Here is a 288,358-nt window from a genome sequence, read left to right as displayed (position 1 = left end):
CCTCAACGGGATGACGTCGTTCTTCTGCAGTGATGAACAGCGGTGGCACAGTTGTGTTGGAGATCGTGGAAAAGAAAAGTCTTTGTCTCGGCCGGCGAATGAGCTTCCTGTTGCGCGGCCTTTCAAGTTAAAACAAAAATAGTCTCTATCAAAGTAAGATCAAACTTAAGATAAAAGACAATGAAAGAAATGAAAGAAAATAACTCTTGTTGCCCCCTTTAGCAACTAAATCATCTGGAAAGACCCGGAGGGGTCTGTTGACGTCTTCAGAGCAGGGAAAAATGGCTGATAAACTAAAAGTTAAAGTTGCCCCCTTTAGCAACTAAATCAGCTGAAGACCCGAAGGGGTCTGGTGATGTCTTCAGTGCAGGGTAAATGGCAGCGATTATTGGGTTGCCAGGGCTTTTATTAACCTGTGGAGGCCCAGCCTCCTTGAGGTGTGGTCATGGGATGATATTGGCTTTAAGCCAATTGAGTGTCAGAGGTCAGATCAGAGTGGGAACGGCCAGGAGCAGAGCAGGGGTTTCTGGGAAAACCCCAGGGAGGAAGTTACCCCCAGAGGAGATGCTATCTCCATGCTTGATCTTAGCTGGAAACTTTAGAGCTGGTTTCATCTTGGCTCACAGGCCTTACTTTTACGACTCATTGTGTGGATCCCACCACATGGCCAGTTCAGCAGGGACTCTTGCCCAACAGTGTTTATATATTGTTTTAGTAAAACTTAAACATTTCTTTATTGTTTAGTCTGTAAAAGAAACCTTTTGATATCGGCAAACCTTGCTGATACTAACTCTTACCCCATATTGATGAGTCAGATGCTTGAAAAATAATTTGTCAAAAAAAATAAATCTTAACAGTTATTAAAGTTAGATCTATCTCACACTGCTTAGCAGTATGCCAGCAGTGGAGAGTGAAATATAATCTTTAGATATAGTTAAAATAATAGTGTAACTTGAGCTGTCAACTTGATCAAACATGTTAAAATATGTCGTATTGTGGCAAGACAAGGAAAAGCAGAGACGCAGGTACTGTTTACTGTGGTTTATTCAGTAGCAAGGAAGAACTGGCACATGTTCCCCATACGGGAAGTATATATAGCTACAGCCTCTAACATTACCCATCAACCCACTGGGTGAGAGGACACACCCCTGAGTGCACGTCACACAGCCCCCCCCCCGAACACCCAGAGGGAAAAAAAAAAATGGGACAAAAGTCAGTACCTCTCAGGGGGTTTAACGAGGCGACCATAACGGCTACGCCGACCCCCGTCCGCAAACGCAGGGGTGGAACAGGCAGAAGGGACATCAATTACAACAGGCACAGGATCAGGAGGCACAACTGGAGAAAACAACACAGGGGTCTTAGAAGGGGGGCGACCACGACGGGGAACCCGGGCCGGTAGCACCTCTTCGCCGGCCAACAGATGAGCTGGCTTAAGCCTGTCCAACGAAACGCGCTCCCTGCGCCCGCCCATGTCCAGAATGAAACTTTTAGAACCCGCCTCTAACACTCTAAACGGGCCGTCATACGGGGGCTGGAGGGGAAACCGGTGAGCATCGTGACGCACGAAAACAAACCGAGTGGTCGCGAGATCCGTTGGCACGAAAGACCGAGGAGAAAAATGATGCACGGGCACCGGTGCACAAGCGGCCTGTGACGCAGGACGCGCAACAGGAACCGGAAAGGGGGCCGAGCTCTGAGGCAGAAACTCCCCTGGGACGCGGAGCGGCTGACCGAGCACCAACTCTGCAGGCGAGGCATCCAGGTCAGCCTTAGGAGCCGAGCGCAACCCGAGCATCACCCACGGCAACCGATCCAACCAGTTCGCGTCTGAGAGCGCAGCCCGCAATGACGCCTTAAGCGACCGGTGAAAACGTTGACACAAACCGTTAGCCTGGGGGTGGTAGGCAGTGGTACGGTGAACCTGTGTGCCCAAAGACTTTGCTAGCGCCGACCAGAGATCCGAAATGAACTGCGGGCCTCTGTCAGAGGTGATATCAGACGGTGCAACAAAACGTGAGACCCAAGCTGAAAGAAAAGCGCGTGCCACGTCCGCAGATGTCGTGGAAGACAGAGGAACCGCCTCTGGCCACCTAGTGGTCCGATCTACCATGGTAAGGAGATGTGTAAAACCCTGGGAAGGGGGAAGAGGCCCCACAAGGTCGATATGCACATGATCAAAACGCTTGGCCGGAATCAAAAACGGCTCGAGGGGCACCCTAGTGTGCTGGTGAACTTTTGCGCGCTGACACGCCACACATGTGGCCGCCCACTCTTTGACCTCTTTGCGAAGGCCAGCCCACACAAACTTCGAAGACACCAACTTCACCGACGCCCGGACACCCGGATGAGAAAGAGAGTGCACCATATCAAAGACCCGACGGCGCCAAGCAACCGGCACCACCGGGTGGGGGCGGCCCGTGGAGACGTCGCAAAGGAGGGCAGGCCCACCATTTTGCACCACTGCCTCCTCCAGCTCCAGACCGGTACTCGCAGCTCTCAGTGCAACTATACCCGGGTCCCCAGGTTGATCGGCAGCCAGTGCTGAAAAATCAACCCCAAGATGCACAGGGCACACCAGCACCCGCGACAGGCAGTCTGCCACCGGGTTCGCTTTACCCGCCACATGTTGGATGTCCGTTGTGAATTCGGAGATCGCCGCTAGATGGCGCTGCTGGCGAGCAGACCATGGCTCTGTCACCTTCGCCATAGCAAACGTCAATGGTTTGTGGTCAACATAGGCTGTGAAAGGGCGGCCTTCCAGCAGGAAACGGAAATGACGCGTAGCCAGGTACAACGCTAACAGTTCGCGGTCAAACACGCTGTATTTTCGCTCACTGTCTCGCAAACCGCGGCTAAAAAATGCAAGGCGCTGCCACGCACCCGCAACACGCTGTTCAACAACTGCACGGACAGCCACATCCGAAGCATCGGTCGTGAGGGCGATGGGCGCCCGAGACGCGGGGTGCGCCAGAAGCGCCGCGTTAGCCAGGGCAGCCTTAGCCTCCTCAAAAGCCTGGATCCTCACAGGGGTCCAGTCAACCTGGTCCTTGGCTTTCTTAAGCTTCAAAGCACCATACAATGGTTGCAGGAGTTGGGCCGCACGAGGCAAGAAACGATTGTAAAAGTTTACCATGCCCAAAAACTCCTGTAGCGACCTGACCGAGACCGGACGGGGAAAATCCGCAACTGCATGCACCTTCGAGGGCAAAGGAACCGCACCCTGCGACGAAATGCGATGGCCCAAAAAGTCTATGACAGACAGCCCAAACTGGCACTTGGCTGTGTTGACAATGAGACCATGTCCATCAAGGCGCTGGAAAACCTGCCTAAGGTGCGACAAATGCTCATCAACCGACGGGCTGGCCACCAAGATGTCGTCCAAATAGACGAAAACAAACGCGAGGTCACGTAACACCGAGTCCATCAAGCGCTGAAACGTCTGCGCTGCACCTTTAAGGCCGAACGGCATTCGCAGGAACTCGAAAAGCCCAAACGGTGTAATGACTGCAGTCTTGGGCACGTCCTCGCACAGGCACCTGATGATAACCTCGCACCAAATCGATTTTAGAAAAAATTGTCATGCCCGCCAAACGAATCGAAAAATCCTGAACATGCGGAATGGGATAACGGTCATGGGCCGTAATGTTATTTAAACGGCGGAAGTCACCGCACGGCCGCCAAGACCCGTCCGCCTTGGGCACCATGTGGAGCGGCGAAGCCCACGGGCTGTTGGACCGCCTAACGATCCCCAAACGCTCCATGGTAGCAAACTCCTCCTTCGCGGTGGCTAACTTCACGGTGTCGAGGCGACGCGAACGTGCGAAAACGGGCGTACCCGCAGTGGGAATGAAATGTTCCATGCCGTGTTTAGTAACCGCGGCAGAAAATGTGGGCGTTGTCAGCGAAGGAAATTCTGCCAGTAAGCGCTGGAAGACATCCTTTGACGCCGCAAAATTAGTGTGTGTTAACGGCCCGGGTCCCCCTGTCTGACACGGAAAAGACGCAAAAGACACAGCATCAATGAGCCTGCGATTAGCTACATCCACTAACAACCCATTAGTGCACAGAAAATCTGCTCCGATAATAGGAACCGTAATGGAGGCTACAACAAAGTCACACAGAAATTTGCGTCCATTGAAACACACAGTCACAGACTTGGTACCAAACGTCTCTATAGCCGAACCGTTAGCCGCTGTCAGACGCGGACCACTGCCACAGGCCGAGAGGTCCGTAGCTGCAGGAGGGAGAAGGCTCTTCTGCGAGCCGGAGTCCACCAGGAACTGATTACCTGATATGGAGTCATGAACGAACAGCAGCTCCTCTTGCTCGCCAGCGCCCACGGCTGCTACCGAGCGCCGGCTCTTCCGTTTCCCGGTGCCTCGAACGCGCACGGAGGAATGCAGTGGCGCGCCTTGCTGCCGAAGCGTTAATGGAAGAAACACAGCTGGACGCGCTGTCTGCGGGTGGAAACTGCAGCCGTCAATGCCGTAACCTCGTCCTCCAACGTCGGCTGCAAGGACTCCACGGCCACACTCTGCACGGAGACGTTCCTCGAAGTCAGCAGGATCCGGTCCGCCTGCTCAGCCAATCCACGGAAGTCGCCGGCCGCCAAACAAGAAGAGTTGGCGAGGGCTGCGCGCACCTGCCGCGGGAGCTGGCGCAGAAAGATGTGCGGGAACAGGAAACCATCATCCTCGGAGCCCAGCAACGACAGCATCTCGTCCATCAGGTCCACTGCCGAACCATCGCCCAAACCGGGAAGCGACAGTAGCTTGTCCGCTCTCTCCGCGGCTGACAAGCTGTAGCGCCGGAGGAGAAGCTGCTTGAGGGCGGCGTACTTTCCGCGCAGCGGCGGGGCTCGCAGGAGCTGCATCACGCGCCGGGTGGATTGCTGGTCCAAAGCCGCGACCACCAAAAAATACCTGGAGTCGTCTGCCGTTACTCCTCGCAGATGGAAAAGAGCCTCGACGTGCAGAAACCACGGCGCGGGGTCGTTCTGCCAAAACTCCGGCAGTTTAACGTGCTCCGCGGAGCTGGTCGGTCGCGGAAGCTGCGGCGCCATGGTCGTTGTGGAGACACGGTCCACGGGCGCCGGGGAAGAAAAAGTCTTCCCCCGATGAGGAAGGGACACTATCCTCCTCTACCTCGAACATGTCCAAAAAACGGGGTCACCAATGTGGCAAGACAAGGAAAGGCAGAGACGCAGGTACTGTTTACTGTGGTTTATTCAGTAGCAAGGAAGAACTGGCACATGTTCCCCATACGGGAAGTATATATAGCTACAGCCTCTAACATTACCCATCAACCCACTGGGTGAGAGGACACACCCCTGAGTGCAAGCCACAGTATCACTGTTTTATCTGATGCCCAGGATGGTCGCAACCCTGGGGTTCACTTAATATAAACAGCTGCCATTATTAACAAGGATTTTCTCTACGTTACATATGGAATGTTTAAGTTTTGTAAAGACACTGACTGGTCCACTTAGATGTTGTGCCTTTTGAAGTTTGGCTTATGCTGCAAATCATGGCAACAAATGAATAAACAGCTGCAGCTTAAAGAGGGGGAGGTGAAAAGGCAGATGTCACCACACCAATAAACAGTGTAAAAAGAGGGAGCCTTAGCACAAAGAGCTCAAGAATGGCAAAGAGGGAAAGCGTCCGGAAACCATTTTAGGAGGAGGAGGAGAGAAATTTCTCTTTAATCCCTTTGAGGCAATGCGACTTAATGGAAACTTCTCCTTATCGGGCATGATGCAGAGACCTTACCATTGCCTCTCTCCTTCACTTTGATGTGTTTTTGAGAGCGAGCGAGCGAGAGACCACAAAAGCCTGCTTCACCACATGCAAGCACACATACAGCCTCACAGCCCTTTAATAGGCTACACAGGGCATTAGATCCTTGCTGCAAAGATATGGTGTTCTTAAAGAAGTGGGTTTACTGTAGTTCTCACACTATGCAGGTTATTACAAAAAAGAAAACGCATTTCAATTTCAAATAAGTACCTAGGTGCACACCACTGATATTGGTATTGTGCACTAATATGCCTCTGTCTTTACTCAGCCTTAAGTTATGCGAGAAAGTGAATGTAGCTCCATGGCCACATTTTCAGAGTGAGGTGGAAATGGGGTAGGCGTCTTAGTCTGATAGGAGAATGTTACTGTACGCATTTAAAACACTTCCCTGCCCTCATTTAGCTGGAAAAGAAAATTCAGAACGCATATACTATTCGATCAATTAACCACAAAAGAAGCCTTTGGACAATGATTAAGAGAAAGGCTAGTAGGCTTGATACATGATCACCCAGCGAGTAATACAACAGTTGGATGAAATATTAATACAACTTTAATAACAATGCCATTGTACACTGTGCCAGAACACAAGTGGCAAATCCCAAGCTTGATGATTCTGTAATATTAGCTGCTCCCAAAGCAAAACACAAAGAGTCAACAACTGTAGAGACGGTCGTCAGAAACAAGCACTTGTCAGTTCTCCTCAGTCACATGTGGAGCCTTGATTAAAGTCTCCCTTTCAAATAAACACAGAGATGACAGTCATGTTCCGTGTGTCCTCTGCCAGAGCTGCAGAACATATCAACACACAAACATGCCGTCATCACAGAGCAGCAGGATTGTGGCCGACAGCAGACATAATGATACAATCAGTGAAATTAGGTGTCATATTTTCTTGGATGCAAAATGGTTTATTAATAGACAAGTTATTATTTAGACTTTTAGATACATTTAAAGTGAAAATACAATCGAATTGTAAAAAAAAATAATCTTTTTTCTGTGTGAGGTTTTTCTCTTTTTCTTTGTTCAATAAATGGACTGGGGAATTTTTCAAAATGTTCTGGTATGTTAGACTAAATCAGTGAAATCATCGAAAAAGCAAGTTTAACAGTAGAAGCAGCAGTTTAATTGATCATGAATATTTATTCAGATTTACTGCTGAATCTACTTTTGGCCAATTTTTTATTATAATTAAATTACAACAATGACCTTCACTTCAAGCAATTGCATCACTGTTTTTGATTGATCAAGCAAAACAAGGTCCTTCATTACATGAATGCAAAAAATCTTATGAAACACTAATATAAACCAAAAAGCCTTACTGTTCATCTATTTATAACAATCCCAAAAAGTCTAATGCATCCAGAGATATTGCAGGGGTAGCTACAGTATCACAAATGTATAATCAGTATATAAATAGTAGAGTGTGATGTTATTGTGAAATCATTTTAAGATTATACAGAAATTCCAGGAAATTTCCTGCCGTGCAGAAACTTAGATGATGAGCTGTGTGGAGCAGATACACTGGCTATTTATTTGATTTACTGTACCAATGCTACAGCATTAAATGGTGCAGTAGAGCTGTTAAGTGTCATCATTTAGACTGATACATACGAGTGAAAGGACTCCACTTTGCCATGCTAAGAGAGGGAGCCGAAAAGGACGGTTGCATCATTCTCTTTCCCACCTTTCTCTCTGTTAGTTTTGATTGAGTCAGTCGATGGTACTGAGAACGAGCAGAAGACTGTTTGAAATGGTAAATAAACACGGTCTTTTACTTAAGCCTTACAAAAGTAAACAGCACTCCAAATTGCAGGGATACTTGGTCTCTATCAGTCTTGTATCATTAAACATCGGCTTCATCCTCCTTTACAGAGAGCCTCTGATATTGCATTGCTGCTACTCACGGCCTGGGGTGTTCGCCCGACTAGATGAATAAACAAACACATTAAGCCGGGCTCTGCACAGAGGAGGATCCACATCCATGATGCATGATGCAGGTAACTCGGTGCAGAGGAAGCAGGGCACGAGTAGGAAGGAGGCAAACATGGCCTCTGCACACCGCAGGTCTCTTTGCTACGATCCATTTACAGTCACAGCATGAAGTTAAAACAACAAAGGCAATGGGAACAGCTATTTATAAAAATAAACTGTGAATGTAAACAAAATGGTAAATTGTACAAATCAAAAGATAAACATTGTATATGTTTATACACCTCTAGCCATCATTAATAAAAACAAACTCCAGCATGCAAAAGGAGTCAATGAGATGTAAACACCAACATTCAATGGAACAGCGAAATGTTCAGTACTGATACATTTTGATCCAGAATGGCACTCAGTGTAGTGCAACCCTCCACCAAGGCTCACAGTCCTCTTAAATCCAATCAAGTTGCACCAAATTGAACACACTCATTAATATCAGTCCCTATAAAGCCTTCCGTTAATTTTTTTTTTTGATCTTGATGCATCCTTTCCCTAAGTTTCTTGGAAATCCATTCTTTAGATTTTGAATAATCCTGCTGACAAACAAACATGTTCACGACCTGATTCTACCCAGTTTACTATTTCTGAATAAAACTGAAATAACAATAACTTTTTGCCCTAATATTTGTTTTTTGTATTTGTGCAATTTTTTTCCCCCTTTTTCCCCCAACGTGGAAGTTCTAGTTTCTTAAATACAGTCTACATTATCACTGCAAAATTTACAGTTGACCTGGAGATGGTTGAAGACATTATTTCACAATTACAGTAGCTCGCCACTTATTTGTATTTGCCACCAATGAGCTCTCCGTAGAGCCTCCGACTCTAACCATCTGCCTGACAGGTGCCACAACAAATGTAAATGTTTACATTTTTTATAGGAAAATAACAACTTTTAAAGCCTTTTAAATCATTGTAATGCTACTGATATTCATCTCACTGAGGTTATAAAATCTTAGTGGATGCCCTTCAGTCTGAGATAACTAATGATTTGCTCTTTTTTGACTCGTTGCAGACGAAAGCAATAGAAATCAATTAAGTGAAAAAGACAGTGTCCAGGCCGGTATTGATGTACAGCAGCAAGACAAGGACAATGGACGAAGAAATCAAAGATAAAGAGAAACAGATACCTGAGGACCATTAATAAACATGAGCAAGGGCGAAACCAGGATATTCAATACAGCACTACACCGCTACATTTTCTAATAAATATATTCTGTTGCAGTTATGTTTATAGAAACTTCATTTTATTGGCAGAATATCGAAATGTAAAATACTTAAATCCATTTTTTAAACACCCTTACTTCCTGTGCCAACTGGCTTTAATTAATATATTAATAAAGGTCAATGTAAACAACTAATGAATAACTTCTAAATGGATCTCAAGATGTCACCATTTTATCAACTTTGGTTAATGGTATTTTGTTAATATTTTTTAAACTCCATTGGTGTAACATGACATTTCTGCATTTTGTAGAGAGGGTGTCTGTTTCGCAGGTGTTTCAATTCTTATATCATTCTGTTGAGAGATCAGATTTTCCATCAGTAAGGCAAATAACCCAGATATAGCTCCTTCCTGTTTGCGCTTGTAGAATTTTCAGGCTAAATCATTTTACCAAATAACTGTAATTTCATGTAATGGAATAACTGCAGATTTTTGAAAGCCAAAGATGACTGGAAAAAAGAGAAGAAATAGGCACAATGCTTCGGTCTATCCTAACTTTAAACGTTCAAAAAAGCATAGTTGATATGTAAGGAACACAAGAATTACACTTACACTTTATAGACCGTATCTGGCGCTGGGTGCTGAGACTCATGCGCATGAAAAATCATTCATTACACATAATTTAAATAATTGTGATATTGATTTTTAAGTCATATCGGGTCCACCTTTCATGAAAAAGATAACTACTACAGTGACACATGAAATTAGTATTTTAGCTGTAACAGTTATATTAGTAAAGCCGTGGAGAAACAGGCGAGCCAAAACCAAGGTTGACCCTCAATCACTGCGACCTCATTGTTTACCACTTACCATATGCCATCATCTCTGAGGGATATGACAGAATACAATACACAACAAATTACAAATGTCATTATCTCTGAAAGGAAGCAAATCACACTACACAGTGTCCACTGAGGCAGGAGATGGACACTCAGAACGACTACTGGTGTGTGTAATAAATCGGTTAGGGGAGCAGTGATGGAGCAGCTTCTAGCACTAGCTGTCTTTAAATCATTGGATGCAAATCTGGCAGAGATGTTTTTTTTATGCAGTGGTATCATCAATGCACTGGGAGTTCCTGCTTAAGTCTGGAGCACAGACCAGTGTAAGCGTAAAGTTCACAGCTGGACAACTTGGGCATGTCCAACTAAAAAGACAAGGCCCCCGGAGAATGGGAATTTTTGGGGGTTTATTTGCATACACCACATGAGTGCTGCTCCATATTAAATGTTTCGATTGATGCTTTTGTTCCCTCACAGGTTCCCTTGCACAGGTATTTTGGTTTGGGTGTCAAGAAGAGTGATAGTGCTGAATTCAAGCTTCAAGCTCGGTTACCCACGTGATTCTGGTAGAGTTCTCCACCCAGACAATATTGCCAATATCTAGAGCTGCCAATGGCAATTTGAAGTTTGAATATAAAACATCTGTTACAAATAAAAACAACACATTCACTGAAGATAAAATAATTTTTTTTTGGGGGGGGGGGGGAAGTATTTTGAGACCATTGTCAAAACTTGGCACAGAGCCTTTTGTTGGTTTGAATTGTTTCTTTGAGATTTTGAATCCATCATTACATGATGTACATTTCTCGTGAAGGTGTTTAATGACAAATCGTCAGACGAAGATGTTGACTGTTAATGCTACTTGCTCATTCTGCTGCTTTTATCGAGGTCGTCAAAATAAACAAGTGGATCTAGAAGGAGACTGCTCTTATTTGGTTTTTAGTCTTGATTAGGAAAGTAGTATTAGTTTGTGATTTAGCAACACTTCATCTAGAACAGGAGCAATTACTAGTGAGGTTCCAAATGTTCTCCTCCTGCCCCCACTGTGGGTTAAGTAAATTAAATGAAACGTACTGGATATATTCATCCAATAACTCAATAGGCCTCTGCTCTGTAAACTCACTCAGAACCTAAAGCATCCTGCAGACGGCCAGACTCCTGTCCTGTGACAGTCTGAAGATAAATGCTGATGACTGATGAGATGGTCTAATGAAAATGGGGTAGGGCTCCAGTGCCATTATAAATCTTTCAGTCCTTTTTAAACTCTGATTTCAATTTCACTAAACATTTGCAGCATAAAATTAGCCATCTGTCAACATGGGGCATTGCCATGATTAGATCATTCCTCTGATTCCAGGTTAGATAAACCCTTCCTCATGGCTCTGCCTCCAGCTCGTTAGACAGATGTAAGTTGGATTACCGTCGCCCCAGAAAACAGTTGACCTTCTTTAGCCTGAACCAAACATGCTCAGAAAATCAGAGGACCTTTGACTTTTATTTGTCTCGCTGTGCTAACATGTGGCCTTCAGAATCGATTAAAACTTATTACTGCTTGTTTTCAGGCTGTATAAGTGGGCCTGGCCTCATTTTGCAATGAGCATCTCTCTGCATAACTTCCAGCATTCATAGCTCAAGGACTGCCGACCAATTGCTGCTGACTATCTCCACAGGCAAACAAAAGACAGAGAGCAGTAGGCTATTGGATAAAAGGGCCCCAAAGCTCTGGAATAGCCTTGAATTAGAGATCTGCCAAAAACCCTTCCTGTGATTGTATCATTATTAAAGATTTGTTTTAATAGTCTTTCAATTAGTTGCATTTTGTGGTATTTTTTTTATTATTTGAGAGGCAGAATGCAGACCTCATAACTTTAAGTTATTAGTGATACTGCTCGCTGGGGAAGTCATATTCATGTTGCAACATGTGGGTTTAAGGTTGACAAATTTGAAACATAAAATGTTTATGAAGATGAATAATGCATCTCCACTTCCTCCCACTATATCAAGAAATGAAGCTATAATATCCCAGATACAAATAAAGCCATCTTTTGATTTTGGTGCCCTCGCCTACACAGTAGCGATCTGAGCCGTGGCAGTGTGGTCCTGCACATTGAATAACTGATTAAAACTAATTAAGTTAGGGAAAGGAAATTATAAATTGAATATACACTACATCAGTGGGATAGGAAATATCTGAAATGACTGAAACCAGCTTCCAAATGAATTTGACGTTTAGTTTGAGTTTTTAGTTTGGTCTATGTCCTATCTGCTAACGTGGATTTATGACATTTACTGTAGCCAGCCACCATGTTCGCATCAATATGCTTAGGTGTCCCTTTTGGTCATGTTGACCATCTTTATATACAGTCTATGGTTTAAAACTGTCTGATCATATTGTGCCGTTCGTAAGCTGTAACTAAAGGGTAGGTAGCTAAGCTATCTGCCAAAATCCATGTAGCAGTTTCACAGAAATGGTCTTATTTGAGGAAAATGTGCTGGTTGTGGCTTTTGGCAGTATGAGACACAATAATGATTGGGTAATATTTGCAAGAGATCGTTACAGAGACCGCTTCAAAAAAGAGTAAATGAATAAAGTTAATAAAAAGAGAAGACGTTCCGCCTGCATCGACAATCTGGACTCAACTCTTAATCAAGCCTGAGAGCCCATCTTTTTATATCAAGAACACAATATGGAATCACACCATGAACCGAAATTAATCAAATCGGTTCAATAAAAAAAAAACTCAGGTCATCTATTTGTTGGCAAAATTATTTCTTGTGAAGACCTAAAGAGGAAGTTTTATATAGTGGAGCAGATTGGATGATAGACTTTAGACATGCCCTCCTGAGTAGCAAGATAACACGTAACTGCCATTCCACAGCATGAAAGGCTACACTACTCTGAGTTAAGCTGTTAAGAGTATCAGTTAATGGACCAGTATTTAGAGTGACAATCCTATAATGGAGTGGTAAAAGGTCAAAAGTCACTCGGGCTGTCGCACTGTCCTTGAGAAAGACATGGAACCCCCTATACAATGATTGAAGTCTTTAAAGGAGCTACAGTAAATGTCTTACTTGTAATGGATCTTTATGTGACCCTCTCTGCAAAACAGACCTCCACCATTTGGGTGCGTTATTTTGTGATTGATAATAAAATGCTGCACAAACAGGCAGACGAGCTGTCCAGAAGAACAGTTTCAATGAAATGTTGCAGAAATTTGGTTTTACAAATCAATAACAGGCAATTTCCCTGGTCCCTGCCTTTAACTGCTCCGGCCATCCATTTTCCGCGAGGCACAAGACATGCATCCGCCAATACACTCAAGTAACTCAAGTGAATTTCCAATTTAGCTAAACTGGCTGTGGTGGGGTAATAACACCGGTAGAGGAAAATAAACAAAGAAAGCCCTCGCTGTAAATCTGGGTGTTGTGGAGTCTGGGGACTTTATGTTGTGATCAAGCAGGAGACGCATAAATAAATCCTAACTTTGACGGCACAGACAGCCCCTGGTTAAAAGAGACAGCACATCTGTTTCAACCAAATAGAGGATAATGCATCAAACAGTCATTAATTGGACAATGGAGTCGAGGGAGCACTGGTTCTGAAAAAGGCTGAGGATAAGGTGTCCTCTTTTGATTAGCTTAATCAGGTCTGTAGGCTTCCACTTGCTCAACGTTTTCAAAAAGCTTCTCTTTCAAATCTGAGTTACACCTTTTGAAATGTGAAATAATATAACCAGTGGGTAAAAAGGGCGGTGTTCCCTAAAAATACTTTAAAGCAGATATTGAAGATGCTGTTGGATCCCCACCTCATGCAAAAAAAACAAAAAAAAAAGCTTCTTTGGTTAAAATGATTAAAATGATTATTGCTGGCATGTTTCCATCGTCCAAACTATATTTCTATATATATATGTATTATTATATATCCCTTGCTCAGAATATCTTTTACCAACATGAACATGAACTTTTCTTGGGATTTACCTGAATATATCGATACCATTGCCTTTTTGTTGACATGACATTCCCTTATTTCACCAACACACCAAACTGCTGGTGAGTCACATCCAGCCGTACTTGATATCTGACTCATGGCACCAAATGATACTGTTGAGAGTATCACACTGGATCCATGTGACAGGACAAGCTGCTCCATTAAGAAGTTTTAAGGTGATCCAGATGTTGATGTGTGGGAATCAAAACCTGCTTCCCCAGCTGTCTTTCATTTACTCTCAACTACTGCTTTGGCATATGCTAACTTTCAGTGACATTGATATTAGGTGATATTTCAAGGAGACAAGGAAGTGCAGCTCTATTACAGAACTGTACAAAACTTCTTAAAAAAGGGATATTGTACTGCTTCTCTCTCTATTAAATTCCTCTTTGCCTTTGAGTTAATACACAGTATGTACAGTATGTGTGTTGAGACCCAGACAACTGACGGTAGTTTATTTTGGGGTTTTCAGTAACAGTAAAAAAATTGCATTAACTAACTCACTGTATTTGCCGAGTAATAATTGCAATGAAATCGTCCTTCACAAGCTTAAACCTTCCCCTGCTGCAGACACCGTATTTGTATTACTTCAACTGAGAATTGCAATTTCAATGTAGAGCAGCAGACGAAGTAGCAGTGGTCGTGATTGTTCAAGTAAAAGGCTTTATGTTAATTTTGAATATGGAGTCTAGTAAATTAATAATTATTGCACATTGACCTTGCCCCTTCTATTGTTTAGAGCATTTGCCCTGTGGCCAGAAATTGATTTTGTCTCTGTAGTGAGTGTTAGTGGGTGCATGTTCGACAGACACAATTAATCACAGTTTGAAAATAATTTGCAGGGGATTCCGTAGAATAAATTTGTATTTCCATGAGTTTAGGCAAACAGATTATAAAGCCTGGAAACTTGGCTCGTTTCTCCAGCTACTCATGCATAGGGTCACGTTTTTAAACAGTACGTGCCCCTACTAAAGGCCTGTAGGTACCTTGTAACTTACAAACAGTTATCACATTTATTATGCAGAATTACGTATTATGATTATATATCTAGAAAAAATGACCCTGATATATGGTTGGTACGTATGTCTTCCTCAAGCTCAGGTCCTCTACCAGAGGCCTGTGAGTTTGAGGGTTCTATTGTAATGCACTCCTCGAATTGAGGTCTGCTTTTCCTTTTTAGTTTCCAATTCGCATCTGTTACCTGTTGAAGTTCTCTGCGTTACTGCAAATGATGGGATTTCCTTTAAATCCACTTATGGTCTTGAGTCATACTCAGCCTTTAATAATAACAAGCTTTACAATGAATACCTAATTCCTACTAACGCACAATTATACACATATGCACACATGGCAGTAGGGGGTTGTGTGTATGCGTTTTCACTTCAAACAACAAAGCTGGGAATCAAACCAGTACACTTCCCCACTGCTCAACACTTCACTCCACTTCTGGGTGAGAGAACAGAAGGAGCTACATTTATAGCACTTTAAGTATTTTCTTTGTGAACATGTAATACTGTAGGAAAATGGAACCGCTGCAATTGGTGTTTTCTATTCTGTTTAATTATGTTTTGCAGTGAGTGGCTTCAAGCAGAACAAGCCTAACTTCAATTCACCTGCTCAATTCATACCTTAAGAACTTCACCATTTATATGGAGATTTCTTGTGCTACAGTCTCACGTCTACCCACAGTTTATTGTTACTGCCAACATCTCCATGAAGCTCCACCGTGCTCCTGCTTAAAACATGTTTTGTCTGTGCTCATTTATAAATATCGACTATTGGAAAAATACTATATGTTTAAACATGTTTTTAAAGTGTATAAAAGCTAAAGGGTGTGATGCGTTCATCCATTGTTACATCTTATTTACCTTTTCCAGCAGCAGGACCAGATCTCGTGGGGGATCAAACCCCTAATGCGGCAAAGTTTAATTTCAAAGGTCGCGGGTAAGGTAAGTCGTAAGACGTGAAACGGTCATGGTTAATGTTAGGGATAGGTTTTGGTTAGGCTGCCCACATGATTGTGAGTCAATGCAAAGTCCTAATAAGGATAACTGTGCAAACCTGTGTGTGTGTGTGTGTGTGTGCTCAGTCACGTTGTGGGGACTTCTTTTCCTTGTGGTGATAAAATACAAATCCACATAATAAAAACCATTCAATTATAAAGTGAAGACATTAGGTTAGATAGAAAGGAACTGTAGTGAATGTAATTCAATGTCATTTCCTGAAACAAACGCGTGTGTGTACCTGTTGTGGTTAAGGGTTAGTCATTTACTTGTCGTGGTTAGGGAAGGCCTTATGTCAATGACCGGCCTTACTAAGATACAAAAGTATGTTTGTGTCTGTGTATGCGTAGGTATGTTTGTGTGTGTTTATGTAAAGCAGTCTTTATTTTTCACTATGCTCCTGAATTTAAAATAGTTGTTTATAAACATGTTGTTGTATTCTAGGGTTGAACCCACAAATCAAAAGGTACAGATTTCTGCAACCCAGCAGTACTCAGATTTTCTTTTGAATCCAACTCTTCAGTCAAGTTACTGTTCACTGTGAAGTCATTCAAAGGGCACCCCTGTGACAATCTGCTGAGAGATGAAAAGCTGCAGACATTAGCAGGGCGGACCAAAGAGCACCCTTTCCTCACTGTCATGACATTTCTCGGTCCAGGAGTCACGAGGTGGTTTCAACAAACATTTACACAACACCGCAAAGTCATAGCAACTTAATCTGTAAACAACCCTGCCCCTGCTGTCAACGTTCACAGCTCTCCAGGTTTCCCCATTACCAGATGGATCACCATAATGAACCATCTCCCCATTTAAAACTGACAAGTTTCAGAGCTGGTGTTTCCAAAAAAATGTTTTTTTTGCAGCAACAGTGAACCTGAAATTAATTTCCACATTGCTATGTTTCAGAGCTGCGACACGGCCACACTAAACAGCTCTGTGGGGAAAACATGTCATGTTTTATCGCAACAGCAAAGACAGATGAGTTGGCAAAAAATTAAATTAAATCTGTTTTCTGCAAGCCTGGAGAAACCTTCACTCCTTTCAAATATGCACTCTGTATTTTTTTTAGGTAAATAAACACCGGGTAGGATAATGCAGCCCCCTCCTCTCTCAAGAGTGTCATAATATGTCAAGGTTGAGAACTCTTTTTTCAAAAGCTTGATGAGAGACTCATTAATTGTTGAGGTTTGTAGAAAGTGAGAGCAGGGAGTAGAGAATGTCAACGAAGTGGAGGTAGAAAAAAATAACAGTAGACAGGGCCACAGTGATGAGAGGTGGGAGGGAGGACGCAGTAGAGGAGGGGGTCTGTTTAGGAATTAATTGCAGGAGGAAATTTATTACTGGGCTGTGAGCTGAGGGAGAGGTGTGAATACAGCTCAGGATGGAGCTGGGAGGTCATGCATGACCATTCTAATCAACATACTCAGCTGACGGAAGAACATTACGATTCAGAGTAAACTGCGGTTGGGCTATTGTTTGTTCTAATAATCCTTTTCGGGCTTATTTTGCTCTTCAAGAAAATACTGTGAGAGGAACCAGGAGAAGGAAGAACAATACAAGATATGAGCCTCAAAGTGCATTCTTCAAACTTTGTGCTCCTTCACACTTTCAATCAATCAAACCAGAAAAGTTGACAAGAGCACTTCTCGTGGTCCGTGACTCGACGGCGGTCTTGTCTGGTCTGAAAGAGAAATTCAATTACACACAGCTGCCATCATCTCGGCCTTCCTTTAACTGTCATTGTGCAGTTTCATAGGGGAAGTTCAAACATTTCACCCCTGCTGATTTATGGCAGGTAGTTGGGAGACTGAAATTGCTGTTCTCCCCTCAGTTGTAAAACAAGCCACCTCAGCAGATAGTAATTGCTCTGTGCCCTAAGGTTCATCAAAGCATTAAGTTATTGGCTTTATTAAAGTTATTAGTCACAGAGAGGGGAAACTGAGCTGAAAGGATCCCTGTTCATTTTGAGTGTGTGAACAAAGACTCAGAGAGGACATCAATGAGGCTCAACGTCAAATCAACTATGGATTTGCATAATGTGTATGTGAGAATATCAGAGCTGCCAGCAGAGATGCTGTTGTTCTCGTCATGATTATTAAATGTTGGCTGGTAGCAAGAAAAATGTCAATGAGAAGCAAGCTGCTGCTTCTTCTTCTTCTTCTTCTTCTTCTTCTTCTTCTTCTCTCGCTTTACTGGAAGATAATAAACAACTTCAAAGGGATAGTTTACCCCAAAAATGAAAATTCACTCAATATCTACTCCCAAATATGGATGGATGGGTGAAGCGTTTGAGTCTTTATCACACTTTTAGAGTTTCAGGAGACAGCGTTGAAGCTAAATCCAATTCAATTTAGCTAAATGGAGACCACTCCTTCAGCAGTAGAAAAAAGAAAAAGAAAAAAAATCTGAAAAGACCTCACCTCTGATCCTGTGGTATTGGCCTTAATGCCCCGTTATCCTTCTTCTAGTTACTGCTACAGTAATTATCCTACTTTTCACTTGATATATCATCTCAATAAACATGTCCCTAATGAGTTTATCGTTGCTATTAATTGAAAACATTTCTCTTTTATAGTGTTTGACCTAAACCTCATGAATGTGTATCAGTAAAGAAGAATCGACACTGAACACATACATTTCCATAATGTGTCTACAGTATGCTGCCTTTATTTCCCTCCCTTCAAATTTTATAATTTGTATTCTATATCTGTGCCTGACCTCTATGAAAGGCCAGGTCCTCTAGTGCATATATTTTGCGCCCAAATTTGTTTTATTGGATTTTGATTCCAATATATTCTGTATTTCTATTCATACAACTGTACTTCTGAAAGTGTGAACAGAAAGTCAATGGTAATTTTGTTACAGATCATAGTTAGCATGGTAGGCTATAGCTTTTATTACCCCAGCTAAGGTAGTTATGTGTTCATTGCCATTGGTTCGTTCCCTGTCTGTTTGTTTGTTCTTCTGTTTGTTTGCTAGACATAAATTAATTAGGCATAGGCATATTTAGGGGACTGATGACTACTAGTGTGCAACTTGATTGAATCTAAGTGGACTGTTGGGCCTTGGCGGTATGAGGCATGCATTCTACTGAGCGCCTATCTAATTTGTTTGTTAGTCTGTCTGTCTGTGGGAGCATTCAAAAATGACAACCAATTTACATGACATTTGGTGGATGGGGGGGGCCTGACCAAAGGAAGAACCCATTGCATTTTGGAACAGATCTGAAAAATGGCCAGATCACAGAGATTTCCTTTCCCTAACATTGTGATAATTTTTCAACATTTTTGTACATTTCTCAATACATTAGGTAGCCAACCATCCTTGGCAGGGCCAAGCTTGTGAATCCTTAAGAAAGTACAATTGGCCTGTAGCACATTACAGTCCTGTGGGGATATCAGTACCTTGATCTGGGAGCTATTGTAGAGTCAAGTTCCTGGAGTGTCTGGAATATATTTTTTTTTTATATACCATAAATTGTATTACTGGTCAAGAATTATCCTGGTCTATATCCTTGAAAGAATGCAAATAATTCCGATTGAAGCAGCATGTCTGCTCGTCCCCTTGATAGCAGGCAAACAGGTGACCTTCTTGGCCAAAGTGCAGCTAACAAAGAAATGAGAGAATGAAGGAGGAGAAAAAAGAGGTGAACAAACCGTTAAAAAATTATGTTGTAATATCTTTAATAATGGGTTGACAGACACACCTTCTACAATCTATTACAGTAGATCTTTCCTAGAAGTATTTGTATGGCTTTGGTTACCGTGGATACAAAGGTTGAAAAGGCTTTGTTTCTATGGCACCACAAGGACACGTTTTATTTTTATTGATGGGAATATTAATCAAACGTCAGAAGGTTAATAAAGGTCAATAAATTAATTGATTTATCATTCCGAGTTGTCCGTTTGATGGAGAACTCTGGGTATAGGAATCTGACATTGTCCCTTTCATTTCGAAACAAGTGCTGCAGCTAAATTGACAGGTGGTTATGGTGCGACAAGATTAATGGTTTCACATAATGATAGCAGACTGTGACCATGTAAGGAAACTTCATGGGCTTGAGAACCTTTTTTTTTCTTAATATATCAATTTCCATTTGCTGCATCCTCTTCACCTCTAAAAGCGGTTCCTTCTAAAAATGTGGCCAAGCTTGTTGCTCTTCAAGACTTTTTAATCCCAGCTGAAACCATTATTAAAACATTTAACCCATTTCAATTAAACTGATGAGCAGCTTACCAAATTAAAATAGATGACCATTATACAAATATTGGACCTGGAATATAGGAAACCCTATAACCCTCCATATTTTGCATTTTTGTTTTAATAAATGTCACTTACATTTTTTACGGAAAAGGTCTTTAAAAAGGATCCATTAATTTCATCCACACGTACCTGCTTGTGATCACCAACCGGCCGAACACACCTCTGTTAATTACCAGGAAAAATGCAACACCACTCTGAAGGGATGATGGATCACAATTTGCATCCTTCAAGGCAATTATACTTGGTAGCACATGTAATTAAGTAGGGAAATATAATGTAACAAATTAATTATGTCTAATTGAGCTAATTTGAATGGACAGATTAAGTGCAGTGTTTAATACCTTTTTTTTTTTAATGAAAGCCACCTCAGTATAAACCAGCTCACTGCCTCTCATCACATGTTTGTCCCTGGAGACCTGAAGGTGACGGGAGAGAGATGGTGCACCTGAAAATGCTGCAAGGATTTTAATTTAATCCTCACATTGTCAGTTTGGACAAACATTGATATGTTGTGTGATAGTAGCAGTGGATGGTGAAAATACAGAAAGGGACATATGCAAAAGAGATCCTTTGCATTACAACATTGACATGTGTTACAACAAAAATGGTAGAAGAGTTAAACAATTAGTTTTCAGAGTTCTTTTACCATTATTATGATACTTGCTATAGAAGATTATTGGATGAACAATGAGATTTTCTTACTCTTACAATGTATCAGTTTGTAAATAAACATTAATGTAAGAGCTGTCATGATGATGCTGATGCTTCTTCATCATATGGCTGATAAAAAATTTGGATCTTTAATTTAATTTACTCAATATAGTTACATTTGCTAAGTAAAAGAGTAGTTGTGGTCTCAGACTTATGGACCCTAAAATCAATACTTTAAAAAAGGTACAGAATGATTTACATCAGTACTACAGAATACAGATTAATGTTAAATTGAACTTCCAGCGTGCCATTGGACTCCAGTATTAAATTTCAGTTACAGGTACCGTTTCTTTATATGTTCAAATGTAAATGGTGAGTGAGTGTCTCGGTAGTGAGTGGTGAAGTTTCAAGATAATCAAATCGTATCAACTGTTGTGCAATAGTAGGGGGACTCGACGTTGGCTAATTATCAATAATCATGGAATATGATTATTGAAACAATAAAGATTATTTATTAAACAAAATAATTAGATTATTAATTGAAGATGATCAGTAATCAAATAACAATAAAACCATTAATGAGTAAATAAGGAAGTTCAACAATTAAGAATTATTAAATCACTAATTTGAGAATGATAAAGTTTATTGATTAAGAATAATTAAATAATTAATGTAAACTTTAAGAATAATCAATCAATGAATAACAACTACTAATGAAAAACAAGTAATTATCAATTTAGAAAGTACAAGCTATCAATTAATAATGATAAGGTTATCAACCAAGAATAATGAAATAATTAGTCACAACAATAAAATCGTCAATTTAAGAATGCTACTATCTATATTAATACTCGAGAAGGGGCACCACCCTGGTTACAGGGGCCAACGAGTCAGTCTATAAGTATCAGTCTCATCTGATAAAGTTAAATTAATATCTCAATAGTTAATATTAGGGATTATATAATAAACGATGAAGGGTTTGAGTTCAAGCACTGGCTATCGTTATCCAACTGTGTTCACATAAACATGTACCAATAATCACAAGATTCAAATACTTCAAGTATAAAAGGGGTTTATTAAAAAGATATAAAAGTCAAAGTTGTTCCAAATGATTCTTCATTTAACACAATCCGCTATCTCCAATACAGTCGCAGCACATTTAGCACAATTGATCACACTGCAATCCTTCTGATAGGGCTGTGTGTGTGTTCGTGTGTGTGTGTGTGTGTGAGTGGGGGGAAGTGTGTGTGTGTGTGAGAGAGAGAGAGGGAAAGGGGGGGTCGATGACTCACGAAGTTTAAGAGGGCCGGCTTAACCCTGGGGGTTTGACTACAAAATTGGTGATGTAATATACACCAGGACTACAACTCAAAATGGCGGAGTCGCCTAAGGAATTTAGAGTCCGAATGGAGGGCGGGCCTCGATGTGTATTGCAATCAATGGTCGAAGGACCACGTAACTTAGAGTCAAGATGGTCAAAGATGGCCGACCTAAACACACGTGGGACAAAGGTCGAGGGAGGACAAAGGGGTTCTTTGTCTTAGCTTAGCTTAGCTTTAGCGCCGAATGGCGTCGAGGTGCGTTCAGGCCCTCCTTGATATCAGAATGACTATATGTAATGCGACTATGTGTGTGTGCGTGGGCGAGGATGTGTATGTCGGCGGATGTGAGAGAATACAATAGAGAGAAAGAGAGAAACATATAGTAACACAGATCGGAGATGATCTTAAAAACGCCGTCAGAGGCGATCACACAGTGAGGCCGGCAATCCAGCTACGTAAGAGGTGTCTTTTAACAGATGCACGTCTTCTGTGAGATCGGCCTGACGGAAACACGAATCAAACAGGAAGCGCCGGATCGTCACCGCGCGCTTTTCACAATAAGATCGACATGGCGGTCTTTCTATAAAAGTACAATCATATACAAAAACACGCTAATTATTAAACTAGACTCTGCCCAGACATATGTCTCTTACTTCGTGTTGCTTCGCGGGGTTTCGTGCACGACCGGAGTAGCGCGAATCCCGGAAGGAGGAAGTGGATGATGTCCTGGCCTCGGGCCGCTGATCGCGGAGCCGCTGGGGGCGACGGCGAGATTGCGCTGGGCCGAATCGGAGAGGATTCTTCTCGTTCTCCTTGGCAAGGTCTTTGCCCGTCTCGGAGAGAATGCTTCTCGTTCTCCTTGGCAAGGTCTTTGCCCGTCTGCAGGAAGGAACAACCGTCGCCGGATTGTCCGTGGATGGCGGGGAAAGTGTCTCTGTTCTCGGCCAGCGAGTGAGGGAGAGCTTCTGCCGCGCGCTATTCAGATTAAAAGCTTTAAGTAAAAATAGGATAAAATAAGCTTACGATGTACTAAAAAAGGATAAGTTAAGCTTAAACTGGATTAGAAAAAGTAGCTTTAAACTAAAAGTGAAACTACGAAAAGATAAGTTTAAAATAAACTTATGAAAAATCAAACAGCTGTTAAGTTTGTTTCCTTTGTGTCCTGTGAATCACTGAGAACTAAACTGGAGATGCTAGCTCTAATGTGAGTGGAACTGGAAAGAAATATTTTCGGTGTGTTTGCCCTTAAATAGCACCTTAGAGGTAACTCCCGCCTTCTAGCAGGGTTAAGGGTCTTAGGCCAATAGGAGGGTCAGAGTTCAAAATCTGAGGCGCGGCTAGAGACACAGCAGGGGTCATTGACAGTTTCAACTGTAGCCTGCTCCCCCCCGTACTTTAGGCTGGGGTGGAATGTTCCACCAGTCCTCATTTTATGGTTCTCTGTGGCTGTAGGTCCCAACATCCCCCCTTTGGTCTGGAGAGTGGGACGTTAGTCGCGGTTTTCAGAGCAAACAAGGGTGAACAGTCCAATTATAATCCATGGGATAATCCTTGAGTGAAGTGGGAAAAGTGAAAGTCAGTTCATTTTACATGAGGTGTGTGTCCTCGGCAGAGAGAGAGCATATATGTCTGGGCAGACGGAGGCATGATCTTGACAGAGTGAGACATTTATGTCTGGGCAGACAGAGGCAAAATCTAGGCAGAGAGACTATCTACTATTCCTAAAAACACAGCACACGATTTCAGTTTCACACCCTCTTCTCGGCAGTAATTGTAACATACCTATGAATTGATACGAAAGGTGAAATGAAAAGAAAGGAAAGGAAAAACGGCGCAAGAGAGACAGACAGAAATTTCTTAAATTAGTGGGATGTCTTGGGTAGCCCGGGGAGCTATCTTAGCCTTTCTTTTGGGAATGAAAAGGAGTGAGTCCAATTTCGCTTGGAGTTTCTGAATGTATCTGTGCAGAAAGAAAGCCACACCTATCGTAATAACCCATCCACTAAGGAGCAGTACCAGCACGACCATGCTAATGGGATGCTCTGTAATTCCTGCTGTCCGATGAAAGTGTCTACCAAATTCGGTGGTAAGTCCAGTTGATCTAACGTGGAACTTTACCTCCCTTGTTCCTTCAGCTAAAAGCTGTTGTTGGATATCGGTGTCAATTGTGAGGTTGTGACCCTGAAAGGCATCCATGATCTCAATCTCTGTGTCGTGTCTGTCGGAGTTGAGATGATGGAGGACAATGTCACCAATATGTACAGTGGCTCCTTGAGGAACCATCCTGAAACAAATAAACCCTAGTTAATACTGAAAATGGAATGAAGATTTATATTAATGCATGCTGGTGGGTTGAATTTTACGCATGCGACTATTGATGCTGTGAGTGGTTCAGTGGTTTTCATCTAGGAGTTGGGCTGCCTCCCCCCTTTCTGACGTGGGGTAGGCCTCTGCTCCTGAGATTGGGGAAGGATGGTATGGCTTAATCTGGTTGAATGGACCCATTTGTACGTGGGGGGTCTTCTCTGTTTCGGGATCCTGATTCGGTATGCTACCGGTGAGAGTTTCCCCACGATCTCAAAGGGACCTATCCAGCTGGGGAGGAATTTCTTGGAGACCCCCACTGGTCTTATGAACTTGAAGTAGAAAACCTTGTCACCCACTTCGTATTCATGGTGGGAGGTTTTCTTGTCATAGTAGGCTTTTGAAGCTTTCACACTGGCCTCCAGAGTTTCTTGTGCCAGTGCAAAGGTCGTCTTCAGATGGTCACGTAGCTCTGCCACGTACTGATGTGCAGTGTATGCGGTCACAACGCTGAGGTCTTCCGCATGGTACAACAGATGCAGGGGGAGAGTCATTTGTCTTCCTGTCATCATCTCAAAGGGGGTGACACCTGTGGAGCGGTGCGGGGTGGACCTGATTGCCATCAGCACCAGGGGAAGTTTTACGTCCCAGTCCTTTCCATTGCTTCCTACGTACTTCTTCAGCATGTGGATAATGGTCCGGTTGGCACGTTCTACTTGGCCTGACGATTGGGGGTGATGGGAGATGTGGAATCTGACTTCAACTCCAAGTATGTCGCAGAGGGAGGTCATGACGTGAGATGTGAAATGGGTTCCCCGGTCCGAATCAATTGAAAGTGGTAGACCCCAGCGACTGAACACATGATTTAGCAGTAGGACTGCTGTGATGACGGCTGTGTCATTGGACGCTGGGAGGCATTCCACCCATTTGGTGAAGGCACAAGTAACGGTGAGCAGGTACTTGTTGCCTCGTGATGACTTTGGGACCGGTCCAATCCAATCGATCTGAAGGTGGGACCATGGAAATGAGACCCCCCTTCCTTGAAGTGGGGCGCGACTCAGTGGTGATGACGGTTGGAACTGGCAACAGGTAAGGCACCCTCGGACGTATGATTGGGTGTCATGGGCCATTGATGGCCAGTACCCGACTTGCTGCAGGGTGCTTAGAGTAGCCTTGTAACCTCTATGGCCACCGACAAGGGAATCGTGAGCGTGGGACAACATTACCCCCCGGTGGTTGGTCGGAACGACCCACCGGTTTGGTCGGAACGACCCACCGGTTTGGTCCTTGACCATTACGGGTGTAGATGAGCAGATCCTTTTCCATCTTCAGGTGGGGTAGTGCCGTTTGATATGCCCGTACCTCCTTGGGTTGGTCAGTGAATGGTTGGGAGTCTTGCGGGGGAGGTGTCGCGACTATCTGGCGGATGGCACTGATGACGGGATCCTGTTCCTGCATTGCAACCAAGTCTGTATCTTCAGGTTTACGACCCAGATGCAGGATCTGGTCGCAGGCTTGGGGGTTCTCTTGTCGCTCCCTTGCCTGTCGTCGGGTGATCGCGTTCACTACGCAGTTTTGGGGACTTTGAAGTCCATCGCCCTGTAGTTCCCAGTGCACGCCTTCGTCTGCTCCTAGCTTGGCTAGTCGGTCTGCTTCGTCGTTGCCGTCTTTGTCTGGTCCAGCTAGTTGGGAGTGACCTTTGACTTTCTTCCAGTAAACTATCAGCCCTTGGTCTGTTACCAACTGATCACAGGTCAGGAAGAGTTCTGAGTGCTTGACTTCCTTGTTCCTGGCATTTTTCATTCCTTTTTCCTTCCATAAGGGAAAATGGGAGATGAAACTGTGACGGGCATAGTTTGAATCTGAACAGATCACCAACTGCGTTATAGCCAGCTTGACTGCTTGTTGAAGGACGATGAGTATAGCAGCGATCTCTGCGTACTGGCTGGTCTTGGGCCCTAGCTTGTAGTGAGTTGGTTCGCTGCTGCTGTAGTTGGCCCAGGCAATGCCAGCTCCTGCCCGGAGCTGGCTCTCGTGGTGGAACGAGCAGCCATCAACATAGACCTTGGGAAGATCTTCGCAGACGTTTTCTTCATAATAGCGGTGGTTGGAAGGCAGTGATGGAGTGGTTGTTGGGAGAGAGATGGGGTCTGATTGTTCATTTTCATCACAATGGTGGCACTCCGCCAAGCCTTTACCCAGGGCCATCTTGTTGTTTTGGGCGTATTTCACTTCGATGTCGTAGCCTTGCAGTGCCATCATCCATGTGGCTATGCGGCTGTTTGTGACCCGTCCTTCTCTCAGTCTTTGGCTGTTCAGGAAGGCTACGGGTTGGTGGCACGTCTCTATGATGACCTTCTGTCCTCCGATGTAGCTGCGGAAGTGTTCTACAGCCCAGACTGTGGACAGGAGTGCTTTCTCACAGTCTGAAAATTTGATTTCCACACCGCTAAGGGGTCGACTGGCGTAGGCCACAACACGCTTGTCGGTGTCGTACTTCTGTGCCAGGGCACTGAGACAGTGGGAGGAGAAGCTCGCCTCGAGGTGGAACTCTTTGTCTTTGTCTGGGTAGGCCAGACAGGGTGCCGAACAGAGTTTTTCTTTCATCTGACGGAAAGATTGTTCTTGGGATTCTTCCCACTCGAAGGGCTTGTCTTTGCGCAGGAGTTCGGTGAGAGGTCTGGCTATCTCTGCGTAGTCTTCAATGAACTGGCGGGAGTAGTTACAGACCCCGAGGAAACTTCTGAGTTCTGTTAGGCGACTGGGGGCCTTGATGTCTTTGATGGCTTGTATCCGCCCTGCTTGGGGTTCGATGCCATCAGCGCCGACTATCAGGCCAACATATTTCACCTTGGTGCGACACCACTGGCCTTTGGTGAGAGCCAGCTTGGCTCCTGCATTGGACAGTTGCTTGAGGACATGTCGGATCTCAGTTATGTGTTCCTCAAAGGTTTGGCTCCTCATGAGGATGTCATCCACATAAATGAGATTTCCACGTGTTGCGGCGTCACTCATGGCTTTGTGGAGGAAGATGTTGAACTCGGATGGAGAGTTTGAATATCCGAAAGGACACCGGTTCCAGGTGTACTGGCTACCTCCGAAAGAGAAAGCTAGTTTATATTGGTCGGCTTGGTCTACCTTCATAGTCCAGAATCCATTTGCCACGTCTACGGTGGAGAAGAACGTGGCTCCTTTTACTTTGGCTAGCTCTTGATCAAGGTGAATCATGGGCCAGCGGGACAGGGGGACTTGTTTGTTCAGAGGACGGTAATCGATGGTGAGACGCCATTTTCCGGTTGGTTTTAGCACTGGCCAAATGGGTGAATTGTAAGTTGAATTACATTCCCTGATTATACGTTTCTCTAACAGGGTGTCGAGGATGTCTTGAATGGACTCGTAGGCTGCCAATGGGATTTTGTACTGACGTACGAAGGTCGGAGGTGCGTTTGGATCCGTGGGGATACGCACCATGTGGAGGTCAGTGACTCCACAATCGGTAGAGTCTTTGGAGAAAATTTACTGGAAGTCAAGGAACAGATCCCGGAGCACTTTCCTCTGTGCGTCTGTTGTCAGGGCATCTGCTTTCTCTAGTTGTTGTCTGATCTCAGCCTCGAACCCGGGATATAGTTCTGCAGCCTGTGCATCCCCTGGGCTGTCCTGCCCTGGTTGAGTTGCTAGAGCATACACCATCATGTCCCCTTCTGTCGTCAGGGAGGCTCCACAAATGGCTTCATCTTGCAGTGACTCATGACGCATAACCGTGATCATGTTGGTTGGGAATGTGTGAAGGACTTGATCCACGGCGTCGTCTTTGGCTAGAGAAGGGGGAAGTTCCCCAATGACCGGTATCGTCAGCTCGAAATCGTGGAATGAGCTGTCAATCAACATTCCTATCACTTGGTGTGCTTTTAATTGAACGGGGCAGTGCGTGAGGTTTTTCACAAGCACATACGTCGTTCGGTGGTTCACTTCCAGCAGTGGCGTGCCACAGACTGCCAGGTTGAGTTCCTGGAAGGAGGGCAGCGGTTGGAAGAAGGCCTGCGGACCCGGTAACCTTTGTCCCTTGAGGATTTCAAGTCGGATCGGGGCCCCGGCGGTTCGTGGAGGAATGACCATGTCAACCTCACTGGCGACCTGGCAGGCTTGGGGAATCGTTTGTCCAGAGAGCATCTGGACTGGGTCGTTGGACAGGCAGTATCTCTCGGCGTTGACTTGTGACCACAAAACTTGGTTTATGGCGTCCACTTGTGTTCCAAGTCTGATGAGGAGATCTGCTCCTACCAAGAATGAGAAGGGAAGTTGGGCTACTACGCTCACGAAATGCCAGATCTGTCGTTTTCCGATTCGCACGGAGATAGCGCACACTCCAGTCGCTTTGATAGGGGTCTGTGGTATCTCTGCTGAGAGAAGTTGGTGGCAGCGTCGCACAAAAAGAGGTGGGGGTTCCAGTCTGCACAGATCAGTGTACGTTTCCATACTGATTGCGGATTTCTCGGACCAGAGTGCTACTAGGGTTTTGGAGGTCAGGATGCCGTTCAGGAAAACGTCTTCTTTGATGCGGGGAACGTATAATGACGGGTTCTCATTGTTTAAGGAACATAGGAATGAATCATGGGTTCTGAAAGTGTTTCCTGAATCATGTGGTGGCCCGGGCCCACTTGCCGTGGTCCTGATGGGATTCGGGCTGGAGTCCGTTTCTGGAAGGGGCAGGTACATCGGGGAGATTCTGCTGGGTGTCTGGATGGCAGTGACTTGAATGGGAGGACTGGCGTTAGGCTCGAGAGGTTTTGGGTTATCGACTTGAGCCCAAATGCGTCCCTGATGACAGTCGATGAGCGGGGCCAATCGATCCAGCAGGTCCTGACCGATGAGCAGTGGTTCTGTGTCGATGGAACAGATGTAAATGGGATGTGCCAGACTCATCTCTTGGAAGGTGATATCGATCCAGGCACGTTTTGTGATGGGTGACTGGTCCTGAGTGTAGCTGGTGATATTAATGTTGCAGGTTTCAATTTGCAGGGGTTTTCCAAGGGATAACATGGTTGTTTCGACTTGGGAGAGAGTGTTAGCACACATCAGGCTGATTTCCGAGCCTGAATCAAGTAGGGCCAGGGAGCTGAAGCAGCCTCCTATTACCACTGAGGTATATATGCGCTGTGCGTTGCCTTTCCGGACAAGGTCGCCCAAGAAAGTTAAGAAGGGAGCAGTGTCTGTAGTGAAAATTTCAGGGTGTGGTCTAGTGGTGCTTGAGTTTCCCCAACCGACAAAGTACACTCTGGAGGTGGGGATGGCGGACACCTGTTCTAGTCACATTGATGGGGGACCACCGTCTGGATTCTTTGGGGGGCCAGGCGGTGCAGTGGGGATCTTAGAGGCATCTTGTTTCCCTACTGCCTCTGACACCCATCGGCGTATCAGATCTTCCATTTGTGGATGCATCTGTTGATGCCTTTGTGGAGGGAGCTCCTGTTGATTCCAGCGTTCCTGTCGATTCATGGGTCCCTGTTGATTCGTGGGTCCCTGTCTCCTCCCATGTTCTTGTTTCTTCCAATTATCCTGCGGATTCCATGGGTCCTGTTTCTTCCCATGTTCTTGTGACCTCCCTTGTTTGGGATATGTGTTGTCATACTTCTCGTGGCGTCCTCGCTCAGCCCAATCCCTGCCTCTCTGTTGAGAGGTTGTTAGGTGCTGTGACCTCTGGTTGCGGGGCTGGGTTGACCCCTCCCTTCCTTGGTTCCTTCTAGGATCCTGTTGGACGGGTCGACGTTCACGATCCTCTCTCCTGGGGTGTGTTTTGGCCAGAGGTATCTCGTTACCCTCCAGCGCCAGATCCATGTGGGGTTGAGCTTGGATCCCCAGAACCCTGACGTCCTGTTCTTGTCCTTTGTTTTGGCGTGTTCGCGTCTCCCAGGCTAGTTGAGAGTACCTTCTCATCTCTTGCATCGAGTGGTCACCAGCTCTGCAGTGCATGGTAACATCATATCGCACACTATCGTGGAGATTGTGCAGGAACAAGGATTTGAAAGCTGTGTCGTTTTCCAGCCCGGGGGCGTTACGCCCTTGGAAGTACGCCGTTCTCAGACGTCTGTAATATTCCCTCGGAGATTCATTCTTCCTCTGGAGGACAGCAAAGGCACCGAGGGTTGCGGAGGCCTGGTCGGTGAAGAGTGAGTACTCTTCGCGCAGGGCCTGACATAGGTCGAAATAATTGTCTCTGACCTTATGTGACAGAGTTTCCATGAAGGCGTGGACGTTTCTGGCTGTCGTCTTCCAGACTAGCTTCAGCTTTTCTCTGGATGAGGGGTTGGTTATGTCCAAGAGGCAGCGTTCTACCTCACGAAGATAATCGTCCACGTTGGACCCTCGGACGTCGGGATCGAACCGATCGATGTCTTTAGACAGGGACTCGATCTGTCGGGTGCGAATTCCCTGTACCACTGGTGCTTCATGGTGCTCAGAGTCATCCGAATCCGGTTCTTCCTGGCGCTGGTCATAGAAACCATCTTCTTGGCGTGCCTTCGGATTGGTGGACCAGTTCGGATGTGACCCAGAACCAGATCGTTCAGCCGCCTGCGTGGTAGGTGGAGGATAGTTGTTGGCCGGGTTCCTCCCTGATTGTGAATATCCTTCAGCCATCCAGGGCGGCGTTCTTCCGTCGTCCTGATATGGAGCAGGTAAGTTTCGTACAGGGGGAGCCCTTTCTAAGGTGAGTTGATTTCCAACGTCAGCTGGACGGGCGTTCGGTGTTGCCTGATGGTCAAGAGTCACTGTGCTCCTAGGGGTTTCTGCTGGCTCCGTCCTCGCGTTGGCCGGGGTGGATCTCTGATCAACGTTAGTGATAAGCCAGGGTGAATCAGTTTCGGCCACCTGACGTTGGCGTGGCCGTGCTTGCAGTTGCTCTTCTGGTGTCTCTACTTCACTGGCTTCTCCGGAAAGGGTGTCAATTCTTGACCTTGTTTCCATTCCAGAGGGCCACAGACCGTTTCCTATATATCTTGCCTCTCTTTCACTCTGACGTTTGACCTGCTCGCGCAGGTTTTCGCACTCCTGCAGTGCCTGGTCCCATTCTTCACGGGACCTATCAACTTCCTGTTGTAAAGAGGAATTCCTCCCTTGCAAATGGGACTTTTCATTAAGCTCTGCCTGATGTACTGCTTCCATGGCACTGATCTCGTCAGAGTGTTGTTTGGCTTTCATCTGGGATCGGCGGTCGTACAGGATGGCCAGTTGGCCCAGAAGTTTGGTTACTGAGCGTTGGGGGCCAAAAGGGTCTTCAATGTACGTGACTATTTCCTTTATCTTGTCATCACAGGCACTGACATCGTAACCACTGAACTCACTCACCTCATCAACCGACAGCTTCACCAGATCTGCGACCAAATGTGGCATGTCGTCTGGCCTTGAAGAGGCCTGCGCCCCACTTTGGTCAGAGTTACTCATTGTCTAAGTATTATAAGACAATCAGTGGATTACTTAAACTCGCTGGGATACCAGCGGGTAACAATCTTAAATTGCACTATACGATCAGAAACACGGGTGAGCTCTACCCTGTGTCTATCACGTAACTTTAGGCAGGATAGCTCGGCGGCTCAATCCTCTAGACCTAGTAAGCAACAATTAATCTCAAAATCAAAACTAACATGCAGAAAATCTCCAATCAAAGTTACTAACAACTGAAAATGCGGTCAGCAACCAACCACGGTTACGCAAAGCCCTAATATACCTGCTTGGCAAAGGTTTAAGGGAATCAAAAATAAAATTTTTGAAAAGAAAAATAAATCTCTTGAATATTTTTTCTTAACAATCAATTATGATCAATTTTGAAATTTCGGAGAAAGAAGAAAAAAATAAAAATTATTAATTTTGGAAGAAGAAAAAAAATTAATAAAATTTAAATTTAATAAAAAAAAATTAAGTTTATCGAAAAATAAATCTATCGAAAATTAAATTTATTGAAAAATTTAACTATTGAAAAATTAATTTATTGAAAAATTAATTTATTGAAAAAAATCAACTTATTGAAAAATCAATTTATCGAAAAATTAAATTTATTGAAAAAACAATGTATTGAAAAATCAATTTATCGAAAAATTAAACTTATTGAAAAATTAATTTATTGAAAAATCAATTTATCGAAAAATTAATTTTATTGAAAAGTTAATTTATTGAAAAATCCATTTATTGAAACAAATTAATCTATTGAAAATCAACTTATTGAAAAATCAATTTATTGAAACAAATTAATCTATTGAAAAATTAATTTATTGAAAACTCAATTTATCGAAAAATTAAATTCATTGAAAAGTCAATTTATTGAAAAATCTATTTATCGAAAAATTAAACTTATTGAAAAGTTAATTTATTGAAAAATCTATTTATTGAAACAAATTAATCTATTGATCAATTTATCGAAAACTAAGTTGGATTATTGTACATAGATATTATGACACAGTTGGAATAAGATAGCCTCACGCAGGGGCACCATTTATGTTGTGCAATAGTAGGGGGACTCGACGTTGGCTAATTATCAATAATCATGGAATATGATTATTGAAACAATAAAGATTATTTATTAAACAAAATAATTAGATTATTAATTGAAGATGATCAGTAATCAAATAACAATAAAACCATTAATGAGTAAATAAGGAAGTTCAACAATTAAGAATTATTAAATCACTAATTTGAGAATGATAAAGTTTATTGATTAAGAATAATTAAATAATTAATGTAAACTTTAAGAATAATCAATCAATGAATAACAACTACTAATGAAAAACAAGTAATTATCAATTTAGAAAGTACAAGCTATCAATTAATAATGATAAGGTTATCAACCAAGAATAATGAAATAATTAGTCACAACAATAAAATCGTCAATTTAAGAATGCTACTATCTATATTAATACTCGAGAAGGGGCACCACCCTGGTTACAGGGGCCAACGAGTCAGTCTATAAGTATCAGTCTCATCTGATAAAGTTAAATTAATAATCTCAATAGTTAATATTAGGGATTATATAATAAACGATGAAGGGTTTGAGTTCAAGCACTGGCTATCGTTATCCAACTGTGTTCACATAAACATGTACCAATAATCACAAGATTCAAATACTTTAAGTATAAAAGGGGTTTATTAAAAAGATATAAAAGTCAAAGTTGTTCCAAATGATTCTTCATTTAACACAATCCGCTATCTCCAATACAGTCGCAGCACATTTAGCACAATTGATCACACTGCAATCCTTCTGATAGGGCTGTGTGTGTGTTCGTGTGTGTGTGTGTGTGTGAGTGGGGGGAAGTGTGTGTGTGTGTGAGAGAGAGAGAGGGAAAGGGGGGGTCGATGACTCACGAAGTTTAAGAGGGCCGGCTTAACCCTGGGGGTTTGACTACAAAATTGGTGATGTAATATACACCAGGACTACAACTCAAAATGGCGGAGTCGCCTAAGGAATTTAGAGTCCGAATGGAGGGCGGGCCTCGATGTGTATTGCAATCAATGGTCGAAGGACCACGTAACTTAGAGTCAAGATGGTCAAAGATGGCCGACTTAAACACACGTGGGACAAAGGTCGAGGGAGGACAAAGGGGTTCTTTGTCTTAGCTTAGCTTAGCTTTAGCGCCGAATGGCGTCGAGGTGCGTTCAGGCCCTCCTTGATATCAGAATGACTATATGTAATCCGACTATGTGTGTGTGCGTGGGCGAGGATGTGTATGTCGGCGGATGTGAGAGAATACAATAGAGAGAAAGAGAGAAACATATAGTAACACAGATCGGAGATGATCTTAAAAACGCCGTCAGAGGCGATCACACAGTGAGGCCGGCAATCCAGCTACGTAAGAGGTGTCTTTTAACAGATGCACGTCTTCTGTGAGATCGGCCTGACGGAAACACGAATCAAACAGGAAGCGCCGGATCGTCACCGCGCGCTTTTCACAATAAGATCGACACGGCGGTCTTTCTATAAAAGTACAATCATATACAAAAACACGCTAATAATTAAACTAGACTCTGCCCAGACATATGTCTCTTACTTCGTGTTGCTTCGCGGGGTTTCGTGCACGACCGGAGTAGCGCGAATCCCGGAAGGAGGAAGTGGATGATGTCCTGGCCTCGGGCCGCTGATCGCGGAGCCGCTGGGGGCGACGGCGAGATTGCGCTGGGCCGAATCGGAGAGGATTCTTCTCGTTCTCCTTGGCAAGGTCTTTGCCCGTCTCGGAGAGAATGCTTCTCGTTCTCCTTGGCAAGGTCTTTGCCCGTCTGCAGGAAGGAACAACCGTCGCCGGATTGTCCGTGGATGGCGGGGAAAGTGTCTCTGTTCTCGGCCAGCGAGTGAGGGAGAGCTTCTGCCGCGCGCTATTCAGATTAAAAGCTTTAAGTAAAAATAGGATAAAATAAGCTTACGATGTACTAAAAAAGGATAAGTTAAGCTTAAACTGGATTAGAAAAAGTAGCTTTAAACTAAAAGTGAAACTACGAAAAGATAAGTTTAAAATAAACTTATGAAAAATCAAACAGCTGTTAAGTTTGTTTCCTTTGTGTCCTGTGAATCACTGAGAACTAAACTGGAGATGCTAGCTCTAATGTGAGTGGAACTGGAAAGAAATATTTTCGGTGTGTTTGCCCTTAAATAGCACCTTAGAGGTAACTCCCGCCTTCTAGCAGGGTTAAGGGTCTTAGGCCAATAGGAGGGTCAGAGTTCAAAATCTGAGGCGCGGCTAGAGACACAGCAGGGGTCATTGACAGTTTCAACTGTAGCCTGCTCCCCCCCGTACTTTAGGCTGGGGTGGAATGTTCCACCAGTCCTCATTTTATGGTTCTCTGTGGCTGTAGCTCCCAACACAACGATATCAAATATCTTGAAACTCCCATCTCCAACTGGTTGGCTTCTAAATCTTTCAAACTATCCATCAACCCACGAGAAGCCAGTCATGGTTTTGATTGAGCTTTGGAGACTATTGAAAGTGCTAAACACGCTATGTAATAATCAAGGCTTGTAATGATTGAAATAATGAATTTGCAAGCTGAATATTAAAGCTACTTCTTGTCCTGCTATTATTTCCCCAGTTACCAGAGTCAAATGCATCACTGATATGAAGGAACAGAAACATTTTAAACGCTTTTCGCATTTGCTATTGTGTTGCCATGCTCTACTAGCAAAAGGCTAGCACGAGAGGTTGTTGTCAATAATACTGAAAAACGTACATGTCCATCAATCATGTTCATGCAAGGCACAGTAGGCAAGAAGTCCATTATGATGGAAATGAAGAGTGTAATCTTTCGCTGCACTCCATATTTAAATGAAGTACATTAATATGCTTGAAGTTTAAAATCTTTGCCCCAAAATGTGAGAGGGATCCTGACAGTGGTGAAGGAGCTTTATTTGTATGCATCCGTTTGTGTAATGCCTGGTAGCATGGAGACAAAGGTCAAACACTGTCTGGAAGACAATGGCCTTTACTTCAGGTATTTGTGTTTATAAGGGTTTGATTTTGTCAGTAAGGCCGTGCTGCGGTCGTGTTTGTGTGCTCACATGTGGGACTGTCATCGTCGAGCTGCAACCAGTCTGACACCCACCTCGTCAGTTTGCAGACACTCTGTCCTACACATGACAGTCGGACACATGGGGCTGTGAATTAGAATTCACCTCTAATCACTCTGTAATTCACCTCCTGTCACTCTGCAGGCTCGTGGCCCCATTTCTGCCTCATAAGCACTTCGCAGGTGAATGCTGATGTGAGGATTCCGTGCACAAGAAACCCCTCCTCACACAAACAAACACAAACACACAACTGAAACTAAACTAGCATGTATTGTCCACTGAGTACACTCTATATGCTACAGCATTAGCCTGGTCTGTGGTAATTTAAATACTTGGCCCAGAGGTGAAATTGCTCTCTGTCTTATCAATGCTAATTTGGTCCACGAGCGTTATCCCCAAAAGGTTTGCTTAAAGATTTATTTGAGCCAGAAAGAGTTCATTATTGAAATGATAGGAAAAATATCACAATCATTATGCACGACTTTAGCAGGTGACACACAATAATGTGTCTGTTTACTTAATTAACATAAATTATAACAATTTGTATTTTATAATAGTAGTTATAGTATTGACCAAAAATTGTCAGGCAATGGTGCTGAAGTAAAGATAGAACTTAAGTAGAGCAGCTGCATTTACAGTTAATATTAGAAACAACTGTGAAAATGGTTAAGGGGTAATTTGGCAAAAATCATACATTTTCATTTATTTGCTTTTATATATTTTCATACTCTGAATACGTTTGACAGCTGGTTGAACAAATTAAGACATTTAAGTATGTGAACTGAAAACAGATATATTTCGCAATTGGAAATATTGAAACTCAATAATCGAGAAAAAAAATGGACTCATTGATAATGACAATCATAATAATTTTTGACAAGATGAATTAGATTCTGAAATTGGGTGAACAATTCTTAAATGTTGAATACAAATTCAAATAAAGCTCTTAAACAACACATTAATTAGGGCTAAAACAATTCCTTGAATAACTCGAGTAAATTGATTACTAAAACCAATCGATTAAAATTCTTTGCCTTTGAGTTTCATTAAATCCATATACTACTGATTGTTAAGTGTTATTCGATGAACTGATCGAGACTAATAATGAATTATTACATTATTATTATTATAACAATATAATAAATAATTCAACTCAGCCATCAAGTATGGTTTTTAATTGTATTGGCTCATAAACTTAACTATATAACAAGATAACAAGGTGCCGATAACAGCTTGCAGTTGTCAGGCCGTGAGAGCAAAACAGTAAATAGATGGAATAAATAGTTTGATGAGGAAAAGGCTTCTGAGACTTGCAGACTATTAACAGGGGAGCTGTCGCTGTTTGGTCTGTGCACGTTTGAGAGTAATTTAGAGAAACACACAGATGGGTGTAAGCAGGTTGCTGCAGCAACTGTAAGTTATTAGTCAACAAGGACCAAAGCTGCGCTCAATCATTTGTCACCTTGATATGCTAAACAGGTAAGTAAACACAGCAGCCAGGGTGTGCCCTCGAAGGCAGCGTCGCCACAATCTCTGCACAATGGTATAAGAGAAGGGCTGGAAACCTTGAACCTCTGGGCCGTGTACCATTATCCCACTAGACAATTCATTAATACAAAAAAACAAGTCAAATCTTACAGCAACAATATGTTTTCCCTTTCATAAAGCAAAATTTATGAGCGATCAATGATACTTCACTCGTTCATTAATCCTTCAATTCTGTATCCAGCAAACATTACGATGGGAGTATGAACTAAAATTCTCTTTTGAATAGTTAAACATTTATTTATCGATTTACAGTCTCTCTTCTATTTTATAAGCAGGCACACAGAGATGTATATCTAACATGCTCACAATGATTACTTTATAGACAGTCAATCAAATCACATGGGGACCTTTAATAAAGCAGTATTCTAACCTTTTTTACTGCAAGTCTTGATGCGCAGTCAGGTTTTGCATTAGGTACAAGCATGGACCAAAACATATATATATATATATATATATATGAAACCAGCTGCATATTTAAAAAACGTGCATCGTATACATACTGTTAAACAATAGGCAGTGCTGTGTCTTCTTTTAGCTGTGATCAGACTGGAAGAGGTAATTGAGCAGTGTCAGCTCCCGGAGGGACCGCCTTGACACAGGTGATAACGGTTTGAAATTGCCTCCCTATTCTCCAGTGAAATGTATCTGCCCCGTGTGAATTCCAATGCCTTTGAAAATGAAAAATCTTAACATAGTCATTGTCAGAATAACAGTTTGAGTTTCATCATTACTAATTTGTATGCGTTAAAAGGTCATCCAGTTTTGTTGCAGATGTCTCTCTTCACAATGTTTCTAGTTTTGACTAATGAGGACCATTTGCACCTCCAATACAAATATTACCATTCAAAGAGTATTATTTGTAAAATGTGATTATTTTTGCAGCATTCATGTTGCCTGAGTAGTGCAAGATATTTCTCATTATTGTCTTTTACCAATAAAATAAAAACATCACATAAGTGTCCCACAGGTCAAATACAATTATGAGTCATCTTTAAGCAACATAAGACGGATTTGGATTTTTGGTTGGGAAGATATTTTGACAAAGACTCATTGACAAAGCTGCTGCTGTTGACAGGGCAATTCCCCCTAAAAAAAAATCCAAGTTCATACAGAAAACATACATTTTATAATATTATAGTCAGGAAAAGCTGTGACAAGATAGAGAGCGACAGTGTCCTAAGTAAGATAGAGACTTTGCATCCCCTGTGCTTCCCTCTCTGGATTAAGATTGCTGAAATAAGTTTAGGACATGCAAAGGGTAAGGCACTGCGTTAAGTGAGGGGAAGGTGCAGCAGGTGAGCTCTGTCTCTATGGAAACATCTCAACCATCCACCTGAAGTGAAAAATGAAGTATTTCCAAAACCACAACATATTTTGACAAAGGAAAAATGTTTTGGAAAATGGATATCAGGCAAAGGTTCTCGGAAGTGAGTCACATGTAGGTGCACTTCTCTCTCTCCATGCTGTAAAGTACTGGCCCCCGGGGAAAGACGGAATATAGATCCACATAGACCGACTGACCTGATGAGCAAGGCTACAAAAATGCATGTATCCTACTTTAGCACTAAAATATTGAATTATTTTCACATTCAAAGTACGAAGTCTTCAGGCCTCATTTTAAATGCATTATTAACAAACTCTGCTCAATGCAAAATCTGTGTTTACTGAAAGTTTTGTATGTGACCATCAAATTTCCTCTGCCTCCAAATGACAACTGCAATTGGCAAGTTTAGTGAGCTGCAGCTAATTAATGTAAGTCCTGTGAGCTTTGCCAAGACACAAAATAAATGTCTTGGCTGCTGCCTGGTTAATATCACATGTCTGTGTGAGCACCGTTTCTGTTCAAACAAAGATAGTTGCCTTCATGAAGAAGCTGGACTTTTTCAATTTTCTTTATGAAAAGTAAAAGTTTGTGCTCATGTCTTTAAACCATACAAATGTCATTGACCAACAAAGGATAAAGGAGAATACGTCACAAGAGTTTTAGACTGTAAGGATGGAAAAGTAAAGTTGTGTGAGCTGTCTGAGCTGAATGGGAAGTAAACTATTGTCAGAAAATCATGACAACTTCAAGGCAAATATCATCCTTTTAGACTCATGACGTCAAAAGCTCTAAATCGTGACTTCCAGTAATCAGCATTGTTATGGAAATTGCAGCAACAATTTGTGAAGGTAATGTAAACTGTAGCAGCTATACTGCAGCTGCCAAAAATCCCACTCATCAGTTAGATGTTAAGGTATTATCAGATGTGACTCACCAGCAGTATATGGCTCTGACATCGACTGCAAGTTTACCCACCAACAAGAATACAGTGTATATTTTCAAGATTTTCCTCACAGATATATATTTTCACAATTATCCATCAACCCATTCATTATAACCTAATGATAAACATCATTTATGTATCAAGTCAATTGGAAATAATAATTTAAATTGCAATATCGGTTGGATAAATTGGAAATTGTTATCATCCTCAACCCTAAACTGTACAATGTGCAAGATATTATTGCTTCGGAATATGAGCCAAATATTGGTTCCCTGCCAAAATGAAATTATGAAACTATGACTTAGGAATAATAATGCATTTCTATAAAACACCACCGGGAGACCTACATCGTTCCTTTGTTCCCGCGCGGCCTGAGACGCCACTAATTGGAATTCAGCAAAATGATGAATCTCTGGCAACTGCCACATTTCAAATTATCAGAGCAGACATTTATTTTTCAAACTAAGGTGACATATTTCATGCTGATTGACCACTAGAGGCATAATTTGTGCGCGATGCCCTATTTACTGTTGCCTTGTGGATTCTAGGACGGAGTTAATTTGGCGGTCCTGCAGTTACCATTAGTGGGGAGTATGTTGCTGCTTAATGACATTCATTTCACTCTGATTGGATGTGTAAACCCCATGTTTTCTTATTCACCATTTTTTGCCCTTCTCTTTCCCATCTGTCCTTTCTACTTACACAACACACACAAAATGTATCAAGGACATGTGATGGCAGTGTAGTAGCTTTGAGGAAGCAGTCACTTTTCAATACATACTAGAATCACCACTGTGAATTTGATTACCTCAAACAGAAAAACAAAGCTTGCTCTTTTCCACCTAGGCTTTGACATGACAGTGAACACAAATGTATGAAATGTAAATGATAGTGTTAGACACACTACCATGGTCTTAACATCAGCAGGAAGAAGAAGTTAATAGTTCCCTCAGTGTGCCATAACTGAAAGAAGGGGAGAAAGTTAATTGGCCTTCTCCTGGCCTACTGGGATCTCTATTCACTTCAACATGCAAAAGAACCATTCATTATAGGACACAATGCACTGCTCTCTCCTGGCTTGCTGCATACTTTGCAGGTCAGACAATCTGATGCTCCCTGTACGATCACAGCAGAACACATCATACAGGACAGGTTGTAATTAGCCTTCGCTCTCCACTGACACAATGGCCTGAATGTTGATTGATACCATTAGACAGAAAGATATTCACATTGTGTCCTGAAAAAAACATTAGCAAAGTGGTTTCTGAGTAGATGCAATACCAACTGATTTGGATATGTGGGTCTGTTCAGTCACTTTGGTCTAGTCTGGAATGTCTCAACAAATGTCCACAGGTTGCAATGACAGATTGTACAAACCCTCATAAACCCCAGACGAAGAAAACTGGAGACTGATTTTGTTGTGTTTGACTAAATCCAAAGCAGATAAACAATGTGTTCATTACTTTTTCTAATATTTGCAAAACACATGTTAACTAAGATAGTCAACATAGCAGCCTACACATTAGAGCTGCAAAACATACAACATCCATTGGTCAATGTTAGCATGTTAGCATTTTGATGAGAATATTTACCTATAGCACTTTTTGTTGAGATGGTCTGGAATACTGAGGATTTCATATTCACATAGCTAGCTTTGTAGCCGAACGTAATGAATATATCAAGAACGATCCACCAATCGATCCTTCATTGCTTGAGACTGGAGAAAAGCCTTTCTCTGCTGTGTAAGGACCCTTTGTGATGGGACAGTTGCTGACGCAATCTGTATTAAAAGGCAGCCCTGAAATGTGAAAAGCCTCTGAATTGGTTTAGTCTCTCATTATGAATCATAATGTTTATAGGGAACTAAGTAACTGCGCACCTCCAAATGTGAAGACTGTCTTGTGGGAGGTGCAGTTTTTCTATTATTTTTGCACAATTTCCACATATGATTGTTCATATTTTTTCTTATATGAATTTTTCTGCAGCAATATAATAGTCAGGAACAAAACAGAGGTGGTTCTATGTGTTGTATAACAAATTCTGTCAACATTTCCTCCAACTAAAATGACCTTTATATGATGTCAATAGTCCCTGTCCAACAGTGCAATTAAACCCAAAAATATGGTTTACACAACCCAAAACGTTTTAAGAACATGTGTTGAATATAATTTGGGTTTAATAAAAGGTGAACTGTGGACAAATAATAGGATTATTGAAAAGAAAAAGAAAGAAACAGCCAAGGTCAGGCAGGACATTGGCAGAGTGAGAGTTTTTGTTATTACCTGTTTCCAGGATACATTTAATATTTATGAAAAGTCCCAAATGTGGGAGCTGTCCTGGCCCGACTCAACCTTCTGCAGACAAAGACGGAGTGGGTTTTTGCAGTGATACAATAGGTCACATGATAATACATAAAGGACAATGTAATGTTATCTCTATGTCTCACCATCTTTTCCAATGTACAACCAAATAGCTTAATAAGTTATTTCCTATGAGTGGCTGAACTTCACTCACCTCACTAGTATTTTTTTTACATTACAGCTTCTTCAGTTTGTCCTACTCTATTTTATGGGAAGCTATTTACAGTAGGTTACATAATGCATCTCACTTTAAGAAGAAATCAGAGGAAAGGAGGATCAAATTTGATGCATATCTATGTGTAATTCATAAACTGATATGTTATTCAGTTTGATTCTCCCAGTCTTTCTGCAGCACAAAGCTAACTGCAAAAAATGTGCCATCCCCCATACAGACCCACAGTAATATATCCTCTCCTGAAAAGTGTAATAAGGCTTTATTATATTTGGGTACTGTCGGACGTAATTCATTTATTATGTATTTAGTATTCATACTGGTTGACGTGACTAAGCTTAGGTTAATGTTTAATATATATATATTAAAACCTATCTAGTTATATTATAGCTTTGGTCAAATCTGAGTTGGATTCATGTTTACTCATGTGTCAAAGTTAAATATCTGGCTCATACAATGCAAACAGAACTCAGGGAAAGATGGATACTACCGCAATTCTGCCTAATTGCCTAACCGTGGTTTCCCAATCTGGGACGGTGAAGCGCAATATGGTGCTTGGGGAAAAAACAATAAACCAAGTTTGGGTTAATCTCCCCTGTAACAGATTTGGGTGGATCACTGAGAAATGGAACATACCCAGAAGCACACAAAAGAGAGCAATCACAATTCATTTCCTCAGTATCCGTCAGGTGTTATACTGAGAACACAAAGCCCAACTCTATTGGAAAATGAATTAAATCTTCACAAGACAGTCTACACTAATGGAAGAGTTGAAGTTTGACAGGCAGACAGGCTAAGACAGTTAGAACCTTTCTGAAGAACAAATTAGAGCAAAATTGCAGGACACAGAGCGGAAATTAAACCACGGCTAAGGCTAAAGCCATCACACCACATTAAGGAAAGTGGGGAGAAAAATCCGAATCTGAGCCATTTATCTGGATCTGTTCCAAGAATTTGATGTGTTCTTCCTTGGTTCATACTGCACCACTCCACACAATTCCATGGAGATTGGTTCAATGGTTTTTCTGTGATCTTACTAACAAACAAACGGACAGGGGTAAAAACATAACCTCCTTTGGGAAGGTAACAATTTACACTAACCTGCATGTAGGGTTTTTCAACTTGGTACTTTATTTAAATAACTTCAACAGAAAGGCTTTTGATTGCTCAGTTCAGAGCAGTAATTGCGTGTGGATTCCGTGTGGAGACAATCTGACTTCTGACCCCTCACATCACTTGCTCTGCAGAAAGTGTAGCATTAGTTTGACTTGGGGCGCCTGATGCAAGTTTAGCCTGGGTAAAAAGTACAGTCTTCAGCCAACTGATTCTGCTTCAAATGTCAGCAATTCACTGGCTCATGGAAGGAGATGGGGAGTCCAGAGTTAAATGTCAAGTAACGCTTTTTAAACTAATTGCCTTCAGTGTCTTTGGAGAAGCCACTGTGGGCTGAGGCTGATTAGAAAAGGCTGCTCCATGAATCTGACCACCTGATCAGCAGATGGGTATTGTTGCACTCTCGTGGAAACCGCTCTGAGTGGTTTATCACAAATGTTCCTTAGGTGTGAAGGGCTAACCATGGTCCTCATTCTGTGTTACAGCACATTTAGTTTAATAGCTGCCTGATATAACCTCTACACAGCCAAGCAGGAGCATTCCAATACTAACCTCAAAAAATATTAACACTGTTTTTGACTTTAAGTTTTATATCTCTGTAGATACCTACTGATTAAATTTTATTGGAAATGTATGAGTTACAATTTGTAATGGCTTGGTTTGATTGATACTGGGAGTGTGTGTACAAAGAGTTGCTCTGCTCAAAACACATTGATCATTTTGCTATTAAAATATTTCCTTAAGTATTTTCTGACATCAAGCATACATACAAAACAACAATAAACTAAGTTAGGGCTAAACTCACAGATTTGGGTGGATCATTGCAAAACGTAACATACCCAGAAGCACACAAAAGAGAGCAATCACAATTCATTTCCTCACTATCCGTCAGGTGTTATACTGAGAACACAAAGCCGTACTAAATATTCACAAGACAGTCTATACTAATGGACAAATTGAAGTTTGACAGGCAGACAGGCTAAGACAGTGAGTAGCATTGAACCTTTCATAAGAACAAACTAGAGAAAAAATTGCAGGACACAGAGTAGAAAGCAATTTACCTTAATTCACATTTTAGGCACTAAAAGCATCCTTTTATACTCCACTGAAATACTTCAACCACTTCATTATTAGAGCCCCCTTCACGGTTTGTGAAAATTCCCATATCTCTCAGACAGGGAGTCTCTTGCCTGTTACAGATCAGAGTTTTTAATTTTCTCCAAAAATATGATTTTCAGATCTATTCCTAGAGCCTGACTATGGTTGCCTTTTTCAAATGGCCTGTTGGATCATTACTGTGCCATTCATTAAAAGCCAGTGGGTATTCAGTGACATTTTCACCTCAAAATAGTTGAATTTTGTCTTTGGCTTGACATCTTACTATTAACCTGTTCTTTGAACAGTTAGGACCACACTCAATTTACCTTAAGCAACCTCAACCACACATCCGCACTTTAGGACAGAGAAACTCAAGGAGGCCATTTTAAGTTTAAAGATTTACAGGTTTCTTCACCTGTTATAACAAATACAGTTATACTGCTGAAAAAAAATTAAATGAGGCTTCATAATGGCATAGTACTTTTCAAGTATTTATCATCGCCCAATTTTTTACCAGTGTCTCCACCACCAGAGGGGTGTTTGTTGTGCAGCCCCCTCCCTGCACGGCTGCTGAGGATGCCAGATACCTCTACTGCCTCGGTGCATCAGGGAGAAGCAGTGATTGAGGTACACTCATAAAGTCACCATCTGGAAGGGCTCTTCAGACAGACAAACACCATCTCCCAGAAGACAGACCCCTTCCTTCTGCTGCAGACCTTGAAACAGCCTTTGTAAGGTGGTTAGATTTTCCTCTGCAGTGAACCAAAGCAGAACGAGCCATCCTGCATAACAACGCGCAATAGATTGAAGACCATGGGCTCACAAAGGGTCATGTCAGAAAGCTCGCCCCCCTGTTCCAGAGACCATTCCCGGAGTGTATGTTAGCAAGAGAGGACAGTAGATAATGGTTATACGAGACCTCCAACTACTTCTATTCACCAGCTGGTCAGGTGCCAAGGCTGCACTGAGTTCTCTGAAGTCATCCATCCCTGTACTGTTAAGATCCTCGTCTGCCACCAACTCAACACAATCTGCTATGCAGAAGCTGTAGCACAGCTGTGAGGCCAATTTGATATGTCTGACACAATATACTGCAGTTCAAATGTGTATTGTGGTGGAAATGTTACCTCAGATGACTAAATCCTTTCTTTTTATTTTTTAATATATGCGATTCCTTACTTTTCTCCATTTTCAGTTTTTTTACACCCCTTTAAAGCCTTCCAATGGATTTCATGAAAGCTGCAATGGCCAAAATAAAGCCTAATGTAAACTGTAAATCTAGAAACTGGAGTAATAAAAAAAAGAAACATTGCAAAATAAGCTCCAATTGTTCTTCATATTCTGTGTAAGTTGGTGTTCGTGTCAGTATTATGTGCGTTGTGTTTTTTTATAGTAAAGTTGTTCCCTTGAAGTGACAAATAATTGCAAACAAGCTCACATAATGACCCAATATAGAAATGTATTAGTACAGTAAGTGCTATAAATAATCTTTAGGGACAATTTTTAAACAAATAAGAATATTATACCATAAAATAACCAATTACTGGTTGGACTTTTCGACATTTTGACTTACAAGGACAAAAGAAGTAGGACTTTTATAACCTTGGAAGAAGAAGTCGGGGCTGTTTTTAACTGACTTAAAATGGGGACACATGTATTCCAGAGGGGAGAAAAAAAGATTTAGTGTTACAAACAAATGAACAAACAAACACATTTCCATTAGCAAAAGTTAAAACAGGTATATAAAATAAAGTTCAAGCTGAAAGGGAACTTAGTGAAAAAAGTGTCACTGTTTGCTTGAAATGTGCAGAGGAGGCTGACAGCAGGTTACAAGGGGACCTGATTAACTGGGGCACAAGTATTTTACTATGCCTTGGGCAATCTTGGACATTTAAAGATATTTGTGTTTATCTCTGGCAGTATTTCAATATTTCAGCCGTGACATATATTAAAAATGCAAAGCTAGTTTAAGTGTCCAACACTGAATATTATGTGATAAATGTCTGTTTTGATGCTGACCTCTATCCCATCAGTCTGCAGCCAGAATCACAACAAAGTAGCTACTACAGAAGAACACGGTGCCAAATGTCCTTTTCTGACGTCAGTGCTTGGATTGTACAGGGGAAACTACACAGATGTAGAACAATGGATAATCTGATATTGTTAAAGGACAAAGCATTACAGCAGCACCTCAGTAGGGAAAACACAAATCATCTATATATTGACCTTTTTTTATAATATCTAAATCACTACAGACTACACAAGGTAGTACTCCATAGTCTGAGCTCATGTGCCCTCTTAATCACTCTCCCTGAGTGTAATAGTGTCCTGTTCTGGATTAGACTGCCAGTGCTGTCCAGGCCAAGAAAATCTGCATTTTGGAAAGCAAGGGGAAAAGGGCAATTGGATTATCATTGGGCTGTTTTGGAAAAATACAGCCATATAAACCAATCACATGTAAATACCTGTTACATCAATAGCCAATCGTAGCCTGAGTTGCAAGCTATCTGATAGACAATTAAAGACAACAGGCTTTAGCTGCAAGCATGTTTAAACCCCAGGCTCCTTATGGTTGATAGTGCAAAAGATGGTCCTTCACTTACTGAGACAAGTTCAGTTTTCTTATTTTAATTAATGGTATCCCTGTCCCAAAATAATCTCAACTGCACACACTGCATCTGTCTAGTGTTCTACATTTCTAAGGCTATGTTCAGACTGCAGGCAAAAGTAGCACAAATCATTAGTTGATGTTTTCATAACAGTGTGATGAGCTCAAATCCGATGGAGTGTATCTTTTTGATTTAGGTTACTTCTATATGTGGTCCAAGATTGGATGCAGTTCTGTTTTTGCAATGCATGCAATGTTTAACTCCAGTAACTGGGAAAAAATCCACTGGGAGATCCACTCCAGTCAAGCAGTAGATAAGTTTTGCTTTGTGTACATGAAAACCGCTTGATTACTTGGACTCGGAGCCCAACAGAATTAATTAACACTCAATGCTGCAGAGAAAGCTGGTGTTTAGAAAATATGTATACAGTGTTGCTTAAAGGATATTGCTCCACTTTCCTCTGTTCAGCGTTTCTTCAACCCTGACCAGTTGCTTGTGTCCCTGCCACTGAAAAACACCCGCACCACTATGATGCTGCCACCACTTATGCTTTACAATTGGGATGGCAATGAGCAGTGTCGGGTTTCCTCCGGGCATGATGCTTAGATTTTAAGACAACAATTTAATTTAGGTCCGTCCCCCCCGAAATCCTGTTTGGTCAGACTGTTGGCTCTGTGAAAAGTCCTGGTTGTTGCGGATGACCTCAACATAAGAATTTTGGAGGGCATCTTCCAGTGGGAGGAGACCCCAGGATTGACCCAGCATTGACTGGAAGATTTACATATCCCCTCTGGCAAACCTAATCTTAGTCAGGGTTAGGGGACAGTTTACCATTTACCTCTGTATCATTTAAGATTAGATTAGTACTGGACTTCCATACCTAAATTTTGAATACAACATGAACACATTGAGGAACTATTAAATCCAGTTGTCAACCAAAGAAGGAAAATGGGTAATAAAAGGCTAGCACATTCATCTTTCAAGTGTGTGACATATACATGTTTCAAAGGTTAGAAAATTAACCCTTGTGCACAAGCTAATGCAATTTTAAGTATAAGGAAATAAATGATAATTATTTTCACATTTAGGAATTTGTTTACTGAATATGCTGAATTTACTGGAGGGTAACAAAGTGTAGCAGTTTTTTCATTGGCTTATTTTAATATATACATATAATTCTAGCTGCATATTTGTAAATGCACCATTGTAGAGCTCTGTTGTGCATTTACATTTCTCTCTGAGCCACTGAACCAGAGGAATTGAATCATGAAGAGGGGGAAATTAAAAATCAAAGGTATAAATCTTGATTCTCCTTCTAAAGCATAAAAAAAGTCCCCAAACACAATCTGGAGCCAAACCCATTTGAGTGTGTTTCTGTATTATGTACGGATTTTTGTTTTAACCTAAGCAAAATGGTCTGCATTGAACTGTAGTGGTCTGGAGTTAGCTAGGAGCACTTGTCTGGGAGCCTAAGTGACTATCTAAAATAAGTTATGAGATTTGAGTTTCATTTGAAAAGACTTTAGGTGAAAAGTTGCAGCACTTTGTGTAAAACCTGAATTTAAAAGTAAAAAGTTGCCCATTTCTCTTTTTAGTGTGACACCCGACTGCTCTGCATAACAAAACAGTACGAACAAAAAGGTGTAACACAACCGTCTCTGAACCAAAACACTGGGATACTACAGCGGGCTGCAAGTACAGCCGAGTTGATTGTTGGGTAGTAGATTAATTGAGTCCCTAGCGTAATTACTCAGACAGGACAGCGGGCAGACACAGATCCTCAGCATCTCTGATTATGTGGTGTTTGTGCTGTGAAAGGGGTCATTAGTCACTCTCACCATGGCAGCTGGACGTCTTCCCAAAATACTTCCGTGAGCATGCGTGTGTGTGTGGGACAGAGAAAGAAAGGAGACAAGATGAGAAAGCAATGGGAACACGGAGACAACACAGAAATATGCACAAAAGTAGCTTGATGATACATTATCCCAAATCAAGGCTGTTCTGTTGAGACTAGAAGTATGTTTAAAGCAAACAACAACCACGGAAATAATAATAAATAACTGTTCATTTATATTTTTCATATACAATGTAGCAGTCTCTCTCACCTTGCTCTAAAATATAATGTGAATGTTTTATCAAGCCATGTTTTCTATCACTGTCATCTTTTATTTATATTGCTACAGCCGTGAAGGCCCTGCCTCTGCTCTCTCTTGGCTCGCTGCCCTGGACTGACTTGGCATGGTCCTTCCCAATTTGGTGCTTTGCTAAGATAGATACGTTTGCTTTTCTTGCCACAGACAGAACCGCTCACCTCAAAATAAATGTATAACGCAGCAGAACTTCATTTTTTCAAGTTAGCTACATAGTTACAAAGTGGGTTCAACCAGAAAGATCCCCTCTTTCCAGCATTATGTTCTTTGGTGGTCTTTTCCACACCCCCTCCAAGCCTGTGTCTCATTTTGGCTCTGTGGTAATGGCTATTGCATGCATAGTCTTTCCAGGATGGAGAGTAGGGAAAAGGCATTTAATGTTCACATATAAAATGTAAATTAATTATGAAAGCAGTATGTAAAGTAAGCACCAAAACAAGATTATGTTAGACTGAAACTGTCTGACAACACATTTATCATCTTACTCAAAATACTAGGAGGAGGGCTGCTCTCATAACTTCCTTCTTTGATTCAGATCTTGTGACTTTTCAGTTAAGTCTAAACCAAAATAACAGGTTTGAAAGGGCCTCGGATCACAGTTCTGACCGATGGATACAAATTTAGTCAGAAAAAAGTAGGGTTATATCTGTCCAGATTAAACTGATACATGGTTAGGATCGAGGTGTGAAATATTTTCGGCGATAATTCAAACTTGGACCATTTGCAGGAAGCTGAGATAGCATAAACACTAGGATGAGAAAAATAAACGGTTCTCAGGATGGTTTGTACTCTCCAAAGGTGTATTTAACGAGGATATTCATTTTGCTGGAAGTAATACTGTAGTAATATAACAGTGGCAAGGAAATTAACTGATAAATTCTTTCATTATTCTCATTCGGACTAAAAGCTACCGAATACAATGGCAGAGTTAACAAAATGCTGACGTCTGACGCACACTTGTTTACAGACCAATCAATATCAAGTCTAAGTAGATGCAGCCCTGGGTTAATGACAACAGGATGTATGTATGTCATACAAAAGTTATTTATGTACTTCCTATTTCATGAACAAAAGCATCCTGAGAAGTTCTTAGAAAAGGGCTGAGGAAGCATAACAAACTGTCAGTCAATGGTTTCTTTTGTTTTAAGATATATAGATTGCTGTGTCTGCGTTCTGTGTGGGGTTTGTATGTTCTCTCAGAGCTCTGGATGCTCCATTTTCCTTAACTGGGGACTTTCAATAGCCTGTAGGTGTGAATGTGAGTGTGAATAATTGTCTGTGTCTGTGTTTGACTGGCAACCTTTCCACTGTGTGCCCCATCTTTCGTCCAGTGTGAGGTTCTGGGTAAGAAACCAACTAAATTCATAGCATTATTATACAAGCTGTTGTGTGTTCATATAGAGTAAAGAACTAGAAACAAACAGTGAAAATGCATAATTAATTCAGTTTGAGGATGGGACATGTTTTTTTTCTTTTTCTTTATAATCATAAAGAGGTCTTTGTTCCAGTGAAGCAGGTAGGTCATACGTGGCTAGATTACCGATTTTAATATCAATATTTGATGTTGGAAAGAAAATGAAAAATTTAAGGGCAACATATTGTGTCCGGTGTAACAAATTATTATTTAATGGTAGCCCGTCACTCAAAAATAATTGGATCGATTTAAGGTCCACGTTTCCCCAAACGACAATCTCTGGGCATTTCCAAATGATCCTGTAGCAGAAATAATATTTATGTATGTGACTGGATCAAAGTCATTACAAAACATGGTATTTGCAACTTGATATCATAGCCATCCAATCATACTTAAACAGGGTGATAGCAGCAGTGATGGAATAATGAGCAGAAACCCCCTACGGCCAATGAGAGTGAGCTGACTGGAAGGCGTCACCAATAAAAAGGACAGAGTACACTCATGGCTAGCATCATGTGAGACCAATCACACACTGTATATAAAGATGGATGACATGACAGCTCCCTAAAATGAAGTTACAGTTAAGGTCAATCAATCAATCAATATAATTGTATTTGTATAGCCCATAATCACAAATCCCAAGTTGCCTGATAGTGCTTAGCAAGGTTTGGCAGGTTCATGCGGCCATGTACCAGATAAGTTTGGTTTTATCTGGGATATTTTGATTACTGAATAGTGGGAGGAAGTGGAAAGGAGACCAATGAAAACATTTTTTGTATTCGTTGTTTTTAAAACGATGTACCAAACCTAATTGGACATAGGTCCGGTGGGTGGCGAGTAAAGCTCACAAAAAATGTTGTAAATGAGTTATGTGATGCAGGACACAGAGTCATTTGCTCAGCTGTCATAAGCTGTCACTTTCTGACAGGTTAATGGGTGGTCGTAAATCGCCCAACAATCAAAGACCATTCTCTTAACAAAGTGTTCCCTTTAAATACGACCTCTCTTCACTGATCGCTGCTCAGCTACACTGCCACTCATGCTCTACAGCTAGCAATTGCCTCCGCCACCCAACAAGTCCAACATGGTCTCTGTAAATGGTATTCACCTTGAACAAACGTATCTTGCCTGCTTATGCCCACTGGGGTTTTTGCACATGTTCCCAGTTTTATCTGAGCGTGCTGCAAGGCTAACCCAGGGAACATCAAAAGAATGGAGCCATCGGTGCCAAGCTTATCTGTTTTCCCATTTCTGCAATAAATGGTTAAACATGACAGTGTTGCTGGTCAGTCAGATTTGGTTGCTTTTAGCAAGAGACCACACTAGACCTCCAGAGTCTGCTCGACTTTTCACCTCCAAACCATAAACTCAGCACTTTTTTTTAATCAGTCCACTGCCTGTCCAGTCAGCACTGAGCTATAGGTCTGTCCACGACCTGTCATCTCAGCCAGGCCACGTGTACCTAACAACCTGAGGGGTATAATAGCTGCCTCTTCATCACTGACACTGTCCATCAGGAGGACAGAGTGAAAGACACAACGATCACATTTACACACAAACAGAGCAACAACCTCAACTGACATCAGCAGATTTGTTTATTTGTTGTGTAAAAGAAGCAATGAGTTAAAGGTCATATTTTATGTGTTGCTTAGATCACACACACACACACACACACCTTAACAGTTTTATCCAACATGTTCTTTAGTGTTATTCTCTTCACTGTGCCAAATGTGGGTGTTTCAATAAAGCCCAGACATTTTCCCTCTGCTGTTTCCTAAACACACTTATTACACACTTATGTATTGAACTTATCCAATTGACAAAGAAACACATCACTACAAAAAAAAAGGATTGAAAAGAAAAAGGGTATTGACATATGATTTAAAAAAGTTAGGGCTGATGTGGTAATCTGTTGCTTTTGTGTCCATCTATAGCCAGAGGTGAGAGTGGAGGAGTAGGAAACCCCAGAGCACAACACAGTGAGGGAAGAGGACACCCAGGCCACTGAGGAGCAACACCAAAGCCCTTCTGCTCCCAAAATAAAGGGCTAGAGAATCTGCCGGGTCAGACCTTCAGCAGCAGAAGGAATTGAGCTGTAGGGCTCCACCAATGTCTCTCTCTCTGTGTGGACCCTCTCAGCTGGTGGAGCAAGTATGAGGTGATGTTACCTCGGATTCAAGTTCGCCAATACATACTTGTGCATTCCAGACAACCGGTGTCTCTGCAGACAGTCTTTCTCTACTGCAGAGGATATTGTTAATGCACAGCAGAGAACTCTTAAACCGGAGCATGTGGAGCAGCTCATGTTCGTAAAAGAGAACTTGCACAGTACATCCATCCACCAGTTAAGCACTTTTGCAACACCATCATGCTTCGTCATGATTTAATCGTTTTTTTATTAGTGTTTTACCATATAATCCACAGAAAGCACTATTTTTGAATGGTACAAAATGCTATATTGATTTTTGAAAAAGCTGTTTTTATTTGGTTGTACAGCAAATGTTTGATTTTTTCTTCGCAGGGATACTATGCTCATTTCTCATGACAGGAGGAAGTAGTTTGAGGAGAAGTCTATATTTATTTTTGAGTAGCATCAGCTTTTTTTTCTTTTTCTCAAGGGGTTCAGAACACGCGGATATCTTTTTGAATCTACTACAAGAATGCTGCTACAGGCACACTTTCGTTAAGTATTTTGCTGGGAAATATGTTGGCAAATATAACCTTGCAGTGGACACATCCACTTCCATTTTATACTATTTCTAAAATATAATAGGAAATACCTGTTTGTTTTTGTTACTGGATCATTACAAAAATGCTTTGTTTTCAAAGTGGCACGTATTCACAGTAATAAAAAGATAGTCATGTGTAGAAATAAAATTCTTTGATGCATTGAGATTTATATCGATAATCGCTTTGTCATTTATTCTATAGCCCTCTAAAAAAGAAATCGAGAAAAGTGAGGTGTCTCTAGATTGCCAACCTCAGTAACTATGGTCTTTTACAAAGTATCCCACTGGATGCTGTGTAGCCCTCAGCTGCTCAGGTTCCAAGTCTTTTATACTCAGTCAGCCCTAACAGTGTATGGTTACTCCAGTTTAACCTGCACGAGTTTCTGAAAGCTGCTTTAATGTGTTTATTGTCATGGAGGGAATACAGTTAAGATGAAAAGTGCTCAAAACCTCTCTGAACATCTTTACTGCAGAAATAAACCAGGGGGAAACTCTGTCAAACAGACCATAATTACGTCTGTCACAGATGATGAACTCAAAAGACAGTCTGAAAATAATAACTGCCAGAGAAAATGATTCTGAGAGAGGAATGAGACTCAGACAGGAATCCGCTCCCCACAGTAAATCAGGCAGCTAACTGGTGGCCACAGTGAGTCGTCTACAGATGTCCAACTGGACACAAAATCTGTCAAACTCTGTTACAGTGTCAGAGGGGTTATTGGAGAATAAGAAAATTGCAAGTTCTATTTTACTTATGTAATTTGTAATGGCTCATAGTGTCACTCACCAAGATGTAGTTTACTTCAGGGCACAGCGTTTAATTCATTGCTAATATCTTAAAAACATCAGTCTTTTCAGGAAATGCCCCAAAGAAGTTTACCTTCAATTAACAAACCCCCAAAAAGTCTGCCTATGTTACTTCAAACATTGGAAATTCCCACTGGAGACCAGTACTTCCCATTTCAACAGTGATTTTTCACAGTTAATTAGTCGCATATAACTCCAGAGCTGCTACAATGGATCAGGTCAGGCGACAAGGACAAACGACTATATTGTCATTAGGTGAAGGATTTGTTTGACATGAACTCAGAATCAAAAAAAATGAACCAAGAATTTGCTGTAAAAACTGACACATGAACACATTATAGACACAGCACAAGATCCGGTTGACGAGCACTACAGCCAGCTTGCGATGCAACAGCAACATCACAAGTCACAATGGCTTTGCATATGATTTACCCCTAACCTGAGAGGCTCACATTCACTGTTGACACAAAAATGTATTCCTCTATTTTTTAAGTGCCCAGAAAGTTGAATAAAATCGGACAGTTTCCATTTCGGAGTTGATTTAAGCTTTGCCAGCGGGGCACCAGCTAAAATTACTCACTGCAATGTGACTATACTAGACTCACTTAAGTCTTTACATCCATCTTTCAATTTTCGACTGCTTACCAAGGGGTCAGGTCGCAGCGGCAGCAGGGCACACAGCGTGGTTCATATGCCGTTTTCCCCGGGTACATTATCTGGCTTTTACTGTGTGATTCACAAGTGTCCCTGCCCAGACAGGATACAGTGCCTTGCATAAGTATTCACCCCCTTTGGACTTTTCTACTCTTTGTCATGGTATAACCACAGATTAAAATGTATTTCATCGTGAGTTTATGTAATGGACCAACACAAAATAGTGCATCATTTGGAAGTGGGGGGAAATATTACATGGATTTCACAATTATTTACAAATAAAAATCTGAAAAGTGTTGAGTGCATATGTATTCACCCCCTTTACTGTGAAACCCCTAACAAAGATCTGGTGCGACCAATTGCATTCACAAGTCACATTTGCAAGTCACATAATTAGTAAATAGGGTCCACCTGTCTGCAATTTAATCTCAGTATAAATACACCTGTTCTGTGACGGACTCAGAGTTTGTTGGAGATCATTACTGAACAAACAGCATCATGAAGACCAAGGAGCTCACCAAACAGGTCAGGGATAAAGTTGTGGAGAAATATGAAGCAGGGTTAGGTTTTAAAAAAATATCCAGAGCTTTGAACATCTCTCTGAGCACCATAAAATCCATCATAAGAAAATGGAAAGAATATGGCACAACCGCAAACCTACCAAGAGGAGGCCGTCCACCCAAACTGAAGAGTCGGACAAGGACAAAATTAATCGGAGAAGCAACCAGGAGGCCCATGGTTACTCTGGAGGAGTTGCAGAGATCCACAGCTGAGGTGGGAGAATCTGTCCACAGGACAACTATTAGTTGTCTACTCCACAAATCTGGCCTTTATGGAAGAGTGGCAAGACGAAAGCCATTGTTGAAAGGGATCCATAAAAAATCCCGTTTGGAGTTTGCCAGAAGCCATGTGGGAGAAACAGCAAACATGTGGAAGAAGGTGCTCTGGTCAGATGAGACCAAAATTGAACTTTTTGGCCTCAATGCAAAACGCTATGTGTGGCGAAAACCCAACACTGCCCATCACCCTGAGCACACCATCCCAACAGTGAAACATGGTGGTGGTAGCATCATGCTGTGGGGATGCTTCTCTTCAGCAGGTACAGGGAAACTGGTCAGAATAGAGGGAAAGATGGATGGAGCCAAATACAGGGAAATCCTTGAAGAAAATCTGATGCAGTCTGCAAAAGACTTGAGACTGGGGCGGAGGTTCATCTTCCAGCAGGACAATGACCCTAAACATACAGCCAGAGCTACAAAGGAATGGTTTGGATTAAAGAATGTTAATGTCTTAAAATGGCCCAGTCAAAGCCCAGACCTCAATCCAATAGAGAATCTATGGCAAGACTTGAAGATTGCGGTTCACAGACTGTCTCCATCCAATCTGACTGAGCTTCATCTTTTTTGCCAAGAAGAATGGACAAACCTTTCCATCTCTAGATGTGCAAAGCTGGTAGAGACATACCCCAAAAGACTTGCAGCTGTAATTGCAGCGAAAGGGGGTTCTACCAAGTATTGACACAGTGAATACTTATGCACCCAACAGATGTCAACTTTTTTGTTCTCATTATTGTTTGTGTAACAATAAAATTTATTTTGCACCTCCAAAGTACTATGCATGTTTTGTTGATCAAACGGGAAAAAGTTTATTTAAGTCTATTTGAATTCCAGTTAGTAACAGTACATAATGAGAAAAAGTCCAAGGGGGGTGAATACTTATGCAAGGCACTGTATGTTATCCCTCCAGCTTGTTTTTGGCCTGCCCACTGGTCTCCTCCCAATTAGACACTGCTGGAACACCGCCAGAGGCAGGTATCTATAGGAAGCATCCTAATCAGACACCTGATCTACTTCAGCTTGGTCCTTCCAGTGTGAAAGAGCAATCGTTCTACTCCTAACTCCTGGATGTCGGAGCCCCCCCCCGATCCTGTAAGAGCTTTACCTGTAAAACTCAGAAAAGCTTTTCACAATCTATCCCTCACACTTGCTTTCAGGGCGCACTTGCAAAGCATATGTTCCTGTCTAAAGGTGTTGTCACAATTCAAAAATGTTTGGTTGAGTTGAATTTAGGATCACAGTACTTTACATCGCAGTGAAGACACCATATACATTTCCTACCAACTAATCCAGAAATCTCTGTCCGTCGTTCTCTCTGTCCTTCGATATTCTCAACAGCCGCTGGTCCAATTCCCTTCAAGCTTGGCAGATGAATTTAGCATCAGCATTGAAGAGATGTCTAAGGCCCAGTAACAAATAAGCCATTGTGTGGGGACCTTTCTGATAGTTGAGATATTAGAAGACCTTTGGTAAAGGGCTGCCATTGACCCTCTTTTCCTTGTACACATTTAGTGAAGAGCGTGTTTTGTCCCATTTTTACCTCTGCCAAGGATGCTATGTATTCATCTTTGTTTATCGGTTAGTTGAAAGAGAATAATTCATGGACTCTGATGAAAAAAAAATCTAAATGGACATTAATGAAAGGGTGAAATTTTGAAAGAATCAAAGAAAAATCCATATTTGACTAATTTGAATAAAAGGTTCTTAAGGGGACTGTCGGGCCTTGGCAGAGGTATGTGCTCGTAAGATACAGTAGCTGGACGCAATGAAAGCTTGAACTCACAGGACATAAAGATGTCCCTTGCCATCAACTGAATGGATGTAATGTTATGCTGCTCTCATTAAGAAATAAGTGGGTGATGTCTGAGTTTTATATTTTATAGAGAACGAAAAATGTTGGTTGATAACTTTTTGAGGTCAGTATAGCTGCCTGAGATGGGGAATTACACAAATCGGAGTCTGTGAAAAGCAGAGTGGATATGATATCTTACAGTCTTTGGTTTCATTTATTTATTTACTCTTTAGATGTTAAGGCAGGGTGCCAGTAAGTATGAAGAAAACGTCCTCAACTCATCCGGCTTTTCTCACTTAATTCAAGGAGAGGTGAGTGAGGTTTGTTTGAGCTCCATGTGTCTCCCTGTCACATACAAGGAGATGTGGGAGCAAGACAGACGCAGAGCTGTTTGTTTGAATTCCCTCTTCCCTAAATAGGCCTGGTAAGTTTGTCCTTGTAGGTCTAGGGCATTATTCATGAAGTTTCCCTGTAGGAAGAGTCGATCCTAGTGAGGAAATTCTAAAACCATCTTCGAAAAATTCCAAATTAAGACGATGCTAAAGATAAAAGTTATTCAAAAAAGCTCTTCGCTCTTTGAGAGTAACTAAAGCAGAGGAGGTGATTGCATTAGTAAGTTATTTGAGATCACTTTAATGTCATAAGTAAGGATGTCACAATATGAGGCTTTGGTGTCATGATTAATTTGAGAGGACATATCAAGTTTTTATAAATACTATAGAAGGCTATTTTTTCCTTTCAAATTAAATCATTCATTTATAAATCCATCCACCCAATTTCTATATTGTTTATCCTTTGGAGCCAATCCCAGATACCATCTGGCGAGAGGCAGAGTAAACCCTGGACAGGTCAACCAAACACCACAAACAATAGATCAGATCAACTAGATGTTAAAAAGATTTGTAGAAGTCAGGGACTTGTAACTGGTTAAGATTTCATTGTTGTACAGGAAGACTAATACAAAGACTTGGGGAGGAACTGTGTTGTAGGTCAGCCTTGAGGAAGATGCTACGAGTGAAGATCAGTGATGCGAAAACATATAAAGAAGTAGATAGAAAGCGGCTGCTGTGGTCCCCAAGGATGAAGACACGGAGGGACTCACAATTCCAGTGCCAGACCTGGCTCTCACATGCAGTGAGCACATGGCAGCAGCAGTATGGGGTCTGCATGAGTGTGACAGGGCTGGTAACAGGGAAAAGGGTTGAAAAAGGAGAATGACACATTACAATTTTGGACCGATCCTGGGGCTGGAATAGAGTTGCAGCCATGTCAGGTTAGGTTAGGTTGACCAGCAACGCTCGTGCTAATGCCTGGGCTCCTGCATGGTGGTGCATGACTCTGCATCAATGCCGGAGTCTGTTTCCTCCTCACTCCCCCTCTGACCTGCGCTCAATTTTCAATTTTAACAATAAACACCATTACTGATTACAAGTTATTAGGACACTTACAGTACTGACGTTCACTTTGTGTTTGTTAGCTTCGCCCCACATGACGAACACACACACGCATGCACGCACACACTCAGATTAGGATGCGGCGCTGTGTTTTGACTTAATTGTTGCAGACGAAGCGACAGCCTGTTTATCCAGGAACATAAATATGAATTCAGCAGGTTTTTTAAAGATCTGTTTTAAGTGTGAGTTATTAGAAAACATGAGGGGCCGAGTCACTTGCTGACCAGCAGAGTAATTTATCTCAGTGCAGTGGCGCTCATTTAGGATAAGATCGATTGTTACAGCAGCAGACACATCAGAATGAGGTGGACAAGAAAAGAAAAATGTAAAAAGGCAATAATATAAAAAAATTATGCAACATGCAACATGTGGCTGCCCAAATGCTGAAGCAGTGGCGGCAACTATCCTGCAGTATTGTTCGGTATAAAACGCCACCGGTATTGTGACATTTATCGGATTTTGGCATCAACTTGGTAGCAAAGTACTGGTTCTCGTGACATCCCTACTATTGACCCAATTTTCTAAAGTTAATGTCTTTAAAAACAGCTTCGGAGTATAAACTCTGTTCAGGAAGATACTCCAAAGCACGCACAAGTCGCTCAAGCAGTGGTATTACATGAAAGTTGTCGGATTCAGTAGCTGCTCTCCTCAAGACAAACAAAGAAACATTACATATTCAACGACCGTGCATCAATGTTGGCGCTTCAAGTCCCTTTGATCTGATGTGTAAGATGGCATTAAGAAACCGAGCCAGAGAAGGTTTGCCGTAGATAAACGCCGGAAGACACCTGGAAAGAAATGAACTTTACCTCCTCTTTTTAAGTATAAGTTAATAGACAAGCAAAGGGTATAGGCGTCACATGTCAAATAAAGCCAGACAGGTCAGTGAGTGATGGTGTGATTAATCATGGCATCACTCAGGACAGCCGTGTGCCCTCTCACTCAGCTGATCAATACACACACAAGGATCACATGTTACCCTTGGATTCAGTAAACGCTTCTGTGCCTTCATAATGGACAGTGATAGAAAGAGGTGAAATTTACTGTCATAAAGATTAAACACAAAACCTTTCAGTCATGTCATGATTTTGATTAACAACCAGGTTGCCCTGCGCAGTCGTACATGGTGTTCAAAATGTGGCAATGCCTCAGTCATGGCTTATGCACTGTCACGTAATTATTACCTCCCACCTAAAAACCTTTGTGTTTGTTGAATAGTATCCAAAAGCCTTTGTACGGATCACACATCATTTATTATATTCTTCCAAGGTTCAGGTCGAAGGAGAGGTGAACTGCAGTGTAACACAAACAAGCCAGAAGCATGATCCCAGGTAGCCGTAACATGGGATAAAGAAGTGAGGTGAACTTTGACCCCAAAGAAGTGGAAAATAAAATCTGCCATACATTTAACATATACTGTTGGTTTCGAGTCACTTATTCCACATCTACATGTATTAGATCGTGCACTCCAAAAATATGTATTACACTTACTTTTAATGATTTTGACTGTGATCTATAGGTTCAAGGACCGTTCACATTTGAATCGATACCAGTTTTCCGGTACTTTACTCTCTGTATAACAAAGAAATGTCCAGAACCAGGTTCTTCCTGAATCGAGAATTATGAGGCAGTCACCTCCCTGGCACCATGAATGGATCCCTGTGTGTCTGCGCCATTGACTCACCATTGTTCGGACTGTGTGCACTATTCAGAAACTAGCTTTTCTTGATCACATTCAAGGGGTGAGTCACATGCTCTCTCTCTCTTCCTTTATCGAACGTATACTCTCTCTTTCACTCTCACTCACGCATACATGCTCTATCACCCAGATGCGCTCTCAGGTACCGAAATTTGCCACAGAGATTAAACGTGAATCGGTACTCGGTAGTACCAACGTAATTCGGTCGGTATCCTTAAAAGTACAGAGTTCAAACAAAATGCCTCCAGGCACTGGCTGCCAGCGCGGAGGTATGAAGATAAACCCAAAAATTCAAATGATGAAACCTATTTGTAGATTGGGACATCATTATGTTTTATTTAAAATATTATGTAGTGGAACATTATACCTCCATCAAAAAAACTACAGCTCCTACGTTCTGGATAATGCCCTTGACCATATTGCAATTTCAGTAAGATATCAATGAATTGCTTAGCCCTTATTAAAAAGAGAATAATAATAATAATAAGCATCAGTCTCTTAATGTAGTACTTATTTTTTTATCTGATTAGCCTTTAGTGGCTGTTGTATAAAGATGCTATTCAGATCAGATGTCCTAAACTCTCCAGCGTATAATTGACAACTATAAATCCAAAATCTTTTGAAGCTGTAACACAAACATATCAAAGAGATGACTGGGAACTTGAATCAACTAACATTTCTGCTCAAACATAAGCATATGATTGGGAATAGTTCAAGCTAATAAATCATCCTACATAAATCACACAGAGTGTCACAGCTCTGCAGATGTCCTGTACTGTGATTTAGGGTAACACCTTACAAATTGCGGTTGTACTTTCTCTCACATTCTTGACACTTAGAAGTTAGAGCACTTTCATTTATTTTCTGCCAAATTCTTTCTCAAACTTAACAAATATCCAGGTTATGAAAGAATTTCAGACAATCAATTTAAATCGAGTGGATTTTGAACTTTCTTTGCATTTTAATTATGTTTTTCAACAGAACTGGAAGTGACTGTTAACCATCTGTTTGAGACTTAAGACGTAATGCAGCCTTGTCATTCAGGATTATGTCAACTTTCTACAGCTTTTCAAATCTGCACAGTTGTCTCTTAAGCAAACTAAACATGACACACCACTAGGTAAAGGTCAGTATTGATGACTATGGGTTAACCCTAACACTCAGAGCTCTGGCCTCCTGACCTAGTGTCCTCAACAACTCACTGATGAACAGTTGTGTAATTGCCCTTGTTCTCTGCATTTCCATGCATTTAACAGCTGTATTAAGGTGGAGCTCCTTATTTTAAAAAAATAACCAGAATACGAGGTTGATCTGAATCAAAATGTGATCAAAACGAAAGCGGCTCCAGTGGAATTCCATTATTTTCGATGCTCTAAATCATGCACTATCATTTCAACTCACACTGTCTTTCTAGTTTGAGGCATCAATATTCTTTCTGTGCATGCTCACTCACCACATGACATTTCAGATCAAGGCAGAAGCTGCAGGTGGCTCACCATCTGTTTAATAACTGCTAATGTAATACCATAGTTCCTGTTACAGAGAGCATGAGCAAGAAGGGGTATCAGTAGTGTCAATGGCTCAAAGCGGCTCCATCTTTATCAGATGTTTGCTAATGCTGATGTCCAGGGTATAGCAGATAATCTTTTTTTCAGATAACTGGTTGTGGAGGATATGGGAGGTCGGAGCTAGAACTATAAGCTTCACTGCAGATACAAGAAACTGCTTTAATATTTCCCATTAGCCCTCACCACTGTCAGTCCTGCATCCCTTTAATCTGTGCCTTTTCAGCTGCTGGGGAAAATTATGGTTGTTGTCTTTGCTATTAAGAGTGGTTGACATTGCTGGTCTGAGTCTGAAGTAAGAGGTCCCTAGGATTACAGAAGTAATGGAAGAGTACAAATAGTACTGTTGTGAATGAGTTGGCCTTCTGATTGAGGTCCTGCTGTTGATGTCACCAAGTCTGAGCCATGGGAAGGGGTTTGATAGCATTTCATCAAATCTAAATCCACTTCAAAATTTGTTTCTCATTTCTGATGTCTTCTAAATCCCCTATCAAATCTATTTAAGCAGTTTGTTTGTTGGAGAATAAAAACAAAAGCTCACAATTTTATTGGGTTTTAAGGACCAATTATCCGACAAGTATTGTACTAAAGCCGATGTTAGCTTAGGTAATTGAATATCATGGATATTACATTGTGCTGAAGGGTTGTCAGGTTATAACCACATGTTTTATTGCTGCTCTGCAACATTCATCCCAACACAATCCTGACTCATTTGTCCTTTATCTGCATGAGAGGGTTGTTTGCTCATCACTGGGGGTGGGGGACTGCAGACTCAATAGAAATAAGCTAGTTAATAGAAATTATATAAAATTATATAAATATATATGAATAGATTTTAAGATCTGATAAAGAATTCATTGGCAATCCCAGATATTTACAGACTTTTTAAATAGCCATGAAAACCCAACTCTAAATAGCCACCATACAAACATAAATGTCCTAATAGCACATAAACAGTCTAAAGACTTTTTAGATTGGGGTTGGGTTGATTGGAGACCCATATGTACAATAATACTACTTTATAATCAATATTTTGTAAATCGATTCCGATTTATATATGCTAAAAATCAAAATTCCTACATAAAATTGGAATGAATACATTCTCACTCTAAAATTAACAATACGGTTATTGTAATTATTTAAAGACTGCAGTAAGCTGCAGCAGTACAATGGTCCCTTCTGTAGTTTGTCATCTTTTTTCAACTAGCCAGTCACAAGTAGAGATATTGCACCTGTAGCCCTTTTAATTGTGTGACAGATTTGAATGTGACATAATGCATTGTGGCAGAATGTCTACCTAAAGAAGTGGAGCTTCAAATTTAGTTGTCAATATCCGCTTGAGCATTAACAATGGAAACAATGAAATTGCTTAAAATGGCTACGAACTACTACAGGGATATGAGATGTTGTTGAGGTAACAGTGCTGGAGTTGGAGAGAAAAGGTGTCAGGTCATTCTGAGAGGCTGAAAAACAATGATCAGAAAACCTCACTGGTATTTGCAATCGTAACTAGGAGACAGGAAAACAAAGGAGGACGAGGTGAGAAACACGTGTAATGTTATGGAGAGAATGGTGAGGTAAGAGGCAAGAGACCGACTGAAATCAGATTGAGAGACAGAGAGAGAGAAAAAATGGAGGAAGAGTGTGACAGCTCCACCCAGTGGTTAATGAGCTCCTATCTTTGTGGCATCATGAGAGGGGCAGTGTGCTGCTCTCAATATGACATAGAAGGGCTGTGCAAATATTTTAATGATGAGCAGAAGAGGGAACACACACGAACACACGCATATATTTGTCTAAAATTAATTTTATTAACTATGTCAGCCAATTCAATCCCTGCCTGATGTAGAGAACTTATACATGAGCAGTTGTTTTTTTTTACACTGAAACATCAGCATAGATCTTTGGTCTTAGCTGAAGGGTAATTACAATGTTAATGTGACTTGTTTTTTTGCAGAGCCATTAGATTTTGAAAAGATAATTAATTATTTTCACAAAATCAATAGAAAAGAAATGATAATAAAGACTGATCATTTTTTTTTTACCTTTTAACTATTCAAAAACCTGCAAAAATGTGAGCATTTCTAGTGTAAATACTAACCTACGAGAGCAGCTTAAACTCTGTATCCTAACAAACTACTGAAAAAGTTTTGAGGTAAAAAAAACTAATTGTACCGTGTAGTCAAATTTGTACTCATGAATTTGTTAGGTGTCTAGGCGATTTCTGTGATTGAGAAAAGAGATGTTTTGCACTTGTTATAAAGTGTTATATAAGTATTTCCTCATTGACAGTAAAACACCTGCAAACAAAGCTGTTGTGTAGGTTTAATAAACTTAAGTGGGCCCTTATGGAGCTGACTACACTGATGAATGTTCACACTGACTTTTCAAATTATGAGTAAGTAAGAAGTCATCAAGACCGACTGGTGAGTCACTGATTGGACCGTTTCTGGCAAATCATCCTGTGTCATCGTCGCACCAGCGGGACCCACGTGGGGAAATCAAATTTCCACAACAGACAACAGGTTATGAAGCACTTTAATCATCCACTCCTGTGCTTTCTCATCTTCTCTGGTAATTATAAGTAATACTAGTATTAATAGACTGCAAATCAGTCACACGTTACAAATGATGACTAACAAATGGAGACAGGATGACACAGATTAGTCCTGTGCATCAGTGTAAGACATATTACTTTGGGAAACTATATGAAATACACGTATCAGAATTGAACTCCCCACATACACAGATAAGGATAAAGGCATAGCAATGGCAGCTCCCGTTTCTGGGAGATTCTGGCTTCACTTGTGTACAATGGAAGGAGGGGGAGACAACCTTGTTCTAATCAGACCCAACAGGTTAGCCCAACCCTGATAAGTAACCCTCTAACAGTCATGCATGGTTACAGGTAGGGTGTCAACAGAGGTCAGACACCATCTTCAAGTATCTTCAAATGTCTAAAACCCAAATAAAAGCTTAAAATTATGTTGATTGCATAATAAGGTTCTCATCCTAAATATTTAGAAAATGTGATTTGAAAAAATATAAAATCTGTTTGTTTTTTTTACTTTGTAAATCATTCTAAGCCCTTCTGCTATCTTAACTCAAAATTAGACATAATTTAACTAGATTTGGCTAAACATGCTTCGTGCAATTAATCCTAATGACAGCAACAAGTGAATCAGGGTCATCGCAGCATAAAATTGGAAAGTGTGTATTTAGCTTTAGTATTTCTTCAATATTCTATAAGTTGAACCTCCACTGTGTTCAAAGCATAAAGACCAGTAGGATCTTAGCCTCACATTAGGGTTGAAGAGTGAAGAGAAGGAGGTAAATATTCTCAGCAGTCTTCAGATTCTAGTCTTGAGAGAGAGAGCAAACATCCTTTGATGCAGCAGTGGGAAAGTGAAATAGGAATAAAAATGATAACTGTTATTTAAAAGAAAAGGCAGATGAAATGTGCCGGTGGAGCCGGTGCGATAGCAAGCTGTTTTTAATGTATAGACTGACCTCAGTTTTTTGTTGTGAGGAAAACCTGCAGTGAAACTGATAGTAGAGGCTTTAAAGACAGAAAATATGGTATTGAATTGAAACTTCCCCTCCTTGGCCCAACCACTTTGCCCTTCTCCATTACTGTGCACATGGATTTGGAGGTTAAGGTGCACCATTCATTTTGTATATCGAAGTTCAATTGTCATTTAACCCTAAAAACACACCATTCTCAGATGCAGACTCCACACAAAGGGGTAGAAGTATATTCCCACACCCCATTGCAAAGTGAGGTAGTAAGATGCGTTCACATCTATCCTGAAATATTTTATCTCAGGTGTCAAAATCGTGTGAAGCGATGTCTTGAAATCCAATCGGAGCTGAGAATGAAACTCGCCGGACTCAGAACTGGCACTGAGCAAGGGGATAATCAAACTGGTTACTGGCCAGCCTCAGGTAGTGCTGGAAATGACAGTCATTCCAGTCACAGCTACTGGAGGAACCGGTGAAAGTCCCTGAGCTGTGTGCTCTTCCAGGGGGGCTTGTGGACCCACACGATTACGCTGGTTTCTCCGGTGTTTCTACAACATTTTCAACTCAGTGACTTGATCTCTTCAGCCAGTAGTACTCCTCTCTTCCAGAGCAGAACAGGCGAATATGTATCAGTTGGGTTTATTCGGTGATTACTCAAATGATCCTGCGGCACGTTTAGGTTGAAGGCACCATAACATGACCACAGGTGTGGAGAAAAAACACACACAAACATAAGTTAATCTTTTTTGCACAATTTTCTAAACAGTGATATTCATGTCCCTAGTTTAAAGCTGGGTAATATTTCAGCATTCAAATGTCTGCTCTCCCATGCTCATCTAATATCAGTGCAGAGCAGAAATCTCTGTGGACAGGACAACGTTGAAATAGCCGATGTATAGATATGCTTCCTGATTAATACTAACAACAAAAAACTGTCATATAAAAAAGTAGGTACCAAACAATATTGTTATAATCATGTTTCCTTCTAAGGAATCTGAGCAAACCATACAGCTGACTGATGAGAAAAAGACTTGCGTAGAAATATGCTTTCAAACTGCTGCAGCAGTGAGCAAGGTTTAAGTACTTGTATCTGTTATCATCCCTTTGACCATGAAAGAAGAACTTATTCTTCATCGCTGCGTGTTCTTCGTTACAGGACACTGATCAAAAGAAATGAGCCTTGAAGGCAAGGTGAGTCCAGGACTCAAAATATGGGAGAAATAAATATAAGGTAATGAGAGCAATACAGTCTACAGGGAAACAAGCTGCTTGCTGCTTCATAACAATTTCCTGTATGTGTTGTGTTTGTGTGTGTACATGTGAGTTTCTGTTGCTCAGGAACAGAAAATGGAAAGGTCACAGCTGCCACCTGGCAGTTTTATAAAAGGTATGCAGGAAGTTCTGGGAGCCATATGGACATTTTCCATGATATGATTATTTCTCAGCCACAAAGAACATTTACAAATGAGTCATATCAAACCAAATAATAATAAAAAATGCATATTTACTACCTTACTTTTTAAAACTTCACATTAAAATTAAATGAGTGGAAAAAAAATTATTTGAATAAGAAATTTAGTTTTAGATGTATTTTCTTTGTGGACCAATTTGTGCACAAAAATCAAGTCATAAGTGATGCCTCACTGGTTTTGTATGTCAGACAAGTGTTCATATCTGCAGCTATAGGACTATCACTATAATTTCAAACGTTTACCTCGATTCCGATTAATGAGGGATTATTTTATGAATCCGGATTGTTCCAGGCACTTTGAACAAAATAAATGTAACGGAAACCGAATGAACCGACACGAGCAAGATTAAGTCGGTTAGAGATTATAAATGTAGGTATTGATACATTTTTGGTTAATTGCCCTGCACTATCTGCAGCCATATTATGATATTTTTTCTTAACAAATTTGTATCTTTTGGTTATTCATTTTTAAAATCATATCGAAATATATAAAAAAAACGTTTCACCAAAGTGTACATAGTAATGTATACACAGTCACTGAAGAGCACTTGTGTGTGAAAGAGTCATCAGAAAAGCAGCTCTGCCCTCCTCCTTTATTATGCTAATAAAGGAGGAGGAAACAGGCAGCAGAAAGGGAGAAAATCAGGAGAGCACCTAATTACCTTCTGTTATCTCAATGCAATAAGATGATACAGCGTGTAGCAGAATAATCTTCACAATTTTAAGGCAACTTATTATTCCAGTCGGTGAAACGATAGCAGTAGATCTAACAGTGGAATGCTTTTTACTTCAGAAAAAAAGGCATCATTGCAGAAAACTAGGCTCATTTATCTTGATTTGATCTTGATGTGTTTTAACATTGTTACACTTGCACTGTTTTAATGATTTGAACAATGAATAATCACTGAATATTCACTGCTCCACAATGTCCCTGTGATGCCAACAATTCATTTTCGAAGGTGGAACGCTGCAAACTAATAGAGAGCTGGATACATTGTTCAGGAAACACGTGAGTAATAGGTCAAATTAACATTGGGCATACTTCAAGACGGATTGATCTTTAGCTGCAACAAATAGCTAATGAATTGATTTGTTTGATATGAGAATCTGATGTATTTCTTGGCACACGTGATGGATAATTTTTGAATTGGTCTTCAACTGTATAACCAAGCTAGTATTCACTTTTTTTTTCACGTTTTAGTCCCAAAGAAACGATTGATCAATGAATTAATCCATAATGCAGATAATTAAATGCAGGCCGAGATACATTGGTATTGTAAGAGAAGTAATAAGTTTCTTCCTTCCGTTTAAAAGACGAGTTTGCACCAATTTGAATTGGTTGTGGACCTTTTTAAAATTAAAATAAACTATCACAGAACTATGACAAGCAGCTGTGAGATTAAACACAATCTGCTTAACAAACAGGGGTGGCAACGCAACAGTGGAAGCCGCTTCTGGCATTGAGTTGATGGTGAGACAGATGCTGTTGATTGAAAAGATACAGGAAAGTGAAATCATTGATTGTAAGGATACAGGAAAGTGAAATCATACATACAGAGTACATGGCCACTTTTCTGTTACTGACATTTCTTCTAAGTGAAAAAACTCCTCTAACTAAGGTTGGAAAACAGCATGATGGTTTGTATAGGCTTGACATGAGCTCACTGGTCTGGAGTCTAAAAGAAACGTGATTAACACTTAGCACGTCCAGACCCACCGAACACATCTACCATAAAAATAATCAGGACGTATTTGTGAATTATTTTGTCTTGGAATCCAGTAAACTACGTCATGATGGTGTAAACAAAGGACTGTGCATCACATGATACACAACAGCACTTAGTTTTGATGAGAAGAACAATTAACTGGCTGTCTGTAATGTCCATATCTGAGAACACATGCTGAGCTGTGGGACTTCTGGGCTGTTGCAGACTACTTATTTTGCTGACACCAAAGTGGGAGTAAAACGCACTTGCTTCATTCTTAATTATCTAAAATGGTATGTAAATGTATATTACAGGCTCATAAACCAATTTAGAATCCCTTTATACGTCAACAGGGTTTTCCAATAGCACATAAAATGCTCACCTGAGTGAATATTACCAGCTGGAGGCGGGGCATTATAAACGTCTACAGAGTTGTTGTCTTCATTTTTGAAGACATTCATTGTTGTTCTATTTTTAGACCAGGATTCCTTCAGTGTTCATTGTTGTAGAGGTTTTTACAAGGAGACAAATTATCAAGAGGTTTCCTCCTCACTCAAAACAAACGGACCAAGTAATTAAAACCCAGTAAAAACAGTGAATAAGGAGGTTTCACAGCACTCTTGGGCTGAGATATGACGCCAAGAGGGGCAGCGTGAGGGGCAGCGTGAGGCGCAGCGTGAGGGGGCAGTTTACTCAGCTCGTTTCTCTGATAACTTAGGATGCAGACATCCTCAAACTTATATCCATCAGTTATAGTTAAATAGCTACAAGGTTATAGATTAGTGTTTCAAAATGGTAACACATTACTTTAATTCAGTTGCTGTGCACATAACTGTAATACATGTTCAAACCTATTCAGGCTAGAAACAACAAATAGTGGCAGGAGGTACAAGAACAATTATAAACTATCGAGCAATTTTCCTGCAGTGTGCTGAAAAGTCTGTAGTAGGAAAAGGCAATTAACAGAAAAGGTATCGAAACCGACATTTATAACATCAACCAATGTAATTATGCTCATGTCGGTTACTTCGGTTAATACTTTCCCCAAAGCATGTTTTCACAAACTGTCGGGTTTGTGCTACGTTCCGTGACCATGGCCCTGCTGCAAGTCCTCACTCCCTGTGGAAATCTGCGTTGTTGGTGGTTAACAATAATCACCAACACTAATTAGAAGTTATTAGGACACATAGGCTACAGGACTTGAAGATGTAACTAGACTCGCACAGCCAAGACATAAGTGTTAAAGTGACCGGAACGATCCAGATTCAAGATTCAACATCATTGAATAGTAACTAAATATATGAAATCAACATTTTGTGTGTGACGCGACAGGGACGATGATACACACACAGGATATGAGTCCCATTCAGCACAGTTGATATAAAGATAATTTCTACGCGTGCTGATTAGAAAAAGAGCAGAGCAGCAGGGTTGTTCACAGACACTGGGTAATGTGCAGAGTGATGCCCCCCATTGGTGGGGTGTTTTAAAATAATTGTTCATCAATTGGAATCGAAGTAAAAGTTTGAAATAATCATATCGATTTCAAGTCACATCGCCCAGCCCAAGTCTGTAGTTGCCTTAGATCCTGAAAAAGATGAAACAGATGGAGACTATGAATGAAAAGAAATGTGAGGTTTCCAGCAATTTAATAATAACCCTTCCAAAAAGATGACATATGGGGAATGAACCAGACAAGGTGTCTGCTGCCACTTCTTCCTGACAAGGTTTGACAAAATAAGTAATTTTAATGGAAACAGCTGCATAAAACCACTTCAAGCTTCTCCGCAGTTCCTGCCTATAGCATGCCTTGTCTTAGATAAATTGTTCCTTTGAAAACAACGAACGGGTGCCTCAAACCACTTGATACACCAAGCATTTGACATTTTTCTGGTGGCTGTAATCAAAAGAAGGGGGAGGAATGCGTTGCTTTCTCTGTGGAATGTATAAATATTGAAAAAAGGGAACAATTCCAAAGATAGATAACAATGACAGAACTGGAAATGCAAATTGATGCATTAGTGGTGACACTCATTGTCTGCAGTGAGTGGGAGATGCATTGCTCTTCTGTGGTGGAGCAGGGGCATGAACTCCAGGGGGGTTCAATTCTTCATACAAAATATAACAGTGAGGAGACTGGTAATGAGGACATGGGCAGTGGCAACAGGCCAAAATGCCAGTCATATCAGCATGTGTTGCCCTTTTTACATAATACATGGGGTTGCATGTTCTTTCCAAACTAGTCAGCTTTGGTATTATCAGACCACGGAACATTTTCCCAATAACAATCACTATGGTTTGAATAGTAGACTCAAGAACCGAGATGATAATCAGATGCAAAAAAGACTCTGACTTTAAGCCTTTAGATGATTCTCTGGGCTTCTTGGAGTCATCTTAGCTGCGGGCCAACTTCTAGGAAGAGTAGCCACAGCACTAAATCCTCTTCATTTATAGACAATATGCGTCCCTGTGATATGATCAATAAACTCTTTGGGAACCTTTTCAGGTTCATGCTACTCAAAAACACTTAAAGATCTTTCTTGTGAGGAATATTCAAAACTAGGAGACACAGCAGTGCAGCAAGAAAGTTCTCGGTTTGAATCCCTTTCTCTGTGGAGTTTCCATGTTCTGCCACTGTCTGTGTGGGATTTCTCCAGGTACACCAGCTTCCGCCCACATTCCGGAGACATGCAAATTTGGATTACGTTCTTTTGAGACTCTAAATCAACCATAGGTGTGATAACTCCAGCTTCCCCCGCAACTCAAACTAAAGGGCTAAGCAGTATAGATAACGGATGAGTGGATGTTGCATTTATGGTTTGTTCCACAGTGGAAACATGGCCAAAAATAAATAAATAAATGAGTTTAGCTTCAAATCAAGTTGATGGCTGGTTAAGGCCTGATCATAACCTGTATATTTTATTCACAACGTGGTTTACATTATTTTATTACAGTCATTAGTGGAACACTTGGTCAGCCACAAACGAAACTCTAGGTAATTAAAGCATTAAAAGAGATAACGGACAAAAACAATATATTGATGGGGATTTTATTTATCGTCAAAGATTTAATGTATATTTAATACGCTTTTAGTCAAAGCTGCTCTGAAGTGAGAGACTACAACCTTGCTTCAAAACAGTAGGAAACCCCCACCTTAATATAAATTCATCATAAGAATGCTTCAAGTATTATGTGTTGGCTAGGATATGATCACACTTGCCCCATTAATGTATATCAATACATTTCTCCCTGATCAATGGATTTTGGCAGTTTTATAAACAGTATCAGATAATAACAAAAATATTGGGCATCAAATAAATTAATTAATTCCTTAAGAAAACATGTTCAAGTCAACGACCGCAGCAAGGAACCAAATAACATCGTAAATTATACTGAAAAGCAGCGATAATAACTCTGATGAGAATAATAAAGCTATTTTTAGAAGTGCATCAAGGTAGAATTAAGTACACTATTAACTACACACTGTTATTAATGCTGTTCCCATAAGTGAGCTATTCACTATTAATTCCACTCAGCTCCCTCCAATCACTTGCTCTTTGACATATTACAATAGTTCAGGGATTTCTGCATGAAAATAACTGCCAGATGACTCAGACACCACCTGTGACTACAGCCTGGAAAGAATGGGCAACCACAGATTCGAAATAGTGGGGAGACCTAAACAATAGTGGCATGTTTCCTTGACATTTCTGTGATTGAATGTGTGTTTGAAGAACAGGGACCATGAACAGCATCTGCTTCTTCCAGAGTTGTGCAAAGTGATGAGAGAGAGGTTGCTTTGGTGACAGGAATCTCATTTGTGCAGGTGATAGAGTTTTTCATGGGCACCAGCTGCAGGCTAGTTTACCATATACACCACATTTCTAATTCTAATAAAATAGTTTTGAAAAGAGCTTTGCTACTTGTATGTATTTTACAACTATATTGAAAAGAAAACGTGTAATTTTGTGTTGATGTTATGTAGTTTTAGATCTATGATCATTTGCTGCATGCCCCTGGATTTGCCTGAAGCTGCCAGCTTCCCCACTGTCTGGCTGCTCAATATCTTTGTGGAGCTTGTCACTCAACTGGGATGTAAAAACATTATTAAACAGTAATCTCCTGTTGTCAAATAGCTCTTTCACCTCCACTGTACAACAATTGACTGCTGTGTCTAAGGAAATGCAGCATTTCATTGGTACTACTGCTACATTTTTCTCTCTCGAAAGTACGGAAACATAATATTTGCATTATCCGGAGTTATATTGCCATTTATGCTTGAAGATCCATTAAGTCAACCAAAAACTAATTAAAAGATCAAAATTGTTATATTGACATTTAAGGTGTATTGGTGACTCACAATCTCAGGTAATGCAATTAGAAAAGTGCCATATAAAAAAAATCCACCAAATAAACTGTTGGGAGCTGCATGTCGCCTTTAAGCTGTACAGGGGATTTAACATTTCTTACACCCACCTGAAACAAATAACTGAAAAGGGAGCTAAACACAGCATGTAAGGGAGTTTAGTCATCCAATACAGAAAGGACTAATTACAGCTAATTACAACCTACTACATATTTGGTATCATCAAATAATACTTACTGGCTGATGTTTGGCTGACTGCTGCAGGATGAAACTATTCATAAAGTCAGTCTCTGATTGTGGTCAGTTATATTTGATAAATGTTAACCATGAACAAAGGGTTAACATTATATGCAGCCCAGTCATTAAAGTAGCACTATACTGCAGAGTCTTCATGGCAGAAAGTGGTCCGGGAATCATCTACTATCAAACAGGCGGGTTAAATACTTTGGCAGGTGTTGTTCAATTGGCAAAAATGTGCCAGATGCAGTGACAAACTTTATATGAGGATGATTGAGATCGAACTGAGAGCTAGTTGACCATAGATGTGGCCTGACCCATGAGTCCTAAGTACTTGTGTAATTATGTAGTGATGACTACAGCACTGCTCTTCATTACCACAGTAAGGCTCAATACTGCAGTATTTATTTTACTTGCAGGGTGATATTTTTGTTCTGTAAATTGAAAATTTTGGAAGTTTGGGTTGTTGATTGAACTAAAGAGAAGAGCTCTTACTCCAAATCACAATATTTAAATCATACTCTTTTGCAACTGCAAACCTTTATGAGATTATAAGAAAGTAAAATATTAGAAGCTGCCAGTATTGTGTTATTTTACTTATATTCCAGTGGAAACGAGTTGATATAAAAAAAAAAAAAACTTAAAAGGTGGATTGTGGCGTGCACTCAGGGGTGTGTCCTCTCACCCAGTGGGTTGATGGGTAATGTTAGAGGCTTTAGCTATATATACTTCCCGTATGGGGAACATGTGGAGTTCTGAATAAACCACAGTAAACAGTACCTGCGTCTCTGCCTTTCCTTGTCTTGCCACATTGGTGACCCCGTTTTTTGGACATGTTCGAGGTAGAGGAGGATAGTGTCCCTTCCTCATCGGGGGAAGACGTATTTTCTTCCCCGGCGCCCGTGGACCGTGTCTCCACAACGACCATGGCGCCGCAGCTTCCGCGACCGACCAGCTCCGCGACCGACCAGCTCCGCGACCGACCAGCTCCGCGGAGCACGTTAAACTGCCGGAGTTTTGGCAGAACGACCCCGCGCCGTGGTTTCTGCACGTCGAGGCTCTTTTCCATCTGCGAGGAGTAACGGAAGACGACTCCAGGTATTTTTTGGTGGTCGCGGCTTTGGGCCAGCAATCCACCCGGCGCGTGATGCAGCTCCTGTGAGCCCCGCCGCTGCGCGGAAAGTACGCCGCCCTCAAGCAGCTTCTCCTCCGGCGCTACAGCTTGTCAGCCGCGGAGAGAGCGGACAAGCTACTGTCGCTTCCCGGTTTGGGCGATGGTTCGGCAGTCGACCTGATGGACGAGATGCTGTCGTTGCTGGGCTCCGAGGATGATGGTTTCCTTTTCCCGCACATCTTTCTGCGTCAGCTCCCGCTGCAGGTGCGCGCAGCCCTCGCCAACTCTTCTTGTTTGGCGGCCGGCGACTTCCGTGGATTGGCTGAGCAGGCGGACCGGATTCTGCTGACTTCGAGGAACGTCTCCGTGCAGAGTGTGGCCGTGGAGTCCTTGCAGCCGACGTTGATGGACGAGGTTCCGGCATTGACGGCTGCAGTTTCCACCCGCAGACAGCGCGGCCAGCTGAGTTTCTTCCATCAGCGCTTCGGCAGCAAGGCGCGCCGCTGCGTTCCTCCGTGCGCGTTCGAGGCACCGGGAAACGGAAGAGCCGGCGCTCGGTAGCAGCCGTGGGCGCTGGCGAGCAAGAGGAGCTGCTGTTCGTTCATGACTCCATATCAGGTAATCAGTTCCTGGTGGACTCCGGCTCGCAGAAGAGCCTTCTCCCTCCTGCAGCTACGGACCTCTCGGCCTGTGGCAGTGGTCCGCGTCTGACAGCGGCTAACGGTTCGGCTATAGAGACGTTTGGTACAAAGTCTGTGACTGTGTGTTTCAATGGACGCAAATTTCTGTGTGACATTGTTGTAGCTTCCATTACGGTTCCTATTATCGGAGCAGATTTTCTGTGCACTAATGGGTTGTTAGTGGATGTAGCTAATCGCAGGCTCATTGATGCTGTGTCTTTTTCGTCTTTTCCGTGTCAGACAGGGGGACCCGGGCCGTTAACACACGCTAATTTCGCGGCGTCAAAGGATGTCTTCCAGCGCTTACTGGCGGAATTTCCTTCGCTGACAACGCCCGCATTTTCTGCCGCGGTTACTAAACACGGCGTGGAACATTTCATTCCCACTGCGGGTACGCCCGTTTTCGCACGTTCGCGTCGACTCGACACCGTGAAGTTAGCCACCGCGAAGGAGGAGTTTGCTACCATGGAGCGTTTGGGGATCGTTAGGCGGTCCAACAGCCCGTGGGCTTCGCCGCTCCACATGGTGCCCAAGGCGGACGGGTCTTGGCGGCCGTGCGGTGACTTCCGCCGTTTAAATAACATCACGGCCCATGACCGTTATCCCATTCCGCATGTTCAGGATTTTTCGATTCGTTTGGCGGGCATGACAATTTTTTCTAAAATCGTTTTGGTGCGAGGTTATCATCAGGTGCCTGTGCGGGCAGAGGACGTGCCCAAGACTGCAGTCATTACACCGTTTGGGCTTTTCGAGTTCCTGCGAATGCCGTTCGGCCTTAAAGGCGCAGCGCAGACGTTTCAGCGCTTGATAGACTCGGTGTTACGTGACCTCGCGTTTGTTTTCGTCTATTTGGACGACATCTTGGTGGCCAGCCCGTCGGTTGATGAGCATTTGTCGCACCTTAGGCAGGTTTTCCAGCGCCTTGATGGACATGGTCTCATTGTCAACACAGCCAAGTGCCAGTTTGGGCTGTCTGTCATAGACTTTTTGGGCCATCGCATTTCGTCGCAGGGTGCGGTTCCTTTGCCCTCGAAGGTGTATGCAGTTGCGGATTTTCCCCGTCCAGTCTCGGTCAGGTCGCTACAGGAGTTTTTGGGCATGGTAAACTTTTACAATCGTTTCTTGCCTCGTGCGGCCCAACTCCTGCAACCATTGTATGGTGCTTTGAAGCTTAAGAAAGCCAAGGACCAGGTTGACTGGACCCCTGTGAGGATCCAGGCTTTTGAGGGGGCTAAGGCTGCCCTGGCTAACGCGGCTAAACCATTGACGTTTGCTATGGCGAAGGTGACAGAGCCATGGTCTGCTCGCCAGCAGCGCCATCTAGCGGCGATTTCCGAATTCACAACGGACATCCAACATGTGGCGGGTAAAGCGAACCCGGTGGCAGACTGCCTGTCGCGGGTGCTGGTGTGCCCTGTGCATCTTGGGGTTGATTTTTCAGCACTGGCTGCCGATCAACCTGGGGACCCGGGTATCGTTGCACTGAGAGCTGCGAGTACCAGTCTGGAGCTGGAGGAGCCAGTGGTGCAAAATGGTGGGCCTGCCCTCCTTTGCGACGTCTCCACGGGCCGCCCCCGCCCGGTGGTGCCGGTTGCTTGGCGCCGTCGGGTCTTTGATATGGTGCACTCTCTTTCTCATCCGGGTGTCCGGGCGTCGGTGAAGTTGGTGTCTTCGAAGTTTGTGTGGCCTGGCCTTCGCAAAGAGGTCAAAGAGTGGGCGGCCACATGTGTGGCGTGTCAGCGCGCAAAAGTTCACCAGCACACTAGGGCGCCCCTCGAGCCGTTTTTGATTCCGGCCAAGCGTTTTGATCATGTGCATATCGACCTGGTGGGGCCTCTTCCCCCTTCCCAGGGTTTTACACATCTCCTTACCATGGTAGATCGGACCACTAGGTGGCCAGAGGCGGTTCCTCCGTCTTCCACGACATCTGCGGACGTGGCACGCGCTTTTCTTTCAGCTTGGGTCTCACGTTTTGGTGCACCGTCTGATATCACCTCTGACAGAGGCCCGCAGTTCATTTCGGATCTCTGGTCGGCGCTAGCAAAGTCTCTGGGCACACAGGTTCACCGTACCACTGCCTACCACCCCCAGGCTAACGGCTTGTGTGAACGTTTTCACCGGTCGCTTAAGGCGTCATTGCGGGCTGCGCTCTCAGACGCGAACTGGTTGGATCGGTTGCCGTGGGTGATGCTCGGGTTGCGCTCGGCTCCTAAGGCTGACCTGGATGCCTCGCCTGCAGAGTTGGTGCTCGGTCAGCCGCTCCGCGTCCCAGGGGAGTTTCTGCCTCAGAGCTCGGCCCCCTTTCCGTTTCCTGTTGCGCGTCCTGCGTCACAGGCCACTTGTGCACCGGTGCCCGTGCATCATTTTTCTCCTCGGTCTTTCGTGCCAACGGATCTCGCGACCACTCGGTTTGTTTTCGTGCGTCACGATGCTCACCGGTTTCCCCTCCAGCCCCCGTATGACGGCCCGTTTAGAGTGTTAGAGGCGTGTTCTAAAAGTTTCATTCTGGACATGGGCGGGCGAAGGGAGCGCGTTTCGTTAGACAGGCTTAAGCCAGCTCATCTGTTGGCCGGCGAAGAGGTGCTACCGGCCCGGGTTCCCCGTCGTGGTCGCCCCCCTTCTAAGACCCCTGTGTTGTTTTCTCCAGTTGTGCCTCCTGATCCTGTGCCTGTTGTAAATGATGTCCCTTCTGCCTGTTCCACCCCTGCGTTTGCGGACGGGGGTCGGCGTAGCCGTTATGGTCGCCTCGTTAAACCCCCTGAGAGGTACTGACTTTTGTCCCATTTTTTTTTTTCTCCCTCTGGGTGTTCGGGGGGGGGCTGTGTGGCGTGCACTCAGGGGTGTGTCCTCTCACCCAGTGGGTTGATGGGTAATGTTAGAGGCTTTAGCTATATATACTTCCCGTATGGGGAACATGTGGAGTTCTGAATAAACCACAGTAAACAGTATCTGCGTCTCTGCCTTTCCTTGTCTTGCCACAGGATAACCATTTTGTGCTTATAGGCCAAATTCGATATCAACCTCAGACTACTTTTTCACCATGTAATTAAAATCACAATTTTTCCCAATACTGTGTTATTATTAATATTAAATTAATGAGTTAGCTCAGGAATGAACACTCCATTCCCCGGTATCAAAGTCCTGTGATCCCTGGGTAGAAGACAATAAAACTTGATGATCAACACAAATTATGGTCAATTTTTTTTATTATACAAATAATCTGTTTTGAGCTTCAGGAAAGTATGATGGCCATTACGTTTTTTGACAAGCCAATTAATCAATAAGTGGCTAACTGAATTTGAAAGTTTTCATTTTTCAGTCACATTCAAAGAATGCAACAGGCCTTTGTCGGGATCAATCTTGTGTCGGTTGCAGAACAGGCTCACAGACCCTGAGCCACTGGGATACTGACCCATCTGCAGGCATAACATCAAGAGTCTAGACACAGGGCTCCAGAGTGCCACCATCTCCATCGCACATGCGACCAAAAAGCTGTGAAGTGCGACAAAAAAATGTTCCTTGGTCTCGTAGTTTTATTTCTCATCCAAATGTCACACTGAATATTTTTTAGAATCAAGTTCATTGCTCTTTGAAACCGGGACCTTGCATGACTATGCTTTGTTATCATTATATCAGCATATCTATGGGAACTGTCAAGAAAAGGTTTAATAGGTGTTATTGCAGTGCCAAAAGGTGCAGTGAAAAATTTTCTGTACACCGAAATTATGTGTGTGTTAGTCTCGAGCCCTGAGACATTACAATTGCAGCAGAATATGCATGCATGGCTGAGACCATAGCACAAAGAGAGGAAGGAAATATGGCCTGAATTAGAGACCTTCTATTCCCACAGCATCCCAATGTGATCATTAGCTCAACAGAGCAACTGACAGCTCATCCCCAACCGGTGGCAGTTCTTTGATACATCATTTCTGCTGCCGCTTGTTTGTTTGCTTACTCAAGCAGAGGCCTGACATTCTGATAAGAAGCTGACAAGAAGAATAAAAATGTTAGATATTTAGACCTTATCTGCAGTGTCTTCAGTGTAAGGGACTGTAAAGTGCAGGAGGGGAAAGGAGAGTACTGGCCATGGAGGGATATAAGAGACAGAAGAAAAGAGAGGGGAGAAGAGAGTGGGAAGCTTTTTCAGGGTCTTTACAGTGAGATTAATGGTGGGGGAAAGGAATTTTGGCGTGGCACATGAGCCGCTGGGACATGGTGAAAAAGCAGCATGACATCTGATAAATCCAGCAGGGTCCCGACAGCATTAAGGAGCACTGCGTCCTGAGCTCAACTTGTTTCGCTTTCTTGTTGTTGTGTCCTGCTGTTCCACCTTGGTGTGGGCAGTAAAAGTAAATCTGTATCTTCATAGACTTTCGTTGCTCGGGAAAGTGCTGAGAGTTGCAGCCTGAAAAAAAACATTCCCATCAGATCTTGCTAACAAGGTCTACTAAAAGGGCAGTGTGGGGCTGATGCTCTGCGGTCATTTGTTGCAGATAGAGATGAAGATAAAGCCAACATGTTAGGGAGCTCCTTCCTCAACAATTTCAAACAAATTTCACTCAAGCATTAATTAATAGTTATTGGTTGAGACACTCTTTTAATGACAACTTGAGCTAAATTAGCAAAATGAGATTGTCGTCACAAAACATCAGTGTTTTCAGGCACTGCCAAACCTCCATACATTGTATAAGTTTACATATTCTGTTATTTTTACCCTATTTACACCTGTGTCCGATGGCACTCTTTGTGTGAGGGAGAGAAGCGAGCAGTTAGTGTGTGTGGTAACTTTTCCCTCAAGTTCTGGGACTATCAATCAGAAGCAATGCAGTTATTTAATAGTAATAAACTGCATATAAGTCCGGGACAAGTGATCACTATAAGCGGTTTTCACTGTACTAGAATTGCTAGAAAAATGACAGAGGCAGACGCCTTTCGATTCTCTATGCAGGTAAGACCTTGAACATGTAAAATTCCCGTAATAGTAATACTTATCCTTTGATTTTGGGTACCATCTGTGAATATCCAAAATTATCTGAAATGGGAGAAAATCCTTTAAAATCATTTCAGAGAAGCATAGTCACCATTAGTAGGTAATTTTCCTTGTATCAACGGAAACCGAATAGGGTCTTATAGGATTGCCGCGGAATCCATCTTCCTCCCAGTTGTGAAACAGAGCGCTGCTTCTTTAAGCTGCTTTTCTCCGTATAGTAAACTATAATGTCTCTCCGAAACTATCTTGGAACAAACGACAGACATTTACAGTGCTCTACCAGTGTGCTGACAGCCAAGTGAACCAGTGGATAGATCCAATCTCATTAGGTTGGAACTGACAAACAACTCCTGTCAAAATGTTAGTGCCTCCTGTGGCGGAGATAGAAGCTGGATATGTCAGACAGACACACAGGTTAAACTGTACTCTGATACGGCCTCACCATCTAACACAGGACTCAAGACATTAATCTCCTTTATGACAGATCCCAACCCCTGCCGTCGCACTCCTCCAAGTTTATGTGAGGTACATGGCAGATGGCTATTACAACGGAAATACTATCTACCACTGCAGGTTTGCAATATATCACCTTTTTTTTTTATCATGTACGACATCTTCATATATCCTGTCTTCAACGGTAGCACAGCAGCGATTACTGCACAGTCATGTTACTGGATTTCATCATAATATGCAGGTGTTGCTGTTGAGCTCTTTCTCAACCAGTGCGTGAGTGAAAGGGACTGTATGTGGAGTTGTCTCTGTAATGAGGCCCTAGTTGTGCTACTAGGTTAATAGGGATGTTTCAGAGTGCGTGGCTTGCCAGGTTTTATTAGCAGATGATGGATGGATGGATGCAATACTCCATCCATCAAATCCTCAGTTAAGAGTTATATGCATTTGATTATGTGCCCTGCTTTAGCACCTCTAGACTCTTTCTGTGGCTGAACATCTGCTCCTGTTGTTAAAGGCCATTTATGTCCGAGCAGGTGCCAACAAATAAAGATGGTTTAAAAACTTGCATACAGGTTTCCTTTTAAAGCCTGTGTGCGAGAGATTAAAGTACCAGAGACATTTCAGGAGAGTGGCAGGGGAAAGTAATGTAACTATACTCAGTAAGATGGAGTTTATGAAAGGGAGTGAGACTGGCAGTTGCGAGTACAGCAAAGCAATCTAGCTGGGACCTCGGTTAAAGAAATGTGTGATCCCTCCTTGGTATGTGCTTAGCAAAGGCGGAAGCCAATTGCTTGGAGAGATAAAATTGCCAAAATGTTATTCATGGAGATATGTACGGATTTATATGGCAGACATATTTCACTTCAGATTAGCTGGACTGATAGAAAGTTAGTGCTGTGCTTGTAAAGTAAAGCCCTATTTGCAAGGGAGACATTGATGTATTCAAGCCATTGAGTATGCAAGAATAGACAAATATGTACTTCACAAAGACTTTATTCCATTTAGTCCAAATAATCGCTCATTAATAGATTGAAATGATCGTGAAATTGATTTGAAGTCATAAAGCCGAGCAATAGGTTTACAGAAATTATCCAACTGAATCATTTAGTGCAATATTTGACAGTTTGATCAATAATCTAGTATCAGAATGGATAAATAAAGAAGCTTACCATGACAACAACGATGGACGGAATAAATTCTTGATGGGAAATGGTTGCAACATATATGGTAATCTTCTAATCAACACTCACTTTTATGTTTCTAGAGACAAACAGAAGCTCTTTGAACACGCCGCTCCAGGAAGCGTGCTTCCCTTTGTGTCTGCTCCAAATATCAAGAAGTGCCCTCAGGTTAATATGGAGAGGAGATCAAAGCTGACCAGGAGCCATTCACACACAGAGGGCACTGACAATGGCCCTCCTTCAGCACCTGTCCTGAGGCTGGAGCTCAGCTGACATTTAGAAGAAGAGAGAGCTGGAGTGCAGTTTCTACTCTTTTCATAGCTCTGCAGGTCCTCCACTTCACAGACAACTAGCTCTCACTTGGTTTCATGTCAGAGCACTTAACATTCTTGCCTACGTCATATTGCGCTCCGGATCGTACTGAAAGGGATGATATCACTGCGTGGTCAATGTAGACCAGCAATACAAGTTGTCCTGCCACGGGGACTCAGAAATGATTTCACCACTTGTAACAATAACACAAAAGATTTCTAATGTAGTGTTTTGCATTGATGATTCATAGTAGATCTATGCGCAGTTTATCAATTCTCCCTCTCCTACAAAACCCATTGACAACGGACCCGTCTGTCATTGTCAGACTAGCCGTCAGGAGCATTGGAAGAAATCCCACTTTAATGGTGGGTTGTTAGACCATCTAAAAAATATATATCTATCAAGTTTTACAGTCCGCAGCAGGTAAGAAGACCTCAGCATAACAGAACTCAAGTGACCTGAACAACCACATGGGTCATTGTTTGTACGCTCTGATGCAACCCATATTGTCTCCTGAAACAGCACCCCTAGGACAGAAGGCTTACAGGCCTTTGTTGACCTACTTACCCTAATAAATGCATGGAACAGTAAAGTTAAATTTTGTTAGGTTGACATCCGACATTTTAATAGAGATTTTAAATACCGTACCTTTGTTGCCTAATTACAGTAACACAAATGCAATAGTCATGATTAAATCGACAATGGCCTTTTATCTCAAATGAGAAACAGCCATCTCCAGTGTAAAACTTTAGTTTGTTTTGTCTACTCCTGGCTTGAAGAACCGTTTTCAATCAAGGGCCATTTCAGTTTTTATAAGATCCTTCAGGGGCCATACTAAATTATTGAACATAAAATTACTAACCCCTCTAATGTGATGGCTGGCACTGCTTCTTCTTTGGCAAGTCGTCTGATGTCAGATAGAGGAGATCATGATGATACTACCCTTAGCTGGTTTTTAAGAATTGGGTCAGTCAGTCTTGAGCAAAATAACTTCTCACAGCAGTAGGTTGAACCAAACACAGACTTCAGTGCATGTCTTGGACGAATGTACAGTTTATAGAAATCAAGTGGAATTAATAAGGTTTCTTATCTTGATCAACGCAAAACTTGCCTGCATAACAGTGTCTGTCAGCACCCAAACTCACCAAAGAGCGCTAACTTTATCCAAGTGGTCCTGCAATTCATCTGGTGCTGCATGTTTCAAGCTGTAATAATGCTCATGGATGGCTTTGTTCAGCTCTAGAAGCACGTCCCTGCAACTACAAGCAGTGCACTGTACTTTTAATTTCCACAAAAAATCTACTTTTCTTGTGAGAATTCCCATGAAGCTGATCAATGAAGACAAGTAACAGTGACGTATGTTTCAATCAGCCTGACCATGACAGGGCAGGCATATTTTAATCACAGAGAAAATGTAACTACTTTCATGATAATTGTTTGTATTTCTGAGTTGCCTTTTTGCATTTATAAGTTGTCTCTTGCGCCTGCTCAAATCACGTTGAATTCACGTCAATGTACAGCCCAGAGGAAGAAGATTCTCCTCCTGTAGCCAATCCCTCCTCCTAACATTTTTTCACATACATCACCTCCCTCTCTCTTTTGCCCACGTCATAATAATTTCTATGGCCACAATAGATGGCCGAACAATAAAACGTAACTGTGGATCGTAAGAACCTGCTGCCACATCTGGCCTATGAGATTCTATTTTTCTTTACACAGAGCGACAGTGTCCCTGCAGCGTAAGTGTGGATGTATGTATACATGTCCACTTGAGGTCAAGCTGAATGACATTTCAAACAGCACCCACGAGCTTCAATTAAGTCAAGAGAGAAATGCAGAAGAAAGGTGAAGGAGTAAGGTTGAGATGACTTCAGCCTACCCGAGCCCCTGTTCAGAACAGAGAACCATCACTGGGGAAGTACGAGGGCTGAGGAGAAGGAGCCAAGTGGGAGTAGAGAAGTGGAGAGAAAAGGGAGCAGGAGGTGGGGAGGGTAACGGCGGAGATGGTGTGAGGATGAAAATTGATTTATTGCGGCGCTGATGAGGAGCGGCATGCCAGGAGACAGTGGGTGCTCTCCAAGCCCTTGCTGCGGCAACATAAAACGAAACGGGGGCCCTCCCTCCCGATATAATTGCTGCGGAGATCTCAGCAAAGGCTCGAGGTCTCAGTATAGAAATTTATGCAACCATGACTGTTGGCACCCTGCCTGTTATTTCCAATATCCATGTCTAGATGCAACAAGTATAGATATAAGATGTGGTTTTTGCTCTGAACTATTGGCATCTTTAACTGAGCAGTGAAAATTAATCCCACCCACACACAAGCACACAGTTCAAAGACATATTGTTAATATAAACAAATTCATACAGAATATATCAGTTGGTTCATCTTGCCATGCTCTTGAGCCAAAATGTTTATAAGTAAAAGACCAAATAAACATCCCTATTGCGGTTAAGACCCTAAAATCTTTAACATCTAAAAACACCAATTCTAACTCCAGTAGTAAAACTTACATAGCAACTTGACATCACATCCCTTTTAGTTTAAATGGTTCTCAAAGCTATGACTCATTAATGATTGTGTGCTAGTTGAGTGAAAAATATTTAAAACTGAGCTCTGACAAGTGCTGACACATTCTTCAAAAAAGGAAAATAGGAACCATAACGAGTCAGATTTGACCTTTTCAGAGAAACGTTTGGCATTACCACTGTGCGTCATTTAATCAGGGACCAAATACATATTTCACAGTTTAAAAGATGTTCTTTCGTGCCACATTTGTATGAGACTCAAGATCAAATGTGCAGGAGAGGCCATTCTTGGTGAATATGCCTGCAGAGTACACAAGTAACACAAAATGACCCAGCAGCACTTGGCTCATATTGACTGTCTCTACTGCACATGCTTAAGTACCATATAAACAATCCGCAGTTTGACACTAGACACTTGTATGGGGCCTGAAGCTTTGACAACAGAGGAATTTACTTGAGCTCACCACAGAGCTGTGGAGCATTGAGCAGTGCAGTGGTTTAAGGGAGACATAGCATGAGTGTGGTGGGATGCAGTGTGGTGGGGGGGTTAGCCGATACTGCTGTTAGTAATGGTGGTAAGCTTGTTCGTCTGTGCGTGTGCGTGTGTGTATTTGTGATATGCTTACACATGTTGAACAAGTCACTGGAAATGACTAATCCAAGTTCTGAGTTCAGCAATGTGCAAGAGGACATTTTTTTTTTTCTTCCTGTAATCACTCGAATCTTCCATCAAAATGTCTCAAACCAATCAAAGCAGGCCCAGCAATAATCTCTGCCGATGCTATCACTGCGCCATCACTAATGACACCTTCAATGGCAATTTCAAATGGCAAAGAGTAATGGAAGGCCAGGGGAGAACAGTGCGACACACACACACACACACACACACACACACACACACACACACACACACACACACACACACACACACACACACACACACACACACACACACCTCTTTTAGCAGAGGTCAGCAGAGCGACAGCTGCAGGTCAGTAGCTGAACTCATGCCAGGCTCAATGGCTCATTGGAAGAATCTCCAGCACTGAAAACAAATGGTATCCTGGTCATTACATTCATGTGGAGCTGAAATAATTGTACTATTTACAATTAATACAAATTAATTAATTAATGGACAGCTTATTATGATAATAGCTTAGGTATTTAAAAAGGTACTGTGTATGGCCTATGACCACACCAAATGCTATGGAGTAATGTCCCTTTTTAAATAGCATTTTGTTGCAATAGGGATGCCACTATCAAAAAAAAAATATTTTTTTCATTTCACAGAAAACATTTAAGAAGCTGGTGCCATCATTTTTTGCCTGAAAATTTACTGAATTTAGTATATCTAAATACACAAAAAGCATCTGTGGAACAAAACGAGTAGAAGTTCGACTTATGCCAAGATGGCAAACGACACACACACACTCTTAATAATAGATGGTTCTTTTCCTGCTCATCAGCTAGCTTCTGAAGCTCAATTCCCACCAAGACGAATAAAACCAAAAATGAAGGAGATGGGTGAGGGGAGAAGGTGAATTAAAAATAAAGGAACTGAGGCTGCATAAGCTTGCTGCAGCAGAGCGATTCAGAAGCTGCCTGTGATGGCAGAGACTCAGAGGAATAGCAAACCCAGGGGGCCTGCAGCAGCACACAGTGATGGGAATGTAAAATGAGATGAAGAACTACCTCATTGAGATCTTGGCAGAAGCAAATGCAAGCTTAGGACCAGAGACTGGGAGGGTTCATGTTTGATCAGGACAGGTTTGACCTCCTCTTAACCATTGTGGACAAAAAAAAAAAATGAGACTAAAATTCCTTCAAGTCAAGCAGGCAGCCATTTCCCACACTCATGGAGGCAATCGTCATTTTGATTGTTGCAGGCAAAGCAGGACCGTCTGAGGCCCTGGCTGGTAATTAACCTCAAAGCTATGGCAAAAAGAGGACAAAATCATGCCAGCCCTTAATATGCTTGTCTGTGGTCAGTAAATAAGAAGCCCTGGGTAGACTGCTTTATTGAAACACTCACAGGTTAGCCTGCCAGGTAGTCGGGCATTAATATTGGCTTCGGCGAGAAGCTGTCAGGATTTATTAGTCAGTATCACTGGTACTCAGCCAGCAGGTGTCAGCTCTGGCAGAGGAGGAGAGAACCAGAGATAGATTCATAGACAGAGAAAGCGAGAGACAGAGCAGACAGATAGATGGGCAGAGACTGGAAAACAGGAAACTGGTTTTCCTCTGCCCTCTTTTCTTGATGGTCGCAAACTAGGAATACTCTGCAAGTGCAAAGGTTTGCACACTGTAGACACAATAAATATTCTCCATTTGAATTAATACACAAGACTTATTTAGATACCTTGGCCCGAGACTGAAAACATGAACGCAAACGGCACCAAACAAATGCAAATGATCCAACAAGAATGCAAATGTCACAACATGGTACAGGTGCATGGAGTGACCAAGAAGAAAGAACTCTATCGTAACACCTCGAATAGACAAGCATAACATTTTACAGGTGACTCGCTTGACTGGGTTTTCACAACCAGCTGCTCACTTAACCTGATTAAGTAACGCTGCTTATTCCATGATGAACATCCGATAACGGTCACGTTCATTGTGGTTGTTTCTATTGTGAGGCTTTTGTATTTATGTCATAGCTTTTGCGGTGATCTTGTCACTTTTACACTTAATGGTGTATCATTTGTGTTGTGGCCTCTGCAGTTGTGCTTTGATACATTATTGTGATGAAAAGAAAGGACAAGACCAGAAATAAAAGGCCAGGCAGAGTATATGAAAACTGCATACACTCATGCAACCATAAGTATGAACACTTAAAACAACCTTCCTCAACACATTGCGTTTTATCCTATTTGATCCTTGCATTGGCCTTCAGAAGTAAACTTAATTGTTTACCATTCTGCATCTTAACATCAAGAAGCGCTTCAGATGGGGACATTTTCCACTGTAGCTAAGCAACAGACACAGCCTAACTATCATGCCAAGGAATCAACAGCGAGCCAGTTAATGATACAAAGGACTCAACTTCCGATGCCTGATGTAACTATGGACAAAAATCCGAGCTTGCAATTCGGGGTGGTTTTAGGATGCTTGTAGTTCTACATGAGATACTGCTGGACAACACCATTCGTACTCTATATCTGCAGCATACATGCCTCATGTCTCGATCTCTGTGTGTGTGTGTGTGTGTGTGTTTGTGTGTTTGTCTTTTAGATTAATGTCTCCATCTAGACAAGATGATCTAGTGACAAGTCCCTGAGGCAAAGTACAGACAGACTGTATGTCTAGATAAGATAACAGACAGAAACAGCAGGTTTTAGATTGAACAGAATGAACTCCGATCGCGATAAACCACTGACATACAGCTGCAACAGACTGGAACATGAAACACAGAGATACAAGATGTTTAACTGGCTGACAACTGACAACTTATTTTATCTTTTTTTTATTGTTTATAATGTAATGTAAAATATTCTGCTTAGATATAATAAAATGAATTCAGGTGATAGATCAATTAGTTGTTCTATTTGGAAATGATCAGCAGACATTTTGATAGAATTATAAATGTATTAATTCTTCTGTGTAACGTGAAACAAATTTACTTGTTTTCTTAGTTTCAAGTAAATTGAATTTCATGAGGTTTTAAGCAGTTACACCAAAAACACTGAGGCAATTGCAACTTTAGGAAAACCAATAAATATTTGAATAATTTAGTTTAAAAAATATCAAATAAGTTGAAGTCAAGACAAAAAGTTTCAAAGAACTTATTTTGTCCATGCCATAATTTAATATCCAAAGAAATGTATAAAGACAATTTCATGTTTTCTAAAGCAGCAGCACTTTACATTTGAGAAGCTAAAACCAGACAATGTATGCCATTTGTCTTCAGGACTGACTTTAAATGAGCTATAAATTATCAAATCAAGTAGTTTCCATCAGTCAATTAATCCGTTATTGAAGCTAAACCTTTCAGCTCAAACTGGCACTAAAATGGACAAATCTAAATTAAAATGACTGGGTTTTAAATGGCCCAACTAAAGCAGTGTCACAGGAGAGTGATTTATCATTAAAGATATCCTTATTGTTTGGTAAGTCTGTCTCGGTGTTTGTAATCAGCCTGAAACTCACAGGAAAATACGTGTTTGAATGTTAATTGTAGTAAGAACATTATTCCTGAGGCAATATGCATTGTTACGGCATGAGTTGCTCAGTCAATTCTGCAGAGGTCTCCTGCTCTCTTATGAAATTTAAATAGCTACATGTCCCACGGCTAATCCTTTCTTTCTTTATCGTTCTTGGCAGGTGCACCACTCATTAGGAATCTTATTTCATTTTACATTCATCCAGGAAAAAACAATTGCATTAAGCCAGGAGGTTTTCTTAACATTGCACACTCTGGAGTGTGCAATGTGTTCTCATATTATCCTCTGACAAGACTTGGGTTCTTGGAGTTTGCCAACCAGCAAATAAAGGAGCATGAGGAAATATATTCTCTGGTCTTTTGAGACAAAGATTCAACTGGTTGCACAGAAATCCAAACACTGTATCTTGAACACCAGGCACTGCTGACCACAGCAGCATTATGCTATGAGGAAATAAAGCAAGATCCTTGACGAAAATCTCCTCCACAGTAAATTTAGCCAAAGCCAAGACTCAAGTATATATATAACAAATCTTTGGAGACCTGAAAGTGACAGTTATTCTAACAGAACTTGAAAGGATCTGACAGGGATAAAGGCCTAAACTACTCAAAATTAGATGTACAAAGCTTATTGAGACTTAGCCAAAAAAGACTCAAAGCTGAATAGCCTCCAAAGGAGGCTTTAAAAGTACTGACTTATGGCTTCTAATACTAAGGCACTATATTTTACAGATTTGTTACAAATTTGTAAAAAAAAAGTCAGAAAACTGATTTGAGTGAAAAATATATAAATGTAACATTAAACTAACACAAAAAAGTGGAAAAAGGGTCTGAATACTTTTTGAAACCACTGCAATACTAGAAAAGAATCATCCTTCAAATGTAAAGCCATGTATATCTCTTGTATTTGAGATGTGCTATTCAAACACTTAACTTAACTTCTGAACCCAGAGAAGGGCTACAGAGAATCCATCACACGGGTGCGTGTATAGATGGAGGTCAATAATATTTCATCAACGCTGAAATGAGCTAGAAAACTTCTCCCTATATTATGATATCAAAACAACATGACAATTCTCTCTTATTGTGAAGGTACACGACTATAGCAGTAAACATGGTATGAACAAAATGATGTGCCTTCCTCAACCTCTTTATGTGGCCAGTGGATTTAACAGGCGGATCACTTTTTACTTTGTCTTGTAAGGACGCCAGGAGCCTGTGACATTGAAGAGGAGAGTCCTTCGATTGATCTCTCCTGTGAGGGCTTCCATTACTTTCCAAGGTTGCACGTCACCTACTTGTGGTTGTATTGATTTAGAATCCACTAGAAGCCTGAAAAAGTGATTCAGTTGTAAGTGAGCTGCATAGACCTTACTTGAATTAACTCTACGCGATTGTTGGATGGATATTTAGAACAGAAAGAGCTGCAAGGATTTAAAGTTAAATCATCCATCTTGTAAATGTTAGCTCCTGACAAGTCTGAAACCAGCACAGATCGTATACCAATAAGCAAAGCCTGCAACTTATGACAAAACCTGTACAACAACACCATCAACCAGGGAAAGGTATAAGTAAAGTTACTTTAAGTGTCATATTAACCTCACAATAAAGTTGAGTGACTGTAATCATTAACAGGCTCTGCAAAATTACAATCCAGTGCAAGCTCAAAAACACATGACAGGAGTGTGGGCTTGTGAGAGTCAAAGATGTATATAGTGGGGGGGTTTACGTTTGATAAACTTGCCCCATCTACGACCGATTTGGGCCTGTGGGGCTAATTAAAAGAATGATTGCACTTTGATCAATGCAGGTTAGACCATGCATCAGCTGCCGTGAACTACGAGAGGCGGTCAACGGCCTAATTACTGTTTCAAAGCAGTAATTAGGCAACACACACAAAAACGGCGTCATCAGACACATGTGTGAACTGGTTGAAAAACAGACTCTGTAAACTTAGTCAATGTATGGAGAGCCGGAGGAGAAAGTGGCACGTGGTCGGTTTGTCTTGATGCAGTTTGCGCAGTGTGAGTGATAGAGATAAAGAGAAAAGCAGTAAATTACTTAAAGAGCTGGTAAAAATACATTTCAAGATCCAAACCTGTATTACCCAGAATGAACACTGTAAACAGACTTGTGCATGGCTCCCTTACTGCCCCGGACTTGGTGGCACTGTGGCCAGGCTGTGTGTCTTCTCCCTTGGGCTGTGGAGCTGGTCTATGCGCCCGCAGCCAGATGGAATTCTTTCAATAAAACCATTTTGCTGGAATGGAAATAAGGATTTTCTTTTCTTTTCTAGTGACTGCATAGACCACTTTCTAAATGAGGTCTATTTTAGCAGTGAAACCAAAAGCAGAAAGACTTTAACAAGGTTTACTTAGGCATTTGTTTATTTATCCAAAGTCATACCATCGTCGCAACTTTTAACAACATTATTGCATATTTTCCTAATATCGTGCTGCCCTATTGGGAAGGGGACAAAAATTGTATGAGGAGGGGAGCAGACAGATATATTAAAACTAAATATTACCTGTGCCTGGATATATTTCAGGATTATCCCCATTATTGTACGGCTTGCTGGCAACACCACAATCGTTTTTTGTGCAGTAGCCAACCAAATCAACTGAAAATGCAATGCTCTATCCACCTAAGGGGACATCGTTTTGACCCCAATATGATATTATCTGGATATCCGGTGTGAAAATAAGTTGGGGTCATCTCATATTTGGCCATGTGAAGATTACATGTGCATTATATCAGATGTTCTTGAGTTATACCAACAATCTAGAGACTGTGGTGGTAATGTAAACAGTGGGTGTTGAAGAGGTGTGTGACAATGACTGACATCTGCCCCTCCCTGCCAACTCCATGACTAACATGTTTAAGAGCTGCACTCCCTTTCAAGTCACCTATCCTATTAAGTCCTTCAGGAAAAATGACAGCACATAACAAGAGGCCGTCACTCCACGTGTGCCCTCTCCTTGAAGGGGGGATTATTTGAACTGCAGGGAAATGTGAACTCTGACAATGTCTGTCGGTTTAAAAAGCCAGGCACCCTGTGTATTTCCATAGCAACGGTGGCAAAAGCCAATCACAGCAAAGCAAAGTCTCTGGGGCTGTCAAAACGTTATTAAAGTATTGAAGGCTTTTCTTATTCTACTTTCATACAGGAAACCAACGTATAACACCCTCTAGTGAACACGCATACAGTCAGAGTAGAACCTATTCCTAATCCTTGGTTGTCAACATTCAGAGACTCAAGTCTGCAGCTGTAGCTCCATACATGTCACTGCTAAACCACTGAATGATATATATTTTTTAAACTATATAAAATAAGAAATAGAGCTTTATCCTTGGATAAAAGCAGTTTTTGTGAATTTGACATTTTTTCTCTTTAATTGACAAAAATGCATGATCACAAAAGCAGAGCAGGGACAAACCCAAGTTAAAACGTTGTCAACTCTCTTTGATCCATTTAGAACAAGTTCAGACCAGACCTGGGTATTGCTTCCACTACCAGGAAGATAACAGTTAAATAACAGTTCCATGAAATGTAGACACATCATGTTGTCTTAACACAAGCTTCCAACACAATGCAACTGAGAAAGAAATACAACAACTTTAGGAACAAGGGCGTTTGATAACTGCGCAATGGACACATTTCAGCTGGTACGAAGAAAAAGGGGGGAATTCAATAGAACAGCTAAAAGAATGAGGCATTTACAGTGCCTTGCATAAGTATTCACCCCCTTTGGACTTTTCTACATTTTGTCATGGTATAACCACAGATTAAAATTTATTTCATCGTGAGTTTATGTAATGGACCAACACAAAATAGTGCATCATTTGGAAGTGGGGGGAAATATTACATGGATTTCACAATTATTTACAAATAAAAATCTGAAAAGTGTTGAGTGCATATGTATTCACCCCCTTTACTGTGAAACAAAGATCTGGTGCGACCAATTGCATTCACAAGTCACATTTGCAAGTCACATAATTAGTAAATAGGGTCCACCTGTCTGCAATTTAATCTCAGTATAAATACACCTGTTCTGTGACGGACTCAGAGTTTGTTGGAGATCATTACTGAACAAACAGCATCATGAAGACCAAGGAGCTCACCAAACAGGTCAGGGATAAAGTTGTGGAGAAATATGAAGCAGGGTTAGGTTATAAAAAAATATCCAGAGCTTTGAACATCTCTCTGAGCACCATAAAATCCATCATAAGAAAATGGAAAGAATATGGCACAACCGCAAACCTACCAAGAGGAAGCCGTCCACCCAAACTGAAGAGTCGGACAAGGAGAAAATTAATCAGAGAAGCAACCAGGAGGCCCATGGTTACTCTGGAGGAGTTGCAGAGATCCACAGCTGAGGTGGGAGAATCTGTCCACAGGACAACTATTAGTCGTCTACTCCACAAATCTGGCCTTTATGGAAGAGTGGCAAGAAGAAAGCCATTGTTGAAAGGGATCCATAAAAAATCCTGTTTGGAGTTTGCCAGAAGCCATGTGGGAGACACAGCAAACATGTGGAAGAAGGTGCTCTGGTCAGATGAGACCAAAATTTAACTTTTTGGCCTCAATGCAAAACGCTATGTGTGGCGAAAACCCAACACTGCCCATCACCCTGAGCACACCATCCCAACAGTGAAACATGGTGGTGGTAGCATCATGCTGTGGGGATGCTTCTCTTCAGCAGGTACAGGGAAACTGGTCAGAATAGAGGGAAAGATGGATGGAGCCAAATACAGGGAAATCCTTGAAGAAAATCTGATGCAGTCTGCAAAAGACTTGAGACTGGGGCGGAGGTTCATCTTCCAGCAGGACAATGACCCTAAACATACAGCCAGAGCTACAAAGGAATGGTTTGGATTAAAGAATGTTAATGTCTTAAAATGGCCCAGTCAAAGCCCAGACCTCAATCCAATAGAGAATCTATGGCAAGACTTGAAGATTGCGGTTCACAGACGGTCTCCATCCAATCTGACTGAGCTTCATCTTTTTTGCCAAGAAGAATGGACAAACCTTTCCATCTCTAGATGTGCAAAGCTGGTAGAGACATACCCCAAAAGACTTGCAGCTGTAATTGCAGCAAAAGGGGGTTCTACCAAGTATTGACACAGGGGGGTGAATACTTATGCACCCAACAGATGTCAACTTTTTTGTTCTCATTATTGTTTGTGTCACAATAAAATTTATTTTGCACCTCCAAAGTACTATGCATGTTTTGTTGATCAAACAGGAAAAAGTTTATTTAAGTCTATTTGAATTCCAGTTAGTAACAGTACATAATGGGAAAAAGTCCAAGGGGGGTGAATACTTATGCAAGGCACTGTAATCCAGGGGAAGAAAATGTCTTGCCAACTAATGATAATCAATGGCTTGAGCTAATTTAAACAAATGCTAAATATTTGTTGTTTGCACATTTGATGATTTATTTATTTTCGATAACAAAACACGCAATTTGGATATGTCACTTTCCATCTATCATCTGCAATGACAACTAGAAGTGCCATAAGGTTTATATGGACAGACTTCAAACTTGATGATCAAGCGATGCCAACTAGTCCAAAACATTGCATTCCAACTAGTGGAAATTTTAGAAGAGCCTCATCATTGAAATAGGACGCTCAGGGAACATGCATCCGCCGAGGCTGATTGGCCCCTTTATCACCACATGTATTCCAAACCAAAGTCTAAGCTAAGCAGTTTTTTGCAGCTACAGATAAACAGCCTTGAAAACATATCTTTCTTGATGGAGGTAATCATTTCACACCATTATGGTCTATAGGGACAACAAACTGGAGCAAAAAGGAAAAACCAGTTTACTCCTCTATTCGTCAGTGATCGACTTGCAGCTCAAATGGGATATCGACGGTTACTCCTGTTCAGAAAATCATGTTGAATTTTTATGTTTCCACTTCACTTATTCGTTTTTTCTATCCCACTGCCATTAGGGCCACCACTAGAGCTCTCGCAAAAAAGGGAGATAAAGAGGGTCTGGCTTCCTGTCAAGCTAAGACAGCACTAGAGGTGAGGTGTTGTCTGAAAGTCCAGTTTACTTCTGCTGGGCATCAGCGGTTAGCAAACCAGCTTAGTCGTACATTAGCACCACAAAATGGACTACTTATTTCTACACTCTTCTATTCATGGACTCCATCAGCCTCATTATGTTCCCCTCAGGGGCACGTGCTGAGTCAAGTGCGACACCTAGTGGTACAATATGGTGAGCCGACGCATTGTTAAGCTTTATATCAATTGGAAAGTTTTTACACCAACCCAACCCTATAGAGAGAATTTATGAGTGATCTCTTGGTCAACAACATATCAATCACTCAGTCTATGGGTACTTGGGTAACAAAGCAAAGTGCTATATTCCCTCTTTTGTTTTATGACCCCAATTTACCTCTGTCACCTCCTGTCCCTGCTGACTCAAACACGACTAAAAAGAAAGCTGTTTTCAGGTTTTCATTTTGTCCATCAGCACAATTCTATTGCTGGGGAGAAAGGGAGGGGGTAGGAAGAGGGTGCGGGGGAGTATCCTGTTTACAGCTACCTCTTCCATCTTGATGTCCTATCCAGTACAGCGGGGTTGGCAGCACTACAGTGAGCACATTAGCGCACGGTTGCGAAGAAACCACATCTTATCTCCTCTTTGCTGAAAGACCCACAAAGAGCAACGGAATATGTTGGCCCATTTTTACTGGCGACCTATCATTAGGAAGCTTTTTGTCACATTATAAAAAATGTACAATACATTGCACCATCTAGGGGTTGTTAAATTTTAACAGCACTCGTTCCGCCCACAAAGACGCCTGCAATGAGAGAGGCTGGTCTGGAGATGGCTGCTGTAGTTACACCTCCTTTTTTGACCAGGCTGTGGTGCAGCAACAAATATTAATTTCCATCTGTCAGTTTTCTTTACAGCATGTGCTGAGGTTCCTAATTTATTGTAACATACAGATACTGGAAGAAGCAAAGGCAAGTCTAGTCAGAACATTTAATATAACTACATTGCCCATTCGAGTCATTCATGCACATATTATAAACTTTAGGAGGCTCTGCAACAATAGATGAGAAAATAAACAATTTGGATTGAAAACAACAAGGATCACTCCATGAAAAACAGGATTGTTGAAATCCACTGCAATTATTGGAAAGATTACTGATCAAATGAAGAAGGCAGCTGTTTAGAACTTTAGGAACTGCCCAGGTTTGTGAGGGCCCTAAATCACTTGGTGAGAACCATCAGGTGAGAATCAGCCAAACCAGATCAATCAAGCCACTAAGCATAGGGGACCTTTTCTTTACAGGTCCCATGTGGCCTCGGAGTGTACAACAATGAGTGACCACAATTAAATGTGACTTACTGGTGACCTCTATTCTACCTTTACCAGCTTTTTTCTTCTATCCAAACTCATTTTTTTACAATGTAACTTTTGATAACTGTTTCTACTTTACATCATTGTTTCTTGCTTTGGATGAGTATGCTGTCCAAATTTGAATTGTCCCCTTTCATACCCAAAATCCTAGCCCTGAGCTAAATAACTGCAATCACAACTTGGTAGAATACAAACTATAATCTCAGTCCAGAACTAGAACTTGTATTTGAAAGGCTTCCGGTGTCCCTCCTCATGATCAATGAGAAATGATGCAAACTCTAGAAATGCTACTTTAAGACAGACTCTGTGCTTATTAACAGCAGGATCCTTAATGAAACAAAACCTAAAAGCAATTTGTGTAAACTTATTCATGAAAAATGACAATGGTGAATCGATTTGTCATTTTTAATTTTGAATCAATTCATCACTGTCAATTTCACTTCTATTTCCCATTATGTCCCGTCTTTGGACTTCTTTTTATAATGAAATACCAACTTGTGTTTTTATAATGAAAATGAAATTACTCTATATAGCTAACGTTTTTAATCTCAATCGAAAAGAGCTAGTCTCTCATTGTATGGCCACTTTAATTGTTGATATCCCTCATGAAAAAAATATCAAATTAATTTCATCATTACAATATACACTTTTTAGGTTAAGGTTTCATGTTTGACTCTTTGACCTCAAAATAGTTTATATTCAATAGCTATGTACAATAACATTTGTTGTTGTTGTTATGTGTATTTTTGTTCAGTCCAAAAATATATAAAAAATTGTCCCTTTTTTTTTATAGTGAATCTGTAATGTCCCATGATGCTTCACAGCAACTACTACTCAAGAACAAATTGTACAAAAATAATACAATTATATATTTTTAAAATGTGCATAAAATCGTGGCTAACAAAGGCAATGTAACAAAATGAGCTAAATAGAGGATTCCACAGATGCTGATTTAGTAAATCCCTTGTCGTGTTATGCAAACAAAGGCTATATGCCTTGCATGGTTAATCTTAGTATCAAACGTTTATGTTTAACGAAATGGATTCCATGAAATGGTTCTTCACTGCAGCTCTGTGATGCTGTGATATGGTTGTGTTTCCGCTCTGTTCTCTCTTTACCTCCTCTCTATTCAGACTGTACAAACAGGGCACTCTAACATTCTGCATCAGGCTTTGTAAACTCTAGTGTATGACTGAACTAGGTGGCTCTGCAGAGGATGGAGGAGGTGAGTGTCAGTGGCTGGTGGCTGATCTGGAGTGGATTCACATATACACCTAATGGCTTGTTTTATGATCAGCAGGGATTCATTCTTCTCTCTTTCGGCTCCTTTCTTGAGACTGATTGGTTTTGAAAGATTGAGACGATAATGCTGCGAGATACAAATGAGGAGGCTGTGAAAAATCTCATTTGAAAAAGCAAGGAGAAGCGTAGCCTTGTAAACAGAATTCTATTTCACATTGTTAAAAGGTAATTTGTCTCCATTGTGCCTGACAGAGACTTCATAAATAAAACAGTGCACATTGCAGGTGAGAATTCCCACTTTTGTTTTTTTTCCACTGTCTGTTTTCTTTCTTTGCCCTACTGCTTGCATGCAAATTAGACGTGTAAAGTAAAACGGAAGATAAGAAGGAACAAAACTAATAGTTAAAGCCAGTTGCCACAATGTAGTGGCAATTTTTTTTTTTAATATTGTCTGATATATTAGAAGTGTTAAAGCAAAGAGACAGAACTTGAGATTTTTTTAATTTTACAGTTCAGGAATGAAAATGTATTTGCTGCAAACAAAATGGTATTAAAACTGGCCTAATTCATTTTATAACTACAGGCTTGTCAGCTTATTTTTTATCAAATCCACTAATTTTCTTAGCAGAATAATCACAGACTTAATAGAATTTATTACAATATGAACTTGGGACAGGACTGAGACAGCTATCCATTGTTATCTATTGTTTTTTCAATACATATATTGAACCTACTGGATTCAAACTAAAACCATTGAAAGAGTCATTTCTCAAAGAGGGCATTGCTCAGAAATTTTTTTGGCTTTGTTTATAAAGTCAGTGGGTGAGTATTATTAGTACTTCTGGTCTGCCACAAACCAGCTCAGAAATAACAAATGCTCCTCGAAATGGTCTTTGCCTTAAATCTTAGCTTCCAGGAAGGTGAGGATCCTGCTTCTTTTCTATGAAAGGCAACATAAAAAAACATTCAGATGTAAAAGAAAGAAATCCTGGATCAAAAATGCTTTCACTTTCAGGTCATGCACCTCCACCATCATCTCTCTGGTTGAGAGGAAAAAAACAAATTCTAGCAAAGGACTAAGCTGACCTGTTACACGACCCCCTGTTTTAAATGGTTCCGAGTAACTACAAATGGACACAATGTTCTTCTGTTTTCGATTCTGACAGAGAGCAGTGTGCTTGTTTGTCTGATAAAATTGCCATTTTCTGGCTAAGTACAGCAGATACTGAGTAACATCTCTTAAGATCCTCGCTTTACAACTGATAGGAAAAACATCTGCAATGATCGGGCCTCTGTGGAGTATATTATAATTTATATGACAAATTCATGCAATTTTTTAACTGGTCTTAAGATTTTGATCAGGAGTGTAACTCTACAAACTACAACGGCTCAGTAGTGCAGGACTATGGAGCCAGACCCTTGCCAAAACTCAAAAAACTAAACAAATTCCGCACCGTTAACTTTCAAACACAGCATGCTTTGAGACCATTATAAAACTAGTGCATTTTTTTTTTGCAAATACAAAACCAACCCGACAAACAAATGCCTAACATACTTCTAAAAAATCATGTTTCGAAGTACAAAGTACTACAAATAGTACAAAAATATAAATACAATAAGTACAAAAAAATTTACCAAAATATTTTCACATTAAGACAAAGATTATTATTTTACAAGTTCGAAAAAAGATATTCCACAAGTATAACCGATATAGGGCCCTTATATCTAAGGCCACATTAGATTTCCAAGCTACACATTCATGGTAGTGACAGGACTCCAGCCCTATTTCCTACCACACAGCAGCTGAAAGAGCCTACAACTTTATTAAACCGCCCCTAAATATGTCTGAATGTTTTTATCAAGATTCACACATTATTTTTCAAAGCAATAAACTAAATAAACACAGATGAAAACAAAACCACACTGGTGGAGGTGTAAAGAAAATTCAGCATCAAGATAATTCAACACCTCTTTGATAGCATCAACAGTTAAGCAGAGCAGACTAAAAGAGCTGCTTTGGTGGCGCTGTTGAAGACCCTCCATGACTCTGCGTTGGTGTCAGTCATTTTCTTTGGAGTTGTCTGCTGGGGCAGCATCTCTTACTGCTGACAGGAAGCACAGAGGTGGATTAGAAAGGGCAGCTCTGGTGTTGCGGTACTCCCTTTGTCCCAGTCGAGGTGATGGGAGAGAGGTGAATGACAGCTCAGCTATATGGAGAACCTGTACCACTCCCTACAGGACACCATCACCTACAGACTGATCCACCCAAAGCTTCTGAGGGAGAGATATCGCAGGTCGTTATTTCCTGCTGCCGTCAGACTGCACAACCAGCACTTCTCCCATTAGACCACAAGACCCAAAGTATATCTCACTCAGGTTTAACTCACTTAACTGTGCAATTGCAAATTCAATGTCTTGACTTCTTTACACTGTATATATTTACATATTATTTCAAATATTTCCTCAAGCTTATATTGCATGTTTACTAATTTATTTTTTATACTGATGTTTCTATTGACACTGTCCCTTTAATGTGGCAAATTTCCCAGTATAGTGGGACCAATAGAGGAATAACTTTTGATGTCTAATCTCACTGTAGTAGAATTGTATTGATCTGCATTCCATTAAACAGGGTTTTTGAAGTCAGTTAGCTCAGGTTGAATCAAACACATCACATTCTCCACTGTAGCCTGAATTGAAACAATTGCACAGTCTCTAAATGATGACCAGCCACGAACAGCAGTAACATCTTTATTCTCCTACCTTTGTGGCGGAGGATTGAGGCTGTGATAGCAGCCCTGCAACAAGATAAGGAGCTGCTATCTGAGCTCATTTTATTGTTGGCTCTCATCCTAATCAATTGTGATGCAGTTAGCAGCTATATCTGGCCTTGCGTGTCTCGCGAAAATGATGCAATGCCATTGTAAAGACTAATGTTTGTGATGACAGTCACAGATTTATTCTTGAGCCACTGCAGAATGGGAAGAAGTCAGTGATGAAACAACTCCAGCTACTGCAGGAAAGAGGACTTGCACCTTCTCACTTCTGTTTATTTTAGTAAGGTTGTGGGGGGGCTGGAGACCATCCTAGCAGGCATCTGCTTCAAGATAGGGTTTACACCATGAAAAGATCATAGCCATATCTCAGGACTGACATATACAGACTAAAAAGACACCACCTCGTGGGCAATTAGACGGGCCACATGTCTTTGGACTGTGGGAGGAGAACACCCACACAGACACAGGGGCAACATGCAAACTCCACACAGAGAGACCTTTGTGTCTTCCTGGGGGATTTAGTTCTAAAGTAAAGTAAGTTCCTCATATGAAATGTTTCAGATCCTTTTCGCTTTCATTTCAAGCTACTTAAATATTGAGGGAAAGCTGCTCTGGTTTCACATAAAGAATATTTAGGAATTATATAATTATATAAAGCAGCTTTAGTTAATATTGTTGTCACAATGTAAGTACAATGTCACAATATTAAAGGGATTTCTAATGGTATTAGACCAACTGACAATTGTCTTTTTAATTTACAGCCCTGCTCAGCTTTATATTGATTTTCAGCTCATTCTCTTTTGTGTCTGGTCCACAACTGTACTGTTTGGATTCACTCACCCTCAAGTGTTGTTTTCCTCCGCCAGTCAATATAGCTGAGCATTTTGAAGCTAAGAACTTGGATAAATCTCACAGGAGTTAGTGAAGACTGAAGCCTTAGGTAAAAGAGAATAAATATTTGACTTAAATTCAGCCATAAAGTGTATATAAAGATGGCTGACAGGTCTCCATTTCTTCCCATTATCCACAAATAAATCCAAAATCTCTTGGTTGTGAACGCTGCCACCTCGCGCTGGTGACATCATCTGCAGACAGAATCTGCACAGTATTGATAGCGAGGTCCTGCCAATATATGTGCTTGACCAATCTTGAGTCAGTCCAAGCTGTCAATAACAACATTTCACCCAGTTTTTATGGCATCAAAGACCTAAATGAAACCAAACTTCCTGAATTTTATTTACTCTTGGACACACAAAATTAGTTTGATGCATACTTTGACACTTTAGTTGGTTTATGTCCCCTCCCCTCACATGGAGGAGGCAGGATTTATGACCTGTACTTTACATTACATGTCATTTAGCTTACATGTACTCTAGCCAGTCACCAGGTGGAGGGCAATCAAGATGCTTTGACTTCACCTTTGGGGGGCTATCCTGTTGTCTATCTTTATATAGTACTGTATATATACTTTTTATATCGGCTATTATATTAAATATTTGCATAACAAGGTTAAAGGTAATGTATATCAATAACTTCTGTATTTAGGCTAAATAAGCAGCTGTTTGCTGACAGGACCTTAAAATAAAGATGACATGTGAGTGCTGAGTTCAGAAGATGTTTTCATTGTTAGGCAGCCTAAAAACAATTCCAAGTTTACGCTGCCACATTACTTTAAACCAAGGCAAACGAAGAGTGTTGTCCTAAAACTGTGAATAACTCCAACTCCTGCAGGCTCTGATTTCTCATTACAGCACTCAGACAATGTTGCAAAGCTTTTACGCTGCAGATTCAAATTTGGTTTGATTCTCGAGTCAGATCGGTCGACTTAAGACCGCCCACTGCAGCACAAACAGCTCAAGATCACAGGAGTCATTGGAAATGCTGTGTATTATTCATGTGCACACTCGCAGCAGCGCAGCAAAACAGCATTTCCTGGTGACTGGATGCTTGGCATGGAGCCTGATCTAAGATAGCATTGGAACTTAATTGAACATTCACACTGCGACTCACAGCATCATCCAGGAACACTTACTGTAGGATTAAATCACCATTTAGGGCTCTGTAATGCACATTCAGTTAACAGGATTTACATTGATAATACAGCTGCAGAGACCCGGGATGACAAAACATATTTCCGTCCAACTCAAGCAGACCTTAAGTAAACTTAGCTATGTAAACTTTGCCCCGAGATCCCATTATGTGGGGATAATTCACATGTAGTACCTCCTGGCTAAAAGAAAGAATAGAGACACTTTGGAACTACAAAACCCAGCTTGTTGCATAATGCATGACATTCAGTGATGTAATCAATCACCAAATTACGTTGAAACTGTTACTCACTAATTGAACATTAAAGACCTATAATCATTACTTTTTAACTGCAGATGTTTGTTTTTTTATTCACATCCTGGTTTTTGATAACAAAAATGTTCCGATTGCCATTGTAAAGCAACATATTTCACAATAGATGGAAAGGGAAGCACCAGCAAGAATTAAAGACGAGCTGACAGACCCCAATAATAACATGGGGAAATAGAGGAAATAAAAAATGTATCACTCTGTGTGTTCATGGAGTGATACATTTTTTCATTTTTTTTAACATCTGTTGTTGTCTTTGCAGAGGCTGGTTACCTCAGCCCCAGGCTAGATGCTGTGTCAAGGCAACACATCAGCCTCACAAGCATTAGGGGATAGAAGGGAAGAAATGGAACTGCACAATAACAAATAACATGTTAAAAATACACTTATCTTTTCCAAGTGTTCAATACACAAGTCAAACAATTTTTTTTTAAATTTTAGAGTATGCTTTGAGAAGTGTAACCAAAGTTTTTTTTTTTTTTTTGAAGGCTTGACTGAAAAACGTTTGCAAAAACACGTTTTATTCATTTTTTTTTTGTTATAAAAGCAATTTCACAAGGCAAACAAGAAAAGGGTGTTTACAGTAGAAAAGGGAGGAAGAAAGCATCAGAATGGAGCCAATATACAAACGGACGAAAAAAACACTCTCAGTGTGTTATAACTTCTGTGCAGAGGTAGTCCAAAACATTCATCTCAGGGCTGCTATTGTGAGGCTTCATGTGAACCGTACCAGCACCTTTGGGTTGTTATCAGTGCAGCTATGTGTCTTCACTGCAGTATTTCTTTGCGGCGCTCTTATTCCAGCGAGGTTGAAAGTACGTTTCTTCTTGGCCAAGGCAGCATTTGAAAGGAATAGGAAACAACTCAAAGTACTTATGTACAAGCTGAATCCATGCAAGTTGTTTTGTTTACATAAGCCTACATAGAAAAGCAATAACACAAATTTAAAAAGCACAGCAAAATGGAGTCACGATCTCATATTGCAGTGTAAGAAATACATTTTTTTTTATATTTCTAATATATGCGAATAATTTCCTTCCCCTGAAGTCAGGTGACACCGCTCAGACCTTGGCCTGGGTGATCGGATCACAAGTGGTCAACGCCAAGTGCAAGGTCAGAACACACCTCAATGCATCCTCAATGGGTTCTGAGATCCGTTCCGTTAGACCACATTCAGGGGTGGTCTGGTCTGGCCACATTATCTTTCATTGAGAAAGAAAATGCACTCTGGGCGACATATACAGTAAACGACCACCCACACAGCTGATGTCCTCTGACCTGCTGCAGCTTCATCATGAAAGAACCAAGCAGTTGGACCATATAGTCTCTCTGGCTATCAATGAGTTACAGATGGGGTGAGGGTCTGGAAGCAGATGAGGAAGAACCCTCCCAGACAAGCCTGATCGTCAATATGTGGAACTGTGATGCACAAATTAAGCACTGATGATAATCTTATCGCTAAAAGAACACAAATCTTGTTGTCTTTCCATAGCAACTTATATGTGTATGACATCTCTGTCATGTCCATCACATGTTAGAAATGTCATTAATGCTGTATTGTCACATGGGTTCACTCAGACACTTTCCAGACAAGATCAATGGTGCATGTCTGAAAGCAGTAATAAGTAAGGACCAACAAATTGAGTTGTCAACATGCAGGACTTGACCCTGAAAGACCAATGATGGATAGTTTTGTCCTGAAAGTTGACATGAAAACTTGTGCAAGTGTGTTGTAAGGTTGTGAGTGTCCTCAACCGGGATTATGCCTGTGAGTAGGTGAGGAAAAGGGAAACACAGATGAACAGAGTGCCCCAGCTGACAGAAGTGAGAGCAGAGAGGGTCTGGTACAAACTACTTCTTAACAATCAGACACAAAGGTGCCAACATTTCTCCAAGTGCGGAGCTGAGCCGACCTGACAGCAGAGTACGTCAGGCTTTGTGTTGCTGCTGTTGTTGTTCAAGGCTGGAACATACGACAAAATGAAATTAAAGTGGTTGATGATCGGTCCCGTCCAGAGAAGCCTGTTTATGCTGCCTGGGATGGCAGCTGCACTTGGGTGTGACAGGTGAAGGACTTGCAAACAGTTTCAGAAAAAGAACAAAAAAAAGACCCACATAAAGTATCTGACACACAAACTGAGGAAAGCAGCGTCTGTATGAATAGATGGATAGCATGCTCAGGAGAACTAGTGTTTTGGTGAGCAACACATTTTTATTTCGCCTGGTTCGTACTACATTTTGATTCCGAGCATGTGTACCTCCGCAGCTTTATAAGTACTATAGGACTGATTATCAAGAAGAGGACATTTTCAATGATTTCTGAAGGAATAATTCATTGATCTCTGGCAGAGGTTTGCGCTCAGCTGAGTGCCATTCAAATGTGAGTACATAGTGTGTTTACACTGGCAAGGTGAATACAACAAAACCCACTGAAGTCTGAGTCTGCTCTTGATCCACACTATTGAAGTTTAACTCATAGAGTATTAGATTTCTGTAGAAGTGTTCTGCAGTGAAGACTCAGTGGTGGATCAAGGATTTTATAAATCAGGAGCCATTAATGGGTGACAATTTACTCAGGGTTCCTTGTTCACTGTTAGCTCTATAGCTTTGAACATTGCCGCACATCATTGAAAATATTTAGTTAAGTATCACTTGTACAATCACCTTGTCTGCTTTTAAGAAGCCTAGAAATGAATTCTTGACAAATTGTCGTATTTAATGTTTGTATTGTTAGTAACTGACTATTATTTCGAAGAATACAAACAAGACAGGGGCACTTCAGGGGCCCATCAGATTGCGGTGTCCCCCCTGGCCCTGCCCCTGTAAATACTAGAATGTAAAAGTCCATACAGTTAGGATGCAGTATGAAAACGGGACAAAGCTGTTGATGTGTCATAGCAGGAAAAACTAAGATGTACATACTATGGCTCAGTTCAATTAAAGTGGCCTCTAAACTCTGATGGTCTCCCTGACCACCTGAGGGCAACACAGACCCTGGACTCTTTTAAGACTGGCCTAAAAAACCTTTTTATTCAAGAAGGCGTTTTTACTTTGAGTTGAGTTTTTAGGACTTTGATTTTAACATTGTACTTGTGGCACTCTGAGATTCTCGCATGAAGAGTGCCTTACAAATAAAATGTATTATTATTATTTGTATTATTAAACAAGTTAAATCACATGTATACAGCACAAGGACTAAATTGAATAAGGTTATTACAATATGTGATTATGTTGTCAATTTAAATATATGTTTTTTTTACTTGTATGTGGGAAAATGACAGAAGAGAGCACAGAAAAACACACGAAACACTGTGAAGGTGAAGAGGAAAAGGCAGAGCACGTTTTCTGTGTCAAGTCATGTAGCCTTCAGTGCTACATGCCCAGTAAACCCCACATTGTAGAGCTGCACTACTATTCTTAACACCATAGCTTAGGGTTACTGTAACTCTTAAAAGACGAAACAGAAACAAGAGACGTTTGCTTTGTGTGAGTGTGAAATGAACGCGACTTCTAGTTGATCGAAATGGAATCCTGTTATTTTGTGATTTACTCTGAGCGCAAAGCTTCGTGGTTTTGTTGTATGCAGCAGACGTCTATCTGCTCCAAATCCCAGTGGGTTATTTTAGCTTATAAAAAAAACACCCTCGGGCCACATGTCCCAGTTACTGCCTTTGTCTCTGGAGGAGTCGTCTTTGCGCCACGTCACCGTTCCATCATTCCGACCAATTACAGCCTTGCAAATATTGAGATAAAAAAAAATAAAGACAGGAACAATGAAAGTATGCAGCGAGAAGAGGGAAACAAGAGAGCCTCTGATTTGAAAGCTGATTTCAAGTGCAGTGAGGAGGCACTTGGGAGTTTTGCAGCCTTGACATGTATTTTTAATCTCCAACCAAGCATTGCGCACAAAGACCCCTATTGTGCTTTTTTTTTTTTGCATCCACTAGCATTTGTTAGAGTGCACCTATATATGCTGTCAATCCCACAAACATCCTGCATTAGATTAGATCTTGCCAGACATCAATCACAAGGGGTGGGTGCAACTTAGAAGCAGCAGCAACAGTATTCTCTCCAGGATTAAGCTGCTTTTTAAATTGGCTGCAGCGAACAAGATGAGCTGGGGAGCAGGAAAGTAAAGTAAAGCCAGACAGGAGAAGGAGGAGAAGAGAGGGAGGAGGAGAAAGTGGTGGGTAATGAGGATTGTTAGGGTAGAGGCAAAAAAAAAGGAGAAAGACAAAGAAACTATGATGCTGTGTTTAACTTTGAGAATAATGGCCCCTGTTTGTGTGAAATGAGGAAAACTTGAGGAAATTATTCAATGAGTGGTAATTACATTCACTATGAAACTTTAAATCGGCTAAATAAATTGCTTTTCTCAATTAGCTTCCCTTGATTCCTCCTCAGAGCAGCTTTCCAGATCCTATTATTTGTTTGCTTTACCTTAATTCTGCGAAATAGGATGTTTTAGGTCACTTTTAGAAGAAAGGAAAAAAAACTCTATCTGACTCTAGCCGCTGGATATATTAGAACATAATTAAATTAAATGAAATGTCCCACTATCTTAATTTGTGCTCCAAACTGCTGTGCTGTTATGCTTAATTTACATCCATTTAATTTATGTGATGAGCTTAAACTAATGATCACAAAGGGACATGATTTTTAAACACAGTGAATGATGGGGCAACTACAGGATCTACAGATGGGGCTCCCAGATGGAAAAAACATTTAGTATTTCAAATGTAAAGGAATATCTTCTTTAAATGTGTTATTTGAATATTATAAATCTGATTTGCTTTATTTTGATGAAAGACGCATTAGCATTATGTCTCTGAATAAGTTTACTTGCAAACAATTAATGTTAGGCATTATGCTGATTAGTAAAACTGTGAGCTGCTTAAATATTTAAGCTAAAGTTACTCACAACTTTAATAATGAAATTACTAATTTCCTGAATCATCAGAATCAGTATAATAAACAAGCATAATTCCACAACCTAATTTCTCTCACATTTACCAGGTGCATGTTTTGAGGAGTTAACCCATTTGCACTCGTGTTTCTGTGCTTGTTTTAATATCCTGTGCTGTGATATGTGAAAAGCAAATGAACAAAACAAACTCAGAGGTGTTTAAATGGTGCATGACAATGATAAATTACCAATCCACTGATCGTTAGATGAATCTCATCACTCTGAACTGTCAAAGAATGAGCGTTTGGACTTTAAGAGGAGCTTGAAGGAGCCTTATCTTAAAATCAACAACAACAACAACACGTATCTGCTGTTTCTCAACAAAACACACTGTCTGTTCTTTAAGTTTAGAAACCTTGTTCAGTGCATTTTCTTCCTCATAAAGTTTTCACAAAGTAGATTTTTGCATTGTTTACATACGTCTTTTTAATGCTTTGATTTACAATGACCACCTGTAAAAAGAGTACAACCCCTGAAAATATTGTTTGATGACCTTTACTTTCCCACATTTTCTCACCTGTGATGTAACAGTGAACTCTGTGTGAAGTTACAAGTACCTGCCGAGTGTGTGTGTGTGTGTGTGTGTGTGTGTGTGTGTGTGTGCTTGTGTGTCTGCGTAGTTGTCGATCATAAACTAGTGAATTAAGTCATCAGAAGACAAAAAAATTGTTTATGCCAGAACTAGTGTGTACACAGTGCTAAACTAAACAAGGCCATTGCCTCCTGTCCCATTGCAAGAAGAAGAGTTTGCCTTTCTGTTTGTTTTATAGTCACGTTCTTTACTGGTTTCCCCCGGGTGTCACATTTACATCACATTATATTGGAGCTTGTGTAGATTAAAACCTGAATCTAATGCAGAGTCATTTGACCTGGGAGTGAATGCTGATTGTTTCCATTCCAGAAGCCAGATGGTAGTGGAGGTTTTTTTACATTGGGAAACAATAATCCCTGTAAAAAATAAAAAATAAACGCCCGTCCTCAGCTTGCAAAGGATGTGACTGGAGATGCACCAGATCGCAAAGGAAGCTAATATTTTTTTCATTAATTAATCTGCCGTATTTTATAAACCTTTGGAGATGTAGATTTTTCGTACAAGGTGCAGTTGGCTGGTGACGTACACTGCCACCAGATATGACTACTGCCTCCAGATAAGCCAATGGCAAAATCCTATTGCGATAACAGGGCTTCAACAGGTCGAGGGCAGCTGCTGTGCATGTTAACCACAAAGTCTTTGCACTAGAAATGTCACGATTTAGACCTGAATCCATCAACCTTACAGCAATATACCAGAAATAATGGTTTCTGGGCTTAGTTGCACTTTAAAGTTGGTAACAACCAGGATGTAGTGCTGATGTGAATGAAGACCAGATCCACGTCTTGATACTGCATATAACCCCGGTATATACCCACTGCATTAATAAGCACAGACCTGCTGCTCTCTCCTCCACAGCTGCCAGCAGGTGCTCCTCACTGATGTTATTTTACCCGGGGAAAAAAACGTCAGAGTCAAGACACACCAATTACTTTTAAAGTGGAGCAATAAAGAAAGAACTGTCATTTGTCTCAAAGGGTGCACAAACTTTGAGAGATTTATCCTCCATATAGGGTGTTTAAATTTCCAGTGTGACACCAGAGATTGTGTTTGAATGAAATGCCGTTTTAAAAATCACTAAAGGGAAGACAGATCACCCTCCAGTAAACGGGCGTATCGGGTTCACCCTGCATTGTCTTCGGAGACGTAGCAGCGTGTGCGCCGTGTTTTCATTCCCCTCTTTTCATAATTATTTGAAAAGGCACCGGCAACTTCAAAGGCCCGTTGTCGGAAGACGTTGCCTCTCCCGACTGTTGTGTCTCCAGTCTCCTGTCCAAGCGCTTCTTCAACACAAATGGAATTCAATTAATTGCTGAGGAGACTGGCAGCTGGCAGGAAGCGGCTCAGGAAAGAAACAGCTCCCATTAATATGGAACAGATCATTTACACCAGAGGATTCACTATGGCGAGAAGTTATCAGGTAACTCAGCAGCTTCACAATTTAAATACAGCGATATAGATTCTCGTCTACATGCATATTTCTCTGGGTGTGCTCGTGTGTCTCCTCTGATACATACGGAATCGTATGTCCCCTGGATCACTGAGCCTTGGTTATTTACTACTGTATCTTAACTGATTTTGCAGGGTTGAGGCAACAGGCAGGTCTCATTTTCAAGCCAGTAATAATAATCATTATCAACATCATCATAATCATAATAATGACACTCACAATCATAATCACGACCACAATCCTAATTACAATAATCATTTTGTGCTTTCAACAATGCTCAAAGACACTTTACTTGAATTTAAAGAGCAGAGCTGGGGCAAACAAATATAACAATAAATGTCAAATGATCATCTTTATCACGTATTGAAAAAAATAAAATGTGGTATAAACATAAGAGGGAGTACATGTTGTTGTCATACATGTCTCTCTTTATATTATGCAAATAGGGTGACATTAATGCGCGGCCATCTCTTTAATTCACAGATTTTCAATCACAGTGTGTTGTGGTGAAACACAGAGTGACTGTTGGTGTCTGCTGTCAGCATCACACAACGTGATTCACTTTGCACACCATATCAAACCAACATAAATCATACGTCTCCGATTTTCTTTGTCATCTTTCATTGCGTGTGTTGTTTTTATGTTAAAATTCATCACATTAACTCTTCATAGTGAATGCTATTTTGCCATTAGAGGGGGGGGGGGGGGGGGGGAGATGGAATCAAATGTTTTTGGAAATAAAATCAAATTCTAACTGTTCAACATCTCTTTTACAGGCATCACACACCCTAGTTCTTCTTTATTCGTTATTCTGCGTGACACACACACACACACACACACACACAAACACACGCACACATTCCCAGATCACATACACATGTACACCAACACACGTACATTGACGAGATCCTCACTCTGTATGTGCTCGGCATCCTGAAATTTAATGAGAGGGGAAAGTCTTTCACCGTGCTCACTGCTGCACCGTTTGGTAACCACAACAAAATGATCGTCAAGCATGAGAGGATAAAAATAATTTGCTGTGGAAGGAGGAGGAGGAATAACTTTCCAGAGTGGAGGGGAGATGTGGCCACACGTCCCTCTGCTGTGCAGGTAAACTGTTCCTTGGCAGTGTAGTGCGACGCCTGGACAAAATGTAAAGGAGACACTGCACATTTTAATATGTTTTTTAAGCTGTAAACTACATTTTCCAAGTGTTCTGTGATAAAATGCTGGTTTTAATTTCGCATTTCTTATCAACTCTGTGTTGAACACGGCTCATACCGCCACCTAGTGTTTTCAAACCCTCTTGCAGGACCAACACCTACATGGAGTAGACCAAGTGGTATGTCTTTACATCGTAATATATGACAATTTGACATCCCCTAGTCAAACGTGGGCGGCTCCCTGCCACCAGCAAAGTGGAGTGGAAAGCCATGCTCATTTTCAAGTCTATGCTGAAACCAGCACTTCATCTAACAATCAGAGGCGTCTCCTGCCCCTCCATCTTCTCACACACAGCTGATTCAGGGTCTGCAGTCTCACACACACACTGTTCTAACGTCATTGGACCACTTGCTTCTCGGACATGGTCTCTTCCGCCCCGGCTCTCTCGGCTCACACAGCAGTGAGGTTACACTTTTAATAACGCCTTAAAAACTATTATGTCATTATCTCATAATGACATAACATCAGTTGTTGTCTGAGCGAACAACAACTGAAATGAATTGTTAACCTAACATCATCCGATGGCCTCCTTATTGTGTCCAAAGAGAATAAGACCTGTGTCATGGGCCAGAGGTGAATTCAGAGGCAACTGGTTCAGTTTAATGTCCTTTTTTTCTTTTGTGAAAGTACTGAGCTCATAATCCTACAGTTTGAATAATTATTCATTATCTAAAGCCGTAGTTAGCTTCATTATAGTTGCTTCATTTCACTTTATCACACTATCGCATTGGGCATGGTAGTGCAGTGCATTTCTGATTAATTATTTCTAACCCCTTTGCAAAGCGTTTACACGTTTCCAGCCCAGTTCTACTGTCACAACACGCCACACTGATAATCCTTATATCAGCTGTCAACCCACTAACACCACAGATAAATCCCTTCTTTCACTTTCAATATGCTGTTTATCTCTAATTCTGCGGTTACGGCAAATAGAGACGAGCCAAGATGAACATGTAGGGGGGGGGATCACTATTCCAGATATTTATTTTAAAAATCCTGAGATGTAAATATTTGTAATTAATGTCTAATTAATTTACTGACAGTAATAGCAATAATTTCCCTTGAATGTGATAAGTCAGTGGTAATGTGCCAACACAAATTATTTTTTCAATGAAACAGCTTACAGGGGAACTTAGTAAAACACCATTAGTCGTGTCTTCAAATGAAAAGACAGACAATATTCTATATTTTTGTTACTGTCAACAAATTCCATCAAAACTAAAAAATTGTAAATACTAAATAATATTGATTAACACCTAAAGTGATCCAGCTAAGGAATCAGTCAGTGAAGACAAACAATATTTATCTTCCTCGTCTGTGACGCTGATGTTCATCTGTACCCTAAAACTATAGGACAACATCAAGACACACAATAACATTGGATGATTCCTTTATTACATCGACTGTTGACACTATAGGTCATTTGGGGTCAATCCCATATTCACAGTCCTAATGTCAAGAGTGCAACTATAGAACGAAAAGTGAAGCAACAGCTGAAAATATTACACAACAAATATGCTATTTACTAGATTCCTGCTATTTGCAGTTCCCATCTGTGTGAAGTCCCTACATGGTCTTTTTTAAATAGGAAATTGTGTAGTTTTGGTTACTTTGCTTAACTTGTTGGTCATTTTGTTTATGGACTTTCTACTTGTGTTTCTTCTACAGCTCTTGGTGGTTGTTAGGTCTCTTTGAAGCTGTTCTGTGTGTCTTTGTAGTGGTTTTGTCTCCAGGTCCTTCAAGAGGCCAGTCCACCTTCTCATCATCCATTCATAATTTAATGGAGAGAAAGCCCATTGACACCTTGTTATTTTGGTCTTTGTTGCCACCAAGTGAAATCACATTACATCAACGTTGCGTAGTCACCTAAGTTCATTCAGAGCCATCTCATAAATAAGGTGAAATCTCCTCAATGCCAGTACGTTAAATGAACACGGGAGGACGAGAGATGATCAGTGCTGACGGCTGCCAACATGAGATCATCAAGAACACGAAGAGCAACATGGAAGAATCTGTAACAGGGCTTCATAGCATTTAACTCAGTAAGAGAAAATTGTCTTTTACTCATAAGAAGTTATGAATTTTACTTTATCCTCAGTGTTAGTTCCTTAAATACCATGGACACTACTTGGTTTATGTTTTCATAACTGATATTGCATTACAGCGCATCATGACCAAAGATGCAAATAAGCAACATTGGTAAAACATTTGGGAAGAGCATTTGGTTAAAAATACCACTTTGTCTCTATTTTCCCCCCTTCTGTTGTATTTCAGGAATTTGCTTCATCTAAGCTGTTGGACGACTCACTGTTGGCAGCTCGCCCGCTCACCGCCACCACCACCGGGGGATTATTGTGCTATTTAACTGGTGTCTGCAGAAGCCATGCAAGCATATTGTACGTTTCGCTGGTGAACTCTGCCAAGAGCTGTGACTAGAGGGGCATTTCTTTTCCAGAGCCGTAATGGATTAAAATCTGTATTTTGCTTGTGTCTGATGCCTCAGCCTCAGATGAACCTCCATAGATAATGTGCTGATGAGAAAGACGGGCAGAATGGCAGAAAAGCCTCAGCAGCGATTGGCAGGATACTCCAAAAAATACCCTAGATACACATCTACTAAAGTCTCTAAGACTCTCAGGAGACTGTTTCCTGCTGGGAACACATTTTAAAATCGAACATGTGAGAGGAAAGACATTTTATCTCCAAGTTCTGCCCAAACAACAGAAAAATAATTATAATACATAGCTTCAAATTTGTATATCTTTGCAGACAGGGAATTCAGATCGGTTTCAGAAAGGTAAGCTACAAAGATAAGGTATAAAAATCCTGCAGCTGATGAAACTACAAGCACATGTTGTGTTACCTTTGGCTACAATTAAATTATAGCCACAGCACCTTAATTTAGTGTCCTTCACCGCTCCCTCTCCTTCAAAGAGCTGAAAAACACCTCCAGGCCTCAAAAAGAGAGGAGTGGTCTTTCCCCCTTCAACTTCAATCAAAGATTGTTGAGCCAAAAGAGCATGAGATATAACTTCTGAAGTATTTTTTCGAAAGAGTGTAGCAGCAAAGAATTGACCACAGAACTCCTGTCACAGTAAATCATCAGTCACGTAGATCACAGATTCGAGCGGGGGAAGTTTACCTTTCCCCCGAGGATGCCACGGTCTGATATGCTTAGTGTATCGCAGGATGACATCCGCCATCTGATCCTGAAGAATCGTTGAGGGCTCTGAACGTGAAAGCTCCCCTCGGTGTGTATTGTCAGAACAATAGTTTTACTGCAGGGGATCTGCTGACTTTCTGCAGAGATGGCATCAAGTATGACGTCAAGTCCTTCTGCCACTCTGTGTTTTTACTTTGTATTTTATTTCACTGTTCACCTGCATTGGTGTGAAGGGGCCAATCAGCAACCTGCTAAAAAGCCATGGAGAAATTCCTTGTGATTTTCTTCAAAGTGTCCCTGTGGCAGCGAAGGTTGATGTTTCACCATGAAAGAGGAAGTTCTTATAATTCCATTTTGCAATGTGGAATCAGCCCCAAAATTCTCACGCTTAATCAGAGTCCTGACCAGAACAGATTTATTTGTGTGTAATTGGTCATAGCGCCACCTACTGTTAACAGGAAGTAAACATCTTATGACGGCTTTTATTCAATTTGCATGCCATTTTCACAGTGTGGTCTACACATGATGGTTTGGACCCTAATGCATGATTGGCTGGACGGACACAGGAAGTGACGCGCTTATCATACCTGCTGTGCCCAAAACACTGTGTCGCTCGGGCCGTGTCCATTGTGTTGTCTTATTCACTGCTTTTATTTTGCGTTTACCATTGTGTTTTCTTATTTTCATTGCGTTTTCTTATTCACTGTTGTGTTTTCTTTTTTGAATTTTGTTTTCTTATTTGCATTTGTTGTCTTATTCGCTGCTGTTCTTTCTTGTTTTCCATTGTGTTTTCTTATTCACTGTTGAGTTTTTTGATTTGCACTTCTGAAATTCACTCTTCTCCTCCAGTCTTCTGCTGCACAAAAAGCGCTGGGCACATCACCCCTGTGCTTTGACTTCTACATGGGCTCCTTTTAAGCCTCCTGGATTTATTCGATGATTGCACTGCTGGTATACAGAGCACCGGATGACCTGGCTCCTCAATACTTTCCTTACTTACTCAAAGATTATCAGCCACAGACCTGTCTGATCATCTGGAAGAGCGGGGGTGGGGTTTCGTTGTTCCAAAAATGGAATCAGTATCTGTTGAAGCTGCCTGGAACCGTGGATCAGGCTACCGGCTGACCTGAGATGTGCCCCTAATCTTATCACCTTAAAGAGGAGGCTCAAAGCATCCCTCTTCTGCCAGGCTTTTTATTAGTGTTTATCCAAAGCCCCTCTGTATGTGTGTGTAGAAGCACATGCATGACTGTGTGTGTGAGCATGTGTGTGTGTGTGTGTTTGGCAGCTGGGAGTAGGGCGGTTTAATCTTGTGTCATGCACTGCAGGCTCAATATTTTACAGTGGATGTGTTGTTTTTTCCTGTGAATCATGCCGAATCTACCTTTGTGTGATTACACATGGCAGAGACAACGTAATGGGGACTGCAAGAAACCATTGCAACAAAATACAACACACATGAAGCTGAAACAGCAATAACTGATTTGGTTCATCACTTCGAGCAAATGATACATTGACATGTTTTTTCTCTGCCTGATTGATCCTATATTCAAGTCCCTTTGAGCTCTGTTAGGTTTCCACCAACCACTCAGGGACATGACTGATTAGCAGATAAATCCTCCACTACTCTAACCACCTGTTTTCAGTGCTGAGGACGTATCATCGTGGGTTTTGATAGATTTTTTGTGTGAAAACCAGATAAGATCAAGAATGCAAACTCAATGAAGGTTGCATGTATGCCATTAATTATACAATGGACTGTATTTATATAGTTTCGAGTCCTACTGATCACTCAAAGTCAAGCCACATTCACCCATTGACACACATTCATACAGGGGTAATAGACGGCGGGCTTTTTTCTTATCATTCACCATTTTCACCCATTTGGGGTTCAGTATCTTGCCCAAGGATGTTTGAGCCTATAGCCTGGAGAAGCTGGGGATCAAACCACCGACCTTCAGGCTAATTTGCCACAGCCACACAATTGTATACACACATGCACACACACACACACACACACACACACACACACACACACACACACACACACACATATGCACAGGGTAAACTGATGTGAAATGTTTACAAAATAGAGCTTTTCATTGAGAAGACATTTAAGTGAAACATATAAAAAGACAACAGAGCTTATTCTAATTAATTTACTTCTGAGCACATATGGAAACATCTGCTCGATTCCTGGATTCACCATAACCAGAATGAGATCGCCTCCATCTCCAGTCTGATTGATTTAACCAACACTGTCACACACCTCCTTTCTGGCCTAATTTAAAACAGATGGCATCACCGTTCTTTTGGCAGACGACAGGCCGAGCCATTAAACAAGTGGAAGTATGTTTGTGTTATAATGCTCTGCTGGGATTGTATTTGTCCTCACAAGGACTCGTTGATGACTTGTCAGGTGACAGCAGAGGACGTGTGGTATACGTTTAGAGGTCATCTAATCTGAGGGAGCTCCACAGGTGCAGCGCAGGAGACTTTTCAAAACCTCCGAAACAGTGTTAATTTTGGCAGCTATTTTTGATTTAGCCTTAGTCTTTTGACGAAAATGCATATTAGTTTTAGTCACCTTTTAGTCATTTTAATCATTCTTAGTTTTAGTCTAGTTTTAGTCGACGAAAACAAATTCAATTTTAGTCTAGTTTTAGTCACATTTAATAGCCACATAAAACTCCTTTTCTATAAAAACATATAGCTGCAGCCTAATAGCTTAAAAATATATATTTAATTTTAAATGTGAAAACAAAAAGTGAGAGCAGGTCAGACTGGAGGCGAACACAGAAACTGAAGCTCGGTACAAACCACCTGCAGCTTCTGCTCTGATGAAGAAGCTGCTGCGCTGATCTCTGAGCAGCTGAGACCATAGAAACTCTGTGTTTTCACTGTTTCCATAGTTAAGAAGCAGTCGGTCACTGAGAGGCTGCTCCACGAGAACGCGCTCTGCTTTCACTGTGTCTCTCTGAGCGAGTGCGCGAGGCGGGGGGCGGAGCTACGGACCGGAGCCCTATCTGGGGCGCACACACACATACACAGACACACACAGACACACTCACTCGCCCGCTCCTGATACTTCATCACGGCCTGATACGATGATGTTTTAAAAAGTATTGTGACTTAGTCAACCACCAACATTTTCGTCTCGTCTCGTCTCGTCAACGAAAATTAAAACAGATTTCGTCATAGTTTTTATTTTCAAAGATTCTTTTTCGTTACGTCTTCGTCTCGTCTTCGTCATGGAAAAAAGGTCGTTAACGAATATATTTCTTCATAGTCTTCGTCAACGAAATTAACACTGCTCCGAAAAATGGCGACACCTTGATTCATTATCATCCAACGGCATCAGACTTAAGATTTACATGTACAATATGCAATTTAGGCCACTAGGGGTCTCTCCATCAAAGTAGTAACAGAAATACCTTGATGACATAGTGAGGCAGTGTGGGATCATGGGAGTTGTTGTCGTCAGCACCATTGCCATTGAAAATCGACCTGACACGACTAAGGCACATACTATGCTCCTGGATGAGGAAATGTTTTATTCAAAAAGCAATGAATAATTGTGACCCATTACCAGTGACCAATACAGACAGTGGAAGGAAAAACAACCGACTAGCTAACTGGATAGCAGTGGCTTTTTTCCGACGTCATACATTGTTTGCCTTGCAGTTACAGTCTTTTATTTTTAAAACAAAAACAAAAGACCAAGTTTGATGATGTCATGAAGCAGCGTGGGATCATGGGAGTTGTTGTCTTTACCACCATTGCTGTTGAAAATGTTCCTGATGAATCTCTGGCACAAATCAGGTTTACAGAGGAGGTCATGTTGAATGTTGGGAATCAATTGACCAATACCAACAGTGGAAGAAAAATACAGCCGACTGGCCAGCAGTGTTCTCTTTCATCATACGTGGTTTGCCCCCAAAGTTAAAGCAGAGACGGGTAAAGCCACAGGCAAAGCTGATATGACGTGATTAAAAACCAACCACAATGAATTGTTACATATTATATCTTTAAAGTAAATGTTGTTATCTTCATATTTGTGCCGATCAATAGTATCAACAAAGGACCATGAACAAGCTGCTTATGACACAGATCAAAAAGATCCACCCACTGAGCAGCTACACTCAGTTTTTTCCGTCATTGCAAACCTGGTGGAATAACTAAAGAGTCAGGACGAGTTTGAAAACATTCACTTCTGTGGCGTAATTATCACTAATTCAGTCATGAGGGAAAAAAAATCACTTTGAACATTATCTTTTTTTTAACATAAAAGACTGTGCAAGCACTATGCCATTAGGAGAGGTGCAGATAAAGGCACTCGAGCAGTCAGCAAGACGCCTTCCACAGTCAGCCGGTGTCTCCCTCCGGGTGCAGGGTATGTTGTAGTGCTGCAGCCAAAGCAGTGTGATTGAGCCGACCAGCTCAATGAATGCAGATGTATTTACTCAGTGTTGCTTTGGGAAACATCAATCCAATGGGCGTCATTTCTCCAAAGTTGGGGGATCATTGATCCACAAAACGTGCTCAATGATTTAAGAGTAAGCATTTCTCGCTCTCACACTTATGTTCCAGCCGAAGGCCAAAGCTTGTTCAGGAGAAGAAAGAACGCTTTTTATACGGCATACAGTGCCTTGCATAAGTATTCACCCCCTTTGGACTTTTCTACATTTTGTCATGGTATAACCACAGATTAAAATTTATTTCATCGTGAGTTTATGTAATGGACCAACACAAAATAGTGCATCATTTGGAAGTGGGGGGAATTATTACATGGATTTCACAATTATTTACAAATAAAATTCTGAAAAGTGTTGAGTGCATATGTATTCACCCCCTTTACTGTGAAACCCCTAACAAAGATCTGGTGCGACCAATTGCATTCACAAGTCACATTTGCAAGTCACATAATTAGTAAATAGGGTCCACCTGTCTGCAATTTAATCTCAGTATAAATACACCTGTTCTGTGACGGACTCAGAGTTTGTTGGAGATCATTACTGAACAAACAGCATCATGAAGACCAAGGAGCTCACCAAACAGGTCAGGGATAAAGTTGTGGAGAAATATGAAGCAGGGTTAGGTTATAACAAAATATCCAGAGCTTTGAACATCTCTCTGAGCACCATAAAATCCATCATAAGAAAATGGAAAGAATATGGCACAACCGCAAACCTACCGAGAGGAGGCCGTCCACCCAAACTGAAGAGTCGGACAAGGAGAAAATTAATCAGAGAAGCAACCAGGAGGCCCATGGTTACTCTGGAGAAGTTGCAGAGATCCACAGCTGAGGTGGGAGAATCTGTCCACAGGACAACTATTAGTCGTCTACTCCACAAATCTGGCCTTTATGGAAGAGTGGCAAGAAGAACGCCATTGTTGAAAGGGATCCATAAAAAATCCCGTTTGGAGTTTGCCAGAAGCCATGTGGGAGACACAGCAAACATGTGGAAGAAGGTGCTCTGGTCAGATGAGACCAAAATTGAACTTTTTGGCCTCAATGCAAAACGCTATGTGTGGCGAAAACCCAACACTGCCCATCACCCTGAGCACACCATCCCAACAGTGAAACATGGTGGTGGTAGCATCATGCTGTGGGGATGCTTCTCTTCAGCAGGTACAGGGAAACTGGTCAGAATAGAGGGAAAGATGGATGGAGCCAAATACAGGGAAATCCTTGAAGAAAATCTGATGCAGTCTGCAAAAGACTTGAGACTGGGGCGGAGGTTCATCTTCCAGCAGGACAATGACCCTAAACATACAGCCAGAGCTACAAAGGAATGGTTTGGATTAAAGAATGTTAATGTCTTAAAATGGCCCAGTCAATGCCCAGACCTCAATCCAATAGAGAATCTATGGCAAGACTTGAAGATTGCGGTTCACAGACTGTCTCCATCCAATCTGACTGAGCTTCATCTTTTTTGCCAAGAAGAATGGACAAACCTTTCCATCTCTAGATGTGCAAAGCTGGTAGAGACATACCCCAAAAGACTTGCAGCTGTAATTGCAGCGAAAGGGGGTTCTACCAAGTATTGACACAGGGGGGTGAATACTTATGCACCCAACAGATGTCAACTTTTTTGTTCTCATTATTGTTTGTGTCACAATAAAATTTATTTTGCACCTCCAAAGTACTATGCATGTTTTGCTGATCAAACGGGAAGAAGTTTATTTAAGTCTATTTGAATTCCAGTTAGTAACAGTACATAATGGGAAAAAGTCCAAGGGGGGTGAATACTTATGCAAGGCACTGTATTTGCAAAAGGAAATAAAAAAAGAGGATGTGCTCTGCTAACTGCAAAACAGAAACAGAAGAAAAATGCATTTCTGCAGATGCCATTTAAAGCTCCATGTCAAATTTAGCCTTGGATAACCCCGCTGTCAGCATGTATGATCACAGAGAGAGTCATAAATAATCTGCCAAGTTTCCCTGTTTAGCTTAACTACCTCAGCCAATCAAGCGTGACCTTTAGCTGAAAGTATCACTATGAGCTCAACATAATAATAATGAATGCATTCTTATGATAAAGGGTCATGTAAAGGGCTGCTTCGCCTGAAAGACTCAAATAGAACCGGCGGCGTCTGTGCTGTGTGCATAAGCAAGGGATGGAAAATCAATATAAAGTACAGGCTGAATGTTACCAGGAGCTTTTAGTCGTATTTCCGACACGCTTGAAGGCACTTGAAGTGATTACTCGCCATGTCTAAATGCACAGGACAGGTAAAAGGACACGTAGGGACTTTTCTGCAGCCGCCACACCATGTACGAGCTGTCGTGTTACAGCGATACAGACAATATGCTCCAGTGTGTTCAGGTGGACAGTTTAACGTCTGGCAGGCATTCAGTGGCTCCAACTAGCCCAGCAGAAAACATGTGCTCTCTGTGACGTGTGACTTGTGACACTCGTCGGATATTTTTGTGTTTATTTCTGGATGTTTTCACATATTAAAACAAAACTCTGTGTTTTTGTCTCAGCACCAGGGATTCTACAAATGTGGATATGGCAATAAACAGACATTCTGACTCAAAATATACAAATATTGATATGCTGGTGCCAAATATCCATATTTAGTCATAGTCTGCACTTTTTTGTTAATTTATGCTTATTTTACATAAGAATGATAGCACATGACGGTATTGACAAGCTACATTGTTTGTTAAAGATGAAAAATACACTGAGATGAACTTTTTGGTACATTGATTCATCTCAGTTGGTGTCGAACAAACATCAGTGTACTGTACACAAGTTCCTGCAGTTTATCTCCTTGGTGCCATTTTTTATTTTACAGGAAAAGAGATATCTATATTTTTCAACACTGTTGTCGATTTCTCAAAGAACATTCCTGGATGAATTCATGGACCAAGCAGACATGTTTAGTGGACAGTCTATGTTTAGTTTAGTCTAAGAGTGTTTACAATTTGAGCAAGGGGACTTTCTGAATGTCATTCCATATCATCATATTCTTCATAGTCAGTCCCGAAGTGTAACTATGTTGCTGCAGCGAATGTTGCTGTCCCCTATATTTGAGGACATGTCGCCCCCCCCCCCCCCCAGAAGACTAACAAACCCTCTTCACCTAAGCTGGAAAGAAGTGCAGCTGTCATACACACGTTACTTTTTCTCACAATTAATGGGTTATTCCATGAATTTGAGAAATTATGATCAGCTACTACTCAGCCTGTGAAAACACTTGTGTAATATCTTCTGTGGTTCCGGGGTATAGCTCTCTAAAGAAATGAATAATAACCTTAACTGTGTCATCAGATTTTCCTTGGCTTGGGCTGACAGGCTTAAAATTCACAACAGGAATCTTAAAATATGAGGGCATGTATCAGGCATGGAGGGTCTGAAGTCGGAGCTGCATAGCAAGTTGGACCCTGGGAGCCGTGGGATTCTCTCAGTGTGTTCAGAGCATTGCCCACACCGGGGACTGTAAGTCAGGCTATCTCATATTTTGACCATTCTTCTGTCTCTCATGACTTTCCCCAACTTTACTGGGTCACTGAATTATCCCCGTGAGTTCTTACATCCAATTAAAGCAACTTCAGACAGTGTTATTCCAGTTTTCTTCCCGACTGAACTGCCGCGAAGCTAAATTTAGCACGAGGAGCCGAGTCTCGGAAAGAGAATGTGGACGTCAGCCTTTCACACCGCTCTCTGATACACGCAGTGTTTTGTACACAAGTGGAATTACCTAGGGCACTGAAGACACCACAGAGCACACCGGCTGCACCGTTAATGCATTTGAAGAGCGTGAACCCGCTAATGACTCGACAATGAGAACATTAATTAATAAAAACAAAATTACTGCAGTCGTAATCACACTAATTATTTTTATTTTACTAGAATAAAAAGCAATTGCATCACATTCCTGCCTTCAGCTCTGATGTATGTTTTATTTTTTTTATATTTTTGAACATGACAGTGCACAGCATTGGAAACAGGGATAATAGCTCCTTTTTAATGGCTCATTAGCGGGATGATGAAGTCTGTATGAAGTGACACTTACACTCTCTCCTGCATCACTTCTCATTCCCCCCCGGGCTGCTGCTCAGGACAGGTAATCTGCTCAATCAGGTTCTGCAATTAGCCTCGTAAACATCTGTACAACTACAGAAAAAAAAAAAAGCATTTTGATATCAGAGGTTTCAGAATCTTTAAAGGACGGCGCTCGTAACAACATTCCATAATTGGTGAATAACCTTAATGTGTAAACTCGTGCCAGGAAGCTCTCATCCTTTAATCTGAACAAGACGACAAGATGTCTTCGAGACACCCAGCGCTCCTTTCACTTTCAGGGAGCCTGATTTCTCCCTCAGCTGAGTTGTTCGGCTCAGACACTCGCTCATGCAAAATTCATGCTTATTGCTCGTACACCCACACACCCAGGACCTCTCCACCACGCTCCCCCGCTACCCAAATCTGTAATTTTGGAGAACGTCAACACAAAATACGTCTTCATCGTTACATTTACTGTCAGCTAATGCTTTGTTGCTGCCTCCTTGTATGTATGAAGTAACTTCCAGGGCAGGCTGTCATTTATTCAGGAGGAGACATTCCATATGCTCTTTGCAGCAGTCCTCCTCTTGTCTCTCTACTCTGCTCAGTGGGAATAAGATGACACCAGGAATGCTGCCGGCTTTTCTAAAAGACTACATGTCAACATAGCATAGAAAGGAGACAGGACCAAATATTAGCAGTGGGTTAAGTTCTGCATTGCACAACCGTTTATACAATGGCGGTAGTTACCATAGTGCTGTTCGCACACAGTGTTATTGCCTTTAAATTGCCTCAGTCTCCAGCAGCGTGCTGTGCAGGACGCAGTATGTACAATTTGAATGCTATTATTTAGATGCCTACGCCACATGGTAACAGAAGAGAAATCCTTATTAATGTCCCGATTTCTGATGTCAGCAATTTAGTCGGTTCCCACACATTGGTGGTTACCAACTGTGAAGTGAAACAGGATCTCCGCACCGCGAGGAGCAAATTAAAACGCAGTATGAGCGCTAGCCAGCCATCCTAATTAGCCCATTTTGTTAAAGACGCCTGAAAACGACGCTTGTGTTTGGTTTTGTTCTGTTCATCGCAACATTTCACAAGGGGGAGAGGAAGGGGGGGGGGATTCAACACCTGGCGAGTCACATTGTTGTTACACAGGAGAGGAGTTTGTCGTCGCTCAGGAAAAAGTGAGAAAACACACAGAAAAAAAAAAGGCGGGCAGACCGAGAGACGTATACCAGGGGGATTGGAGTCGTCGTTTGATGTCAGTGTTAAGAGGTGCAGAGATAATAATCCACTGTGGGACTTGGGAGCAACTAAACATTTTCTCAGACATCATTATGATATAATAAGTGCCAGATGATGGGCTGAGCAGACGTTGTTGTTTGGTCCCTCAGTTTTACAGAAGTAGAGAGAGAAGATAATGACAGTAATTTATCTCAAGCAGCTAATTTCTGCCAAGTATAGAAAAATAAACCGAACCGTTACTGAATCAAAATTAAGAGATAAGCCGTGTCCAGAGTCTTGTCCTCTGGAGGACCAGTGCAGAATCGGGTCTGGACTTTTGGGGACTTTTTCTGGACCTAGTAGTCAAATATCAAATTCAATTATTCACAAAGACCCAACCCTCTTGGAAACGGTTGCTCCGCCAGTCGATAAAACTTTCCTTGATTGAAGACAGAGACAGACAGAGCAGGCTTCTCCTTTTCAGTTGGTTACCCTCATTGCTCATTCTATGTATCCATTTTAAACAAGAATCCCTTTTAAAGGTTCTTAAAGACCCTAACCACACAGATAATCGTCCAATTTGGGTGATCAGAGTTCTTCTCAGGAGTGTGTGGGTGCGTACATACTGTGTTTCAGTGACACACGCTTATGTCTGCTACAACTGCTGCAGTGGAACCAGCAGTGGAACCAGCAGTGGACTGTTTGTAAAGATGCACAACTCATCTTCACTTCCTCCATACGGGTGCAGTCGTCTCGCACTTTTTACATCATTGAAGTCGACACATGGGCTCGACCAATCATGTCTAAGTGTCAGCTGTCAATCATGTTGTGTGATTTTATCTAATCGAATAACTAAGTAAAACAAAACTTTCCCCTTCAAAAACTCAAAGAAACATCAGTGTGATGAGAACTAACTAAACTGAGAGAAACTATCTTTGAGGAAAATCTATTTGACGTATAATTGGACTTGTCACAATGTGATGATCAATAAAGTGTTAAGTGAGTCAGTCCTATGTGAATATTAATGTTATTTAGCAAAAACGTGAATATATATGTCCACTCTAAATGTTCACTGCAACAATCATTCATATAGTAACAAGCAGTCCCAAGATACGTCACAGATTATTCAAAATGGATTCAGGATCTGTTGATTTCTTCCTTTATATTACACTGTTGATTATCATTAATGTTATGAGGTTACAATCTACAGGTTAATTTCATATTTTTGAATATATAACGGTATATATTTCCGGAGGCAAAGACAAGATAAGACTTGAACGTGTAGCAAAGGTATGAGTAGTAAAATTATACATCGCGACTACAGCTAAATCCATTTAATGTAGCCGATGGAAACTCATTCTGGCATGAATGGACTTCCCATTTATGTGAAATAAATTGACAGAGGGAAGAATCACCTGTCCAGACGGTATATAACCGTATAAGACACTGCAGGCACAGGGGGCCGCTTCAAACTATTCACCTCAATCTTTACATTTTCATTTAATTTGCTCCAAGTTGTCCCGAGGCGGCTGTGGCCCTATCGACCGATCCCCGGGCTGCGACCTTTAAGTCAGACCTGCGGCACTAATTAATCTGAGCGCAGTGATACATTCAGGGGTGTAACCCGCCCACCACCTCGCAGACAGGTTCGCTCCACACCGGGAGGAAGCACAGGGGCCCTGTGTACATATTCCAGCAGCAAACGAATGAATGCAATACTCCCTGAGCTCACGCTTTAAGGAGAGGCTGAGCAGATAATAAAGATTTAAATAAATGTCGAGGAGAACCTGTGCTCTATCTTGGGGATACGATATCTTTGGGAACAGTTGGCAGAGAAATTCATGAGACAAATATTTGCACCCAAAGATAAAAGCAAAGAGCCCTGGGATTTGAGTTCCACACCTCACTGAGCACTGCTGGTTTGCTATTTATTTCCCAGCTGGATGAAAGCAGAATTTAGTGGACACATAGATTATTCATCTGTGACTCCAGCACAACCACTTACAGCCTTATAGCTCCACAACAGAGCCGAATGTAGAGCCGACGACAACTAGCTGGCTGATTGATGGTGAGCGTGAGATATTCATGAGGCGGCGCTCCGTCCTGAAACATGATGGTGCATCTTAGTCAAACCGGAACATGTACTTTCCCTCTTAACTGCCGGTGATAAACACAGAGAGGCCGCGCTGCCACTCCGCTCAGATATGAAGGAGTCTGATATGTTACTGGAATGAATTACTTTTGACGGCACAACTTTTTTTTATTTATGTATTTGTATTTGGCAAGAAGAAAAAAAATAACTTTCACTCTATTTCACTGGGTGAGACTCATCCAGGATGCAGCTGCTGTGTTCCTGCAAGACAAATAGTGTCTGAGGAGGAATCTGCTGGAAGGTTTGATCATGTGGAGGCGATCAGCGTCAACACAACGGCTCGAACGCGAGCACACGTGTTTGATGAAAGATGGCTGAGCTTCTTATTGTTCAGAGTGGTTGATAACAGAAGAGACACAAAATAAAAGAGGAGCCTTAGTTGTTGTTGTGAGTTTATTTATATCCCTGGATGTGAGGAGTCAAACCAAACGGCTTAAAGTACAATAGTAATATAATAATACCTTTTAACATCAATATTATGTTAAGTAAGTCCATCGCCTGTTCTAAACATGTCCGTTCAGACTGGGTTGTTTGGTTTGGCCTGTGGTGAAGCTGGTTTCAGGTTTTCTATCCCAAACTGTAAAAGTGACCAGCAGTGATTGAGCCACAGTGAGTAAAGACCAGTGCCCTGAACTGGAGAATCAGTTGTTGTTGCAGTAACGTGCTGTTGTTATGATGGAAAGTCGATAAACCCCCAGCTGCTGGTCGTCCCTTTATTTATGTCCAGTGGCCACATTGCATCAAAATCGACACCACACGTCCTTTGGGCCCAAATCAATACACACGGAAATTGTGAAGCCGATAAGATGAACAGTGCTTGAGATGTTCTTTCCATCTAGAGACAGACAGACGGACAGAGATCTCTGGAATCGTTAGGTAGAGGAGAGATGGGATGGAGTAGATGAGAGGTGCAGGTCACTAGAAGGCATGTTTGTGATATGGTTATTAAGTCCATGCATTTTTAAGTTGGCATGGTTGTTGATGCATCCTCTAGAGTTTCAAACACAGTGAATCTGAGGTCTGGGGGGGGGGGGGGGGGGGGGGGTAGCAGCGGTTGCCCTCTGTGTCCAGTTTGTAATGAAGCCTTCATTACAGCACAATGGGGAGAATATATTCAGTGAGAATGCTTATGAGTCAACATGGTCTTGAAGTGTAGGAGCAACAGCCTTTTTCTACACCTGGAGATCACAAAACCCGTGAGCAGATTACATGAGTCCAGGCTCATGTGTGTGTTATTGCTCAGGTGGACTGTGCGAGTACACTGGGCTTGTTGGAAGTCTCCCTAAAGGATCCAAGACCAGTGAAAATGCTCCAGTTTTCTTCTTTTCCGGGCGTGACACCTCTGACCTTTAAATCACCGGAGAATGTCCCTCTGTCTTTTCTCTGAAGTGTTGTTACACAGGAGCTATCCCCCCACCCCCCCCCTCACCCCACCCCCTTCGGTACCCACACTGAACCTAAATGTAATAAACCCACAACATAGAGATACAGCTACAATCGTGTTAGGTCTCAAATTACTGGGTGTGTTGTGTTTACTCTGGGTATGATGGATAGGCAGCGGTGAGGATGGAGCTGCAGGAGGAGATCAGCGGCTCTCTGATGAGACTCCGAGCTGCGAGGAAGCCGAAATGCAATGTTCTACAATCCACCTCTTATCAAGAGCACAGGTAACCCCCCCCCCCCCCCCCCCCCCCCCCGAGCTCGAGAGGAACTCAACGACTGCGATCGATACATCAATCAGGAGACAGTCCCGGCTCGAGGCAGCCCTCGCCAGTCATCATCAACTCCAGTAATTCTGCTGGTGAAATAGAAGTTACAATATCGTTATCATCAGCGGGACTGTGTTCACGAAGGCCGTCGAGGGCTCTGAAGAGGACAGCGGCTGAATGAACGTGGGCCGAACGGCAACGAGGGGATCAATGAAGCCTGGACACGGTCAATAGGCGTTTCACCAGGAACTCTACGGATCCTTCTGAGGTTCAGGCTCTTTTGTTTATCTCTTTCATAATTGATGGATTGTTGCCCTTTATTTTTTTTGCCTCGTTTTCTACGGCGTCTCACATCCTCAGGCAGTCGCCCCGAGCTGCTCCTCATGACGGGGAAAGAATTCTCCACCTGCAGACAAACAAACCAACAGGTGAAAAATAAGGAATTTAAATAAAGATTATAGCGTCGCAGGAACTTATATAAATTGTAACTTCTTCTGTGATTTCAGCTTTGAGCGGGTTAGCTCTCAGCTTTTTACAGAGGAAAGAAATTCATAAACGTGGTCATAGATAAAGGCGACAGAAACGGGTGATGTTGAGGGCACGTTGTTATGAAATCCTGCAGAGGCCCACATGATGCATTGAAATGGTCTCGTCAGGGCCTGATTCTACTTTATATTCTTGTCATTTCTTCCTGTTCCTATTTTTGCCAACACCATTTGTGGCTGACAACCAAAGGCCAGCCGTGTTCATATCACAGAGGAGACCCCTGCATATCAAAAGCCATCTCTCCTTAGGATTAGCCCACACTCTCTGCCTTTCCCACTGGGAGGAATCCTGATGAGGAGCCACAGCAGCGACGGGTCGGACACGATAACGCAGCGTGTGAGCTCGCCACCACAGCCATTATACGGCCACCAACCGAGAGAGAGAGGGAGAGAGAGAGAAACACACACAGACACACACACACACACACACACACACACACACACACACACACACACACACTCAAACCCTCCTTTTTATCAACCCACAGCTGTTCTCTGCTGTAAATCCATAGATACATCTTATAAACAATCCTTACAAATGGGTTATAAGCCGGATCTTAAGACAGGGTATGAGGGCAATATTGAGGAAAAAATTATAATCTGATTTTGAGAATAAAGTCGTAACATTATGAAAAATAAAGACTCATAATGTCCCAAAATTAAAGTCTAAGTTAATGAGAAAGAACTCCTGAGGAAATTACAGGCAAAGAGGAACTTGTGCTCACCAGAGTTTCAACCCCTTCAGTCACATTGGTAATCAACATTTGAATTACTAATGTCACTGTTTCTTGAGAAACTACAACATCCATTTCAATGTTTCAAATGTTTCCTATAAAAGGCAGTTTGAATATTTCATTTCTAACAGTAGGCAAAGTTCAGAGTTATGGTAAGAAGATCTATTCCCCTTCAGGTGTTTCCAGTGCTAGGCTGAGCTAACCAGTCACTAGCTGTGGTCTTAAACACTGCAGCTGTGACAGTGGTATTGATCGTCTCATCAAATCTCTGCATGAAGGCAAACTAATGAGTTTCTGAAACTTTCACACTGTTCCTTAAAGTACAACTAATGGTTTACAACAGATCGATAAAACATCCGTCTCAATAAAAGCATTGATTACATCTTAGAAACCCGTGGAAATTACAAACAAAACTTATTTTCAGTTAATTGTTTTAGAAAACTCAAAACAAAGCGACTCTATTTGCTCATCACTGAGCAGACGCCAATAATATGAATGGGCTCATCAAAACATCGATAATGAAAAGGCAGCAGCAGCGGCGGCGGCAGCAGCTCACTCTCTGTGTGAGACATTGTCTTATGTCTTTCTATCATCATAAGCCAGACAAATAAAATCTCTCCTCTTTCTGAGGACACAGCAACTCCACAGCTGACTGGAAGAAAAGAATGGGCCAGTGTTCTCAGATCCCTGTACATCCGCTCCTCTGTCCTCGCTCTCGCCCTCAATTCCCAAAGCAATCTCAAGTCGGTGGTTCTATTAAAACAATACTGTCTCATGCAAATTGCTACTGTCAAGCCCCTCGGTTTTATTTCTCGTCCTCGCCGCTGCTCTCCGGCGCTTTAATGGGAAACGGTGGCGGACAGATTTTTGGCCACGTCAGATGGGATCAATGGTATCAATAAAACAATCTGACAATGAGCGCCGGAACTTTCAGGCTAAAAAGCCCAATGTGTGACGCTGAAGGGCCGAGCAGCAAGTTACAAACACCGGCAACAACTCTCACCTGGAACCGTGCAGCCTCCAGGTCGCACAACTTTTTTCTTATTGGTTCAGAAACATAAAATTGGCAGGTTGTGTTGTTATATTTCAATGGCAGTTAAAGATTCAACGTTTGCACCTTTCCTCTTTTTAGATTTAAAATCAAACGAGTGCTTAACATAAGAATTATCTTGTCTGTTTCATTAGCGACAGTTTAATTAAATGACTGATTCACTTTGGCTCTGTTCAACCTCACATACATTAGTCATAAGGTGTTGCTGTGTGTGCAAGGGCAGACGCAGGACACCCTGTTGAGTTCATTAGGAGCCCCGTCTGCTCCGGGAAATGTTCTTGTTTCTCTGACTCGGGCGATTGCCTTGGCCGATCTTCCCTCTCTTGGTAATGAGGCCTCTGCTGGAGGTCCGTGGGTCTCACAGTTTGATTAATAATGCTAACTGGTCTGAGAGAATAAATTGTGAGCTCATGGGCTGCGGCTGCTCTGGCCAAGAAGAGGACATGGAGATTTAACACAACCGTCATCGGTGCTGCTTTGCTGGTGGCAGAGGAAGGTTGTGAGGAAAGTGGGGAATTCTGCTCCACTTGTGTGCACTTGAAAGAAAAGCTAAAATCTTGAAAAAGAAAAGTTTTGTTTTGGAATAAACTGAGTGCTCAACAGCAGATCGATTTTAAACTCAACAGTGCAGTGTCCTTGCCAGTTTGGAGGAGGGCTGTTTGCTCGTCCTGTGGTGACGCTGGTTGAGGCTTTCTTTGTGAAGCTGGAAAAATGTCCTTCAGTATTTGATGTGGGTTCCAGTATTGTGTGTGTGAGTATTTTTAGAACTCAATATATTTCTTGAATTGGATTTTTTTTTGCACAAACATATTTACTAAAAGCACAGTCCATATGTGAAGTCAGACAGTTTGCTTTTATGTGATTTGATTAGCAAGGTGGAGTCTCATCACCTACTATGGGACACTTCCAGACAGTTATTTATTAATGAAGTGGCCGATCAATATGTTAATTCGCAGTAAAATGTGTTTCTCAAAAATGAATCTGGTTTTCAATGGTTTTCTGTTGGTCCTGATTGGATAAGAAAAAGAAAAAGTTTGAGGTCAACTTCACGTTGAGCAGCTTAAAACCAAACTTCCTTCATGCACAAGGAAAACTGTCTTTCATTTGAAAATGTTCAGGATACGATTCAAATGTTTTTCAAGCATTCTAGTATTTGCCGCGACGCTATTAAAAGGCCAGAAGCTGCTGCTAAACATCGCCACCCGAAGGGAAACTTTGGCCTCTTTCCTGTCTTAGACCAACCAAAGCAAAATGCAGCTTGGCAGCTTCAACAAAAGAAGGAACTTCTGAGCCTCCAAACAAATAAGCTTTCTGTTCCACTGACAGCCATTATGTTAATTCGCTAATGCAGATTAAAAAAGTAATTGCTAACAATGTGTACACAGAATAATCTGCCTTGGCTGACTGCTGTGGAGCAGATAAGAAGAGGCAGTAGAGATGTCCAGGGTCTACGCTTCATTACACTCTACTGTTCCTCCTGCGTTCATTTAAAAAGATTCTGTGCGAGCGGAACCAACTGTAACTTTATCTGCACCTTTATTAACCTCCACTCACTGTGTGTACTGTACTGAGCTGTTCATGTAATAACAATCATTCCATTTGCATTTGTGACTGGATAAATTGATTTGTCAAATAAAACAACCCAAAAATACCAGAACTATGCAGAAACAAATACAACGTTGTCAAAGCCAGTGATTTACTAAGAAAAGCTGTGACATTTTTTCTTTTCAAAAGCTGAAACAGGTTCATATTTTAATGTTCATAAAAGCTTTTGCCAGATGTTTTATAATGATAGGAGGAAATAGAAGATTTGTACTCACAAGCCACAGGTTTACATAGTGAACTAAACTGTAGCCTCGCGCCACAGTATTTCTTGGAACACTGGCTTTCATTGTTTAATTATTATTTATTATATGTAATATTAACAAGAATTATGTTACATACTTGGTCACTGTCTGAGGGAGTTTGGCCAAACCTGAGCTCTGAGATAAATGAGACTGTAAATAAAGATGGACGACATGACTGCTCCTCAAAAGTGAAGCTTCTCGATCCCCCCCTGGTGGCTGGCCACAGTATAGGTCATTATCTTTGTCTCCTCCATGTTAGATAATGGGACATGGGGCAAACTAAAAAGTCTAAGTATGTAAAATCCATTTTTCTAAAAGATGGTTTCTGTTATATTACGTAGTTCTCATCACACCAATGTTTGTTCAAGTGCTGATTTGGTTTTAATTAGTGATTCGATGCTATAACTGACTGACAGCTGACAGTGACTTGCGATTGGTTGATTGCATTTATCGGTGGGACCTGGATACCTCAGCTCCTTCCCTTGTCCCCTACGGTGCAGACTCATCTCCGGATAGTGGAAGGAAGTGGACACGTGTCGTCCATCTTCACGTACAAGCTAGAGTTGGTACCAAAGAGCCGGAGTACTGCCGACTTTTGACAGTTTAGTGAAGTTACACAGCTTCAGTCCCTGTTGATTTAAACACTGCTACCATCTCCACAATATTCCTTATTTCTGTTATTGGTGTAAAACACAAGAGTTCATGGGGTTCTGTGTTTTCACTGTGAAAGGTCACATGTAGCATCAACTGAAACATACAGCTGTTATGATGTATCGGCTGCATGTTGACTACAACTAGTGCAGGACACACTACAGAGTGCAGTGTGTCCTGCACTCTGGGGCCTGAAAGGTTCACAACACTCAATACTCGACACATCCAGAGCTCCACACCCTGAGGGGTTTTACACTGAGGGGAAATAACACTCTCTCATGGCAGCCCTGTTGTAGCCGTCCAGTTAACCGCACAACAGACTGGAGCAAGCTGGGAACAGTTGATCTCCACCATGTTCCTCTGGTTTTCCTGGACTCTGCAGTTTACTTGGCATTTTGTTCACACATCACTTCATCCCAGGGAATCACTGCCTCTCAGGTTCAGGCCTCCACCATCATGTCAGGTTACAGTTTACATGCAGGTCTGTCCACAATTATATGAAATTAAGGTTTTTATGATGGTTTAATTAAAGGCAATATGGGTAATATCGGTGAGACAGATGCAATTTCTATAGTTTAGTGAATAAATTACATTGGGAAACTTGTTTACTTCACTTTAATTATATTAAGTAAAGAACAAAATGTGAAATATTCCATTTCCTCTTCTGTCCCAGAGCTTCGTTGTTGAATATTGGTCTGAAGAGCGTTATGTCACAGGGAACTTGACCTTTGACCTTTTGGACATAAAATGTCACCACTTCATTTTATATTACGAGACATTTGTGTGAGATTTGGTCATTATCATCTCATTAAGTTGTGAGTCATTGACAGTAACATGTTTCGTGAGGTCACAATGATCTTGACCTTTGACGACCACATTTCAATCAGTTCAAACTTAAGTCAGAGTGGAAGTTAAACCAGATGTAAAGAACTCCTCTCCAGGTATTTCTTATATATTGCGACTGGTGGTCACAGTGACATTGACCTTTGACAAAAATCTTGTCAATTCATCAATTTAAGTTTGTGCCATATTTAGTAGATTCCCTGAAGGTGTTCCTGAGATACTATGTTCCTGAGAATCAGACGTATGGAGGGACAACGTGGAGACGTTCTTTATATTGATGCAGATGTTTTTGAACAGGACTAAAATCTGTCTGAGCTGGTGACTTGGCTAAATGAGAGTACGTTTATTTATTCAAGAGAAATTTGTGCCATTGACCGTTTTATAACTATAACAAACTCATGCCTCTTCTGTGAATCACGTTCTAAGAGATCAGATGAAATTCTATGATACAACACAGCTGATGAACTAAAACAGCTTCCTACATTTTTAACTTTACTGGTTTCCCTCAGAATTCAACTGTGACAAAATGGCTTCCTTCAAATCTACAAATCTGCAAGTCCACAAGTTGAAAATATTTAAATAGAATGTCTATAACTACTATATTACATTCTATTATACCTTGTGACTATATATATATATACACACACTATCTGTACTAGCCTCACCTTTTTACCATTATACCACCTCGATACATATAGTATTGATTTTTCTAAATGGGTATTTGCAGTTAGCGGAACAGTGAAAATGTAAATGCTACATAATGAATCTATATACAGGATAAAGTGGTATAGATAATTGATGGATGGAGATTTCATACGTAATCAGTTTTCTATATGGGTATAACTACATGCTGATTACTGGTCGTGTCTAGTTTTTAGTATGTGTGTACAGCACCCTCACACACACCAGTCATATGCAACACACACCTTTGCAGTCTTGCTGTTGTATGTAATGTTTATGTGCAAGTGTTGTTGAAACGTGAACAACTTTTTGTTAAGCCGTCTACTTTTGATGAAATAAAACTTTGTCTATTTGAACTGCTGGTGTGACCGGCCGATAAAATCATCCACCATTTAGATTTGTTTCCGACAGATCTCTTCATCGACCAGTCATCCATTAATCCTCTCAGCTCTTCCAACAGTCTAAACAAACCCATAGGCATGTGTGATGATTTTACACGTCGGCCTGAACAACAGGGAAAAGCGGGTTTTCAGAAAACTGTAACCTTAAGATGTAAAGCTTGAAAGCACCTTCAGCTTTGCTCCTCACATGGTAATTGATTCTCCACACACATTATACAACGGGCTCAGTTTGTGCTGGAGAGCTTGTGAACATCCGCACCAGTCAACATTTGAAACCCTTCGTGTCCCTGTCTGTTCTCGTGGAGGTTTATCCTCCTGGGCTGGTTCTAAAAGCTGGAAACCTGGAGACAGACGCAATCGACTCTTTAATGAGACCACATCTGTTTCGATGCTAAAAGAAGTATTGACACAACACAGCAGCGGAAAGGGTATGAGAGATATTTCTTATTCAGGTGGACAGCCGGTCAACGATGTGATGGAATATGTCTTACAAGAGTTTATCAGAACCCGACAGATCACCAAGGTTATCATGGCATCTTCCCTTCATTGTGTGGAGGAGGAGAAAAACATCTATAAAGCTTTGACTTGTATACAATGAGTTATTTAGCACACCATTAAGACACTACCTTTACTCTTTCGTTATGTGCAAGGTACATCGTCATGGCAGAAATTACAATATAAACACTGCGTGTGCGCTTGGTGGTTGTAATATTCAGGGTGTACAGACAGTGTGGGGCACGTCCACCTCCAGAACCAGGCTGCTCATCTATATTTCGGGGCAGGGGATGACAGGTCGAGCTCCTTCCTGCAGAATTTACAGCATCTTCCTCTTCTCGAACTCCTACGGAGACGGACAACAGAGAGGAGGGAGAAAAGAAACCACGTGAGATGAAGTGAGAGAGGTGGATGATTTATTCATACGGACTTCACATAGCTCAGTTATGATCCTGTGTGTGAGATCAGCTGTCGAGGGGGGGGGGGGGTGGGAATCAGGCGGCGAGAGCTTCGGGGAGACTGTTTTTTTTTTTTCCTGGTAAGTGCAAATGATGTAGCGTGTATGTGTCAGTACGTTCCAGTTGTCAACATTAAAACAGCTCACTTCCTCTGATTCACCCGGGCGACAGCATCTGGAAGAATGTGATTTATGTGGAGTTGCAGTCGCTGTGTGTTATCAGCGCGGTTCGACCATGTGACTATAAATGAGAACGCATTATATTGGCCATTAAAACGGTTGTAGCTATTTACATAATCAATTTGGAAAATATCACACAAACTGTAGGATGATAGAATACGTCGCTCACAGAGAATTCCCCACTGCACAGGGGGAAAGCAACTTAATGCTAATGTCATTTATCAGGTTTACAGAACCCACAAGTGCTCATGCACATGTTGGCTCGTCTCTCCCTGGCTTGTGAATGCCTGAAGGTCTACTGCCACCTTGAGGGGGAAATGTTTTCTTGTCTCTGAAATGTGAAATCCTGCTGAGGCAAAGCTCGGCCTCCACGAGTGCGATGATCTGGGAAGGATGAAACGAACGGGGAGAAATTTGGACAGGTGGGTGGATCAGGGATCTGTGGACTGGTTCACCAGAGTTTTACCTCACAGATGAGGAGAGGTAGACGAGGGAGTGACAAAGGGATCGGTAATTAAAAGAGGAGAGTGGAGAGGAAAAGAACAAAAGAAAGAGTAATGGGATGGAAAGAGCGACATGAAAAAAAGAGGGGGAGGACGGTTGTAACCAGACCAACTCTTTGTTGGTGCACGACAAGAGAGTGACTCAAGGACACAAGGCAGGAACCCTAGGTAAGAGTGGAGTTGTTTGTGCCAGAGGGGGAGAAGAAGAAAAAGAAAATACTGCAGAATTTTCTGTGTGAGACAAGACTCAGACACTTGACAAGACGAGTCAAGAGGAAGAGGGGGAGTGAAATGAGCATGGTAGAGATTGCCACTCAAAGAGGGCGGGCGAAAAATACATCTGGATTCAAAGTGAAGGGGAGAGCGGAGGGAAACATGACGTGAACTAACAGAGAAGACGTCTACAGGCTCGCTAGTGACGACGGCTTCCACACGACGCAGGCCGGATGGTTGAGAGGAGAGCAGGCGTCATATATACTGTATATGGCCTGGGAGCTGAGTTTGGAATTCATTAAAACAATGGATCTAAATCTCGTGGACACATCTGTATACATGTGCGTGTATGGATATTGAGCGGGACAGGATAATACTGCTGCTGCGACTACGTGTCCCTGATATTTTGTAAACAACTAAAAGGTCATAATTATTCTACCTTGCATATGAATTAGGTCTTTCTCAGGAAAAACAAAACACACGTTTTTTAATATCTTGTCCATGCACCAGTGGAACTGAAACTGAATTTGTATCGTATCACTGAGAGTCTTGCATTTTTAATTCTGTTTCAACGTAGTGTTTATTATTTTTCTTAAATCGTTAAAGGCCTAGAGCTCATATTTTTTCTCAATACATATCTTTCTGTGATGAGGACCAACACAAGCACAGACGTCCCAGCAGTGTTTAGGAGTTCTGTTATTTTTATTGTCTGTTTTCTGTGTTGTGTGTCTGTCCTTGTTTAGCTGGTAGAAACTAGTTCATCTCTGTAAACAGATTCTGTGGGTGAATATGCATCTGTAGGCGAAGAACAAGATTTAAGGGCCAGACACCTGGTTTTCAGCTTTTTAATTCCTCTGCATTCATACGCAGATTGTAAAGGGAGATTAGGCAAAATCTCGTCTGGATCTAAAACAGCCACTAAAGTGTGGAGAAACATTCGACTCTTGTACTAATAGAAATGAGTCAGGCTGTAAATCTTGGCCCAGACGACTCCTGTCTACACAGGAACGCCCCAAAACACTGGCTGCTGCCCCCAGAGGCTAATTCATTGCCAGACGATAGCTGATGGGCCCAGAGATCGGAAAATGAAATATTCTAACAAAGTATAGAGAGTGGACAAAGTGGACAGGTTAACTAATATTATGACAGTGGCTGAGTTGAGTCCTGTCATGAGCTTTGATGCGTAAACTAATTTGAATATGTAATGAGAGGAAGGAGTGAATACGAGTGACTCTCAGTTCAACATGTCAGTGTATGACAGGGATGAAACTTCAATATCTTTGTAATGAGGCCATGAGCTGCAGTGAGGGATGTCAAAATCACAAAAAATGAAAGGATTGGATTGAGAAAAAAAAAAAAATCAACAAAATACAATTCTACAGGAATGAAATTCTATAGAAAATACAATGGAAAAAATTCACTAAATATCTTTAAAGATATATTATTAGATTGCAGGCTGGTTATCGTCTGATTTTACGCCACTTTAACTCCTGTTGATTAAAACTCTTCAGTATCAGTTCAGAGTGAAGACCACGACTGAAACATATTTCTAATAAACTCAGCGCTGACGGTGTGTAGCGATACAAATTTCAAAGTTTCTATTTCAAGGTTTCAATTTTCCAATGCACCAGTTGACTGGATGAGCGTTAGACAACTTGATATTGGATTAAATACACTAAACAAGATAAGAGATAAGAAGATAATTTACTCTGCAATATTCTACTTTAAGCAAATTGTCAAATGGCCTGAAAAGAAAATGTTAAACCTTTCAGCAGAGACGATATCAGCGTAGAGCATCCTGTTTACACTACCACTGCACTGCCAGGGTGTATCTGTAATTACTATGATGATGAATAGTGTGCCAGCAAGAGCTTAAGTAGCTGTGAGGACAGAAGCATCTTCTGCAGTATTTGTTTCTTTCCACGATGTACCACTCTGGCAGGAAATGTGTTATTATTGCCATTGCACATTTCATTTTACTGGAAACGTCTTGGAAACACACAGTGTGCCTTTCTGATCCTCAACACACGGTGGGAGAGTAAACTTGCTGTCGACAGAATGCAGAATCTAGACAAGGCCCTCGTTTTGCTTAACTTATCATGTTTTTAGCATAAAAACATCTGCTGCAGCAATATGCATAATTCATAAACTTCCAATTAAACTCGATGACGCATGTATCCAGTTTTGGAAAATTCATTTCCCCCCCTTCAACACTGGAGTCGAGGCTCCTACAGGTCGGCGGCGGCGGCAGAGATTCACTCTCACCACTGGAACAGCTGCGGCTGCGGACGTTATTGTTTCCCACAGCCAAAGCGTTATGTCTCTTATGTGCCATTACTTTGATTACAGGGGTCAATGAGATTAACAGGGATGTATGAACACGATATGCAGCAAAATGAGCCACCGGCTAGCACGTTTTTCATCATTATGAGCAATGATTATGAATTAAACTTTGGGGGGGGGGGAGACACACAAAACACGTGTTAATCTATAATCGTGCGCAGCCGGGCCGGCAGTTGGTAATGAAAGTTTAAGATGATGAATGGGTGTAATACATGCTTTCATTTTTTATACAACTTGTTAACAATGCTTCCCCCGAGATAAACCGAAAATAAAGAAGCGGTGACGCCGACTCCGCCTCTGTCATCACGCGTTTATTAATTTCTGCCTCTTCTTTTTCTGCCTGTCTTTACACGATAGTAAAAAGTTCAATCTCAACCTTTCTGATCCCAGAAAATGAAATAGATTCCTGTTTCCAGTGATCCTCCTCACATTTGTAACTGTTCGGGGATGAGCGATGGTTCTACGAGTGACCACCATCGCAAGATATGTTGTTCTCTGGAGGCAAAAGCCAAGCATTATTAAAGTGGTATAACAAAGTGATTATATTAGCTCCTCATTAGTCGGGCCGGTTGTCAGCTTTTATTAGCTTACTTATAAATCTGTATAAAACCAACACGACCGCAGTGTTTGTTTATTTGTGAGCTATTTTTAAGGCTCAATTAAACACATTTATTTATCAACTTCGACAAATCCGAGCAAAACAGCAGAGAAATGCATATTTGACTTTTTGTTGGTTATTAAGTTTGATTTCTAATTTTCACAAGGCATTTGTATTCGACTGCACTGACACTGAAAGGACTGCAGCCGGGTCACGGAAAAAGATGAGACAGAGAAAGAGAGATAAGAAGAGATTGATGAAACAGGTGGAAAATAAAACAACGGAGAGGGAGGATTCTGAATCCAATATATTTGGGATTATGTTTCTATAATGAGTTCAAATATCACTTTTGAGGAAGTTAGCTTCAGCACATCTCTAATGGTGACAGTGTTAAATACGCTGAATAATTCAGGTGTGACATATGAATAATTCCAGCCTCTTAAATCCCTTTGCAGACGCTGGCTTCATCTCCCTGTCAGAGTCCTTTCCCACCGACACAGCTGAACGCTACATGAGACTTTGTTAAGGTCTTATTCAGATATGACAGAATTCTCATGGAAGCAGGAAAGAGTATAACTTAGACACCTATTCATCAGACCTGAGGCCCACCTAAAATATAATGAATTACATTTAAGGCTGAAGAAAAAAGGGGGCTATTTTTAGCTGACAGTGGATTATTAACTACATCGAGAAAGCTTTTATTTTTAATTATGATTAATGTTTAGGTAAGTCTTTTAAAGGTTATGTACTACAACTATACCATAAACTTTAATATGTGATCCTGTCCTCTTCCACACCCCATTAAGCGGCACAATTATCAAATTACCATAATTACTATTACTGCCCTTGTCCCGTGATGAAAACCTGGCGGGGACTCACCTTGAACATGGAGCTGCCCAGCTGGGCCGGGGACATGCTGACTATGACTCCCGCCGACTGGAGGGCTGCGATCTTCTCTTTGGCTCCTCCCTTTCCACCAGCGATGATGGCCCCGGCGTGGCCCATCCTGCGGCCAGGAGGAGCGGTGAGCCCCGCGATGAAGGACACCACGGGCTTCGCATTAGCACCCTGGAAGTGGAGGAAGAGAAAGAAAAACAGGAGTAGAGTGAGATTTAAATGAATAGAAAAGGGGAAAGGTTTCAAGCCAAAGTGTGAGGATGCGACTAGATAAGGAGAAGAGTGGAAGGAATGAAGCAAAACAAGTGAGGGACGGGGTTTTACAAAAAGAGGACACATTTTCTGCACTTGTTTTTTATCGATTCATGAGAAATCAAACCTCCTGTGTCCTCCCATTACAGAGTCCCTGTGATAACAGGCTTGTCTGAGCAGCCATCTCCGCCTCAGCCTACATTATTAAAACAAAGGGTCAATCAAGCCATTTAATTGCATGGGTTGGTGTATGACCAGATAGAGACTCAGGCTGCTGCCATTTCATAGCGTCTCAATTCGGAGATGGTAATTAGTCATGCAGGCACTGATTAGCTCAGCGCCTGTCTGTGCTGCTTGCTCGCTGATGGATGTTACGTTCAACAGTTAAGATCATTTCCAAGGTGAAGAGGCTAATGTTTCATCTTCTGCAATAACATTAGCAGCGAGAGGGACGGAGAGAGCGAGTGAGCAGCATCTAATATTTCATAGTTAGGAAATAATAATCTAATTGTAGAGGAGGGCTTTGTGTGCACACACACACACACACACACACACACACACACACACACACACACACACACACACACACACACACACACACACACACACACACACACACACACACACACACACACACACACACACACACACACACAGTCTGTGGACGTACATCAACCAGGGAAATGTGAAGGACTTTGGCTAGAAATGCACCACTAATGATATATTAACACTTGCATAGTAAACAAGGAAAACAGGGACGCGAGAGAAGGAATATACCTTTAAGGTGCTCTTAATACGTTATGAGCATCTGTTCTCGGAACTGAAAAGTGTCAGCAGCAAACAAATTACAGCCAAACTCCACTCAGAAGTCAAACCACGTTTCTGAATAAACAAACCACCTTTGTGGGAATCGAGTCTTAAATCTACCTCAAACGAAGAGGGGTTTAATTACTCTTAAGCCCGGGCCTCCCTGGATACTAAGTACTAATGCATTCTGGGAGGGGAGTCACACCGCCGCTCGCTTTACTCTCCTTTTGTTTTCCACTGTAAGCACTTCAGATATATTCCCTTAATTATGAACTGATGAGGTGGTTTGTCTACCTCAGTGTGCTCACATGAGTGGTGGAGGGTCTTTGTTCTGAGGAATCACATTCACAAGCTTAAAAAATAGGAGACAATTATACGCTTCTATAAACTGGGAGACGTGAATAAAACCTGGCATGTGTGCGCACACATGTGGAGCCAACTGACTTCTTATTTTTTCCTAATCTTAGGCTTCCTCCAGACGACGACCAGCTTTAGTTTCCAGTGTTGTTTACACCAGAGTCATGAGGGGTTTAGTTAAGCTCAACGGAGACAGGCTGGGCCATAAGTCAAGAGGCTGAATATTAAAGAAATAATATAAAAAAATTCTATAAGCCTCCGAGACTGCTTAGGTGCCAAACAGTCCGACCTACTTGTTATGCACCACGCAGATTGTTATTTGGTCTTTCCGTGTAAAACCTATTCCTGACTTCAGAAGGCCTGTGAAGCCGTGGTAATGATAGGCACTTCTTTGATACAGGTGACTTCTTAAGACCATATGATGTTGGCAAGCATCGCAGACGCTGATGAAGACTGAGTCCTGAAATATGCCATGCGTCATAAAAGCTGACAGCAGGAGCCGGTAGGAAATATCGTCTTGTTTTCCTGAATTTTCCTGAATTAAGGCGTCGGTAGATAAACAGTCTGCAGCAGCTCAGCTGTAACACTGATGGATCCTGAAATCAATATCTCTTCACCTTTCTGGTATAATGCATCTTTCTCAAACAGGAGTTCAACATATTTAATGTTGCATGACACAAATCAATCCTGACACCGGACCTTTAATTTCACCGGGCACTCGATACATGACGTGACCAGTGTGGCAGAATTTGTCAAGTTAATGTGAAACGTCAAGTGTCTTTATAAATAACAACTATTTTCTTCAAACGTCTGAGTGATGTGGTCCAACAATATTCTGCCGGGTTTGGAAATGTTTTACTTTTTTCATCAGATATTAGTGTCCGTGTTTTTAAGTGACTGTCAGAAAATGGTGACATATAGTTGGCTGCGTATTAGATAAATAAAATCTAATGCAGTGAAGCTAATGCAATAAATTCTTCCTTCTGAAAGTTCAAATGTTCAGATTTTTCTTCCACAAAAGGAGGTTATGTTTTCACTCCTGTCCATTTGTTTGACATAAAAACTACTTAACTGATTTCTACAGTATTTAGTGAAAGGATGGCAGATGAGCCAAGATAAAAATCTTTAACATTTTGGCATCAATCTGGACAAAGTAGCAGTTCCAGGAATTTGTTTGAATTATCTTTGACGTTGCCAAGGGACATGCTGGACCAAACTGTTTATAGCAACAAATAACTAATTAGAAACAACCTTACCAGAACAATTTGCACTTGAACAAACATCAGTGTGATAAGAGCCCATTCAAAAAACCATTAAAAAAAATCATTCGATATATACTCTGACTATTTACTTTGGACCATGTCCCCTCCCCTAACATGAAGGAGGCGGGGTTTATGTCCAGCCAGCCACCCTGGCCACCATTGCTGGGTTTATTCTACTTATTGTTTTCATAAACATGACAGAACTGTGTTGGTTTTACAGTTATTTCTTCAAGTCAATTTGAAAATAACTTTTCCAGATGCTGCGATCTTGTGATGTCATCATTTTGTTGATGTTTTTCATGGACGTGCCACAAATAGCCTTCAGTGCACAAAACGCCAGACCAATTTATTATTATTGAACCAATTAGGAGGTGTGGGTTGAAATGTGGAGGTCGAGAAACAGCTTGTTGGCAGTTTGCTTGCTTATGTTTCCAGGCCACTGTCAATCAAATCTGATCAGAACTCACATGCAATGTTCTGATGAGGTCACTACTATTCCCCCATAACTTTAAATATGATACTAAGAATCATATTGATCCTCAAATTTGCCAAATGTTTGTCAGAGTAATAATTTTGCCTATAAAATGCCAGTAAATATGAAAAAAATATAAAAAAGTTCCCACATCAAGCGGATGAATTCAGATGTCTTGTTTTGTCTGACCTACTTGAAAATGTGTCATCATTAAAACCCGAGCAAAGTGACTTGTAAATTAGTTTTTCAGCTCGGGCTAGAAATTCGTATTTCAAGTAACATAGAAAGGTTTATCAAAAATAAAGAAGCTCTTGGATTGATTAAATCTTCTTGATCGTGAGAGAACAAAGAGATTCTATCATTAAATTGACATCTTCGCTATTTTGTCAAATATACTTATATTGGGAGATATGGCTGAGTTCACCTGCTGCTCATTTCCTGCAACACTGTGCTTCGCATAATAAAAATAGGCAAACATGGGAGCTACCCTAGGTGAGTGTGCTGCTGACTTGGATTCAAATGTATTCAAATCAAGAAAAGTTAAGTTTCCTCTGAAGAAACGTCTCCAGACTGCTTTTGAGCTTTGGCTATTAAGAAAAAGGTCCAAATAGGCTGTTTAATGGACAATGTTCTACACAGTTGACTTTCAACAGAAGATCCGCAGCTTACTCGCATGCTCTGCTGAGCTTTTTCATGCACGCGTTTCAATTGAGCCGTCCCTCGCTGTCAAAACTCGGGGTGCTCGGGCGGGTGGGGTGCGGGGTGCGGGGGGGTGGGTGTACTTTATTTGTGGAGTGAGAGAAGTTATTCTCCTAAGACGCCAGCAGGAGATTTGCATGCATTAAAGCAGCCGAGGGCAAATCAAATCCATTCCTCAGCTCCAGAGGACGACAGGCGTGCGCGTTTACACAGAAGCAAACACGTGCCCACTGAAACATTTACAGATTAAAAAGTCGTCCGCAGGGAGTTAAGTGCCAACTACAGGCCAGTTACAAGTCCTCAGCTACTCGGCTTCACAAGTCCCTCATCACCATACCGCTCTTCATCGCGTGCATCACAAAAGGTTCACTGCTCATCAGCACTGCAGATTTCCAGAAAACGCCCCGTGACTCAGACGCACACGCCATCTGTCACTATTTATCTTTATCACACAAATCACACGGACACTTAAAACTGAGAGGGGCAGCTGAGGCTGTGATCAAAGAGAAAGGGCACTTTCACACTTCTACTTTGTTCCCGCACTGCGATGGTTTCCAGCGTTTCACCACTTCTGATGGATTTGAAAGGGCACCACTACGAGCTAATTCAGGAAAGGATAAATGTTTTATACGAATCGATATATCTGCAGAGGTGACGTGCTGGGGCAGAGGATATGAGGAGGAGAGTGAAGTGAACCAACAGGTGTCCTGTGTGTTATTTCCTTACAGAGTTGTGCTGTTTGAGGTATTCTGCTGCATTCTCCTCTGCATCGCCTCCGATTTCTCCGATGACGATGATGCCCTCCGTCTTGGGATCCGCGAGGAACACCTCCAGACAGTCTATGAAGTTTGTACCATTGAATGGATCGCCGCCAATACCTTGCAGGAGACAAAGCAAACACGTGTTGAGGAGTCAGGTCTCTTGGAGGGTAATTCCTGTGCATATTTGAGGGTGACATGGCTGCACAGCCTGAGAGCAGGAGGGTCAGCAACTGGAACTCAAATTTATGTTGATATGGTCTGAAAATCAGCACTGAGGTTGTTCAGTGGTTCACTGGTGTCAGGATTTTAGTGAATTTCACATCTCACCTTTTATTCCCTTGTACTGACGAATTCAAGCTTTTCTTTCAAAATGTCCACATCATCACCACGAGCAGCTACCAGGTGATCTATTGTTATTTAGTTTTTAACCCAGTGTAACAACAATAATCCCAAACAAGTCGCTTGCTTATGTTCCCAGGCCACTGTCAATCAAATCAGACCACACATTCCCAACTCTGGTAAGAAGGATTCTCTCATCCTCTGAGAGTTAAACTCCTGAGAACAGCTTTCCCCAAAAAAACTTAAAACTTGTGTGTTTTCATTTAGTCACTGCTGTTTAATGTTTGAATGTTAAAAGTTAAATGAATCTATTTTAAATGTGCAATTGATGTTTTTATCCCCTGCAGAAACCAGATTATAATAAAACACAGATAAATTATCACACTTTAAGGTGATGTGGTAAAATGGTTAGTAAACAGGTGCGTATTTACACATTTAACAGACACGGAGCAACATTAGTCCTTTTCAGTGATAAACTCAGGACAAATTCAGTAAGAGAATCTGCGGGTCAGACATGTCACAAAAGGAAAATCTCCAGACTGTCAAAGTAAGGGTTGGAATCAGGGCAGAGCATTCAGGAGTCAACCTTAAACTTCCACTGTGGAAATCAGGTGTTTTTACAGCACAGACACCAGCATCAAAAAAACTCTTGAATCCTGTTTCTTTTCCTAGTTAACATTTTCTCCGACGTCTTTCATGTGACATCTCCTTTTCATCCAGAGATATGTATATTTTGAGGGTTTATTTCAGTTTTGCATCCGTCGCATGTCTTGAAGCTGATACAGATTTATTTTAAGTCATGTTTCTGGTGTCCTGACAAATTCAAGTCTGATATTTACTGTCCTTTACCTCTGGTTTGATCTTTACAAACTTCTGAGGAAAATGCATCTCCACCATGTTTACCAGAAAGTCTCTATCTGTGCCCTTCTGCAGTTTGTTGCTGAGCAACGGGGGCTTTTTTTGCAGTATAACACCAGGACAGGAAAGATGTTGACTGTTACAACCAAAACAAGGAGCTGAAAGAAAGATCCACCGAGGTGAAGGGAGATACAGAGTCATGTGATAATTATGTTGGTTTCACAGAATTAGTAATGTAATTTATGGTCAATGCGAAAAATTTAATCTCTGAAACAAGTGAAAAGTGACCACCAGTTTGACCACTCTCTGAAGTCGCTGTTGATGAGAATTTTTTTTTTTTTTAAATAAAGTTACAATGTACAAAGGAACCTCATTATTCAATTTGAGCTCAAAGTCGCTTCAGAAGTTTGTTAACTGTGCCAAACCGCCTTTATCTCTGCACGGTACTTTAATGGGGCTGCTCCTTTCATACCCAGGGAACATGAATGTCAAAGCTTTTTCAAATCACAAGAGACCAATAATTATTTTTTTCTAAAAACATAACTTCCACGGAAAATTATTCCAGGATCTATAAAAGGTTGGGCAAACGTCCAGAAAAACAAATCTTCAAAGACGTGATGTCACCTAAATTAATATTTATAAAAAAGCCTGCATAGTAACCATATTACTAGCCACAAAGATGACTGTGATTTTAATATTGTATCAACTGTAATTTGCTGTAGCCTCTAGGCCGCACTCAGACTTAAGAAGTTGTGAGCAGAAGCACCAATAAACCCCCTTAATGAACTCTACACTATTTAATTTGGTTCTGGCACTGGCTGCATGAAGTCTGGTTAAAGGGCATAATTAAAAAGTAGAAATAGTAATGCCCAAGCCAAGTTGTTCTTCAGTTAATTCCAGTGTCCAACCAGCCCTTTTCCTGTGGCAAAGGTTTTTATTATAAAAAAGTTAGTTTTATATCTGCAGTGTTGCAAAGAAATAACAGAATTAGGTTCAGATACAATTTAAACATATAGACTGATCCTGCATGGTTGCATTCATAAAACAAAGATGGGAACTTCTCTCAGATGATCATTTCCCTGAGCGTGACAATACCGGGGAGCACAAGACTGATGAATAAATATGTTAAGATAGTTAAATTCGTTTTTAGACAGAAACATAGGCTCTTCCATAGAAAGTATAAGCTTCAGGCTGAGCTATGAAGCTGTACGTGTTGTTGATCCACAGAATAAATCAGTACATTAGGGAAAACAAGGCTGTGAGAATAGGAAGGGAAGTTCCACATACAGTTTTTACTGAAGGATTGTGGAAATGTAGTACTGGAATTTAAACAGTGACACCTGGTAACTATCTATCAGCTTATAAAACATTTAAAAAAAAGCGAAATTCCCAAATGTTTCATGAAAGCATGGGGCTGTTTGCAGAAGCAATGGCACCATCTAACTAAGCTGCTTCGTGAAAGTCAAGATCAACTACAATAAAAACAATAAGTGGAAAACTATATGCAGGTATTTAATAAGAGTATTCACAGAATTCTTCAATGGTAACAAGAGCATTTAGTTCAGAATCCTTGAAGTTTCAGATAAGTGATGTAGAATCAGAGGTTTATCTTATCTGGTTGGTTCAGAAACAAAAGACATTTCCTGTCTCTGCCCATTTTCACCAAGATTCTGAGGTCAAAGACGTTTTGAAAAGACAAAGACGACGTTTCAACTTACACTTGCGTCATTCTTTGAATCAGTTCAATCTGAGACAAAGCCTTTCAAAGAAAACACCAACTTCAATGCTCACATCTGAGGGGGACATTCTAAGCAGTGATCACAAAGTTGGTGAGTGGTCTTAATGTCTGTTGAAAAGCTTCAACATCTGAAGGGTGTTGGATAAAGGTGAATCACTTTCCTAATACCAGTAAATCCTGTAAAACTTTCACAAGTTTATGTTTCTGAGTAAATATTAAAAACAACCATATTTTTGGTACCAACTTTCTTCTGTCTTGTGACTCAGGCCTTATGTCTTATTAACAGTCACTACAAGGTTCAAGGCAAATGCCAGTATGTGATATTAAGTGTCTGGTATCAAAGGACAATCTGGTCACCAATTCAAATGCAGCACTTAATTTATTTTAAATTTTTTTATAATATTTTCTGTGGAACATTCCTCAATCTACTCAAAACAAGCAAACACAGATTTGTTATACATTTAATAATGTTATGGTTTAACTGTTAAATATCAAGCTTTGATTACAATCATTTGATATAAGAGTTTGATAACGACATTATAGGAATCATTGCCATGTGTCAGCAGCTAGATCGGTACGGCCCCCCGAAATATCTCAGTCGGCATCAATCTGTGTTACTGTGTGCTAGGTTTAAGATCAATGTGCCACGTATCACTGTAAGCTTACCGATGCAGAGAGACTGTCCCAGACCGACTTGTGTGGTTTGATGTACAGCTTCGTACGTCAGGGTTCCCGATCGAGACACGATGCCTAAAAGAAAGATCAAGAAAACATTTTGTGATGTTATAATTCTTTGGTAAAACATCCATCTGTTATTTTTGGTCCAACTTTCACCGAAACTTTGTCAACATTAGAGAAAATATTAAAAAAATCTTCTCTAACAGCTGTTCTGCGGATGCTTTGAATGAATGATACAGTCGATTCGATATAAAAACGGACTTCCTGTAAAGGTTCATTGGCCAGCAGCAGCACACACTCTGCTTAACAAGCTGTCAGCAACAAAAGAAGACAAGATAGATATTAACAGGATTAAAGTTTTTCTTGTGTATCACACTTTTTTGTTGGAGAAGCATACGTCAATGTTTAAGGAACCTGTGAGCCGTCTATCAGCAAATATTCATAAAGAATAACCTTTAGCATTCATGGCGCCTTATATTTTCATGTATAAATTAAATGACTGAAGATTCAAGAAGATGAAATGTGTATTTTCAGAGACAAATTATGAAACTCACCAATTCTTCCTTTCTTGTGGATGTGACCCGGCATGATCCCGATCTTACATTCTCCAGGCTGCCAAAAACATCATGTTGAATTTGAATTAAGTTAAGACCATTAACTGTTCATAGGATTGTATTTATTTAACTTCACATCATCTGTTAACACTCGGCCCAGACTTTAAACTCAATTCCCATTTTCACTTTTTTCTTAATATTTCTCTTTGAAAAAGAGCAATTTATTATTCTGCACACTTTCTTAACTGTTCTTTGTCCCGATGCAAATTTTGTTTTATCTCAAAATCCAGATATTGTGTGAGTCAAACCCAGTAGCGGACATTATTAATGCTACCGCCAGCACAGAAACAAAACAAACAAAAACAAGAGGATGACAACCAGGCTCCTTTAAGGTTTCACTTGGTCTGTGTAGAATATTAATGCAGTGGATCGGAATTACTCCTGCACCCTTGAGACAGAGCTTGTGCTTCCAGCTCTCTCTCACAACAACACCAGAAAACTGAAGAAGAAGAAAGGATGTGCACCAGTGTGAGTGAGTGAGTGCGAGTGCTTACGTTGATGACTCCTGGACAGTTGGGGCCGATGAGGCGGGTGGCGCCCTGGCGCAGCAGCCTATGTTTGACCCTCACCATGTCCTGCTGGGGGATGCCCTCAGTGATGCACACCACGAGGGGGATCTCTGCGTCAATGGCCTCAATGATGGCAGCTGCCGCGAACGGAGGAGGTACATAAATCACGGTAGCATGTGCCCCTGTGCCCTCCTTTGCCTGAAACGAGGAATATAAGTTATTGGCAGTGTATTCATAAACTGAAATTCTTATGTTATGAAACAGTGCCACCTAATGTTTCTTTTAAACATCTGAAAAGCCCCACTGGCCTTCAAAAGCTATTGCTGCAAATGTATCTGCTCCAAACCACCTTGTCTAATTCCACATACATACCTCCTTGACTGAGTTGAAGACGGGCAGGCCGAGGTGGGTCTTACCACCCTTACCAGGGGAAACACCTCCGACCAACTGGGAGCCATAATCAAGAGACTGCTGACTGTGAAACGTTCCCTACAAGGAGAGAGGAGGCAAGAGGAGACAGTGTGGGTACGAGTGTGTAAAGAAGTGGGCTGCAGCCACTCCTGCAGCATCAACCTTGAAAATATCATTACACACAGAGAAGAAGGAGGAAATCTGCTTCCACCCAGGATTAATCACCTGTGCTCCCGAGTAAAAGGGACAGATACAGAAGTGATAGCGGGGTTCTTCCAGGGATGTAACAGCGGGTAAATATAGTCAATGAGGAGGAATCAAAATGTTCTTGACGGATAATGATGTAAGGCTTAGTTTAAGCTCCTTGCAGAACATTTGAAAAACAATTCACGAGCGGCTTTGGATATTCTCCAACTGTGACGGTAAATCACCTCTCAAGAAAGACATTGTGTTTTCCACGAAGGAGGGAACCTGGCGTGGCTGCCACAGTTAGAGCATTTCAGTCCGTCGCAAAGTAGCTTCATGTGATGTTAATGGAGAAGAAAATGAGTAAAGAGAGGATATTTGTTTGGAAATTGGTACAAATCCCCATCAGGGCCCATTTGAAATATGAAAAAAAAATATTATAAAATGAAGCAACAATAACAATGAAAGATGTATAGTATATTTAGGAGATAAAATCATGCGAGTGAATCTCAGGATAAGTGATTTTCAGTTGCTCAGAACCCGTCACTGTCCTCAGTTAATTATTATGGAATAGAGGCTGAAACAATGTAGATTGAGTAGCAAAGGGTCATACTTACAAGTGCAAATAAATGATCCTAATGTAAAAATTCTAAATGGCCTATTACGAGGAATAAAAAGCCATGAATCAGCACCCCCCCCCAAAACCAACCTAATAGACTCCTTCTCCGTGCTAACTTTGCTGTTTTTGCCAGTCGTTATTATCGCAAATGTTGGGACAATAAATTTGAAAAATGGCTTTCTTATCAAGCCAGCAAGAAACGACAATGTGCACTGAATAGCACTTTCTTCATTTCTCATCCTTTTCTAATTACCCGGAGTGTTCACTGGAACTATATTTAACAATCTTTTATTATGTGGAAGAGAAAGTGGAAGATGAAAAATGGACTCTGAACAAGGACAGGGGGTAAGGATATAAATCTGCAAAGTCCATGTTTCTGGCTTGTTGAACACACTTGCCAAGATTTTTTTATTTTGATTTTTTCTCCTTGACTGGACACCGTTCACACTGATTTACCTGAGCCTCTTCATGCTCTTGAAAAAGGACTGGACGGATCAACAATCCGTCACGCAAAGATGTTATTGACTGAAACAATGAGTAACGGATGTCAAGGGGGGGGAATTTGTATTAAAGTAAAAATGAAAAGTTCTCTTTTCCCCGCCCAAAAACAAGAGCAAACCTGATTCATAGGCCTTTAAATCAAACAACTCTCAAAACTGTGAACTACAACAAAGTACAACACTATCAACTGATCCAATGACAGGCTTACAGCATTTATTGAGATCCCAAGTATCATCATTAACTGGAATGGCACTCAGTAGAGCGCATATCTCTGCCAAGGCCTGATTGTCCCCTTGAATTCAATCAAGGTGCTGCAAATTGCACACACTTCAGCTTTTCCTACAGAATAATTCACTCTGTGGAGGTAACGGAGATGGGATGCACGACGGTGACTCTCACGTGCAACAGATTCCGAATGATAGGTGCGCAGACTAAAGAGTGAAAGAGAAGTTCTTGAGTGAGCGAAGGAATTGCACTGATGCCACAACTGCAGATGAAACCTTGAGGTCTGACTCACTGCCTGTGTGGACGGTACAAATGTTAAAGGGGCATTAGCGCAAGCATGTGGCAAATAGCGCTGCACTCACCAAGTTTGAGATTTCTTATGTTATCATATGTGTAGGCATTTTTCTTGAAACAGTGGCAGGATAATATGCCTGATACATTTAAACACCACCAAACAAACAAATGGGTAAAAAAACATAACCCTTTTGGTTGAGGTAAAAATACCACCAATAAAAAGATGCTCATCTCTTAACTCCTCCTTCGTCCAAACACGTTTACCCATTGAATGAAACTACTGAAATTATAGTCGACACTTATTTGACTCTTAAAATCAAGTTATTTATGTTTAACTCTGTGCTCTCTATTGGGACCCTTATGCGTCTACTCTGTTTGCTATATAGTCTCAGTACTGTCCCGGAGGACTTTGTTTCACATGTGAAGGGGTCCTGTGCCCCAAAAGCAGGTGTTATGCAGGGAAATGAAACGTCCTCTGGGACTTTTTGTTGCTCTTCCTGAGGCAACAGAGGAGTACGTGTTCCTCGTCTGACCTGATTGTTTAAGAGTGGAGAGTGCTGCGTGATGAACATATTTTAACGTGCTCTTAGAAATATTCGGGTATTGAACTAACATCTTTCTTTGAGTAAAAAACCTAGTGGAAATAAGGAGCTTGTAAAAATCTCTCTTCCTTTCTGATCTTAGTCATGCAGCAACACAAAAAGAGGAATTGTGTGTTTTTCCGAGATTTCCCAATGACTGCAATCAAATCCATTGTGAAGCAATCATGGAACAAATGTGATGATGTAGTTGTCGTTACCAACCTGTTTCCCGGTGAATCCTTGGCAGATGACCTTTGTGTCCTTGGTGATGTAGAGGTTCTGTCTTGTTCCCGTATAACAGTGCCTGACTCCACTGTGCTGCACTGATGGACAGATGTCAATGCACATGTCAACATAAATCATCCAAACATCATACAATCAAATCCTCACTCCAAACTTGGTCAAGACTAATCAAGGTCAGAAAAAACACATAAAACTGATGTGCAAATGATTTGAAGATTAAAACAAAAAATAAGCCAAAATGCATTTGTCCATTTTTTTTACATTTTCTATTTGCACAATAAATAGTATAAGCTTTAAAATAAGCAGTTTTCTAAATTTTCCTACTAAAAATTATCCTTTGGACTTAATACTTGGTTTGTTATGGCAAAAGTGTCTTTCCTTCTCTAATGTCATTTATTGTTGCTAAGCAGCAGGTTTTCTTTAGACTTTACTGCACCTGTGACCGCACTTTGTGTTTTTCTTGTTTTGCATAATTGCTCATTAGAGATGGATGCTTCTGCTCTGGAACTGTTAAGGTGTCACGTTACTGCTGAAGTACTTTGCTATAATTAACTGCAACGGTCTCCTCAAGCTTTTTGTGAAATCTGTTATCTGAGACTTGCCGGGTAACTTCATGCATTTAAAACATTTTTGGAAGCAGAACAATGCTGCTTCATAATTGAGCATTTAAACATTGTTTACAGCGGTAAACAGGGTTTACGTTTTTTGAGACTGATATTACATTAGATCACTACATGTTATAATACGGCAATGCAGTTTTTTTCCTTATTTCCTTTGCTCACTGTTTTGATTCTCAGGTCTGTATATGTACTGTACGGTTCCGTTCATTGTCATATATTTTATAAACTCTTTTTATCAGTTTCAGACAGATTTTCATATCCCACAGGCTTAGGCACAAAAACAACAAGACAAATACGGGTCAAAGTGCAATTGAAGAGACTCTACTGTATAGAGTGTGTTACATCTACTGGGAAACAAATGAAACACACACACACAGAGTTGTATAGCAGCCTTGTAGTAGATGTAAAACTAGGAACATATTGCAGCAATTACAACATCACTGTCAGACTGTGACATACTGCTACAATTATTTGTTTTTCCCTTAAACTTAAACATTGTTAAAAGCAAATCCACAATATAAGGCTTTATTAAAAATCCTTTTTTATAGTTGTGAATGAAAAAATTGCTCCACACATCAGTTGAAAGAAAATTAGACAAGAACACTGACATAAACAATGAATGGATTAGGGTTTAATAGATTAAACATAAAAGGCCAAACTTTGACAAGCTAATCAAATCTCATCCAGAGCCATGATCCATCTTACATTTAATCAATTACAAATATTAACCAGTAATTGAAAAATGAATCGCTGCAGCCTTATGCCTGCTAAGCAAGACTTTGTGTCAAAAACAGTTGAATATTGCATGAATGTAATTAAACAAAGGGGACACCGGATGTAACAACCCCATCATAAGCTATTGTTGAGGTGACTATTCTGTTGCACATGTCTTGAAACCTTAAGACAACAAATACAATTAATTCAAATAGCTTTTCCCTTCAGCACATGTGAGTAGGCTGACCTCTGACAGAAAACAACACAAAACTTAAATCACCAACAAGTACTTTGAATAAAAGAATGAGTCTGGTGAATGTTCATGTATGATCTCACATCTAAGTTACTCGTTTCCACAGACTCATGTTTATGCAGAGACATATTTGCTTTTTATCTGGGCACTATCTGACAGAAGGGCCTGACTCGTGAACCAGCAGTGTCCCCCTGTGTGGCTGAACTTTGCTCTTCTGACAGAGCCTCAGCTTGAGACGATTTATCAATGACACAGTGCAAAGTCCAGTCCCCCCACTGCAGCTCATGGTCAGGACGATCTGACCGAGTCTCTGATCACATGTTCGAATCCCTTGATTTAAACAAACAAATCACACCAGTTGTGCCCTTGTCCAAGCACCGTCTAAAATTAGAGTTGTCCAATCTGTGGGGCTGTGAGAAGCCTGGAGACAACAATCAGTGCTGGGGGACAACTGAGCTCCAGTTTCACTATCAGAATCACAGCACAGTGGATGGACATGATTTGTCCAGTTGAGAGGACAAGCAAGGTCAAAGAGGGACACTTGGCCTGAGTGTGAGCGGACTGCAGGGTACACTTAGGTCACATCTGGTCGTTAGCGAGAAAGGCTAGCTAGTTAGCTTGGCTTTCAGTGTAGTCCAGTAGGAAGGCTAATGTAGCTAACTAGCTAAGTGACAGCCAACCTGAGGGGGGCTTTGCTAGCCAGTGCAGCTCTATGTGAGTCCGTGTGGCTCAGCTGATGTTCAACACAGAGACAACAATGAGCTCGTGTCTCAGAAACAACCCAGGCAAACATCCCCAGTGGTTAACACAGTGATTAGTTTGATATACTTACAGAGCAGCCTGGCAAACAACCTGCTGTGAGACATCTTCGGTCATTCACCAATGACACCGGAGGATGAGGACCCGACCTCTGGAATTTAGCTGTCCGCAAATATCCTCGTGGAATCTGCTCTAAAATATGTATTTTTTTACAAGGAACTCCCAGATGTTCGTTTTTATTCACACTTTTCTTTTTGGGGGGGGAGGGGCTGTGAATTTAGTACATGAAACAAATACAGGCAGATATATTCCTCCAGGCGATAAAGTGAGCTGCCTAAATTCGCAATCATTTCTGGGAAGTGAAGTTCTCCAGCGTGTGCCTGAAAGAAACCTTTGTCAGCACTAGAGGGCGCATCAGTCCCAAGAATCATTTCTGCAGACGGCACATTGAAAACTTTGGATAAACCCACATATGTCAATCAGGAATGAAATATTAAATAAAATAAAAACATCAAAAACAACAATCATAGAAAAAGTCATTTGGAAAAAAAAATCCAAACCACAAATTAACTGAACTGGACCTTTCTCTACTATTTCACTTAATATAAGTTGTAAATAGATTCTGCTACTAATGTTTAGAACACATCACATTGTGTGAGTAATAAGTATCTAACCAATAAAAAAAAAACATACAAACTTGTCTCCATCCAGTCCATCTGTTTTTTATCCTAGCGATTAATGTGTAATAATGTAGATAAAGTCCATCTGTAATGTTAGAGTTTATCACAGTATTGATATATGTCATGGCACAGAGATTTTTGAGCATGAAGAAATTCGTTTCTGTAGGAAATTCCAGCAAATTGAATATATAAGGTTCTTCATCCAATTGATACAAAAATCATATCAACTGAAAAATTATCAAATGAGGGCAGAGAAGTTACTTGTTGGCTGTACTTTACGGAGTATATTGTAAACAAGATAATATCTATGGCAATACATAAAGTATATATCTTTGTCAGTAATCTTAAATAATAAATAAATACAAATTATAAATATATTGTTATAAATCATAAATACAACTTAAAATCATAAATAAGAATAGTTTAAATTACACAGACGTAGATTCCAGGTGCGTTAGAGGGACATTAAAAACAACACAGAGAGAAAATTAAAAGAAATTAAAAGAAGATTAAAAATGTTTAATACGATTTCGACCAAATAAAAAAAAGACTAAAAGGAGAAGAATAAAACTGCTAAAATGATTAAAGGGTTGGAAGAAATGAAAGTTTAACAATACGTTGATAGAGAAATAATATACAAATGAAGTACATAGAGTTATGTAAATGTTAAAAAGTCTTTTGAATAAAAGTTTACGTGGAGCACATGAAGTACCAGGCACCACCTCTGTCACGCCGGATTCAAGTTGCCCAATCAGGAGCCACCAACTCCTCCAACGCTCATTGGTTACATCCCTTACCGTCATAGGTTGCTGTTACGCATATTCACGAAATAATTTCCGCCTGTTCCCCCGGTCGCCTCCATAGACTGCGTCGCACTCTTACGGCCGAAGCGTACGCACCGGTGACAGCCTGCGCTCGATTCTCAACGCAATGACACAAGTGAACCTCAGGAACTGAAACAAGTCAAACCTGAAGCATCGGATCAAGATGTTTCTGGAAACGATCTCCAGGATAATTAAAGTCCAACTTCCTGCGTATCTCAAGCGGCTTCCGCTGCCGGAGAGCATCGGCGGCTTCGCGAGCTTGACAGGTTAGTGGGCAGGGTTCGAACTTGTGACTGTCCTATGGACATGCCTGGAGAAGGGACACTTCACACCGCAGGGCTGCTAGCTAGCTTACAGCCGAAAACAGCAGGCAAAGTTGTGTGGTTGGTGTGTGTGCGTCCCCTTAAACGGGAGTTATGTGTCTCTTTTAAAAGTGGTTTTATTTTGTAGTTCTGGCTCAGATGCACTGCAGCTCAGTCTTGGTCTTAAGATGGTCCCTGTCAGAAACTGCACACGTGTTGAACTGTGCTCAAGTGTCTGTGTGATATAACTTTCAACATGTCCTCCTCCGCTGTAAATGTGACCTGCTGCTAGCCCTGCTCATCTGAACCCAGTGGGAGACTGATGCCTGTGTACCTGCAGCACCACGATCAGCACGTGATACACAGTGCATTTGGCTTCTCCAATGCATCTAGGACCCTAAATGCAACACTGTCACGGTCCCTATGACAAGTAGGAGTTGAGGTGAAGGATTTATTAGTTTGTCTGCGTCCAGTAAGAATTTGTGCATTTTCCTCATTGCATTTGTGGTCAGGCATAAACAAGACACCTGAAGATGTCACTGGCTCAGGCTGTGTTTTAAGTAATGATGATTTACTGATGCTCTACAGACCAAATGATCAATTTATGAATAAATCATTAGCTAGTGCATGAGGAAAAACATCTATAGTGTTTCTCCTGTTTAAAGCAAAGCGCAGCAGGAAGGTCCAGTTGGATTACATTTTTTTTAATGATTCTTAAAGTTTAGAAAAAGCTGGCTGCACCTCCAAGATGTGCAGCCAGCACATGACAATGAGACCTGTGCGGATACTAACCTTCCCGAAGCACCTGGACATGAGCCAGGACTTGATGAATCAGGCCCTATTTCACCGTGTTATTGAATATGCCACACCTCTCCGCAAAGTTTCATGCAAATCAGCTGTGCAGTTGTCGAGTAATCCGGCTGTCAGGCAGACCAACAAACACATAAACAAACAGCAGGCAAATCATAACCTCCGAAGTTTTGTTATCAGAGTCCTGATCAAATTCAGGCTTTCTGCTTAACACATACATGAATTTAGTCATAACTGTCTGCAATCCTTGTGTCACTGGACATTAATATGATTCAGATGAGTTCCATGCTGTGACGTCTACAAAGAACAAGTTTTTGAAAACTGCGATTAGGTGATAAACATCTACTGGACCACACCAAGTGCTGATACATCACATTACATTGCATCGTGCACCTGTAACCCAAAATGCAAAGCTAATGCATTCACTGTTTTCCAACTCTTCCTCAGCAAGGGTCCTCACACATCACACTGAAATAAGAAAACACTAAATGTTTTCACAGATGTTGCAGTGAAGTGAGTTGATGTAGCAGTGAAAGTCCGTGTTAGGGCTGATCCACCATTTCACTCTGACATTTTGGTTGAAGCAGACATTTGGAATGTATCACATTTACTACAAATAGTCTCAATAAGTCACAACGGCAGAGCTACTTCTGCTTTGCAAGTATTAAAGGGAGGCCTCCGATTCATTCAGACAAATATAAAACTAACAGAACACAGAACAAACCCGGAGAAGAACATTTAAATCACTGTGTTATGATGTTATTAGGATTTGCTCAAGTCCTCACATTGTCGGCTTCAGATTTAAGTTTAATGTTTCGTGGTGTTGCACGTAGATAAACCCATTACTGCTCGCCTGCTCGGTACTAGTCAGTTCAGATTAGAAGCTGTAAGACTTATTAAGTACTCTACAAGTAAAATGAAGTGAATATAATAATTCCGTAAAGAGATTAAGGATTAGCAGTGTCCCATTAGACATCAAAATCTTTTTTAGTGAAAGTATTTTAATTGCCATAAGAGTATTATCAGAATCCCAACAAGCTGAGAGGTCTAACTCGTAGCTAATTGTGGTTAATCCTCACTCCGCTGTACTTGTCTGTCATCTCCCTGTATGGTGAACTGTACGATGGGTTTTTCCCAAAACCCTTCCCCAGGCTCAGGCTGGTGTTTCCGCCTGCTTGGTGTCAGATGAAACCCAAGAGAGCAGAAAGGCAGATAAGAGGTGGAATGGTTTTCCACAGCTGGTGCAGCAGATACTGGTTGTTACCTTGCAGTCAGCTCCCAGGGAGAAAAAAGCAGGAGATGAGCTGTGCAGATGCATTTGGTGATTTATTCTGTGTCTTTCATGTGGAGAAAAGTCTATTAACCTCTTGATCGGTGCTCTCACTGTGTGTAGTCCCACTCACTGAACTGAAACACAACAGAACAGTGGATATAACCCATGATCCCTGGCTTCCTGAACCAGAAGAGCTGCTGCTCCACAAATCATCCACTAAACACTTTTTGGAATTCTTCATATTATAAACCTTTCCTCCCTGAATATGCGAAATATGTTTTTAAATGACTTCGAAGTCTTTCTCACTGATCGATAGTGAAATATTGCTCTTGAACTAGCTGGATCTGATTCGGAGCGTTTAGTCAGACACTTTTCACAAGAGTTCAGGCTGAGGAGTGGGAATAAAAGTGAGGTTGTGGGTTTAAGTCTGTTGATTTGACAATAATGCTGATGATGTTATTGTTGTTATTTACCAGAGTCCACAAAGATGTCCTTAACATTGTGTGGTGTGTCCGACCTACAGACGACAGTAAATAACAAGAAAAACAGCAAATCTTCTCAAGCAAACCATTTTGACCTTTTTGCTTGAAAATGACTCAAACAAATAATCAATGTGTGTGTGTGTGTGTCTGTGTCTGTGTCTTTGTGTGTGTGTGTAGTGTCTGAGTGGCTCCGGCTGCTGCCTCTCCTGGGCATCCTGGCTTTGCTGGGCTACCTGACCATCCGTCCATTCCTGCCCAAGAAGAAGAAGCAGAGAGACAGCCTGATCAACCTGAAGATCCAGAAAGAGAACCCCAAGGTGGTGAACGAGATAGACATCGAGGACCTGAACAGGGCTAACGTGTGTTACTGTCGCTGCTGGCGCTCCAAAACTGTGAGTCGACTCTCTCCACTTTGCTGTTATGTTTTTTTTTTTGTGTCGTCTTGAGGAGTATATGCTCCACTGATCGGCTAATATGAAGTTGTTTCCTCTTTCTAGTTTCCTGTTTGTGACAAGTCACATTTAAAGCACAATGAGCTGACTGGAGACAACGTGGGACCACTCATACTCAAAAAGAAGATTCTATAATCGACTGCAGATGGGAGTTTTCCTTTCCCCTCCCCAGTCTTTAGTTTTCATTTAACAGTTTGTAGTTTTGTCTGTTTTTTTTTTGTTGTTGTTTTGTTTTTACATATCTTGATCTTGCTTTGGTGTCATGTTGGTAGAAATATTAACTTCCAGAGTATTTTCCTGTGCAGTAAGGGAGGGTTTTGTTTTTGTTTTGGTTGTGGCCATTGTTCACTGTTGTGATATGACTGTCAACTCACTTAGAGTCACATCTCAGTTGTTTTGGAATCAGTCACAGGCCATCGGGAGATTTGGGACCACTGAGGGAAAACTTGAAGCTCAATTTCAGCGACGTTGTGACGACTTTAAATGATTCGAAGCCATGAGCTCCATCTCGGTTCATCCTGTAGTCAAAACATTGCACAGCAAGCTTTCATGTTGGACAAAGCTTTCTTTCTTTCTTTTGCTTCCGTTTTTCCCGTGTGCCAAATATTTACATACTGTCAGGATGTGAAACGCTGTCCTTTTAAGTTATTGTGTGTATGGGAAGCTACTTATTATTCTTCAAATGTATTTTGTTCGCAGCCACTAAACACACGTTTTACACTTTGTTGCCTTCAAACATTTCAAACAACTGCACTGTTGAATAATATCCAGTTTTAACCTCACTGCCCCCCCGAGGTTCTTTCTAAACGCCGTTTATTTTTCCAACTCCTGTATAAAGTTGACTTCCTGCTGGAGCCTTTCTACTTTTTAATTCATCAGCAATATTTTATACATAAAGGGCTTGTATCGTCAGATATGTATTTTCAACATAATGTCTGAGAATGACTGTGTGTGTGTGTGTGTTTGTTTATGAACCTTTGTTAAGGCTGAAATTCATTCATTCTGCAATACAAATGTGAAATGTGCAAAGAAAGTCTCAATAGTTTGACTCAGCAGAATCTGTTACAACTGGGGAGCACTTCACTTAATCTGGAGATGTAATAAGTATGTATGAATTTCAAGGAATCAGAGAACACCTTATTGTACAAGTTTGTCTGTTACTGAATGTTTTTCGATTTAAAACTTAAATTCAGGCTCATATTTACACAGAGGTTCCTTATTATAGGCAGAGCTTTAACCAAGAGATAAGTTTCTTCCCTTTCCTTTCTCAAGTGTTTCATAAACTTAGGGTTGTGGGTTTGCATAAAGAATTTAACAACACAATATCCCTACTTATTATTCACAATAAGGAACACTGCAATTAATAATAACCTCTTCTGTTTTCACCTGACGACTGAGGACAGACGGGCCCTTAGGTGGATTTTGGATTATTTGATCTGACAATTTCAGGCTTATTTACAGACGCTGGTGGAGGAAGTTCTTAAAGATACAAGTACGAATAAATGGAAAAATAAAAAAAGGCAAAAGTACATTTACATTTGTTCTTGAGTAAAAGAAGTACTTGCTTTAAATATACTTTATTAAAAGTAAACGTAGTTGCTGAGTGAAGTCTATTCAGTAATGCAACAGTTTACTACATCATCTCAGTGGCGGCCTCTTCTGAATCCATATCGCTGCCATGTTACCTGCCAGCTTTGATTGGAACAATGGACCAACTCCCCTTGTGGCATAGTTTACTTTAATATAAAAACAGTGTTCAAATGAAGCTCAATGCATTGTTCAAATGTAGAAAGTACAGATATTTGCTGATATATGTACTTTAAAATAAATATACTTATTAAACAATAAGTACAGATACATGGGGATTTATTCAAGTACATTAACAAAGTAAATGTACTTTGTTACATATGGTATAAATAGACTAATGGGAACAGTTTGAGTAATCGAGGAATCAACTCAACAATTTAAACATATGAAGTCTTTATGAAACCATGTTCATCAGAGTCGCTGGATGCCTGTGCTGACTTTTGATGAACGCTGAGATAAATTATAATCTTTCTTAAAAATACATCAAACTCTAAATATACAGCATGTTGCACGTTCACTACAGCATTTATTTAAAGAATATTTGGTAAAAAACTAAAGCTTATTTCTGTAAAATTATCAAACATTGGCTAATAATACATGAGAACCTTTGAAATGAGGCCATATAAATTCAAACAGATCAAAAACAACTCACACTGCATTCTTCTGAAATAGAAAAAAATCTAAATCTACTCTTGATCAAACTATAAAAAGTTGGGTTTACATGAATGTGGACATCATCACATGACGATGTAGGCATAGTGCCATGTTGCAGATGATAGCAGCATCGTGTATAATGTATTGCGGCTTATTTCGATATTTTTCCTGAGAAAATTAGACAAACCCCTTCTCATCACAAGACAAACAGCTAATACTTATTTCAATAAAAATTAAATACACCAACAAGTAGCTGTAAAAATAAGTGCAGAAGAACAAAAGACTTAAATATGTGTTAGTAACCAAGAAGTCTAATTTTTAAAACACAAATAAATAAAATACTGCTACTGTCAGTACATTCAACCCTGCATATAATAAAAACACAGCATTACACCATTGACAGTGCAGACGCTTCGATGTGGGTCATTTGTTTAGAGCCCGAGGCCTGGAAACCACCAGGGGCTATAAATACAGCGTGATTCATGTGCTCCTGCAAGAAGACAAACATCAGGAGGTGACCAGTGGATAGAGTCACAGAAGAAAGCTCAAATATCCGCTTTTTGTGTGAGCGCAGAGCGGAAGTGTTGTTGTTAACGTCCTTTCGCTCGCTGGGTCAAGACCGGCAGTGTCAGAGTGTACTTTCATAGGTGACAGGAGTTTCGTTGTCATCGTCACTTCCTGCTCCGGTGCCTGCACGGTGAAGACGAGGAGGAGGAGGAGGGAGGGAATATAATGAGAAAGATTCCACTGAAAAGTCTTATAACAGTCATACAAGAACTACAAACAAAACAACAAGCATTGGAGTCGTCATCAATCATGGGTGGCGCTCGTCAGCACTGAGGTTAATCTGATATTCCCACACTGACATCAACAAAGACACTGTTGTGTAGATGTAAAAGACATGAAGGCGTGAGCGTCAGGGTCAACAGCCAAACTATACCTATGCAAAAATCCTTGCGTGAGCGGACACATCTATCACAAAAGGAGAAGTAGGGAAAAGCATTATAGGGAAAATCACACTCACTACTCGTGTACAGCTAGGAAGCGAGGCGGGATCGACTGAGTTGAAATGTTGAAATGTAGGACTTTACCTACCAAGGAAAAACGATGATAAATTGGGTTTGACTCGCTCACCGCAGTTCTTCGGTCTCTGTAGCAGGTACGGCCCAGTGATTCCTATAATAAGCGCTCCCAGCGGGGCCGTGACCAGGATGGCCAGCACGGCCACCGTCAACACGTCCATGCCGTACTTCTCCATCTGCTTATCGTTCCTTGACCTGGCCATGTCTAAAGCTGTGGAGCCTATAGCTGCCTGATGAGAGGAGAAGATGAGGGTTTTTTTCTGCTGCTGATTCTCAAAGAAGTTCACCATCACCATGAGGAAACACTTGAATTGTTATTATATTGCAGTCTGTGTTCACAAAGGAAAACATCTGTTGATAAGTTCTATACAAGAGATTCCAAAGGATCATTTTCGCTGCTGACAAATGCATCAGCAGTGACGTACCTGCACTGTGGCTTTGGGCATCCATGCCAGGGCGATGAACACTTTCTCCCTCATGTTGAAGCCCGCGCACAGCACACACACAAAGGTGAACAGGAGTCGAACCGCGAGGGCAATGAGCAGAGAGGCTATACCCAGACCTAGACACAAGCAAAGCAAGAGTCAGATGAAGATGTCATGAGTGAGATATGTTAATGTTGCGTCAGAAGCGTGGGCTCAACACTAGCACAGAGCCGAGGGGAGAGTGACTGGAGAAAGGTGGACAAACAGCCTGCAGTCTCAAAAGGGGAGGTCAGGTCCAGAACATCTGCTCCTCTCAAACATGCACATCTTCTATGAGCCAAAGAGAAACTTCCAGAGGTAATTTCCCTCAAACTGTTCCTGTCCTCCACCTTGAACAATCTTTAGTTTATATACAACCTATTTCATAGATACAAAGAGTTCTACTCTAAGCACAAATATAATGTGCACCATTCCTAATAAATTCAGTGTATCCTCTTTACAATTATGGTCTTAGGGAAGATGATGCTCTGAAATCTGGTCATAGTGTATTCTTGGTAGTAAAGCATGTTTTGCTAATGTAAGTAAGACTGACAGTAGAGATAGATCAACAAAAACAGCATTAAAAAAAGGTTATTTTCTGAAAGACACCTTAAATCTATTGCTAAAGTAACTCACATCCTGGAACCACGATGGAAGAACAATACATGAGGGCCAACACAGACTCAGCTTTTAGTATGCACAGATGGAAAGATTAAAACTCTCCCGAGTCTTTTTTGATTATGCAAACACATCACAATGTGATTATACAGTCACATTTGAATCCCTCACCGAACAGCCATGGCACTGTGTTTTATTTAGATGTCTGTTTGTGTTCATCTCACCAACTGTGTGTCCCTCCAGCTGAGAGATTCGAATCTCGGCTCCGATCAGTCCAAACAGTAGGGGCTGAAAAATATCCCACGCCCACCCGACCACTTCTTCCACACGTGCCTTAAGAAACACAGAACACACAAAAATGTATAGTAAGGTTGTTTTTTAACAATGATTATAAAAACAATATGCTGATTAACATTAACTGTACGACAGATAAAATAGGTTCCAAAGTGGTACGCTTTAACCATTCACTATGTACTCTTCTTTTCGGCCAAGTTTACCTTAAAATGCATGATCAAAGATGGATAACTGTGAATAAGAGGCCTCGTAGATATGGCTATGTGTGTGAAAGATGCAATATGCATATGTTATAACCTTTTCCTTCCCCCAGCCGAGTCCAGCTAGAAATGCCAACACGAGGGTGCAGAGGCCTCCGGAGCCGGGAAATCCAGCGACGTTGCTGCCGAACACGGCAAAGACGGAGAGAGCCAGCACCAGGAAGGAGCGCTTCATCACCAGATGTTTCTGGGGAAAGAGATTATACACTGAAAATCCAGACATACAACATTCATCTAAGTGGACGTCCTACATTGATACTAAATAATCTTGACGTGAGGAAACTTGCAAAGTTCAGAAAATGTCATGTGAGTTCATGAGCCTGCTTTTGATGACCTCAGAGATTAACATCAGAAGTGAAACACTTTGCTAAAAAGTTCCTCAAGCATCTGTTCTTCCAAGTTGTTTCTTACACAGACTGTGGAGCCTGTTTGCTAAGCAATTGTAAAAGTAGATACTATTACAGTCATGCTGGGAGACCATGCCTACCTGGTCAACACTAGGAAAGTATTGGATGAGGAAACCAAGAATAATCCCAGCAACCATCCCACCGCCCACCTCCAGTACACCTCTCAGGAGGTTGAACCACGTGGAGCCTGAAAGTAGCAGCAGACAAAATATACAAATGAAAAGTGACTGATTTATATGTATGGCAGAAGCTTTGTGAAAATCGATGGTCTTATGTAAGTTTTATACGCAGGTCAAAGACTCTACACTGTGGTACAAAATGTACAAATATACTTTTACTCCATGTACTAGCTCACTTGCACCCTCTACTGAGCTCCTGGCAAACTACAGATTAAAGTCACTTATTTCATGTGCCTCTCAGTTTTGACCTTTACTACAGTGAACTACAGTAGACGCCACTTCCCTGGAGATAAGATAGTGTTGCATTTAAAAGAGGTTACCTTCGGCGAAGGCCATGCTCAAGCATGTGGTGAACCCAGTGATGGCGAGAATGTCGTCAAAACTGCCTGCAGCCATCAGCAGCGTGGGGATGCCCTGCTCCACGCCGTAACCGTCCTTCTGCAGCAGCAGCATGGAGGGAACCACCACCGCTGGAGACACAGCGCCCAACACAAAACTACAAAGTAGAGGAGATTGAGTGTTTATCAGTTTGCTTTGTCCTGCAAAAGGTGAAACAAACAAATAAATGCTTATGGAAATCATCAGCCTTTGTACACATTTGGAGAGATGGATAAAGGAAACACTGAAGGCTAGGATGTGTGTCTGAAATGAGTTACAGGGCACAAATTGAATAGAACAACTGTGAAGATCCTTCATGAATGACGCCTTGGTCATGGGTGTTAAATAATTCACATAATCATAAAAAACTTGGCCTCAAAACTGAGTTTGAGACATTTGAGTTGGTCACTATTCACAAAATATTTGCTTTGGCCTCTATCTAACCTCCAACCAATGATAAGCAAAGTATTCAGAGGAGGAACAGGTCATTGGTGAGTAAAGCCCTGCATGACGAGTTGCTTTGCACCTACTGAGGCACACGAATGCTGATAAGGTTTTTTTTACTTTTGCAAGGACCAAAAAAAAACGCACACATCTTATTGTTGAGAGTTGATGTGTTTGTACTGTCATCAAACCCAAACACCATTTATCAGCAATAAACTGTGTGTGGATATGAGGGTTATCTGGCGGCGCAAAGGAAGCAGAATGTTTTCACCTTTAGTAAACCTTCCTTATCTTATCTTTAAAGCTCATTCTCACTGTATAAACATCTTCTATCTGTGAATAATCCTGCACCAGAGAGCTGAACAGTCCGTTCACATTGTAGATAATAGAAATACAAAGAGAGAAGTAAAGTTAAATTAACATTACAATTATTTTCTCTCTGTTAGGGATATATAAGAAATATAACAGAAAAAGTAGACTCAGTAAGGTCAAGATATATATTTGTATGTTTGATTAAATAAATGCTTTGTGTGTAACCAGCCTCCTGCTCTGTCTAAGAAAGCCTGATCAACTTTTGTCTTTGATTGATTGATAAACAAGATCTCATGAAGTTTCCCAGGCGCTACTGCACACAAAACTAGAAAGCCTCTTGTCCTTACTATCAAATCAATAAGTTGAAAAAATATCACAAAAAATAAGTTGAAGTTTGAACCCAACTGATATGTATTGTTGGCAGTGGACGCATATACTATAGGGGGTGAAAACTTTTACACCAATAAATCTGCTGATATATGTATTTTAAGAATGTGTATTTACCCGAGGATGAAACCCCACACCCAGGGCAAGCCCATGAGGAAGTGAGAGACCAGCGCTGTGGTGCAAGCCTCGATCAAGCAGGGCCCGGCTGCCACTCGCATACACACGCCCTTCAGCTTCCTCAGAGCCTGGCAGCAAACACAGACAAGATTCAAGAGTTTGAGACGGAAACAAATCAAGTGGAGAAGAAGTCTTGACACTGGAAATGTAATACTGTGTTTTTTTTTTACTGTCATATAACTTCAAAAAACAGATAAACTAAGAGAATACTATGAGACCTTGTATAGTCAACCAATATGCACAGGGATGAGATGAGGCACCGAATCGTTCTAAAGATTTCTATTATGCATACACTGGACTCCGATGGGGGAGTGTGAGTCATACCGTGGGATCCAACCCGAGACCAGCTCTGGCCAGGATCACAGCCAGAGCGATGTTCCTGAGGGACGCCGACCATCTGAATTCAATGTACACCCCGTCTCTTATAACTGGGATGTTCCTCAGCGTGAAGCCCATCAGCAGCATACCTAGGACACAGCAGAGGGTGTGAGAGGAAAGATGAGCTTTTCTACCACAAATAAACACTGTTTATTCTTAATGTCTCTCATGCACCTACAGAACAATAGTCAACCTCCCTGCTGCTTTTTGAACTCACAGTGATTGAACTGAACACCGGAGACCAGGAGGCTCAGTGTGAACAGAAAATACAGTGGGAACACTGATAATTCTAGTTTTAACAACAAACATACCTAGTCAACAACTTCATGATACATCTGAACAATGTTCTGCTTAAAACATATGAGAAAGCTTAAAATAATAGATTATAAGGGATAAACCCATTAAGAATAGTTATAGTTATACTATGCAAACAGTTGAGGCCTGAAGATATTTAGAAGATTTAGAAATAAACACTGAATTGGTAAACTATGCTGCTCTTTTTAAAGCCTACTCCGCCTAAAGATTAATAAATAAATTCAGGACGGTGAAGTTTAAAGATATAAACTCCAAGTTGTACTTTCATCTGCCCTTTGATTCTATTTACAAATGAGGAGCGGCTCCAGTATCCGTGATTTTTATCTTCATAGGGAGAAGTTCACATAATGGAATTCACATTGCATTATGTTATGTTAAAACCATTATCACAGAAAAATATGAGGATAATTTATGGGCATCTTAAAGTTAGCAGGACCATTATCATCTGGTTTACAACAAATAATACAACAAGTAAAAGGTCCAATGCAGCAGAAGCATGAGGGTACTTGATCCACTTGGCATTTCTCTGTGTGTATACGTCATTTTATCCTGACACTGCAATATGAAGTATTGTGTTACTAAATATCACCCTGGTGGAGAGATAAACAGGGATTTATCTGTCTTACCCAGCAGTGGTGGGAATGGTGGAAGTTTGGGCAAATGGATCAGAGACACCAGTTTACCACCGATGACCGCACAGATGAAAAGTATTGTGATGCCGAACAAGTTTCCTCCGGGGAGACATTCTTTCTCTGTGATGGACCAAACCAGTCCAAAGAGCACAGCTGCCAAAATGACTGGAGGGGACAGAGGAGAAAGACATTGAAGTCATGGGATGTAAATGCCAACATAGATATGATACAATCGTTCATTTTTAACACATTACATGAAGAAAGAAGTTGGGGAGTAACAGATTGAGGGATAAATGTATTACTACAGAAATGTTAGCTTCTTTACAGTCAACCTCAAAACCTTGACTCAAATGTAATTTATCAGAAAACACTGCTATTCTCCTTGGACATATAAAGAATTTAATGTTGAATCTATTCATTGTAGAAGGCTGTGATGAATATAAATGCACAGTAACACCTTCTGGCTACACATGACTTGGTATGTTGGTTTCATTTGTATTTTATATGTATTTACAAGTGAAGTTAAGGTAATTAGAAAATGTAAATGATAATATCTCCAGTGAAAAGAATGGAAAACCATGCATCTAACAGGAGACACCTCCACTGCCTTGTTACCTTTGGTAATGAGAGAAGCCAGGAGGCCTCTTGGTGGGCATGGGCAGAATCTGTGGAGCAAGGGGCAGCAGACCACTGGTGGGTCTGTGTTTGTGCCGGCATCCACCACCGGGTTTCGGGGAAGAAAATAGGTTGTCTCCTCTGTGACATTTGGACTGGAGCAGCGTCGCACCACCACCTGGATCTGGTTCACGTTTAGGTGCTGGAGGAGAGGAGTCAGGAGGACGGGTCAGTGAGAGCATGTTTTAGTAGCGGCCTGAACACCATGTCTACAAAGGCAATGTGTGCCGAATATATTTTTAGCACACAAGCTTCAAACTGCTCTTATCACTTGCTGTAAGAATATGCAGATTAAAAAGTAACTGGGGTAAAGAAGCTAACCTAAATAAATGAAGCATTTTAAACAGCACATCCAAACTATGGTGTCACACAAAAAATATTAAAGTAAAGATGAGAAAACTGTAAGATCTTCGTGAGGCATATTAATTGTGAAATCCCTCTGTTGTGCCCAATCAGCACTGGTGACACAGAGGCACGTCGTACCAGCCGATTACAAGTTGCTTTTGCAAATAATACAGCAAAGATATGACCTCGCTCAAGAAGCTCGATACCCGTGACTCACCGAACTCCCCATTTGTCCTAGTACATAGGTGGGTACATTGGCTCAAAGTCTAGACTCTGACTTGATTTCTTTATATTCTCACAAATGATTTAGGGCAGAAACTAATTCAACAAGGCTACAGAAAGATACAATTAAAAATGTAAGTAAAACTGAAAAAACTAGATCACACTAGAGCACATATTGAAAGAGATTCTTATTAATAAAATACTTCACCTCCACATGGTTTGCTCCAGTTACCGCGATGTTGTCCAGCAGTGGGCCGGGTGCAGGACTGGGTGCAGGACTGGGAGCTGGACTGAGAGCAGGACTGGGTGCTGGGCTCTGGTCCGGGCTGGCAGGTTTGGGCTGAGTGTCTTCCATGGCAATTAGCTACAATATTTCTGCGGTCGACTCACTTCTCTGTCACAGTGCATCAAGCTGAGGGGCGGGGCTGGCCATTGATGGGCAGTTCCTTCACTTCTGCTTCTGTATATCCAGCTCTGACATCAGGCTCCTATTCATACAGTGTGGGTTTTATCAGTAGGATCACAAATTTTTGTTGACTTAATAATGTAAAAAAAAAACAATGTTGATGCAGGTGTGGAAATTGGCATGATATGGAATAAGTAATCTATTACCCTGCTCTGTTTCCACTCCATTTCCAAGATGTCCATGTTTAAAAGACAAGATGGCCTTACTTTAACTAGGGCTGGGTGGTAAATATATACAGTGCCTTGCATAAGTATTCACCCCCTTTGGACTTTTCTACATTTTGTCATGGTATAACCACAGATTAAAATTTATTTCATCGTGAGTTTATGTAATGGACCAACACAAAATAGTGCATCATTTGGAAGTGGGGGGAAATATTACATGGATTTCACAATTATTTACAAATAAAAATCTGAAAAGTGTTGAGTGCATATGTATTCACCCCCTTTACTGTGAAACCCCTAACAAAGATCTGGTGCGACCAATTGCATTCACAAGTCACATTTGCAAGTCACAAAATTAGTAAATAGGGTCCACCTGTCTGCAATTTAATCTCAGTATAAATACACCTGTTCTGTGACGGACTCAGAGTTTGTTGGAGATCATTACTGAACAAACAGCATCATGAAGACCAAGGAGCTCACCAAACAGGTCAGGGATAAAGTTGTGGAGAAATATGAAGCAGGGTTAGGTTATAAAAAAATATCCAGAGCTTTGAACATCTCTCTGAGCACCATAAAATCCATCATAAGAAAATGGAAAGAATATGGCACAACCGCAAACCTACCAAGAGGAGGTCGTCCAGCCAAACTGAAGAGTCGGACAAGGAGAAAATTAATCAGAGAAGCAACCAGGAGGCCCATGGTTACTCTGGAGGAGTTGCAGAGATCCACAGCCGAGGTGGGAGAATCTGTCCACAGGACAACTATTAGTCGTCTACTCCACAAATCTGGCCTTTATGGAAGAGTGGCAAGAAGAAAGCCATTGTTGAAAGGGATCCATAAAAAATCCCGTTTGGAGTTTGCCAGAAGCCATGTGGGAGACACAGCAAACATGTGGAAGAAGGTGCTCTGGTCAGATGAGACCAAAATGGAACTTTTTGGCCTCAATGCAAAACGCTATGTGTGGCGAAAACCCAACACTGCCCATCACCCTGAGCACACCATCCCAACAGTGAAACATGGTGGTGGTAGCATCATGCTGTGGGGATGCTTCTCTTCAGCAGGTACAGGGAAACTGGTCAGAATAGAGGGAAAGATGAATGGAGCCAAATACAGGGAAATCCTTGAAGAAAATCTGATGCAGTCTGCAAAAGACTTGAGACTGGGGCGGAGGTTCATCTTCCAGCAGGACAATGACCCTAAACATACAGCCAGAGCTACAAAGGAATGGTTTAGATTAAAGAATGTTAATGTCTTAAAATGGCCCAGTCAAAGCCCAGACCTCAATCCAATAGAGAATCTATGGCAAGACTTGAAGATTGCGGTTCACAGACGGTCTCCATCCAATCTGACTGAGCTTCATCTTTTTTGCCAAGAAGAATGGACAAACCTTTCCATCTCTAGATGTGCAAAGCTGGTAGAGACATACCCCAAAAGACTTGCAGCTGTAATTGCAGCGAAAGGGGGTTCTACCAAGTATTGACACAGGGGGGTGAATACTTATGCACCCAACAGATGTCAACTTTTTTGTTCTCATTATTGTTTGTGTCACAATAAAATTTATTTTGCACCTCCAAAGTACTATGCATGTTTTGTTGATCAAACGGGAAAAAGTTTATTTAAGTCTATTTGAATTCCAGTTAGTAACAGTACATAATGGGAAAAAGTCCAAGGGGGGTGAATACTTATGCAAGGCACTGTACATCTGCCAAGGCTCCACAGTCCTCTTATAAGACTACATTTAATCTATCTTGGAATGTTAAACAAAGGGGAACAAAATTCCTGCATCTGTCCCTCGATCCAATTTAAAGTTTCATGGAAGTCGGTTGAGGGTTTTTTTTGCATAATCCTGCTAAATAAAAAACAACACGGATAAAACATAACTTCCTTTGTGGAGGTTAATATCCCAACATAATATTTATCAATATTATCAACAAAACTTCAATGTGTCGATATATTACGTATTTAGTGTGCGAATACGTAAAAAATATGTTTTTGTTTGAATGTTTTATAGATTTGTAAAACTTTTATCCTGAAGAAAAAAATCATACAAATACTGCACTGGCTTTGAGATACAAAATACTGCAACTACTACACTAGATTCAGATTTTAATTTGAAACTGTGCTAAATGTCTCACACTTACAGCTTTGTACCAACTACACTATTCCACAGGCACAAACTATTAGTGATCCTAATTTGAGTTCAGGCCACGTGACTGCAGTCTAATTGAGGATCTGTGTAACAGTCCATACTTTGACCTGTGTTTACTTTAAGATGTGGCAGCTGTCAGTACCCGGGCTGTAAAATCTCACACTGGACTCGTCTAATATCTGATCAACTTCACTTCACGTTATGTTCTTCACTCGCAGATGAATTGAGCCCAAAGTAACGTTACTACAATGTTATGACAGTTGCATATGGCGACAGACGCTGGTTAATCCAATTGGGAACAGACCACACTAATCAATCCTTACAGCTCGACCAGATGGCGCATGTAGCTAGTGTTAGCTCAGGTAGGCTCGACTTAACCGACAACAAACCTAGCCCTCGGTGGCTAACTAAGTAGCTGGCTAACTAGCTAGCTAAGCAGACGACATGTGTGAAGGCTGGTTGAACTGGGAGTGTTGGTTCGGTGTCACGATGAAGCTACACGCACGCGCGCACACACACACGTGTAGGGGCAGAGGCGGCTGAAACCACCGCTAACGATACCGGAATCAGCCGAGGAGGGAAATCCATGCCTCGCCTCACGCTAGCAGATCCAATACCGGACATGTCACCGGCACAAGCTAGTCAGCTGACCAATGTCTGCTAAAAGTAGTTAAAATATTTAGCCGACATTTAGCTAGCTCCGTAAGACATAGCGTTGCCCTGGAAACGACGCATTGCTCCCCTCGCGCTGAAATGAATGAATTGGTTCTGACGCAAACTGACGTCACCGGCACATTGGACCCGGGAGGCTCGCACCGTTTCATTTATGAGAACCAAAGCGAAACTAAATCTGATACAACCCAATGGCTAGTGTTTTTGTCCGATAACGGGCGCACCAGAAGTAGCGCTTCCTGCCAGCCAGCTGTCATTGAGCTCCCCACTCCCATTTAAAAACACAGCGGCTAACTGCAGCCTCCCGCTCCTGACGGGAGTCACACGTTCGAGTCCGGGGGTTATTCGAGAGGAAATACAGAAAACGCAGCTCACCTCACACCGCGAACACGGTCACCTCCTGTGAACTGTACCGTGTTCGAGTCCCTGTGGTGGATCAGACCAGCTGGAGAATGGGAATGAGGCGGATTAGTGATGAGTGTGTACCGAGCACAGGAGGCTGGTGGAGGGGGGAGGAGGAGCAGGAGGGGGGGTGATGAGGTTCAGTGAAAAAGTCAAAGTGTGTTGTTGCTTGTTTTATCAGTCGTTTATTTATCAGTCAAACACTTTGATGACTGTGTGAAGGGTTGATCACTCAATCTGCAATATGATGATAATGGTGACTTTATTTGTGTAGCACTTATTTAAACCAGGTTACAAAGTGCTTCACAAAAGTCCATGGCGAAAAGAAGAGCTAAAATAAAAGGTGTTCAATTCAGGTCAATTTAAAGCGCCAAATCATAAACACAAGATATTCTGCATATTTTCATTATGTGCATACATATACTGCACAAAGTCCTCCAAGTTTATTGCTGAGGATGTATAGAAATTTCATTATCTGTCACTTGAATAACACACGTTTGTATGTCTGTATTGGTGAGGACACTCATTTACATAATACATTCACCAAGCCCCTTACTTTAACCTTAACCATCCAAACTGAATGCCCAACCCTAACCCTAAATCCAAGCCTTAACCCCCGAACCGCCCATTGACAAAGTGAGGACCGGTCAAAATGTCCTCACTCTGTGGGGTCTTCGCTTAATATGGTCCTCACAAAGATATGAGTACAGGAAAACACAAACACACAGAGGGAGATATTTCGTTGTAAAGTGTAAATTAATATATAGTTATCAAAGTGTATTGCTGGTAATGTTTAGACATTTCATTATCAGTCAGACTGATTAGTCACACAAATAGATTACTAAATGTAAAGTATTATTAAACTTTATTCACTATATCTTTATATTTTTAGTAAATTTTATAAATGTATTTTTCACATATTGTTCTTGTACTTTAGTTTCATGTCTTTACCTTTAACTTATTTTTATCATTACTATTTTGCTTAATAACCCCCAGATTTGTCTACTTAATATATTTGTTCAGCACACAACAACAAAGCAAATTCCTTGTGGGTTGGAAACATACTTGACTATAAACACGATTCAGATTTAAATGGATATGTTTATTTTATAGGTGCTACACACACTTACACTGTAGATTTGATGGAGCCAATTTATCACAATGCCTGTCAACATGTACCAGCGTGACCATATTTTGGCACTACACGTATACACCTGCAGCATGGATTTAATTTTTTATAAACTTTATTTAGGTTAAGGGATTTGCTCCGATGGTAGCATGAGGTTTTTTACAGTCTCCAGCCTCCATCGATGATTTGCTCCGTCCCTGTCACATAGGTCGACTGTGGAGGAGGAAAACAGGAGAAAGACAATCAACTAAATATTGAGCACGTCCTCTCCATGACTGCCAGTTTACCACATGCATGCATGACGTTTTTTGTGCCAACCCCGAACACTCACCTCATCTGAGGCCAGGTACACGCACAGGTAGGCCACCTCTTCAGCTGTGCACATCCTGCCAGTTTTCTGTCTTGCCATGAAATCCTTGAAAGCCTGCAGAGAGGGGTTACATTTGTCCTCAATACACAGACACCAGGAATTATTCTAGTGGAAGATGTACCTGTAATACTACTCAGCAGGTATTAAGCATGGAGGAAAATATCAGAGTGTACAGCACCTGTTCAGGGTCAGGTTGGGCCTGGATCCGCCCCCTCAGAGATGGAGTATCAACAGTCCCTGAGGAAATATAAAAGAGAGAGCTGGGTTTTCTTTTGAAACCCTCAGTAAAGCACAAAACTGAATTCAGAAATATGGATACATTTAGACTAATAAGGGATTTTTTATATCCAAGTAAATATGACAGAGTTTATTCAGGTCAGTGAAATAGTACTCATCTAAATCCCTGGTACATTTGTTTACAATTGATCAGGAGGGTCAAACTCAAGGTTTATATCTCCTTGAAATACACAAAGTTCTCAAACATTACAAGCCCCCTTGAGTTTTCTTATAAACATCGATTTAATTTCCTCTGTCTATCTACAGGATGTTATCTTTCAATATTGCCAACCTTGAGTAATAACTGCAGACGAATAAAAGAGCAGTATCTTGGATGTGGTGCGGAAAACTCACCAGGACAAACACAATTGCAGCGGATGCCTTGCTCAATAAAGTCTGCCGCTATGGATTTGGTGAGACCAATTACCGCGGCCTTTGAGGTACTGTAGACGCACCGGTTCACAACACCTGTGCCAAGGAAACACATGTCACTCACACATACACGCACGGAGAGCAATTATCTAAGATAAGAGGATTACACTGAACTTGGTCATACTTCAATGTCCCTTTGATTAGGCCTGATATTTGTTCTGCAGACATCTACAGTGAAAAGATGTGTGGATTATTCTTTTACCTTTTATGCTTGATGCAACAGAAGCCATGTTAATAATGTTTCCTGACTTCTTTTCCAACATCTAGAATGACAAGACACAAATTAGGAACTTGCCTTATAAAAAGGTTATAATTGTTCAAATGAAGATTAAAATGACATAACATTCTTGGCCTTTACATTTTTATTTAAGAAAGACAAATCATCCGAGGTTTAATTTCCCCCACAGAGACAGTTTGGTTAGTTTGCCGCTAAAGCTGGATTAGTGATCGGGCAGTCGCCGCCCATCATGTCACAGGCTCAGTGTAATGCAGCTAATCCCAGCGAACAAAGGATGAGAACAAAACAAAAATAAAGCATATGTCACTCAATTTACAACGGCACCTTATTTCAAACATCTCGACAACAGGATCAACGGTGTTAAGCATTGGGTTAAGGGGTCAAAGGTCACCTTAGGCAGGAAAGCCTTGCACATGAGGTACATGCTCTTGACATTCACGTCCATTGTGAAGTCCCAGTCGGCTTCCTCGCAGCTCAAGATGGAGCCGTGGTGCACGAACCTGTGTAAGGTGCACGACAAATATATGACATATAGTTAGTGTGTCATAAAATACAGGACCTCAATCTGTCATCAGAATCAAATCACAGAGGAAAAGTAAATACGGGTCAAAATGCTGCATTAGCCCACTCGTCATTTTACTGAGCCTTAAAGGTGCCAGTTCAGAGACTTTAAGAAGATTGAAGAAAGGTCGAGTGGAGGTTAAACCTTATGGTACAGGGACTTTGGAGATGTAGTTAAGGAACCTCTGTCTGACGGAGAACTTCCAGAAGTCTCAGCTTTATAGTCTCTGGTTCATCCAAACTCCACAGTGTTTTTAGTTTTTAAACCCCAGTGGTTAGGACGTCTATTTTGTTATTTCTGTAATTTCGTTGATGTGCACTAACATATTTCCCCAATTTATTCCCTTATTGGGTTTATTTATCCAATATGTATATATATTTGTTTCAATTGTATTCTGCTGTTTGTCAAACTCCATGAAAAGATTAGACTGAAAATGAAAATGAATGATAAAGTACCCAGCACAGTTGAACAGCACATCTACGAGGTCATGCTCCTTGGCCAAAGCTTCCACCTGCTCCTTCTTCGTCACATCCACCACCTTGGTCTTGATCCCTGTTGATGAGGAGGAGATTTGAATCAAGACTTTACAACAGATACATAGTTTAGATGAAACACCTAACATTTCTTTTATTTCCCCGCAAATTCCTAACACTCAGCAGCCTTGAGTAAATGTTCCGTTCCTCTAAATTAAGGAAACCAGGGGAGGTATAATAGCCACTCACACCGCTGCCTACTGCCACTGTGTTCTCCTGCTCACCACTAAACAGCTCCACACCAAGGAATCAGAGGGGAATTGGGCTTTGCTTGTTACAGTATGGAGGTGTGGAGCGAGGGAAGAGTGTTTATTCAATCCTGGTCCTGCAGGGACTGGTAGAGAGAGACACATTCTTGAAATGAACCTGCTCCTCCACTTTTACTGACAAGAACATGAGCGACTGTTCGTCTGCCAAATCAGGAATCCTGTTGACGCTAGATTTCATTATTTAACAGGGATCACTTGTCAATGTCAGGCAGCGATTAATCCAATTCAGGGTGATACACAGGCTTCATCATTCATAAACTAAGTCTCATAGAATCCTTACTGATATCTCCTCTTTGTGTGTCCGATGCAAGTCTGCAGAAACGTGTGTAAGTTCTAGATTGTATAATTCTTGGTGTGATATATTTAAGTGGTTCCATGGAAGTGAATGTTTGTGCTTAATGTGAAAGGATTCCTTGACAGCGTTCCACAGATATAACCTAAAAAGTGCAAAAAAAGGTGCAACTAAAAATAGTTAATAATTAATTAATTACATTAGCAAATCAACATATATTAAAACCAAATATATCTATACACGATTAATCAATACAAAAACATTTTGAATGGGAAAAAATTCTGTCGTCTAGCAGACTGCAAAACCTTTGGTTTTTAAACACAGACGTGTTTGGCTCGGCCAACTCGGCTGCATTTCACTGGTCACCCAGCAGGTGTCAGCTGCAGACCAATAGAGTTACCTGGGATGCCGTCCAGTTCCTTCAGCTTCTCTCCATTGATGTCTGTGGCCGTGACCTGAGCTCCCTCCTTTGCAAACGCCTACAGTTAAAAAACATGAGTCACTTACAAGCAATTACATGACATGATGACGCTGACCCCTGACGCTGACCCCTAACGCTGACCCTTGTGACCTTTTCAGCTGAGTGTTCCTTCAATAAGAAGTAAAAAAATTATTTGAAATCATAAAATACACCAAGGCTGCAATTAAATAGTTTTTGAAGAATGGGAGGCAGGTCATTTTTTTCAGCTCATCAAATCTGAATTCCTTCCTGAAGGTAATCAGTCACACATACCACTTCAGGCAATATTTCAGGTCACCACTTATTACCAACTATCTATAGATACAGAATATATTTAAATCTAATCTCTCCACTCTCGATTTCTATCCATTTCACTTCTGGTCAGCTGGTATCTGATAGAGAGACCGCATCATTACACCCCTAAAATCCACATTTTAAAAGGTCTTGGTGGAAAATGCTCATTAGACCCAAAATGAAGCCTTTAACACAAAGTCACTTAAACCTAATGATCCGACGCAGCGTAAACACATTTGAATTACACCACAAACGTGACACGACACCTGCTGTACTGCGAGGAACAATCTCACACACATTGAAAAGACATCACTCGCAGGGCATGGGGGCGATGATGACCCAATCTTGACGAGTACGTGTGTGAGATGTACGAGTGTTTTGTTTTTCCTTCTCTTTGGCCAGAGGATTGTCTTGACCCTGTCTTTTTCTAGTCTCAAGAAATCACTGTTACAGCTCAGCTATTTGGAGTGTGTCCATGTGGTGTCACAGCATGTTGTACACAAACACACAATCAGTCATTCGCAGTATATTTGGTGCAGGAGATATCATCACAAACGACATTGTACTCTTCAATTTGCATTTACATAAAATAAACTCTCTTTCTAAGTCTGTACACCACAAGCTATTTAATAAACAATTGTCTTCTGGGATTTGCTATGAAAGAGATCAGTGAGAAGTGCTTATTGAAGCTCATTACTATTGCAACGGCACGTCCAATCCCCTGCGCCGCTGCCGACAACACAATCACTTTCCCGTCCAGACGGCCCATGGTGCTCCTTCCAACGCTGCTGTGATCAAAACAAGAAAAGAAAGAAAAGGTTCATTTCCGAGAGAAAAGCTGTCCGGAGAATTGATTAGTTATTAACTAATGTGGGTCTTCCGAAGGTTTCTTTAGTCCAAATGAAACGAGAAGCGTTAAATTCCAATGCAGGAAATTCTACGTGAAGAAAAAATGTCTGTGATGTTAAACAGGAAGAAAGATATCTGGGTTCAATTATAAACCCAGGCCACACAAGGACAGCACACGTCATGTAGCACTGTGTCAGCAAAGCCACGATGGTTGGAAAGGAACACAGCTCCACCTCCAGAACATCTAACTTTAACAATGTAAGAAACAATAATAAATCGACTGGTGTCAAAGTAAACACACTGAGTCATAAGTAGAAGTGAAGAGAATGACAGGAGCTCCTCTGACTTCACACCTGAGGTTTGTAATCAGTTGCATTTATCTGCTCGACCAGGATGTAATCATTGACAGACTGTTTCTCAGCAGACGTCTCTGAGCAGAGCACGGTGGACTGAAGCCTTAGAGTGAGAACAAAATTATAATCCACCTGTTCATAGTGGCAGCTGTCAAATCCAGTCAGGGTGATATGATTAATCTGAGGTAACAAGGAGGCTTTCATAGTCAGAGTTATACAAATCAAGTGGAGATCTTCCAGCTGCAGTGATTTCAGCACAGAATTGATATTGTGTCTCTGTGCATTTTTCTTTAATCTATATCTGTTTTATTGGACAAAGGTCGGTACAACAGTCCAGCAATAAATTCTACCCTGAGTATTGCTATGAGTTATTTATTTTCCCTTGAGTTTCTGCAAAAATCCACATGTGTCCATTATGAAATGATGAGTTTCAACGATGCAAAACAACTTTTAACTGATGTCTATATCAACAGCACAGACACAACAAATATTTTCTAAATCACCTCAAGCAGTTGATTGAAAACATTAAAGAATTTCAATTCTCTAACAACTTTATTAACTGAATTTAATGTTTTTTTGCCTCCAGATTCCTGTTCTATAATATGAATTAACATGGAAGTAGCTTCTCAATTCTCTTCAATCTGAAATCAGTGGTTTTAGTAAATCATTTTAAAGTTGTGTTTAAAATGTGGAGGCAGCCTGTCATGCTGTCATTGCACCAGAGGAGCTGTCATGCTGCTCGATCACAGCAGCACAGAGGCAGAGGATATCGATTATTGGTCATCGATTGTCTTTACTATCGATGAACAATCGAACTAGTGCTGCAAAACTGACACAAGTCACATTCACGGATTGTTTGTCGAGTAACAAACTCAGTGAAAACTCAATGAGGAAACTCACCGTGTGGTTCAGCTTCGACACTGTGCACGTCAATGAGCAGCAGAGCCCGACATGTGACCTGGGTCTGGACGCTGCAATTGGTTAACAACCAGGAAGTGAGCGTGACTGTCCGGTGAGAAGATGAAATACAGAGCAAGATGGTGATCCGACGGTTTATATTTGACTCACCACTGAGTTGTTTACTGTGAAGACTCTTCTGCTCTGAGACAAATAGACACTAAATCATGTCCGGTCAAATGCATGTGTATTCTTATAAGGTGGTATGGACTGTTCCGGCCTTATTGAAAGGTGTTGATCGATTAGATACAATAACCACAGTAACCATGAAGTGTGCATTATCTTGTCCTGTCTTTTCTCTTTCTCTTTATATAACTTCACTGCACATCAACAGGCATCAGATGGTGTGTGTGTGTGTGTGTGTGTGTGTGTGTGTGTGTGTGTGTGTGTGTGTGTGTGTGTGTGTGTGTGTGTGTGAACTCTCTTGATAATGATAAAATCCCCTATCGTTGGAAATTGACCTTTAAGTTCTGCACAAAGGTCAGCAATGGCCCTTTTTAATTATTTATTATTGAATCACATAAATTTGTCAAATCCATTTGGCAGGTGGGTTTTATTATACAGTCCTGTAATGAGTCCTCTGATAAGTCCAGTGATAAGTCCTGCCTTCAGTTCAGGTTGTGTTGCAACGTGTATTCTTTGGTGTTAATTTGGAGGCTGCAGTTCGGTCTAAATGGTAAATGATCTGTATCTATATATCGCGTAACAATACAGTTTTACATTCACACACAAATTCATTCAGTGCATCTACTGTATGTTTAGCACTTTCTCTATAATAAGCCAATTTTGGCGCTCAGTATCCTGCCCATGGGATGTATGGGATCAAACACCCGACCTTCTGGTTAAAGGACAAACGCATTAACCGCTGAACCACAGCCTCCCTGATGTGCTGTGGAATTAATTTAGTTGCAGTGTCTATTATTGTGTCCCTATACATCAATGAGCATCGGCTAAATAACACAAACACATCTCTGTATAACACAATTGAGTTCAATAGCCTCATAAATGTCTGTATCTACAATTGAAATGAGGTTGCATGGTTCATTTTGGCTGCGTTTTCTTAATAAACTGCCAACTGTGTGTAAAAGTGTTGTTAGGATATATATGCAAACATCTAATGAGATTAAAGTCCAATTTAATAGATCCAGAATGATATTTTCTATTTCCGATGCAAATCTGTCATCATAGAAATAAAATGTAATTTGCCTGGAACCAGAACAACCACACTGGAGACCAACGGGAGCTTGTGGATGTGTCTTGTTCTTGTGGTCACACCGACGATAAACAATCATGACTGAAACGGTCGATTGACAGACTACATGTGTCCGCTGAATGATCAAATATGCATGAACCAATTTTAGTTTTACCACAGGCTTGACCAACCTGCCGGCTCTACCTGAACGAGGCCAGGGGGGAGTGAAGTCACCATTATCATCTTCATCACCGCAGATGAGTGGATTCGGAGTCAGACTGGTGCAACGCTGAGGACACACTTCAATCAGTGCACAGTAACGTGCACAGAGAGAGCGCCGGCTCCATTACAGCAGGGTGGCCTGGTCACTTGTTGATGTGGTACATTACCTTTTCTAGGAGGTGATTGTTTTTCCTGCAATTGTCCTAATGGGTGACACAGTTTGCATTTATGTATTTCATCTGTCACCATGGGTACGTTCATATTGTGAGTCCAGATTCCTGCTCTCAGCTGGAGATATCCAATAAGGTCTCCAATCAGGGCGGGAATATCATCTTCGAAAACAAATTTGACAATGGAGCCTCAAATGACTCTTCTATATACGGTGTGTTCTTAATAATCTCTTTGATAGGGAAGACATACAAAATATTGTAAATGCGACCGGAAATAAAATAAAACTAAATTTAATTTAAAATAATCTTATATAATGACAATTCTACAAAAGAAATGTGCCTCATACAAACAAAGTAACCGTACAACAAACCCATGATAAGATAGTAAAGTAAATAGCCCATTATTAAAATATCACACCTCATAATATAAAGGACAAGAAAATGATTCATGATGAAAACACTGTACGTGATAGAGAGAAGAAAGAAACTAACAGACTACGACACAACAAGTTGATCTACTGTTCAAGCAAAGTTCAGAGTGCAGACCACTGCCCAAAACATAAAATATATGTATAATGTATTCATAGTTTATTGTAACATTTTTGTTCTTAATTCAATGTGCACCATTTGACAGATTTTATACATTGATATAATTTTACTTATCTGGAAGAAACTATTATATTTTGGACAAAGTTTTGTCAAAATCATGCCTAAAAGCTAAAAAAACTCCAAACTGCTCTCAGGGGCAAAAGGCAAAGAAATAAGTTTGCAGTCGTACGGTAGAGATGGAGGAGGTATGAGGAGTCCTCCAAACGTGGATAATGGCAAACATCTCTGGAAGCTCGCGGCTTTGGCCTCAGACGTAGGATATCATCAAGGGTATTTGAGAATTGCAACTACAAAGGCAACCGAAGGACTCTGTAGTAAAGTGAGTTAGAAACAGTCAAGGCTGTACAAGGATGGTCGTAGATGCTGGAAAACATCTCAATTCAAGGTCCATTTACTTTCTTTTTCTGCAGAGCTTTCAACTGCCTCTCACCGGGAACCTTCAGGTCAACATCATTTTGAGGGACGGAGAGGTACCATGCTGGGAGCTAAACAAAGCCAGAGTGGATGGCTTTGTTCCACTGATTGTCAACTATTATTTGTGTAACTGTAATTCATAAATCAGTGGAGGGGCCCCTTCTCCAATCTCTGCATTAATACAGATCCTGCTTTGTAAGAGACCTGAAGAAAGCCTGTAATAACTTATTGATTGAGCCGGAGGAGAAAATGAAAGCACTTTATCCCTTAAGGCTATGTATCCATTAAATCCTAAACAGTCTGTCAACACATTGTGATAGATCTATACTCTTTATTTAAAGCAAATTAGTCAATACACAATACAACCATTACAGTTTATAAAGAGGGGTTAGACTGCAGTATTTGTCCCAAGAGAGCTCTCTAGTTTATTCATCTGAACATGGGATCAATGGTAATTTGGTGTCTTTCTGAGCCGTTTGTTCCTGAGAGGGAAAATTAAGGAAGTGACCTGGTTACACATGAGCAAATATAATAGATGGGATATATGTTTGAGTCTTTCGTACACTTAAAGCAGTATAAACACCTGACTTATCTGAGCTAATACATATCCGTATTACTCACAGCAGAGTAGGTGTAAAAGGCAGCTGTAAAAATGGTCATGTTCTGGTGGAACAAGGGTGAGAAGCCTCCAGCATTGACTTGGAGGTTTGACTATGTGCTATTACTCTCCCTTCCTATAGGTGGGGCCAGCTTCCACGAGTGGAAGGAGTCTGAGCTCACAGCTCTCCCTTGTGGAGAATATGATACATCTCATGGGATGCTTTGCACGTGGACATCCTACAGTAAAATGCAGTACATGAATATAAACCATTGATAAAGATCAGTGGTTCAATGAATATGATGTATATCCAAATTAACTATCCTAAAATGAATGGACTCAGGATGGATTTGTGAAAAAGACTCAAAAGTTCCCATCTAAGGTCAAAATAACTGATCCCAAATCTGTCATAGCGACTGTTTACAAATGGTGAAAGAGACCAGACTGCAGACCCACAAGCGGATAAACATATTGTACAGTAAGTACTCACCATTAACACACTTAAAAACACAGGAACAGATTATATAAAGATGGACAACTCCCCAAAAGTGAAGCAAAAGCCTCTTGATCGCCATCTGGTGGCTGGCTGCAGTATTGTTCATAAACCCCGGCTCCTCCATGCTGGGGGAGGGGAGATGGTGTAAACTAAAAATGACATGTCCTGAATTCATGTTTCTGGTGGTTTTGAATCAGTGTTCTGTTTGAGGATTACTTATTAAACTACTGTGTCACAGTTTCCATTAACAATGTCTTTCTATTTTTTACTATCTTTGGGTGACATTGAAACAGTTTTAGTTCATAAGCACAGAAGACACCACACACTTTTCTGTAGCAGCATAGGAGGAAATCAATATTTAATTATTACGGTACAAAAGCCTGTAAAATATTAATATCTTAATATGAAACTGTTATGAAGCAGGTTTGATAAGCGAGCTGCCAGCAATACAACAATTATTATATAACACGTTGAAAGACATTTTAATCTTCTCCTGCCTTGCTCATGTGCTGTGAATGTTATTGTAATTAATTTTGGCTGCATCTCAATCTCATCAGTGGACAGCAGTATCTGTCAGTAATGTCTGAAATTAATTAAAACTTTTTCTCAAACTAAAACAAGATAACACTAACTTTGCTTCACCCTCTCCTCAGCCTAAGAAGTTTCTGAGTGTGGATGCTTCCTCCCACAGTCTGAGGACAAGCATCAGAGAATCTAAATTCCCCCTATGGGTGTGAATTCTGACCCTGGAACCAGGATTCAACCCTTTTGGTCTTTTATGTGAATGAATGGGGATGTAAAGTGGATGTATTAGTGATTGTCTTTGGCTTATACCTCTCTGATAATCAGTCAAATCTGAAATCAGGCCGTTTAAGGAAGCTATTCTTTTTATTTCCCTAAATAGATTTGTCCCATGGACTAAAAGGGGGAAGGACATTAAGAGGAGGCTATCACTGCCACTGAAGTAGTATGAAGTGTATAAATAGCTTCAATGACAATCTAGGCAAACATAATTTCCTCCTGATGAAATTCAATTACAATGATAATTTGTACAAACACAGTGATTACTGCGTTAGATAATCACTGTGTTGAGGACAACTTCCTTAAGGTGAACTAGAGGCACAGCAAATCTAATATCTGTCACATTGTTTTCATATTTCTTTTTTCAGAATGAACACAAACAGCAACAGGCTCTACAGACAGGACCGAGACTTGGCCTCCATGTGTTAGATGTCCTGCATCTGTCGGTCTCTGTTTTTCTTTTCCCCTTTTAATGTTACATGTAAAAAGGAATGAGTGGAAATGAATGAAAATGTCCCGGAGGCCTTTTAAAAGTGAATTGTTGTTATTCTGTTCGGTTTCATACATAATTTCTGATTCATAGTAATTAAATTCAATTAAATACAACAAGCTGCAAACAATTACACTAGACACAATCTCTTTCAGTGTGTTGAACCATTTAGCAAGTACAGCTATAATTTGGATAATTCACAGTGTCGGCATGGTGGAAGTGCCGCTTCACAGCAAGAAGGTTCCTGATTCAAATTTTGCTCAGGATGTAAGAGACGGGGATCAAACCACTGACCTTATGTTTAGTGGACAACCCGCACTTCTTCCTGAGCAACAGCTACAACAAATGGCTTGGCTTTATGTTAAGCTACTTTCTTATCGCACTTTAAGATATTCAGCATTGTTGAACATTTAAGAGTGCTTAAATATCGAAGACTTCTTCTGGATTTGTTGGCAGTTGGCAAATCAGCTTAGATTACTGCCCCCTACTGGACTTAGAATATTAACAAGAAAACAAATGTAATATGTTTGCCCCAGGTCGTGCTGTGACAGAAGTTGGTCGATATTTTTGGATTTGGTAAAAACTGTATCCGTACAAACATAAATGCTGTTTCACATTTGATCCATGCACAAATTAGCAAATTTATAAATTGTATTTTGCAATACATTCACATCATTTTAGCATATTGCACTCAGCGGTTGAAAGGTTTCGGAAAGGGCAGGTTATATAAGTGTCAGGGTTGATGGCTCAGGGTCTCGTCCGGAGAGCCGGCAGAGTCCATGGCCATGAGAACTGACTTTGATTGCCATGGATTCTCGGGAAAATCCCATCCACAGTTTTCAATCCTCCTGAGCTGGATTCTGTCAGCGGTGGTCTGTGTCAACACTGTAGTCCAGCTTGATTGTTTGTATTTCTCCTGTTGCATTAAAATCACCACCCAAATGTCACATAGGAGAATGTTTGCAGGCTTGGTTCAATCGTAGTGGTCGTTTGGAACATGAGCAATGTTGATTTTGATTCCAGCTTTGAAAATGCCACTTGGCCAACACAGAAACATACCACCGGCTTTAATGAATAATCCCGTCAATACAGGCCTTTACTTATTTGCCATTTCCCCTAACACGGCCATGTGACAGGCTGTCTTCATGCTGATGCACACATCTCTTTCAGCTCTATGAACCAGAGAGTGGACCATGCAGAGCAGTTACCTGGGACAAATAAAACCTTTCGACAATCTACAACAACAAAAGTGTGCGTCAGGAGTCCTGCCGCCTTTTGGGTGATTTGCTTTGGAAGGGACGATCGTTGCCGTGGGCGTCTCAGGTGCAGCTGGATCAACGTTGTGAGAACTTGGCATAAAGACAGAAAATGGGGAAACAGGGGCTCTGTCCAAATCCCCTTATTACTATCACCAATGCACACAAATCAACTGTTTATTGTTTAATCAATTCACAAATAAACCATTTTTAATTCAAATTTGTGATTTTAAGGAAATTATTTTATGCATATATCACATGTAACAGGTTAACTGCCCTAAGTTAAAAAAATATTCAACTTGCAGCAACCACTTATAAACCTTTTACTTGTTTCATCCACTGTTTTTTCCAGCAGTGAATTTCAGCACAGAAATGTTGTACCTGACTCCTCTCACACTGCGTCACAGCCTTACTTCAGTGAGTTTCTTTCTAATGAAGCTGTGCTGTTGTTGGCATATGGATGGACTGCGCAATTTAGGAAGGCGGACAAAAGACAAACAATAAATATCTCACTTCTAATGTTCTACGGTTTTTAAATAAGGCCAGAGAGTGGCATCAATAACCTCATGTATACTTTAAGGAAGAAAGTGAGTCAGTATATTTATGCAAATTTATGTAGCTGGAAAATGACTACATATATAACAGGAAAAACATCATTTAATCTTGATGGTATTTAAATCAGTGCTGAAGTTTTAGCTGCCTATTATAGTATATAATATCAATACATTGATCATTTCTTGAGTCTAGGTTAAATTTGGTCTGTGAGCCATTAAATTTAATGACACTTTCTGAGGGATCTTGGTAAGAGTCCAAAACAGAGGAGACAGCGCCAGGTGAGAGGGTCCAAGGCTGAGCTGTGTTCAAAAGAATGACATTTGTGTTTAGTCAGTCAAGCTTGACACTTTTTTGGGGGAAAGCAGAACAACATAAAAAAAAATACAATTGAGTGGAAAAAAATCCAAAACAGCAGGGATGTTTTTTTTATTATTAACTCCTTAATTTCATTTTTCCACATAGAGCTGGGAACATATCACACATCTCCTGACTCTGAGGGCCTCTATGTAGAAATCAATGTCTCTTTACTCTGGTGTCTATTCATCACACTGATTGTAATCACTTAGAGAACCAGATGTGATTTATATTGCTGTCAGACCCTATGCTGCTCCAGATGTGAGAAATCAGACAAGGATTCCTGGGCTTTATTACTTACCTTCTATCAGACAGTAAAAAAACAGAAAAAAAACGTATTGCTTCACTTCCTTCGATTTAAGAAAATCCTACAAAAGTTTATCACGTGGAAATTCAATATATGTTTTCAAAATTGCATACACTCAGTTGCTTTGATATCTTGGATGGTCTTTGACCTGTTATGAAAAAAATAATTAAAAATCTTTTGTCATGATGAAAACTAATTTTGTATTTTCAACTGTTTTACATTGGTTATAACTTACAAATTGAATATAAATCACAAATATTTAAACATCAGAGAAAATGTTTCCATGTTTTATTTCCCATATATCATAAAACATATTTATATTACTTCCACACTAATATGAATCTAATTCATTTTCTGTCTCAAGTTCGGAGTAAACAGATTTCATCATTGTGCCGGAGCAATGACTCGTGGAAGCTTAACAACGTCAATCAGCCAAAGAAATGAAAGCACAGGACAAGAAAAGATCCCTTTCATTTCCTAAAAGGGAGAGAATGAAGGCAAATTACTGAAAATGTGCAGCTCTGACCTCAGTGGGTGGATCTCAAATTAAAACCGCTGCTCTTAGAGTATATTGCAGTAATTGAAAAAATTGGAATGAGTGAAGAACAGAAAAACATGACAATTGTACGTAGAAAGCTTTGAGACGCGATTTCTTGTTGTTTTGCAGAGAAGACAAGTGGAAGGTATAGAAGAAAAGAAGAAGAAGAACGACAGGTCACACGGAGCTTCGACACCTCAGCATCTACACGGCATGAGACACTTGGGTGGCAGCTGTATTATTTGAGAAGAGTGATGAGGCTGAAGCTCTCAGGTCTGAGGAGGGGGTGTCATGTAGAGAGAAGAGTAAACACAATCTCTGAGTGCTGCTTCAAAGGAACATAATCACACAAAAGACTAAAAATCCAGCCCTGGTCCCCGTTAACGACTGTATATCGAGATAAGGACGTTTTTTTAAATAAAAAACAATGTACTGTATTTCATCATTCTCTTTCTGTTTCCCAGCCTTTGTAAAAATTCATCCCCCATTAGCCTCAGACCACTTTGTTCAAGGAATAAATGGTGGTGATATTTGAAGACAACAGATTTCATAGCTATGAGATGAAAAAACTAAAACACATCAGAAAACCGTATTGAAACACGCTGCAATAGGATGCAAGGCTGAAGTCTTGGAAATCTGGGGTTTAGAGAATTTGGATACAAAATAAATGAAATCGGAAGACTTGAAGGTGGTCATGGGAAAGAATTATGATATTAATAATGTCTTTAAATCATTTTGAAAATGAGAAAAAAGATGTTGAAGAGTGTTTTCTGTGAGACTTCAGCTTTTTAACTTTGCAGAACTTTGGCATACACACATTTGTTTTACAACGCACTACAGGATGTAAAACCTGCTCTATTAGAACTGGGCCATAAGATCTATTGCCCGATCAAATTGGATATAAAATGGTATCGTATCTTTCAAGCAGCAGTGTCTTGTCGAAGTCGGTGTCTGAAGAGAGGAGACGCGGACCCAGAAGTTGCAGCATAACAGAATTTATTACACAGAAGTTTCACAGGTCAGACTGGCACCATGGTTTGCCCGGAGAAATCACACAGGCCGATTAGGGAAAATCTGACTCGCCTCTGCAAGGCAAGGCGTTTTATAGGGGAGTTGTTTACTACAAATCTAGAGATAAAATGACGTCACACAACAGGGCTTTCTGCCTAAATTTGGGAATGTTCCTTATGATTTAGGAACCTGCTGAAAACCATCTCTCCTCTTATTATTCCATAGGCAGTTCAAGGATAGTTCAGACAAGGAGAAACAAACTGAACACATCTGGAGATAATACTTAAAGGTTTGAACATAAGATTCAAGGCGCCTTAAGATATTAATATGTCATTATGATCTATACCTATGCTAGAGAAATTCATTAGCTGGATATTAACATATCATTTATGGTTTGTAACTGTGCTATGGATATCCATTGGCCACGGGAATATACTACAATGGCTACAGGGAAAATACTGCGGAATATTCAAGCACTTTTCTTGTCTTAATGACGACTCAAATTTCTTTACAGTACAAGTCCCATTCAACACTTCACACCCACCTTTTCTATTACACATTGTTCAAACAGGTGGGAAAGCTATCGGGATCAAAACAGGGTTCAGTGTGTTGCCCAGGGATATGCCGGCAAGCCACATTCAAAGAGGGAAACACGACATAGTTTAAAAAGAAGGAATAGAACTACTTTCAACACATATAATGAACGCAGCAATATATGCTTTTATCTGAAAATGTGATAGTGTTTATCTGGGAGACAGGATCGACAACATCCCTCCATTGTTGCATGTTTCTATTTCCCTCCTTTTACGATTCACAGAAAAAAGAGCTGACATTGCATAAATCACCAGTTTGATTCCTTCTAAAATCGTTTTGAAATAACTGTCATGCCTTGCCCAGCCCAACACCTCATCCACCGACTCATCACATCTCCTTGACTCCTGGTCCTCCCCCCAGGGCCCCGCCACCTCCTCACTGACCTCCACCGCCAGAGTCGAGCACAATCGGCACCGCGAGCCCTGCTAATAATGAACATGACAGAAGAAGGGAGTAGCTCTCTGTTGCCCGGGCAGGCGAGACTGATACGGTCAGGAAGGTCACCGAAAAAATAAGCTTCCCTCTGCTCCGCTGCAGGCCAGACACAAGTGCAGGCCGACGTGGTCTGGAATGGACACGTGCAAGAGCAAATCAATATCGTAGCGATGGGGTCCTTGAAGTGATTGAGTCCTTGGATTTTATGAATAAAGTCAGACGCATAAAATGCAAAAATAAGAAGCTAAGTGGAGAGGGTCTTTTTTTTTTTATTGCAATACATTTGCACATTTGGCTCTTTCTCTCAACCTACAACTGGGGGACAATGTATGTGACTCATTCACACAGTGTTTTAATACTGGGTTTTAATGTCTTGCTCAAGGACACTTCAGCAGACTCTGCAGGAGCCATCGAGCCGGGATCCTCCTTATCACCTGTCGGCTGCTTTGCCTCCTCAGCTCTACCCCCGATTATTAAACACATATTATATCTCATGTATTTACAGACAGCAAAAAATGTAGTGCTGATTTAGATGATAGCTGTGTAACTTATACAAACTGGATTGATTCCAGTCAGTGATGGTGATTTTAATTCACTTAATTAGGAGCCCCAGGCACAAAAAGATACAAAAACGCACAGAGCCTTCAGCTAAAACATATCAAGCTGGTGGCATGGGGCCCAATTGGTCGGCTTTGCTCTGGCCACATCGACAATTCTGCAAAAATATTATCTTTTTTATTATATTCTTAAAACCCCTAGTATTGAAGTGATCCTGCTCACTCAGGACATGGTTCTACCTCATCTGCTCTTACTTTGGCATCAGTCCAGTGACCTAATCAGTCCCTTCTTTTGTTTGAAATGAGAAGCGTTACCAATGCCTGTGCAAGGGTTCGAACCATCTCTGCTGCAAAAAGTCTGCTTGTCCGTGATCTGACTGACGTGAGGCTGCTACCAGGGGGCCGGCTTGTCAAACTGATGACGTCCATAGCGGGATGGGTCTTTATGTATGCTGGCTGCTCTGCCGACAAGATATTGTGTATTGTCCAGGTGAGGCTCTGAAGGGCTCTCCTGTTCACTGCTGAGCGGCCGGCGGATCACACAGAGATGCAGTAAACTCTGGCACCGACACCGGCAGCTTCTCCTGCAGGTTGTTTTTCCTGAGTATCCTCAGGAAGTCGAGCCGCTGCTGTGCGATCTTTACTGCTGTGATATGGTGGTAAAGCTCCTTAATAATGAACCTGGAAACAGGGTCCACACACTTCCTGTTGATGTTAAATAATTTAGGGTCTGCACTGTTCTCCTGGAGGTCTAATCTAAGTTGTTTGTTCTTGATATAATCAGGGCGAGATTGGATAAAGATGATGGGCGTCCTTCCACCTCCCTTCACTATCCAGAAATGAAGCCAAGATACCACGAATGCTGCCATCTTCCACATGTGGAGCTGAGCAAGGAAAATTAGGAGGAAAATTAACACTTGAAGAAACTTCAGTGTGATGAGAACTCTACCTAAAATGTCAGCTACCACCTCTGAGGAGGATGAATTTGAAGTGTTCTTTGACTTTTAGTTTGGTCCATGTCCACGGCAGTAACATGGAGGAGTGTGGGGGTGTGGGGGATGTGGGGGCGGGGCTTTATGACCGATATCATTTCGTCCATTCTTCTATACAGTAAAATAAAATATACAATATATATAGTATAACAGTCTGGGAGAGTTGTTCATATGATGGTCTCTACACACTCCTTCAGAAACCTTTTTGTCACACCATCACTCGGGCCGGCTGCCGTCCTTGTGTTTATTGCTCTGTGTGCACACCTCTTGTCACACTCCCTCACCTCACGATGTGCCAAAAAAACGATTACACTAGAATTGGGTGGTGGGTTGAACACCCTGTCACTTACATCCACCAGGGACCTTCCTCTTTTGGATGTCTTTAGCCCCCCTGATGCCTCTCGTCATCAATAAACAGGGCTCTGTGGTCTGGCCTGAAGATGGTGTGGTACTCCTCGTGGAGAACTCGGCCCCCAGGGCTTCTTAGACGAACCTTAATGACTTTCCATGACACCCCGGTGACCACTGCAGAGTCACCTGACCAGAAACAAACGCTGACGCACCTTTCATCCACTTCAAGCTGCTGTTGGTAATCATGGAAAAGCTTGAAAGAGCATGCTTCACTTTGAAAACACATCTCATCAGCCCACTTGTCAAAGCTAACTGCCTGATGACTGACAACTGAACTGGGACTCCCTTTGCTGAGCTCCGGTCATAATCTCCACTTCAGCATCTAATGCCCGTGTTGTCGTGTGCAGGGAAAGCACAGGCAGGTTGGTTAACACAAACTGATTGGTTTTGTTTATTACAGTCCTTCAAGGGCCATTGAGGACTGGATGGCTGTCATTCATTACACACAAGATGTATGTGGATTTTTTTTTTTTTTTTGTCCAATGTCAAAGGAGCTTCGGTTAGCAAGCTTTACACGTGCAACATCACGCCTGCCAACCGCTATGGGAGGAATCCTTTAAAGTTGTCATCATATGACAAATTCACATTCCACAGTGTGTGGTAAAATGGGCCTCATCTCATCTCGGTGTGGCTCTGAAGACAGATGATCGTAATCTCCTCATTCTTCCCCCGCAGCTATAACGACGTTCAAGCTGCTTGTGAAGTTCATGAACATAACTTTTGCAATCTTCTTATTACATTTAGTGTCGTTTGAAATATGGCCAATGCGTTTTGATGGTAGCTGAAGTTTGCAGACATTTTCCGACACTCCCAAGATGAAGTGCTCCTGCTCCCAGGACAGAACACGTCTCATTCTTACAAATTGAGATTTGATCTGTTAAGTCTTACCATGGAAAGATACATGAGCCAAATGCTTATTAAAAATGAATTATATGTCTCAGGGCCTGGTTGTTATGATATGAAAAGTACCATATTATTCACTGGGCGTTAGTGTGAAGCAAATTTATCCCCATTTTTCAATAAGGAGGATTCAACGTCGTAGTTTTATATTTTTACCAACAAAACCAAGTAATTTAAATGAATCCCAGGAGCCCTGGAAGAGTTAGCTCATTCTGAAGTCTGTGGATTCCTATTTTCATGGCAAGTGATCATAAGGCTTCTCAAGAAGAAGCAGCAGAGCTTAAACATTCTTCCCGGGGCCACAACCCCTGAGCAGATCCTCAAGTACTTTTCTCCAAACAAAGTTCTGAAGACAGACAGTTTAATTTAAGCTCTTCATCACCACTGGTTTTGTCACACACACAGAGACACAGTTACACACTTTAAATTCCCTATTAATAGCCTCCCTTCCATTGGCCGTTTTGTCTTGTCAGAGCAGCATAAGCGGGCGTGACTATTAAGAATAATGACAGCTCCGCTCACACAGGTAAATTGCTATGTCCCTGGAACTAGAATAGCTAAGTGGAATGGAGCCATTTTAATGTTATTCATTACATCTTTGTTTTGACAAGTCCAAATGTCTGAGTGGAGAAAGGTTTATTTTGTCCAGAGGCTCATACAACACTCTCATCTGCAGCTTCATGGCCTTATCCGCACAGTCTGGCTTAGCATAAAAACGCTATAAACTGGGGGACACGCAAGAGATTTATCAAGTTAACCTTTTCAAACAATGATCGACTTTCCTTCTTGTATCATCACTCAGAAATAAGAACCCAGCTCAGGAGCTGGAGGTCCGCACCTCGGGTTTACACATGTGTAACAGACAGTTGAAGCGTCTGTGTTTGAGACATGTTGAATCTCAAGCTGTCTGGTGAAACCCCAGAGCAGCTTCGTAGTCCCGTCACGGCCAGCCTGGTCGTGGAGGAAAGTTCACAGTCCGTGTTTTAACGTAGTATTTCTTTGTTTTTGCTTTTTACATCTGTTCCTCCAGGGCTTTTTTCACAGCAGACGTTCTGACCTGTTACAGCAGGAGAAGCTGTGGTCAAACTGATAGCATAAACACACATGTTGCTCCCTCTAGTTTCACCAAAATGACACGTTTATCACATCAATCTCATTAAACCTCCAATATGTTACATTGAAGCAGCGTGGGATCATGGGAGTTGTTGACTTCACCACGATGAAAATCTACCTGATGAGACTCAGCGTGTCTATGTTGTTTGCTCTGGATGTTGTAACAGAGCACAGCACGGATAGAGAGAATGTGATGCAATTAATAAGAAACTAAAATGAAATGTCCCGTTACTTTGAATAAAACTGTGGACCTCTCTGGTTTTGAACGTTGTTGTAAACATTTGGATATAATGAAAGTAAACATGTCAACAAAATGTTCAACACTGTCCTGTTTTCAAACATTTCAACAAAGAATTGTTACATATTTTGACTTCAAGCGGACGGAGATTGATTTTGTGTTAAAGCTTTTTTTAAAACACAAAGCACTTTGCAACATTTCCTTGTTAACGTGTCTGAAGTCACATTCAATACTCGAAGAGATGAAGTCAATATTGACCCGTATTTAGTTTTTAGCAAGATCCATTACCATGAAACACAAAGGTTCATTTTAATGGAAAATTACCTGTTAGGACGAGTTCATCACTTCATTTTCCACTTTCAGCTGATGATCACTGGTTTAGCAACTGGGGCACTTCCACATATCATGGTCTCGCAGCTTCAATGATCCCCTTTTTTGAACAAATGAAGAGATGGCTAATGCTCTCATGCAGTATAATATGTTTTGTAATTTATGCTCATGCAGAGTTATGCCCCGTTGATAAAGAATGAGAGATCTCTACAGCTTTTTGTTGTGATTGTTTCTCTGAAAATGGTCCTCGGGAGTTAGACTGGAGAGGAAAAACTTGTCATGATAACCACATGTGTCAGTGGGAAGAGTGGTCTGATAGATTTCACGTCGCTGCTTAGTGACATCTCAGCCATGCATCTAATAATATGTCAGACTCCAGAGTAAAAAGCATATCCAAGTGACAAATCAGGCAAGAACGTCACTTTATTATTGCACGCACACACACACACTCACACAAACAGGAATCCAATTAACGCCATCACATGTCCTGGATGACAAGTTGAGGTTGTAGATATATCTCTGTGAAATTAAGCTCAGTGACAAGTTATAAACCTCAAACACAAATAAATAAAATAAACCAGGAGCCTGAAATAAGTCCAGCGCATAAAGAAATGAAGGAATGAATGAACTTTGAAAACTGAAAAGCCTTTTTAAAACTTTTTTTTACGATTCAATGCGGAAGTAAAAAAAGGTTTCAAAACTAAATACCAAATATGATAAACAACGGACATAGGTATTAATTCTTCCAGATTGGGGACTTACGCGTTTTTTCAGAAATCCACTTGTGTATCATCCATTGTCAAACATCTGAATTGAATTAATTAGCCTCTTAGCTAATCTGTTGTTAATGCTAACTTCCTGTTGTACAAGGTGCATTCGGTCTGCCCAAAATGAACACTGAGCAATGTGGACGTTTTTTCTTATTTCAGACGTACATGATTAAATATTGGGCAAAAGTTAAAAAAAAGCACAAGGTGACACAGTTTATTCTTTAATGGTGACAAACGTAAAATGTTAAAAGTGGTACTTAATAAAACCTGTAGGCTGTTTAACTCAAGGAGGAACGAGGAAAAAGCGACCAGTTATAACTTCCTGGCATTAGAGGAATTTACTTTCCTTGCATTGGACTCAAACAACTCCTTTAGTGTGAACATAAAAATTACTGGCATCTATAAAAATGTTTTCTTTTGAGAAGGACAGAGGCAGTAAACTATTTTAAACACCAGTCATTAACTGTGTGTACGAGCAGTGCTCAGCCACGACAGCTTTATGCCATTTTACTCCTCCACCATTACACTGGTGAAGAGGCTGAAATAAAAATGACTGACCTGCCAAGTGGTCTGACACAGACCAGCACACCATTACTCCTGCACCATATGTTGTACGGACCTCTGTGTGACAATTACCTTTTTTAGTGGTGCAGAACCAATACAACAGCACTTCTTTGGAAAGGCTGCTATTTTGCAGGACACTGTGTCAAAGACATGTCTGAATTTTTTTAGCTGAGCACTTTTCATCCTCGTGCCATTGTCCTGTGCCCCTGCACTTTGCCCGAGTAGGTTCCCTACAATTTTCACTTAATTTACTTACCTTTTTTCTATTTTGTTTCTCATTGTATTTATATGTTAATAATTTCACATGTTCTCTTGAGTAGTTTTCTGAAGTAGCAATCTCAAATTTTGCTGTACTGCTGCTCTCTCTTGCACAATGACAATCGAGCCTTTTTATTCTATTCTGTCTTATTCTATTCAAAAAACAAGAAAAAATAAACCTAGCTTGTATTCATTCATTTGCTCTGATGTAAAAGATGTGAAGATGTAGCAGCTGCTTCAACAGTGTTCTGTTGACATTGACTATGTAATAGTCTTTGTATTATATATAATATACATACACACACACACACACACACACACAAATACATTTATATATGTATATATACGCACATTCATATAATCTAATAGAATAGATTCCATGGCTAAGATTTATCGTCAACGACCAGACCAGGAACAAGCCACTGGACACGGTGCACACTGTCTTAATCAATGATGTTCTCTGCAGAGTAAAAGAATAGTTTATTAAAACCAGAATGAATAATTTATAAACCCTGGCATGTAAGTGCTCGTGTAATTCATTTTCCTGCCACATACGCTAAAATTAGTTTAAACAATTACACTCTGAGGGATGAGGTCCGATCATCCCTTCTTTTTATATTACTTTACATTAAAAAATTTGGTTAAATGTGATTGAATGTATCTTTTTATGTATCTCTTATTTCTTATTTCAATATTCAATTTTTTGTACATTGAACATCTATAGACTCCATGTCATCTTCTTGTTAGTCTTAAATCTCAGTTTACTCTAAAAAAAAAAATAAAAAAAATGTGCCCTCATATATTTCCATGCACTACATTATTATTGACATTAGTAACAATTGATGCCTCTGTGTGATGTGTTGTCTTAAATCTTTTAATCCTCTCTTGTATTTGCTTTCTCCCTCTCAGATTTTGACGTCTGCTTCGGCTTCAATTAGTCATTTCTTACATTTCCCTGGATGCCTTCTATATAAAGAACCTACAGTAATTAAACTGCATTCTTCTACTAATAAGAAGGTTGGGAAAAAAAGATGTGCCACCAAACAGGGCTATTTTCAATGATGACAGAATCCCTGTTAGAAGCCACATGACAACAGCTGCCTGCTGCTTCTGGTCATTAACTTCATTTCACTCTACTGGGAAGCAGCTAAAGCTTAAATGATAGAAGTGTATGAAACCACTGCAGTAGCTTGATGCCTCCTAAAGATACTGACAGATAAGGAAAAAAAGAGCTTATGGTTTGATGACAGTTAAATGTGAATCTATTGCTAAACGTATAACTTAAAAAGAAGTCATGCTCTATAGATGTTATGAGGAAGAAGTGAGATCGAACGTTAGGTTGGAAGTGCAGCTTGTATTTTGAAAAGGGACAAACAAAACCTCAGCCCAGACTAAGCCTGGATATTCTCAGAAAAAAAAAGGTGGACAACATGAAAGCTCCTAAAGTGTGACTCCAAAACATCCTTAACACCCCCTGGTGGCTGGTTGGTGTATAAATAATAAACCCCACCTCCCCCATGTAAGTGGAAAGGACATGGACCAAACTAAAAAGTCAAATTATGCATCAAATACAATTTTTCTCAAATATGGTTTCTGTCATTGTAGTTATCATGGAGGAAGTGGTGACATGTCGTCCATCGTTACATCTTTATCTCTGATTAAACCTGTTGACCTCACTCGGTTAGCTCACCTAACTCTGTGTGTAGTCAATCAGGGGAAACTGCTTCAGGTTATTTCTAATTCCGTACCTGGTCACATCATGTGGCCTCTACTACTGAATCTTGTAAGACTCTGCAATAAACAGGAGCTGAAGTTGCATTTGTGGATCCGATTATTTCAGAAATTCACTCTTCACAGGCTTGTTAATCGTGCAGCCTGCTCGGATAAATGATTAGCTGGACATGAAAGTAATTTGGTTTGTGTGATTGTAAATCTTCCGCTGGTTCCCCTGCAGGGACTCCTTCAGCTGCAGTGTTCACACTGTCACAGGGAATTTATGAGCTAATGGTTTATTAAACAACTCTGAACAGCAAAACAGAAACAACAACACATACTGAAACTTTCATGAAGGTCAACGTAACGTTTTAATCCACAACATTTGTATTGATCTCAATTGTATCACACAGCATCGCAGTGGTCTCACAGCAGCTCCTGAGCAAAGATATAAATATACATTAATTACTGAATATTTGAAGTTTCTAAGGCCCAGAGTTTACTTCCTTTTCACCCATGTGTTTGCATGTGCTATGTGTGCAGTGTGCATGTTACTGGAGTATTCTACCGCAGTACACACCACTGTATTCTTCTTTTTAATTCTGTAAAAAATGTAGAAAACATGGCGACACTGGAGAAGGTTACCAACGCCACCAGCATTGGGACAATGGCGAGTATCTGCTCCCACATTTCTATTTATGTTCAGTAACATGCTGTCAACACCCCACTACTGCTTGTTATATTTTTTCCAACATGTAAACTGTGGGTTCTCCCTTCCTATAGAGGAAAATGTAAATATTTTAACGAGCAGCCCAGAGGTTGATATGGAAGTACATCACAATAACAAAAAATGCTCACACATAATTAATTGGTATCGAGGTAACGACAGTAAAATATCTTTGTTTTATGACGGCAGTTTGCTTCCATACAATTGAACAATAGAAAAGTTGTGGATTATTAAATTAGTCTGCACAAAACAAAACACTATTGCTCAGTAGTTCTTCCCTGTATTTCACCGCATTTGCAACAAGCCACAGTTACACATTTAATCAAAGATCCTAAGCACGTAAAGTGATCTGTAAACTCTCAAGTCACTGGATCGGCTGCTGCAATGAGGCAACATGAAGCAAACACATCAGCACTGACCACGGCAGAGCTATGAAAACCTTCTTACGATTAGAAAGGTGTGATAGAGAACTTTAAAGATTCATTAAAATTACCAAAATAATTGTCATTTTAGCAATTATCATTTTATTGTGTTTGTTTGAAGGACAATTCAGGTTATTTTCAACTTGAGGTCTGTTCAGATCAAACACAAAAACAAAAGGGTGAACACAACGCAGTGAAGGCTCCGGTTGAAATTGACCAATTACCTTTGAAAGAAACAGCAAAGAGTATTTTATAGTCATCACTTGACAAAGTGAGGCACACGTTGTTCTGTACATTCAGACAAAACTCAAACATTTAAACACCTCAACATGTACAAACTATTGAACCAACTTCAGTAAGCTTAAAATCACAAGACACTATAATGCACAACGACGTTTTTTGTCTTCACATTCTTTAGTAAATACTTTCATGAAGTCTTCAAACAAATGGTGGAAAGAACAATTAAAACAATTACATTGAGTTCCTATGTTTTAGGTCAATAAGATTCAAGCCTGAATTCTATTTATAATGTCTTTGTTAATCAACATGTATAATACAAGTCAAAACTATTCTGCTTTTACTGCTACTTGCAACCCCATTAGTTAAAAAAAAATGTAACGCAATCTTTTGATAGGGTCACGATTAATATTATGTTTCATTCCTAGAACTGAAGTCTCACAAGCGTGATAAATGTTTTCCACCCCTGTCATTGGTCATGTCTGTGTTTTGTATCCCCTTCAATTTATATAATCCCTCCCATCACCTTGATTCCTAGACTGTATTGTAAACCTAGCTTGAAGGCTCCACTATTGCTCAAGTCCACACTGTACCAGGCATGTGGCTCAAAAGAGTCAGTGTGAGTACAGGTGAGTATCGTCCCTTTAAACCCCCGGTGTGCTTGCACATTGGTGGACAGCCATTATAAAGGTGCAAGAACCTGATGGTAAGAGAACTCGACTTCCACTGCCTGACAACACCTTTGAGACGCACATGCCTGTGGATGCTCAGAGAGGTGGATTTGCTATTAAAACAATGTGGATGTGACCAGGACAACTGTGTCAGTCTGAAACTTAGCAAGGCCACTCTCTTTACGCGTGGCTCCGCGATGTGCAGTCACACAAGGATTTGAATTTAGATACAACCAATGATTAACAGCACTACGGAAGCTAGAGCCATTAAACAGTAGCCCACAATCTACTCCTTGTGTACTCGGTATACGTGTACTCATGTACTGTATCTAAAAGAATATTACAGAGCATACGATCAAACATTAACTGCAGCTCACTGCACAGGTTATTTTGTATCCTTCACTTCACTGACATTTTCAAATGGATGGTCACTGCTCCACTGCTCTCTAGTTGGTTAATTTGCTTTTCAATCATCTAATTCTCCAGCAACCTTTTTCCTTCAGGTGCTACAAATGTGCTTTGGATTTTGCCTCTGGCTCATTGCCACTTTTCCAGGACGCACATTCTTTCCTACTGTGACGTCCATTTCAATACATTCAGAGAAACTCCGAGAGCGACATGGTGAATGGAGCCAATCATCTCAGGGTGAACCAGACGCAGGGTGCATCCTCTGAAGGACATAACGAGTCAATAATTACAGATGGAAATAAAATGAATGGTGCACTTACATAATTACAATCGCTGTGATGTACAGTAGTAGTTTCAGATTCTCCCCTTTTCCATTCCAGCATTTATATGAGTCAAAGCGGATCTAATCAATTTCATTATCTATCGACTAAATCTGGTGATTGAAACGCTAGTGCGCTGACTGCATTTAAATACTCAATTGCAATTAAAGATAAATGTTGAATTTATTTAAACAGAGAAAGGCCTGATGGGATAAGAGGAACTTTGAATATGTAGCTTAAAGGGAAAGCACCTGAAATACACTGTTCAAGGTAAACACTGTCGAGTGTGCTGTTAAGGCTGCTCCTGAGTGTGGACAGACAATGACACGACAGACCTGTGGGCACAGACATGGAGCGGGCCCTAATCCCATCAATCAGAACCCCCCCCCCCACATCAGACACACACATGCACTAATCCCAGCACTAGCATTCATTTTGTGTCTTTGTCTCTGGTTTATTAACCTGTTCACCTCTCTGGAGATATCATCCATACATAATATTATATCACTATACATTATATTATAGTATATCTACATAAAGTGGAGCAATTCTGCTTTTCAATACGTATTTAAATGGCTTTACTTATTAAGTTAATTTGTCTTTATTCAACATACTGTACAACTGTACACTGTAGGGGGCAGATGATTAAACAGTAAAAAAGATAATGGGTTACACTCACAGGCAGATTTTTTATATTAAAGGATAATGGGTGACAATGAAAAGAAAAATGACGAGCAAAATGAAAGTAGAGCTGCTTGACGAAGATGTCAACTTGAAAAGACATGCGAGTGCAAGGTTTGTTGTTTGTGTGCTGCAAACCAAACACAAGGGGATCTCTACAGTGAAGTTATAAGTCATGTCCTGTCTCCTTCATGCTCGACCCAGACGCCACCCCTCACCTGAACCCCCTGACAATCTCCTGCTGCTTTCTTCTTATGTAAAAGGGAAAAGCCGGAGAAAGTCCAGCCGGAACATTTTCTGGATTTCATGTCTGAAAACAGCTTAGTAGAAGTAATTTGAAAACAAGGCTTTAAGAACCACTAACCCTGAGGCCCCTGGGCCTGTTCGGTAATTCATGCACGGGTGTATATTATATAAACCATGAATCAATAACCTTCATATCCATGTTCATTTGCTCCATGTTATAATAATCACTTCAACCTTGATAAAATGCTCAGCGATAACCACGTGCACTGTTTGTATGTACAATGAATGATGTACATACTGTATGTGTATATTTTTTAAATACACGTGTGAGTGTGTGTGCGTGTGTGTGTGAACAATGTCACGTCTATGGACAAGCTCCTCAAGAGAACTCCTCGGGTTGAGCACTTGGTGGAGCTCCATTCTGTGTTTTCCCACCGCCGCCGTTGCATCCTGTGATCTCTGTGTGGCGAGACGTGATGTAGCTCTTCTTCCTCGCGGACAGGGAGTGCTTCCTCCCAGAGCCACCACCAGGGCCACCATCACCTTCAGCGGGGTCGTAAACAACCACCATGGTGGTATCCATTCGCGACAGCGTGTACATGCTGCTCTGGCGTGTCGGGTGCAGCCGCGTCGAGCGCAGTTCCAGCTCATCGTAGCTGGACACCTTGATGAAGGGGCACCAGCGAAACGCTCGCTTGAAGCCCGCTCGGAACCTGGAGGGAGGCCAAGGAAAGGGAAACAAATGAAAATGACATATGGAACGCACATTACCTGGCTGATGGGTACATTTTAATAATATAAATGGATCCATGGTTTATTTTCTTCGAAGCAGCATACATTCTTAAGTTTCATTTCTCTAGGTTTTTTAAAAGCATGTCAACGTTCGAAATATTATATTTTTATTGTCAAATAGATCGCAAGGGAACGAAGGACACAAATAAAGTATTTATGTAGAAAATAAGAGAAAATCTGAGGGACACATGGTAAATGCTACAAAACAACATAATGAAATGTTATTGACCTACAGAAATGGATCTGTTTTCCTTTACCATGTCATTACACTGGATTTCTCTTTATGCTTGAGTTAAAAGCACCATGGACGGGTTTCTCTTTACTATTAGCAGATAATGAGGAGCTCCGACTTTGAGTTTGTAAATGAGGAACCCAGCTTTTATCATCTGGAAAACAAATAGTGATGACACATGATTACACTCAGTGATGCACACTGAACAAAAACATTAATTACAGCACGAACCATATGGATTTAGGAGGCTGATGCAGATATAAGGGGTAAAATATATTTTTAAATGAAATGATTCCTAAGATGTCATTATCAAACCATCATGACAAAGAAATGTAAATGAGGCTTCATATTTTACAGGTTAAAACTTATTTTAAGTAAAGATAAATAAAAAGAACACAAATAAAAAGACATGACTTGAATTAGGAAAGTAAACATATATATATATATATACAATGTATATGTACATATATATATCTTTCATAGAACGTAAACATAAATGGACAACTTTTCTGTGTCCTTTATTCTGTATATTAAAGATATGGTTGTGAAAAGCCAACGTGTCTGGCAACAGCTTAAATGGCCAAGATGCTGATAGCTGACTCTCGTCTCTCATCAGCTGTGGCATCTTGCCATTTGGTCCAACCTGTGTCTTTATTGTCCCCAGTTGAAGGATTGTCAGGATACTATTTACTAATTATAGAAATGTTATTGCAGCCACGTCTGTCGAGCCTATTGATCATCTCTGTTTTCTCTATTATTAGCAAATAATAATATATTAACAAAAAATCAAGACCCATTCAGGCTATTTTTATTCTATCCTAACATAGAAATACAAAGAAATAAAAGTTGGTCTTACGCCAAAAATAAAAAAGGGAATTCTGCGTTTAACTTATTGATCAGCATGATAATAGAATAAGTTCAACTTTTGTCCTCTCAGTCAGTACCAGTGGTGAAGTCCAGCTGTTCCACTGTAACCCCTTTGTGTTTATTAGTTTGTCAACTGAGCCCGGTCGATACCCACCTGCTGTTGAGGCAGCAGTAGATGATGGGGTTGTACATGGTGGAGCTCATCGCCAGCCACAGCACCGACAGGTAGACCTGCTGGATGTTCTTCCACTTGCTCAGACGCTTGTTGAGACCCGTCACGATGAAGTAGACGTGATAGGGCAGCCAGCAGAGGGCAAAGGTCACCACCACAATGATCATCATCTTCACCACCTGCAAGAGGGAGAGAGGGAGCGAGCAAGTGGGTGTGAGCGGTGTCCATGGAAACACAGAAGCGGAGTGAGGGATATCAGTGTGCAAGCTGCTGGAAATTATACAGGAAAGCAAAACCACTGACCACCCTCTGTCACCCTCTCAGCAGAGAATGAACATTTCAATATTTGAGGAATAGAAAGAAGGCATGTAATTTCAGTGCTTTCCTGAATTACAGTATTTTGGTTGCACCTGTATCTGGATATGTGTGTGTGTGTGTGTGTGTGTGTGTGTGTGTGTGTCTTCCAGGTATTACTCATGTTCTTTTGACTAGTCTTCCTTATGGGAACCAAAACGAGTCTCCAGACAAACATTTTTAAATCTTGAGGTAATATATGTTTTAAGGTTAGGTGTAGGTTAAAGTAAGGGTTAGAACCAGTCAGTGTAATGTCTGCTGATTTTTGCCGTTTGTTAACCTTGACCTCCAAAACCTGACTTTTAATAAATCCTGCTCACTATTCCTTAAATTGGCCTTTTTATCTACATGTGCAGAATCGTATAAGGATGTTAAGAACAGCCCCTCCATTCATAGCTGAGTGTAAATCCATCATAAAACATTTTTTTAAACAACCTAATTACTTGTTCAGAACTTATACACCGGTAGGTCTAGCTATTTTTCTTTCGTAAATCCCTTTTTTTTTTACTCACATGAACCAGGCTGTACTTTATTTAACATTTAACATTGTTTAACTTTAACATCTGTTCTCTACCCAGTCAAAACTGACCAATATGGTATTATATAGAAAAGACATGGGCCCGGATGACACAGGAAAACTTTACCATATCAAAACAATTTAAGTGAAAACATATTGCAGAACAGTAAGAATATTACTAAAATCAGATAATTAACGCTGCTATTGCTAAGATTTATTTGACAGTTTTTGTACTCGTCTTTTTTTAATGTCATTCCAACAGATCCAAGAAAGTAAATTTCCATAATTTCTGAATAGTTTATCAACTGATCAATCTCTCAGTGAATTTTCCAGTCGGTTTCTTACTGGACGTGAATGGAATAAACCACTGAGGCTTCTCTCTGGGTGGTAGCTGGGAACACCATCTATTAAACTGTGTGACTGGAGAGTCATGCAACCGGAGACAAAACAGACACGTTTTGTGTCCTTGCTGTAATATAAACAAAAATCCTGACAACCCACTTTTTTTTTTCGAGTGCATGTTTCAAAGACGTTGTAATGTACCACATTACATGTACCACGCTGCACACTGTGCCCGGTGGCGGCTAAACCGAGGTGAAGCACTCAGTCAGTATTTTCTCAGTTGGATGACATTGTGCATGCAGGCTGTCTCTCTGAAGACATGATGGGGATTTGAACGTGGCTCAAGAGGAATAACTGAAAGGTCGTAAAAGCTCAAATTGGTGTGAGTGCAAGTGTAAACGTTTCTGTCGCAGGTGACGTACAGCGCCTTTTACCAAAGAAGCCCTTGGTCTAGGGGAACACAGACATAACATGTGGTGCTTCTCCCATTCTCCCACTCCCAAGCAAGCCAGTGTCACAAGGTATTTTTGTTTAGGGGTAGCTTTTTATTTTAACTTCAGAGGAAGAGAAGGCCAACACAACAAACAAAAACAATCTATTTCCCTACCTTCCTTCTACAAACCAAAAATGTCAACAAAAAGACAAAAGATTACCTAACTCCTAAACCAGAAACACAGGAGAAAAAAGGGTAAAAGAAAATGGCTTCTCCCTCCTACAGGGCTACCACACACAGTTTTTCTATTTTCATTCATAGGCAAGACAACAATAATTCAGCCTGACACTGGTCCCAGTTGAATCTGGGAGAATTGGTGGAGAGAGGGGAAGACTGCAGTCAGTCAGTGGTTCAAGTAGGCTCCTCTCTTCACTCTGGCCAATCCTGGAGCAGCAATCAGGCGGCTCACGCCAATCAGCAGGTCCAACCTGCTAGTAATCAGGCACCCACACACACACACTCACTCACTGAAGAAGACTGCTCACACTCTAGGAGGAGGAACAGAACAGTAACATATATACACAGCCAGGGTCGTAACACAGACTATTACAGCATTTAGGAGGAGAAGGCTCTAAAAGGAATGTGAAGGGTTTGATGCACTTATTCAAAATTATCAGTGTCGGTCAAATCTGTCTCTGGCTTTGTAACAGTGAAAACTCCTTACTAAAAGTAGTTCACCCATCAGTCTAGACTCAGTCATGCTCCCAACAACACCCACGATCAATCTAAGATCACCAGTTGACCTTAGTCCAATCTACGTGTCTTTGGACTGGGAGAAAAAAGTGCCCCTCCAAATCCCTGCATGCAAACAAGGAGGAAACAAAAAATGGCATCAAACCAACCCGTGAACATTGTCTTGAAAAAAATAATATACAGTTAGAGTATTCAATTAAATAGTGGGTCACTTTAGCTTTAGAAAACTAATTTGCAGCAGACTGTTTCAACGCATTTGATGTTTTTGGACAATGGAGCTTTGGGGGAACAGCCTACACAGTTAATTAGTGCTGGATAATTCAGACTGAAGCTATAGTGTTTGAATCTTTTCAATCAGGTTTCTTGTTAATTCACTTTTTCATCAGGGTTCCCCATCCTTTTATGGAATCAGGTTTTTCACCAAACTAAATAACCCGAAGGTAGAAACCCTCATTTGCCCTTGTGTCTTGTTTTAACTGTTCATATCTGAAATACCAGAGAACTCAATACCATCCATTTAATTTATGATATATTTACACATAGGATATTTTGTATGAAGCTGGATTCTCAAACATTCAGAGTATGTGTGTCTGCTTTACCGCAGTCCTGACAGGAAACTTATTGTTTTGACATGTAAGTACTTTACATCTCATTGTAAAAGTAGTGAACTTATTGCATGTGTTGTGAGACCGTTTTAAACAGTCCAGAGGAGAAAAAAGTAGGCATTGTATTTCTTTAAGATCTTTAAACCAAGCTAGTGCCGCCTAAAATATTACACATTATTCATAGACAGGAAAAAATACTGAATTCCTCAAGTATTTTACTCTAAAATCCAGTACATAGGCATAAAGGTTTCGGGCTTGATGAAAACATCTAATCCACAGTCTTCATTGCCCTTCTTCCTTCTTTACCATCTCTAGGAATATTATTAAATCTAAAGTGACACTGAAATGTAAAAAAACTCCTGCCATTCTAATTAAATCTTAAAGGATAAGAAGAATGTCAAAACACCACTATTTAATGAACAAAAAAAATGTCATGCGTCTAGCGTTAAGAAACTTGATGAATGACAATATGCAAGTAAACAGAGATTTTTTATGGAGCTAATGAGACGTTTTAGAATGTGGAATGTGACGCTGTGGGAATTTATCTAATGAGGAGGCTGTCAGGTCACAATGTTGAGGTTGAGTGTAAAGGTGCTGATGGAAATGATGAGAAGTCCAGCCTGATTCCCTTTATCTGCTTTAATGAAACCCGGGTTTCAAAATGCACTGATCACTGATCTGAACCTAAAAGCTGGGGAATGTTGTCAGAAGGAACCAAACTGCATAAAAAACTATTCAAAGAGCCGATGGGACATAAATTACTGTCAATCTTAATTGTAACTTCTACTAATAATCACAGTCACATTCAAGTCTTTTTTGACTGAGTAATGAACTGCATTCTGTTGACCAGAGTCAGGATTGGGTCAATAAATAAACCATTGTGCAAGTTGGCCTAAAGGGAAAAAACGCTGAAACCAGAGCAATCAATCACAGATTATTGGACACCATGTATCCTAATTAATATACAATATAATTATGAGTGAATTAAAGGGGCATTGCAGTGTGTATTGATTGAGAATATGGTGCTTTGTGTTAAATACCACATTAATTAAGAAATATGATAAATTCTGAAAACATTTACTGTAATTTAGATCCAATAATGTCGTTTACTGTTTTCTGCAGAAGTGAAAAAAATGCAACACCTAATTCATTTTGCACAAACACGTCACTGCTCATTATGCTCTGTAGTGTGCATGGATTTTTATTCTTGAATAATTAGAATAAATCACACAAACAACATTGGTAAATGTGAGAATCATTGAGAATGCTGCATAACTGGGTTTCTTAGGATTTCTTCTGAGAAATATTTCGTAAATGGAGGGAAGGAGGAAGAAAAACTACCCAACCACTAAACTAACCCTCAACTTGAGAAAATAGTTTAAAATGGTAGTAAACAAAAATATTATCGTCACCTTTAGAATTCGATGTGTTATTTATATTATAGCTTCCAACTTCCTGCTGTATGAGTGGGTCGATATCTAGACACCAAACTTGTATTATGCTGTACATAATCTGAATTAACACACAATCTTATCCACATTAGCTAGCTGGCTGAAACAAACAAGATATGTGAAGATACAGTATAAATATATTTATATATATTGACTAATGAGCATTTGAGATGCCTTTCAGGTGTTATTTACACATAACAACGAAACTGTTTCCCTGTTCAAAGGAAGACAGAAAATAAGCCAATTCCTTTACATTCAAAACGAGTCCTTTGAATCCCCCCAGCAAACATCATTAGGAGATAAAACAGAACGTGAACGACGAGTCATCAGTCTAAGTCATTTAACTCCCCAGCAGGAGAGGATTCTGTCTAGCTTTCACTCTACAGGACCCAGTGTAGAAAGCGTAGTGCAAGTCACTGAAAACAAACATCTGCATTCATACAAATCCTCAAGTCAGAGGAAGGTCTTAGAATCCTTGAATGCAGAAACAAGTCTCTTACGGCAAACAGCTGCTCCGCGTGGAGAATCTGCCACATGCCAAATATGAATGAGTTAGTCTGTGAGGGAATTCCATCAATTTTAACAAGATGGTTTCTATGACTAAGGCAGTTATTTCAAAACATAACTGCACGGCAGCACGCATGCAAATGATAGATGACTGTGAAAGAACATCTCTGAAACACGAACAGAGCAACTTGCAAAGAAACACTTTGTATTTACTCACTGTATCTAGCACAAAATCTCAGTCAACACTGTGAATCACATATAAATCAAATGAGCAGTGGGAAACAAATGGAAGTGGATGAGGAAAACCTATTAGCTCGATGCTTATTGGCTTTTGAAAGAACCGTAATGAAACTCGCATGCTAATGAGCTTTTCTATCATACAGAGTGGATATTGAGTTAGATTTTAAAACCCGAGCAGTCTTGGGGGTGCCCCGGCCCTAGATCTATGTTCCTTCATTAATCCCATAAATGACTTCCCATTAGTTAGCTCCAAGCCATGATGAGTTCTATCAACAATTCATCATGTGGTACGATAAAGACAAAACCCAGAACCAAAACAAAGTGCAGACAGTTCCTCAGCATTACATACAACAAATTCATAGACACTCTTCTGCAAGATGGGGTCTTTCGGTAGAGAAAGGGACATTTCCAGGTAATTTGGGGGCCCTATAGGCAGGAGAGACCTGAGGGCCCCTAATTGTCATTGGTTTGGGACTCCTCAGTTTATGGCCCCCTGAGGCAAGTGCTTGTTGCAACACCCATGATAATCATGTGATAATTTTACCGAAATATTCAGATGTTCCGTTAGCAGCATCAGAATTTCCGTTAAATACTGTTCAAAATGGCCATCGGCGAGTACGCTAATTTATCTACTCGAGAGAGTTTGCACTGTACCGCTATCTGCAGGTAGTGTTGTTAGAGCACTGGAGAAGAAGTGTACCGTTAGCCGGAGCTAGCTAAGATCTCAGCACTTGGACAATATTTCATGCTGACTGGAAATTCCCACAAGTAAAATGGTGAAGCTGTGTTATTTCTGTAATGCATTGGTATCAGAACGGGACTCAGTATCGACCGCTATGCAAAGTCCATGATATTTGCTGTTGCAGTTCAGTCGTACGGAAAAAGCATTATTAGGCTAAATGTTTTTTACTCTACACACCTATAACACACAGGAAGCAGGACATGAATCTTGTGTGTAAGTTCACCATCCACCTTGGATGTTATAAAAATACAATACGAGTACAATACAGAAACACTTTCAGCAACATGTGCCCAAAGTATCAGATATAATGAACGTCTCCCTCCAACTTCTGTGCTATACAATAATGTAGAAACTATTCCACAGGGGAAAAGGTTGCTAGTGAATATAAGGAGGCATCTCTTGAAATAAACGTTTAGATAGATGTAATTCAAAGGAGACTCACAGCTTTATATATGGTGAGTAGTTGCTCTTTTGAGTCAGTGGTTATGTGCCATTAAAAGAAAGAAAGGAAGATCCGAGGTGCTGTGGTGTTTCAATAGGAGCCTTTGTCAAGGTGTGAGAAAGACAGAGAATCAATTATTGCCTCGAACAGAAGAGCAGTGGAGGCTACTCGACTGTGGTCCCACTACTTAAGGCCGCCATTTACTCTCAAAGGAAAGCAGCCAACTCCTATTCTATCATAGAGTGGCACTTTGACTGACCCTTAAAACTGTGATTTCCATTAGGGCAGAAGGCCGAGCTCCTGCCTGTGCAAACCTAAGCTCGTCTCGCAGACACCTCCATTGACACCTGTCCAGTCGGGATTAGAGCGGAGCCATTATTGCCGGAGGTTGGCAGGACACACAAACACACTGGCTTGACACTTAATTTCTGGAAAAATCTGATTTGGCAGAGATAATCCATCCCAATCCTCTCCAGCACATAAACACGTCCCCGAGACTTCAGACGACATTAGATTGATTTACTGGAGACTTACTCTAACCTTAATCATATTTCCTACTTGCCTTAATGCTAATCTTACCTTACCTAAGAACCTTAGAACATGCTGTCACTTAAAGATGTAATGATTTACGTTATGGGGACTTGATTTTTGTCCCCATAAGGTAGACAAGTCCCTATAAGGATTTTGACATAACAAGATTAATACATGATTAATACATGGACCACATACACACTTAGTCATCAGAGAGCAAGCAATGGGGCTTCCACACTAAAACGAGCACAGATTAAACTGATTTCAAAGATTCATACTTTAGTTTTATGACCGAGTCAGTCCCCATTGTGAGTTTAAAGTAGTGCGCCTGCAGTGTGGTGATTACCGTAGAATGGATTCACTTAATACAACAGTCTTGTAAATTTCTTGCTCAATAGAGACGATGTATTTCTTCCTATCACACCACAGAGGAAATGTGTCATCAAGGTGAAACGCAAGAAAATCCTGAGCAGATGCGTTTATATAAAATCTACACTTCCTGCATCATAACTTCATTTCCTCTTGGTGACCTGCATCACATGACTGCATGGACCTCTTGTGTGAGTATCAGCAGCTTTTGAACACCTAATCGTCACCGTTCAACACAAACCAAAGAAGAAGAGTGGTCATGCTGACGTCACTGATCATCTAAATGACTGATATTGATATCTTTGGTCAAACAAGAGGTCAGTCTGGTCAAACCATGGATGATTGTAATGCGTTAAAATAACAGTGATTATTCCGAATCATTGACGAGTAGCACAGAGCTATTCCATTTATATAACGAGTCTGCACAGGATGCGTTCAGGCGCAGTCCTGAGTTGTGCTTCTATCTTTGGAAGCATTCAAAGAGAAATACTGGTAACTTCATTAACATGCAGGGAAATAGACTTGGAGTAAACAAAGGTAGTACTAATGGGGATGTAGCGTCTGTAAAATTCTCATTACTTATTACGCAGCCTTTGCAAGCAGCTGTAGTGATAAAAATAAAGCTCATCGGTTCCATCTGACATGCATGATATTGACTGACACAAATCACTGCAGTAACTCAGTGTCTGTGATTTGTCTGTCACAGTTGTTTTAACTTCTGTGGAGGCCGTCTAGTTGATTTCACTTGTTTTTTTTCCTACTACTTCACCCCAATGATTTTAATGATTTCATTTAATTTGTATTTTTTTATCCAGGGTTTTCTGGGGATACAGTTAATACATAAGGTTTTGAACCAGCTACCCCTGTGATGCTTGGCACTGTTGCCCTGGGCTGTGCTCTCTTCTGTAACCTGTTCTGACCGGAGCATCCGAGCACTCAACTCTCCACCCTCATGACATTCATCCCCAGGACAAACACACTGCACGGTGCCACCAGAACATGACACACTAAAAACAAACATATACACAAAATGTAAACTACTGTTTCTATACAGGCCCTAAAATATAGAAAATAACACTGAAAATAAAGAGAAGCATAAAAACATGGGTTCTTCCTGTGCCCAGAGAGCAGCACACAAACACCCGGACCCACAAATATATTCAGTTATTGATTTGTGCAGCTGCTCTTGATCTCGCCTCCCTAAAGGTTCATTTTCCAGCTGGAAGACTCAGAAATAACAACCCGAGGCATCTGAAGCCAATGCTAATGCTCAGGTGAGGTAGAACGCAAGCAGAGACCAGAGAAGGAAGCGTGGACCCTGCCTTCAGGCCCAGATTCTGTGGGACCTCTGGCTCACTCGGCAGTTGTGGAGCACTCACAACATTACATGAATGACGAGATAAGAAGCAAATTAACGTTTTCCAGAGAAGATATGTCGTGAAAAGGAAAGAATGTCAAAGCAGAGTTTTGTCTGGGAGCTGCACTTGTGTCTGTTCCTATTTTTATGATTTTCAGTGATACAGAACAGTTCCTTACAGCTTACAGTAGAAGATGTAGCAGTGATTGGTCAGTGGACACCTGAGGTGCATGAGCGTCTGGATACAATCTGTTTATAAAGGCTTCACTTTCTCACTTGTTTAAATAACTGTCAGCCTGCAAGTGTTTGCTCATTCAATGTTTTCTTTGGTGTTGACTCCCCTCAGCTTTTCACATTTGGTTATCTTTTCTTATTATGGTTATGTTGTGGCTTTTGAGTGGTTTAATGGGTTTATACACAGTATGTGTTTCATATCTTTTGTTTATTGCTAAGTTCATACATCACATAGTTTACCAAACAGGGGGAGTTGTATACGAGAGCAGCCGGCGTCTGGGGATGCCTGAGGTATCTGTAAAGACTGAGTGGATGTGCAGCTCGTTTCAGAAAATATAGAAAATGTAAATTGGCTCAACAAACTTAACGACTCTCGTAGATACCAGTCCCTCAAAAGATACATTTTCATTCTGATATCTGAATTATTCCTTTAGAAATTCATAAAAAAAATGTGGGAGGTAATAAACAATGGGGTGTTACGGAAAGTGATAAAATAAATTACAGGGGTGAAAATATAACTTCATTGGTGGAGGTATGTTTAAAGTAAAATAAAAACCAAATTTCCTCTTGAAAATTACCATGGCTGCTTGAGGTTGCCTAGCAAAAAAAGCCGAATGAAGATTTCTTGCGCATGCCACCAAAGCTCCGTGCACGGTTCCAGCCTTCTCTAAGCTCCAGCAGCCTGATCTCTCTTTTCAATCAATCACAACCAGACACCTCCATCCCTGCACCACCTCAACTGTGGACACCAGGTCATATCCCTTTCCATAAAACATACAGTACATTATTATCAGTCTTAAGCTGATTTCAGACATGACCTGCGAGTGAAATCTGGTGAATTGGCTAAGGAGTTTATTCAGAGTTTTCCTTTCACGCATGCACACGTTTTTCTGCACAGACGTGTTCACAACAGCAACAAGTGAATCGGGGGAGAGGTGGAGCAGCCGGGCGCAGCAGTCAGAGGCAGGAAGTGACGCTGTGGAGATCGCATCATCGTGTTTACTTCACGATGACTCCGGTAAGAAGTGTCATCAACGCCCCCACTCGCTTGCGGTGACTCAAGCGGGGTGGTGGGGGGGGGGGGTCCCCTGCTGTGTTCACACATCATATTCTCCTAAATTTACACAGACGTCCAACTAGGAGGCCAGGCAGAGGAAGTCCACAGAAACTGGGGAGCATCTCAGCTAATATGGAGTTTAACTTTTTTATTTAATTCTTAATCCGCTACAGAGAGTGTGTTATTCTCTTATTCGTCCATTCAACACAGTGCCAGACCACATTGTTAAAAAAAACTTTCTTGAATACGGGCCAGACTCCTGGGACATAAAGGGCATGGGTTCAGATGTCTCGACAAACAACGCCTCGAGACAGGGTTGGTTTTCAGAGCTGCAGTCCGTCGGGACTCATGGACAAGCAGCTGACTAAAGACAAGTGACAACCTCAAAGGTTGTGTTGAGTGGAATCAGGGTTTCCTCTGCTGAAATGGTCTCGGCGCAGCACGTTTACCTGCCGCACACGCTCCACAAACAAATGACCGTTAACAAAGGAATTCTGTGCTGACAGATGCTTTTGTTTTATTTTAAGAGAAAAGACCGATGAGTTAAAACTACCTAAAGATCCTTTTTTTCTTTACAGGCAAATAAGCATCATCTTCCCTCAAATTTCTCCTATATAAAATCCGATCATGAAAAAGCGAGGTGATAACTACGTGGAGCTGCTCACAGGAAGATAATTACAGATATTCTGGGGTCTTGACCTTTGGCGCTCAAAGACCCACGTGTTCACAGATACCAATTATCTGCATCCTCGATGGTATGGATCTCTATTTGCACCTGGAGCGCTCTTACCTTCCTTTTAGCCCGAAGCTGCCCGTGATAGTTATCACACGAGTTTCCTGGGATCTCCCCTCCCCACAGCGTCACCCCCACGACGGTGTAGGTGATGGCCATCACCACTAAAGGCAACACGTAGACCAGAACTGTCACGATGATGTGATACCTACGAAGGAGAAGGAGGAAAAAGAAGTCAGCGTTTGGGACATTTTCAGATTATGATATTTCCTTACACAGATTTTATCCTCTGTTTGAGCCTCACGCTCTGTGGCAACAAATGAAAGATGATTGGAACTGTCATGTTCAATATACTCTTACTTGAACACACTGTACTAAGGACAAGGAGGATGATGCTGCACCACACATCACACTGTATGATGAGAAGTTACAAAAACACTGACTCAATGTTTTGCACTGAACTGTAGATTGTAACTTTAAAACAGTAATTCAATTCTAATTAATCTACATGGAACAGAAGCTGCGGTTATGGAGCGCTGGTATCAAACTGAAATGTTTCTTGTTAAAGAGAGTTTATTTAAATATTCCTCACATGAAGGGGTCGTCGGCCATGTGGGGCCAGGCCACGTAGCAGAGCGTCCTGCGCGGCAGCGTTCGGACTCTGGAGAAGTAGCAGAGGGGGAAGGCGAGGACCACGGCCAGACTCCAGATACAGACGATGACTCCTGTGGTCGCTCTGGCTGAGAGACGAGGCTTCAGAGGGTGGATGATGGCCATGTACCTGCAGGTCAAAGGTCATGAGGTTAAAAAATACACTCAACAACATGGCAATCATTGACTGATTATCGATTTAATCATTTAAAGTGTCATTCTTCATCTTTTGGAACATAGCCTGTAAACCTGGTGTTCTGGGGGGTTACTCGTTTCAAAAACACTGTGAGGAGATTTAGTTTGAATGTCACCGTGATAAACTCCAAACTGGGGATGGGCATAATCAATCGACGATCGATTAATTGATCATTAAGAATTTCGTCGATGAAATAATTTTTTCATCGATAAAACGAATGCATGTTCTGTTGCGTTCTCTGCCAACACTGCAGAGCTCTACATCTCCATGAGCGCCTGAGGAGTCCACTGCTCTTCTTCAAGTAGGTCGGAATATCCGAGTTGCCTGGAACTTAGCAAAGTGAGGATGTTAGCAGCTGGAGGAAGAAGCCCGGAGCTAGCCTCCGCTGCTCGGCTTCATGTCCGCACACGGACCTTCCGTCGACGGGGAAGGGAACCCGGACAGACCCGGGTCTGGGTGAGGGGTTCCGGGAGTGAGAATGTGACAACAACCGGACTGAGACATCGGGAACCTTCAAATCGAGCTAGCTCTCAGTGGCTAGCTGCTGCTCTCAGCGGGGCTTAAGAGTACAGCAGCGCATATTTTCAAGTGTAACCATTGAACGGATCCCGTTTAACTGCCACTGGAGTTGTCCATCTTGAAATAAAGATCTCAATGAGGAAACACGCTGTGTTTTTTCTATTTTCACTGCATTTTAATATAGCCTATAAATAGTGAATATTAATATAAAATCATTCATTAATTCCCCTTAGATCGATTAAGACAATTTAATCGAAGGCCCATCCCTACTCCAAACCAACAGGAGATCCTAGCTCTGATCCTGAACCCAAGTGAGGATGCTACATGACTTTCAATGGCTGAACTCAAAGGCTGGAGCTTATCCTGTCACCTCAGTGACCGGAACCCTCAGAGGGACATCAACAAAGATGCCCCGTCTATTCACTAATTGATTGGCTTTCATTCTGAGAGGCACGCTGGCCCTTATGGATGTCAGCATGTCAAAGGAGCCAGCCAATCAAGTGTAAGCCAGTTATTTGAACTTCAACAAGCTTGCACAAAAGTGAACAATAAGAGGGCAGCACCACCTACATCATCTAGATTCACCATAACCTGAATTTAATCCTTATCTTCAGCCTAAATTTAATTATGATATTCATCCTAGACCTGACATCATAGTAATCTTCATCCAAATCGTAATTTAAACCTATATCCAATTCTTTGCCCAAACCTAATTCTAATCGTATTTGTAATGTTCACCCTAACCCTCATTCTTATCTTCAACCTAACCCTAATATTCAACCATCATAATTATTATCCTCATCCTCATCCTCATCCTAAACTTAATCCTCCCCCCAATCCCAACCTAACTCCAATCCTCACCCTAGTCCTAAACGTAATTCTGACCCTCAAAGTAAGCCTTAGCCTTCAATCAGCGCATTGAGAGTTGGTATGAAAGAAATTTAGGAATGAGAACCTTCCAAAATGGCCTCAGTTTCCCAAAATGTTGTCACTCTGTAAATTCTAAACTCAAAATGGTCCAAAAGACATGTGTACACACACAAACACACGCGCGAACACACACACTCGCAGAGGCATTACCATCCGCGGGGCTCAATCACAGAGACATTACAGCAACAGAATAATAAATCATGTCATGTTTTTGTTCCACCTGGGAGTCTGTCATAACTTCAGCTGCACAGGGAAGCTCTCCTCCAACGTACTGTTTGGAAGCCGTATCACTGTGATGTGACTTTACCAAGTAAACACACCATTTATCAACGCCTGGTGTTTAACTGGCAGAGAAGACTCACAGCAAACAGCCAAATATTCTGCAGCCAGCTAAATGTCAAGTGTCCTGAGATGAGAGGGAGATGTTTAATCTTCTGCCACCCTCACTGAGCAGTGTCATTAAAGTACTTAACAACGCTTAACGACAGAGGCATCCAGCCATGCAGAGTGTTCACTTTGGTACCTCCAACAAAGAGGTTATGTTTTCATCCCTGTCAATCTGGAAGGCTATGTGGAAACTACTGAACAGATTGATTTTCGAGACTAGGTGGAAGGATCAATTCCTTTTCTCCCCCATCTTTATTCAAAAGCACGTTCTTTGACTTACTAACTGACTTCCAATGTCACTCAAACTCAAATAGCCCCTCCTTGTGACGAGATTTTCTCTTTTCTTTCAAACTGTGTACCTGCATTCTTATTTTTTGGGATCCAGCTCTCTTCTGTTGCTCTGCTCCTACGAAACTTCTGCTACCCCATTTTTTTCCTGCACATTTTGTGCATTAATGTCAAAATTCCCAAACCAATAGAATGCCAGGTTTGGTGTTCACAAAAGAAAAGGTTACGCCCTAGTTGTGGATGAACTTTACTTGAAATTTACTTTGAAATTTAATTCTAGGGACAACAAAATATCTGAGTGCAAGCACACAGTTTGCGCACAACCAGAGCAAATTAGAGCACAAACGGAGCTGTTAGCGTGCAGGGTTTTGAGGGAAAGCATTACAAAATCTGAACATGAAATCAATAGGTCCTGCTCTCATGAATAAACTGAAAGACCACGCTCTTGAATAAAGACAGGAAGAAACCCATAGGAGGACGCCACATCATGTTCAGGAAAAACATTAACCTACTTCGTGAGGCCATCGCGACCTCGACCTTTGCAACCAAAATCAAATATAAGTCCAAGTGAAGGTTTTTTATAAATGTGATACAGTTTCCTGGAGATGTTCCACACATATCGTGTTGATAAGAGAGAAAAAAGGTCTTTGTGCGGTCATTGTGACCTTGACCTTTGACCACAAAAAATCGAATCAGGTCATCCTTGAGTCCAACCGGATATTTGTACAAAATTTGAGGAAATTCCCTCAAGGCTTACTTAAGATATTGCATTCACAAGAATAGGACGGACGAAAACAGAATGACTCCGGCTTTTGCTACCGCGGAGGCATATAAATGTTTTGTTACATTTTTACCAGTCTCCTGGGGAAGACTTCATGGATACTGATGAAACAAATGTGGCTTATTTAAAGGACTGATATGAGTTTGTGCAATTCGATGTGGATGCAAATGAAAAAATCTTTATCTGTCTAATTTAAATCTGAGGCTGTTGGGCTCTGACAGAGGCATGTGCTCTATTGAGCAGCAGTTTCTCCCAGTTTTGACATATAAACCTTTATGATTTCTGCTGTCACCACAACACAATGAAGGTGACTGGATTTTGTTTGTGCTGGTGGCAGCATTGACACATTATTCATTAATAATTCAGTGACGACAACAACATTTTGACCTAATACACTGGATGGACCACTGACCTTGCTGTCAACAGTTTTCAATGAGACTTTTCTTCTATTATCTCAATGCCCTTTACAGGCTCAGGCCAAGACCTCAGAATATGATATGAAGAGAGTGGCGACAGTGGAGAAAAAAAAAACTCCCTTCATAACTAAAGAAGCATCTCAGGGCGGGCGGCCATCTGCCTGCACCGGTTGATCACTGCTGGTGAGTTTCCAACGCTGTTTGGGCAACAAACCAAATTCCATTAAGCTTCATTATATTCAGTGGAGGGAGAAATCTCACAGATTGATATCTAGAGACCTGGACAAATGAAATCTCAAAGTGAATGCACAAGTTTAGTTAAATTACATTTTAGTGGGCGTGTTGATGTTCCTAGAAAACGACACACACTGAAGTGAAACATTTTAAATTAAAATATCTCAGGATGAAGAAGAGGTATCACACACTTCAAAGACGCTGACAAAGATTTGTCAACTTGGAGAGACAGAGATTTGAGAGCTTTTGGTGATTAGGATTTTGTGATGGTTGAATCCACGGCTATTAATTAAGATAAATGGTAAAATTCACTGCCTCGCCTCACTCATTACCTGGATTCAATTTAAGTTTATTGCTTTACCCTGCACACTGACATCATTATCACCGGTTTTGTTACTTTTTTTCCGGTAACATTAATGTAACGTAGCACAACCAGTCTTTTTAGTTGTGAAATCTCATTGATTGCTACCTTTTTGAAACCGCAATGTATTCTACACGAGGCGCGGAAATATAGTTTACTTTGTTTTGTCAAATTAGTTGTATTCATTCATTCCTCTTTGCTGTTGAGTTACCGTGTGTTTGCAACATTAGACATTAGGGTGGAGCCTGCGTAAATGCAAAGGCCTGGTAAATGGACCAGAATAAAACACCCACTTCCTGTGTCAGGCAATTTGAAGGATGGCTTTGTGTCGAGTTCAACTTTGGTGAACTTTAACCCCGGATATTGGCTTCACGTTCACATATTTGGAATGGTCCTTTCTGCTGCTCGGTCCTTGACCGTTGGACGCTGGTGTCGATGTACACACACGAAAAAAAGTGATTTCCACAACTGCATGTCATGTCCTGCCTCCTGCTGGTCTACACAGGCACCACTCCCACCCTTAATGTTCCGCACATTGTCCTGTGGTCATGAACACATCTGACCTGGACATCCTCCTGCTGCGTTCTTCATATATGACTCACAAACTGTAGAAAATATTCTGAAAACAGTATTGTTGGCAAAGCTGTTTTGTCGCCAATTGTTGCAGTAAAGCAATAGTAGCACACACAGTAGCTACATTTGTTATGAATGGTCAACAAAAGATAATATGAGCATATGAAATGTTCATTTACAAGATGTACTTGAAAGAAAAATACAGATTGTAAATATATTCAGTGCATAATGTGAATGTTTGACTGGTTGTTGGGGGGCGGCTGTGGCTGAGGGGTAGAGTGGTCGTCCTCCAACCAGAAGGTTGGCAGTTCAGCCTTCTCCATTTGCATGCCGAAGTGTCCTTGGGCAAGAGACTAAAGATACTAAGTGGCCCCTCATAGATATTGATTGCACTAATTGAAATTAGTTTTGGATAAAAGCATCTGCCAAAGGACATGTAATGTAATGTAATGGCTGTGGCCGTAATGAGGGACTCCAGACAGTGATTGAACCAGTGTCAGTGTGTAGGGATGTATTCTCATTATCACATGCAGTACACAATTGGGGCGGCTGTGGCTGAAGGGTAGAGTGGTCGTCCTCCAACCTGAAGGTCGGCGGTTCGATCCCCAGTCTGACCCATCTGCATGCCGAAGTGTCCTTGGGCAAGATGCTGAACCCCGAATGGCCCCCCATAGAATAACAAAGTGCTGTGAATAGATGCACTGTATGAATGTGTGTGTGAATGGGTGAATGTAAAACTGTACTGTAAAGCGCTTTGAGTGATCATCAAGACTAGAAAAGCGCTATATAAATACAAAGCCATTTACCATTTACAATTGCACATGCGGTAACACTATACATAGGTTGTTTAACACAATGCTGCTGCAACCACACATACTGAAACAAATATATATCATGAACTGTAGAAGTTTATACGCTACTTACTACTTCACTGTTTTCAGTCGTAATGCTGTGACTTCTTTCTACACATTCAGCAGTGTGAATAATGAGAAAGGCTCAAGCTGTGACACCATGAAAAGCTTTAAGGCTTCGGCAGTTACCTTACACACACACAAACACAGCCACACACACAAACATGCGCTGGACCGGAGTTTATCTTTTGCTGCAGTGCCCAAAGACAGCAGCACAGGGAGTCAGCAGGAAGGACCAATTCACAGATGATCACGAACTGTGGCCTCATGCCATTTCAAGACATCAGAGCAGAGACAGCCCCATACCGAGGTTACGAAAAGCATGACCCGGGGGGTTGCATCTGCATCACGTGGGTCACGGGGATGTTCTGTTTCTCAGCACACACTTGACAGAATGGAAAGGACACAGCGAACCAAAAATACCAACGCGTAGAAGTTGTTGTGGAAGAGCTCGGCCTCAGGAAACACACTGTTCCCTGTGTCAAGGAGAAGTACCGGAGGAGGAAAACACCTCGCACAATATTAAAACACACTGTGACAATTGCACACAAGCTGCCCACACACACACAGAAACTCAGTGTGTGTGTGAGAGTGTGTGTCTACGGCTTTGACATGATCTTTGTTTTCATTACACTGAGCCTGTGGCCGCTTCCTTCATCGGTCTAATCCCTTTATTCAAACATTATGACGTCTGACCATCCGCTGATCAGTATCAAAGCCCGGCTGATAGTGATGACTGCATGGCCACATTTACTGGAAAACTACAGGGGGAAAGAAAGGAGAGAGTGATGGAGGGAACAAGTAAGGAAGGGGAGACGGAAAGGGTGTGGGAAAACAAAAGGAGATGAATAAAATGAGTGCATGTGAGGGAAAGGATGAGAGTCAGGGAGCATGAAAGCATGGAAGGGTGATCTTCTCAAGGGTGCGAGTGAACACACACACACACACACACGGTCTCTGCATTGGAGACCCTTCTAAACACAAAAGCCACAGTCTGTGATTGAGTGGCTGTCAAACACAAACGTTTATGTTTGGAAAAGACCCCACGGAGTGAGAGAGAACAGCCCCCTGTACTATGCAGCCGCCTTCACATTATAATAATTCAAAGCACAAACAGGTAATTACCCACTTGCACCACTGGGGACTGAAATAAATGTTTGCGTAAGTCAGCAGGGAGCATGAACTCTGATTAAATAATGTGTGAGGAATTTTCAATTGATCCAATGGAGACTCCATATGTATTAGCTCTTCTTTTTTTTAAGCATGAGGGCACAAGTTAGGATATCCATTAATTCCGTTGTAGGGCTCATCGCAGCCTGGAGGACATCGCGTCCTCAAAAAAGACTTAATATGAATCTGAATTGTTTTTCTTTTTCTTGTCATAAGCACAGGATTTCATTTTCCACCACTGCTGGTCAAACGGAGCTTAGTCAAGTGGAATAATGGGAAACGAGATGTCGAACAATCATGCGTGAAACACTCGACATGAAAGAGTTGGGGTGACAAGGATATTCTTTCATCCTGTGCAGCTTTAATTCTGTTCCGCATGTGCTCAGGACATTTCATTGCTCACTTAATGATTTGACGGTGCACTGGGCATATAGGTATATTCTACACCCTTGGCTGGAGATGCTCTTCCATATATTCCTCATTACCTGATATTGTGTATCTCTTCAATACGTATACTGATATTTTCTGTTCATTTATTCCAGTGCACCCAAATTGTTAATATATAATAAATATATTTAAATCTTATTATTCTCACTTTATATTGTATTTCTTACATGTGCTCTGTGTGTGACTGTGATTGTATTGGGGTCGACCATCAATGTGTATTTTCTATCTTGTTGAGTTGAAGGTTTTTATATGTTTCACTGTAAATCACTACAGTACAGGGTCTACCACTGTATGAAATGTGGTGTACACATTACATTTTAGTGATTGATTAATTACTGTGGACTATGACACTATATCTAAATCTTTTTAAATCTTTATTGTTTTCAACTGTGATAATTTGTTTTAACTGTATCTATGTATTATTGCATTTTTACGCACTAACCAGGAGTACCACCAATTTCGTGCTTTTACAATATATGATAATACAGGATTTCTATTTGATTCTATTCTATTCTATTCCTCTACCTCTTCTATACAAATAATTGATTTACCCAAAAGAGAGAGAGAGAGAGAGAGAGAGAGAGAGAGAGAGAGAGAGAGAGAGAGAGAGAGAGAGAGAGAGAGAGAGAGAGAGAGAGCGCGCGCATCAGTCATTCATGACACATTGTGCCTCTATCTCACCTGTCCACAGCTATCGCGGTCATGGAGTAGATGCTGGCGAACACGGAGGTGACGGGGAAGAAGTTGTGGAATTTGCAGTACGCTTCTCCAAAGTACCACTCCCCGTGCGCGGCGTAGATAAAGTTTATCAAAGTGTTGAACGCGGCCATGGACGCGTCCGAAAACGCCAAGTTGAGCAGAAAGTAGTTGGTCACCGTCCTCATGCGTTTGTGCGCCAGGATGATCCAGATCACGATCAGGTTCCCGAACACGGCCACCGCCAGCACCACGCTGTAGGCGATGGACCAGAGCGCGACGCGCCACGGCGGCTGCACGAACTGGTTGGTGTAGTTGGTCGTGATGTTGGATCCGTTGTGCGGAGCCGCCATCCTCTCCTCTCGTCTCCTTCCCTCTGAATGCTTGTTTCACTCTGGTCTACCTAATGAGGTGCGGAGCTGTGGAGTGTGGTGGGAGAAGGTTTGCGAACCAGCTGGCACCATTGCGCGCAAAGCATCACCACTCGCTAAAAAGCAGACAGCTCCCACTAAGGTTCCTGCAGTGTGGTCTCCAGACGTCATAAAGTAGCACAAATGAAACGCGGTGAAAGTGAAAACCTAAAGTGTCCCTCAGTGCCTGTTGAATGTGAGTGAGCGCACAGCCTCTCGTCCTCCAGCAGCAGCAGCGGGCAGGGCGCAGTGCGCACTCAGTGACGCACAAGTGGCACAAACGGTGAAAGAGATTGATTGATACTTGTAGCTGCTGGTTTAAACTTCATGAATAACAGATGGGTCTCTCTCTCTCTCTCTCTTCTCTCTCTCTCTCTCTCTCTCTCTCTCTCTCTCTCTCTCTCTCACTGTCTCTCTCCCTCTCTCTCTCTGTAAGATGTAATCATTCAGCGTATACCTTTATCATCCCTGACCCCTCAGATGATCTGCAGGATATTGAAATATTGCAGAAAGGGTCTGTGCTAGTCCAATTATGTAGAAGTGCTTCATGTCCCTGACTCCAATATGCAGTCAAATTGATTTCATCTCGATAATTATACAACATTTTTCTAAATATAGTTATTACCTGGCTATGGCTGCATTGTCAATAAGGATTGTTCATAAAGTCCTGTAGCCCTATATCTGTTTGAGGACTACTCCTCGTGAGGGTGTAGGTGGCAGTGTCTCAATTCAGTGGTCGCATTCGTAGGAGACTGCCTTGAGGGATCGATTGTTTCACAGCGGCTTGACATTTCGTAGGTTCTTTCAGATGTGTCCGACAGAAGTGTCCTTTCATCCCTGATTAACAAAGGCTCCAGCGAGTGGATCCTTCCCGGCTTCAGGGACAAACTGTTTTTCAAAGAGGTAATGGGGCCGGCAAGCAACGAGATGTCCAACGCTCGAGTATCGCACTTCAACTCCACCTAACAGCTAACGGTATACATGTGTTGAGAAAAAATATGGGGCTTTAGAACTTTCTCATCATGTCCAACTTCAGCTCTGTTGCTAGGCAACGTCGATGTGGAAAGCCTCTGTAGACGACAACGTTGAATTTCGGTTTTCGGCCTTCGCGGTCTCCACGTCCACATGCCTCTGCATCCTTTCATGTTTTACTGACGGGAGAGGTACATGAGTCATTCCAGTTTTTCTATATTAGCCTCCATGTCCTTAAGTTTGTTGCTAGCTTATTAAAAGTAACCCTAAATAACCCTTTATTTAGGGTTACTTTTAATAGTAGATCGCCTCCAAAGATATTCATGGTCTGACCTCTTCAGCGAAATAACTCACATTGCAGATAGACGTTACACTGTGCTCTAAAAATATTTGATGCTGTTCCACATGCTGAACTCTCCACTGCTGTAAAATGTTGACTCCTGATCTTCAGGTGGATAAGCCACCGCCTTATTTGCTTCTCTTATTTTCCTGGGTCCTCCTTGTTCTTCACCAGAGAGAAAAGAAATGTTCAGTGCTGAGCCAATGTGCTCGGGTGGCCGTGGCTCTCTCCTTTTCTGTCACGCCAACATTCACAGCTAACAGGCTGAGGTCCCCTCCAGTCATCCAACTGTTCACATCGGATAAACCTCCTTCATCTGCTCCCATAGCCTTCAGTGCTATGGTAACCTCTGCATGGGTTACAGTGTCTTCTTCCATGGATGATCAACTCCAATCAATTCAGTGAACATGCCCACCAAACAACAGGCTCCCTGACTCATGTTTTATCATCTGAAGAAACACATTTCCAGTTGATATGGAAAGACTCCAGTTTAGAGTCGAGTGGGTTTTTCCCGAAACGTATATTTTCACCTCGTTTTTTCATCAGCACTCTAAACTTAAAGGGAGTTTGAATGAAAAAAACGAGCGATGGTACATATACATTTAGATATGAGAGTTCAGTTCATACCCCAATCTGTGTGTTGGTGGTTTGTGTTGTATGCAAAAACTACTAAAACCCTGGTACCCATATATCTATTTTTCTTTCTTAATAACATTAATATGTTTGGGTTTGAATATGTACACAACTGTTCATTTTATTTTGAAATACACTTTGTCTGCAATGTGCTGGACAAATAAAAAATTAAATCATGTGAGTTTTTATGTTTGCCTTCTTGTCCTGCACGTTAATGCAGATTGAAATTCATATCTGAATTTTTAAGTTTTTTCCCCAGGGATATGTAAATGCTGCCAAAAATGGTCATTGGCATTAATAATAAATATATTAGATAAGTTAATAATATCAATTTAATAATAAGACAATGTGCGCTGGGGAATACATATTCATTATTTTAACATTGATTGGAATTCATGGATATTCATATGAATATGAGTATCGATGTTGTGTCAAAATTGTGTTTTTCCTATGAGAAAACATAAGAGAGCTCCTACATTCACAGGAAAGGGGATCCTATATATATATAAGGTGCCATTTATATTGAGGTAACCACTGACAGAGAGCATGGAAATGTCATCTCTGTGGCTTTAACACAAGTCTTTGATCACTATTAGAAACCCTGAGGTGCTCTGCAGGCGTCCACTCTACGATCTGAGCAACCTTTATTTTTAGAGAAGTGGAAGCCAGGCTTTTATGTTGAGATTGAAATAATGCACACAACGATATGTGATATATATTCAAAGCTTAACTTGAGGGAACTAGATCCACCCAAAGGTACCATTTACATTGCAGGTGTACGTTTGTAGCATCCGGGAGTTGCATACAAACCAATCACAGATGAGAAACATCATTTATAAGCTTCCTTTGTTTTTTATAAAAGGATTAGAAAAATTAAAGACCACATTTTTTGATCTTTCAAGTCGTTTTGTATGTCCCATGTTTGTAGCTCCGAAGCAGTAGTAACCACTGTGGACAAATATTTATACTTTGACAAATACTCAAGTGATTGAAGAGAATTTGACTATTTATGATCAAGACTGATATTGACAAGAAGAGGTCGAGTATGAATACATTTTTGAAAAGCTCACTTAATGTATAATGTTTATAACAACAGAGAAAATTGGAAATTGTTGATGTGTATTGACAGACGTGTGTCACATTCTTCCACAGATTCCAGCTTTGATCCTGATCTGTTCTTCACCTAATGAGCTGCTGTGAGCTCATTGTCATTCACATGTGCATGTGCTAAAACAGAGACTCGTCATTAGGGAACAACATGTTTTGACATGAAGGCTTGTGTCTTTCTATACCTTGTTGTAATAAATATCAGAGCTGCATTCACATAGCTTCGGTTGTCATGTTTGTCAGCTCTTGTCATAGCTGTGTGTGTGAGTCAGACCCTGTATCAGGGCTCGGGGCTGTTTTCTCTAATCAATTGAAAATGTATAACCGGGGACAGCAGTTTCTTTGCTAATGAAAGAGAATGGCTCCTCAATTATTTCCTGATTAGTCTTCACCCCAGTCATTAACAGCTGAACATTACGCTCCCGAAAAGAGGATCATCACGTGAGAGCCACACTTCATGCTTTTAGTGTTTGTGTGCAAAGCAAGTGGGACTAGAACCAATAACGGACTCTCACACACTAATCAATTAGAGGATATCAGAGGTCATGGTTGTGCTGCTACAACGTGTTGACACAGATTCAGAATCGCAGTTTTATCGATGAAACCTCGCTAAACATGAGCAGTGATATATTCTACTTGCAGAAGGACGAGCTTTTTCTGTTCAGCTCCTTAATGTGCATCTAAAACAACACTACAGAGAAACTGTCATTGAATATTGACTGTTCCTCTGAAAATCTTTCTTGGTCCAGATAATGATCTTAATGATAACTGTAATGGCAAATCTTAGAGTTCATACCTCCACCAAGGCCCAGCAGGTCCCTGACAACTCACTAGATCCGGAGCTTTATCTGGATTTGCACTAAATTGCACAGACTCATATCAGTAAATGTGTCTGGTTTTTTCATCAAGATAGATATAGATTATTTGTAACAATATTAAAAAGATCTTTGGAACTGACCCCTGATCTGCACCAAAATGTAATAGGTGCTACCCTGACCCAGACTGCATCCATCCACAAGGTTTATGATTTCTGTTCAGTACTTTTTTTTTTTTTTTTTAAACCTGTCAACTGCCAAACAAACTTCTTAATGCAAGAACATAACCTCCTTTCTGGAGGTAATTATAGATTTAATATGTGTTAAATTTAACCCCAGCGATAAAAGGTTCTTTCCCTTTGTTCACTCATTTCTAAAACTCAGTTTCTCTGCTGTACTGACATGTGCTGAACCTTCACTCTGTGAAACCATGACTTTCACCACATAATACTTGTGAAACCCACACGTCACATTAGTGTTGACCTGAAAGGCCTGTGGGAAAGCATGCTCAGCAGGGTATTGGCAGAATAAATCAATATTGCTCCATTAAACGAGGGGCAGGAGTAAAGCTTTTAGGTTATGGCTTTAGTTTTAAACACTGGGTGAACAATATGTTTTAAAATAACTTGTTCCCCTCAGAGACGAACAGTGGTGGGAGAAGGACTGGAATAGATCCTTTATCCCCGTGCACATGTTCCTCAGTTATGTCTCATACTTTTACTGATTCATCAACATATCGTCAGCAGTTCAGTGTAGCAGTGTGAACTATTTAAGTAATTTGATGAACCATCATGTCCTTTTTAGGATCGGAGCTAAAAGTAAATGTCACTTAGAACAATACCACAGTAGATTCAGGATTTCGACATTGTCCCAGAACAGAAAAAGCGCTGTGAGTAGATGCCCTGTATTAATGTGTGTATGACAAACCCTTTTAATGTAAAAATCAGATTACCGTCAAAGGATATATAGCCTTGGTGGACTATATGGAAAAAAACACACAAACAATGATGGAACTATATCCACAACTTTTTATGTTTTTAGGTTATGTTTCATAATGAATGCCAAAGTGCCATGAAAATAACATTTCAATACTCACAAGAAAGTATATCCACACAGCACAACCCTTTAGGGCCGTTGTGATGATGAAATATTTCCAGGACAGGTCTGTGAATATTCAATATTTTCTTGAATCAGCAAATTTCCTAACACTTGGCCAAATGGGGATAAATGTTATTCTTTTTTTGTAATTTTCCCAAAGAACTGGATCATCTATAAGCAACATTATTTACAGCCAGGGTTGATCCTGAAGTTGTAGTCTTATATAAGTGGAAGTAGTTTCACTTCTGCTTCATGTCATTACCACTAGTTAATGTATCACCAGTCACTAATCTGGGAGTTAGGTTTGATCCTCACCTGACCTTTAATGACCATATAAAACACCTGTGCAAAACCTCCTTTTATCATCTCAAAAACATATCCAAACTGCGTCCCACTTTAACCCTGTCAGATGCAGAGAAGCTCGTCCACGCATTCATCTCCTCTAGACTGGACTACTGCAATTCACTTTTCACTGGGATCACTGGCAAGAACATCCAAAAACTGCAATTCATTCAAAACAGCGCTGCCAGGATCCTGATGAGAGTCCGTAAATATGAGCACATAACTCCAATTCTCCAGTCACTCCACTGGCTCCCTGTCTCAACCCGGATTGATCACAAAGTCCTACTCCTCACCCATAAATGCATAAATGGACATGCACCTCCTTACCTACAAGAACTCATCACTCCCCAAACCTCCAACCGCACCCTCAGATCTACAAGTAGCTCGCTCCTTCGGGTTCCCAACACCAAGCTCCGCACCATGGGCGACCGGGCCTTTTGCTCAGCAGCGCCCCGCCTATGGAACGGTCTCCCTGACCACCTGAGGGCAACACAGACCCTGGACTCTTTTAAGACCTCTTTTGGCCTAAAAACCTTTTTATTCAAGAAGGCGTTTTTACTTTGAGTTGAGTTTTTTTTTTTATGACTTTGATTTTAACTATGTGGCACTCTGAGATTCTCGGATGAAGAGTGCCTTACAAATAAAATGTATTATTATTATTATTAATAAAAAACCCTTTTACTCCAGTGTGGATGATTATTGTGCTTCTGCTGCTGAATACACGTGAGCCCCTCGGGCGCTCAATCCCACAGAGACACGTGTCCTTTGGGAAATCAGCCTTATAGGCAGCAATTTCCCCGGGATAAACAAGGTGCGCTCCATCACTCCCCTGTGCCCGGTCTGTGAAGACATGTTCACCGGCTATCACTGCTAAGCTCCTGACAACACGTTGTGTGTGACATCAATATTTATACAGAGCTGGGTGTGCTGCTCTGTGTCGGTCCAGAGAAATGAAAGAGCTTGAAGGATCAAGTCTGTTAAAGAGGCCAACTGATGCAAAATAGAAGCAGTCTCTACAATTCTAAATAATTTTGTATATATATAATGTAATAAACAAAAAATGTGTCTAAAATGGGGACAGAAAAAGTCGTTTTGGAAATTATTAATGATGATCATCGTAAGGTTGCACATTATATTAATATAATTCTGTCCGCCATAATAATGCATGTGATATTTAATATGAAATAATTCAAGTTATATTGCACATAGTTGGATGTACAGGACAGCATAATTAAAAGGGTGATATTGAACATCATAAAATGTTTTATTGTTGACCCCAAATTTGTAAAATTGTGTCAAAGATTTCTGGCTTTGATAGTATGTTTTATAATTTTATTAGATAATGTACCTAAAGCCAAACTGCCATGAATGTCAAATATGCCAAAGAAAATAGAACGTGAAGATAATGGAGGAAATGTCACATTGTGTCATATCTCCCACAGTCGACAAATTAGCTCTAAATGAAATTAGTGTCCGAAAAATCCGTTGAATGACAAAAAAGATCATTTATCAAGCAAGGAAATGCCACGTTTTCTTTTCTTAGCTGCTCTGATGTGAAGATCTGCTACTGTTAATTGTTTTGTATGCGCTGCAGCAAAACACACAATCTGCTCTTATACTCTCCTCATTAATTAACACATTGTTCTACCTGCAGAATGTGACACACAGTCACTATTAATTCAGAGAATGACAGAAAGTTGAAGCATGAGAGCCAACCAATCACCTCCACCTCTGTGTCAGGTATTCAGACGAGCAGATACCAATTCCTTGATTAACGAATCAGAGCTGGTGAACGTGGACCTGCTGGTGCCACTGAGTTATCAGGGGCCAGAGCAACACAAGAGATGTGAAATTGTCACGTGCACGGCGGCTGAGAGGATAAAAGTGAGGTGGTAATGTATTTGTCTAACCTACTGGATGTGAAACACCCACACATTTGAATGGAATAAATCTTCAGTCGTGTCTCTCTACAGAATAAGTAAGTAGGAACTCTTACATCTCTCAGTTTAGTAAAAAACAGACAATCATGTGATCTCCCTGTGAGAAAAATAAACGTGTTATATTTGTTTCTCAATACTCTTTTAGACAACACACTGGTACGTGACAAGTATTGAGGAAGGACCAAATTGTGCGTCGTTGTGGGTCAAATCAAGACATAGTGGTACACAAAGCTACACCATAACTTGGAGCATCCTTCACAATGACCATAGCCAAAATCTGACCGAGGCCAAATTCAAGCTAACCACCTCCTTACTAACTTACCCCAGAGTTTTTTTTACTTTTCTAGCTTTTAGAATCAATTTGATTGATTGATTATTGATTTGGTTATTCTCAGAGTGCAGCAGCCGCAGAGCCTCTGAAGTTATTTCAAGGCTTCCATGACTCGTAACACATGCTGCAGAGTGACTGTGTGTCATGTGTTTACCTGCTAATCCTTTACTATCCCCTTGTGGCCAGCAGTGATAACTGCAGGCCGGGGAACAGCAGTAGCTCTGTCAGCACATGATACATGGATATCTCGTAAACAAGCGTTCAACATAAAGGACAAATGATAGCAAAACTTTATATGAACTCAATGTCACAATTGTCATTGGCAATACCTTAATTTCACAATGTACATATGCATTCAATGAAAAAGCCCTTTAGGTCCCAGCAAGTATTCCAGTCCATCTCTAGAGTTTGTTTTAATGATCTGTCACAAATAGCAAGTTCGGAAAGAAAGAATCTTTTGTGGCTACATAATATATTTTTTTGAGAGTTGTGGGTTATTATTAATTTGCTGTAGAGGCTTCATCACTCTTCTTTTGCCTCATCATCCTTTCCATCTTCATCCTTAGCTTCCTCTGTTTTTTCCTCTTCACCTTTTTGTTCTTGTTCCCTTTTCTCCCCCTCTTCTGCTTTTTCCTCTTCCTTCGTCTCCCCTTCACACGCCTTCTTGTCTTCTCTTACCTCCTCTTCCTCGTCATCCTCGTCCTCTACCTCCTCTCCCGTCAGGCGCTCCAGATCATTGATGCGGTATCTCAGAGCTTTGTCTGCGCTCTTGTAATTTCCCAGAATCTTTTTCAGCTTGGTCTGCATCAAATCCATAGTGTTGTACAATCTGTTGACCTGCTCCTCCAGCTCTTGCACCTCAGGCAAAATGTTAGCGGGGTCCAGCTCGATCAGACCGTCTTTCATCAGGATCTGCCGGCCTTTGTCTTCCAGCATGCCTTTAGCGTCCGGATACTCGGTCAGAGACTCCATCAGGTCGTCCTTGGACAGGCAGAAGAGGTCTGAGTATCCGATGCTGCGGATATTGGCTGTCCGCCTGTTCCCTGCTTTGCTGCCTTTGATATTGAGGATGCTGATCTCACCGAAATAGCTGCCACTTCCCAAGACAACAAACTGTGTGACGCCATCGTCCGCAACGACTGCCAGTTTCCCATCTTTGATGATATACATCTCGCGCCCGATGTCGCCCTTCTTGCAGATATAGTCCCCGGGGCTGAAGACTTGAGGCCGCAGCTTGAGCACCAGCTCGATCAGCAGGCCAGCCTCGCAGTCGGCAAAAATACGAACTTTTTTTAGCGTCGCCATGTGGACCTGGATGGCAATTTCAGCCTTTAGTTTGTCTGGAAGGTACCGCAGCACCTCATTTTCATCCTGCGCCTTACCATTGTTCCACAGATAGTCAAACCACTTGATGACTCGCAGCTCAAGCTCCGAGCTGACCTTTCGAACCTTTCGATGAAAAGAAAGCACATTAAAAACACAGTTAAAACGATTATTTTTCAACATTTCAATGGAAGAAGGGCATTTACCCGCATATATTGCTTGATGTTGTCGATTCGGGACTGAAACTGGGCTTGGGCAGCGTTCATGTTGGAGATCATGGTGGCGATGTTTCCTACAATTGTGGCAAAAATCAAGACTCCCACTAAGAAGTCGGCCACATGGAAGAAAAACTCTGAATCCACAGCTGGTGGTGGCATTTCTCCGATGGTGGTCAGGGTCATTGTGGACCAGTAGAGGCTGAATGCATACTTCCTCATGGGCAGTCCAAACGCAGGCTGCTCTGGATCATCCAGAGCCGGGTAAACCCAGTCGTCGGCCCCGAAACCAATATACTTGGAGAAGGAGAAGTAGAAACAGGCGTTCCAGTGGATGATAATGAGGATGTACATAATCAAGTTTCCGATGCGGAAGATGTTGGGGTAATTGGTTTTGGTCTCTGTCCTCGTGAAGAACTCCAACATGCGCCCGATTCTCAGCAGCTTGTTGATGCGGATCTCCGGGTAGTTGAGGCCCAGGACGATATAGAAGACGTCTGTGGGCAGCATGGAGACAACATCGAGGCGAAACTGGAAGCTGCTGATGTAGCGATCCCGCAGCAGCATCTCATCTTTCACCAATAGACCTTGTTCCAGGTACCCTGCATGTAAAGAGGTTGACACTCCATAAGTTTTATAGAAGTAAAAGTTCCAGAGAAAGTAAAAGTTCCTACCTAAAGTATCCCCTGGTACTGCTGTAAACACCCCCTGATTGCACTTGGATAATCACCCTTTCAAACTCATGCTGCGTGAGTGATGATTAAGGTATCTCAAAGAATGTCAGCACTCATATAATTTTGTGTTTTATCTTTGATCACATTTTGGTCACATTAGTGTGAGCTGTAATCAGGCTTTATTTCCTGATGATCAGTGTCTCATTGTTATTCAAATGTAAAAAATGCAATAATGCCATAGATCCAAGATGGGAGATGTTGTCAGTTCTGCAAAGCAAAATGTTTAAAATGCTCAAAGGTTGGGTTTGCATATTGAAAGGGCATTTTAATGCAGCATTACATCAAACAGATCTGAATGCAGTTTTTTGTGAAAGTTTGTTTCAGTGTGTAACCTGTAACACTGGACTCACACATGTGGGTTGGAGGCCTCCATTGTAATGCTGCTCATTCCCTTTGAACGTGGTGAAGTCATGTGTTGTATTGGGGCTCTGTTGTTAAGTCATCTGTTCATGCAACAGTGGACACACCAGCCAATCACATCAGGCTTAAAGAAATTCTCAAGGGCAGACACTAGCCGATCAGATCAAACATTATTGTGAACTAGTGAACCTGGTGTGGTTTCATCGGGCTGAGGATTGTATTTCCTGTGTTCTTCTGTTTAGCATAGCATTGATAGCAAACCTGGCACGTTGGCCAGAAAGAATTGTGTGTCCCACGTATGGAGCTGTGATTGTTGTGTCAGCCGAAATTGCAATGCATTTAGTTAAGTGCAGTGTTAGCAATGTGTGACACAATTCATGGTCCTTGTTCACAACAAACTGTGCAATATACATTTGGCTTCAGAAGTCTGAGTTTATTTTCTCCTTGAGTGTTACTCTCACTGCTGAGCTGCAGTGACAGTAACACAAATAGGTGCATTTATAAACTATAAATTCCAGGGCTCATATTTACTTTTGCTGAACTTTAGATGGGATTTTTGTAGAGGCCAAGAACTGTGGACTTCATCCTCCACCACTTACACTGAATCATTTCCTTTGAAGACTTAAAATGACGAACAAGCACAGCAGCCAGAAACTTCATCAGTTGAGCCGTCTATACTTTGAGCCTGTGTCAGTTTGGTTATTTACCTGTTCTGAGCCTGAGGAACATATCAGCCAGGTAGACCAGGTCGGAGGTGTAGTCCAAAACAATCCAGTACATGAAGTAGTTGTCCTGCAGCTCCTCAAAGCAAGCCCTGGACAGGAGAAGGCCACCAGCAGTGTGTTTGGTTGAATGCATAATGTTGAGCACCTACTCCATTTTGTCCTGTTGTGCCACTGCTACAGCTGGTGTGAAGCCAATCTTACTGGTCTGAGCCAACACAAAGAGAAGGTAACTTCCTGCACAAAGCCGACTCACTGCTAAAATCACAATGATATGTGTCAGCCTCCCACAGGATATGATATGAGCAACACTCCATGGGGCTGAAACTATAAACATTTAACCAGCCGGGAAACAACTGGAATCACTGATTATAGATGTTACCTGGCTATGATCGTCATCCAGTTGTACATGACTGGCAGGGTGATGATGAACAGCCAATGGTAATAGAGATTCCCAGCAGGATTAATGACAAAGAGTTCTTTGGGTCTAGAGAGGAAAACACTGAATTAAATAGTTGACAGCATGTAGTACTTGAAAGGTTGCTCTAAATTATGCACTTACTTAACTTTGTCCTTTTCTTTATCCTTTTCTTTTTCTTTTTCCTTTTCTTTTTCTTTTTCCTTTTCTTTTTCTTTTTCCTTTTCTTTTTCTTTTTCCTCTTCCTTTTCCTTTTCTTCATCTTTTTCCTTTTCATTTACTTCGTCTTTGTCTTCTTCCTGCTTTTCTTCTTCTTCTTCTTCTTTTTCCTTTTCCTCATTCTCCTTCTTTCTGTAATGAGAATTGGTGCATTGATGATAACAGGACATTAAACATCCTTCACTCTGCGAAAAGGTTTTCATCATGACATAATTACTCTTTATTGTCCTTTATTTCCTTTTTCTCCCTGGAACAGGAACAATTAGCACATTAATTAAAGTCTCTTAAGTAACGAGCCTCGTTGAATTGACTTTAAAACATCAAAAAGAAACCAGGGCTTCACTTATCACTGTTTGACCCCATTATTGTACTTACTCCTCGCTGTTGTTGCTGTTGTTCACATTGAGCAGACAGTGAGGGTTTGGTTGAAGCGCAGGTCTGAAACAAACGACGAGCTAATTAACGACCAGTCGCACTTTGTTGTATCTCATTAATGAACCTTTTGTCCTCTCTTTGAATGAGGGAGACACGCGTCTTTGAAGGTTTCGCTTACATCTCATCCTCTTTGCTGTCAGAGGGGATTCGCTTTGCAGGGTGAGGCGCCACTGTGAGGTGGTGATGGGTTGCTGGGGTGGTCATGGCAGCAGATCTGATGGAAATAATGGGGAGACTTCACTCACATACAGAAGTCAGATTATTAGCCATCCATCCACCTATCATCCACACAGCTGAACCTATGAGGGTTGCAGGGGAGCCACAGGTTAGTATACATATAGATAGATAATAAAGAGATATTAAATATCTTTCGAGATATGGACCCTTTGTCAGACAAAACCAGACATTTGAAAAGATCGTCTGTCTCGAGAATCTTGTACTAGATTAAAATCTGCAGCAGTCAGTGATTGAAAAAAATCACTGTATTACAGAGTTTGTCATACAGACATTTTTAAGACCATATTTGCAGTGTCATAAGAAGCGTAGCAAATAATATTTATTAAATTGTGAAAACGTCTCGTACAATTGTACCGCATCAAATATCTCATTGCCGATTAGAGCAAAAGGTGAAAATATCCTCCTTTAAAACTGCACTGAATTACATCTGCAGTCTGATATTACAGAAGCCCCAAATAAAATCAACAAATTGTATAGATTCCTTTCTCATTCCACATCTGTCCTGCCTTTCAGCTCATAGATCTTCAAGCACGTCACATCTACTGTAATATTCTCCTCTGTGAAACCTCTTAAATAATGTAAAATAGTTTGTTTGACACATCTGGTTCTGTGTGTGTGTGTTTGTTTAAGGACAGCTGTGTGAAAGCAACCAGACATCATGAGAGGTCAATTTCAACAAATCTGTTCACATCGACTGTGTTATAAACATGTGGGGCTACAAAGATTCCTTCCAAATAATGTGGCTCCCTCTGACTGAACTTACCTTTTCCTCCTGTTAATGTGACGTAAAGCACATTTTTGCTTTGCTCCTCCTGTAGTTTTCTTTTAGGATCTGGAAACTGGCCTCTCACCTCAGAAGAAGATTTATAGCATCAGTTATCAGATGCTAATAATAATAACATGGTTCCAGACACCTACAAGCATTGAGTCTGACTAACTGTGTCGTAGAGTCTCAGTGACCCTGATAAGGATTTGTGGATTAGACTTGGCTGAGAAGAGGTGAAGCATAGTCACTCATCCAGCTTTGTTTGTCCGCTGCAGTGAGGGATAAACTGTCAACCGTAGTTTGGACGAACCTCAATAAACTGGTTAGTGTGGATCCACAAGACTGGAAACCATTCAGTGTTCGCTTTTACTTTTTAAACTGCAACACGCTCTAATTTTCCTGACCGGCAGAGAGTGGAACAGCAGAGGATTTGATCTGCTGTCACACACCCACACACACATTCAAACACAAACACACACACACACACACACACACACACACACTAGCCTCCCCTGCTCACTCAGCACTCTCAGCCATATCCAGCCCTGATCCTATTAGATGCTGCCGGGTGTTACAGATTTCAGATCAGCTGCACCGGTTCCTTTTATTTGAATAAGAATCATGACAGGTTGGATTAAATCCAACCCTCTGTCATCATCAAGTGCTGTAGCTTAATAACAGGAGATCCGTCTCGCCTCACGTCCTGTGGTTGTGTGGCTCTCCCTGTTGGCTGATGAGGTGTTTGTATTTCTGTGGAAACACAGCGTCTACTTGAACTGAGCATCGCTGTGGTTGAATCAAGCTGCTGCTTCAGTGTCAGTGTCCTGGTATTATATTGAAATTCATCGTGATGCCTGTGCTTTCCTTGCATGACCTCCACAAATGAATAAAGACAGTCAGCCACAGAGAGACATAAGAAATATAGGAAGAGACGTGTGGATGACTTAAACAGAGCATGCTGCAGATGTATGATCCTCATCTAAATGTGTCCAGGTCTAATAGATCACAACTGAAGCACAGTATTGCAAAAGTATTTTAATAAAAGAAAGACAAAAGATTACAAAGACAATCTTTAATTGTCCAATTCTGAAGTGAAAACACTTGTTTTGTCTCACAAAGCGCATATACTGTAGGTTAGATAGTCTCTTTTAAGCATGTCACAGCCTTTCTCTGCTGTGTTGGTGCACCTACAGCACCCACCGCTGCCTGCCAGCTTCTGTCTTAGCTGCTAAAAGAGGAGCACTTCGGCTGGAGATAAGGGGAAGATAACGACACTGCAGCAGGATCTGCTTCCATTCCAGCTGTGGCAGCCTAAGCTGCCACCGGGGCAGCATCAGCGGCACCAGCGTCGGCAGGGACGTCGGCTGCGGCCACATCTGCAGCCACCTCAGGGGCAATGTCCACGGGGGCCACGTCGACTGGAGGCACATCCACAGCAGCAGCATCTACAGCTGCAGCATCAACGGCAGCAGCATCAACCGGAGCAGCATCAACGGCAGCAGCATCAACCGGTGCAGCATCAACGGCAGCAGCATCAACCGGTGCAGCATCAACGGCAGCAGCATCAACCGGTGCGGCCTCTACAGGGACATCCACCACAGCTGGCTCAGCAGCAGCTGCAGGGTCCACTGCTTCTGGCTCTGCTGGTGCTGCCTCAACCACAGCTGGCTCAGCCTCAGCTGCCTCCACCTCTTCAGCCTCCTCTTCCTCGTCAGAGTTCAGAGGGGCAGCGCCAGCGGGTGCACCAGCTTTGGGAACAGCGTCCCCTTCCTGAGTATGAGAAATAGAAAGGAAATTACTTAGAGTTGATACTTAGACAGTCCACATAGTTTTGTCTGTTTTCAGAACCATCCATCCATCCATTATCTGCCACTTATCCTTTCACAGGGGGGCTGGAGCCACTCCCAGCTGATATTGGCTGAAGGACATTTGGATGGGAAAGGCACAACACAGCCTGGGAGCACAAATGTATAAAGTCTTTTGTGGCAGAGGAGCTTTGAAAAGTGTGAGAGAACTAGTCAAGTGACACTTCCAAGCTTTTGCTCGGAGATCACAGAGGCCCTGTGTGAAAACAGTTGGCATAAAGTTTACAAGACATTTACCAGGGGTCAGAGAGGTCAAACGGAAAATCCCATTAAAGGTTCCATTAAAGGAAAAGTAGGGTCCGGCATTGCTGAAAGATCACTGGAGAGCCATTAGAACCTTATTCAACTTCAAATCCTTATCTTTTGTCTTTACCCGTTGTATCAAAGTGCATAACACTGCTACTATAAAAGTGAAAAGAGCCTGAAAGCATTTTTCCCCAGATGATACTTGATCACTTTGATGCAATACATTTCAACTTCAGTGAATCTGCTCTCTTTTTAAAGCACAAATACAATCAACAAGAAAACAAATACATGTAAAAACAGTCAAGTAAATTCCTCTTCAGTTTCAGGGTCCTGGTATTGTGGATATACATCATCATTATTGAGTGAGACATTTGATCATAACAGAGCCAATATTAATGGTATTATCACCCATGCTTTCCCTACATGTAAAGACGAAAATTGTTTACCAAGTTAAAAATATACTTCAATTGATATCACAAAGAAATATTATTATACTGTCAATTGATTATTTTGAATTGAAACATCTTCATTCCTTTGTGTGTTACCAAGTGAAGTCATCTTTTTTTGTTCTTTCCCCAGGGCTCTATGATGAATCATAACATCTGCAGTCAGAATTTGGTTGAAAATCAAATTCAGAATTTGGTTGAAAATCTAATTCAGGTAAACTTCTCAAGACAAGAGATAACTCCTTTTTTCAAAATGATGGAGTTCTGCCTTACGTACCAAATCTTTTGTAGGAGAAACAAACACATTGATTCTAAGGCAGAGCTCCAAGATTTGACACAGTGAATGAGGAGGACAAGTGTTTTTGATCCACAAGAAGCCTCAAAGACACAAAGTGGAATGAAGAACATTTAATTTCTCCCTCCAGAAACAGTTAATCTCTGTTAAGGGTGAAAGAACAATATTCTGTTCAGTGAGATATTGTAAAATTAGATTTAGTTTTGTTTTACTCTGTCGATTACCTTCATTCTCCTCAGTTTTATGTTTGAAAAAGTAAGTGATTTAATTAATGGTAGTTATAAATGGTAAACACAATCCTTGGTTTAGATCTGGAACCATGTGCTGCACCTTACAATGCATGCGATGTGAGTGACGTTTAACATTGGTGGTGCTACTTTCAGGTGTCCCACGTTATTGGGTTCAGACAATAAACATGGATGGTGTCCATGCTCTACTTTACCCACAGCCCTACGGTCGGTAGAGTTAAAACTCTGCACTGCAATACAAAGGTGGCCTCTCACCTCTGTCTCCTCCTCTGATGCATCTTCAGCCGCCACAGGAGCCACAGGGGCCACTTCAGCTGGGGAAGCTGGTGCAGCAGCAGCCTGCATCAGTGAAACTCATTTAGCTCTTTTTGAATTCTCACAGATTTGCTGCTGTAGTTTAAAGTGGTGTTGTGCTCTATGTGTGCTCTCCACTGCAAACAGTTTTATTCCTGAGTCCCACAACATTAATAAACTTACAGGAGCATCAGCAGCAGAAATGAAGGGGTTTCCAACTACTCCCTGGAAAATACAGATTAATGATTAATGCCAAACTAACTAGATGATAAGCAGATGATTTATTTTATTCTCTACTTTTATCTTTTCTTAATTAAATTTGTCTTTTTTTCTTTTGGCGATACTGCTGAAGCCCTTCTACCTGCTGCTGGTACAGCCTGTACATCTCCATCCACCTGAGGGCCTCATTAGCATGCGCCGCAACCTGCGGAAGAAATACCAGACGTCTCCAGACATGCTCGTGCAATTAAGAAGATGATTTGCTCTCTGTCAGACGCCCATCACACCGCGCATTCGATGACATGACAAAAAACTTGGCAGGACATGCCGAGGCAACCAGACACATCCACAGACGCAGACTTCACGGAAAAGAAAAGACAGATGACCTCTTACCTCGGTGCTTTCACTCCCTGGAACCTGTGGATTTAGAGGGGACGGAGAGAAAACAGCTTTGTGTAAAAAGTGTTGTTGTATGCAGTGTTGTGTGGAGGTTACATGTTTAAAAAGGGATTATTCAGCGGGGAGAAAAGAGGAAAGACTTACAGGGGCTGCAAAGCTAGTGGCCAGCAGGCACAACATGATCACCAGCAGCTTCATCATGACTCAGTCTAGACAAAAACATATCATAGGACTTATTGAAATAATTATAAATACTTGAAATAATTCAAAAGAATGAAAGAAGCAATGAGAATAAGGAAAAAGATGCAATAAAAATATGAATAAATTAAATTAAATAATAATTCTATACTAAATTAAAGAGCAACATTATTACTACAGACGTTTTTAATATATGCAGGGTAAAGTTTTATAGATACAATTCAGAAATTCCTTATATCTGACAATCCATTACCTTTTTTTCTTTCCGGTGCAGACAGCGGTTGAAAATGTTTCTCCTCAGGGATGGAAGGTAATCTACTTCATCTTCACAACATGGAAGCCATTTATATACTGGAACATCCCGTGACAGCCAATCACCTCCAGTGAAGAAATATCCTTACACTTCAAAACTGGAAAAGGCATGCAGGGTTAAGGCCCCTCTTATAGTTAATTACACAGTGTGCAGGTCGGCTTCGCACACATACCCCTGTCTTTTATTGCCCTGCAACCAAACTTTAAAAAAAAGAGAACACAAGATGGCTTGAAGCTGACATAAGCATGTGAAGTAATGGCAGTGACTGAGTATAGCACAACTTAGTTTGCCTAAATCCTGTCATGAATATATTTATTTCTACAATCCTACAGTTTATAAAGAAAGAAGCCATATGTCCACTTCCTCCTGTTGTATAAGAATGTAGTATGGGCCTTGCCATATGGTCCTTTTGATCAATTTGGGTCAGCCCATTAGTGATCACTGTTTGGCTGAGAGAAGCCATATTTGTATTTAATTTGTATTTGGACTTTTAAGTGAGCTCCATGTCCCAGTCATTAACATGGAGGAGGCAGGGTTTATAACCTATACTGCAGCCAGGCATTAGTTGGCGTTAAAGATGATTTGGCTTCACTTTTGGAGAGCTGTCATGTCGTCCATCTTTAGTGTGATGAATACCTTATACATTGCATTGTTAAACCAGGGGATACAAAAGTTTTTGACTTTGTCATATTACCTTTGAATGGTATAATTTTTTTTTTTATAATAATCTAAAATATTAATAAATCATAATCTAACAATAGATAAGAGACAAAACCTCAGGTGAATACAGTTATGTAGCTGATCTTACTTTTTTCTTTCCTCATCTTGATCATCTCATGATCACCTGGATTTACAATGTGACCCTTAAGAGGAGGCCTGACCCGACAGTTAGGAACTACATTATTAAATCTAACTGTAAATAAATGTAGCACTGCCTTCACTCTCTGAAATAGTCACATTTTCATGCTGATATAACTTGAACTTATATAACTTGATTTCACTTGTAGGTACGAATTTTACACTTGATACTTTAGTCAAATATAATGTGAACTGCATTTGAGTATTTGAAATAGCAGGACATTTAAGTAATTACCTCACACTGAAACACTGAAATTTACACTCAGTGTGTGTGTGTGTGTGGTGAAAACACAAACACAAATTTTCATTGGGAAGTACCTTTTTTGTGGTGTCTGACCTGAACTGATCCTTGTTTGCTTTAGCTGGTGTGGCCGCTCATTACAGCAATTTGGAACATTGTAGGTTTGTTTTGTGATTCTAAGTAAGATAATCAGACTTACTCTGTAATCTGCAAAACTGTATTCTAGACATTCTTGCCTCAAACCTGCTGAGCTAATGAGTTTCACTGGGACAACAATTTCCTTAATGGTCCTTAAAACTTCTACTTATCTCGGCACACAATGAGAACGCCTTTTTCTACTGCCTTAAAAAAATGTTGAATAATAAACTAATTATTGTCTGCACCAACAGGAATCCTTTGGGCAAATTAAATAAACTCTCTTATCAAGCAAATCAAATTCCCTACATGTTCTACCCTGCTTCCTGCTGTGCCCTTGGTTGGAACACAATCCTCTCAATTCTCTTCTGCCTTCTTCCTGATCTAAAATACAATTTCTGATTGCATATGTACTGAAACCTCCTCTGTGGTAAATCTGTGGTAATTCCAACTCCTGAAAACTTTTCCATGATGATTTTTACCATTCAATTAGAAGAACCTAACCATTAACCTTAACCAGGACCTCAGAAATTATGTTTGGTCTCATTAAGATGCTGTTCCGTGCCCCAGGAGGTCTAAAGGCCAATGTATGCTTCTGCGTTTTGACGGACACGGACAGATAGGACCGCCCTCTCCAACGTGGAACGCCCTCTCCGTGCCTCTCCGAGGCTCCTCGGAGAGCTTTTCGTGCAGCTCTCATTTTTCTAACTACACGTCGAAATGACGGACAGCCCACGGATAGCACTTGGCTGTGATTGGTCCGCTAACGCCAGCATTTCGGAATGGAAACTTCCTGTTCCATTCCCTACATCACAATAAACCAAAATCACAACTACGACTCTATGATTAATGTGACAAGTGTGTTAAGCCAGCGGCGTTGTCCGGCTGACGGTGGCTGGTTAGAGCACTTACAGCATGTGTGTACGGTCACATACGGTTATAACGAACTTTGATAACGGGGGTAGCGGGCTAGCCACCATGCTAACTGCGGTGGGAACAGCGCAAAAACCCGCTGACTTTAATCCCACGGCTCATGACACTGTTTCTCAAACACCGTCAGGTTAGAAGCAAACACTTGGTAGTAGCTAGTATCGGCTGTCCGTGCTGACTGTGTGTGGAAGCTGGGGGGAGCTAGCTGCCTCCGTGTAGCTTCAAGCTGTTGCAGCTGTTGAATTAGCAACGCAGTTTGGAAACAAGACCAGGGAACTGCTGCGCTAAGACACGATAACAAAAGCATTTTGACCCGCTGGGTTTCACTTTATTCAGCAAAAACTGTCGCGTCATCAACATCATTTTTTTGTTACCATCGTTCACTGTGTGTGAGGAGCCGGGAGGACTTAAATAAACCAGCGTGGACTTCTTCTATATACCTCATGAGGTAGGCTTGTCTAAGCTCGACTTCCGTTTCGCCATCTACTGTTCTGGCGGTGAATTGTTTTCACAACAAAAAGGCTCGTAGAACTATAAATCAAAAAGGGTCCGTCCGATCCGTCCGTCCGTCATTCCGAAACGGACTCGGAGAAGCATACTGAGGCCTTAATGCTCCTGATAAGGTTTGTGTTAAAGGGATAGTTCACACAAAAATTAAGATTCAGTCTTTATCTACTCACCACTATGTCTACCTAAAGCCTAAATCATGTCATATATATAGCTCTCATATGTCATACATCTGTCATATATCTACCTTGATATTATTATTCTCAAGTCAAACTAGGTGCTATTCAGTCACTGTCATTACTTCACATGCGTATGTCAGCTTCAAGTCATCTGTATTTGTTTTTTCAAGTTTGGTTCCAGGGCAATAAAAGACAGGGGTATGTTTGAAGAATTGGTCACGAGTTACCCTGTTTACCAATGAAACTCCAAAAGTGTTTTGCGGAACTCAAACACTTCAACCACAGATAATCAGTGAATTAAAATGTTTGATTGAACTATCCCTTTAATGCTCCGAAAAGGTCCTAAAGAGGCAACACAAACGTGTACACACACGCACACACAAACACAGACTCCCTGCTGTCCTTGCTGGTAATTAATGCTTTTAAACCTGCTGTCAACATGTCCTCATCTGTGAGTGATAGAAGTTACGAATGTATGTGATCTAAAGTTCCAGAGATGGAAACTTCTGAGGTGAGACATAGCGTGACAGGACGGCGCCTCTGCCTCTCTTTTTTTCTCTATGAAGAGACGAAGGTTAATTCATGTTGTGACAGGCTTTCGTCCCCAGGGGAGTCAGGATCAGAAAGACAGTTTTCCTTCATGGTATTTACTCTTTAACGACACCGTGGGGAAATTTACTCAACCACATATGTATGCTGGGTTTTATCTACGATGAACTGCACTGCACACGGGCTCTGACTGTTTAAATCTTATACCCGAGAAGAGATCTGTGGTATTCACTCCCATAATGTATCTTTTAACTTTCCAACAGAAACAGTTATTTTTGCTCTACATTCCCTCTTCTTCCCTTGCTCTCTGACCTGTGGTGTTCCACAGGGGTCAAACAGAGGCCCTCAGTTGTTTTCAGTTTATCCGTATACACGTTTCATGAGCACAAGTTATTTCAATTGCTTTTATGCGGATGATGTGTTTCAGTTGGGTTCACCAGACTGTGACCTCCAGTGCACAGGGACAGATTGCAGCGGATAGTGACGGATGAGATGAGACGCAGCCAGGCCATAGGAAAGGAATAGCTTTCTCTGGGTTGGGGGTTAGTAGCTTCCCCAACTGAAGGAGTTGAAGTATCTCTGGTCCTTGTTCAAAGTGATTTAAGGATAAATGGGTTGCTGGGGCATCAGTGACTGTTATACTGGACTTTTGTATTGAAGAGGGAGTGGTGGAGGTTCTTTCTGGCCACACCCAACTGGAAAGAGACTCCAAGGTAAAACCAAGACTCAGTAAAAGGATCAAATATCCTGTCTGGCCTGGAAACATATTTGGTTTCCCTAGAGGAACTAGACAGAATAGCAAGGGAGAGTGATGTCTGAAACATCAAACTTAGCCTTAGAAAAAGATGGGTGGGTGGAAGGATCTTTATTTTATGCTGATGATACTCAAGTTTATTTTCTACCCTCCAATGTAACAAAGGTTTCACTGTCATGTAGTCGTATCAAATTGTGACAAATGATTCCTTACATCCAAATGGATCTTACCATATAATAATATCACACTCTCCAGGGGTATGGATGATAACCATTTTGGGCTGGATGGCTTCATGAGATATGACCATACAAGTTAATGTACATCTAGCAAGTGTCTCCAAGATGATTAAAAAAAAGAATGTAAACAACACATTAGAACAACACATTTTAAAAAGACAGCATAACAAGAAATTGCTTGGAAAATGTGACTTTATTTAAAAGAAAATTACACAGAAGAAAAGCTTGTTGCAGCATAATTCTTAAATAGTGTGAAAATGCAGCGTTTTAAAGTGCCTCATTGCCACAATACTAGTGAAAACTAATCCTGCAGTTGACCGTGGACAGAGAAAGATGACTGCTGAAGGTTTACACAAGTCTACAATAAGTTATTGTTAATCTTGACAACTACAAAGTGAAGCAGATCATTTGTCAGAACGGTTTCATTCTATGCAGATGATCATATCATAATGTGGTTCACTATTTCAACGGTTTTCTTAGTAAAAAGCTATTTTATGATTATCATAGCATTTTTATGTTAACTCAAGCAAGAATATATAAAAAAGATAATCAGTCCTAATCAGATTAAAGGTCATAGCTGGATGTTAAGGTGGAAGGAAAGGTCCTTTTCGTTTCTTTCATCGGCTTTAGACCTTCGCTGGCATCTGCAAAGATAAATGAGGAATTTAAATAAGATCTTTTATTTGCTATACATTCAATTTATGTGACATTTTCAGTAAACACATTCATTGGCAGTACAGCTTTGAGTAAAATGCATTGTGATATATAGATTGATAATAACCTGGCTTGTCTGTGGGGGCTGGTCCTGGAGAGGCTGCAGAGGATCCTGGGATGGCAGAGGGTTGGCATCAAATGATGGAATCTGAAAAAAAAGAACATACGTCTTTATTTTAATGGGAGAGAATTCGAGAAAGACTCGCAATTAATCTAATGAATAATTTGAAAGCACATTGAGATGAAAACATGTTCTCTCACATTCAGGTTTTGCTGGGGAATGTTTGGAATATTCTGAGGAGGATAATCAAAGGGAAGAGACTGTGGGGAAAAAACAAATGAATTCAGGATGTGAATAAAACATTTTTCCGGAGCGAAACAAAAAGCAGTAAAGGGCATCATGGATAATTAGAGTCGAAAGTCAGTCCTTTTTTTTTACCTGAGGGACGTTTGTCATCGGTGGAATGTTTGTGATTATCTGAAACAAAAAGAGTGAGAGTTTGTGTTTATCTGTAAAAGTATTTCATATTTATGCTGTGTAGTATGTAATATCTCAAAAGTTTGAAATGTTTACCCTCTGCTGAGAGAAGTCATAGGGGTAGTACTGCAAAAACACAAACATATCAATAAATCCAGCTGTTGTTTATTGTATTATTTTATTGTATTATATTATATTCCTATGAGTAGAGGAGTTTTCATAATTCATCATAATTCTGAATGAAAAAAGGAAAAACTTACAACTTCCACACTCTGTCTGCCAGGTGGCTGAGGGATGGAGTACTTGATGAATCCGTGGTAGGACTGTAGTAGAATATGCAAGAATAACAATCACAGAAAAGTAGTGAGCATTGATGTTTTACTGCATTATTCAATATGATGTAGTTGAGTAAAATGTGTGTGTGTTACTAACCTGGCCTGCATTGGTTCCACCTAAACCACCAGGGAATCTGTGTGGATAGATCTTTAAAAGAAGAAAATACAATAAGATACTGTACCACCGAAGCAATATTTCATTAAAAAAAAAAAAGACTAAATATTGAAGTGAAACTAAAGGGTGTATATGCGGTAGAAGATAATGGATCATACCAGTTCCACACTGTAGGCACCAGGAAGTCCAGCTGGGGGGAGAGGCTGTCCACCTGCGAATGGATTTTTCATCTGGATGGATGTAAAATGATCAAAATGCTCAAAACACATTGATTCCACATAGAAAATGTTCTGCTTGGTCATGTGAGTTTCTATACTGAACCAGTCCATCCAAGCATTCATCCATGCATTTTAATATCGCTTATCCTTTGCTGGTCACAGCTGAGGGATGCCCAGCTGACATGTGGCCGAGACGCAGTCTTTGGACCGTAGTAGGAAGTTGCATTACACTGAGATAACCCACACTAACACGGAGAGAACATGCTAACCCTAAACAGGAAGACCCCCGCAGACCGGTACTCGAACCAGGAGCCTCCTTGCTTGCTAAACAGTATCTAATGTGATATATTTTGTACTTACACTTTTTAGAAATTTAACAACTCGTAATGTATATACATGATTACCTGAGAGGGTGGCAACTGAGGTCTGGACCCTGTGTAATGATTCAGGTAATGAAAAGCTGACTGGAAAGAGATAGAGAGGCAGAAAATACAATTTAGATAATAGTGAAATCAAACAGAACTTGGTCTGAAGCAAACAAAAAGTGCATTTTCTTCAAACTCACTGGTGCAGCTGAGACTGAGCTCGCCAGACAGAGGAAGATGATGGCCAGGTTCATATTTGCAGAGTGTCCAAGTCCTTCAGAGACAAAATGCATCATTACAATTTATAAAAATCCAATAAAAATCACACTGGATGGCTGCTTCCTATTGGAGGAGCAATCCAGGAACTTCTGCTCAACTCACCTGTTGCAGAAAGTGAAAAGATGAATAAATAGATGAACAGCACAGGAGAGGTGGATGGATGGTGGAAGTGATGCCAGTTGTATCCTCCACAGAGTTTCTTTGCCCTTTTATACAGTGCCAGTTGACCGGCGAGCCAATCACAGTGGATGGGAGTGATGTTGTTCAATGAGTAGGTGCAGGTGTCTAGTCTTCAGCTTTACTAAATGACCAGTGGTCAAATCCACTTTCTGTGTAATAGCAGACTCTGTTTGATTACACTGTCTGAAGCAGAGCACGCCTTCGCACTGTTTGCTCCTCACTCTGCCAGCACTTGAATCAGACTTGGGCATCACTGTGCCCTGTTGTGTCTATTACACACAAACGTGCTATATTAATGTAATATTGCAAGTTTTACAACATTTATTGGATGTTAATTGTGTTACAAATTAATGAGAGCAGCAGGAGAGAGGAACACACAATCAAGTTATTCACAGGGGAGAGAATCAGAAATGATTTACTTCATGTATGAAGTAGAACAATCCACTGTGGATGTGTTTTTTTTTATTTGTAATAAATTCAGTAGAGAAACCAAAGCGGATTTAATGAGGTATACATCACAGAACAGTAAGCTTATTACAAAAACGGCCTGTTACAAACATTTGAAACTAATAAATGAAGATTCCAAGGTGAACTAAGAATATAGCCATGTTTTTTCCCCATGTTTTTTAATGCTGCATCCTCATGCTAAGATAAATAAAAAACAATATCTTTGCAACAACAATCCACATTCTGATTTGTCATTAGCGTAAAGCTGCAACATAACAAGAGGTGAAAGAGGGAACAGGTCTGGTGTTTGTCTGAGTGCTGTTTGTGTGTTCTCCCTCTGCCTGTGTGGGGTTTTCTCCGAGCACTCCGGCTTCCTCCCACAGTCTAAACAGTTACAATAATGTGAGACTCTAAACGGCCCGTCGGTGTGAAAGGAAGTGTGATGTTTTCACTGTTTTGTCTCAATACACTGGCAAACTGTCTCTCGCCCAATGTCTGCTGGGATGTGCTCCAGTCCCCCATGAAGCTCTAAGGATGAGCGGTATGGAAAATAAAGGGTTGGATGAGAACGGACCTGACTACTTGAGGAAAGCAATGTATATACAAAAGAGGATGTGAATGAGGACAGATGTTTTCATGTTGTTATTTCCAACAGTTTATCTCAGAGTAGACAGAGTTAACTGAGATAAAATAAAATACACACTCGTATTTCATCTATCAAGGCATTTTTATTTACCGGTCACAAGAAATACAATTTGTTCTTCTTTTTCTTCCACAGAAAACACAACACTATGTATTCATAAAACAGCCGAGCACCACCTTGCACTTAATGCAGCGCACCATTTACTTTTCAAATTCACACCACATTATTTTTTACGTTGGGAAACAGCAGTTTCCTGGTCCTCTGTCGCTGGGTTAATTGGGAGTCTTAAAACCACTGGTCACCTGAAGTGCAAAGAGACACAATTATTTAGTTTTTTTATTGAGTTTTAACCTGAATTATCTGCACTGTGAAGTAAAGTAACCCTGTGTGTGTACAAAGTACTTGAGTGTGTGCTTTGTGTGTATGTGCACCTGTGTGTGCACAAACGTGCAAATCCTGCTGACTTCAATCTTCCTAGTCGTCGTCCTCATCATCATCATCATCCTCCCCTTTTGTTTTTACAACCTGAAACGACAGAGGTTTCTGATGAGCCAATCAGGAGTGAGGACACAGTCTGCGGAGGAGTCGATGTGTCTCAACATCTCAGCAGAAAACGGTGTGCAGGCTGTTTCTCTGACGCAACACTTGTATGAACACGTTGTCCTCGCCCGCTGCTTCAGTTTCCTACCTGCTGCCGTCTGCTGAGGTTATTGTTCTTTCAAATCAATCAAAGCATTTACATGATTGATCGACGAGTCTTACCGCTTCGAGAAACCTAAGTGGCTTGAAATGCAAATCAATAAATATTCTCACAGGAGCTCGAGCAGCAACGATGGGTTGGATGGGTGCAGCTGGTGCAGCCGGTGCAGCAGGAGCTGCAGGAGCTGCAGGAGCTGCAGGAGCTGCAGGCACTGCAGGAGCTGCAGGAGCTGCAGGAGCTGCAGGAGCTGCAGGAGCTGCCAGGACAACAGGGCAGATTGGGGCGACAGGGGCAGCAGTAGCAACCACTGGTGGGTCAAATCCAAACGGGTAGTACTAAATCAAGGGGTGAGAAAGAGGAGGGGAGACGGTTCAGTAAAACCTCCCAGGTCTTCTGTCGCAGAAACTACAACCTGCAGACACTCACAATGTCTACGGTGTCTCTGCCATTCGGCTCGAGGATGTCTTGCTTGATGAAACCACGGACCTTGCAGTGAAATCACACATGTGGTTAAAAGTGTAATGGTTCACATATAATCCAGCTTTACTCTGTGGTTTACATGTGGTCTGTAAACCCAGATAGTCTAAACATTGTTTTAGATTCTGACAGTATTGTAGGTTTCCATTGTGTTACATTCTGAATAAAGTTGCAAATACTGGACTTTTATATAGATAACAAGCCATTGTGTCACTCACTGGTCCTCCAAGAAGCTTTCTCTGGGCATCAACTGGGAGCAGCTGGGAATGAGAACAGTCAAGGTTAGATCATGGTTAGATCATAGTTAGATCATGATTAGATCATGGTTAGATCATGGTTTGGTCGTGGCCAAAGACCACATTTATGTTGACTTTTTTATTAATGTAGCTATGCATAGAATACTGCAAAAACTTTGCGCATACATAATACACGTTGAATCATCCTCTATCTTATTTTATCCATGAGATAGATACTAACTGTGTTTTAAATTATGAGGAAAGTTCATTTTATGTCATTTAAATTCACAATAATCAACAAAAAAATCTGCCTACAATTGTAATATTTAGTTGTGTTCGTTGAGTCCTGGTATTTTAAAATATGACTTCATGCGACTTGATATATGTGTCAAACAGGCTGTAAAAGAATAAACTTTACTTTCACTTACAACTTCCAGAGTTTCTAGTGGGACTCCAGCAGGGATGGCCTTGGCTGCCTGTGAATATAACATTCAATTAAACCTTCACATGAGAGAAGCTCACAAGTCGTCCACCTCCAGTTAAAGTGCCATTAACAGGCTCAGTTCTGTGGACTCCACCATCAGTGGTGACCAGATAATTGCAGACCTGTCACAGGGCCTATTCAGTGATATTTGAAAATGTGTCTCTCTGTACCTGAGCCGGAGCGTGACGGATGTCAAACTCCATGAACATCTGCGGCTGTGGAGAGATTCACAGGAGAAAATGTTGCAGCTTCAGTGGATCCAAGTTCAGTGTGAAAATGATTCTCACAAACTATTTATTTCTTTACAATTGAGTCACTAAGTCAGCAAATTTCAAGAGAAAGAAATATTGACAATGCTCAGTCAAAAAAATGGAAAATGGAACATCATGACGTGCATGACCAGCCATTCATATCTGTCAGTTATTGCATTGGACATATTGTGAACATGCAGTGCTCAAAACTAGAATGTGTGAGAGAAATTAGATGCATATTTCAGAGATGAAATATTTAGAAATAAACAGTCTTTTCCTTACAGGGGCACATAAAGCCATCCCCAGGACGCAGGCAGCGAGGAGGAGGAATTTCATTTTTGAATTAAGCTGCAAAAAACAAGTTTTTAATTTAAATTATGTGTCATAGCATTCACTGCAACACTTTATATTTAACATGAGACATGATATTATTTGTCTACGTTACCTTCCTTTCTGGCAGCACACCAGCACCGGAGGATTGTTGGGGAGGGGTGTGATCAGTGCAGAGAGATCTACTCCTATTTATTTGCTGGGAAAACCGAGGATGAGCAAACCGTTGACATATGACAGGTATTGGTTTTAAGCCAAGAAGTGTCTTACAAAGTTGGCAGCTGACATTTAGTGAGAGTTCTCATAATCCGTTCTCTGGCTGGAAAAATGCACATATATCACATTTCTCCTCTTGATGATGTGTTTAATGAAACGGCTTCTTGCGACATCTTTAAAACTCAAATAGGTCAACAGGGTTGTTCATTCATATCACTGAGGTTTTACCCAAGGAAGTGATATTTAACACAACTGTAAAAAAAACTGCAGTAAAATATCATTGTAAAGCATCACATCTCATCATAGGCCTGGAGTACACCTCAGGTGATATCCTGTATTATAGCTGAGGATGAATATTATTATATTACTGTTTCTGCAATCGCCTTTCAACATATCCTGTTCATTCCAGTTGAAACTTTAGACGTTTTAACGGTTGATAGCTGAACAGTGAATAGGTAGCAGCTTGACAATACCTGACTCAAGTTCTCTGTATCTGAGCCTGTGGCGATACTTAAGTGCTGCACTTCCCATTAACCGGAGAACAAATGTCTCACATTGATGATTGGACGACCGCTTTTTCCACTTCCCTGACTTTAAAGTGTTGCTGGGAAAGAAAGCTAAAGTTTCACACATACAGCATTTCTGAAATATACCCTTGTTTTTAGAGAGGACTGCTGTAGGGCTGTATTCAATGTGTCTCATTGTACGAACACGATCGGGATGTCGTGAAGAAAATCATGTGCAAGTCGGAGAAGCAATTACGAAGTTCCACCCACAGCTTTGGAGCCTTTTCTCAACTTGTATCTTGGTTTTATGTCCCAGTGTGTTTATCTGTTTCTACCCAGTATCAACCAGCAGCAGAGCAGCTTGCAGAACCGGTCATTACCTCAGGAGATGGTAGAGACCAAAACTAAAAATGCAAGTAAATATGACATCAGGGGTCCGGAAAACAGGATTCGCAATCAATCTACTAATTCCAGATCTAACTGTAAATGTCTTTCTGTCCGTATATGTCAGGCATATCTCGAGGACCCTTCATCTTGTCAGCTTCACACTGTTCATGTGTATTTTAAATGACCTGACGAAGTGTGGAGTTGACATTGGTGCAATTTGGACACAGGAATCCAGAGCTCTGGAACAGCAGCAGCTGGGACAGGTGCATTCACAACAACAGCAACAACAACTGATTCTCCAGTGCAGGGTTCATGTGAGCTTTACTGAATGTTTAACAAACAGGTGAACAGCTCTACGTGCAGCAGCTGTGGCTTCTGAGTCCTGCAGTCGGTCTTTACATGTCACGCCTCGATTTCTGTACATCACCTCTCCAGTTTCAGAAAGAAACGCTGCAACATGCATCACCACAGGCCAAGATAACAGCCCATTCCACACAGGCGTGTTAAGAATTTGTTCCACATTAGTTCTAATGCTGCTGGATGTTCAGCATGTTCATCCTGTCAACTACAGGTGACGTCAGTGTTACTCACTACTTGTTTCTGATCAAGCTGAAATTAATAAATTGAGTCATGGAATAAATGAAAGAATACACGTGGTTTAAAAAGGGGAACCCATTCAAGTTTGCTTTATTTTTGTTCATTTTTATTAAATATTTACTAAAAAGCAAATGAACAATGACGTTAAAAAAACAATTATGATAACACAGTTAGTAAAACGCAGAGGTTAAATATGAAAAACTTCATTGTTAGTTTTCATTCAATAATAATAATATTGGCATGAATTTAAATAGCGCCTTTCAAGAGACCTGAGGAAAGGAGCATCACTGATACATTAGTGATGTATTTGATCTTTATGCGATATGTGGACATGCTTTCAGACTTGGTTCTGTCTGTGAAGGCTGGAGTTCAGGTTGAACAGCTGTCGGGGCAGTGGCCGCCTCCTGCGCCTCTCTCTGCAAACCCACAGGGCCACCGGTAACGTTCGGCTGCGGCCCAGTGCCGGCCAGCCCCTGTGTCTGCTGGGCTCCGGCTGATGCCATAACCACCGTTGGTGCGACACCTGCCTGTCCCAGGTTTGTGAGCCCGGCGGTGGCCTGGCTCTGCACAGCTCCTGCAGGCAGGTTGGCGAACAGGGTGGGCATGTACATTCCCAGTTGGCTCAATTTAGCTGCCATCTGAAACAGAGGGGAGGGGAATGATACAGTTGGATTGTCGGGAGGATCACTGAGTTCACCGAGTAGATTGTAAGAACAAGCTGAAGCACTGATAACAAAGTCTGTGTTACTGTACCTCAAGCTCCTCTGAGCTGAGAGCGCCAAGTGGAGAGTTCTATAAAGAATAGTAGCACACGTCAAACAAGACATCAGAGAGAAAACTGTTGAAATACATAAGAGCATAACTTATTTGAAAAGTATGATTTTGTATTCACCATGGATTGTTGGAGCATGTAGACAAATTGGGGATTCTGTGGATGAAATGTAGCCTGAGTATCATGCAACTTCTACTTTCTTTAAGTTTGACCATATTATCAAGAAGAAACTCTTATTTTCATATGAGCAGTTAGATTCAGGTTTATAAAGATAGAGTAGACACCTGTTGCTGTAGCTGCTGCACTGGCTGAGCTGCACCTCCTGGAAGAGCAGCTTCAGAGGGAGTCTGTGCAGGTAAGACCTGACCTCCCAGAGGTTGATTTGCTGGACTTTGAGGTGGAGGTGTCTCAAGAACCATGGGGAATCCATATGGGGAGGACGGCTGGAGGAGAAAAACACAACATTCTAATCTTAATTTCTCATTTTGTCAATATTCCTGCATCCGTTAAAGACTGAAATGAAATCTTGAGTCTTTAAAGACTTAACACCAGTCATTAAAACACAGAGGATCACAAATGCAATACACCTTGTGGCAAAAAATCACACGCAAGACAAAACAGGATTAGATGTTTTCATCTCCGAGTCATAAATCAGACGTCTGTAAGTCTTCGTTTCCCCAACACGATCTGTTATGAAAGAGTTTTAGGTTGTCTCTGTTCCCCTATATGTTGACAGCCTGTGTCGGGGGGGGGGGGGGGGGGGGGGGCACACCCTGTCATCCCCACCACCCAAATCTCCTCTTGAAAGCTGTCAGGCCGGGTTGTGGTTGGAAAATACTGTTTTGGTTTTACAGTCTATAGCACGGCACAGAGCAGACGGTGTGTTTCCTAATAATACATTACCAGCTGATTCCTGTACTGAGGTGAGAACATAGGGAAGTATCCGTAAGAGGGGAAAACCTGAAAACAGCAAGAAAACGAAATAAGTTCTTTAAGAAAATGATGATAAAGTGTAAAATATTTATAATAATAGTAATAACAATATATATCTTGCTGTAATTTGTTTTCTTTATGCCCTACCCCCTGCTGGAATGTGGCCTGGTTGGCAAGCTGAGGCCCATGGAGGCTGAGCTGCAGGGGGATCATCATCGGTCTGTTCCCCTGTGGAGACCAGGTGTGATAAGGCATTGAGGGAACTGGCTGGGGGCCGCTCTGAGGACCCAGCTGCTGGGGAACCCCGGGCTGAGGCTGCTCCACAATGAGGGGCTGGGTCTGAGCCTCAGGGTTCCGGTTTGCAGCTTCAACAGGCCGAAGTCGTGGAGCTCCTCCTTTTGACTGAATCGACGGAAGGACATTAGAGTAGACCTGAAAATACAAATAAGGAAAATCACAGAAGAAATGTCAGATAATAAAGATACAGAAAATAAATTAAAAAAACATCTCCAATAATGTGTTCAGTAGTACGAGGGCACTCACTGGCACTGCAGACACGATTATGGTGAAACATGACAGTAACCTCACAGAAATCATTTCCAGAAACAAAAACGAAATCGATGTGGTTTTAATTTGATTTTTACAAGATCAATGAAGGTAGACAAGAAAAACGTCCTCTGAGAGCACTTATAGTAAAACCAATGAAACTGCAGCGGAGGGAACACCGACTTATGCCCTTCTCCCAGAGCCCAACAACCAATCACATGTCAGAAAAAATAACAGACTAATTCAACCTAATCCTTTCGTGTGAAACGTTGCAGTGAGAAACCAAAGAAAAGCCGCCGACTGCCCTGAACTGTCGGTTTTCCTCCAATTATGATGCTGTAACGTCTACAGAGCTGAATGAACAGACAGAGAAACCCAGGCCGCGTCGTTTTCCTGTGGCTCAGATCAGCTGTGGGTGCGGCTGGTGTGTCAGGAGTCTCACTGGTGTAATTACGGTCACAGCAAATGTATGTAATGGGAAATTTAACTGAGGAAAAAAGACGAATAGGGAAACTGGAGAAAATGTAGTACTTCAGTCGGGTATCACATTCACAATATAAAACAACAGTGATATAGTTGAGTGATTGATTGTAGTACATAGATATTTTACATTGTGAATTTTATTAGATATTAAAATTGTATATAACATTTTATATCCAATGATATTTGTATAATGTTTATATTTAATATATATGGAATATTGTATCCTCCTACCATACCGTATATAAAGATGGATGACACCCCCCCCCCCCTATCACGATATTGCATCTGTCTTATCACAAAAAGACACAGATGCAGCAGATAAGTAACATAAAGGTTCAATAATTTCATATATTACACAAAGTAATCAATTAAACTCATCCTATTGCTTGTGATTAACATGTTTATCATCATATTTTGTATTATATATACGTTTTATGTTAAGCTTGTAGAAAACCAATGGCCTTGTCACAAAGTCGTATGTTTGAACATCTTCTGCACGTCTCTCCGGCTGCACAGCGAGTTGGAGACTGAAAGTCAACAACACTGCGCAGATGGTCAGCCAAAAGTTATTCAATAAATAAAAAAAAAAATCTGTTTGTGAGTCCAGGATCTAAATCTCTGTAAAAGCCGAAGGTTTGAATGTTTGAATGTGAAAAGAACGAGATATATGTCCAGAGCTGCGTGGTGACAATTCATTACATAACAATAGTTGTGGTTTTTACATTTTAATGATTTTCTTTACTCATAAGGCTGATTAAATGTGATGAAATAACTCACGAATACTCATTTCTGTACTCGTGTTGCTCTCAGAAAAGGACTGAAGCATTGCAGTGCAGTATTTATAGGGAATATATTGGAATACACAATATATTTATACATTCTTTCCTGTGATACAGTAGCAGTGACGTTACAAACATAGAACTTGGAATTACATTCATATCGATTAGTTGTGCAAAAAACAGAAACATAAGACAGGAAATGATTGAGTTGTATATTAAGAACCAGGTGACAGTGAGAATCCAAATATTGTGGTGTGTAAGTTTTGGTCAATAAATGCGGCAAAGGGTCGATGGTGCAGTGAATGAAACTATTGGTCAAGAGGCTGAGTCATGATGAAAAACACTGTGTGGCAGACTTCAGCGATGAAGCTGAGAATTGGGTATTATAGGCTCAGCACTCATCCCTTTCTTAATCTGTCTTGATCCAGGGATGCTGATGAGTGGGCCCGCTGAATGCATATTACAGCAGCATGATGATGTCAGCATCCGCCCACAGGTCTCCAACGCCAGCCTCCTGCAAGACTCATAATTACACCTTGACTAAACACACGTCTATCTACTTCGTGTGCATATCCTCCAAATCACAAAATATCACTGCATTCTTTCTACTTTTATATGGACTGGGGAACGATATGGGATGAAAGATGTTTCGACAGAATATCGTGCCTTAAGCATGAAACCAGTGAACAGAGTGATTCAAGAGAACGTGGAGAGGTTACTGAGGAAATACTGAAATGTAAAACATATGCCAACCGGGTTCATATGTATGTCTGTATAAATCAATAAAATCGGATTGAAACATGCATGGCATTGAAATCACAATGTATCAAAATCATATGAAAATGCAAAAAACAAACACACAAAGCATGATTATGATCTGTTTATACATCCCAGGATGAATTTTAACCATTGTCCCCTCGCGAAGGCGTTGTGGGGGGAACAGCAGTGCTCTTGGTGGTTTGCGTTGTCGTGGGCGTGGTCGTCTTCGGGGTTTGGGGTGGGGGAGGAGGTGGGGGGATGACGGGTGGCGGATTTGGCCTCAGACCAGGAAACAGATGCCAAAAGGGGAAGGAAAGCCAGGGAGGAAGTGGCATGGGCCGAAAATGATTGCCCCTCTGCAGCAAGACAAAATAAATATGTCAAAAATACTTTTAGAAATCATTTATAGCCAAGATCGTCTCGTTGTAATCAGATGAATCGTTAATAGATGATAAGATGAAATCAATCCTTACCTCATCACTGTCAGACTCACTGCTAGAGCTACTGTCAGACTCACTGCTGTGACAATTCTGCAACAACAACAAAAACATCAAATACAATTATTTTTTTAAGATCTTTCTTAAATCTCCAAGGATGAAAAGAGTATTGATCGTTTTGTACTTACAGCAGCAGGGGAATTGATCAAGACGAAAATCGTCAGTAGAAACAACCACATCTCGCGCTTCGGACCTCGATTCAAATCCCATGAAAAGTCAGAGCCGCCCTCGCGCCACTGTCCAGCAACAGCTTATTAATGAAATGGGTATCGAGCCTGCGCCCTCTACCTTCACTCTGATCCCTTTGGAAAACCCCATTAGCTTTTAAACAGCCTTTTTAAACAGCCTCCAGGCGCCCACGCTGGTCGGGCGCTGCAGAGGTGTGGAACTTCGCCTCAGATGTGGTCGCTCTCTCGGCAGCCTACGCAGACAAAAGCAAATAGGCGTGAACACCGTTTCATTACCTAAGTTGACTGTGTTTGTGTAACACTGAAGTCCGTATCTTGTTTTTAATCCCGACGGATTTAAAGAATGTTTGGACACATGCTGGGATCAATGAAACACGCAGCCCGTTCTCACACTTCACTCCCTTCGCGTTTTAAGGTTTCAAACCCTGAGCAGGATTTCGACATGATACAACACAACAATATTTATAGGACACTTTCAAATACTTCCTGTTAAATTCCGGGGACACCAATGTTTTCTTTTTTTTGTTTTCGCCCCGGGGCTGTATTTCCACCTGCAAAACAATACTTGCTCAATCCTTTTCGAAATACTGTAATCATCTTGTTTGCTCAAGGTGGACCTTATTTATGTCCTCGCCGGCATCAGTCATTATTTTTTTACGACCTGATGCAAGTATCGTCCTGAGATTTTTTTCCTCTGTGGATGTAGAGATTTATAAATCTCTTCCTTCCCACTGACGGGTGTGAAGTGAGACGACCACTGGTGGGAAAGCAGAGGAGGGAGAGTTCAGTGTTTTTACAGCGCAAAGCCAATGTTATCTGTGTTTTGAGATTTGACCCTTCTAAGTCAATCCTTTCTCCTTTACGCGTATGTATGTATTAAATATAACATAGAGAAAAATTTGATACAGAATGCTCTCAAACCTTATGAAGCAAATTAGCACAAAGACTAGAAATAGAGCGCAGCCACCCTCCCTCTGTCCAAAGTTCTTATTCAGTTCAGCAGTTGTTGTGTTCAATTGTTTGATCAAAGTAAAAGTATAAAAGTGTAACAACTAAAGTTTGTGTCCTGAAGGGGGTTTGTGAAGATGTCTTAAGATAAGATACATTTATTGTCCCACACACATGCACCAGGGCCGGGTCTAGACAGGCATGTATGAGGGGGCAGCCACAAATCTTGAGGGGGCATTGTGCCTAACCCTAACCCTATTTAGTTTGAGGGGGGACAACATTTATTTGAGGGGGCCCCCTCTTGCCCCTGCCTAGACCCGGCCCTGACATGCACACACACACCACATGCAAGGGGGAAATTTGTTTTCTGCTATGACCCATCTGGTGTACACAGGAGGACACACAGAGCAGTGGGCATGCACGGCGCCCCGGGGAGCAGGTGTTAGGGGGGTAAGGTGCCTTGCTCAGGGGCACTTAGACAGTGGGGTGGGGTAGGCACTTTGACAGTGTGGAACAGATCCAGGTGTTGTCCAGGTGTGGTCCATCCAGGTATGTTGTTTTTGTTGTCACTCCGTGGATTCGAACCAGAGACCACTGTCGGATTTTCTGCCCACAGTCCAACTTTCTGCCACTAGTCCACCGCCTGCTTTCAGACATGCACTTAACTCTTGAAAAACTCCTGAACTTACCCAGAGGGACTGAGAACGCTGACTTCCATCGAGCTATAGCCCCCCAGTGAAAACTAAACAACTAGATAATGTCTGAGTGAACCCATGTGACATCACAACAGGATATGATCCGGATGATCCACCATGAGCGAGTTGGCACGTTGAAGATGTGTTTTTTTTTGTGTTGGACGCAAAACTGAAAAAGAAACAAGTACATACAAATATCTGAGGAGGAAAATGTGTCAATGCGATAATGTGATAATTAAATGTGTCAATGTGCTGTTAACAAAAACATTGCAATGCCATTGTGCCTCCTGCAGGCTGCTCCACTCTTCGCCTGAACGCTCCGGAGACTTTTCCGTTGCTGTTAACGTGCCTGACCGGAGAATCTCCTTCTGCCTTCTATGTGTGATACACAAACCTCAAAGGAGATCGTGTGTGAAATCTGCTTCAATGAGGTACAGTAACTTTCTTGCCACCTTGTCATGACCAAAATGCCCCAAATCATTGTACCTCGCAAAGAAATAGACGAGGTTAGCTGTTTTCCAATCTTCTCAATTATCTCTAGTCAAGAAAGTTAAATGTTTCCTCAGTAAACACATTTTTTTTCCTTGAACCTGACCACAAATACGTAGATTGGTTCCTTACTTATTATGTTATACCAAAGAAGTTGTGTGCAAGATGAAGCATGACAAGGTGAAGCAAAATGTCCCTTAAACAAGAACATTTATAGCAGCATTTGGATTTCTGTTGGAACAGAACTGCAACCTAACCACAGGATCTAACAACTACACTGAGGCTATAAAGACTATACATAAAACATGAAAGTTTCTGCCCTCAGGGACTAAGAAAGGAATCAGAGAAAAATGTGATCCACACAGCTCTGACAAGCAGCTCTTTAAAAGACCTTCTTGGCAACAGGTTTTATGATTTGTCTTACCCTGACATGCTCTCAATAATGCAGGAGGCCCACCGTGCTCGACATATGAACCATAAAACTCAGCAAAGCTTGGCAGAAAATCACAAAACTTGATTTTAACTGTGGAAAGACACAAAAATTGATGGGTAATTTATATTAACTCATATTTATGACTTATGCACTTTTGAGGGATTTTGCTTTGATGTTGATCCACAATTCAAGAATATTGTTTGTCATTCAAAAACATGAGGTACATGAGAGGAAACAAAACTAAGTACTGAGGTCCCGGTAAGCAGCAACGAAATAGAACACTAATCTTAAAACTAAGAGGAAGCAACAATGAAATAAAACAATAAAACAACCCGTAATAAATATTTTTAATTTAAGATCTTGGTTTCCCCTAGTGAGACGAAGATCAAGATGAGGATGCATCACTGAGGACGCCCAAACAAATATCAGTTCAGTCAGATAACTCACGTTCGATCATGTAATATATTTATTACAACAGATTTAGTGTTTGGCGTCTAGGCTCCAACTTAATCACTCCCCCATATGATTACACAGGAATGATGGGAGTGATGAGCAAATACTTGTAACCCCCCGTTGGAGCCTACAGGTGGATGCTGGGCCTACAGATGGATGCTGGGGTGGTGGAGGGTTTGAAGCAACAGGTAACAATACTGCAGCAGCAGTGCGAGCAAGAGGGGTTGATGGGAAATGTCTCTCTGGTTAAATAGACCACCTGATAAGGTGGGTGTGTATTATAGATGGTTGTGGAGATTGAGGTATGTCACATGATGTATGTCACATGATGTATGTCACATGATGTATGTAATATGATTGTCGCAGCGCAGCTCGAGTTGTCTGCCAGAACTAGCTCGCAGGCGTCGCCATATTACAGAGAAAAAGCAACAACACAGAACAACTGTGCAAAAGTATCAATAGAGTGGGAGATGGAATAAATCAATGTTTTACTGTGTCAAATTGCAACAGATACAGATTTGCATAAAGTTTTCACATTCAACCCCTAAATTGTACACAAAAATAAATTGACGTTTATAAAACAAATTTTATCTGAGAAATCAAAGATGAAATGTCTGGAGGACGACAAATTCACCAGCACCACGTGGTCCTTCAGGTATTTTAATGGTGATCACCTCTCTGAGTGTCCAGAGAGATTCTCACAGGGTCAGAAACACACCACCTGTGATGTGGCACCTTTGTAATTTATATGTTTTCCCACAGTGGGGTAGCCATGCCAATTGTTGTCTGGGCCTGAACCACATCATAGAAGAAAACAAGATCTATTGTCTTTTTCTCTCAACAGCAATGAAAGAAAGTACACTCTCAAAAATCAGTTATTATTAGTATATTTTAATTCAGATATTTAAATCTGATACTGATAGAAATGATTCGAGTCCACAACAGAACAAGTCTTTCGAGACTAGATAAGATCCAGGCATATCTGAGACCCTCAGCAAATCAAGACCATGACGAAAGGAATAACATTTGAAATGTTCTTTATTGCTTTAATTCACATCAAATCAATGTGAATCGTTTATTCAATGACAGGATGAACACATCATTGAGCTGGAATGAGAGCTCTGAGGGCCTGCAACAGCTGGAGCAGCTGAGTGAGCTGAAGGAGAGATTGGGTGTTGGTGGTGGAAGTTCGCTGATTCTGTTGGGGAAAAATGAAAAAGAAGAAAAAAGTAAGCTATTTGATAGGTTTATTCTCATATGTTTTTGCATGTATTACTCTGTTCAAGTGAATAAAGTTGTTTCAAAGTTATTTGTATGATTGTAAATAATCTAATTAGTGACCTCTTCACTTGAGCGCTTTTCGATCACATGGGCAGGTTTAGCCTTGAAAAGTAAGAGAACAACATTTTGGTGAATTAACGCTGCGATCAAAGAGTTAAACTCCCAAAAGACAAAGAGCGTTTCTTACCAACGAGCTGGAGACCAGCATCATGATGACTGCAAGAGCCACAATCTTCATTCCCAATGTCTGCATCTAAAAAAATATAAATATGTTTGGCATGTGAAATGCAAAGATCCTACATATTACCAATCATTGAAATGATCCTTACCTTTCTGAATGTTGGGTTCTCAGAGTTATTGAGAACAAGCAGTGCTGCGATGTTTGTTGACGGTGCAGAAGCGATATTTCAGAGTGGTATATATAGTGTCCGTCAGCCAATCACAGGTAATGTGACAACAGGCCATTTGTTTTGCAATGTGATGAAGCAGACAAACCAAAAAGTGTCCTCACATTTCCCTGAAACACGTGGTGTCGTCATTTCAAAATGACTTAAAGATTTAACGTGTGTTAGTCGGCTCTTCTGGTTACATGCAACAACTAATGAATCATTCAAACAGCTGCAGCCAAAGTGTTTCCAGTACTCAAGTGATGGAATGATGCAGAAACAGATTGGCTATCCATCATACGGAAAATATTGACCCTAATTCTGGTGTATGAAACAGAGCCTACTACTACTACTACTACTACTACTACTACTATTCTCATTCTAATACCTATTAGAGATCTGGGCTACCAGTTTCTATTGTGGGTGTTTTCTCATTAGAAAGAACGAACCATGGTCTAAACCAGGTTTTATGTCTTTGTTAATGGTTGAGGAAGGATTGGGTTCACATTGTAGTTAAGGGAGCGACCCGAAGAGGTTTGTGTAGCTGCTTTCAGACATTCATTTGGACTGAACTCAAATGTCCAAGTGAGACGCTCCACAGTTTGTACAGACTTTACACCAGGAGACCAGGCAGATAAATCCAGGCAAAGTGGAGGTGTGAACACAGTCTGGGGATCCCCGCTTGATTCACCGGGAGCGAGTTGGGGGGGCTGATGACGCTTCTAACATGTGACAGAGGCAAAAATGGACAAATCAAAAGAAAACTAATAACAAAGCTTTGGCGAAAACGTAGAAGACACCGACGAAATTGTCAGGATAGTTTGTGTTGATGGGAGCTGATGACGGTCTCGGCTGTTCCACCTCTCACCTGACCAACGCAGAGAATTTGTTGCTTTTGTGTGCAGAGAACCTCCTGCTGTGTTGTGCATGTCTGGAAGCCAAACTCTCGATAAACTCAATAGCTAATTCTTCATATTTTAACATGTCTGAAAATGGCTTATGACATACCTCCAGTTGTCATCATTTGCGTTGACTGCATCTCTGACTGGTTTTATTTTGTGTGTCTGATTTCGAGGGGGTTGACAGTCCGGCTATTGCTTTGTTTTGTTATTGCTTGTATTGTTTGACCTTTACTGCTATATACGACACCTCTAATACCTATAACTGAAATGTAGGCTTGATTTTTGATTTATTCTCATAACTTTTAAAGGGATAGTTCACACTAAATGTTGTATTAACTCATTATCTACTCGAATTCACTCATTATCTACTCAACATCTACTAAACAGCGTTGGAGCCAAATTAAATCAATTGAAGTAACTGGTGAAAGATTCATCAAACTTAAATAAGAAATTGTTTTTCTCTTCTTTTTTACATTTGAAGAAGCTGTCACCAGTTACTTAAATTGTATTGGATTTGGCTGCAACACTGTTTACCCCTGAGACTCCTAAAGGGTTCTGTGGACTCAAACACTTCACCCACCACCTCCATCTGCATAGTGGTGAGTAGATAATTAGGGAATTTTCATTTTTGGGTGAACTATCCCTTTGAGGCACGTTCAGTAAACTGCTGTTCCCTTAAATGTCAACAAGGATTCTCGTATTAACAGGACAAGACATCCTGTTGGTGCCCCACCCACAGTCCAAAACAGTTTCCCCATGTGACAATACATTTTCACTTTAAATAACCATAAAATATACTCAGTTACTTTTGTTTACTTTCCGTGAACTGGAATCTCTGGTTAAACACCCAACGGAGTTTTGCAAACTGGTGCACTCAGATGTCTTAAGAGGCTTTTTGTATTAAAGTGTTTTAACTCTTCCCAGTTGCTCTTGCAACAGCATGAGTGGCTTGAAAACCTAAAAATTCCTTCCTCATATCAAACTCAGCAGTAGTCCCACAAACTAAAACTGAGTTGTGCAGAACGTATCCGTCTTTTCATTGCAGGCCACAGAGACAGACGGGATTTTCAACCGATGTTGGTGTTTTATCAGAATAAAAATTGTTGTGCCGTATCAATAATCTACTCTGCGACTGTTTGTTGAGACAAACTGACACCTTGAAACTATTTGACTCTGTCTGGTGCTAACAGCTCTGCAGCAACAACAGGGCGCCCTGTTAATGACTCTTGAGACTGGTCTATTCCATCGCTGGGTCTGTCTCTGCTTTGCTTCAACAACAGAGTAATCATTTGTCCATTTCTCTTGTAAAGCATGACATACCAGGTCCTCTTCTCTTGACAGCTGGTCAACAGTGACACTTAAAAATAATTGTCAGGTTTAAAGGTTAAAATCACAAATTATCTGTGACAAGCATCAAGCAACTGTCACAAAAAGAAAAGGAGATTCACTGTATTGCCTTCAGAGAGAAATGGACCAATGACTATTTTGTTGAAGTAAAATCCAGCCAGTGTGACTTGTTTGCAGGGTTAGAATCACAGAGATGAAACAGGCCAATATCAATGAGTCATTGCAGATGGAGACATACTACTGAATTGGATGAAATGCAAACTGTGAGTATAAGAAGCAAAGAAAGTGAAATAGTCCTGAACTTTTATCTTAAAGAACCGTTGCAAAGAATGAAGTGCACGGAAAACAATTGTTTACCTGTGGAACAACAGACCCAACAAAAACAACAACAACCAGCTGTATTTGTGAGGGATCACTGTTTCACATGAGGGAAGAATTTCTATCTTCAAGTCAATGCTGCAGCAAGGGCAACTGGAAAAGGGCTATCATTGAACAAAATGACTTCTGAATTATAGTTTTCAAAACTCCTGCGGGCATGAGGCAAGATGTTTGAAGACGTGAACATTAAACATTAGAACAGGATCATATTTGCCTGTTGTTTAATGTGTAACCACAACGTGACCTAATTAAGATCCAAAACAGGGACAAGATCGAACCCAAGTACAACCTCCCTCTCGTTTAAGAGGCTCCCAAAGCTCAGTTCTGACACTGACCCCAACCTGAAGAAGTCCCCGTCACTTCCAACCATCGCATCAGAGAGGTTAGTGTGATGTGTGTTCTCAAGTTTTTTGTTGTGTTACTTTTACCACTTGAGAATGTTACTAGTGATGAATGATAAATGTACGACGGGAAAAATGATAAAACACAACGTTTGAATCAAATCATTTGATCATTTATGACTTTTTTTAAATTTCACTTCCATTTTCATTGAGCCATTTGTGTGCTTTATTTTTTGTTTTGATGTACTTTATTACCTAGTTGTACCTATTTATACTTTTCTTCACGTCCACCCTTCATAGTAACCTGCTCTTGTAATTCAGTTCCCAAAGATACAAATAGTACTTTGAAAGTCAAGAGTTGTCACAATGGTTTGAAATACTTTTAAGAACAATTCTGCTTCAAGGTGTCCAATGTTTGCTGTTTATGATTTAGTCTGAAAACGTATGTGTTGATTTGCAGACAAAATGTTCTCCTCAGCTCCTTCCTCTGACTGCAGCTTTCAAATAAAGTTGGTGAGATAAAAATACTTTCTAGTGAACTAGCTGCTTGCAACAATATTCAAACTGTGACTTCACCAGTTTTGTGCTGTAACTTAAAATTAAGTGTTAAGCTACCACTCTTTGTTAATGTTCAAAATTATCAGAGGGTTCGTAAATATTTTCCAAAACAGTTTTTTTCAGAAAAACAAAAAGCATTAAGTCATCATCTTTTCCATGTACGAACTTTATTCAGTAGATTCTACACAGAAAACAGTGATTTGGATCCAGTTGTTTTCTTGAGCTCAGTGTGGAGACACATCAGACGTCATTGGACTCTCTTCAGATCTCTGTGGTGGGAGCAGCACCTGTAGCTTTAGCTGGAGTGGTGGTTGGAGTTGTAGCAGTGGTGGTGGCTGCAGTCGTAGTTGCAGCTGTAGTTTGCTGCTGGAGGATGGTGAGGATGAGTTGGAACCACTGGGCGGAAGTTATCCCGCCGGCTCCATTCTGATTCCGCTTCAAGAAAATGAGAAACATTCATGGTCAGTTATGAAGCAGGGGATTTTCCAAAGACTCTTACATGAAGGGTCCAGAGGAGGGAGAGGACACTCACCTCGTTGGACTCTGAGGAAGAGGACGAATCAGAGCGGGCAACTCGCATGTGGTTCTGTAAAAAGTCAACGGCTAAACGTTGGATCGCAGCATAAAAATAGGAATAATTGGTATTTAAATATAAGATCGTTCTCTCACCGGTCTAGCCAGAGTGAGACTCAGGAGGCAGCCAAGAACAAGCACGACCTTCAGCATGGTTCCAGTGATCATATCTGTAGAAAAACAAGAAATGCACACATCAGCATTCCACCGAGTTAACACAGGGAATAAAGGAAAATCATATCATCAACTTAATTAATATCAAAGTTATTACTGTCGAGTCTTCTGAACTTCAGTGGACTGTTGCTCAGTTGGTTGAGGAGTGGTGATGTTGGACTGTGGAGCTTCTCTTATATACAAACACAGGAGCGGATGTTTTGTCATTTACACAAACAGAAACATTGTTGGGAAATTGCAACTATTTAGAAATCTTCATCCACCACATTTCAAGGTGAGGCCATTCTGGAACCACACCTGCACCATGACACATGCAACATTAATTAAATAGCTCACATCACAAATACATATTAAAGTATAATGCATGGATATAATTAAATGATGATATATCACTTACAGTACATCTTTGATTATCGACAAATTTTTTAACTCATGTCCTTTTATCCACCCTATTTTTTGTCAGTTCCACACTTTTATAATTCCTAGAGATACAAATCTGAAGTTGTCTAAAGTATATTGATTTTGTATTTGTCCAAAAAATTGAATAAAATAATGTATTTTGGGGATAATCTTTAAAACTTTGTCCATTGCTTGTTCTAGACTTGGAGCTGATCTCAGTAGAGGTTAGACACCAGAGCTCCTGACTATCATGTTCATTTTAAAACTACAACACTTTTGATTTAACTGGAAGCTCATGTATTGATATGGTGACATTTTGTTTCTCAGCTCCTTCCTTGATCCCCCGTCAGCATCACAGTTACACTAATAGTTGATAACAAATCTTTACTACATAGAAGTCGATCACTCATCCACACATTTCTTATAGTAAATGCTTTTATGGTATAGCTGCAGGTTTTCCTCAGTCACTCAGGTGCTTGTCTCATTTCCCCAGTGGGGGCAGTTGGGAGACGAGTGGTGGAGGGAAAGGTGGACTGGGAGTGGCACTGGAATGGGGAAAGGAAAAGGCTGTAACTGAACCTGCATGTAGTTCTGGTTCATCTGAATAAACCAAGTGATAAAAGCAAAAGCTGAAGACATATCCTGCGGTTTTCCCGACTCTGGGTTACTGCACATGTCCCGATACTGACCTCATCTGAGACCTTCACACAAACGATTTCACATCAGAAACTCTTTGACCTAAGCTCAGTTGAATTGCCAGAAAAACCCCAACACCACCGCCGCGATTACAAAGCACGTGACTTCCATACCTCGAACCAGAGAATTTAAAGACGGACTAAAACTTTTATTATTAGCCACGTGATGTGTCTAATGCGGAAGTTTATTTTAGTGATTCTTCATCTCTTCTATTCCACTTAAAAAAAAGATTTGCCCCCCGTCACTCATCCAATCAGCTGTCAGAGGGAGCTGTGATTTTGTATTTCTATTATTGTCTTGATATGTGATGAATCCATATCTGTGGTGTGTCCATGACCACAGACCACACACGGAGTTGTTAGGAAACAGTAAAGGTGATGAGACTGGATATATGGTGTGACACACTCAGAAATCAATTCAAGTAATAATTACTTTGAGAACCTTTAACGTTTCCTCCTTTTCAGCATTTATAATCTGTGCACATTTTATATTAAATTCATAATGATGCAATGATGCAACTTTTCAAACGTATTCACTTAAAAATAGCTCCTCACAATAAAACCATTCATCACTACAGCTACTCAATAGAGCTTGAATAAAACCTTTTTCAGGTTCAGAGAGAGAAGAGGTTTCATTAATGTTTCTTGAACTGGATTTTAATAACATTGAGTCAACGTCTTTTCCATTGATGAACTTAATTCTGCAGGTTCAACAAAGTAGTTTTGATCCATTTGTTAACTTGAACTAGAAGGCCACCTAAACTGCCACTTTGGACAGCTGGGGCTAGGACTTATGTGAGTGATGTGTGAGGAGAAAGGGCTGCAAGTAGATGTATGGCATGAATGTGTTTGTGAATGGGTGAATAGCAAAACTGTACTGTAAAGCACTGTGTATATATATATATATATATATATAGATATAAATTAACTTTAATTGTTCATTTCATTACTATTTCTGAAACTGGATTTTAAGTAAAACAAAACATTAAGTCAACATTTTTTCCAATGTATCAACTTTATTCAGCAGATTTCACACAGAAAACAATGATTTTGATCCATTTGTTAACTTGAACAATGTGGAAACACATCAGATATCACTGGACTTCCTTCACTACTTTTAAACAGTAGTTGCAGTTGTAGTGGTTGCTGGAGTCGTAGTAGTGGCTGCAGTTGTAGGAAAGAGGGCCTGGATGAGCTGGAGCCACTGAGCTGCAGTCAGGTTGGGCAGACCTCCGCTCACATTGACCTGGAGGAAAATGAAAAACATTCAGCGTCAGTTTTGAAGCCGAGGATTTTACAAAGACTTTTACATGAACGGTCCTGAGGACAGAGAGGACACTCACCTCGCGGGAGTTTGAATCAGAATCAGAACCAGAACTGGATCGGGCAACTCGTTTGTGGGCCTTGTGCAACTGAAAGAATCCAAAAGTTAAAAGTTGGTTATTTCCTGCATCATATCATTAAAACTGGGAGTAATTTATATTGGGAGTAAGACTTCTTCTCTTACTGGTTCAGCCAGAGTGAGACTCAGGAGGCATCCGAGGACAAGCACGACCTTCAGCATGGTTCCAGTGATCATATCTGTGCAAAAACAAGAAATACACTCAGTCTTCCAAAGTTTAAACATTTGAATAATAATGCAATAATAATATTATTACCGTCAAGTCTTCTTAACTTCAGTGGACTGTTGCTCAGGTGGTTGAGGAGGTTGTGGTAGTGAGTGGGACTGTGGAGCTTCTCTTATATACAGGTGCAGGAGCTGATGTTTTGTCATTTACACAAACAGAAACATTGTTGGGAAATTGTCATTATTGGGAAATCTTTTGCCGGTTGACATTTCAATGGGTGTTGACAGTTCTGAGCCTGTGACCACACCTGCACCATGTTATATAACATAACTCCTATCAGAAATAAATTCACTGTTGTGTTTTGAATTTACCAAATCGGGAAGTTTTAAAGTCCTGAAAGACGTTTAGTCTCTTTATTTGTGAGTCTTTGGTGTTGGTATGTGGGTCAACAGATGTAACACATGGAATCACCCAGTCTTATGGTTACAAATGGAGAGGATCAGACAGGGAACAGACAACACCCAGTCACCAAGTGATGAAACTGGATAAATGGTGTGATACACTCAGAAATCAATTCAAGTAATAATTACTTTGAGAAACTTTAACGTTTCCTCATTTTCAGCATTTAGAATCTGTAGACATTTAATATCAAATTCAATATCATAAAATGATGCAACTTTTTTAACGTATTCACTTAAAAATAGCTCCTCACTTAAAACCATTCATCACTACAACTACACAATAAGATCAAATAAAACCTTTTTCAGGTTCAGAGGGACCAGAGGTTTCATTAATGTTTCTTAAACTGGATTTTAGCCCTAGAACACTAATGTCAGGTGATTTTTACCCGAGCGAGTGTGGTCATGGGATTTTCATTGTGTTGCTGCTGTCTGAATGGCGTGGCTCCTTGGGTAGCTTCAGTCTGCTCACTGACTTCATAGAAGGTCGGCTAGTTTCCCTGCTCCCATCCCTGTTTTTCAATAGGCACGTGTTCGGGTGATTTTCACCCAATGTTGGTGACAGAGAGTAAAATATTTGTAGAATATAATATAAGTTGTAAATGATGCAGGGAGACAGTGCCTTCACCGGACATGTCCCAGGAACAGCTGGACCGAAGAACAAGTTCCCAGCTCTATTACTTATGTTTTTGGAAATTTTTCTTTAACGACTCCCTAATTTTAGAGCCTTTTTATAGGGTCCCCCCATGATACCTTTATTCGTTATTCATGAGATGTTGTATCGGGGAAAATATATGAAAAGTACTTCAAATTAACATGTATTGTTGAACATTAATATACTTTGATGAGAAGTATTTTTTATCGGGTATATTATATCGGGTAAAATGTACCTGACGTTAGTGATGGTGTTAATAATTGTACGTTAGTGTTCTGACATTGAGTCAACGTCTTTTCCATTGATGATCTTTATTCTGCAGATTCAACAAAGTTATTTTGATCCATTTGAACCAGAAGGCCAATTAAACTGCCACTTTAGACAGCTGTGGCTCAGGAGGAAGATTGCAGTATCTTCTACTAACCCAGAGGTTGGTAGTTTGATCCCCGGCTCCTCCATTCAGAATGCCAAAGTTTCCTTCGGCAAGCACTGAACCCCAAATTGCCACTGATGGCTTTGTTATGTCAGTGATGTGTGAGGAGAAAGGGCTGCATGTAGATTTATGGCATGAATGTGAGTGTGAATGGGTGAATAGCAAAACTGTACTGTAAATCACTGTATATATATATATATATATATATATATATTAACTTTAATTGTTAATTTCATTACTATTTCTGAAACTGGATATTAAGAAAAACGAAACATATAGTCAACATTTTTTCCATGTATCAATTTTATTCAGCAGATTTCACACAGAAAACAATGATTTTGATCCATTTGTTAACTTGAACAATGTGAAAACACATCAGATATCACTGGACTTCCTTCACTACTTTTTAACAGTAGTTGCAGTTGTAGTGGTTGCTGGAGTCGTAGTAGTGGCTGCAGTTGTAGGGAAGAGGGCCTGGATGAGCTGGAGCCATTGAGCTGCAGTCAGGTTGGGCAGACCTCCGCTCACATTGACCTGGAGGAAAATTAAAAACATTCAGCGTCAGTTTTGAAGCAGAGGATTTTACAAAGACTTCACATGAACGGTCCTGAGGACAGAGAGGACACTCACCTCGCGGGAGTTTGAATCAGAATCAGAACCAGAACTGGAGCGGGCAACTCGTTTGTGGGCCTTGTGCAACTGAAAGAATCCAAAAGTTAAAGTTGGATATTTCCTGCATCATATCATTAAAACTGGGAGTAATTTATATAGAAAGTAGACTGCTTCTCTTACCGGTTCAGCCAGAGTGAGACTCAGGAGGCATCCGAGGACAAGCACGACCTTCAGCATGGTTCCAGTGATCATATCTGTGCAAAAACAGGAAATACACTCAGTCTTCCACAGTTTAAACACTTTAATAATAATGCAATAATAATATTATTACCGTCAAGTCTTCTTAACTTCAGTGGACTGTTGCTCAGGTGGTTGAGGAGGTTGTGGTAGTGAGTGGGACTGTGGAGCTTCTCTTATATACAGGTGCAGGAGCGGATGTTTTGTCATTTACACAAACAGAAACATTGTTGGGAAATTGTCATTATTGGGAAATCTTTTGCCGGTTGACATTTCAAGGGGTTTTGACAGTTCTGAGCCTGTGACCACACCTGCACCATGTTATATAACATAACTCCTATCAGAAATAAATTCACTGTTGTGTTTTGAATTTACCAAATCGGGAAGTTTTAAAGTCCTGAAAGACGTTTAGTCTCTTTATTTGTGAGCGTTTGGTGTTGGTACGTGGGTCAACAGATGCAACACGTGGAATCACCTGGTCTTATGGTTACAAATGGAGAGGATCAGACAGGGAACAGACAACACCCAGTCACCCAGTGCTGAGACTGGATATATGGTGTGACACAGTCATAAATCAATTCAAGTAATAATTACTTTGAGAACCTTTAAGGTTTCCTCCTTTTCAGCATTTAGAATCTGTGGACATTTAATATCAAATTCAATATCATAAAATGATGTAACTTTTTTAACGTATTCACTTAAAAATAGCTCCTAACTTAAAACTATTCATCACTACAACTACACAATAACATAAAATAAAACCACTTTCAGGTTCAGAGGGACCAGAGGTTTCATTAATGTTTCTTAAACTGGATTTTAACCCTAGAACACTAACGTTGGGTGATTTTTACCCGAGCGAGTGTGGTCATGGGATTTTCATTGTGTTGCTGCTGTCTGAATGGCGTGGCTCCTTGTGTAACTTCAGTCTGCTCATTGACTTCATAGAAGGTCGGCTAGTTTCCCTGCTCCCATCCCTGTTTTTCAATAGGCACGTGTTCGGGTGATTTTCACCCAATGTTGGTGACAGAGAGTAAAATATTTGTTGAATATAATATAAGTTGTAAATGATGCAGGGAGACAGTGTCTTCACCGTACATGTCCCAGGAACGGCTGGACTGAAGAACAAGTTCCCAGCTCTATTATTTATGTTTTTGGAAATTTTTCTTTAACGACTCCCTAATTTTAGAGCCTTTTTATAGGGTCCGCCCATGATACCTTTTTTCGTTATTCATGAGATGTTGTATCGGGGAAAATATATGAAAAGTACTTCAATCTGCCATGTATTGTTGAACATTAATATACTTTGATGAGAATTTTTTTTTATCGGGTATATTATATCGGGTAAAATGTACCCGACGTAGGTGATGGTGTTACTAATTGTACGTTAGTGTTCTAACATTGAGTCAACGTCTTTTCCATTGATGAACTTTATTCTGCAGATTCAACAAAGTTATTTTGATCCATTTGAACCAGAAGGCCAATTAAACTGCCACTTTAGACAGCTGTGGCTCAGGAGGAAGATTGCAGTATCTTCTACTAACCCAGGGGTTGGTAGTTTGATCCCCGGCTCCTCCATTCAGAATGCCAAAGTGTCCTTCAAGCACTGAACCCCAAATTGCCACTGATGGCTTTGTTATGTCAGTGATGTGTGAGGAGAAAGGGCTGCATGTAGATGTATGGCATGAATGTGTGTGTGAATGGGTGAATAGCAAAACTGTACTGTAAAGCACTGTATTTTTTAAGTACTGCACTTTATTTATTCGTTTCATTACTATTTCTGAAACTGGATATTAAGAAAAACGAAACATATAGTCAACTTTATTTCCATGTATCAACTTTATTCAGCAGATTTCACACAGAAAACAATGATTTTGATCCATTTGTTAACTTGAACAATGTGGAAACACATCAGATATCACTGGACTTCCTTCACTACTTTTCAACAGTAGTTGCAGTTGTAGTGGTTGCTGGAGTCGTAGTAGTGGCTGCAGTTGTAGGAAAGAGGGCCTGGATGAGCTGGAGCCACTGAGCTGCAGTCAGGTTGGGCAGACCTCCGCTCACATTGACCTGGAGGAAAATGAAAAACATTCAGCGTCAGTTTTGAAGCAGAGGATTTTACAAAGACTTCACATGAACGGTCCTGAGGACAGAGAGGACACTCACCTCGCGGGAGTTTGAATCAGAATCAGAACCAGAACTGGAGCGGGCAACTCGTTTGTGGGCCTTGTGCAACTGAAAGAATCCAAAAGTTAAAAGTTGGTTATTTCCTGCATCATATCATTAAAACTGGGAGTAATTTATATTGGGAGTAAGACTTCTTCTCTTACTGGTTCAGCCAGAGTGAGACTCAGGAGGCATCCGAGGACAAGCACGACCTTCAGCATGGTTCCAGTGATCATATCTGTGCAAAAACAAGAAATACACTCAGTCTTCCACAGTTTAAACATTTGAATAATAATGCAATAATAATATTATTACCGTCAAGTCTTCTTAACTTCAGTGGACTGTTGCTCAGGTGGTTGAGGAGGTTGTGGTAGTGAGTGGGACTGTGGAGCTTCTCTTATATACAGGTGCAGGAGCTGATGTTTTGTCATTTACACAAACAGAAACATTGTTGGGAAATTGTCATTATTGGGAAATCTTTTGCCGGTTGACATTTCAATGGGTGTTGACAGTTCTGAGCCTGTGACCACACCTGCACCATGTTATATAACATAACTCCTATCAGAAATAGATACACTGTTGTGTTTTGAATTTACCAAATCGGGAAGTTTTAAAGTCCTGAAAGACGTTTAGTCTCTTTATTTGTGAGCGTTTGGTGTTGGTAAGTGGGTCAACAGATGTAACACATGGAATCACCTGGTCTTGTGATTACAAATAGAGAGGATCAGACAGGGAACAGACAACACCCAGTCACCAAGTGATGAAACTGGATAAATGGTGTGATACACTCAGAAATCAATTCAAGTAATAATTACTTTGAGAAACTTTAACGTTTCCTCATTTTCAGCATTTAGAATCTGTGGACATTTAATATCAAATTCAGTGTCATAAAATGATGCAACTTTTTTAACGTATTCACTTAAAAATAGCTCCTCACTTAAAACCATTCATCACTACAACTACACAATAAGATCAAATAAAACCATTTTCAGGTTCAGAGGGACCAGAGGTTTCATTAATGTTTCTTAAACTTGATTTTAACCCTAGAACACTAATGTCAGGTGATTTTTACCCGAGCGAGTGTGGTCATGGGATTTTCATTGTGTTGCTGCTGTCTGAATGGCGTGGCTCCTTGTGTAACTTCAGTCTGCTCACTGACTTCATAGAAGGTCGGCTAGTTTCCCTGCTCCCATCCCTGTTTTTCAATAGGCACGTGTTCGGGTGATTTTCACCCAATGTTGGTGACAGAGAGTAAAATATTTGTTGAATATAATATAAGTTGTAAATGATGCAGGGAGACAGTGTCTTCACCGTACATGTCCCAGGAACGGCTGGACTGAAGAACAAGTTCCCAGCTCTATTATTTATGTTTTTGGAAATTTTTCTTTAACGACTCCCTAATTTTAGAGCCTTTTTATAGGGTCCGCCCATGATACCTTTTTTCGTTATTCATGAGATGTTGTATCGGGGAAAATATATGAAAAGTACTTCAATCTGCCATGTATTGTTGAACATTAATATACTTTGATGAGAATTTTTTTTTATCGGGTATATTATATCGGGTAAAATGTACCCGACGTAGGTGATGGTGTTACTAATTGTACGTTAGTGTTCTAACATTGAGTCAACGTCTTTTCCATTGATGAACTTTATTCTGCAGATTCAACAAAGTTATTTTGATCCATTTGAACCAGAAGGCCGATTAAACTGCCACTTTAGACAGCTGTGGCTCAGGAGGAAGATTGCAGTATCTTCTACTAACCCAGGGGTTGGTAGTTTGATCCCCGGCTCCTCCATTCAGAATGCCAAAGTGTCCTTCAAGCACTGAACCCCAAATTGCCACTGATGGCTTTGTTATGTCAGTGATGTGTGAGGAGAAAGGGCTGCATGTAGATGTATGGCATGAATGTGTGTGTGAATGGGTGAATAGCAAAACTGTACTGTAAAGCACTGTATTTTTTAAGTACTGCACTTTATTTATTCGTTTCATTACTATTTCTGAAACTGGATATTAAGAAAAACGAAACATATAGTCAACATTTTTTCCATGTATCAATTTTATTCAGCAGATTTCACACAGAAAACAATGATTTTGATCCATTTGTTAACTTGAACAATGTGGAAACACATCAGATATCACTGGACTTCCTTCACTACTTTTTAACAGTAGTTGCAGTTGTAGTGGTTGCTGGAGTCGTAGTAGTGGCTGCAGTTGTAGGGAAGAGGGCCTGGATGAGCTGGAGCCATTGAGCTGCAGTCAGGTTGGGCAGACCTCCGCTCACATTGACCTGGAGGAAAATTAAAAACATTCAGCGTCAGTTTTGAAGCAGAGGATTTTACAAAGACTTCACATGAACGGTCCTGAGGACAGAGAGGACACTCACCTCGCGGGAGTTTGAATCAGAATCAGAACCAGAACTGGAGCGGGCAACTCGTTTGTGGGCCTTGTGCAACTGAAAGAATCCAAAAGTTAAAGTTGGATATTTCCTGCATCATATCATTAAAACTGGGAGTAATTTATATAGAAAGTAGACTGCTTCTCTTACCGGTTCAGCCAGAGTGAGACTCAGGAGGCATCCGAGGACAAGCACGACCTTCAGCATGGTTCCAGTGATCATATCTGTGCAAAAACAGGAAATACACTCAGTCTTCCACAGTTTAAACACTTTAATAATAATGCAATAATAATATTATTACCGTCAAGTCTTCTTAACTTCAGTGGACTGTTGCTCAGGTGGTTGAGGAGGTTGTGGTAGTGAGTGGGACTGTGGAGCTTCTCTTATATACAGGTGCAGGAGCGGATGTTTTGTCATTTACACAAACAGAAACATTGTTGGGAAATTGTCATTATTGGGAAATCTTTTGCCGGTTGACATTTCAAGGGGTTTTGACAGTTCTGAGCCTGTGACCACACCTGCACCATGTTATATAACATAACTCCTATCAGAAATAAATTCACTGTTGTGTTTTGAATTTACCAAATCGGGAAGTTTTAAAGTCCTGAAAGACGTTTAGTCTCTTTATTTGTGAGCGTTTGGTGTTGGTACGTGGGTCAACAGATGCAACACGTGGAATCACCTGGTCTTATGGTTACAAATGGAGAGGATCAGACAGGGAACAGACAACACCCAGTCACCCAGTGCTGAGACTGGATATATGGTGTGACACAGTCATAAATCAATTCAAGTAATAATTACTTTGAGAACCTTTAAGGTTTCCTCCTTTTCAGCATTTAGAATCTGTGGACATTTAATATCAAATTCAATATCATAAAATGATGTAACTTTTTTAACGTATTCACTTAAAAATAGCTCCTAACTTAAAACTATTCATCACTACAACTACACAATAACATAAAATAAAACCACTTTCAGGTTCAGAGGGACCAGAGGTTTCATTAATGTTTCTTAAACTGGATTTTAACCCTAGAACACTAACGTTGGGTGATTTTTACCCGAGCGAGTGTGGTCATGGGATTTTCATTGTGTTGCTGCTGTCTGAATGGCGTGGCTCCTTGTGTAACTTCAGTCTGCTCATTGACTTCATAGAAGGTCGGCTAGTTTCCCTGCTCCCATCCCTGTTTTTCAATAGGCACGTGTTCGGGTGATTTTCACCCAATGTTGGTGACAGAGAGTAAAATATTTGTTGAATATAATATAAGTTGTAAATGATGCAGGGAGACAGTGTCTTCACCGTACATGTCCCAGGAACGGCTGGACTGAAGAACAAGTTCCCAGCTCTATTATTTATGTTTTTGGAAATTTTTCTTTAACGACTCCCTAATTTTAGAGCCTTTTTATAGGGTCCGCCCATGATACCTTTTTTCGTTATTCATGAGATGTTGTATCGGGGAAAATATATGAAAAGTACTTCAATCTGCCATGTATTGTTGAACATTAATATACTTTGATGAGAATTTTTTTTTATCGGGTATATTATATCGGGTAAAATGTACCCGACGTAGGTGATGGTGTTACTAATTGTACGTTAGTGTTCTAACATTGAGTCAACGTCTTTTCCATTGATGAACTTTATTCTGCAGATTCAACAAAGTTATTTTGATCCATTTGAACCAGAAGGCCAATTAAACTGCCACTTTAGACAGCTGTGGCTCAGGAGGAAGATTGCAGTATCTTCTACTAACCCAGGGGTTGGTAGTTTGATCCCCGGCTCCTCCATTCAGAATGCCAAAGTGTCCTTCAAGCACTGAACCCCAAATTGCCACTGATGGCTTTGTTATGTCAGTGATGTGTGAGGAGAAAGGGCTGCATGTAGATGTATGGCATGAATGTGTGTGTGAATGGGTGAATAGCAAAACTGTACTGTAAAGCACTGTATTTTTTAAGTACTGCACTTTATTTATTCGTTTCATTACTATTTCTGAAACTGGATATTAAGAAAAACGAAACATATAGTCAACTTTATTTCCATGTATCAACTTTATTCAGCAGATTTCACACAGAAAACAATGATTTTGATCCATTTGTTAACTTGAACAATCTGGAAACACATCAGATATCACTGGACTTCCTTCACTACTTTTCAACAGTAGTTGCAGTTGTAGTGGTTGCTGGAGTCGTAGTAGTGGCTGCAGTTGTAGGGAAGAGGGCCTGGATGAGCTGGAGCCACTGAGCTGCAGTCAGGTTGGGCAGACCTCCGCTCACATTGACCTGGAGGAAAATGAAAAACATTCAGCGTCAGTTTTGAAGCAGAGGATTTTACAAAGACTTCACATGAACGGTCCTGAGGACAGAGAGGACACTCACCTCGCGGGAGTTTGAATCAGAATAAGAACCAGAACTGGAGCGGGCAACTCGTTTGTGGGCCTTGTGCAACTGAAAGAATCCAAAAGTTAAAAGTTGGTTATTTCCTGCATCATATCATTAAAACTGGGAGTAATTTATATAGAAAGTAGACTGCTTCTCTTACCGGTTCAGCCAGAGTGAGACTCAGGAGGCATCCGAGGACAAGCACGACCTTCAGCATGGTTCCAGTGATCATATCTGTGCAAAAACAAGAAATACACTCAGTCTTCCACAGTTTAAACATTTGAATAATAATGCAATAATAATATTATTACCGTCAAGTCTTCTTAACTTCAGTGGACTGTTGCTCAGGTGGTTGAGGAGGTTGTGGTAGTGAGTGGGACTGTGGAGCTTCTCTTATATACAGGTGCAGGAGCTGATGTTTTGTCATTTACACAAACAGAAACATTGTTGGGAAATTGTCATTATTGGGAAATCTTTTGCCGGTTGACATTTCAATGGGTGTTGACAGTTCTGAGCCTGTGACCACACCTGCACCATGTTATATAACATAACTCCTATCAGAAATAGATACACTGTTGTGTTTTGAATTTACCAAATCGGGAAGTTTTAAAGTCCTGAAAGACGTTTAGTCTCTTTATTTGTGAGCGTTTGGTGTTGGTAAGTGGGTCAACAGATGTAACACATGGAATCACCTGGTCTTGTGATTACAAATAGAGAGGATCAGACAGGGAACAGACAACACCCAGTCACCAAGTGATGAAACTGGATAAATGGTGTGATACACTCAGAAATCAATTCAAGTAATAATTACTTTGAGAAACTTTAACGTTTCCTCATTTTCAGCATTTAGAATCTGTGGACATTTAATATCAAATTCAGTGTCATAAAATGATGCAACTTTTTTAACGTATTCACTTAAAAATAGCTCCTCACTTAAAACCATTCATCACTACAACTACACAATAAGATCAAATAAAACCTTTTTCAGGTTCAGAGGGACCAGAGGTTTCATTAATGTTTCTTAAACTGGATTTTAACCCTAGAACACTAATGTCAGGTGATTTTTACCCGAGCGAGTGTGGTCATGGGATTTTCATTGTGTTGCTGCTGTCTGAGTGGCGTGGCTCCTTGTGTAGCTTCAGTCTGCTCACTGACTTCATAGAAGGTCGGTTAGTTTCCCTGCTCCCATCCCTGTTTTTCAATAGGCACGTGTTCGGGTGATTTTCACCCAATGTTGGTGACAGAGAGTAAAATATTTGTAGAATATAATATAAGTTGTAAATGATGCAGGGAGACAGTGTCTTCACCGGACATGTCCCAGGAACGGCTGGACCGAAGAACAAGTTCCCAGCTCTATTATTTATGTTTCTGGAAATTTTTCTTTAACGACTCCCTAATTTTAGAGCCTTTTTATAGGGTCCACCCATGATATCTTTTTTCGTTATTCATGAGATGTTGTATCGGGGAAAATATAGGAAAAGTACTTCAAATTGCCATGTATTGTTGAACATTAATATACTTTGATGAGAAGTATTTTTTATCAGGTATATTATATCGGGTAAAATGTACCCGACGTAGGTGATGGTGTTACTAATTGTACGTTAGTGTTCTAACATTGAGTCAACGTCTTTTCCATTGATGAACTTTATTCTGCAGATTCAACAAAGTTATATGATCCATTTGAACCAGAAGGCCAATTAAACTGCCACTTTAGACAGCTGTGGCTCAGGAGGAAGATTGCAGTATCTTCTACTAACCCAGAGGTTGGTAGTTTGATCCCCGGCTCCTCCATTCAGAATGCCAAAGTTTCCTTCGGCAAGCACTGAACCCCAAATTGCCACTGATGGCTTTGTTATGTCAGTGATGTGTGCGGAGAAAGGGCTGCAAGTAGATGTATGGCATGAATGTGTTTGTGAATTGGTGAGTAGTAAAACTGTACTGTAAAGCACTGTATTTTAAGTACTGCACTTTATTTATTCATTTCATTACTATTTCTGAAACTGGATATTAAGAAAAACGAAACATATAGTCAACTTTATTTCCATGTATCAACTTTATTCAGCAGATTTCACACAGAAAACAATGATTTTGATCCATTTGTTAACTTGAACAATGTGAAAACACATCAGATATCACTGGACTTCCTTCACTACTTTTCAACAGTAGTTGCAGTTGTAGTGGTTGCTGGAGTCGTAGTAGTGGCTGCAGTTGTAGGGAAGAGGGCCTGGATGAGCTGGAGCCATTGAGCTGCAGTCAGGTTGGGCAGACCTCCGTTCACATTGACCTGGAGGAAAATGAAAAACATTCAGCGTCAGTTTTGAAGCAGAGGATTTTACAAAGACTTCACATGAACGGTCCTGAGGACAGAGAGGACACTCACCTCGCGGGAGTTTGAATCAGAATCAGAACCAGAACTGGAGCGGGCAACTCGTTTGTGGGCCTTGTGCAACTGAAAGAATCCAAAAGTTAAAAGTTGGTTATTTCCTGCATCATATCATTAAAACTGGGAGTAATTTATATTGGGAGTAAGACTGCTTCTCTTACCGGGTCAGCCAGAGTAAGACTCAGGAGGCATCCGAGGACAAGCACGACCTTCAGCATGGTTCCAGTGATCATATCTGTGCAAAAACAAGAAATACACTCAGTCTTCCACAGTTTAAACATTTGAATATTAATGCAATAATAATATTATTACCGTCAAGTCTTCTTAACTTCAGTGGACTGTTGCTCAGGTGGTTGAGGAGGTTGTGGTAGTGAGTGGGACTGTGGAGCTTCTCTTATATACAGGTGCAGGAGCAGATGTTTTGTCATTTACACAAACAGAAACATTGTTGGGAAATTGTCATTATTGGGAAATCTTTTGCCGGTTGACATTTCAAGGGGTTTTGACAGTTCTGAGCCTGTGACCACACCTGCACCATGTTATATAACATAACTCCTATCAGAAATAAATTCACTGTTGTGTTTTGAATTTACCAAATCGGGAAGTTTTAAAGTCCTGAAAGACGTTTAGTCTCTTTATTTGTGAGCGTTTGGTGTTGGTACGTGGGTCAACAGATGCAACACGTGGAATCACCTGGTCTTATGGTTACAAATGGAGAGGATCAGACAGGGAACAGACAACACCCAGTCACCCAGTGCTGAGACTGGATATATGGTGTGACACAGTCATAAATCAATTCAAGTAATAATTACTTTGAGAACCTTTAAGGTTTCCTCCTTTTCAGCATTTAGAATCTGTGGACATTTAATATCAAATTCAATATCATAAAATGATGTAACTTTTTTAACGTATTCACTTAAAAATAGCTCCTAACTTAAAACTATTCATCACTACAACTACACAATAACATAAAATAAAACCACTTTCAGGTTCAGAGGGACCAGAGGTTTCATTAATGTTTCTTAAACTGGATTTTAACCCTAGAACACTAACGTTGGGTGATTTTTACCCGAGCGAGTGTGGTCATGGGATTTTCATTGTGTTGCTGCTGTCTGAATGGCGTGGCTCCTTGTGTAACTTCAGTCTGCTCATTGACTTCATAGAAGGTCGGCTAGTTTCCCTGCTCCCATCCCTGTTTTTCAATAGGCACGTGTTCGGGTGATTTTCACCCAATGTTGGTGACAGAGAGTAAAATATTTGTTGAATATAATATAAGTTGTAAATGATGCAGGGAGACAGTGTCTTCACCGTACATGTCCCAGGAACGGCTGGACTGAAGAACAAGTTCCCAGCTCTATTATTTATGTTTTTGGAAATTTTTCTTTAACGACTCCCTAATTTTAGAGCCTTTTTATAGGGTCCGCCCATGATACCTTTTTTCGTTATTCATGAGATGTTGTATCGGGGAAAATATATGAAAAGTACTTCAATCTGCCATGTATTGTTGAACATTAATATACTTTGATGAGAATTTTTTTTTATCGGGTATATTATATCGGTTAAAATGTACCCGACGTAGGTGATGGTGTTACTAATTGTACGTTAGTGTTCTAACATTGAGTCAACGTCTTTTCCATTGATGAACTTTATTCTGCAGATTCAACAAAGTTATTTTGATCCATTTGAACCAGAAGGCCAATTAAACTGCCACTTTAGACAGCTGTGGCTCAGGAGGAAGATTGCAGTATCTTCTACTAACCCAGGGGTTGGTAGTTTGATCCCCGGCTCCTCCATTCAGAATGCCAAAGTGTCCTTCAAGCACTGAACCCCAAATTGCCACTGATGGCTTTGTTATGTCAGTGATGTGTGAGGAGAAAGGGCTGCATGTAGATGTATGGCATGAATGTGTGTGTGAATGGGTGAATAGCAAAACTGTACTGTAAAGCACTGTATTTTTTAAGTACTGCACTTTATTTATTCGTTTCATTACTATTTCTGAAACTGGATATTAAGAAAAACGAAACATATAGTCAACTTTATTTCCATGTATCAACTTTATTCAGCAGATTTCACACAGAAAACAATGATTTTGATCCATTTGTTAACTTGAACAATCTGGAAACACATCAGATATCACTGGACTTCCTTCACTACTTTTCAACAGTAGTTGCAGTTGTAGTGGTTGCTGGAGTCGTAGTAGTGGCTGCAGTTGTAGGGAAGAGGGCCTGGATGAGCTGGAGCCACTGAGCTGCAGTCAGGTTGGGCAGACCTCCGCTCACATTGACCTGGAGGAAAATGAAAAACATTCAGCGTCAGTTTTGAAGCAGAGGATTTTACAAAGACTTCACATGAACGGTCCTGAGGACAGAGAGGACACTCACCTCGCGGGAGTTTGAATCAGAATCAGAACCAGAACTGGAGCGGGCAACTCGTTTGTGGGCCTTGTGCAACTGAAAGAATCCAAAAGTTAAAAGTTGGTTATTTCCTGCATCATATCATTAAAACTGGGAGTAATTTATATAGAAAGTAGACTGCTTCTCTTACCGGTTCAGCCAGAGTGAGACTCAGGAGGCATCCGAGGACAAGCACGACCTTCAGCATGGTTCCAGTGATCATATCTGTGCAAAAACAAGAAATACACTCAGTCTTCCACAGTTTAAACATTTGAATAATAATGCAATAATAATATTATTACCGTCAAGTCTTCTTAACTTCAGTGGACTGTTGCTCAGGTGGTTGAGGAGGTTGTGGTAGTGAGTGGGACTGTGGAGCTTCTCTTATATACAGGTGCAGGAGCTGATGTTTTGTCATTTACACAAACAGAAACATTGTTGGGAAATTGTCATTATTGGGAAATCTTTTGCCGGTTGACATTTCAATGGGTGTTGACAGTTCTGAGCCTGTGACCACACCTGCACCATGTTATATAACATAACTCCTATCAGAAATAGATACACTGTTGTGTTTTGAATTTACCAAATCGGGAAGTTTTAAAGTCCTGAAAGACGTTTAGTCTCTTTATTTGTGAGCGTTTGGTGTTGGTAAGTGGGTCAACAGATGTAACACATGGAATCACCTGGTCTTGTGATTACAAATAGAGAGGATCAGACAGGGAACAGACAACACCCAGTCACCAAGTGATGAAACTGGATAAATGGTGTGATACACTCAGAAATCAATTCAAGTAATAATTACTTTGAGAAACTTTAACGTTTCCTCATTTTCAGCATTTAGAATCTGTGGACATTTAATATCAAATTCAGTGTCATAAAATGATGCAACTTTTTTAACGTATTCACTTAAAAATAGCTCCTCACTTAAAACCATTCATCACTACAACTACACAATAAGATCAAATAAAACCTTTTTCAGGTTCAGAGGGACCAGAGGTTTCATTAATGTTTCTTAAACTTGATTTTAACCCTAGAACACTAATGTCAGGTGATTTTTACCCGAGCGAGTGTGGTCATGGGATTTTCATTGTGTTGCTGCTGTCTGAGTGGCGTGGCTCCTTGTGTAGCTTCAGTCTGCTCACTGACTTCATAGAAGGTCGGTTAGTTTCCCTGCTCCCATCCCTGTTTTTCAATAGGCACGTGTTCGGGTGATTTTCACCCAATGTTGGTGACAGAGAGTAAAATATTTGTAGAATATAATATAAGTTGTAAATGATGCAGGGAGACAGTGTCTTCACCGGACATGTCCCAGGAACGGCTGGACCGAAGAACAAGTTCCCAGCTCTATTATTTATGTTTCTGGAAATTTTTCTTTAACGACTCCCTAATTTTAGAGCCTTTTTATAGGGTCCACCCATGATATCTTTTTTCGTTATTCATGAGATGTTGTATCGGGGAAAATATAGGAAAAGTACTTCAAATTGCCATGTATTGTTGAACATTAATATACTTTGATGAGAAGTATTTTTTATCAGGTATATTATATCGGGTAAAATGTACCCGACGTAGGTGATGGTGTTACTAATTGTACGTTAGTGTTCTAACATTGAGTCAACGTCTTTTCCATTGATGAACTTTATTCTGCAGATTCAACAAAGTTATATGATCCATTTGAACCAGAAGGCCAATTAAACTGCCACTTTAGACAGCTGTGGCTCAGGAGGAAGATTGCAGTATCTTCTACTAACCCAGAGGTTGGTAGTTTGATCCCCGGCTCCTCCATTCAGAATGCCAAAGTTTCCTTCGGCAAGCACTGAACCCCAAATTGCCACTGATGGCTTTGTTATGTCAGTGATGTGTGCGGAGAAAGGGCTGCAAGTAGATGTATGGCATGAATGTGTTTGTGAATTGGTGAGTAGTAAAACTGTACTGTAAAGCACTGTATTTTAAGTACTGCACTTTATTTATTCATTTCATTACTATTTCTGAAACTGGATATTAAGAAAAACGAAACATATAGTCAACTTTATTTCCATGTATCAACTTTATTCAGCAGATTTCACACAGAAAACAATGATTTTGATCCATTTGTTAACTTGAACAATGTGAAAACACATCAGATATCACTGGACTTCCTTCACTACTTTTCAACAGTAGTTGCAGTTGTAGTGGTTGCTGGAGTCGTAGTAGTGGCTGCAGTTGTAGGGAAGAGGGCCTGGATGAGCTGGAGCCATTGAGCTGCAGTCAGGTTGGGCAGACCTCCGTTCACATTGACCTGGAGGAAAATGAAAAACATTCAGCGTCAGTTTTGAAGCAGAGGATTTTACAAAGACTTCACATGAACGGTCCTGAGGACAGAGAGGACACTCACCTCGCGGGAGTTTGAATCAGAATCAGAACCAGAACTGGAGCGGGCAACTCGTTTGTGGGCCTTGTGCAACTGAAAGAATCCAAAAGTTAAAAGTTGGTTATTTCCTGCATCATATCATTAAAACTGGGAGTAATTTATATTGGGAGTAAGACTGCTTCTCTTACCGGGTCAGCCAGAGTAAGACTCAGGAGGCATCCGAGGACAAGCACGACCTTCAGCATGGTTCCAGTGATCATATCTGTGCAAAAACAAGAAATACACTCAGTCTTCCACAGTTTAAACATTTGAATATTAATGCAATAATAATATTATTACCGTCAAGTCTTCTTAACTTCAGTGGACTGTTGCTCAGGTGGTTGAGGAGGTTGTGGTAGTGAGTGGGACTGTGGAGCTTCTCTTATATACAGGTGCAGGAGCGGATGTTTTGTCATTTACACAAACAGAAACATTGTTGGGAAATTGTCATTATTGGGAAATCTTTTGCCGGTTGACATTTCAAGGGGTGTTGACAGTTCTGAGCCTGTGACCACACCTGCACCATGTTATATAACATACGTGGGTCAACAGATGCAACATGTGGAATCACCTGGTCTCATGATTACAAATGGAGAGGATCAGACAGGGGACAGACCAAACCCAGTCAACTGGCTTTTCTGTCTGCTCACTCTTGTTCTCGGCCCAGTCTGCGGATTAAGTAACTCATATATGCACGTAATTCACATAATGATCCGAGGCAATCTACATTTTTTATTTCAGTGTTATTAATCCCTGCTGCTGCTGCTGCTGGTCACATCATCGTCATTTATTTATGTTGCTAAGTAAAGGAATCAAAGTAAATTAGGGGATTATTAAAAAAACGACGAGTGAAGTAGTCTACTGTTTTGCAAATCCTCGAAGATTACTAAGACGATTAGAAAAGTTTCTCAACATTGGACGTCTGATCTGCATTAATGCCTCGTACTTGCACAATGCAGGTGAGTGGACACATAGAAGCTATACTGTAGGTGACTCATGCTTTATGAAATGTCTCGTCTGTGCCAGGGAATCATACATTTACGTTGATGATGTTTGATCTAAATAATCTATTTTTTTTTTTCATCAGACGCCATGAAGCTCTTCATTGTCACAGTTTTGCCTGTGTTGGCAGCAGTGACTGCTCATGTGAGTAGATGGATATGTCCCTCATCATATTGTTTGATTGGAAACTAGATTACACATAGATAATTTAATGGATTTCCACAGACCTTGGTACAAGGACGAACTTCAATGTTAGTTGGGAATCAAGGATTTTTTGTTTTTGCATTGTTTTCCCAGGGACTAATTCATGGATCTTGATAGTACAAATATATATTTAGGAGTGTGCAATCTGTGAGTATGTGAAATATTGGGGCAGCTTGATTGGATTTAAATCAACTGTTGGGCCTTGGCAGTGATGTGCACTCTACTTAGCAATGCCTGCTTAGCAGCTTGTAAATTCAACTAAACAATTGATTCTGTACAGTAAATTATTATGTTTGTGTGTGTGTGTGTGTGTGTGTGTGTGTGTGTGTGTGTGTGTGTGTGTGTGTGTGTGTGTGTGTGTGCGTGTATGTGGGTCAGCCAAATACACCAGACGATTATGGAAGCTTCCCTGAATATGGACCCCAGATAAATGTATGTGTTTCAAGTCTTACAGTCGTTAGTTGTTTGGGAGATTCTTCAGAGATGCAAAGTGTCTAGAGAAGATGAAGACAATGAAGCAGAATGCAAACATGCCTTGCTCCACTGCCAGTAAATGAAAGGCCACAGTTTACTTAACTAAAGTTAGCAGCATTGAAAACCCCTTT

At 41.0% G+C, this 288,358-nt stretch overlaps 6 protein-coding genes and 5 long non-coding RNA genes across 14 annotated transcripts; 1 reads left to right on the top strand and 10 right to left on the bottom strand.

The window, feature by feature from the left end:
* Positions 1–134,790: 134,790 nt before the first annotated feature.
* On the bottom strand, positions 134,791–155,031 carry suclg1 (succinate-CoA ligase GDP/ADP-forming subunit alph). The gene is made up of 9 exons (XM_053417957.1): positions 154,878–155,031; positions 152,438–152,538; positions 149,771–149,887; positions 149,384–149,596; positions 148,830–148,887; positions 148,264–148,347; positions 144,628–144,779; positions 140,035–140,223; positions 134,791–135,207 (listed from the first exon to the last, which is right to left on the bottom strand). Exons 1-9 carry the CDS (start codon positions 154,909–154,911, stop codon positions 135,181–135,183), a joined length of 975 nt encoding a protein of 324 aa, XP_053273932.1. The 5' UTR covers positions 154,912–155,031; the 3' UTR covers positions 134,791–135,180.
* Positions 155,032–156,327: 1,296 nt separating this feature from the next.
* cisd2 (CDGSH iron sulfur domain 2) lies at positions 156,328–161,475 on the top strand. Its single transcript, XM_053417960.1, has 3 exons — positions 156,328–156,574; positions 159,353–159,567; positions 159,673–161,475. Exons 1-3 carry the CDS (start codon positions 156,472–156,474, stop codon positions 159,760–159,762), a joined length of 408 nt encoding a protein of 135 aa, XP_053273935.1. The 5' UTR covers positions 156,328–156,471; the 3' UTR covers positions 159,763–161,475.
* On the bottom strand, positions 161,349–174,228 carry si:dkey-162b23.4 (sodium/hydrogen exchanger 9B2). 3 transcript variants are annotated; one of them, XM_053417953.1, is made up of 13 exons: positions 173,264–174,228; positions 169,646–169,925; positions 168,811–169,012; positions 168,190–168,360; positions 167,195–167,337; positions 166,811–166,938; positions 165,493–165,668; positions 165,074–165,180; positions 164,624–164,773; positions 164,257–164,365; positions 163,376–163,512; positions 162,964–163,180; positions 161,349–162,558 (listed from the first exon to the last, which is right to left on the bottom strand). In XM_053417953.1, the coding sequence occupies exons 2-13, from the start codon at positions 169,790–169,792 to the stop codon at positions 162,497–162,499; spliced, it is 1,749 nt and encodes a 582-aa protein (XP_053273928.1). In that variant the 5' UTR covers positions 169,793–169,925; positions 173,264–174,228; the 3' UTR covers positions 161,349–162,496. The 3 variants fall into 3 exon arrangements, with proteins under 3 accessions (XP_053273928.1, XP_053273930.1, XP_053273929.1); XM_053417955.1 differs by having other exon boundaries at positions 163,003–163,180; XM_053417954.1 differs by lacking the exon at positions 173,264–174,228 and adding an exon at positions 170,050–170,140.
* Positions 174,229–174,371: 143 nt separating this feature from the next.
* Positions 174,372–180,311, bottom strand: bdh2 (3-hydroxybutyrate dehydrogenase, type 2). 2 transcript variants are annotated; one of them, XM_053417959.1, is made up of 10 exons: positions 180,248–180,311; positions 178,843–178,930; positions 177,792–177,870; positions 176,753–176,849; positions 176,127–176,235; positions 175,700–175,760; positions 175,420–175,533; positions 174,968–175,026; positions 174,751–174,843; positions 174,372–174,632 (listed from the first exon to the last, which is right to left on the bottom strand). In XM_053417959.1, exons 2-10 carry the CDS (start codon positions 178,912–178,914, stop codon positions 174,579–174,581), a joined length of 738 nt encoding a protein of 245 aa, XP_053273934.1. In that variant the 5' UTR covers positions 178,915–178,930; positions 180,248–180,311; the 3' UTR covers positions 174,372–174,578. The 2 variants fall into 2 exon arrangements, with proteins under 2 accessions (XP_053273934.1, XP_053273933.1); XM_053417958.1 differs by having other exon boundaries at positions 178,843–178,933; positions 180,248–180,310.
* A 21,972-nt stretch (positions 180,312–202,283) lies between these two features.
* tacr3a (tachykinin receptor 3a) lies at positions 202,284–223,550 on the bottom strand. The gene is made up of 5 exons (XM_053418888.1): positions 223,180–223,550; positions 215,227–215,415; positions 214,692–214,842; positions 203,950–204,146; positions 202,284–202,617 (listed from the first exon to the last, which is right to left on the bottom strand). Exons 1-5 carry the CDS (start codon positions 223,545–223,547, stop codon positions 202,284–202,286), a joined length of 1,239 nt encoding a protein of 412 aa, XP_053274863.1. The 5' UTR covers positions 223,548–223,550.
* Positions 223,551–231,704: 8,154 nt separating this feature from the next.
* Positions 231,705–235,812, bottom strand: cnga1a (cyclic nucleotide gated channel subunit alpha 1a). Its single transcript, XM_053416811.1, has 8 exons — positions 235,727–235,812; positions 235,549–235,611; positions 235,391–235,420; positions 235,099–235,305; positions 234,919–235,023; positions 234,522–234,628; positions 232,712–233,322; positions 231,705–232,631 (listed from the first exon to the last, which is right to left on the bottom strand). Exons 1-8 carry the CDS (start codon positions 235,810–235,812, stop codon positions 231,705–231,707), a joined length of 2,136 nt encoding a protein of 711 aa, XP_053272786.1.
* Positions 235,813–254,615: 18,803 nt separating this feature from the next.
* LOC128430673 (uncharacterized) lies at positions 254,616–255,415 on the bottom strand. Its single transcript, XR_008334036.1, has 3 exons — positions 255,334–255,415; positions 255,157–255,213; positions 254,616–254,696 (listed from the first exon to the last, which is right to left on the bottom strand). It is a non-coding gene; the product is annotated as an uncharacterized LOC128430673 (long non-coding RNA).
* Positions 255,416–262,528: 7,113 nt separating this feature from the next.
* On the bottom strand, positions 262,529–263,122 carry LOC128437548 (uncharacterized). Its single transcript, XR_008338226.1, has 4 exons — positions 263,067–263,122; positions 262,925–262,990; positions 262,798–262,839; positions 262,529–262,654 (listed from the first exon to the last, which is right to left on the bottom strand). It is a non-coding gene; the product is annotated as an uncharacterized LOC128437548 (long non-coding RNA).
* Positions 263,123–267,181: 4,059 nt separating this feature from the next.
* On the bottom strand, positions 267,182–267,538 carry LOC128437536 (uncharacterized). The gene is made up of 3 exons (XR_008338225.1): positions 267,494–267,538; positions 267,319–267,392; positions 267,182–267,235 (listed from the first exon to the last, which is right to left on the bottom strand). It is a non-coding gene; the product is annotated as an uncharacterized LOC128437536 (long non-coding RNA).
* A 2,293-nt stretch (positions 267,539–269,831) lies between these two features.
* On the bottom strand, positions 269,832–270,201 carry LOC128432734 (uncharacterized). The gene is made up of 3 exons (XR_008335487.1): positions 270,149–270,201; positions 269,998–270,071; positions 269,832–269,902 (listed from the first exon to the last, which is right to left on the bottom strand). It is a non-coding gene; the product is annotated as an uncharacterized LOC128432734 (long non-coding RNA).
* Positions 270,202–279,410: 9,209 nt separating this feature from the next.
* LOC128433877 (uncharacterized) lies at positions 279,411–279,749 on the bottom strand. The gene is made up of 3 exons (XR_008336586.1): positions 279,697–279,749; positions 279,546–279,619; positions 279,411–279,451 (listed from the first exon to the last, which is right to left on the bottom strand). It is a non-coding gene; the product is annotated as an uncharacterized LOC128433877 (long non-coding RNA).
* Positions 279,750–288,358: the final 8,609 nt, after the last annotated feature.

The sequence above is a fragment of the Pleuronectes platessa genome, chromosome 3 (genome assembly GCF_947347685.1).
Source record: "Pleuronectes platessa chromosome 3, fPlePla1.1, whole genome shotgun sequence".
Taxonomy (NCBI): Eukaryota; Metazoa; Chordata; class Actinopteri; order Pleuronectiformes; family Pleuronectidae; genus Pleuronectes; species Pleuronectes platessa.
This window is presented reverse-complemented; position numbering and strand designations above follow the sequence as displayed.

What these genes read in the sequence shown, in the direction of transcription:
- suclg1 (XM_053417957.1), bottom strand. Translation starts at nt 154,911, where the DNA reads ATGTCTCACAGCAGGTTGTTTGCCAGGCTGCTCT. An exon ending in CCACAAGAAAGGAAGAATTG is followed by an intron (nt 148,348 to 148,829) that starts GTGAGTTTCATA and finishes TCTTTCTTTTAG; the next exon opens with GCATCGTGTCTCGATCGGGA. An exon ending in ACCTCAAACAGCACAACTCT is followed by an intron (nt 140,224 to 144,627) that starts GTAAGGAAATAA and finishes CTCCACTTCCAG; the next exon opens with GGTGCTAATGCGAAGCCCGT.
- si:dkey-162b23.4 (XM_053417953.1), bottom strand. Translation starts at nt 169,792, where the DNA reads ATGGAAGACACTCAGCCCAAACCTGCCAGCCCGGACCAGAGCCCAGCA. An exon ending in GCTGGAGGGACACACAGTTG is followed by an intron (nt 163,513 to 164,256) that starts GTGAGATGAACA and finishes GCTTGTGTCTAG; the next exon opens with GTCTGGGTATAGCCTCTCTG. An exon ending in TTTATCATCGTTTTTCCTTG is followed by an intron (nt 162,559 to 162,963) that starts GTAGGTAAAGTC and finishes TTCACCGTGCAG; the next exon opens with GCACCGGAGCAGGAAGTGAC.
- cisd2 (XM_053417960.1), top strand. Translation starts at nt 156,472, where the DNA reads ATGTTTCTGGAAACGATCTCCAGGATAATTAAAGTCCAACTTCCTGCG. An exon ending in CGGCTTCGCGAGCTTGACAG is followed by an intron (nt 156,575 to 159,352) that starts GTTAGTGGGCAG and finishes GTGTGTGTGTAG; the next exon opens with TGTCTGAGTGGCTCCGGCTG. An exon ending in GCTGCTGGCGCTCCAAAACT is followed by an intron (nt 159,568 to 159,672) that starts GTGAGTCGACTC and finishes TCCTCTTTCTAG; the next exon opens with TTTCCTGTTTGTGACAAGTC.
- tacr3a (XM_053418888.1), bottom strand. Translation starts at nt 223,547, where the DNA reads ATGGCGGCTCCGCACAACGGATCCAACATCACGACCAACTACACCAAC. An exon ending in ATGGCCGACGACCCCTTCAT is followed by an intron (nt 214,843 to 215,226) that starts GTGAGGAATATT and finishes TCTCCTTCGTAG; the next exon opens with GTATCACATCATCGTGACAG. An exon ending in AGCTTCGGGCTAAAAGGAAG is followed by an intron (nt 204,147 to 214,691) that starts GTAAGAGCGCTC and finishes TCCCTCTTGCAG; the next exon opens with GTGGTGAAGATGATGATCAT.
- cnga1a (XM_053416811.1), bottom strand. Translation starts at nt 235,812, where the DNA reads ATGACCACCCCAGCAACCCATCACCACCTCACAGTGGCGCCTCACCCT. An exon ending in GACAGCAAAGAGGATGAGAT is followed by an intron (nt 235,612 to 235,726) that starts GTAAGCGAAACC and finishes CGTTTGTTTCAG; the next exon opens with ACCTGCGCTTCAACCAAACC. An exon ending in AACAGCAACAACAGCGAGGA is followed by an intron (nt 235,421 to 235,548) that starts GTAAGTACAATA and finishes TTCCTGTTCCAG; the next exon opens with GGAGAAAAAGGAAATAAAGG.
- bdh2 (XM_053417959.1), bottom strand. Translation starts at nt 178,914, where the DNA reads ATGGGCCGTCTGGACGGGAAAGTGATTGTGTTGTCGGCAGCGGCGCAG. An exon ending in TGTTGCATCAAGCATAAAAG is followed by an intron (nt 175,534 to 175,699) that starts GTAAAAGAATAA and finishes TCCTTGGCACAG; the next exon opens with GTGTTGTGAACCGGTGCGTC. An exon ending in CTGCAATTGTGTTTGTCCTG is followed by an intron (nt 175,027 to 175,419) that starts GTGAGTTTTCCG and finishes ATATTTCCTCAG; the next exon opens with GGACTGTTGATACTCCATCT.